This window comes from Micropterus salmoides, unplaced genomic scaffold (genome assembly GCF_014851395.1).
Source record: "Micropterus salmoides isolate LMB-PRFRI ecotype aquatic unplaced genomic scaffold, ASM1485139v1 Ms_hic_scaffold_11, whole genome shotgun sequence".
Classification (NCBI taxonomy): domain Eukaryota; kingdom Metazoa; phylum Chordata; class Actinopteri; order Centrarchiformes; family Centrarchidae; genus Micropterus; species Micropterus salmoides.
The window spans coordinates 10,619,498-10,907,855 of NW_024040152.1; the positions used below are offsets into that span (position 1 = coordinate 10,619,498).

Below are 288,358 nucleotides of genomic sequence, written 5' to 3' on the forward strand. Positions count from 1 at the left end.
ATCAGGAATGAGGTATTGAGTCTACGCTATCCACCTTGTAACCATTCCAAAGGGTGTTTACCTTCACCACAAGGATCAATGTTTCAATCCCCACTGGTCTTTGTAAGGATGAAATGAAGATTAATGGTGTCATTTGAAAACATTAGTGTCCAGTGCAGGTAGACTGGGTTTCCCCCCTTGGTACATTCCTTAATTAATCTCCTGCCTCCACTATTTCCTTTCCTGTTGCTGTGCTTACTTTATTTACTTGTCCCATGTGAGTGTTATTTTTATATTTTCATAGCTAATCTGTAACTGGCCAAATCTATGAGAATTACATAAAGAGATATAATTTATTTATGGTTTATGAAAATGTGCCAAGATTAATACTGGTGACAAACATGGCTTAGTGTTTATATTTTATATAAATATAGGTTTTCTAGCAATTTCCCTGCTTGGTTTTGTTTATTAGTTGCTGTTGTTTGTTGTTAGTCGGTTGCTATTGTTTGCTATTGGTTTTAATGCAGGTTTCCTACCTTTTCTACCCTACATTTCAGATAGGGCCATTTTTAAAATACAAATATTCAAGTATGAAATCTCTATTAAAGTGTTTCAGTGTTTTGGAGTCTATTTTCCAAAATGTCACATCAGACGAAGAAATAAACAATGCCAGACTTAAACCCAAAGGTCAGTACCACAAATACAACACAAGTTAGCAATTTGTAATCAGAGCGCTCATTGAGTATAAATATCGAGGTCACAAAAAGACTTGTTATATACATACTGTAGAATAGGAATAAAAAAAAAAAAAGAGGGTAATACATGGGTAATCTGCAATCAGATACTTTTGACAAAGCTATAATTTCCTCTGGACATGTGACTTCAAAACTGTAAGCTGAAAGAGGAAATCCAACGCCACAACTTCAGCATCAAGGGACAAGATGAAAGAGGCCCAGCTGGATTGTGCTTTTGCTTTTTGATTTTTTGCCTCCATCTTTCTGTTAGACTTCCCCTTTCTCATTTCTTCTCATCTTTTTGCTCCCTCCTCCCTTGCCTCCCCGTTAGTCCCACATTAATCTTTGTTTTGGACTTTTTTTTGACACTGAGGTTGTACTGAATAGACATTAGGGCACAAACATTTCTTTTCATTAAAAATGTATCAATTTGTTATCCATTTGTTTAATAGTCTATAAATCATAAAATACTGTAAAATGCTTAACACAATTAGCCCAAGGTGCCGTCTTCTAATTACTTGTTCTGTTCGACCAACACTCCGAAACCAAAAACACATCTTCACGTTAAAGAAGCTGCGGTCAGCAAATGTTTGGCATTTTTGCCCAACAAATTACTTGAGTAAAGATTTATCGATTATTAAAATTGTTTAATTTATTTTATGTTAACTGACTAATTGATTAATCAAATATCATTGTAGCTCTAACAGACACATTAACCACACGCTACAGCACGCTCTCTCATTTAAGGAAGGTAGGTGGTTACAGTCAGGGCTGCTTCTATACCTTTGCATTAAGGAAATGGGTATGACAGACGGTACACAAAGTGGATTTTAGAGAAAGCGCAATTGCATACTGTATAAAATCAATGGAAAGATGAACAGTAAATGCATTACGACAAATGATCGCCATCTGAGTTTTATGGAAAATAAGATCATACATTGGACTATTGGAGTTCCAAGTCCATTTTTAGATTGTCCGAGGCACAATCAGCACCCACACGTGGTCAGCTAGCTACAGCTGAGGTCTGTGCAGTTAGTGCATTGACTGTTTGCAGTCTACGAATATTTGCCACAAAGACAATGCAGGGGTCAAACGCTCGTGAATAAAGCAAGAACAATTTTTGTGACAGACGCTAGAAGAATGGTCTATCAACATTAAAATGCAATAGGCAGCAAGTCTGATAGTGTAATTAGCAAGGTAAGCTGTCATAACAGATGGATTGTGAATGCCTCCCGGAGACGATGCTCTGCAGATTAATGTATCTGCTCCTCTGATGGTTAATATTTGTTTGTTTTTTAGAAACAGTCTCGCGGCTTTAAGACACCCGGTAAGAACAAGGATGGTACAAGCTCAGTGTGTTGTTTAATGATATCAGTGCACAAGATCTGTACCTCACCTTTTTTCCAGGTATCAAACTGTGAATAAAGGTGGAAGCAATTTAAAGAGAATCGATTTTCAAGGTAAAACACTTTAGATTGTGGAGAATGTAGTCTTAACACTGATCCACAAATAAGTAAATATCATAACATGATGATTTCTGTTTTATTTAAAAGGTCCAGTGTGTAAGACGTAGGGGGATCTAATATGGCAAAAATGTAATATAATAGTGTATGTATGTATGTATTCATTAGTGTATCCCATGAAAATAAGAATTGTTGTGATTTACCTTAGAGTAAGCTATTTATATCTACAGGGGGAGTGGGTCCTCTTCCATGGAGTCCACCATGTTTCTACAGCAGCCCAGAATGGACAAACCAAAGGCTGGTTCTAGGGAGGGCTTTTTGCATTCTTTCACTTGGAAGGGGAGGGTGAGGCGAGGTATTTTCACTTGACTGCAATCTGCAACCACTAGATGCCACTAAACCCTACACGCTGGTCCTTTAAACCATGACTTGGACATGGTTGGGGACATTTTTCAACTTATTTACATATTTATATAAATGCTAACATACTGTTTTGTTACAGCAATTTCTTTGACTTTGATTACACCTTTTTTGGTGAACACTGCATGACAGATTCTCAATATTTTAAAGTCTGTCAACTTTGCAGCTTTGTCACCACATCATCAATTATAATAAAAACGGGAGAATATCAGTTTTCACAAAGTTCACTGATCTGTCTTTGCTAATCCGTACAATGTGTGCACCTTTCAAAGTAGCTGCTGTTTTATCTAGTCTACAACAGGAGTGCAGAAGCTGCACTACGCCAGCGAGTTAGTAGATGAGCTGCCAGCTTCCATTAAACAGGCTGCGTCACTAGCTATTTGAAGTGTCATTCAGAATATACAGCATACACAGTCAGCTGCGACATCTCAACAGAAGACAGCTTGTCGGATTAAAAACTGCATTCCTTCCAATTAAGAGGCGACTAAAGAATGCGTGATTGAGTGGTGGCGTCTCTGTGAGTAATACCCTGACATGAATTTGAAGGTCTGCACAGGACTTAATCATCTTTTTGAGTGCTTATCTCAGGTATTTGCCTCATTCTTCAAACTGTCATTAAATACGATAAATTATGTTAGACTGTATGTCACAGGTTGCAGAAACCTCAGTCAATGGAATGTAATAATCTTACGATATACAGTACATTGGGAAAAAGTTTTACTATCTTTTTACTGGAGTAGAGCTGCAACTAATGAACATTTAATTGTTGATTAATTGTTTTTGTTTCAATTATTCAAACAATCATTTTCTTGTCTATCAACGGTAACAAATTGAGTAAAATAGTCCATACTATAATATGATGGTGATACCTACAAATACATTGTTTTGTCTGACCAATAGTCTAAAATGCAAAAGTAATGAATTTACTGTGTTTTAAAACAGAAAAGCAGCAAAGTGTTTATTTTCACTGATAAATTACTTCAACAACTGATTGATTAAAAGACTTCAGCATCATGCATACTAACCTTACAGTAGTAACCCTCGCAATAAGCACAATTCACATCATGGTTGAAACTATAAAGCAAAAGACGCGTTCAACATGGAATATTTGAAGCATTACAGTAGTTATTTACTTTCTTGGTGAACCAGTTTTCTCTCAATCTGCCTTGCTGGATCATCTTGAGTTAGTGATAAAATGCGCTTCCCAGAAAGACTTTCAACAATGCACAGAGAGGGACACATCCTAGGTGCATCACATTTCTCTTACTTCATATCTCCCACAACCTCCGGTCTCATGTGACCTGGAAATCGATTGAGGTCTTCCATCATTGGGGTCATTTCAGTTCTTAGTGCTGCTTGGAGGAGTGAGGAATATATTCAAGTCGGAGTAGTGAGGACATAAATAAGTAGGGATGGGTAATATGGTTGAAATCAATATCAAGATATTAACAAGAGTGAGAAAGGCCTTACTGTGGATCTATAGTTTACTATAATGCTGCAATTGGCAAATTGGTAATAGCATTCATCATAATTTGTATTACTGCGTTATAAATTTATATAAATTTTTTCAGAATCAACTTTATTGGCGAAGAATGCGTACACTTAGATTTCCATTGCTCTCAATGTACTAAAATACAGAAATAGACGTAACAGTTAAGAACAACAAAGCTGAACAAATAGAGGTAAAGAATAGAAAGCACTATTATGTACACGTTTGTAAAAAACAGGTTGAAAAAAATGCCTATATACAAGTGACGTGTTTCTGTAATGAAATACTGAATGACAAGATTGCATGTATATTTTAATTGAACGTACAATAGGCATACAATAACTTGTCTCAGCTTTACTTTGTGTCTGTCTCTGTGTGCAGCTGAAGTTCTGTGTGAAAGCACATGTCATAGGTGACTTCATTATTCATTCAGGAGATTCAGGCAATACAACAAGATGTTGTTTTCTCTTTTCACATGAATGGTCTCTTCACTCTTCCATGAAAGGTTCATACATCAATACACACTATGTGTATGCACATGCATGCGCACAAAAACAGACACCACAAGTTTTTTTATGAGCAAACATCTTAGAAAGGAAAAAGAATGTTGCCACTGTTACCTACAGAGCTCACTGGCAGGTTTCCCCATCATCTACTGCACAGCTTCAAAGGTGGCTTTGCAGTCTTCCAATCAAGCTCATGCAACAAAATCAATGTCTGGTCATGGGCTCTCTGTTGACGAAACAAGACCATCTAAACCATCCAAAGAAAACTTTCTTTGCACTGACTGATCAAGGTTGATCCCAATATTATAAATTTTGCACATTTTCTTCTTCAAGAAAGAGTGTTTGTATTTGTGTACTGATTATTAATTGTCAGCTTGATATCAGTAAATTGAAAAAGACAAAACAATAAAAATTATTATGCTTAGGCACAAACAAAAAAACAAAACAAACCACCCCGAGCTAATCAAGTACACCAAGATGAACCAGACAAATGTAATCAACACCAGAGTTTGAGTTAATGCTACAGATTTAAAATTATGATCTTTAAATACAGCCCTATTTAGTCCAGTTAGTGTAATTTTTAAAGCAATAACACAGTGCCAAAATTAGTGCTGCTCCTTATATGTAGATGAAGATGTATGATGAAGACCTGTGGCTTAGGTAGTAAAGCAGCTCATCTATTAATCACAGGGTTGGTGGTTTAATTCCTGCCTCCTCCTGTCCACATGTCAGATGATCTGCTGTGAAGAAAGAAGATCGTACACAAAGAAACACAGAATGGCATACTGTGAAGTTTGCTTGAAATCTAACTCTAATGGAAATAGGGACATGGGTGGAGGAATATAAAAGCAGAGCAGGACAATTCACACTTTATTTTTTCTGTGATACTTTCAGCTCTGGTGCTAAATTAAGATGCTCAAGGATTTTCTTTAAACACAATGCTTTTTGTATGCCACACGAAGCTATTGTGTACAGAATCAGTGAAAACTACATCTGAAATTTTGTAATAAATTTCACTCTGTCTAAAGTTATTCCCCTTTATGCCTGAAAAGGTCTGTGACTAAGCTTGTATGTATTTTGAAATTGTATGTTTGCATCTTGCATGTAGCATGCAAGTTCTTTTTTGTATTTACAGTTATGACAGAAGCTGATGAGAGACACAAGGTTAAGCAACACTAAAATAAGGACTCACATTTTCCATTTCCCGAGGACATAAACCATGTGGATCAAACAAACAAATGACCTTTTGGATGCACGCCCAATAAGAGAAATCACCTCAAAAGCATTCATGAGACAAAATTCTCTAAAAAAAAGGTTAAAACAAAAGACAGACTATCTTCCTCAGGTCAGGAAAAACTGCTGCAGTATCTGACTAATTCTTTTACACAACATAAAAAATGAAGATGCAGCAGCAGTCGGATATAATTGGAATGTGATCCCAGTGAAACCGAAGTAATGCGCTGTTTCCAGGAATTATTCAGTATTAGGGGTGTGACGAGACACTTATCCCACAAGATCGAAACGAGACGAGATTTTAACACTATTTAAAAACAATCTTTATTGCTGAATTTTATGAAAATTTTAAGCATTAAACACTATTTCCTGCATTATAATGAATTTTTCTGCACCAGTTTATGGTGATTTTTTCATTTATATAAAGAAAAACTCAGAATTCAGGTGGCTTTGGTTTTTAGATGTTTATGTTGCAAAAACAGCTGTCTGGACTCACAGCACGTTGATTCACTCCACGAGTCTCTTATCAGTTATACATTTGTATTTCACTGCGTGAGGAAAATTAATGTGTGGCTTGACAGCGTGTGAAAAATGTAATTTGCGTGAGTCTAGCGAGACAGTTTTTACCTGACGAGAAATATTGTCACAATTTAATCTCGCGAGATCCCGTCACACCCCTATTTAGTATGCATTGCAGCTGTAAAATGTTTCTATAATTAATTTGTGGTCGATATTTGGAACATGTTTACATGGATGAATTATTACTTTACAGAGGGATAAATCCTATTTAAAGGTGTTTCTAGATGTAGCATCTGATATGTTCACATGCTGATCTGTGTGTCACATGCTTCATCATCTTCTAAATAAGTGTAATTTGTAATAATTAAGAACACTTTGCCTTGTTCATCCTGTATGTAATAAATTTTCACCCTATGGTGTTAAATCCCAATGAAAGTTTTGATTATTTTAATATTTCCAAATCCACTAAGAAAAACAGCCCTGTTTTCTGTATAGTATCTCAAAAGTCTTGAATTCTAGGTGACTTCTTGAGTATAGATGTGTGGGGAGATGCATGCAACGAAAATGACATGTGAAGGACTCATTGATTGATATCAAGGAATTCAGTAAAATTTCACTGTAGTTTTACCAATTCTCAGAAAACTGTTGACAGAAAGTTCTGACACCAAATTTTTATTTACTGTATTTTCCTAATCTGCTGTATAATAACATTTTCATCAACAACATCAGCTGGACTGATCAATATTTTACACCAACAATGTATCGAGAGGCAATTGTTTGCTAATACTTTTGGATATAATAACTTTATATGGCGAGGATTCATGTTTTCAGCTTGCATCTCTGGTCCCAAGAAATAAAAATCAATTAAAGCAGCTTTAAGGAAAAATAATTAAACAAACAAGCAAATGAAAAATACTTGCATATTACTTGATAAAAATATTCCTCATCTCTTTGCACAGACTTTCTGATTTGATTAAAGTTTGAAAAGTTATGCATTGGCAAATTTTTGTTTTAACTCAACCAGTTATTACAGTAATGTCAATTAACTTCAAAACAAAATGTTATATTAACTGTATAAATAACACATACAACTGTACGTTATTTATTTATATACTATTTATAAATACAACATCTCATTTATTGTTAGGTTTTTGGATAGATGAGCAGGAGATATTGTTCAATGTTATGCTTTGATGTGATTGAAGGAGCAATGAGTATGTGTGCCCCCTAGAGGCCATGGGGCCCTAGTGCATTTGTACAACTGGCACCATCGATAGTTGCGCTAGCGGGAGAGTGGTAAGCCTTCAGTAATGCACAAAGCAGAAATCCCTGTATTTTCATGTGATTGATTAAATTTGTCTGTAAGAAACAAATTTCCTCTGGGTATCGGAGTCCATTAAAAACTGCTATAGTGCCAGTGTGGAATGGTGATATAGTGAGATGCAAAAAATGGACGCACTGACACATCTAAAGCCTGGCAAATATAAACTAATCACAGCAGCAGGGCCCACAGCTCTATTCTTCATCCTATTACTCATAAAGCTCTCTGTTTCCCCCAGCTGTCTGCCTGCCTCAGATAATAAGGAAGCCAAACATTTTTCTCTCTGCTTTATGAGTCTCTCCTGTACCCAAAGTAGGTGCTGCTCTTCAGACGTCTTTGTATTCCCGTCATGAAAAGGGTTCAAATTGTCTTTTGTTTCGAACTGTGATGAGCTGGATACATTTAAAAAACAGGACTTTGCTAATGAGCTTTTGCTCAGAGTTAAAATCATTTCTTACTAAATGTAGCTTTGATGTGCTGATTAAACTGTGTGATGGAGACAAATGTCAAGGATGAGTGACTGTTTTAGGGATGTTTTTATTTGTATTCTTTAAATATTTATATAATAATTTAAATATTCTTTGTTCAGTCATGTTCATAGAGTTGTTCTCAATCGATGGAGCATAGACTATTATTTGTTCCATGTGAGGGTGGTGTTAAGTGGGAGGTGAGTTAGGCTGTGAGAAACAGCAGGGTTTTTGGATGATATTTTGTGCCTGCCAGGGCCATCTGCACTTTTGGAGCAGCTCTCCTCTCTAAGCAGTCAGACTGGTCGCTACATCTGTTTGCGAATTCTCTCACACTACTGACACGTGTGTGTGTTTCTTCTTCTATCTCTGTGATGGCCATTTAGGCTGCGTTCAGACTGCAGGCCAATGTAACCCAAATCCGATTTTTTTGCTCATATGTGACTCAGATCTGATCTTTTTATGACAGTGTGAACAGGCCAAGTCACATGGAATCTGATCTTTTCCAGTTCGGAGTGTCTTTGACGTCACTCTTGAGCAGCTGTTGTCACAGTTCTGCTGTAGACAGAGAATAAAAAAGCTCCACAAAAGCCACAAAATTATGTGGCTCTACCTTGCTATCATTTGCTCACAGATTTCTTACACATGAAATCCACCGGACCGCGAGCTCTCTTCTGAGTTATGTGCATGCTGCGGACACAGTTGTGAGCGCTTGTCATAATTCAGGAGAAATGTGACCCGTGAGAGGAAATGAAATACAGAAGTGTACCGTGAAAATTGCAAGTATGAACTAAGCTAGAGCTAACCTCCGTTGCTCCTTGTTTACTTCTGTACCACAGCATGCTGTGTGTGACGTCGTGTTATTCTTTTGCGCATGCCGGTCACTTTCAATTCACAATGAAGTCTGATATGGGCCACATTTAAGCAATAATGTGAACTGTCAAACAAAAAAAAATCTGATCTGGGAAGAAAAATTGAGGATTAAGACCTGCAGTCTGAACGTAGCCTTAGAGTTTTCCACTTTTAAGGTGTGGACATTTCTGTATCGTATGAAGTCAATATGGCAGATCCCCACCGTGAGGAGAACAATTGGATTTATGGTTAAAATGAGATTTACGATTAATTTAGAACAATGGCTGAGGCCAGGCATGTGGTGCTGAGCCTATTTGTGAGGATTTATTTATTGCTTAATTAATCAAGCAGCTGCATACATGCTGATGCTGCCAAGAGTTATATTTCCAAGTACTTGTTTCCTGCAGTATATTGCTTGTGGAGGTAAGTACAAAAGTATCCTTTTTAAAAATTTTACTTGTCATTAATTCATAGCACCTTGGTTTCCTTTGATTATTTAGGATTTGTATATAGTTGTTTTGACTGCCTGAGTTGTTGGGTTTATACTTGACACAAGGGGGTCAACAACAGTCCCACCGCCGATTTTCTGATTTCTAGTTCTGCATTGGTTGATGCACCACGTCAACCTAAGATGCTTCATGTGTTATCAGGCCGTATCATAGTGGCTGTGTTAACATTATTTTATTCACTTTGTGATTTAGAATGTTTGGCAATGCAGGTACTTTTATATAGGAGTTACACCCAGGAAGTTTGCAATGGAGATGCCTTTGATAGATACTGAAAAAGGAGATTACTTAGCCATTTTAAACTTGCTTCATTTTGTCTTCACTCAACAATCTACCTGCATCTGAAACTTGAAGGAGAAGCACATAGCTGCCGTAGGCCTGACGCGTTGTTACACATTTGAGGCTATATGTGTAAGCTCTAAAGCTACACCCTAACACCTTAACTAACAACTATAAATATCCCCTTAAGTGACTTCAACCCGCTGCTGAGGATGTAATAGTGATGCAAATAGGTGTTATGAACTATGTGTGATTTGATTTGGTTGCATCAATTGCCAAAGTGGTTAAAATCTGCAAGCCTGTTACCACCAACATCCTGATTTTCTTCCCCATATATGAATAATGTAAAAACATCCTTATCGTCTTGGTTGTACAGAACACCACATTGCACACCCTACAGTTCAAAATTAAAATGTTGCTTTTTGTCTCCTCATAGCAGAAAAGAGCTTATCCAGTGAGACATACCATTTAGCAGATGAGCTCACAGTTAGAAGCGGTTCGACGTGGTTTGGTGGTCCTGAGCCAGATCAGGACACCATTTGGTCCATAGCTCACCCTGCTGGGTAATAATACTATTCACGCTGCTGCTCCTGTGCCCTAGCCATCTGGGGATTTAATGAGCCCAGACCGACCTTGTTGATGCCAACCAATAGCAGAGCTCGCACCAAGTCCCCCGGTTAGTCAAACCCCAGCATGAGTCAGTAGCTTCATGGAAGCAGAGATACATGTCCCATACAACGAGTTCAAGCGAGGCCCTGCATGACACGCATACAGAGTCGTATACACACATACAGGCACATATACTCTTATACACACACACACACACACACACACACACACTCATGTATCTGTATACTGTACATCATTAGTCTTTGATGCTTCAAAAATGAAGGAAATCCAAGGTGACAGAAAACTGTCACACATGGCTGAGCAGCAGGCTTAAAAGCGTTGCATTATCTTAAACATCTGTAATTAGCAGGTCACACTGTTTAACTTTTCATTAACCCCTCAAGGTTCTCATTCCATACTCGCCGTAACTGAGCCAAGTTTGTTTTTCTCAAAACTCCCATCTCCACACAAGGACATCTGATAAGACTCCGACCAGGGGGGGAGGTGCACTTTGGAGGCAGTTTACAGCTCCAAGTCTAGTTGCATTACTTTGTCTCGCAGTGTGTGGCAAAAAGATCAATACTGTGTGTTGCTCATGTTGTGCCCTGGTGTCGTCTTGACATAGTAGCAGCCCCAGCTGCTGATTCAGAGTGCATTGATGGTGGTGAAATCCTCCCTATGATCGAGGACTTTAAAGCGGCAGAGCTCTCCCAAAAGGCCTGAGCTGGGCTCTGTCAAAGCACTCTGATGCTGTTCTTCAGGCTAGGAGAGCCAAGAGGAATTTCAAGCTGTATGCATTTAGTTATGGAAAAAACACAATGCAGTAAAGAAGACCACTGCTGTTCCTTTTTTATCGTACTTATGTAATGCCAGACCCTGTTGACTTTTTAAAGTAGGTTTTATCCTTTCAGCATAGGGACTGGTTGATTGCTAAAGCACTGCTGAAAAGTATTTCTGAATGCTGTCTTACTGCAAAGATTCCAAATACTTGTACTACCATATACTTATGCTTAGATGTTAGAGATTTGAAACAAATGTACACATTAAAGTGTGCATAGTTTCAGCATCTGGATGCCACAGAAATATAAAGTGACATTTTCCAGTTGTTCAATTGAATTTCCCAGAGTTAACAATTGTAAAGACTAAATAATATAATATTGCATTAAGCTTGCCATTGGTGAATTGAAATGACATGAGTTTTTAGTGTTGTGTGCATTTACTCACACATTTGGAGGACAATTCAATGGGATAAAAACAGTTTTTCTGCTTTATTATGCTAATAAAACCAAATATACAAGAATATGTTGGTGCCAATACAACTGTACTAAGTCCCTATATCACATTGTAAACAGAGGGGAGCCTCGACAGGCTCTTAAATAATAGAACCATCTGGTGCTCCCCTATTAATTTCTATATGCTGATACTAGCATTCTTTTGGGCCAACATTGGTTTAATCGGATATCATCAAACTCGTATGAATGCCAGATTTTTTTTGAAGCCCGTCCAAAACATCACACTGGGGCTTGTCCTCAGTGGAAAGTGACAGGAGAAACACACCATACTCTTGTGTGTAGAATAGTGCAGCCAATTAAGAGCAGTTAAGAGTTTTACAAATCTAAATGTTAAAGTTAAATAGCTGGTCATTTTGCCCCAAATAGCAGCACCCTTGAGGAGTCTAAATGAAACCTGCCTTTTATGAATTCAGACACTTTTTTCATACAGTTGAGCTAAGCCTTTGTGTTGTTTGTTTCAAACCTTTTTTTTGCTCTCATGAGAAGGTCCCTGCTCCTTTGAGCCATGAAGAAACTGAGCACAAATATGAGAGGGGAATCAAAGACGTTTTTTCAGAAATGTACAGCACAATGGCACAACCAAAGAAGAACTAATTAACCATATTTTCTGCGCTTCTCTTCACTGACACCATACCGATAAAAGCTTTGCTGGCTTCTCAGTCATTTCTTTGACCAGGCAGACTTTGTCAACACAATTTAATTAATTCTTCTTTGGTCATACAGAGGGCTTGTTTATTGATGTTCCCCATTTTATGTGCCTTTGATTCTGTGTTTTCACTTTGTGCGACTTGCCAGTTGTGCCCCGCAGTTGCAAATAGCTAATGAGGAGCTTTGTTTGTGCCTGCTGCTTTTTTTTCCAACACCCCATCACTGCCACAAAGTCGTGTTCCTCCCTCCTTCTCACATAATGTGCCCTTCAGGAGACCCTAACACTGTGCTCCACAATCTGCACTAAGGTGATCTTCTCTGTCTGCGTCTCTTCCCGGCTGAGACTGTAATTAACTTGCACTGATTGAGCCATCAAGCCCACTCGACGTGTGCTCCCGCTCATTTGAATCCCACAGACAAATCAATGTGAAATACAAGGCGTACTGCTGTTTGGTTGATGATGGCTGTATGGTGTTCTTCTTCCTTTAAGTTATATCGTGTTTCTATTTCAGGCATTACATCGACAAATTCCACCAAAGGTGAATGAAAATAAATTATGTCGAGGATTAGATGAGAAATCAGTCACACAAACATGCATGGTTTAATCAAGAGAGTTTTATTAGCAATAATTATGAGTTATCTCTCAAAAGCCTCAAGCCCTGGCTCAGTGTGAGGCATACCATTCAATCCACATGGAGGCCTTCTTACAGGGCCAAATTATTAGAGCTCAAAAAAAGACTCATCAAAGGCATCCAAACTTACTCCCACAACCCACAAAAGATCATTTCCAGCCACGGGATTTGTCTGGGGTCAGACGGGGATTGTAAGAATTGTTTCTGGGCCAATTATGCAAAGAAAATAAGCCGTGTTTATTGCCCTACAGGGACTAAACTACAGCTCACTGATTTTATCATCAGTTTGATGAAGTTTAGATGCACTTGATGGCGTTTCTCAGAGGTTTCAGAACTTGACAGTTTTTTTTTTTATTAGAGCAGTCACACTGGCTTAACTCTTTCAGAGAGGCATTGCTTTGGAACTGGAGATAATCAGGACTGTCTGAGATGTCAACTTTATGTTGTTTAGATATCTGAAATGACATATGAAATCATTCACAGATGGACTTCTCACCATCACTGTGCTTTACTAGCAGTCATTATGTGAAAGCAAGGAAGCTCTCAAAGGGCTTTTAACTTACTCAACACATCCCACTGGCTTAAAATATCTGTGCCTCAAATGACTTTTGTTGTTATTAACTGAAACTGATTTTAATCTTAGGGCTGGGTGATAAACTATATAACCACTAACTACAATTGAAATTTCTTCAATGGTAAAATTAGAAACCATGATGGACTGTCCATAAACTATAATGCTTGTACTGTACTACAACCAATTACCTTTACAAAAACAAAGCTATTTCTAACCAAATATATGGCAGTCTTTAGAAACAACTTAAACTTAAAATAAACACAGCAGGTTTGATTAAATAATCTAAAAAAATAACATGCTATTGCTGTCATATCACACAGTCTAACAGAAGAGACGAGCGATGCCTCTGAGGAAACGTTACGTGTCTGCACAGAAGAGAGACAGCAGACAAAGCCATGTTTGGTCACAAAGTGGATGATCGGGTCCCTAATGGGATCAGGCCACTTAAAATCCAACTTGAAATGTAATGGTTATTGTCACCGTATATTGTCAACTACAAAAAAGTTAATTATTTAAAGCATCACCACCCAATTGAATCACATAACACCACATATGCCAGCAATTAGACCCCTAGTACTTGCAAATATAAGTATACATTTACGGATATTTGCAAGCTTAAGAGAAAATGTAACTTAACACAGTGCATAAGCTGAAGGATACAGATATTGGATCTCATGCTTCTGCGGTGTTAACAGAAGACGTATGAGGAGAAGCTTACGATTCTAGGCATTGTTTGTGAAACAGCCTGGAATGAAATTAGGAGAGACAGCAGTGAAATGAATCCTGGTTGGTCTCTCGCTCCAACTAATCAGATAACAACAAAAGGCAGCAGAGCACGGGGAATCTGTCAGAGAGAAGTTATGGTCTTGAAACTCCAGGAGGAGGCCATGGAGCGAGTACACAGCAAATGTATTTGATTGGGGATGAAAGAGTGCCAGAGTTTCCTTGGAGGAGCATGCATTAAAAAGCTTTTGTTATGGATCCACCAGCAGGTGTCAGTAAAGCAAATGCTAACTAGGACACACACCAAACCGCCCCTTAAGATGAATTATTCACCCTGAGCCTGATGATTCGCTAGGCAAAACTGGAGTATGGGAAAGAAACCGTTAGGGCAACCTACTGATGATGGGATTCATAAGCAGTTTCAGCACTTTGAACTTGAAAGAGCTAGGAGCAAGAAGACTTTCTCAGTGTGGCACAAAAACACACACACTCATGCTTATATCACAACTGGAGATGATAATGTTATTTGCATTTTCCTCAAGTTGAAAGACCTGATGTTTCGGTGTCTTATCTACCCCGAGAAATAAAACAAATGACACACATGACCATGTCAGGATGACTCACTGCCTCTCAGAAATGTAACAGCAGGGGTCCCAACTCTAACACTGCTTTTGAAATCTCTGTCTCACAGAGGGAAGAGCACTAAAAGTCTTCGACAGCTGTTTGAACATGACATCAACACAGCCTCCCATGTCTGAAATACTGTGTAATAAACATGTCAAATCACACATCAAATAAGGAGATGATAATGTTTAGAAATGCAACTGTCTGCAAGTTTCATACAGTAAATCTTGTAGAGATGTGTTGACACTGACTGGAGTCACCTTTGTCTCACATAAACAGATCTGACTTATTTGAAACCTGATACAGCAAGCTGTTTTGATTGCAGGATTCAGTGCAGTTGGGTATGTTAATAATGCTTATTAACTTCACTCATTTAGGGTTTCAGCATGTTTGATTTTACTAAAAATGCAATGATTAGTTGATTAATAAGGAAATAATCAACAGGGAATAATCAGGCAACTATTTTGATAATCGATTAATTGTAAACATCGTAAACTGTATATTTTGGTGTTTTATATCCTTGGTCGAACAAAATAAGACATTTTAATTCACTATTTTATGACAATATATAGACTAAACAATCAATTATTTGAGAAAATAATCAGCAAGACTAGGCCTACTTTATAATGAAAATAATTGTTACTTGCAGCCCTAGATTTTACCATTTCGTGAAAATCATCTTCCTCTGACAGATTTGTAAATTCAGATTTTTTTTTGACATCTGGGCAATCTGCTGATGAAGGTCATGTGATGTGATGGAAAGCTCCATAACAGCTACTACACAGACCTTTTTCCAACATCAGAAATGAACTTTGAAACTCAGATAACTGTGAACTCTGAACCATTACGCAGAATTAAAATATAGATATGGTGACTTTCTGTTTGGTGATAGTGTGCAGCGGCAGAATGGATGGAGAATAGTAAAGGAAAGTTGCACCGTAAGAAATACTGTAAAAACAGGGTGCAACCTGGAAACTTCCAGTCATTCTTGCAGTTTTGATTTAGAATATTTTCTAATTAATTGTCCAGCCCTACTCAGGAGAGAGATACCCAGGTACTTTATTTCCAGAAAAGTACAACATGCGAGAACAAACATTTAACATTAAGTAGCTTTCACCATCTTCTTCCGTCTGAGTGTTTGGCAGCTGGCTGGAAAGCTGCTCTGGTGGAACTGTAATTCAATTCAAATCAGCTTTATTTGCATGAATGTTTAAAGGATATAAAGGATGCTGAAACTGACTTCAAGGGCTGACACCTAGCCAGTCGGTTGGTTGATTACAGGGCAATATCCAAATTGCAGAAGCTGCAATTCTTTGGTAAAAATGTGTGTCAAAACAGCAAAAGTGGACCAATGATTTCACAGTGATACATACTGTATGTATGAGTTACTTGCATGTCTGTATTACAGCATGATAGTTCAGTAATACCACCTGACAAAAAGTGGCATACGACAAGTGAGTACCTGAGGGTACCTACTGCCATCAATGCTGTAGAGCCTCATGAACTAGCCTAATTTATAATAGGCTCCTGTAGATGGTAATTATGGATCGTCTGACAGAGACTGGATGATGTGTCGGATGGATTGGCAGCCGTGTCCCGTGTAGTGTCAGGTCTATTTGCATCTCCATACTGCCTCAGTGCTGCTTTTAGCGAACGACTGTCTGTCTCATGTCAGGCAGATCCTGTAGTCTCTCAATTTCCTTGCCACTTTCCTGTCTGTTTTACAGTCTCACTCCCATGTGTACTCACTCTTCCTCATTTTTCCTTCTTTTTCCAAATTCTCAATCTCTGTCTACCTTAACTGTCTCTTTCTCCCTCCTCCAATGCTTAGGATGAGGGATGATGAGATTTATGCCACAAAGTATGACTGACATGAGCCCAACTAACCACATATATATACACACACATAAAATTAATAAAATATTGAAGCGGTACAGATTATGGTCCTCAGCTCATTCATTTTTGCCTTAAAGGTGCTGTAGAATGGAAAACTGAATTTCACTTGGCATTGTTGAATAAAGAGAGTTCAGTACATGTGACTAACATACAGTGAGCCTCAATCTCTATTGTTTCCTCCTTCATCTGTAAATCTCGCACACCCAGAATACCCACGAAAAACGGGCAAACAAGCGCTTTGGGATGTTTACGTCCCCAAAGTTACATAGACCAGCCCATGTTCCAGAGTTAGCTGTCATACGATCTCATGGAGCCACAGATGTAGGTTGTACAGTGCAGTGTATCTCACAGAAAGTGCTTTTATAGTTATGAAGATAAATATTCAATTTATGAAGTTTCCTGATGGACAGATAGCTTTACTTGTTGCTAATGCTACGGATAGCTAACCACTAGCTCTTGCTAACAGAGGGTCCCCTTATCAACTGGCTCTGAACCAGCGGTCCAAGCTTCTGTAGTAATGTTACAGGTGTAAACACCAACACAACCTCGGACCACCAAGCTTCTGGTCCAGGCAGAATCAGTAATAGGCCGGCTAGCTGCTCGGCTAACTCGGTAGCTAACTTAGTAGCAGTTGCTGTTAGCAGTTAGCTGCTAAAGTGACCAGTAACATATAAACTCCGTAAATTGGCAAAAGTGAAGGCAGAGCAGCTGGAGGACATCAGAGGGAAAACCGGACAATATTTTCTCCATCAACTCTGATCCAATTTGAGTAAAAAAAGTTGTGTTTTTGTACAGTAATCAGTGAGGCCTAGTCTCGCACGGCAAGCCTTAATTGACCCTTCACTAAGCCACGCCCCGAATACACAGCTGGCCAATGACAACGCAGTATAGGACTCGCTCTAACTGAGGTCCGACACTTTCGTGGCTGCGCTCCATTGACTCTAATGTAAAAAGAGTCGTTTTCTAGCTTTTTTTGGCTGTATTTTTCTTAGATATGGTCAAACGCTCTTCCTGGGGCACTTGTAGTAGTTACAGTCACTACCCAGAGAGGTTGAAAGGAGAAGTACGATTTATTCTCTTTCCAAAACCTGAAATAAATCCAGAAAAATGTCGGCTGTGGATCGTATCGTATGTCGATCGATAGCTAACGCTAGCTAACTTCATACTGACTATAACGTAATAAAGCCCTTCTGTTTTGCTTTTTAATGACTGTAATAATGAAAAGAGGCCTACCCAGCTTTACAAGAACAGCGTTGTCTTTTGTCTCAATCGTTGAGGTATGCGGTGGTTCACTTGTACTGTGTGATTGGTAAGCTATAGCTTCTATCTTTAATTTTTTTCACGTCAAGAGACAGGAGCTAAAACCAAGCTTCCAGTCAGCGATCTGATGCGAACGCGCAAGTCCCTGAAACCTGCATTCTCTTGAACAACCAGCAGGGGGCGACTTGTCTGGTTGCAAAAAGAAGTCCGGCTCCATTAGAAATAATGGCTAAATGACCCTACTTCTCATCTGAATAATTAATACAGTTTCCTGATGAGCTTATGGTCTCAATCGCTAGTTTCAAGTCTTCTTCTATACAAAATGATGCTCATTTAATGGTGACGTCACAATGACTACGTCCATTTCTTATATACAGTCTATGGCTAAAACAGAGTATTCAGAAGGAGGGTGAAAAGAGGTGCTGAAGCAGTGGACAGTATGAGAAATCTAATGTGTTTTTTGAACATTTTCTAGCACAATCCCTAAATACAAGTATGAACCTGAAAATTAGCATTCTACTGCACCTTTAACCTCTTTGGTCTTCCTTCCCTACTTCCTTTCCCCATTCATCCCTCTGTAAAGTCATGTATTTTTCATGGTCGACAGATCGCAAAAAGGGTTTCAAATCATTGTCAGCCCTGACCTTTCCTTTCAAAATTAGCCTGCATGAACAGCATGTATTGGTAGAGTGTGCATGTGTTTCAGTGCATATTTATGTGTGTGCATGTGTGTGTGCTCCGTCTCCACAAATAAAAAAATAAAAATCAAATCACTAATCAAAATGCCATGGTCATTACCCTTCATTTCTCTGAAAAAAAGGAGAGTTTACAAAAATCTATTTGCAAAAGGTCACATCAGACAGTCCAACATTTTGCCGTTGTATTTTCATTTTGTATCTCCCTCCTTCTTTCCCACCTCACTCTCTCCCCTCACTATCTCCCAGCCCTGTCTGTCTTCCTCCAGAGCATTTCTCATCAGACAAACAGTACCTTGCTTTCTAAAGCAGCCACAGCGAGCAGCTATCAGCCTGTCACATCTTATCTGAGTTTTCGCCTTCGATCCGGGGAGAGGAGACAGAGCTCGAATGGAATCATGGCCCTCTAGACTCTCAACCATTAAATAATAATCATTTTTTAAAAGTCTGGCAAGTTCTCCTGCCGACCTTCCACCATTTCCAAGTAGTTGGGGAGTATTTTGATTGCTGTTGGAGTCCATAAATATGTCACATGGCATAGAGTATTTCTGGGTCACATAAGGCAAGAATGTTGAATCTTACAATGGTGTATCAGGGCCAGTGTAGGTAAAAATAAATACATAAAAATTAGGGGGGTAATAATTTGAGAAGTTTACAGAAAAACCGCACAAATTTACAAGAAAAGACTTGAATATTGTCTTGAATATTCCCAGCTACGTAATGTATTAAATATTTTTTTTATACCAACAATGGCTCTAATACGCTGCAGAATCTGGCTAAGTGTGGATCACAAAAATCCACTCAATTTCTCTTTTTCCATGTTGCTTATTTTGCTGGATACTCAGACGTGTAGATTTTGTGCTTTCTGACATGTTAACAGACAAAATCTCATTTTGTTTTTCACAGTTTTGCAGGATAATGTTAGCCTATATGTTGTTATTGTAAAACCACTTGAATGTGTTTGTTCCACAATCTGGTGAATAACCTGCAGATAATGTCACGTAAACATTTCGTATTCATGCTGGATATTTTGAGTGTAAGACTTTAATAAAACCTTTATCTCAAGTTTTTTAGAATAAACTGAAAGATAAACGTCTGTGACAGCCATTCATCATATTTTATCTATTATATTTCAACAGCCATCATATGACACCGCTGCCTGAAACTTGGTGCTCAGATAGTACAATTGCATTGCACAAGGCAGGATTATTGAGCACATTCGGGTTTTAAAGGTGCAGGAGATGCGACAAATGATTACAGCGAGTGTGGCAAGAAAGCTTCTTTGACATTCAAAAATGGGAACAGACGTCCTTGTCATAATCTGAGGCTAGATGGATATTTAAGAACAGAGAATGGGAGGGAATGGCTATGTGAAAAGTGGCAGATAACCTTGAGTCGTCTCAAATTTGCATGGCTTAAAGCTCTCGTGAAAGATGCATTTGCATAGAAATGTTCACCATTTAACTGATACTCCTACTGTACTCTGAGTGACTAAGTTCAACAACAGAAAAAGCTTTAAATCCTCAGGGTGACAACATTTTCAACCCCTATTTGTGGCAAGGTCACAAAGACATTTGTATTCACTCATTATCCCTAAAATGCTACATTGAATTCAATTAAGTTGCATTGTTATGGTAAAAAATAAATGGAAAACCTTGTCAGTAAAGAGAAGACTAAAAAGTTAACTTATTTCATAAACCAAGAGAAAGCTTGGAAAATGATGCCCTTTTCTGTATCCAGAAGGTTAATAGGCATTGGGTCTTATTTAGAGTCTTCTAATCAGAACTATGAAATGGGGCAAATGGAGGCAGATACTGTAAATCTTTGATATCTGTGAGTTTCATTTATTTCTCCAGCTCTCTCTCAGTCTCTCTCTCTCTCTCTTAATTAGCTGATTAAAAGAGAGGATATGAAAAAACGTTCAGAGCTCATTTGAATTCTAGATTCATTTATATTTCCAAAAACTTTCGTATTCTTAAAACTTAAGCCATTTGTTATCAAAACTTTCTCTCTACTACATAAAGCCTCTCTGTGGCCTAAAAATGTTGAATCGGAGTCAAACGGAGAAGAAAAAAAAGACTGATTAAATGTTAAAACCACCCTGCCTTCCACTGGTTTCCTCCATGTGAGTGATAGGAGTTTGATTATCCTAGATTAATTATCATGGGGAATAAAAACATGTAGCACTCGGGAAAGCATTTACCTGAGGATTATACGTTTCTTTTTTTTGCCAGGGAATTTACCATGCCATTTCTTGGTTTACTGTTCAGCAGCTTTTACCAATTTTCCTCTGGTGAGAGAGAACATTTCAATAAACAATATCAAAATACACATTACGGTGTAAAATATACTTTTATACTTCTGAATTTGGTGGTTACACTAACACTCATTACTAAAGGAAAACAAGACAGAACAAAGCTCCCAATAGGAAGTTTGGTCAACTGTGCGCAAAATACTTGCATTCAGGGGCATTTTAAAGTAACAGACATTTTGATCCCTACAGTACATTTCTTAGGGAAACAGATAATCTATGAAAATTTTATGGGGATGGTTTATACATTTTTTTCTAAGATTTCTAGATCAGACAAATGAAAATAAAACCCAAAGATACCCATTTACAGACTGGGTCATGCCAAAGCATCTACAGATCATTGCTGGAGGTCATGGATTTATGTCTCTTCAAAGTGAACTCCCAATGAATCCTCTGCTAATGTGTGCTCTGAGTCTCTCTCCTCTCACCCATGAATTAATCAAATCTTTAGAGAAGGGCAAAACAGAGAAGATGCGAAAAGAGGAGGGAGGCGAGGAGCCAAGGATGCCTAAAGATGAAAACTGAGTGAGAAAATTGTATGTTTGTGTGCTGGTGTGTGCATGTGTGTGTGAGAAAGAAAGGGAGATGAAAGAAAAAATAAAACACAGAATCAGGGATCTGAATCCAACTGAGGTTAACGATCGGCTAAAATGTAAGATAATTAAAAGAAACAGACGTATATTATTAAAACATTTTATGAATGACTATTCTGGGAACACTTAGTCAGTGCTCGCAGTAACATTAAGATTAAATTAACTCCATTGATCTATGGTGAAAAAACATGGAAAATGCAGCAGAAGTAATTTGATCTAAGTGGATAGTATAATATATATTAGGCTAGTTCAAAGTTTATATTTACAAATTAATGGAAGTTTTTTGTATTGAGTCAAGTCAAAGTGAGTGAAGATTAAGACATCTGCCATTTTCTAACATATAACCAGATGTTTCACAGAAAGATTGCTGGAGTGGCAGTTAGTAATAAGTCGCAACTGCTATTAGTGACATTTTAAAGGAAATATAATGATCTTTTATTATTAATGAAGATTAACTTTTCCCTAAATGATCAACAACTGTGAAACCACACCATAAATAGTCAAACAAAACACACATTATGACTTGACTATCTGGCATTAGAAAGATGATTTAAAAAACATAGTCAGTGAGTTTTTAAGATTGTTGTGCGTCTGTGTACAACAAACAATCCAGTGTACTCTGTGGTGCATGAAATCTATGGCCTGATATAGATTAATTGTTACCATGTGGAGTAAACAATATTCAAAGACCATGCAATGCAGTGAACTGACTCATTATTTCACATTACTATTTGAAGTCCATTGTCAGCCGACAGTTCATTACACCATATAAAACATAGTTTTGCAGTCGAAAACAGCGGGTCAACACCAGGAACTTATTATACACCAATACAGACTTTGACATTTACTGTGGATTTATGGACCAATATATTTCCATAGAGGGAGTTCTTAAAGGAAAAAATACTCCACTCCCGAGGTAGTTGCGTAATGGTTCATAACCACACAGATCAAAAAAATATTAATGAAATGAGTAAATTCTCACTTTGTTGTGATTTGCCACATATTTCACATATGCAGTTAGGCAACTAATAAGTCCCCACACAGCAAAATAGTCATGGATTTAAATCACACTGTGTTTTTTGGATTTTACATTTGGATATACATTACAATATACGCACATGTAAATGCCAATTAAAATGGTTTATTCCCCCAAGAACTTGTACCTCCTTTATAAATTTAATTTAATTATTATGTCTTTAAGAAATCAGATTTCATTTTGGTATTTAAAAGTTCATCCACAAACACTTGAACAGAATATTACTTAATCTTATTACTTATCTTGTGACTTAAAAAAAAAAATTCCTCAATAATGTTATGTATGTTATTTTCCCAATAATAACCTCACCTCAAAAGTTTTTACAGTAGGTGGAAATTTTGATAAGAGAAACTACCAGAATAGCTTAATATTTTTTTCTGTCTGCCACAAAATGCCTTTCTAATAAAAGGTATAGTGCCAAAAAACAAATAAAGTTATTTTAGACTATGAATAAATCTTGTCAATAAAATAAATCATATGTCAAGATTGACCACAACAGCATTTTTTCATGATCGGCCATCAGACTGCTCCTAAACAAGCAAGATACCAAAATCTTAAGGTAATTCCTTTGCGCTTTTATTTATATTTTACTACTATTACAGATGTTCCTTTCCTTGTATCCTTATTGTATTACTGATGGTATTTACAAAACATTCTTTTTTGAATACTTGTTTCACTTGTATATTCCTTTATTCACATTTTCTCTACATTTCTCTTTACCTTTCTGTATGTCTTTGTACCTCAGTCTATTTTTCTTAATCTCAGTTTAAAAGAGAGGCCACTGTCACTGGTTCAGAAAAGGAATACTCTCTTTTAACCATCTTCTCTCACCAGACAGTTGGAACCTTTTGTTCTATTCTGTATCTTTCGTTTAATTTCATTTCAATGTTGACTGATTTTGAAGGGTGGTGTTGTGTGCTTTGGCTTAAAGTCTCCCATGCTGTCAGAATGGGTAAGCAGCTTTCTAAATGTGAGAGAAACCCATGAGAGTATAGCCACACACAAAATGTCACTACCATGCAGAATAATCCTGGTGCTGAACGGCTTAGTGAGTGTAGTTTAATTGAGGATACGATGCTCTGCGAACAAGGACATGCAAGCTCTCTGCCAAACAACAAAAAGTTGAAATGAGGACTCTCAAGGCTGTTGGTTGTTGAAGGGAGGAAACAAACCGCAATTTTCCTATAGTCTGTCACTGATGTGAAAACCTCCCAGATTTCAAGTGATTTAGTAGACAAACTACCCACAATCACAAAGCTGATATTGTTTGTTGCGTGACTCAGCATTGTACAATTTGTTTTGGTCACAGCTGTAAACCTAGCTTGAAGATGGGAAATAGAAAAGGGAGGCACTGTACAGTAACAGTCAATTTATTTGTGTTAGTAAATTTCCATTGTATTGACTTCTTCCCTTTTTTTAAATGAAGATGGTAAAAAGGTCAATGCTGTCAACATGCTGAGAGAAAACTGTACCTGTCCTCAAAAACCAAAGATTTACTCAAGGCTGTAGACATTACAACACTGACTGACTAGCCAGACTAACACTGTTTATATTTTAGGCACGTCATTGATGCTTTTATCCACACTGATTCACAGTGAGTAAGCAAGCTCAATGTTTGGAGCACAGATAATGTTAGATTGTTTTCTAGCACAAAAAAAAAAAAAGTCAACATTGGAGCTGTACAGAGGGATCTATGTAACACGACACAACCTTATACAGATTGGGGGGGGTGGGGGGGGGGGTCCTTTGGGAATGTTGTGATTCAATTTCTATTTAAAATGTAATCTTGATTCAAGAAATAAAAAAGTGGCCTATTTTTAACTCTTAGTGTTCCAGACTATTTAGTTTAGTGAATGGCAATAAGAAATTTTAACTGGCAGTTAAGCAAAATATTTTTGATCACTGTCTGACCAAACCAGAAAAAGCAGAGAAAGGTGTGTAGGAGTTTTTTTTAGTTGAAAAAGTTTACTGCAATCATTAGGAGACTAAACCCAGTTACAGTCTCTTGCCTAAATTGTGAAATCTTACGTGGAAAAACAAATGGCGCTAAACTAAGCAGTAAAAAAAGTGCACTGCTGTGCTGTTACTAACATTATGCCCACACTAGCACTGCTGTATACAGGTATTTTGATATGGTTATTTTCTTCACCTGATCAGAGTTGGCTAGAAGGTTTGTGGGGTGATGAGCGTTGGTCAGCGGACCTGTTTGGCAATGTATGGTGCTCCACTTCACTAATGTTTGTTTTTGGGTGATGGTGTACCAAAATCTCTCTTTTGTCTTGCAAAGTTAATTACTAAGTTATTAAATCTAATATTTGCCTAGATGCTTTTCCTCTGTATTACTTATTGTGTGTGCACTATGCCCTTGTGACACCTTCTCTGTTCTGCCAACATCAAATCAATTTTTTAAATCTCTGAATTGATTAATCTCTGAATCACAGAAGACAAAACTCATTAAACCTCCTTTTAATTACTGAACAAAATAAGTACTAAATCAGATGATTTATTTTGTACAAAGTAAATAAATTTCAGCCTTGTTATTTTTGCAAATATGAAGAATGGTAATATATTGTACTTATAAGTGTTGGGATGTTATTTTATATGATTTTTATGCTCTGTTACACTGCACCATTAGCAGTACTAGCTTGTCTAAGAGCCGCCATATTTCCACAAGCAGTGTTTGCTCAGAAGGATTGTGATTAAAGACATGTTCCTTAGGATCAGGTTTCCAGCTGTTTTGAGAAATAGGTCCCTGTACACTGCAAATCTAGACAAGAATCCACCATAACCAACGATGTTGACTTTAAAAAAAAAAAGAGAAAAATCCAGCCATGTGAATCCAGTGTCCCCTTTTAAAAATGCAATTATAGGGACAAATGGTCTTGTGACTTAGAGGACACCTTATTCTTTTTGGAGGACATATTTCTGACTCCTTTATAATTCAATTCCCAAGGTAAGGCGCAGATCAGTAAAATATTACACAGGCTACAGGCTGGTTTGTACCTTTCAATTGTCACGTTTTGATTTGTGAATCCTTAGAGAAGCCCAGAGGGGACTGGCATTCATTTACGCATTATTCTGTTGTGATGTATTTTGTCTTGTATCCGCGTATGAAATGTCCAATATGCCTGCTTCCCTGGGAAGAATGATGGATAGCGGTTGTCAACCCAGGATGACACATGAGGCCTGCGGTAAGCTCTGTCACAAGCCTGTATCATCCTTAGCTCTCCAAGGTGCCAGCTGCAGATCCACATCACTCACTAATGTTGAGTTTAAAAATGACAAGACTAACATTAAAATCCTCACAGCTAAGTCGGGTGGATATGGACTCAGGCATAGATATACAGTACATTTACATTTAGCTGAGCCAGAGCAATTTACAATGAGAAAACAGGTTTGGTCTCATTTCAGTAGGAGGAACAGTGTTATTGAACACATGCATTTGACAAGTCCACATGTCACGTGCAAATAGTGATGCTGGCATCTTTCGGGTCAGTCAGTAGTATCATTTAAATACATTTCAGTAAAAAAAGAAAAATTCTGTCATTGTTTCATTGCTCTTTAAAGAGGTCATATTATGCTCGTTTTTGTCATGCTGCACATTGCTTCAGCTCCTCTTTTCACCCTGTGTGTTGAACGCTTCATTTTAGCTAAGGAGTGATCTACAAGATTTTTGTTGGGAGTTGAACATGCGCAGTTCCTAGGTAAGGACTACTAGCCAATCAGAAGCAGAGTAGGGCAGGTCGTGAGAAGCCGGCAAACACTGCTTCGGTTCAGCTGTATATCCCCTTACCAGCTTAGCAACATGGACTGGAGCAGAGTGGTGAGTTATTTATTTGTAACAAATGTATCTTTCATCCATAAAGTTATAACTGAGCTCTGTCTCTACATAACAGTAACAATTTTATGTCCATTGACTGCCTGGAGGGTAGCTAATGTTTGAAAGGGAGAGGAGAGGCAGCAGATTGATGTCTTGTCACTGTGTGCTGCACCTCAGTGTGTTTTTCCACCAGTGTTTTTGAAGGCGTGTCTGACTAGTCGCAAGGCAAGCATTATAATGCACATTTTGCTGTGACATCACAGAAAACAAAAGGAGAAGGCTGGACTACAAACGAGCTGTAACAGGCAGTTCAGAGCAGTGTTTTCTGTGGGAGATGGGAACTCCCTTTGGGGTGGGTCAGCTTTTGCTTTCAACAGCCGACATTCATTGAGTGTGTTTTTGCATTGCTTTGACCTTTCCCTTTAGGTCCTGCCTTCTCGCACGCCACGGTTGGTCAAACCACATGTCAATCAATCACTTTCAGCACCACAGCAACAGCCAAGACAAGCCAATGCAGTGCCAGAAGTGGGCTGGTACTCACCGGTACGTTTACCAGCACTATTACATTTAACTTTTTGGCTTATTGGGACTTTTTTCTTGCGTATCTGCATTTCTCACAAGCTGCCGGTGATGTTACTCTTCGCTGCTCTCTCCGCTGGCAGAGACAGAGTAGGAAGAGGATCAGATGTTTTTTTTCCCCCAAACGTGTGCACAAAGTTGCTCATCAATGTCACCTGGATGTGGCAGGACATTAAAAAAAATAATAATAATAATGCTGACATGTTGCTACAACAGACTTTCACATGTTGAACTCATTTTGCATGAATGGTTATAATTATTGACAAGTTAGCGCTTAGCAACAAATAAAAAACTAACCACTATGTAGACACTTCTTCCTGCACGAGAATTTAATGAATGAGAACAGGCCTACAGTAATTAAAGTGCTGTGGAAATAATATTAAGTAGGTAGGAAGGTAGGTACATTTATTGTTACAATATAACAGGTTATATAATGAAATCAAGGTTTGTAACTCACTTCTGCTAATTAGCATATCATACTATTGTAGTAGTAAATCTTAAAGGATATTATCTGAAATTATAATGAATACACTAATATTACACCTAATCAAACCTTAACAAGACAGAAAATGGTTTTATTTATACATCAGTTGTTGAATATCAACCAATAAGCTGTTAAAACTTTACAAATAGGCCAGCTATAAACAATTGGTAGGCAGACAGAAGTCAAATTAAGAATGAATGAATATATCACTTTTATTAAACTTTTTTACTAGCCCTGACTCTGGTGTTAGGGTTGCCAACTTTTCGAAATGGAAATAACGGACAGGGGACAGGGAGCACAGGCATATGCTCATTTAACAAATTACACAACAACAAATATAACATTTTTACACCTGCATGACTGCCTTATTATTACATTATCTAAATATACAATATACTTGGTTGTAAGAAGTCCTGTTCATACGATATTTCTATTTGTAGTTTTGGCCCTATATTATTGCATTCTAAAGATCTAACTCCTATATATTGTAGTTGTTATAGTTAGTTCTTCCTTTAACAGTGGAGGTGACACTTATAGTGGCTGTCTAGGGGTTACTCCCCAGAAGGTTTTGAGCATTAAACATTTAATTTGAACATTTAAACTCTAATTTCTGGCTTTTTGGCATCAATTATGGTGTAAATGTTTTTTTAATTTAGGTTATGTAAAGGGAAACACAAAACTCACTTGGCAGGTGATAGTTCAAAATATAAAAATATAATAGAATATAATGCAATAGGCCTACTTCTTTCTTTCTCTCATGATTTAGTCGTCCCTCTTTTGTGTCTTTGTTTGGAGAAGTAACCTTTAAATGTGCATTAGCGCAACTATTCACATCATGATACATTTTTTCAGTTATAAACTCCTGGACTTCTATAATTCTAATAGTTCTTTTGTTTCAGCAAATGTTCTACTCTTGTTCAAAACTTGATTCAAAATGTATCCCATGTAAGATCTGTGTTCTCTGACATGTCAAGAAAAAAGTTATATCATTTTTCCTACCTGCCCTATACTCTGTGCATTACGTTATTGCTCCGCTGGAAGTAGGCTGTGCCCTTCAAACCATGTGACCGACATAGAACCATCATGTTGAACAGCGGTGTTGCTTTAGTTTGGTGGAGTTTATTCGCACCGAGTGGACGTTATCATTTATATTATTTTATATTATTTATTTGTTTTTCCAATGCATGATAAAATTGACGTGTGACATGAGAGCATGTGAAAGTATCAATGTGTGAGAGTTGGCAGCTCTGCATTAGTTTTCTTTTTGCCATTCTGCTCTGTAAATGTTTTGTCTTTTTCGCCGGCAGAGCATCAGCCGTATTTACTAAAATTCGAGCTGTCATTGGAGCAACACTGACAGCGCTTGGCATTGGTTCCGGACAGAGAGAGACAGCAGCAGCAGTCAGAGCTGCACTGTTTCATTACTCAGACCTTTATTCTCAGAATACGTAACAAAATGCGTCCCTTATGAGTTCAATAAGGGACACGTCTTTTAGTTTCTAAATACGGGACGGTTGGCAACCTTATCTTGGGTTGTCCAACTACGCTTGTCTATTAGACACGAGAGGTGTCACTTTGTTTTTATTTTCGTTGGCCAACTTTATATTGAACCTCAAACTGCATATTCTTTTGTTTGCTTGCTGGGATCCAGAAAATTAGTTTTTTGTTGAGATATTAACTCTTGTGGAGATTTAAACTGAGATAAGGACTCATTAATTGGTGGTTGAACTGTGGGTTTTGTATTGAGTGCTTAGGCCTACCTGATGATTATATCATTTAATGCCATGACTTGACTCTGAAATTATTGTAATTTCTCCACAATTGCTCATGATAATAATAATTAATGCATCACCTAAATTCATCATAACATAGGCCTGCCTACAAGAAAGAACAGCGTATGCTTATCTACCTAATCTTTCAAATATTGTTTTGGTTATACTATAGACTGACTTATTGCTTGTCTGTTTTTAATAATACAGAAGATAAAGAGTTTAAAAATAATCACATATTAAATCGCAATTGCAATATTGGTTAAAAAAATGCAATTAGATCATTTTCCAATATTATTCAGCCCTACTGGCAACATGGTAGTGTAAGCATATGCAATGCATTGAAAAGACAGGCTGTCATGGAGACAGCAACTCTGTCCTCTTCTTCTCTGCTTGTAGTTCCTCTCAGTTATCCAAACCCCTCAAATTGTTCCAGACCTGTTATTCCACACCTGTCCACCAGCTGTCACTGGTGAGTTTTTCTGATTCTGGTCATTTGCTTACCTCATTAGCAATTTAGTCCTCCTAGTATAGAGGATGACTTACAGCTGTTGCCTTAGTGTTCATAGTGACTTCATTGTCTTGTGCCTCATTGTATCTGTTTATATGGTCATCTACCTTCAATTCAATTTTATTTCTATAGCGCCAATTCACAACAAAAGTCTTCTCATTGCACCTGCCTTTGGTGACTACTTCTTGACTGACTTAGACTAAAATAAAATTCTTCGAATTGAATACTGTGATCAAGTGTCACACAGGTTTCGTTTTTCATCTTTGATGGAATTCGAATTCAAAACACAGGACTTAAGCACATCATTTAAGAATTCTAGCACTAATGTAATAATGCTATCCAGCACATGAGTGGACAGAAGGTATTAGTTGGTCCTCCAGAGGCCCAATTCCTCTGTGTAGTCAGCACACTGTGCATTGCTGATAGACACACCACTGGGCAGAAAGCTCATCTATTCATTGTGAGCTGCCCTTTTTATCTCTGTTGTTTTTGTTACAATGAACAAAAATATAGTCACTTTGGCAAGTCAAGCACAGCCAGGAAGGGTTCTGTCAGGGCATTGTTTAATTTTGGCAGCAGCATGCTCTAGTGACATGGACTTAACCAGTCTGACCTCAGCACACCTTCTGCGAGACCAGTTCAGCAAGTGTTTTTGTTTTGCAAGAGGTAAAAATAGCTAGAAAGACACAGGTGGTTATGAAGATGTACCAATGAACAAATTGTTTTGTTAATCTGTCTGCTCTCTGGGACCAAATTTTTTGAAAACATGTCATTGTGTGATTTGAAAAAAAAACAATTTCATCAGTCATCAGTTTCTTTCAACCTTCTGACTAATGTGTACTCTTTGTGTGCTGGGGGAAAAAATAATACACTTTTGGTAAAAAAAAAAAGGTCTGAACTAGTACATGCAAACTAGCCACATGCTACAAACAAATAGAGGGCAGCATTATACCTTTTGCAAGAATTGCATCATTTACTAATAGCAGCAGACACTGTTCAAGATTGCAAGGTGTTTAACTGTACACAATGTCCTCAAAAAACTACAGTGAACAAAACTGCTAAGCTGAGTCTAAACGAGTCACGTTTAATAAAAGAAAGAAAGAAATAACAAGTGGATTACCCATGCTGTTGCAAACAGCAAGAGAAGAGTAATAGAAAACCTGTATTTTACTACTTTTCCTGGCAAAGGGATGGATTATATGCATCATGGCCAGGCACAGGGGAGGAAGGCTACTAAAGTTACATTAGGTAAGACACTAAGTTTTGTTTTGACAACGTGTAAATTAATGTTAACTTGTTATCTATTTCATGTGTGTTTTATTGTCTTTGCACTTGTGGAAGCACTTTGTAACATAGTTTTTGAAAAGTGCTCTATAAATAATAAAGATTTTTATTGTTATAATTATAACATATATATATAGCTGTACCTAGTTCCGGGTGGTACATTTCTGGGTGTTTTTTGGTTTAGACCAAAATCTTTTTTGGACCCATAAAGACCTCAACCTGGGGCTAGCTGGTTAGCATGTTCATTTTAGTAGAACACAATACATAGACATCTTTAACATAATGTCAGAACTATTACTTTTTTACATTCTATTGATGATGTTAGTTCATTTTGTGAATGTTATGATCTAAAATTGTGGTCATATCTTACATATTGCACCTTTAATATTTCTTGATATAATTGATAATCAACACATTGCCAACTTATCAAAACAAGTATTTTTCATGGCTCAGTCATGACTAATGGTGATCAGATGTGTGGTGATGTGTAGTTGTAATGTTTTATTCAACAGATGACTCGGGTAGCCTATACATCACTAAGCAGGGACATTTAAAAGGCAGAATGTATTGGTGTGCTATATAAAGCAGTCATAGCCTATACATTTCATTGATCCATTTCCTCCTCATCAAAGTATGAATGCCGTTTCATTTGTCAGTTACCCCTTTTCAGTCACTGCCCTCACAAACACCTCCACTCCCTGCAAAAACTATAATGATCCAGTGTTAATTGATGGGTTTGGATAATGTCATGGCATAAGGCCAGGCATCCACCGCACAAATCACATTACTGATCAAACCAAGGGTCTTCGCCTCAGGACACATTGTAGATGAGTTTTACGTTAAAAAAAAAAAGAAAAATCCTCATTAATTTCTGAAAAGGGCACATCTCACAACACCATTATGTTGCCGTCAGTAAGCGTATTGTTCAGAATAATCTATTTTGAACTATACTTGTTCAGAACACATGCATTCTTGCCTTACTCTAAATACCCCCTTACCTCACTCTTGCAGTTTATTAAATGCTGTAGGAGCTTTATGTATTTAAATGGCCATTAATGCAGAAGCAAAAAGCAAATGCAATTGTATTCCGTTTTGTTTAGGATAAGTATCAGGTGTGCTTGTAATGAGAACATAGCAATATCCATGCTGTCAGGGAGTATCACCTTGATTTAAATTCCCTGGCTTGTCTTTAAGAGAGTGATCTGTTTACCTGTCGGTGTAGGGCAGCCAGTCTGTTTCTGCCTATCTTTAGAACTGTATTTTTATCTCGTTCTCATTCTGCCTGTCCGTAAACTAAGCAGCTCATCTGTTTGCCCGTCTCTGTTTGTCTACATGTCAGTTTGTGACCCATCAGCCTCTCAGCGATGACTTCCCTTAAACACTGCATGAAACACAGCTTTTCTTTGTTGCTCAAAAGAATGCTCATCTGTCAGGTTTTCATGAACTTTTATTAACGTCACTTGAGGGACAGTTGAGGGAAAGTGATGGTTGTTGGTGGTTGTAGTAGCAGCAAGGGGTTTCAAAGGGGAGACAGGACTCATAGCAGGCAGTATAGGCTCTGTAATCGTCATCCTGCCCATCCCTGTGATGAGCACACCTTCAGGTCCCAGTTTCCCAGAGGAAAACTTGGACTCTTCTGTCTTTTTGCCTGTTTTTCTATACTTGACTGAAAGCAATGCCTATGGTGAATTTGTTTAGCATCTGTTTATGTAATTTATTTATCATTTTTCATTTTAATAAAAAAGCCAGTAGAGAACACTGGGAAGAAATACAGGAAAAACCTGAATAAATAGTCAAATGCTAGCACTGTCCCGAATAGTATGGAGCCTCGAAGCTTCAGATAAAGATTAGGTTATACAAGTATTAGAATCATTTGCAGAATTAGATCCCAGTGGTGGCTGCGTAAGATTTTATTTTAGGTTTTATTTCTCTGATTCACTGCTTTGTTCTAACCAACGCCTCTCCCTCTCCCTCTCTCACAGCTGGGGCCAATTTTGTTTGAGTTTGTTTTTTTTAGGATGTTCTCATAAACTATGACGACAGACATTTAAAGTAGAGTCCGACCGATATGGGATTTTTAAGTACGATACAGATTTCGATATTTCAGATTTTTAAAATCAGATAGCTGATATATTGGAATATATTCCGTTTTTTCCCTTTATTTTAAGAAATGCATTGCACAAACAAAGATTATGCCTAAAATGTTGTTGAGACCATACCTAGATACTATGACATAATTCATTATAAAAATAAACTTTTTTATTGTTATAAATAGTACTTTGAACAAAAATACAAAACAAAAGTACAACAAAATATATCAAGAATAAGAGTCAAATAAAACTACATAAAAAAATTTAAAATATCTGATTTATTTTAAATTCGGAGTACTACTACTAATGAACATTAAAGTAAATAATGTATGTATTGTGGGGGCCAGGAAAACAGAAACTATAAAAAAAAAAATTACCCATATAATACTACTGCTATTACTACTATGAATAATACCATATATCATATCCAATGTCTATAATAATGATAAACAGGGCTCTCCTACATAAGCATTTATATGCAGATATATCTTCAAGTATCTTATAACGGCCGATAATATCTGCAAAACAATAAATCAGTTGTGCTCTAATTCAATGCTTCCAATGTAAAAAATGACATTTGGTATACAACCCTATCAAATGCACATGCCTCCATGCACCAGGGTTCACTGAATTTTTTGATGGGTATTAAAATTATGTGCATAAAATGCTACAGCCTACAGTTACCAAATCTCAACCCAGTCTTACACACAGGAATCTTGAAGTAAAATTCAATACCTTTTTAAGACGTTTTCAACATATTTTAAGACGGCCGCGCCACTTTGAGCTGTAACCGATTAAATCAGCCAAACACCTCTAAAATAGACATTTTTGTGTTTTTAAAAGGTTTTTAAATATATTTATAACTATATTGCCTATATGTCACCAGGTTGTAACGCCACCTAAAAATGAAGGCATTCACCAACTTTCTCAGTTGCCTTTAACAACTGTTTTCTAGCATTGAGGGTCCGGTGGGGTGGGAGATTACGGTCAGTTGTAGTCGTAAATCATTTTCCGGTTCGCACGGATCTATTTTTTGGAGCATTTATGAGTGAAATACGTTACAGAAACGAATCACACCGTCGCTACTCACTGCCTGTCTAGTATTTTTGGCTATGCATTATAAATAAATACATTCACCTACACTTTTAGCAAACAAACTTTTGGACAAACAGGATTTTCACATTGAAAAAAAAAAATCTTCAAAGTTTAATTACTTTGTTAAATGGCGATCAATACTTTTAATGGCCTTAATTTTCACAAAATTGATTTATCACCTTTTAAGACTATAAGGCCCTGTAAAAGACAATGCTCTTCACCACCATCTCCATTTTCTTCATATCTACTGTACTAAGGTTCAAAAAGGTGCAAAAGATATTCTGATCTCAGTAATATTACTTGATTATATGAGAGTTGTGAATGAGGGGATAGAGTTTAACAGACTTGGTAAGGAGCACTGAAGCTGTTCTGGAGGCTTGTGATCGCCTGACTGCATACTACGACACTTGATTTGGTTTTTCCCTTTAATGTGTCACCCTCATCTGTATGTGTTCTACAGAAATTTAAACAAAAATGTAAAGTTGGAAAAATGTGTTAGCAGAGATTCTGCAAAATGTTTCTGCTCACTAAGAGGCCTGATCGAGAGCCAGAGACCTGATCTAGAATGTGCCCAGTCTAATCTGTGTTGACTACTGAATGAGATCAAAGGTTTTGCTCAGTCTTTGTGACTCAAACAAGCTGGCGAGGTGAGAGACGCAAGATAGATTTGACTTCCAGTGACAGCGTGAAGGATTATTCATTGATGATGTTCTTCAAGTGCAACAGCCCACAGATGTACATCACATCTCCTCAGTTTATGTCCAACAACATCAAAGCCTTTTCTCCTCTCAGGGAAGCCTACACTATGAATTAATTTGGCAAAGAGGGGAAAAAGGAAAGGTTCTCCCACAGTAAAAATTTATTGAAGCATCACGTGAAAACAAGGTGTAATGAAACAGTGACAAACTGTTACGCGTTACATTGAGCTTCGACAGTAATAAGTAAACTTTGAGGACTGACAAGTCATGCTGAGAGGACATTTGGTTACAGGCTGTTCACCATTAACAAAACAGAGGCAATGTTTATGTTATCAATATCTCATAAATAACACACCTGGGACATCTGATGAGACAATAGGGTCAGATGATATTTTGTACTTTGCTTTGAACAGAGACAAAGACTGGATCAAAAGGTGTTCATGTGCTCAGTTGTGCTTGGTGCCACTTTAATTTTACGCAATCTGATGGTGCCTCAAAATGGAGCCATGATTATAGTGTTAACAAGTCCAAATGAATTTTAAATTCTCTACAAATGCAGAAAACATAAAATCATTCACTACTATTCAGAAGACAATAAAGTGGACTCTCACGGTGTCCACTTGAAGGCCAAGCTCATCGTGTACTCAGCTTCACATGTCAACAGTTCAACAAGTTTATTTAAAGCCAGTATGATCTCTAATGTTTGTAAGTGAGGCATGGCGTTTATTATTTTGTAGCCAGGTGGCATATTGTAATGACAGTGGCTACAGGAGAGTAGTCAAACAGCAACCTAATTAAAATAAATCGTTGAAGCAAATCACTGCCAGGATGCTGTTGTTTAAAATAAGGTGTCACTGACCATAACCCACTGAAAACAGATAACACCTCATGATAGACAGATTGTGTACACAAAGATCAGTACATGCAATATTAGGAAATCAATAAGGATTTAAATGAGATTAGTAGTTAGCAAAAGTAGATTTCTTCCACCAAACCAAAAGACAATCATTATGTGCTTTACATGTTATTCTTGTAGAGATAATTGCAGTAAAGGTCTTTCAGACATAGTTAACCAGACCTTTGTCAAATCAAAGTCAGTCTGTCTGAGCTTCTTTTGTGTTCTTAATGGTTTGAATCTGAGAATGTTTAAATTATCTCACTGTAGAGGGGGAATTATGTTCACACTGTGTTTCATCTGCACTGGAATAGCAGCAGTAGTTGTATGATGACATACAGCTAACTGCTTAATATCACTTTTCTTTAGGTTTGAACACTGAACTAAAAGGAAGCAAAATCAATTTCAACTGTATAATGTGACTTCTTATTTATGCAAGAAGGGAAATCACTTTAGTTGAATACACATTATAGACCAGGCTACACTAAGGCTATCTTATCTCTATCTATACTACTACGTTTCCATGTTAAAATGCTGCACTTTTGGTACGTTGACTTCCGTCCACACTAAAACAGCAATGTAGAAGGTTGAAAATGCTGCTGACCCCGTTTTTGTTTTAAAACATCGGGGTAGCATATTACCCTGCGATGGACTGGCGACCTGTCCTGGGTGTACACCGGCTTTCGCCCGATGTTGGCTGGGATAGGCTCCAGCCCCCCGCCGACCCTGTACGCAGGATAAGCGGTTGACGATGGATGGATGGATGGATGGATGGGGTAGCATATTAGTGCTGACAGGCAAAAACGGAGGACTTCGAAAACTATGCCACAGACACTCACATTTGGCTTCCTGATTGGGTCTTAACAGTCATGGTGTATCCTTCCCTGATTCGTCTAACAGTAGTGGAATGCAACATGGATAACGAATTACAAGCTTAACTGACCTTGATGTCTGTGCTAGCAGCTCTTCTATCATTGAATCTTCTGCAACTGCTGAGTAGACGATGTCCTGTGGGCGTGAATGGTCACATGATCTGTATGAATGTCATGTGATGTGCGCATTCAGTCAGTTTAGACTGGTACAAAAAGGAAGAGCAAATTCCTACTGCTGCCCTAACAAAACATAATTTGTCTAATTGTATTATTGTCTTGTATTTTTGTGCATATTATAGGTTTGCAGGGTGAAAAAGCCCAAAGTCCACCTCAAAGGGAGTTCCCATCTCGCACAGGGTTTGGCCAATAGACGAAGCCATCCTCCATTGGCGATGGCTCACAGACATCACGACGTTGAGCTGTCATTGTGATTGTAACCCCCTGCCGCAAAAAATGATCTCAATTTATCACATTATACCACCCTGTGAAAGCAGGTTTTAATCACAACGAACATTATTACTACTATTTTTAAATGTACCTGCTTTCCACCTGCCTCAGACTTCTCTTCTCCCTACACATCTACACCTCTGGTCGCTCACTCTGTCTCTCCCCCCCCCCCGTCTGCTCTAGTTTCTCCATCAACAGCAGACCTATGTTTTATAAAGTTAAAAAGGCACAGAACTCGTCTTTTTGGCAGAGTTTTCCACCCGGGACCCGCTATCAAACAACCGACACCAACACCTGCACCCTATGTGTTCACAGCTGCTTTACCTGGTCCTTGCTTGTAAAATATCCACCGCGACTTGCAACATAATAGGCTTTCAAGTTTTTTACCAAGTCTATGCGAGTGAATATATGCACATAACATGACAGCTACCCCCCACCCCTCACCCAACCCCTCCCGATCATGATGTTTTATAGTAGCCAGTGTCCGATGGAAATTTTATAGACCTTGTCCAACCCTAATCTCCCCCAGAAAACACTGCTCTGAACTGCTTGACAGTTTACCGGCTTCTCACAACTTGCCCTACTCTGCTTCTGATCGGCTAGCAGTCCTTACCTAGGAACTGCACGTGTGCAACTCCCAAAAAATATCTTGTACAGGTGAGATGCATCACTCCATAGCTAAAACAAAGCATTCAACATGCACGGTGAAAAGAGGAGCTGCAGCAATGTGCAGCATGACCAAAACTATGATGTTTGTGGAAAATTGATTCAATCTTTGTGAACATTGTTTTGTTAAATTTGATTTGATCTGCTCTTTGCCACATAAGTAAGCAATTAGTGATGGTCTTATAACTCCAAGACTATAAAAAGACAAAATGTGTTAATAGCATTAGTTTGTTTACTCATGGGAGAGTCACAGCGTTCTGGGTTAATTTCAGGGATTTACTAAGCTTTACTTTACTTATCCAAAACGGCATTCAAGGATGTCCCCCGGCCAACCATGTCAGGAGCTTTTTATTCTCACATCATTTTAGATCTTTATGCTATGAAACATACATTTCTATAACCAACAATGTATAACCAACTTGTCTACACATGTGTTAAACATGTATGAATGTATTAAATGTGTAGGGTTTTTTTACATTTATTCATTTAGCTGACACGTTTATCCAAAGAGACTTACAATTGCAATTTATGTCAGAGGTTGCGTGCCTCTGGAGCAACTAGGGGTTAAGTGTTGTGCCACAGTGGGAAGTTGAACCCGGGTCTCTCACACCAAATGTGTCTTATCTTATATCTTATTTTATGGGTATAACATTTGCGTGTCCACATACATTTGGCCAAACAGTGTATTTATGTAGATTCCCTGCTGTTACCAAAAGTGCAAAATCATGAATTGCGTCACATCATGAAGATGCAAATCCACTCTTTAAACAGTGTATTTGTTCATATAATACACTTTTCTCATGGCTGTGAGAGTTGTTGGCACCTGACAAAGGTGTATCTTACAACATTAACAATTGCTGCATTCCATTTACAGTAGTTTCATTTACCTAATACTATAATAACTGCAATAGGAACATCAATATATTCACTCTGTTCATTTCCTCATTACCTGAACTCTGTGATAACAACGCCTCAAATGCTAGCATGCTGTCAATAACAAAAATCAGAAATGCTCCAGCACAAACTCGTTGACCCGTTAATAATTCCTGATCTGCAGTTTGCGCTTATTTATACAGGGCAGACAATGGACGGTCAAACTGCACACGTTGTAGCAGAGCTTTACGGACCTAATGCTTAAATTTGGTATTCTTTACGACGTACAGTATACACAATAACATTATTACTGTGGATCTGCCTGAATCTGCAGTGGGAGGCTGCCTGGTGGGATAAGGACTCATTTCCAATTATTAACATAATCTTCCAAGCAAGAATTACAATGAATATCTAATATAGGATTACATTTTTTCCCCCACCTGTAAAGACAACATCAGTTTGTTTCAGCCTCTACTGTATGTACACATTGGTCTGTAAACCAGTTATGCACACCTTGGACCTTGTGATTGTATAGTCGTGTTCTTTCACATTCCACTTTTTGAAGTTGAACGTCTTGGTCATTACCAGTCGTCTTGTTCAATGTCATTTCCAGTAAACTAAGAACAAGAAATAACCGGTAAGACAAGTGTAGAGAGAGAGAGAGAGAGAGAGAGAGAGAGAGAGAGAGAGAGAGAGAGAGAGAGAGAGAGAGAGAGAGAGAGAGAGAGAGATACTGACTCAAGGTGTAAAAGGGTGGAGGAGGGAGGAAAGGGGAAGTAGAGAGTCTGGAGAGAGAATGTAAGTGGGTGGTGCATACAGTAAGCAGAAAAACAGGAACAAAGTGATAACACATGCCAAAGTACACCTGCACACCTGAGTAAAGCCACTCCTTTCCCAGCACACATGAGAGATGGCTGAGTAATGGAGGCAGGGAAATGCAGTGAAACCCAATTCAACTTTAATATCTGACAGACCTTTCGACATCGACTCTGGTTTTGTTTGGAAGAATATTGAGAATAGAATAATGGAGATTAGGGACGTGTTGCTTTTGTTTAGAACCCACAACACCGCGGCAGCAATTTCAGAGTAGGACTTTGGTTTTTTCTTTGACCCAAATACCCAGTGAAGATGTGGTCTATGAAGGTCATCATCCTCCTCCTGTTCTGCTATGGTGAGTACAGACGAGCTAACTGCCTGTAATCAACATCTGTAAATCAAACATTTAACGGGCCATTTTGTCAACAAAGTAGTCCTAATAGCAGAAATAAATAATACCACCAATGCAATAAAGCCTAGTAATATATTTTACAGAGTGATTCCCTTTCATCTGAAATGAAGGAGAGTCCCAGAACACAATGAGGACTTTGGTCATTTTAAATGATAGTGATCGATGGAAAATGCAACTTCAATTTTGTCTAACTGATGCAGTATTGACTATATCATTGTACAGCTTATAAAAATGCTAATATTCGGAATGGACTACTGTGGGTATAATTGTCTTTCACATCTTCAATAAACTACATGGGCTATAACATTAAAACAGTAATATGCCCTGGTTTGGTAATCACTAACTAGGGAGATATGACTCAACAGCATGAAAATGTGATCCGTGTATGAATCATTCATGCTATCTGGAGGTTCTGTTATGTATCCATTTCCTATATGTCTGCCAGAGAGATGGTTAAAGGGAAGTTAAGGAACAAAGCGTCGTTTTTAATTTCTGCTACCAGCGCCAACAAAGCAGTGTATCAGCACTGTAATGCTCAGGCCTTAGCAGCTCTTCTGTAAAAAGTGAGTGACTCTGCCTCTCTCAGGACTTGATTTAACGGGGAGCTGCACTGGCTGAAGATGCTGGGGCTTGAACGGTTTATGTACAGTGATTGAAAACTTGGGGGGGGGGGCAGAGATAAATAGGAGATGTAAGAGTCTTTACCTACTTGTAATTTAGCACAAAATGTAAAAGCTACAAAATTTTAAAAAATATTAAAATGTACTAAGCTATATTATCAAATTGACATTTATTTAGGATTTATTAATTTTCAGGTTGAATGAGAACAAGAACACAGCATTAGCATCTGCCATTAAAATGATGATTTACATAGACTTTACTCTTTTTCCCTTTTTTCCCTGTAGCATGTCTTTCAAGTGACAATGGAAGAGTGCATTTTGTCTCCAGGAACTTTAACAACACACTCCACTGGGACGCTGTGAAGCCTGCCTTCCCTGGGGAAGAGGTCCTCTATAGCGTCCAGTACAGGAGGTAAGACCCAGGAAGACAAATGAGTGATAATTATTACAACTTTACTTCCATTGGCCTTTTGCACCTTTGAGCCTCCATGTACAGATCCGTATGGAGAGGTGGGTCAAAGTAGAAATAGCAGGGTGCAGGGTAAACAGTTGATTAGCTTCACAGTGTCAGTCTACAGTTCAAGGAACTCTAAAATGAGTAATTTGTAGACTGGACACCAGACGGTCTGTGCTTATCTATGGGGTGAATATACTTTATACGTTTACAGTGGATCTAACTCAAACGTAGCACATCTTGTATTGTTTGACATTATAGTGTCATCTCATGCTGACAAAGACTATTGTTTTCATTAAGAATAAGTCGTTAAGAGAGTTTTTTTTATTCACAATGATTCCTATGAAAAGACCAAAAGCAACAATATATTGATCATACTAACAAGTACAAGCTTACTCTGCGCCATAAATCTCCATTGTTACCCAAAATCTATAAATAAAAAACATCAATAAGCCACACTGTCGTGCTATTTGATATGTTCCTTAATTATGATGAACATCAACACCAAAGTTAATTACACTGTCCTGCTGCTGTAAATACTCAACTTTCAACATGTTTAAAATAACAAAAATATATCTTATTTGCAGTGCTATCTATCCATCTAAATTGTTTTGGTGCGATTTGCCGTGTTTTAGAGATATCAGCCGTAGAGATGTCTGCTTTTTCTCCAATACAATGGAACTAGATGGCAAAGCGCCCAAAAATGCGCCTAAAAAACACAACAGCAATGTCTCTTTCCAGAATTCGTGACCTGGTTCCTCAAGATGAGATCTTGTGGGAACTATTTTCTCTTACTACCAAACTACACACACCAACCTTATCACCACTTAGCAGGAAACATTCAACAATAGCCAATAGCAACAATAATATTCTAACCAATAGTTTGCTATTGCTGCTAGCTAATACAGCTGAGCTAGCTACAGCTAAGTCGAGGACACCATATAAACAGCACTAAAAGTTAAGAGAAAGAAAACAAAAACTACCATGCAGCTATTGAAGTGTACCACAGTGTTTGGTTTAACTCAACTGCCAATGGCTTACAAGTGACACTAAAGAATAGCCATAGCTATTAGTACGGACTGCACCCTGCTGTCTTCTTTGAAACCACAGTGCGCTTTTGTGCCTTCCAAGTAGAATTTTGTGCTTTCTTCTTTTCACTGTCTCAACAAAGTGGAAATGTCATCTTGTCTAATTACTCATGACGCAGTCGCCCAGACAAATGTCAAGTGCCACCCCTATCCTATTGACTTTTCTCCCAGCCACTGTCACCTTTGCTGGAGTGACTACCAGCATCAAATCAGCTGCAGAGGACGACTGGTTTAACTATGTCCGCTCAATATCAGTTCCTCGTTAAAACAAAAAGGGCACTGTGTGTTCAAATGATAAATGGGTGATTTGATATAGTCAGGGTGATCTTTGTATGGCTATTTTACTGCCGCCATGTACTTCCCAGAAGTGCTTCAGTGCCTGACTGTACAGAAGGTTGTCAGAATTTCATATCTTGGTGTTTACCTAATAATACTTATTTTTTTTAAATGTCTGTGGCTCAAACTAGACAATAGACAACTGTATCAAATGGTAAATATCTTCAGGGAAATAAAGTCCACACAGCACATTTTGGTTTTCATGGGGTACCAGTGAAACTACAGTAATACACCAAGCCATGTTCACGTTCATCCGGTATCACAGTCTGATCACATTGTACTGCATGTTTTACAGTGATGCTGTGGAACAGCAATTCCAGATAAAAGAGGACTGTCAGAACATTACTGTTCTGTTCTGTGACCTGACTACAGAAACCCCATCAGTTCCTGATGTTCACTATCAGGCTCAGGTGTATGTTAATGGTAACATCCACGGCAGCACTATCAGGTTTAAACCTATAGCAGACAGTAAGGATCTCCATACTCATTAATGCATATTTTTGTTTCTTCTAAGCCGGGTGTATTTTACTGCAACTTTTATTCATCTTTCTTTGTCTCCATAGCTATGCTTGGTCCGCCCACCTTGTCTATAAACACAACCGTGTCATCCTTGAATGTTAATGTCACCCTGCCCTTGGGGCCAAACGGAGTCTCCATTGCGGACATCTTCAACACAAGCAAAAATGGGCCCTCCACAATTGTAACCCTTTATAGATTATACATCACTCACCCAAAGTGGGCTGCACGGGTGAGTCACAAATTCAAACAATACAATATACTTTAAACTTATTTATTCAGTCATAGAATTATGCAACCAAAGTCAAACCAAAGATACAGTACAAGAAATTATTGTACTACCACATTGTATTTTTACACTGCGGTAAAAACAGGCCTATATTATAATTAAATAATCACAATTATAAGTTGACAAACATACCAACTACTGTTTTTTTAATTATAAAGACAAACTAAATGTTAAAGTGTTATTCAAGTTGCTTTAAAACTTAGATTTGGCCTTTAAACTGTGATGTTTCTTTCTGTTATCCATCTGCCCTGTCAGGTTGTTGTCTTAAAGTTTTTTGGTTGTTCCTACTGAGTTGAAAAGTTTCTTGAGTTTAACAGACCTGTGCAACCAGCAATGGACTAAAATGCTATCCATATGACCCACTGTGTCTCCAGGACAATCAATCCTCAACTGGCCAGTTCGTCATTAATTTGAAGAACAACCAAACAAAGTACTGTGGCTATGTGGTCTATATGCCTAATTTTGAATGGGGTCGTTCAAAGAGTGAGAAGGCCTCCTTCTGTGTCACATTGCCAGGTGAGGACAACGCTGAATCCAACATCTTCTTCTCTGTATTGATCAGCACATTAATTTTGGGCAATAATTGCTAAGAAGTGCATTACCAGCAAATGATATACCCAGTATTTCATACAAATATCAGGTGTAGATGATTTTATTTGTTATTGTGTGTTTTCACATATTTTAGCCACACTAGGCTATTTCTGCATAATGTAAAAATCACTTGCCAAAGTTAATGAATAACTTCATGTGCATTTCTAAAAACTTGACTGAAGGGAGTAGATACCCTTATATTTACAAAAACTTTATTTCACTTGAGGCAACAGTGTGGCACTCAACATCGCACTGGGAAGCTTTCATGGAAGCTGTGGAGAAAATGAAAATCATGATACTTGAAATGTTTGCGTCTTTCTTTTACTTGAAGTAGTTTGCACTCATCTCCTCAAGTGATTGCAGTCTCTTGGAAACAATGTAGTGTTTAGTAATAAATCAAGACAGTTTGCTATAAATCACTTTCTTTTTTCGGCACTGTATCTGCACCAAGCTTCACTGTCACAGTGACACAGGTAAACTCCACTTGTTAAAACTAAGCAGAAGCTGTTTTTCTGCAAGGAAATGGAAAATGTTGGTATTGGCCACATTGTTCATACTGTGAATCCATGAGTCTTCTAATGATACTCTTACTAACTCTTGAATCATAGTAAAAAGAAATTAAATGCTTTTCCAAGACAAAAGATCTCATAAGTGTTTGGGCAGTGACCACACCATCCTCTTTTATTATGGTACTAATGAGAAAGGAGATGACATTCTTTCTCGCCTTAGCTTGCCTTATTGCTAATTCTCTACTGCTAAAATGGACAATAACCAATGTGGACGACTACAGGCAATTCAAACTTGCACTCAAAGCCACAGTTATCCTATTCCTTAAGGGTGGAATATCCACTGTTGAAGTTCCTGTTAACCAGCATTCCATTGCTTCTGAGAAGTACTTGTATGCATTGTACATCCTGGAATATATGTACTCAACAGCCCTACGTCAGAGGCATGTTACAAAGCTACTCCCTGACAACATGCCTAAGCTTGTGCGTCAAAAAGGGTAATTTTTTTAAATCACTGTTTTTAAGCAGTTGGAGATATCTGATTTTACAGATTGGTTGTTTTTTCCCCAGATAAGTATATGACACCAACTCTCTCCCCCTTCAGATGATCCTGTGATGGTTGTGCCATGGCTTCTCGTGAGTGTTGCTCTTCTGGTGGCCATAGTCATAATATCAGTTGTGTGTATGTGCAACTATGTGAAGGGCGGAAAGGAAAAGAGCATGCCACAACAACTGGTAAGACAATTCTTTCTGCTGGTGTCCTTTGGTGTGTATGGGTTACGACAAGGAAATGTTTCCTTATTGGAAAATCAAGCCCTCTGGCACTTTATTTACAGTACACATGTTCAGGTTGGTTACGTTGTGCAGCAACCTAAAAGTAACTAAAGGAACTCAAACATTGTGGATGGTGTTTTAGTACAGTCAAAGATGTTTCAGTGACTCGTGGTGCTTTCGGTAATGACAAAATATAGTGTGTTGGAAGTCTTGTGTTTTGTTATTTGTCTTGTATGTTTATTGTGGCTATTAAATGTATTAAACGTACAAAAAACTCACTATGATCTTTGCATGTTTTAACAGATCTTCTACACAGCTACCATATTTACTTTATCCATTTTAAGTTTTTTATCGTGGTATAGTCTCACTTCTCAATTTTCTTATCTTCTTTTTTCTAATCAAATGAAAAGTTGTTGATTAATCTACAAAAAATAAAAATAATAAAAATAAAAAATCAATCTCTTATTTGACTTTGATGGGGCTGTTTTCTTTATCTTCAAAGCAGGCACCCATATCCAGCACTTCAGTCAGAATAATGCAGTCTCCGGATGGGAATATCAACATTTCCAAACCAAAGGTCTGTGTTCAAAGTGACCACACAGTTTACGCAACTATCCAGGTGAAGCCAAATGTGCGACCAAACGGGGTTGGAGGTTATTCTCCCCAGGATGTCCCCTGCCAATCCTCGCAGGGCAGCATTGGCTCCTATGTGGGTAAAGGTGCACGCAGTCCGGTCCCAAATCCAGAGGACACAAGCGCCCAGTCCTCAGAAATCTACAGTGTAGTGGCTGTCCATGTCCCTGCTGAAGAGAATGAAAATTTTCACCAGACTACCATTGAAGACAGAGAAACCAGTAACCTACCATTGTCTTCCAGGGGAGAAAGCTGGGATAAAGCTGGAATGGGTCCAAAGCAAGACTCACATGAACTACGACCATTACTCAATCTGAAGACTTGTGAGAGCAATCCAGACAGCCCACTGCTATTAAAAACAGTGCGCAATACCAACGGACAACTCATGTTGCCTTTATTCACCTTTCAGTTACAGAGCAGCACAGGTGACACAGTATCACCCCTTAACTCAGAGAGAAAGCTCCTTTTATCTGACCTCATAGACTCCAACGAGGGGCCATCGTTGGCATCCTTGCAGAGCTTAGACAGCTCAGAGTGGTCAGACTCAGGGTGTGATGATAGCACTGTAAACACACCAACCCAGCCATCCTGCAAAACGCATTATTTCCCTTCTCAACCAGCTGTTCCTGATTTCCACCTGAGATGTCAGAACACACCATCCAATAATGCAGTATTTGAATCAGGTTACAAACAAAACTGGATGCCTGAAACCCTTCTTGGAACTACATACAAGGACAGTTGTGAATACAGAAAGACAACCTTACCTTGGATCATGACTGGTCCTAGAAAGGAGGAGGAAGGTGAGGACGAGGAAAACAGAGGAGGAGAGGAGAGATCAAGCCAAATTCATCTGGGAGGTTGGGTGGTACAAATTCAAGAATAATTCTCCTCTCTCTAGCATTAAAGACGTTTCATTGCAGTACCCTTTTTCATAAAACAGGGAGGAGCAAGCTGACGGGAGCACTGACAGGTGTTTTAGTGACAATGCAGATGAATGGTGTTGCTGCGTGCTTTGTGCCTGATGATGCAGGAGCCTGTCCTTTAGAGAAAAAAAACATATAGGTTGTTTTCGCCACAAAATGTTCCAACTCATGTTCACATTTATTGTGGCAGCATTTCTACTTGCCATACAACGCAAACACATGACAAACACGGACATGTATTATAGTCAAAGTTATACACCTGTTGGGTTAGCTACGTTAGCTTCGAAGCTACTATGTTAGTAGTTACTATTACAGACGTTGACAGCCCCCCGTAGCCCCTAACTCTTACCGTAACCAGAGAACCTAAACCTAAGTCAGTGATTGTATGCATATCAACTGGTGAACCCAACAGCTGTGCACATCTGCAAGCAGTTTTTTAGGTTCATATGAGTCGTATTTGGTTAAAACGACCTATGTTGTCATTTAGGTTGGAGGACTTGTTTGGATGCAGACAGATGTTTAAACTTTCCATAAACATTTAAATACATTTCATTCCTACTTGTGATATACGTTTTGCTGTAAATCTGACTTTATTTATTAATCCACAATTGTTGTATAATATTAAAAATAAGTATGGATAGTACGAAATTTAGAGTTTACATTTGAAGAAATCATTGTATATACTACATTGTAAAGTCCTTGTTTACTTTGACAAGTCGTTGCTCCACTAAACAGAATTTGTATTTAAATACTGCTGAAAACTGAAACCAAAGTTAACTTCTTCTTGTTATGCGTCTATGTTGTGTATCACAAGCAGAAAAGGGATTATAGCAACTATAAAGTTCAAATCATCCCTTAATTTAAATGTCTCATAATATCAGGATATTCCACATGGATATATTATTATTTTTACATGGTTATGATAGTCTAAAGCTCTGTTTAGACAGCTAAAAGCTCTCATTTGTTTGCATAATGGAAAAAAAAAAAAAACCACACAACACACATGATCACACCAGTCATGTTTGTACTTTAAATGTGGACGGTCAGCCTTAAAGATTAGATATGAAAACAAACCCGATTGCCTTGTGGTTGAACAAAGCATTAGACACAATCTGACGTGTATCTACGTTTTGAGCGGTTGGGAAATGGGACTAGGAATGACTGAATTTCTACTAGAAAATATATTCCTATTTTCACACTTACCAACATATTTTTGTATCATCAGTGTGGTATGAAGTACATGGAATGATTGCATCTATACAGGAAAAATACTTTCAGGGAAAGAAAATACAGTGTGTTAAATATATTAGAAGGTGTGGTCAAGGTGCAACCTAAGCCACACTGATAATGGATATGTTTTTAACATCAGGTGTGTTGAAACAGTTTCAGTTACATATGGACAAATTGTAGAGCACAATACAGGTGAACTGTACATGTATATTGTGGACAAAAGTGTCTGCTGAATGAATCTAAACAAATAAATGTAATAAAAAATTGCAATTTGGTTTTATTCTGTATTTACAGATTGTGAATTTTTGCTTAATGTTTATCTTGGAAAGTTCATGTTGAAAAGGTTAAGTTGCATTCCATCATAACATTAAAAATTGAAAGAAATACTTTCCAAAAAACTGTACTTTACAGTATCATTTTTGAGTTATATTACTGAAATTTAGAAAAACTGATATTTTGTTTCTACAGTAAGCACATACAGACTGTTTTAAGTGTGTATTCGTTGGCTTGGTTGTAAAAGGTACTAGTATTTTGCACTTTTTGCCTTTTAAGCAGCGTTTACTTTATTCACTCTCGTTATCCTGCTGGTTTGGGGGGGTGGTGCGTGTTCAGTCGATATTGACTACCAGCTATATACAGCGTGCTAACCTCGAAAACCAAGCTGTATTCTAACATTAACTTATCTCTCCTTATTAACTAGGCTCCCTACATGCTTGCTAATAGCTTTGACAGTGTTGTGTTGGACAGATTTGTGCTCCTGTGTTCATGAGGGAGAGGGAGAGGGAGCAAGAGGATGTGCTGTACGAATGCGCTACGGCGCTCTGCAATCAAATACGATTTTAAATCAATATGTGGCGGTCAGCGTTGATATTGTGGCGGGCCACCACAAATGAATCAATGTATGAGAAACACTGAACTTTATAACTTGTATAATATATCAAATATAAAAAGTGCTGTAATCAAAAAGGCAGCATTCACGGTCTCAGAATAAAGAAGTGAGGTGGATTGCGCAAAGGATCCAAATTACAACTCAAAAGCCTTTTTCTACATAGTTTGTTATGTAGTATGTTTTCAATCAAGGAATGAAGATGAGAAAAGAGTTGTTTTTATGCTGGTTTCTGGTGAACTTAATTGAATCATTTAGCTATTTAATTAGCAGTCTGCCGTTAAATTACTGACAGTGTCTTTTTAGGTGGAAAACTGTATGGATGGTTAGAAATAACTTTAAAGCCTGTTTTCCTAGATTATGTTCTACAATGTATGTTTGCAGAATTCCATGGAAAGACGACCCAGATTTGAATACAGTTTGAAATTACAGTAGCTGTTTTAACCTAGAAGGGGATTTACCTATCATTTTAAATTGAGGTCCTTTCCTTTCTAAAACAGCTAGAAGAGGAAGTGATCCTCCCATTTAACTGTCCAACACAGAGAGGTAAACAATGTAGCTACTGTATCTGCATCTGTGGGACGTTTTCCAAGGGATAATATAAGCCTTGGGTGGACCTCTGGTTAACACCCATTGTTTGTTTGGTTATGCAACTGCTACCAGATACCCTAATGGAATATTTTACACTGAAAGCCTGACCTACATACAGGTAACAGGGAGGAAGTAACATATACGCATAATTTTAAAGGATGTTAACTTTGAAGTAACACAATTACAGGGGAAGCCATCCATTAAAATCAATTAGCGTTATCTTTTGTCTGCCTATAATTTGTTTTTTATATTGTGTACTAGAGATGTCCCAAGACGTTCCCAAGGATCAGTATCAGGGCATATTTTGTTAGATCATTAGCTATTCATTACTGAACTCTGTTTGTCCACTACATGCTGTTGCACCACTGCTCTCCTTTGCGACAGCAGGGCTCTACAGTGAGATCATTCAGCTGCATGTGCGAGTGAAAATTAGTGAAAACCTTAACGTTAATTCCCTGAGTGACTTGATAACAAGCCAACATAAAACCTGTCTGTTGTCCGGTCTGTGTGGTAATTTTCACTGAGCACTTTGAGACCTAAAAATGTAGTCAATTGGGCTTCTGATGCCCACCCAGTAGGCTTCTGTTTAACAAGCTAAGCTAGCACGGCAGTATAAAGTTCCACAAAAAGCAACATGAAAAAACAGTTAGTAGTGTCCAACTTACTACTTTCATTATTCCGTTGGCTCAGTTTCTCTTGACTGTCCCTCAATATTACAACATTAGTCCGTCACCCCAACCTGTGGGACACCACAGGATGGGTACCAAAGCCGTGACCAAAGGGCGCCATGGCTAAATTATTAAAGACTGTAGTATTAATAAGCTCTGACATTACCGGTTCTTTTAATGGTTACACACACACACACGGAGCAAAGTCAGCAAACAGCAGAGTGGCTGCGGTGAAGACAGTAAAGTGAAGATAACTCAAAAAGATTACTCAGGCTAATGACAACTATGCTACATTACCGTACGTTCAAAACAAAACAACAAAACAAAAGATAACCATCCTGAAACAAACTAAATTCCCACTAGGGAGCAACCCATCAGCAATCCCAACACTTTTCAAAAAAAGACCGTTCATAAGTACAAGAAATAAGCAATCAAACACTTAGTACCAATGCTGTGTCGCTTAGCTCAGTGATGACTACTGACCTGACTGCAGTGTTGGGCAGTAGCGTCACTACAAGTAGCGCTGTTACTAGTTTAAGTACAATTCTCAGTAGCCTGATGGTAGAGTCGCTGTTTTCAAATAGCTTTTCAGTGGCAAAGCACTATTATTAATCACAAGCTACATTTTACCAAGCATTTCTTAAGCTCAAGCTTAAGTCTGAAATGTATCTGCTAAGGATCAGTAAGTGACGCCACCGCCATACTCGGACCTGTGTGTGTAACCGACAGAAGCACTACCATATGACGGTGACCTCACATATCAATCCCTGGACTGATGCTCTCCATGATGATACTGACTGAAACAACACAGAATACAGGAGCTTACTGTGCATGCCCCCAAAAGAAGCTACTCTCAAGTTCCAAGACATCAAATACAAATTTTCAGGGGCTTCCTGAATAAGTTAACACAACCATTGCCAACCAGCAATTCAGCACAGTCTGCAACTTGTGTAGCTACCCATGCAAACACAGGTGAGTAAGCCCACACATACAAAGATGAGACAGCTGGTTTTGTTATTATGTGGAGCACATTTTTTGTTTGTTTGTTTTTGTTGCCAAATCGGTTTTGGAACACAAAGTAGAGAGCACAGTTTAACAATTGCACTGAACAATTTTGCCTGCCTATCTGTTTGACAGTTTTAGTGATCACTGACATAGCATTGATTTTGAATATCTAAAAAATTGGCTTAGATGTAGGAAACCACTTTGCCATGTTGCTGTAGCTTAGCTTGCTACATTTCCCTGGGGGTAGCTTCAGTGTAGTGAAGATTCTTTTAAGGTAGAGTAACTGGTAGCTTAGCTCACTTCATTTCCCAAGTAGGTTGCCCGACACTGCCTGACTGTCCCTTCAACCATGTTTACAAACAAAATTTCAAATGTCCAAAAAAGTACTACACTGATACTCACTGGTGGAAAAAATCCACATCCTGGCTGCCTTAATATTTAGTTTTACCCAAATGTTTTTGATGATTTTACATAACAGTCAACTCTAGAGGAAGCAGAAGCATTTTTGCTCAGTTGCAGGAAAATAGCTATAACAGAAGTGGGTGTTGTTTGGGGGTTGCTACTAAATTGCCTATGTTGTTCTGTGAAAACCATTATAAACCAGTATAACTATGTTGCACGTTATATTTCATAGCCGTTAGCCATTCTGTGGCCCATCTCGTGGCCCTCTCTTCATCAAAGCTCAAGCATGTCAATGAACATGATGCTTCTGTTCTGCTATTTGAGATCGAGTCAGCTATGCCTTGACATATGAGTGGGCCCTGCGCCTGTAGTGAGAATAGGGCTGACAGAGCAGAGGGAAAAGTAGGCACTGTAAAGGATGATTTAACATGAGCGGAGAGCTGGAATTGGCAACGTACGAGTAAAGTTCACTGTTGCAACTACAAATCGGCAGTGAAATGAATATGTGAAATGGCTCCTGTGAGTGGGAGTAAGTGGGAGGTAGAGAGACAAAGACATTTAGATTCAGACAAGAAATATTTGGGACAAGTGAATCAAACAGGACATACAATAGCAAAGTGGGGTGAACCTGGGAAACAAAAAAAGGATTTTAACTGATAGCCAATCATCCTTTTAAAACATTCTGCAGGGATGAGATTGTGTTTTCATGGTAAGAAACTGTGTTTGGCAAGGGGAGACATGGCACACGGCATGTTGTCCAGCTTTTCAAAGTGCTCTTTTCCCCTCTACCTTCTCATCTGGCCATTCTTTGCACAGGCGCCTAAAAGAACATTCTTTACTTGGCTGGCAGCACTGACAGGTTCTTTTCTGTCTTTCTCCTTTTTAAACTCTCCAAGACCTGAGAAGATGGAATAGGAGATTGTAGAGAAAAACCTCTTGAGTGCCAGAGTTTTGAGAGAACTTTAAAAGGGGAGTAGTTCAGATGATCCCAATGCTTTTGCACAAACAGAATTTCAATCACAGCTGAGGTTGTGTGCCTGCCCTGTATCAATGAATATACTGACGGCCACTTAAACCATTTCTTGTAGTGACGCCACATGGGAGGCAACCAGCTTTCACTCTTGTACAAAAACAATGCTTATTTGAATCATTGCCAGAATAGTTAAAGGCTTGGTCAAAATCCAAATATGCATAATTTGATCCCATCATCCCTCAGAATAAAAAAACAAACACTGCAATGTATCCTTGAAACTTAATATATGGCCTTGAATTTTCTTTATCCAGTATATTGGCAGAGATTCACATTAATGTTTAATGGCTCTTTTGAGGTTTAAACTCCAAAGCAGTCAGATGGCTATTTGGTGGTATACACAGTTATCATTGCCTTAAATGCGCATAGTCAATATAATAAACCAGGCCAAGTTCCAGCGTGGAGAGACTGAGTAAAGAAAAGAAAATCCTTTGAAGAAATTATAACCCATCGCAAAATGTTTGAAGATACTGAGAGAACATAACAAGGATAAGTTTGGGTGTCTTAGTCATGAAATTATGAACATTTACCCCATCTTTTCAGTAGCCTACTTTTCCCTAAATATATCTTTTCTAATAAGATGCACAGGGTTAACTGGGTCCACTGAAATGTATTAATGTTTCACTGCTAATGATTGTGTAGGCTGATCTCCAAGTCTGATATGGAACCATGAAGTTACTTTTTGACTGTTGACGGTCTCATCTTCTCATGAGTTAATGGAAAGAAAAGGTGTGACTACTGATAGACTGCCAAAGAACAGTCTGTCCTATGTTTACTAGGGCTGTAACGGTTCTGAAACAAAGGACGAAGATCCGAGATCCGCTCCCCTGACAGTTTTTAAGTTAGTGCAAGCTGTATAGTATTACACCTTGACCAACTTTATTGTCTTCCAGCTGTGTGTCACGTGACTATTTTTGTCAAGCCATGATTGAATGATCACTCCTGCAACTTCGACTACATTAATTAACCCAAAATATAGTAATAATAATAATATTTGATAATAATAATGCCCCCCCTCAAAAAAAATTAAAAAATCAAAGGTCTGAACAGAACCGTTAATTTGTGTATCATCACACCCATGGTTCAAATTACGGGGAGGATTTGGGGAGTCTGACCCCCCCTAGTTAAGCCCTGGACCCCCCCCCCCCCAAAAGAGGCAAAACCAGCAGTTCAAGGTTGTCTTTCTTACCTGTATTTGTAAATATTACAATATATTTCCCGTACTCATGCCTTTATATTCAAGAATCTTGAAATATTATTTCAGACACTCCTAAAATGGACCGTACTATTTCCTAACATCGACGTTAGTTGAACGCCTTGTCTGTCTGCATCCAGTCCGGTGCATCACACGCTAATGGAGATGCTGCAGGTTAAGGTCAGTAGTTTACTATCCAGCTGCTTTAATACACTTATCTTTCCTACCTTCAGAGATTCACAATTAGCATTTCTTTTACTTAAAATGAGCTGATGTTAGCTAGCTGAGAGCCCACACTATGATTTCATTATAACTATGCAATTGTCAGCTAACACTGGTGTTTAGGCACGAGCAGTGAAATTGGGGATTAGTTATTGTAGAGATACATTTTTACATCAATATAGAGTTTATTATTTCATTTGAAGTATTTTGTCCTTTCACAATAAACATGGCATTTGTTTTAACTCTGGAATTCCCATTTGAAAAGGCACCTCTCTCTCTCAGACCAAATCACTTGATGAATGGAAGTATGTAATTGGATGCAATCACTCCACCCCCTCCCTTTCCTCTCTTGCATTCTAATGAGCTCTTAATGGGTCCTTGATTAGAAAAGGGCACAATAAACAGCTGTCAAGGCTGGCCAGGAAATGATGGATCATCCAGGAGACTTTGGTGTCCATTAAGCTCTATTCTGGGCTCAGTCACTAGTAGGTGAGAAGATGAAAAGAAAGTTTCATTATATTTAGTTTCCACCAAGTCAGTTCTCTGAGGAACAATGATTGCTTCAGTCTCAGAAACTGACAGATGGCTGTTGAAAACCAAGAAGAGAGTCCAGCCTGAGCATGCCAATATTGTGTAGATACCTCACATTTTCTTTCTAAACCAAAAGTGTATTTTCACTTTTATCATTATATACACAGTATAATGATGTATGGACATCTCAGTATAAGATCTCCATGGCTACTGTGTTATTTGCCCATAAGGGAGGTAAGGGAGATGTCAAAATAATAAAGTGATGCTAAGAGAAACTCAATTGTCAGAGGATATGCTTAACAGAAATGTCAGATCCATTAAAACATATTTATAATTTATCAAAAAGATTGTGATATTATGATTGCTTGTCAAAAACATGAAAAAGAACCCCACATCAAAGAAAGTCATACTATATCTACAATATTAAAATGTCTGATTTCCCTTCACATCCTGGCCTCTGGCTCATGTTATACCAGATTTACTGTAAACGTGAGCTGCAAACTCACAGGGGGAAAACATTAACAATAAACTCAGAGTCATTTTAACAAAAGGATGTGTAGGGATTTACTGTGCTACAAGATCACACTTTAAATCACACTTGCACTCACCAAACACAATTCGGGCAAGCCCAGAGATGTTCAGCAGTTCAAGGAAATACAAATCTAAATTGGCAGTTACAGTAAGAGCAATACTTTATTCAAAGCTGCACAAGTTATTTTTTGGTTGATGTTTCTGATCCTTGCATAAAATATTTCAGATGTAGGCATGCCAACAAGTTATACATGTCAATCCCTCCAAGTTGTTAAACCATCCTCCAATTCTTTCACGTGTTTCTTGCAAAGGGCCCCGGATGAATACATCTGGGATACCACAGTGTGTTGTCTCCACAGCGACTCATCCATTACAGGCTTTGATATCCTCTGCATCTGTGAGGTGCAGATAAATGCAAGAACATCCAACAGGGAATACATGTTTGTCACATTGGCTCTGGTTTTTATTCATAAGTTATGCAAGTAAAGGCACAGAGCAAGCATGAATTGTGAATTAGCATTAATGATTAATAAAACATGATAAGTCATTCTGAGTGTGCTGAAAATATTTATTCACTGTTGGCTTGCCATTTATGTTTCACCTGGCACAAGTACAAACTCATTATATATTTTGTGCCTCAGGTGCTCTGGGGAAGTGCACCCAAATTGAATTGCATTAGAGATCTAAAGTAATCAGGCACTAAACAGACTGTACAGGTTAAATTTTCAGGCCTGGCACTACTTCTAAGTAAAAATATTAAAAAGGTTCTATTGTCTCAGAGCTTTGAAGAAAACACAGGAGCACCCCACTTTCAAATATAAGCACTGTAAGAAATAGAAGACAACACTGACATGTTTCTGGTAGAGCAGGAAGCTGAGGAGCCTTCCGAAAGAAGAGGAACTAATAAAAGGTGGACCTCAGCTGCTTTGTTCCAGTAGTTATTCTTAGTCTGACAGTCACTGCTGATGTATGATGAGAAGTGAAGGCCTGGCAACAGTAGCTGGTATTGTGTAGTGATATTCCAGAGGCAGGTGTGCCCCCTAAACGCTTATAAATAACCCCCATCCTTCCATCCAATGCTGTGGGCTTGAGTGATGCCTTCTTTCCTCAATGCCCCTGTGTGCTTTTCATCCCCATCAGTCATCACCACTGGACACACAAATACACACACACAAAACCAAACAAACATGACAACACAAGATAAGTACAAATTAAAAAAAAACAAACAAAAAAAAAAACAAGTGGGCATCCTTCAAGTAATAAGAAATATTATATCCTATGGAGGAGCATTACAGGAAATATAGGAGAAATGATAGAGCAGTGAAAGGACGAGATACAGAAATAGAAGTAGAATGGAAGGTGGAGTATAACAGGAGATTTACATGGGAGTCTCAGGTGTTGTCTCCATCATTATTAACCTCTTGCTTTTTTAAAAAACAAAGTCCAATGTCAGACTGAGCCAAATAGTTAGACTCCCACTCTCAAACTATCTCTAGTTAACAGCTGCTCCTTTCCCCTTTCTCCTTTTGTGTCAGCATCTTCCATCTCTGTCCATAGTCCTCATCCTCCTGTGACTTCCTGTTTGTCATTTCCCAGCCTTTAATTTTGTATTATTTTACCCAGGTGGGATAGAGCAGAGAGGGCTGAAATAAATATAGATTTCTTTAAGTGACAGTTATTCAGCAGACATTTATAGTTCCACCACAGCCAGTTGTTCTCCTGAGGCTGTTCCAGCTGTTCCTTTCAGCTGCTCAGGTCATTTTGGGCCAACCTCTTTTATTGTCCAGGGAGCTATTGTGTCATCCCTTAGTCACTTGTACCGCCGCCTGCAGATCGATCTGGCTCATGACAAGGATCTGTATCTATGTGTGTGTTTTGCGGTGTCCTTTTAGGAGTGTAGTGTATAAGGGAGGTGTCATTGGTCTATATTTACCAACTTAAGAATGAGAGAGCATTGTGTTGTCCACATTCTTGGCACTGAAGGACACTACGCATTCAGGGTCACCCTCAGCGCTTTATCAAGAGAGACAGAGGAGAGAGAGGGAGGTAGACGCAGACAGATAGTAGGAGGTGATACTGAGAGGACAAGTACTAAACAAGATCTTCAAGGACAGAGACAGACAGGCAGACAAAAAAGGAAGTGAGATATATCGGTTCTATAAAGCTTTGACATCCAGAGGACATCACCTGTTTCTTTAAAGAAAGCGTGAGTGGGATTTCCTTTACTCAGCCTTCATCTAAATCTAGCACAAATGACATTTGGCTTTTTTGCCTTTCATCAGGTAAGACAGGTTATTGATGCATCAATACATGACAACCCTCAATGAATATAAAACCACTATGTAGGAGTAAAAAGCACCCACTGTGTGCAGCAATACCAAACCTTCTTAAATCTGTTAATTATTATTATTTATTTGTATTGTCAGGAAGGTTTTATTTTTATTGTTGTCTCTCTTGAGAGTCTTTTCTTGTTTCTCCAGCTAGCTGAACTTCTTAATGGTCTTGTCTTTTGATGGCCTCAGTGGATGGAGCTTTAAATAACTCTCTGGGGATGGCATAAAGCAAGCTACTGTACTGTACAGACAACGCTTCCCCACCGTCAACGAGTAGAATAGTAAATGATTTGTCCCCTTGTTCCTCTGTTTATATTTTTTTTTGTTATCAGAGACCTGGAAACTGAGCACTCATTTCACTCCAGAGACTGAAAACTGCAGTGTGTGTAAATAAGAACGCTGCATTGCTTTTGCTCTGCTTCCCCCTGGGGCCTAGGATCCCAGCCTACCCATGGAGACTGATCAATTTTAATGTGCCAGAGGTTGACCTTCAATTAACAGTGTTCAAACAAACCTCCCTCCTTGCGCAACAGTGAGCCACAAAAAGAGCAACAGGGGAATCAGCTGGCCCGCTAGCTTATTAGCCTGTTAGCTAACTCGCTGCAGTTTTCCACAATGTAATTGAAGATGATAAGAAGAAATAACAAATTACGGTTGTTTATGGCGCTAACACAGGTGGTTGCTATTGGGAGTGGGTGAATGAAGCCATCACTCAGACGTGACCTGATTCTGTTTGTTGGGTAGGTTCTGCATTCTCTTCCCCAAAGAAGCCAAATGATTAATGATGGGCAGGGTGTGGGGAATGGCATGGCAGACCTCAACTGATGAATTATTAGTGGCTCTGCGACCCACAAAAGGGGTAATTCATTTAAACGTGGGACTGAAACACCTTTTCTCCACACCTACGCCTAAAACCACACACACACAAAAATACATGAAATGTACAGCAGTTTTCATGATTTGAAGTATTTCATTTCAAAATAGGTAAGACCCACCCATTTACCGAAAAGATAATTTGTCAGGATAATCAATGAAAATAATCATGTTGCAGCCCTGTTTACTTAAAATAAAATAGCTTCATATTAAAAGACTGTCTGTTTTCAAAGTGCTGACTATTGAATTTCCAACACCAGTTTTTCTCCCCAAAGTGACATTTTGAATTGTAACCCACTTATGTTAGGTGTGTTTGGAGCTCTTTTGGAAATTGAAGTCAGGACGCTGACACAAGTTTGAACCAAGATTGATATTGATTCAGAAACATTATGTTAATAGTAGCACTCCACTTTCTCTTTGGGTTGCTACTAGTCCCAAGACATTTCAAAATATCAGAAGACTTGTGCCTCTGCAGATAACAGTAATCTATCAGACAGCTAAATGACGCTGCTAGCATTTTGCATAACCTTAGCATATCCCTTGGGTTCAATTATAATTCTTTAGGGATGAGGCTGGCGCTGATTCACAATTCTGCACCACCATGATATGAAAGAGTCATGACTTTACCACCTCAACTAAGCAAAGTACTAGACATGTAAGTACAAGGTCCCATTTGAATACAAAGCACAACATAAATCGTTGTGTCTCTTGCCATGGCTGAAGCTTCCACAGTGTAAAGTGGCTCTTAATATGGCAATTCATCTGCATTCAATGTGAAACATACCGCTTTGAGCAGCTCCAGATATGAGTGACTGTTTACAAACATAAAGTAGCTATGTTTCTGGTCAGGGCTACACAGTGCTTTAAGTGTCTGACTTCCACTGACTCCGAATGGCACTGCCTCCTACACACCTCTGCATCCTCCCTCCCTCCCTCCTGACCTCCCCTGCCTCCACAGGTACCATTTGGGGAGTTACCATGGAAACCAGGATGGTGATGAAGCGAGAGCAGGAGGAGCAGTCGTCCCAGATGTCTCACAGCATGCGACTGTCCTCCCAGATAAAGAAGAAGACCTTCACTTCCAGGTGCAAACATGTTCTCTGGACATAATTTTTTGGTTCTTTGTTCAGTGAAATATCAGATAATTTTATGTCTTTTGGCCCCAAACTGTTATTTAAAATTAACTATATGAAATGTTTTAAATGGGAAATGTCTCTATGGTGAAAGACGTGCGAAATGTGACATAAGGTCCCAACTACACACTGCTTTTTCGTAAGAGGTCACAAGCCAAAAAGGTTGGAAACTACTGGTTTAATCTTTACAATGTGTTATATTTTATAAGCCATATTAAAATATTAGATTTTAATGTTGAATCTAATTTAAAAGTAACTATAGCTGTCAGATAAATTTGAATGTGTAAAAAGTAGACTATTTCTGTAGTGGGGTAGAACTATAAAAGAGCACAAACTGGAAACACTGGAAAGTAAAGTACTGACTTGTAGTTAGTTACATTCCACAATTGCCTGACATACAGTAGGATGGAGTAGGAAAGTAATATTGTTTCACCATTATCATATTACAACAGAATTGGAAAATGAGATGCAGTTTGTAGATTCCTTTATGCTACAAAAAGCAAATGACTGATAGAACAATTATATGATGATATACAGAAATAAACGAGGATGAATTATTTTTGTTAGAATGCTCGTTATTTTTAAAGGATGAGGCTGGCGATATTCTATGGTTTTCCTATTGTCAACAAATCCAGTGAAAAGACCAAATCCAACCATAAATTGATTCTAAATTGTAAAAATTTAAAATATTGCCTGCATAGCCATATCCTGATATGGCGTATTCCTGTGCGCCGTAGAGATCCATTGTCCAAAAAGTATTAATGAACATATCAGCGAATTTCATCATTAAAATGGGTGATGTTCCTACACTGCAATAAATATGGGCACTTACAGCAAATCTCACATTTACAGTCCTTTTGCAAATACTCACTAGTGCACCAAATACGCAGCTGAAAACAGTCCCCTGTTTGAGTAAAAAAATAAATAAACTCTGTATTCAAGACCTGTTATTTAAGATTTACATATTCAGAAGGAACAAATGGGCTTACGGAGTGTTACACACAGGCTGTGGACGTTGGAAAGTATTGAGAGACAGATTAACAGATCATTGGTTTTGGTGAGATTTGTTAAAAGTAATAAAAACATAGAATATAGTCAGCCTTATCCTTTAAGCAACACTTTAAGAAAACTTTTATAAAGTAATACAAAATAAAGTCTGGGCTTCCAATTAAAATTTAGAGGATTTACTGTTGATGGATTTATGGTGACCAAGTGCAAAAGCCAATGACACACACAAGCTGAGTTTTGGGGAGGACAAGACATTGGCTCATTATTTTTAACACCTATGTCATACATGTTTTAGTTTGGGAATCCTAACTGCAAGCTATTTAACACAAACACGCTCTCCCTCACCTTTGGGACAACACTGCTTCTGTATTTTCTAGCTACAAGGAAGTTGTATAATCAGTATTATTTAGAAGCAGCTTGAGGTGTTTTACACACTGAAAAACAATGTTCATCTGGACAAGTTATCAAGTCTCATATTCAGCCCTTAACCCGGATTTTAATTAAAACTGGAACATTTTGTCAATGAGTTGAGATAATTCAGTGTTATTCCAGTGCAGTATCTCTTGTTTCAATGTTTCTGAAATTAGTCTCCTGAAATTAGACAAAATGAGAAAATAATCTCTGTACTAATAAAGAAAATGGCAAGGAAGGCAACTAAACTGAAAAAAGAAAAACTCTTGAAACCTAGTTAAATTATCTGTATATTATCATCTATAAACAGATGTAAGAAAACAGACAAAAACTAGGATGTAAAATTAACATCTTAATTTTATTGCTAAGACTGAAAATGTTTTGCAACAAACCTACATATAGCAGAGAACATTTAAATGTATCACATTAAAATATAATATACATATAAACAAACTACTTATGTGGTGTTTACAGTTTATGCCCTAAAATTCACACTTTTATAAATAATAAAGTGAGTAAATCTGATTATGTTGCTTAATGTCTTGACTGATCACAGCTGATTTGTTTTTGGTTTTTTCAGTTGCAGGATGACATACACTAATGCTGGGCAATAAAATAATGATAATTATCATGATATATTATTATTTATTTACTCAACAACAATAGAACGAATGTTCAATAAAAGTTTGATTTAATTAACTTGAATCGCGAACAAATTAGCACACAATTTGTTGTTGTTGTAAAAAGATTTTATCATAAGTGTTTTAAATGGCGCCCAGCCCTACCCCCTACACACACACACACACACACAGGTGGAGTTGGCCATTGAATAAATGAAGTCAACTTTGTGTACAGTTGCAGTTCAATTAGTTTGTGGTTAGTAGTGTTATTGTAAAGTGTCATGTACAGTAAATAGGAGGTGTTCCAGTCAACCAGTGGCATGAAAGACAAACATTCAACAGCAGTAAATTGGACTGCAAAAATGCAACAGCCAGAACAGCTCTCCAAATAATAATTATATATATATATACACACACACAGTGGGTACGGAAAGTATTCAGACCCCTTTAAATTTTTCACTCTTTGTTTCATTGCAGCCATTTTCCAAAAATCAAAAAGTTCAAAAAAGTACACTCAGCACCCCATCTTGACAGAAAAAAACAGAAATGTAGAAATTTTTGCAAATTTATTAAAAAAGAAAAACTGAAATATCACATGGTCATAAGTATTCAGACCCTTTGCCGTGACACTCATATTTAACTCAGGTGCTGTCTATTTCTTCTGATCATCCTTGAGATGGTTCTACACCTTCATTTGAGTCCAGCTGTGTTTGATTATAATGATTGGACTTGATTAGGAAAGCCACACACCTTCTATATAAGACCTTACAGCTCACAGTGCATGTCAGAGCAAATGAGAATCATGAGGTCAAAGGAACTGCCTGAAGAGCTCAGAGACAGAACTGTGGCAAGGCACAGATCTGGCCAAGGTTACAAAAAAATTTCTGCTGCACTTAAGGTTCCTAAGAGCACAGTGGCCTCCATAATCCTCAAATGGAAGACGTTTGAGACGACCAGAACCCTTCCTAGAGCTGGCCGTCCGGCCAAACTGAGCAATCGTGGGAGAAGAGCCTTGGTGAGAGAGGTAAAGAAGAACCCAAAGGTCACTGTGGCTGAGCTCCAGAGATGCAGTCGGGAGATGGGAGAAAGTTGTAGTAAGTCAACCATCACTGCAGCAATCCACCAGTCGGGGCTTTATGGCAGAGTGGCCCGACGGAAGCCTCTCCTCAGTGCAAGACACATGAAAGCCCGCATGGAGTTTGCTAAAAAACACCTGAAGGACTCCAAGATGGTGATAAATAAGATCCTCTGGTCTGATGAGACCAAGATAGAACTTTTTGGCCTTAATTCTAAGCGGTATGTGTGGAGAAAACCAGGCACTGCTCATCACCTGTCCAATACAGTCTCAACAGTGAAGCATGGTGGTGGCAGCATCATGCTGTGGGGGTGTTTTTCAGCTGCAGGGACAGGACGACTGGTTGCAATCGAGGGAAAGATGAATGCGGCCAAGTACAGGGATATCCTGGACGAAAACCTTTTCCAGAGTGCTCTGGACCTCAGACTGGGCCGAAGGTTTACCTTCCAACAAGACAATGACCCTAAGCACACGCTAAAATAACGAAGGAGTGGCTTCACAACAACTCTGTGGCTGTTCTTGAATGGCCCAGCCAGAGCCCTGACTTAAACCCAATTGAGCATCTCTGGAGAGACCTGAAAATGGCTGTCCACCAACGTTTACCATCCAACCTGACAGAACTGGAGAGGATCTGCAAGGAGGAATGGCAGAGGATACCCAAATCCAGATGTGAAAAACTTGTTGTATCTTTCCCAAAACGACTCATGGCTGTATTAGATCAAAAGGGTGCTTCTACTAAATACTGAGTAAAGGGTCTGAATACTTATGACCATGTGATATTTCAGTTTTTCTTTTTTAATAAATTTGCAAAAATTTCTACATTTCTGTTTTTTTCTGTCAAGATGGGGTGCTGAGTGTACATTACTGAGAAATAAAATGAACTTTTTTGATTTTTGGAAAATGGCTGCAATGAAACAAAGAGTGAAAAATTGAAAGGGGTCTGAATACTTTCCGTACCCACTGTATATATAAAAAAATAAATAACCCGTCAGATTAAAATAAGAAACAGGCAGCTTATTTTTTTTATTTTAGTGTGACAGAAGAGTTGGCGCCACTTTTACCCTTGAGTGAGGTCTGGGACGATGGTATGGTCAAAGTCAATTGCCGACTTTGGGAACAGCAGTCCTTAAAATGCAATTGAACTTCTATTATGTGGCATGATAGAAAGCTCCAGAACAGCTACTAAATGAACCTTGAGCAGAGTTTCACCCAAGGCTTATTCTGTTTCTTTTGATGTTAGATTCTACCTCAAAATGTTTTAGTAAGTCAACCCATTTCCTGCCAACTTAAGGATGGTTTTTACAAGTGTTCAAGTAAAATATCAGCAATGTAATAGTAGCTTATTCCATAATACTTTTTCCACACCTGGAGACGCTCACTCGCATGCAGTAGAACTGTCCAGTTGCAAAAATGATGGCAGGCTCACCAGTGCTCCCAGATGACTCCAATGTGATCCAATATAAATCACTTCTGGTTCTGCCCTAATAGTCTCAAGTCAAATTTGCCTTCATTTTCACAGCCCCTCTGCTGCAGAGAGTTATTAAATTAGCCTAACCTGTGGGTCTACAATCTCTATTGCAGAATAAAGGGAATTAGACAATTTTTTCTCCTTAGGGATGATGAAAATAAGCAATTACTACATCAAGCTTAGTTCAACCGATCTTAAAGTTCAACACTCCCTTTGTTAGAGAGAGAGAAAGCAGGTGCATTGTGAAATTTATACGCAGAACATCCTCAGTGGGAGCACACTCAAATTTATCTTCATGTTAGATCGCATAAAGTGGTCTCTGGGTAGGTTTGGCAAACAAACCTACTAAAGAAGAAAACCGTTTCGGCTACCAAGTTTGGTTTTTCTAGTTTGTACACAGTTATAGAAGTACATACAAGTTGTTGACATGCATATGGCAATGAGGGCAGATCATCCAGTGCATTCAGAAGTTCTACCCTTTTTTATGTCCTAATAACACCAAGTTAATATTTTGAGGAAGCCTGTTGGTTATAAACGCATGCACAACCTAATTCTCCTGCACAAAGTAACAGTATCAGCTCTTTCCAAAGTGTTTGCTTGCGTGAGTGCAAGTGTGTGTATGTTCCTGTTCCTATTAATGTCATATGTGCGTGCGTGCGTGCGTGCGTGCGTGCGTATATACACACACACACACACACACACACACACACACACACACCTAAAGGATTATTAGGAACACCTGTTCAATTATCTAATCAACCAATCACATGGCAGTTGCTTCAATGCATTTAGGGGTGTGGTCCTGGTCAAGACAATCTCCTGAACTCCAAACTGAATGTCAGAATGGGAAAGAAAGGTGATCTAAGCAATTTTAAGCGTGGCATGGTTGTTGGTGCCAGACGGGCCAGTCTGAGTATTTCACAATCTGCTCAGTTACTGGGATTTTCACGCACAACCATTTCTAGGGTTTACAAAGAATGGTGTGAAAAGGGAAAAACATCCAGTATGCGGCAGTCCTGTGGGCGAAAATGCCTTGTTGATGCTAGAGGTCAGAGGAGAATGGGCCGACTGATTCAAGCTGATAGAAGAGCAACTTTGACTGAAATAACCACTCGTTACAACCGAGGTATGCAGCAAAGCATTTGTGAAGCCACAACACGCACAACCTTGAGGCGGATGGGCTACAACAGCAGAAGACCCCACCAGGTACCACTCATCTCCACTACAAATAGGAAAAAGAGGCTACAATTTGCAAGAGCTCACCAAAATTGGACAGTTGAAGACTGGAAAAATGTTGCCTGGTCTGATGAGTCTCGATTTCTGTTGAGACATTCAGATGGTAGAGTCAGAATTTGGCGTAAACAGAATGAGAACATGGATCCATCATGCCTTGTTACCACTGTGCAGGCTGCTGGTGGTGGTGTAATGGTGTGGGGGATGTTTTCTTGGCACACTTTAGGCCCCTTAGTGCCAATTGGGCATCGTTTAAATGCCACAGCCTACCTGAGCATTGTTTCTGACCATGTCCATCCCTTTATGGCCACCATGTACCCATCCTCTGATGGCTACTTCCAGCAGGATAATGCACCATGTCACAAAGCTCGAATCATTTCAAATTGGTTTCTTGAACATGACAATGAGTTCACTGTACTAAAATGGCCCCCCACAGTCACCAGATCTCAACCCAATAGAGCATCTTTGGGATGTGGTGGAACGGGAGCTTCGTGCCCTGGATGTGCATCCCACAAATCTCCATCAACTGCAAGATGCTATCCTATCAATATGGGCCAACATTTCTAAAGAATGCTTTCATCACCTTGTTGAATCAATGCCACGTAGAATTAAGGCAGTTCTGAAGGCGAAAGGGGGTCAAACACAGTATTAGTATGGTGTTCCTAATAATCCTTTAGGTGAGTGTGAGTGTGTGTGTATATATATATATATATATATATATATATATATATATAGTCTTGTGATACTGCCCAGCCGCAGGCTCTGCAGTACATTTTTCAACGGCCCAAGCCTCTCAGCAAACACTCAAAGGGAACCTAAATAAAGGAAAGAGAAAAATAAGATGGCAAAAGCAGAAGTTGTCATCTGAACACCATGAAATGGGGAAATTTCCCAGCTTACAAACAAAAGAAAACGAGAAGTCATGTCAATTTGCATTGCGATTTGTAAGATGGCTTGTTGAAAGTAATGCCTGAGGCTAGATGTTAGCAGCAGCGGTAGTTATACACCTGAGTAAATATACAGTCCTGGCAGATCTAAACAACCAAAAACTATTTATCCTTTTCAATGGGGCTACGTTGTACTGTAATGTACTTTACTTCAACATTAGGCAAAATCATGCTGTAAATGAAGATCTACTGACACAAGTATACCAAGAATAGCCTTCAAACTTAAAATATCCTGTCACTGCTGTTGTAATTACTCTTGTTAAAAGAGCAACAGTCATCTGTAGACAAAGGCTGAGCAAAAATTAATGCTTCTCTGGTTACAGCTTCATTGCCTCAAGTGACCTTGTCACCAACAACAAATGCCCCTCTCCTGTTTACGGGGGTGCACATAGAAAAGGTCAACTCAGTTTATTGTTGGTGCTTTAAATGGGAAGCTCATGCTTTAGTGTTGGCTTACACACTATTGTCTGTGTGTGCGTGTGTGTGTGTGCATGCATGGGTATGACTATGCGCCCATGATAAGGAGACTACTCTACATCCTCACAGGAAGAGACAGCAAATGGCTCTCCTTATTGTTTTAGTATCACTTTACTGTATGTGCCTAGTTGCTGCTCTTTATGTCGGGTTCATCATGTGCAGTTTGTGTTCCAGTTGGAACACAAACAGCTCAACCACAAGTTGACTCAAACGGAAAAAATGGAACATTGCATATGATTGCATGCTATGATGCCTCAACAATTAAAATTGCCATTGTACCATGAACAACTTCCTGGCTCAGATCCAAAACCCTTTGGCTTGTAAACACCACACAGTCAGCATTTGCCTGTGCTTACATCTGGAGCCCATGTTCCTCCCGATTATGTTATCTGCCTGTAGACAATAGCATGCATGTATGTACACCAGTGATGAAAAGAGGAACACTGACAGAGCAGAAGCAGCTGATGATGGTATTACCATTGCTCGCACAAAACGGTCACTGCCCTGGTTGGTAGCTGGATTTGGATTTGCACCTAACATGTGTGAGGGTGCAATGTGTCCAATATGAACAGAATTTTAGTTTAAAACAATAAAAACATTTTAAGTAGTAACTGTTTGGATGTTAATGAGTCACTGTCCAGTCTGCCTTCAGTCCAACTTAAGAGGGCAAAAAAGTAGAGCTCCTCGGCTTCTCTTTTCTCTGCTACCTCTTCTTTGCCTCCTGCCACCACTTTACCTTCCCTGTCTCTGTCTGGGCAGACTGGGTGTGAAATCGTTGTCATCAGTTTAACAATAACCAAATAAAGCAGCTTACAAGTTACATAGTTTGCTTACCAGATCACTATAAAGAAAAAAAACTGGAGGAGGAGGTGAAATGCTTTCCCCACTATTTGTTTGGAACATGTGGCCAGAAATTACACACGGTACCTTTGAAAACATTGCACCATGTGTGTCCTGATAGAAAACAAACTGTAGAGACTACATTCTCAGTTTAATTACCAGCAGTTGTGTAACAAAACACTGACAGGGCTGTCATTGTAACCGATATCTTGTTATTGTTAACTCATCTTTTGTCTGGCAAGAGAAGATGGTTGAAATTACAATCTGAATCTGCGAATTCCATTATAATATTTTAGAAAACACTTTAGTTTATACCAGTGACAAATCTGCTGTGCCACACACAATGGACCACCCTTGGTGGCTTACCCCTGAGCTGCAGAGATTGACAGAGGGTATTTGTGCAACAAATATTGACATTGTATTTCAAAGAGGGTCTGTCTTTCATGTATCCCCATGTCTTTGCAATTTATGTAACTTTGTTTGATTCTGGTTTGTCACTGTTTACCTTGCTAGTTGTTCACAACTGAAGAGGCAAAAAAAAAAATCCATTAAAGCTGTTTTCCGTCTGGAGATAAGATAAGAGTTGCCAGCTTTAAACTGAATCCCTGGAGTGCTTGAATAAATGAAACCACATGTATTTTATGTTTGCCTACATTACCGGGGCTCTCTCTGATGTATGGCCACCTCTGCTGTTCAGACAGAGAATTGGAGACCCACTGCTGCTTTCTAGTGGCAGAGGAGAATAATGAACTAGATCTGATGAAGTTGAGATTGATAATTTGTCATAGGCCGTGACCAAATTAATAGGCATGCTAATATGAATTCTCAATACTTCCATCAACAGAATAAATAACTGAAGGATGACATTGGAAAATATCTATTTTCTAATCTCTCACCTGTGTCATTGGATGATATGCAAGATAATCCAGCTTTGTTTTATTTTTCCAATGTTCTCTGAATGAACAGCGAAGATGAAGCCTCCTACTCTGATTTCTATCCCATCATCCCGGCTGACCTGATGTCCGTCAAGGAGATCCTGAACATGGACAACTTCCCCCGCCACAGGACATGGTGAGATAAGATTTATCAGAATATATGGCAGAGGTTTTAGTTGATCATCAACAAAGTCTGAACAATATCAATTAGGTTTGGGTGGTATCTATTTACTTATACCTTCTTACCTCCTGAAATTTCACTGGGGTTTAAGGTATATGCAATATTTTTGCAAAAAAAAAAATAAAAAAAAATGAATGTATGCATGTATGACATCATCTATCTTTCAATACTGTGTGTGTAATATGCAATTAGCCTACTTAGACAGGTCTGCTGGGTTTAAATAATTATGGTCCATGGAATAATTAATTGAGAGGGAAAAAGCACACAACTTCCTCCTTCTGGAAGACCTGATGACACTCGTTGCTGCAGTGGATACCAATCACTGGGCTGAGAGGAGTGGATGTGCACATAGCTTTGAACCAGTGCTGGCTGGCTCACGGTTATCATCCACACTAAATCCAAAATAATCCCAAAACAGGGGCAGAGGCATTTTTCTTGTTTACTAGTCCTGTAACTAGGGCTACAGCTAACGATTTCAGTAATCGAGTATTCTACAGATTATTTCATCGATGCATCATTTAAGAAGTATCCCCACCACCACACCCCCCCTTGCCCCCACCTGATTCCGGGATCAGCTGTGTAAGTTAACTCATGACTGCGACGTTATAACCCAAATTCACGGCCCAACCAGGAGAACAACAAACACACATGTATACATTTATAGCTGAGATTGCGGCTTACTTTTGCTAGCCTTCAACTGAACAATCAATCATGATTTTAGTTAAATGCTAAAGTTTCCGTTAATGTTACCATGTCTGTGGTCTGCTCCGTGGACATGTTGCTACGGTGGACAGACTGTAACATTCCACAGTTGTTGTTTTCTTTTAGCTTGAAATAAATGGATAAATGGACAATTTAAATGGATTAAATGAAGAATCTATGCAAAATATTTGAGTCAATGCTTTTTAGTAATCGATTTAATCGATAAATCGTTTCAGCCCTACCAATAACATTACACCACCACTCATCACTATCTAGTAGCTACTTTTTGTGCAAGGAGTGTGTGATTGAGCAGGAGAGAGCACGCGGCAGAGAGAATGCAGTGATGCAACAATACAAAATTGACTTTTATTAATTTATTTGTCCAATTTAATATCTCGTTGCTCATCGCCTTCATGTCTTCGGTCATTGCTCAGCCCAGTGCATATCCTCCCAAGGTAGCTAACGAGTTTGGAAACCCAACAAATGCTGTTCTGGCCCTCTCCACAGCTGCAGCAGTGGCACAGACTCTGCTCATGGTGTGGATGACCATGCTGCAGCGCAACTTGTGTCCCAGCTTCCCAAGCAGATCAGAAAAGGACTGCTTCAGCACAACCATTTGCGTCTGGCTTCACACACTTTCTCCAAATATGTGGAAACGGCCTTGGAGACATTGAGCAGAAGAGGCATCAGGGTTTTATTCCTTCTGGACGATCTGATCATGATGGCATCCTCCGGAAAGAGCGCAGGACTTCACACGGTGGGGCTTGTGAAACACCTGTTGCTGCTAGGATTTGTCATAAACAAGTGAAAGAGCTCTGCCCTTTCCTCCCAGTCAATAATTTATCTGGGAGTGCATCTGGACTCATCCAGCATGAGTGTGACGCTATCTCCAGCCAGGCTAGAAGCGTACAACTCTCTCCAGCTGTGCATCATGCCTCACAAAGTGGTGACAGCTCTGTCTGTGATTAGCCTGCTGAACATGATGCCAGCTAGTCATGTAGTCCCTTAGGATCTTCTCGACATGAGAAAAACCCAGAAATGGTTCGGCTGCCTCTGCTTCGACCAAATATGTCACAGTAGACGCAGTCAGACTGGTTATCCCCTCGGGAGAGCTACGTCACACATATCTGACACAATTGCATGTCTCCTTGAATGGGGAAGAATGTGTCAGTCTCAAGTTGCTGGAGGAAAGTGGCCAGAGGATTCATTTCTCCACATAAACTGCCTGAAGAGGTCTACAGTGCTGAAAGTGTTAAAACACGTGGTGGTGAGGACAGACAACCGGACAGCTGCTGCTTATATAAATTGCTTGAACTGAGCCGCATATCTGATGTCACATGTCAAAACGAGTAGAGGCTGAATCCCACACTAATTCAAATGTTGTATAGCAGTATTTTATATGATTAAGTTGACAATGGCATGCTTAAATTGCCGTGCTAGAATCTACTAATGTTATCATTAGCTCTGATAGGGTGTGTGTAAAGCTCTTTTTTTTTTTTCCAACATGTAGTCTATTAAGATAAACACATAAAAAGAGTAACTTCTTATTGTATACCGGTATACTAAAAGTGCTGCATCAGAAATACTGTTTATTTATTTTTAACAGCAGTAAGTACTGTAATACAGAGTAGAAAAAATATCTTCATTAGAAACAAAGAGCAAAGAATTACGGTGGCTCCCAGGGCTCAATGAGGAATATTTTTTTGAGGACGATGAATTTTTTTTTGAGGACTACTTTGCGTTACCTCGCAATATGTTTTGCGTTCCCTCTCAATACCTGTCTTCTTCCGTTAGCCTACTTCTGAGCCATATGCTCAGCTGCTCTCAGCGCAACACTCCAGCTTATTGAATTTTACTTTGAACGGAGAATTTCCTATGTTGATATAGTAGCCTGCTACTGCTCAATAGGCATATTTATGTAGGCTTTAATCAAAAAGGACCAGGCACCACGGTGGGTGATCGTTCCAGAGGAGTTGGAAGACAGCCGGGATAGAGCCATGCTGGCCCAGCTTGGACGTAAGGCTGCTCCCAGTAAATGTCCGGTCTGGAGGAGTTGGGACTCATGCTGCCAAACACCGGAAAATTGAAGACTGTTAAGCCGACATCTTTACGCAGACCTGCCCCATCAATGTCCTGGAGCATGCAGCGGGCACACAGTGTTCTGTCAGAGCGCAAGGCCCTGCCAAGATGAGAGGAAGCGGATTCTGTGTTTACATCAGTGATGCTTGGTGCTTAAACAGTCAAAGTGGATCGACACTGTTTCCTACATGTCAGACTTCATATGGAGGCTACATATCTCACATTATGCAGTCCTGTCCACTCACTAGCCTATAGGCTAAATGTTCATGCTGCTACGGCACTTCCACACTGTTTACATAGCCGACTGTTATTAGGCTGCTCCCGCTACTGGCTTATATTTCAGAAGCTTGTAGCCATCAGGGCTCCGCTAATGTTAAGTAGCCTACTTCTGATGCTGCTATTATTTAAATAGGTTAGAAATAGGCTATACAGGTGAACATACTTCAGATTTGGGGTTGCACTATTAGGCTACGCACTTTGTAATGCTCCAGCCCTGCATGCCATTCTCACTCCCCTGACAGTATACAGATCAGCTGTCTCGTCTAGTGTCATACTGTAAATTACCATCGTATTTGTGCGGGCCTGACTAATAGTGAAAAGCTCATAAAATAACCTCCTGAAGATGCATTAAAAATCACAAATGATTCAAAGTAACTTTGGTTTAATGACTGCTGCATTAAACAATAAATGCCATTCTTTCTTTTGGCTGGCCAGCATGTCTATTTTTTGTTTTGTGTCTTGTAAGTTGAATAGGCTATTGTGACTTTGTTTTTAGCACATTGGACCGGATTATGCAATACTGTCCACTCACTAGCCTATAGGCTAAATGTTCATGCTGCTACGGCAAGGTATTGCGAGGGAACGCAAAACATATTGCGAGGTAATGCAGAAGTAGTCTTCAAAAAAATTCATAGTCCTCAAAAAAATATTCCTCACTGAGCCCTTGGAGCCACCGTAAAGAATAACTTATTTAGTCTAAGAAAAAATCCACAATTAAGGCAACAGGATTAAAATTTTATGAAGGCCTCTCAGTTTTGGACACTTTGGATTGTTTGTTATGCATCTGCATTTCCTCAGAGCTTTCTGACTGGATTTATATTTATCATCATGAAGCTCTTGTAGCTCTGAGTAACTGAATACGTCCACCTGAAACCAGTATACAGGTCTTTATTTTCCATATTATTCCCATACAAACGCATCTCCTACTTTCATACATGGCATGATTACTTTTACAAAAATAGAATTAACTCTGGAAAGGTAGTGATTTGACGATATGATCTGACACAAGGGCAGCCCTGCTAGTAGTAACATGTTGTCCCTTAATCATAAAGACATCTGTAATTTTACAGCATTTAAGGGCACTTTCCTTTTCTCTTGTTCTCCTGTGCATTTTTTCTCTCCACACTGGCTGGCCACACACACTCATGCACTGGTTGACCGCTGTGTTGGTGGTCCAGTGGTCAGTCAGCAAGTTTAATCTCCACGTCAGCGTCTTCTTGTTTACTGTGTTGTCAGTCAAGGTAGGCTTAACAAATGGACCAATGAGCAAACACTATGTGCAGGTAGTACTCAAGGGAGTTGTAGTGTCATAGTGTCAAATTGCAATTTGTTTGTTATTTCAGTGCCTTTTGAAAAAAAGACTACAATTTTTTTCGTGTGTTAATGTGCCCTGAACTTAGGGGCGTAAACATCCCAGATGTTACATAAAATCTAGCATTCGCCTGTTTTTCGGGGGTATTTTGGATGCGTGAGATTTACATATGAAGGAGGAAACAATAGAGACTGAGGCTCACGATATGTCCGTTACATGCACTTAATTCTTTTTTATTCAAATATGCTAAGGAAAATACATTTTACATTTACATTTTACGCTACCTTTAAGTCTTTAGAATATGGTGTGTAAGCCAGGACATCTCTGCAGCATGACGATATTTTATTTTAAATGGTAATTGACACACATATCAACTTTAACAAATATTATACCTCCTGCCATTTGAAAATTGCAGTAGGCCATGTTGAGCTTTTCATAAAATTTCTATTAATTGTTAAACCCTACTGCAGATGATTTATAATGAAAATAATTGTTAGTTGCGATCCAACTCCTAATAGCCAAGCTTCACAACAAAGAAATCAAGTAACACCATGGGGAAAAAACAAATGGAGATCTCCATCTGCAGCTTCAGTTTGGGCACATTATATTTATTTCTTATTCTGGATTCTTTTGTGGGAATAAAAATGGCAACAACAGTGGATGAGTCTCTTCTTCTCAGGCTGAACCAAAGACTATAAAGCAAGCCTCCACTTTTCTCCAGAGGACTTCCTTCCTGGATGATCTGTGCTCATCATAAAATTCTGCCTCTCCATCAGTAGTCACCACCACATCCTCTCTCTCCGCTTTATTTGAGAAAGTCGAGTGGGTCAAGTTTCACTGGTGCTTTGCCCTGCAAGCCATTGACAGCACAAGAGTTTTTATGCCAATAGAGAGTCTCAATAAACAACAGAAATCAAGGCTCTTTCCTCACTCTCATCTGTCTGTAAAAAGACCAGCTGGGGACTTGTCCCATCATTTGCTGTCTCACGGATGTCATAAAACCAATAAGCCATAACCATTCAACTGAGTCTTACAGTGAAACCTTTGTATTTGTATTTTTGTTTTGATGGTGAAGAAGAAGGAGCCCCACATCTTACTGGTAGAAAGTAGTGCTAAAACGATTACTTGTTAAATAGATTTTAAGTAAATTAACAATCTGCGGTCGTTGGTCGGACAAAAATGTATAATGAAGACATCAACTTAATTAATTGTGACATAACAAATGTATAATCAATTAATCAAGAAAATTATTGAAAGATTAATCACATCATAATGAAATAATCACTATTTGCAGCCCTGGAAGAAAGACAAACTCTACTCTAAACTTATCTAAAAGAGTTAATAGCCCAGGACATATTATATGTCATTACCATAAGAAGTAACCGGTCAACTGAAAAATTACCAGACAGTAAGCACTTGGCTGGTAGCTGAACTTAATTTCCTGCCAGTACACGAAGTACTGAACTTATTAGTGAATCAGAATCTGAGAGGATTTTGTTGATGACATGTGTGAGCAATCTTTTACTTTTTTTAAGTGTCTTATGAACATGTTGCCAGGACAGGATTACTGCTCAGCTGTCATGGAGACGATGTCATATATCTAAAAATAAGTCCCAGAATAGAGAGGTTTAGGTCACCAAGAACTGGAAGCAAGAGGATTGTTGCCTCTTGTGACAGGATTTGCTTTACCAAAATCCCTTTTCTACTGGAGGGGCAACTTCCCCAGTCTGGGTCACGTAGTATCTGTGTTCAACTGCCTTATTAACACTGTCACATTTGGAGGCTTAGTGGCAGCCTGTTTGCTGTTCTCTTCTATCCATCCAGACATTGATTAGACTTTTTGTTGTGTCAAAAAGGATTTGACATATCTGGTGTGTGTATACGTCTTCATCAATGCAAAAAACAACAACAAAAAACCCCCCAGATTCTTTCATCTAGTTTTTTTCTGGTAAGTTGCTGGTTAACATTGGATAGATGAACAGACGGAAGTCACAATGAGTACTGAGGGAGAAGGTGGGTAATGGTAGAAGATAGAGTTGCCAAGGAGGGAAAGTGAAAAGGCGGGGAGGTCACTGAGGGTGCAATCACACCCTCTTGAAAGACAAAACACATCTGACAGTAATGAGTCTCAGCTGCAGTGATGTGGCCGTGCCAACTTGACATCACATTAGGTGCCCTCTCCCATGCCACTACCACAACCCTTCTTTTCGTCAATGAGCAGTGTCTGCTCAGCTCAAATTCCTCGGTCTTGTCTCACCTCAATTTGTCCACCTGTTAAAGCCCTCTACTTTCTAAATGTGAGCAAGGTCAGTTCACTCTAAAGCAAACCGCCAATCTTACCCCACTCAGAAGTGCTGAGACGAATATGGTGTGGATGGATTTTTTAGGATGGAGGCTAGATATCTAATAATGCTGGAGATGATTGACTCCTCCCAGGATAAGAGAGGAAGGACGGAAGGATGAAGTTGAAAGCTCTAGAGGATTGGCACACTATTTCTGGAAGGCCTGAGTATTGCAAGATGGGGGAGCATGACATTTGTTTTGATTTGTGTGGAAATGAATGCGCCAGTTCCTTGCTTGGCTCCAATTGGACATTAATATCAGATTCACATAATGGTTTTTCTGTTTTCTTCTTCTTCTTGTGGTAAGGGGTAAATTATGCAGCTGACTTATTCATGCCAGGTTTGTCTTGGCAGGAGGGGTTTGCTATTCTTTGCACCAACAAGTAATATTAAAATTTCCATTTGGAGCAATAATTAAGCCATAAACCCTGTCATACCCACTGACTTGATGTGTTCCAGTGGTTCATTCCCTCAAGGCTTAAAATCTGAGAGCCCAGAGATTAAAAACACTAAGAGACACACACTTTACTAATTGAGTTTGTGGCAGAAAAAGTCAAAGCCGTGTTTCTGAGTGCCTATGAGTGTGAGTATGTGTGGGCATGCACTTGTCTGCATATGCATCTATGCATGCACATATTTATTTGCATATTTATTCATGCTGTTTGTGCATTTCGCTGAATTATCACAAGCATTTGTAGGGCCATTCATGCTCTAGTGGCCATCAAAGCTCAGAGAAGTGTTTGTGAATATTTAAGATTCTGTCTCCTTGTTTGTTGTGTGTGTGTGTGTGTGTGTGTGTGTGTGTGTGTGTGTGTGTGTGTGTGTGTGTGGGGGGGGGGGGGGCGTGTTCAAATAATTAAGCCCTGGGGACTATCAATCAAAAGATGGTTCAGGCAACACACCCCGCTGGCGATGAGAGAGAGAGAGAGCAGTATTAAAATGCTGTCTTTAAAAAACGCAAGCAAAATAACGGCTCGTACACAAGAAAATGTGCAATGCCATGTAGTTATGGATATATTCAAATGTACAATATACCCAACACATGTATATGTTGTAGACCACAAGAGGGCTTCACTGACGTCTGTAAGAAACTTCTGGTTTTGTTTAACAGCCTGTAAAATGAGCCCAGAGCGCAGGTTCAGCAGCTGTCGAGAAAATTTTTTTTCTTTTGAGTAAATAGACTATTACAAACCGCCTGCCCTCTTAGTGGCAACCAACTTCATGAGAGGGATGTCAACAGGGTTACCCACGCTGCGACACAGAAACTTCTTGAACTGTCCACACCTAAAGGAGTCTTGGAGAGGTACACATCACCATGTGAGAGATTTTAGAGAACCAGCACCGCATCGCTTCACAGTGATGTGATTCAACAGTGGCAGCGAGGCTTGATTTTCCACCGATAAAAGACAGACTGTGCTGATGTGAAATGACACGCTGGTTTAAATGGAGCAACAAACCACCAACATCATCACTGAGCCTTTTAAACGACAAACTGCCAAATATCAAAAAACTAGCATTTGTCTGCAAATGGACCGGGACAGAAAGAAACGTTTGTGCCAAAAAAACAAAACGAAAGAAAAATCAATGTAAAATTGCCGTTTTGCTTCTCTCACAGGTCGATCCGTGTTGTTACAAACCATGTTCAAACCTTTGTCTGAATTGCTGTCTCAGCTCTTGTCGCCACCTCTGATGGAGGTCTGAATTGTTTTGACAGCCTACTCAAAATTTTCAAGTGAAGCTAATTACTTCGCGTCTAGTTTTGGTTGAAAATATTTTGTGCAGCTGAAAATAAACACTTCAAATGTGCATAATTAACACACTTACAACAATTGTTAAACTGTGTGTGTATATATATATGAATTGTACATTTGAATGTTGCTGCTATGTGTTCTGCATCTGCATTCACCACCCTTAGTAACTAAAACAGGAAGTACAATTACACAATTAACAGAAAAAAAAAACAATAGACCTGAATATATAAACCTTTGTGTTCCAACAGGGACATCCTGAAGGAAACTCTGGATGCTGATGAAGAGTATCACAGAGACAAGTGGACCATGTTTGGGAATGAGGCTGAGAAGGTAGAGTTGGATGTGATCAGGAACCAGCATCTGTTACGCACACGCGTTGACAGAAGGGCCCTTCGCAATCAGGTACAAGTCAAGTTAAGTGACCTATAAAAAGGACTGCCTTGTATTCAGCTTTGTTAACACACTTGTTAATCATGTTCTCAGCCACGCAACATCAAGGTTTGAGAGTTAGCAGGTTTTACAGCAGCGGTGAGATGATTTATTGGGATGAAAACTTACAGAATCTTACGTTTCAGTGATATATAGCTGAATGATCACCACTGATTTAAAATATATATCATGGACTTCATCACAAACTAACCTCAAGTGTTTACCTCTACACTGCATTTAAACTATCTAGTATTAACAATTAAAATTTTTAACAAGTTATTCGTAAAAATGTGATGAAGACTTGTCTACAATTTCTTAGAGATTGGCTGCAGAGTGGATGTTAAGACAGCCCCATGAAAAAATATCTATGTTTTTTAGTGGTTGGTGCAATATATGTATTTTTCACTTCTTCTTTACTGCAATGTTTCTCCTGTACATAACCACAATCATATTATCCAAACTATTTGCAGTTTATAAATGCTGGTGTTGTTTTGTAAGTCTCCTCCAGAACCTAAATTCAAAGAATGAAGAGAGTTAATTAAGTTGAGAGGGGATAAGGCACCACAAGTATGCTACAGCCAACAGTTTATTTTTTGTTTCCTTAGTTTGTTTCTCTTATTCTGTTTTAATGAGTTGAGAAACAGTTCTACACTCGCTGTAGAAAACAAATAAAGTGTACTTTAAGAGATACAGAATGTATTTATCAGCACATAATACATGTCATCTTATCTGCAAAATCAATTTATTAAATTGTTTAAACACTTTGCCTTTCCTGAATCTATTTGTGCTCCAGGCAGAAAAGAAGGCATCTGCCCACATGAAGTACCTAGAGCGTCTGAGCCAGAGGGCTCCAGACTTTCCTATCCCTCTGAGGGCTCATACTGTCTGGGAGGGCATGACGGTCAAACTCTCCTGCACCATCCAGGGTTGTCCACCCCCAAAGGTCACATGGTAAGAAGAACTTCTGTCTGTGCTGCACTCAATTCTCTTGGCCTCCGTTGGCCCGTAATTTTTCAGACGTTTCTATTAAATTCTATTGCTTGGGTCATAGCGCAAACTGGTGTCATTGTAATTTAGTTTCTCGGTTGGTTGGAGTGGGTTAGAGAAGAAAAAGAAACATGACTCAAAGTCATGACTTTCAAGGAACGACAAGGTCTATAATGATGTGCACTCCTAAAATTATGTTACTTAAACACTGTATCAGAGCTGACACTATCAGCTGATTCGTTGATCAGTAAATCAAATTTCTAATTGACAACGAATTCAATAAATAACCATTTAAGCCATTTATCAGGTCTTGATTATATCTTTTGCTGCTTTTTTCACTGCTACTTATATCACTGCAAAATATTATTTGTTTTTTTGGACCGTCGAATACAACAAACAATTGGAAGATACAACTTTTGGCTGTGGACCGTACTCTGACCTTTAATAAACCATTAGTTGCAGCCCTACACTGTATGCTTTATTCATGACTCATCTACAATGTATGTCATGCGATCATTACAAGTATAGAGTGTGAGAGATAAGGAGGTAGGTTAGGTTATAAACCCGCGTATGCAAATGATTGAATATAAAGACAGATTAAAAGCCCATGAGTCGCTTGCAAAAAAACAAGAGTCATGATCCTACAGTTCTGAACCCTGAGTTGAATATCACCCTCTGTATTAATATGAAATTACCTGTGTTAATTCAGGCAACACGCCAAACTGTCGACCTTGATACTTGAGCTGCTTAGAGACTAGCTGATGAATAGACCATGTGTGCTCAGTATTCATGAACCTAAGCTGAGATCCAGATAACCGGAGGCTCATGGGTTTCAGCATCCCATATGGGACTCATTGAGCCAATTGGGCTGCAAAAGGCTGCCCTCAACAGTGCCCACTGCCCAGCACAAGACAGAATGAGAGATCAAAGCCCCCCTCTGGCTGTTATAGATTCAGCAAAAACTAACATTTGATTAGTGAAAGACGTGCATTACTTTGAACAGACTCAGATATATTTCTAACTTCCTGCCTCAGGTACAAGGATGGTCTGCCACTGAGGATGTCTGCCCAACCATGGAATTACTGTCTTGAACAAAAATTTGGTCTTAACTCACTGGAGATTAGAAGGTAGGTCACTCACTCAAATCCCTAATTAAAGCTCAAAATCTCTGAACATGTAAACTGTATGAACATGACACAGGGTGTGTAAGATGGGGCATGTGTGAATAGCACGACCTTGCAACGGATTGACTGGGAATAAAATTAAACATTTACAAAACATGTGGGTGAGGTTAGATAATGGAGAAGTTATGAGATAAAATGTGTTAAACTGAGAAATAAATGCTGGTGTTATTTTGTAAGTATGCTCCATTACCTAAATTCAAACACTGAAGAGTCTAAATTCAAACACTGAAGAGTCAATTATGTTGAAAGGTCTGCTAGTGCAATAAAAGAACAGATATGTAACACTAGAGACACATTTTTATTTAAGCGCCATCTTCAACCACTTCCAATTTTTACAGATACATGCACCTCTCTATCCTTAGGTGCTCTCCTGATGATGCTGGAGAATATAAAGTGGTAGCCACAAGTCCTCTGGGTGAAGCTATGACCTTTGGAACACTTGTGGTGAACTGTGAGTGGCGTCCTGTTTCATATCAGCTCCACCTTGCAGGAAAACCATTAGGACTAATACAAAGATGGGTTACACTGACTGAAATACCAGAGTTCAGTCTCAGGCTCCAAACTGGTAATGGGACAGTGAGATCAGTAAAAGAAATCATCTGAGAAGCCACATGATTAAAGGCCATATAACCTGTCCAAAGAGCATATTGGTGCAGAATTTCAATCATTTGAAACATTTCATCTCCTTAAAAACATGTAGGGGTGAGCATCAACAACTGCATTTAACATGTACCATTTCAACTCCCCACACAGCTCAAAAACTTTATATATTGATGACACTGCCCCCCAGTGGATTTGTTGTTTAGGCTTGATAAAGGTTCAAGCATAAAGAGACAACAAAGCTTACTCACTTTGTACACATTTATTTATTCTGTCATCTTTTATGGTTACAAGAACCTGAATCGCATAACTTGCATTTAAGTGGAAAGTGTTACTTCTCAATATCAACACTTAGATATTTGTAGAGTAATACAATAAGGAAATTCCAATTTAGTGATGTATACTGATATTTAAAGCATAAAGCAAAATGTCCTGAATGCAACAAAATATATTTTGAAAAGGCTCTATTGTCATTTCATTTCGTATTGAATTTTGTTTTGCACATTATTAAACCTTCATTTAACCAGGAAGGACACTTAAGAACAAGTAGTTAGTTCCAATGATGGCCTGGCAAGAGGCGAGTAGGTATAAGGCAAGACAGACATTCAGAGTCAAGGCAATAATGTTGCTTGTGAAGGATGCACACGCATGTGTCTTTGGAAATGCCCATGATATTGTTCTTAAAAGCTGTCAGAGAAATAAATAGGTCTAGTTGTATTGTTGTTTGTACATCATTGCAGTCTTAACATTGCATTACATAAAAGATTAAAGAGAGAAGTCCGTGAAATCTCAGTGAAAGGATAAAAAGCATTTAAAAAATGAAGCACCAACAAGGTTTACAGACAAACTTAAAGACTGTTGACATGAACTTGAAAGAACAACCAAACAGCAAGGCGATCAAAAGCACTGACCAAACCAGAGACCAAATTACTGAAAACACACAGGCCCAGTAGCAACACAACACAGAGAGCAAAACACACGCCCTATGTGTGCACCCTACTCACTACCATCCACAATTCAACATCACTGACTGCAACAGTGTTGACAAAAATCCATAAGCAGAGATATGTAGTTGCGTGCAGAGTTACAAGCAACCGCCACAGTTTAAATAAAGAAAGCAGCGAGCTTACTCACCATTAGTTGCAGTCAGCTAGTGTTGGAGTTGAATTAACAATTGTTAATTAACAATATCAATTAATAATTGATATTCGTCAGACATCTCTCGCAGGTAAGGAAGGGCTCTCTCAAAAGTCAGCAGCGAACCATCTGTGAAGCGTGGCTCCTGGATGTCCAGTGAAAATGTTTGTCAAAACCCTACAGACAGTATGCAGCAGATCTTCTTGACATTATATTCCAATCAGCAGTTGTCTTTAAACCCTCACATGTGAGCGCTTTGTACTTTTGTATAAACATGTGGGAGACGCTGTAAATAAAACGAAGGCCTAAACTGGTGGCACCGTCGGGCTGTGGAAACGTGTAACGTTAAACGGTTCTTCGTTAGCCGCTGAGGTGTTAGCTTCGGTGGGCAGCAACTCCACTGATTTTCCTCACTTGTGGCGCTCCCCTCGGGTTGAATTGTTTCCGAAAGTGCTTCAACATCTTGCCTCCCTACTGCTAGCATAAACTCCGAGTCACACACACATGTTAGCTATCCAACTATCTATAATTATCCCTCAAGTGAAATCGCGCTGGTATCAATTTAACCGAAGCCCCGCCCCCTATCTTGGAATGATTTTGCATTTTCTGCATTTCAATTAGGCTCCCATTGAATTACCAAAAATCACAAGCCCTAATCTCAGAATTATAACAATAAATCGACCAGACTATTTACTAAAACTATTTAAATTGTTAACTGGTTGGTTGAACATGAACCACCTTGAAAAGTGTTGAGTTATGTTATGTAATGTTACTTACAGATTCTAGTGTATGGAGTGCTTAGGTCACAAATAGGGGGTTCATCTGTTTCACACTGTCAGCTTTTTACAGTTTAGGTTTTATCTTTCTAAAAAGTGTAAACACCTAGCTGAAATCATAGAATGTCCTGCTCTTTACATATCTTAGTCACAGTAGTCAAATTTATGGGATCCCAGTGTTGAATTTTATGGTTAACTTTTAAATGTCAATATCAGTTGATATATTACATCAGATTTTATAGCAACATTGGTGTTGGCTTCAGAAATCCAATATTGGTCACACTATAAAATGAGCATTTACATCTTTTTCCTTTATTTTGCATGGGCATAGACATTCATTCACGCCCCAGGGTGCTGACACTGGCATGGCTAAATTGGACCAAATATCCATATCCATCCTCCATCCCTATTCTTGCAATGATTTTTAGTTTGGATGTTATTTGTACAGGGTAGTTTTGTATCCCCATTATCCGTTTCTATATAAATTTGAGATTTGCATGAGAATCAACACCAGACTGAAATGATCAGAAAAACAGATCTCATTGCAGCACTCATGCATAATGAATTATAATGAGAAGAGTGGGTGTAGTGGTGACTAATAGTCAAACATCTACAGTGAGCTTCATGGCCTCACAGCACTGTCATGGAAACATTCACAATAATAATGTTTTTTTTCTTTGCCCCTTTGAAATGTCCTACCCTTTAGTGAAAGGGCTCAGTGCTTGACGGTAAAGCTCCTTTACGTTGAAGATCAATTAGATGGTTCGGGGCTTTAATGAGACACTTCAAGGCTTCTCCTTGCCATCTATATTTTACAGGCTTTCTTCGGTTGTTAAAAATAGGTTAAAGGGAATATTAGATGTGACTTGCATAAATGTGGCACTGACAGGTTTGATTTGTCTGCTGTTTCTCTCTATCTCATACTGCTTAATTTTCACAATCTCTTTCTCTGTTCCTGTCTCCATCTCTGAACCTCCATGCCTTTCTCCAATCTGTCCTGCTCCACCGCTCTGCCACTCTGCGATTCAGCATATCAAGGTGCCGTGGCTGGTTCAGAGAGCTTGCAGACCCCCGGTAAGTTTCTCGCCAGGGCCTAATGAAAAGTGTCCCCTTTCATTTTCTCTGTCACCCTTTGAAGTTCTTCCCTCCACCGGTGAACGAGGGAGGGCTGCGTAGCTTTGAAGACTGTGACACAACACTCTGCTCTGCTTTGCTGTGCATGCTGCACCTCATAAAGATATGGATGGATTGAAAGAGAGGAGCGTGTTGTCTGTGTTTGTTTGTCATGGGAGTTTATGTTTCTGTGTGGGTGTCCGTGTCCATGTATGTATGGGTGGTGTAAGTAAGACTGTGAGCAGGAAGCTTGCTGTAGGGATAGAAAGACTTGCTTCCAATGGAGCAGAAACGGCAGTCATGTATATTTCATTTCAGGGACAGTAGGGGATTTATTTCGTTTTGCTCCAAGCTGTGGAGCATCTTTGGCCTAGATTAGCCTCCACCATGTGTGGGGATCATGACATTTACAGCCTGTGCTTGCATATAGGCTCAGCATCTGATCAGCCTAGCTATTCATAGTTTCCCTTAAATGGGGAGACTGTCGTTACCAGGAAAACAACAGGATTGGCCTAAAATAACCTGTTTAAGTTGGCCTGGGTCAGCAATGTAACTTTGACAAGGGACACCACTATAAGCCATTTCCTTCTAACAGTCGACATTCATTTCTTTTGATCATGACCACAATAGTAGTAGTTCTTCTTTTAACTGTGACCACAATCGTTCCCTATTCTTAAGCAAAGTGTTAAGTGCCTACATTTAACCTAACTGTAACTATAGCAGTGGCAGATCAGAAAACAGGCATATGACTAATTTTTGTAAATGTCATATCCATTTGGAAGGCGTTAAATGATGTTGTCCTACGAGGCAAACACTAATATGGGTTGTTTGGAAAGAAATTACATAATCTATTGTTTACTATGTAGGACTTGCTGAGAATGAGATTTCTTGTGATTACGTTCTCACCCTCACCATGTCACACATCACACCTGTGAGATTTATGCAAGTCCTGCTTCTTTGACTACTTAGCTTGCCCTATTGGACGTCTTTGCCTTGCAGTGTCACATTAATGTCACCATATGTCAGCAGTGACATTGATGAGTAAATCACCCTAAAAGGAAGTACTGTATTTTTGGGCAAAGCTATTAAATTAAACAGACCCAAGAGAAAAATGCAATTTTCCTTTAGATTTGGCCTTAAAGCAGCAGTTGGCAACAAAAAACATAACCTTCCGAGTCTCACTCTGCTACAGTCAGTTCTGTGGGCAGTCTTGTTTGTACTATAAGCTGTTGTTGGCAAAGGAGGGATGGGCAGTTCTTTCATTGCTGGTGGTTGTTTCTCAGACATGGTGTTTGCAAAACTTCTGAAGCCGCACGCTGTAGATATTGAGCTTGACTGAGTGAGAGCGTGAGGGGGGAAAAGTGTGCTTGACTCACTCAGGTATGGTGGATAACATTAGGAGCACTTGGAAGAGTCAGAGGAACCTGATTTCTTTCATAGATTATCTGTCTCATGTACTTCTGTCAGGATATAGTGCTCCAGAGGCGTGTGACCTCTCACATGTATAGCAATTGTAAGCTTTGGATAAAAGCGTCAGCTAAATGAATAAATGTGTGTGTGTGTATATATATATATATATATATATATATACACCTACAGAAGCACTGGTGTAATAATGCGTCTCTGAGATCATCACTCCTTATGCAGAAATGCTTTATGACTTTAACTATCTTGCAAATACACCAGTGCTTCCGTAGGTATACAATACAAAGCATTCCCCACACACTCAGAAATTAAATGGCAATCATTCTGAATAAAGCTTTATCAGCATGTAATGCTTGGGGCCTGCGAGGATGTGCTAAAGAATTACATCCTGACATTTTTCAACTGATACTTGATTATCTCATATGAAGCAGATCATATTTTCTACCATGAATCACTCGTAATAAAAAAACAGCACTGCAACACTGGTGAGTTTATCTTAATCATCATTGCTCTCAGGAAACCAGGGATTTTACGTTTGAATGATAGGAAACAAAGATCCAAGCAGTGTGTTTTGAAAAAGCTACGTACATTCCTGTGAATGCCTGGACTGCTAAGCAGAACAAGATCATTATAAGAAACATGTCACAGCCTCTCAGATTCATCCCTGAGAATGGGATCTGACAAGACTGTATTGCTTCAGTGCTTTGACAAGCGAGAGAATGGTGAAGGAATAACTTGTCAGGAATTGTTCACTTAAAAAAGAAAAAGTCACATCTTCAGCTTTCCTGCTGTCTGCGCCCTTCCTCCAGGGTGCGTATGTCCTGACTGTCCTTTGTCTCTGTGTGCTCTTGAATGAGGCAGAGGGTCCTTGTCTTTAAGGCTGTGCAAGTCTGCATAGGATGGTCTTTTTAGTTATTTAAGACCCTCTGGGTTGCTTTGTTCAGTTTTACTCCCTGCCATTAATGAGAGAAACGAGGAAGGAAGTTTGTTACTGCTAGCTTGCAAGGAATAACGAAAACCTGAAGACATAGCGCAAATGTACTCGATGGAATAGAAACATAAGATCTTTTATGACGAGGTTTGGTGACAGATGTGGGGATATGAAGGAATGAGCTCTCATTTCTTATAGTCAGGAATCAACATACTTTTACCTACCCGCCACTGCTTCCTGATTCCTCTCCTCTTTACCTGCCATGCCTCTTTCCTTTGTAGCAGTCTAAAGGAGTAGCAATTTTATAGTGCACACATTCACCCAAAATTATTTCATCTGGATTTTTATTAAAAAAAATTTTTGCTGCAGTAACGCTGCGTCTGGAGTGGACCTTCTTTTTCAGCACCAGTGAGGAAAGTGAATGAGTGTATATTGATGAAAAGTACTCTTCTTATAATTTTTCTTTTTTAATCCTTCTTTTTACTTTTCTTCAGTCTTATTGATTAATTTGCCAGTTTTCCTCCTCTTGTCTTTACTTCTACACCATCTCCCTTCATTCCCCTTTATCTATTCCTGTCCTAATACTTTACTCTTACTATGTCCCCTCCCAACTTTGTCCTCATCCTCGTCTTTTCTCAACCCTCTCTACCCTAGCCCTGAAGCTTGAGCAAGAAGCCAAGTTTGATAACACCTTCCCCCCTACGTGGGTGAAAGAGGGTAACAGCCTCACCCTGCAATGCACTTTCGCCTCAGCTCTGCTGCCTTTCCAGCAGGAAGTCAGCTGGTTCAGAGATGGTTAAGTATTTATAGATGATTTATATGAGCCAAATGTTTGACAATTTAGATTTGTGCAATAAGTTTGTCATTTAATTTTTTCATTCTCTAGGCATCCAGCTGTGTCAGTCGAGCACTGTGGACATTAAGACAGTTGACAACAATGCCTCCATCACTTAAGGGCTGCACACAAGGAGCATGAAGGAGTTTACACTGCCCGACTAAGGACATGGGATGAAATCCAGGAACACAGTGCTTTTGTTTATGTCAAAGGTGAGGACCAGCATGAAAATGGTTTTGATGTAAATATGGCACCTATCGTTGGTCCATTACCTATCATGTTGCACCTACCAGCACCTCTAAAGTTCAATTATTAACATCATTGTAAACTACACTATATCTATTTTGTTTAATCCATACAAAAAACTGTTTTTTTCTGGACCGTGAGCTTGGCAGATAATCTTATCTCCCAAAATGTCTCCCTATTGGTTTTAGGGTATTTTTATATACATATACATACACCGGCTCTCTGGCACTATGGCAGGCATGTTAGGGTTGTCACACCAGATCACATCAGAAACCGCTCACATATTGAATAGTGTCTCTAAACAGCCTGCAAGTGGTATGCTTTATTCCAAAATTATCCATTTAGTGTTATGCAAAAGCTGACAAATGCTTAGGAGTGACCTTGGGAGCCTTGCATATAAAAATAGTGGTTTTGGGGATGGAATCGTCATTTGTTATCCCAAGCTGGATAATGGAGTTTTGACCGAAACCTTCACTCAAAACACTATTTGCATTCACCAGATATTGATTCTACTTTCATTTCCTGTCAGCAAACTACTCTGATTCATACAGGGAAATTGCACCATCAATCAAACTGTTCTACAGTAGACGGCTTCTTAACTTTGTTCAATGAAACTACTGCTATTTTCTCCCGTACATTGTTCGAAGCATGCAAATAAACCAGAGAACAACTCCGACTTGACTCTTAAAACATTTTTAAATGTGTCTGGCAGCTCTGCAAGAAGGCTTGGCCCGTCTATGTGTTTCAGTATACTACCAGCGCGTACTCATGCATGTATTGCACCTTAACTGCCACAGTCACAGTACAATGTGCACTGCATCATTCATGAACTCAGTGTGCACATACTCCAAAAATGAACATGTACTAGTCCAAACACTTTAATGCAAAATAAACCTTCCTGCACAGCTCTCTTAACATCTTGGCTCAGGTTTCTCTCTCTCTCTTATTAAGGAGCCTGATCTTTGCCAGAACTGGAGGTACTAATTAGTGAATCAGTGAACTTCCCTGCATGTGGGTTTTCTCCTTCATTCAGCCATCATATTTGCATTACAAATTGGCGGTACAGGAGAGGAAACACAAACGAGAGAGAAGGAGCGAAAGGCGGGTGCAGATGCAAATTATCAAACAGAAAAGAAAAGATCCTTGATTCGATCACTTCAATCAGCTCAGCATAATTTCCTCGTTTCTTTTTCTCGATTCTCTCTGTCTCATCACATCCACTGGTTGTGATTGCATAGTATATGTTGAGTGCTAATCTGTTACTTCATCCAGCCTTAGCCATCACTTTTCACTCTTCATGCTGCAGATGCATCAGCTGCATTGCTGGGAGGCCCCGCCTCTCCTCTGGCCGTCCAGGTATCTGACGTCAACAAGGACTATGTCTTCCTTACCTGGCAGCCACCCAGTGCTGATGGAGCCTCCCCTGTTGAGGGTTATTACGTGGAAAGGTGAGGATTGCCCTGAATCACCACAAACATCTCCAATTTTTTCAGCCATTCCAATATTTATTTGTATTTAAATCAAATGAATGAAGGGAAACAAAATGACAATGAGATTGAAAATTCACTCATGGGCTTAGAAACAGTAACAATCTCACTACAAGGTCTATTTAGTAACTGTTATTGAGTATTTGAAATTAAAGACTTCTCTGGCAATTAAGTCTTATTATCCAGTTAGTTATCCAGTTATGAATCCCCAAAGTGAAAAGCTGGAACCAGAGATTGTTTGGTATTTTTGCTTGAAAGATGACTAAAACAATGAGTCGATTGTCAAAACAGGTGCCGATTAATTGTCTGTCAAAATCTGCTTTGTTAAAAGAATTTAAATTATTAATGGAAAATGTTCTTTTAATCGATTCATTATTGGGTTAATTTATTTGTCAGTTCATTTTATCAGTTGACTTTTGAATAGAACAAGTGGGCTGCCGTAATAATAACCTGAACAGTAAAATCTGCTATTCATACATTGTACATTCATTCATTATACATTGATTGAAATGTCCCCCGTATGCTGAACCAGGGATTTTTTTATTTAGAATACATAGAAAGCATTTAAGCCTCAGTAGAGACAAATATTTAGAGGTCAATTAGATAAAATGAGAGTAGTAATGAAAAGTATTTGGACTGCATTTAATTCAGCACAAAAATTAGATCTCGCACAGTGAACTCACATTGATTTAATCTTAAAAAAACGGTCTATTTTAGACTGTATTTACAGCAATTTCCTGTATTGCAAGTCAACAATACACTTACAGTAAGATTATACTGCTGAACCTCGTCTTGATCTGTGTGCTGCTGATGAGGAAATTAGATTGGGGCAGATAAAGATGGCTGTAGTGGTGTTATATCCATCTGGCAGAGTTCACATGAGATGGATGATATACATGGTAATTATCAGCCCTCAACACTATGTTAACAGCAGAGTCAAAGACTCCCGCTGCAGAACAGGTCCTGCACTTATCACCAACACCAATCAATCAGGATCGTCCGATACATGTGTGTACATATGTGTGTTTGCTGTGTGTGTGTATAGAGAGAGAGAGAACGCATGTTCATTTGTGCATTAGTGTGCGCATTATTGTGTGTGTGTTTTGTTCTCAAGTATTAAGTACTCCAGTATGTTTTGCATATTTGTGTATGTGTTGTTTTCTTGCATTCCTTATTTATTCAGGGTAAAAGAAATAACTCCTGTTTTTGGTTATTGGGTGAGGAAAGGAAAATGTAAGACACCTCCCAGTTCCCTAGCAACCTCCTTATGGTTAGAAAACTACACGCTTTTCTGTCTTTGTTTTGTTTGAAGCAGTGGCAACAGTTTACTATTGATGTTGTATAATCTGAGTTTGAATTCTACTTTAAAAAGCCATTTTCTACTGTGTTTGGAGGCCCACTATTTTCACATGATGGCCTCTGGTCACAATTATTGGTCTTGGTGGGGTATTTACTGACTAAGATGTGTTTTTGTGCGGGTTGAATGCTTTAAAATATTTTTTTGATATTCTTACACTCTGCAGACTGCACTTGAAGTTTGTTTACCTTTTATTCAAATTTCCAGATATGATGTCGGCCAGGGAGAGTGGGTGCGCTGCAATGTGCATATTCAGAAAATGTGCCACTACCCGGTGTTCGGGCTAAAGGAAGGAACTCTGTACCAGTTCAGAGTTCGTGCTGTTAACCGGGCTGGAGCAGGACGCCCCTCTAAGGCTACCGAGCCCGTTCTCACTACAGACCCCCTGGAACACACCAGGACCATGGGTAACAAGTAGCATACTCTGCCAGTCGAATTGCCATATAAAAAGCTATGAAATGTTACGTCACTACAGATACAGAAACACAAATTGGTGACAAACTCAAAGAAAAATCAGCATGACTTGTTTGGTGCAGTTCAAATAAACCTTGCATGTGTTTGGTTCGGGTTCATTTGCAGTGTGAATACAAAGACACACTGACCACAGGATTTGTGATAGAGATGTTGAAGGAATTCAAAGCGAACCCCCCATTCACTATGCTAATCATGAACTCTCAAGAAATCTATAAATGTAATATCATCTGGTAACCATGGTAACACACATGTGCTTCAGCATGTGAGTACAGGAAAACAGAGCTGAGCTTGTGTCCTACTGTGCGTATGTTAACAGTTCCTCATTATAGACTGAATGAAATTAGTCATGTATGGCAACCACACAGTGCATCATAGTATACCAAAAGTAAAAGTACTAAAAGTAGAATAATGTATGTTATATTATTGGATTGGATTGATCATTACTATCTACATCTTCTCTTATCTTAACCTATAATAATGTATTTGTTGAATATATTTTGTTTCATTAGTAATATAGTATTAAGAAAACTGTCCATCATGAATCCATCTGGAGTACTCTTTTAACACGAACTGTACCAGAACTAAAATGTATGAATGGATAATTTAATTCCTTGGTCTGTACTAAATTAACTGAGTTACGGGTAATTTGTTGGGTCACTACAGGCTACCAGACCAGCTTCGGTGCACCTTAGCATTGATTCTACAAGTCTCCGAAACTTTACCTGAGAGATGATCATCACTTTATTCAGGTTTTTCCTTTAATTTGTTTGAGCAATGTGTTAGCAACTTATTCCTGCTGTAAATTCCCCTCATCCGTCGCAGTTGCTACGTTACGCCTACAAATATATCAGCACTACTGGGGAAAACAGATGTAGGTGTGTCAATTGGGTCTCCTTTTAAAAAAGCCGGAAGGTTGTGTAGTTGTTACTGCGACGGCTTCTTAATGGCATCCTAGAGTGGAATACTTTGTTTCTTAAAAGATTACTGTAAGGCGTTTAGGTTTTATTAAATACTTTATACAGTGGACGAAAGAGAATGATCAAATGAGCTGTAACGTAGATCATTGGGTGTGTGTGCAACTGTGAGTGTGTGTGTTAGAGGGAGGACAGCTCTGGTCAAATGCTGTGGATCATTAAACACAGATGAAGGACAGACGGAAGGTTGACTTGCCTCCAGCCTGCTCTCCATCTTTCCATGCCATTCTCTCTCACCTCTGTGTGTCTCTGGCTCTCTTACCGGTGGCTGCTCCTCTAACATTAACACTAATAGTGTTATCATGGACTCTCATATAACTTCATTACCCTGATATGACTTCCTTCTTTATTCCCTCTGCCCCCAACCTATTGCTCTCTCTGCCTTCCCCCTTTCTCTCAGTGGTCAAAGTGGACAGAGGAAGGATGATCACCATTACAAAAGATGAAGTTGAAGGTGAGAATGCCATGTTTTTATGTCACAGTGTACAATTTTGTCATAAAGAAACAATGCCATTTGAACATTTTCACGCCTGATTTCAAACAGCATCAATGTATTACTGGCACGCAGGGTGCCACTTCTTCGCCTGGAGGTTGCCCCGGGCCTGTGGCTTAATGCATCTTCATATTATATTGAACAACGAGCTGCAGTAATTGTATGGCGGAGCAATGAGCATTTGTTCCATTTACAGAAGTGAATGTAATGAATAGTCCTTGGTGGTGGTGGTAAATGCACATAATGGCCCAAGGTCGTGTGAATGCGTGTGAAAAGGGTTGATAATCTTGGCAGTGTAACTCACAGACATTTTAAATGCCTTAATTTAATTTAATTACATTAAAAGTAGAAATGAGTCAAATATTTACAGATGAGTTTGTAGTGGCTGTTAATAGACTAGGCTACTGCTCAGGTTTGTTTAAAGGCCGACACCAGCAGTGTCTACACATACACACATACAGTGTGGTCTGTAAGTAAAATGGCAGTTTTGTTGTTGTTTTAGCTCTACTCTAGCTCATTAGATTTGAAATTAAATAACTATGAAGTTAGAAATTTGAGGTGTTTATGTGAACATCAGGAGAACACTGAAAGAATTGTGGCCCCAAAATATTCCCCCAATTAAGGGAAAAATATAAATAATATATTTAGAGAAAAACAATTAATAGGACAAATGAAAATAAACTTAAATAATGTCATTTTATTTGAAATTTGGTTTCAAATTGTTTTCTGACATCTATGACCCACAAATATCAGCAGACATGCCAAGAGTTGCATGAGGAGACGGATTCTACTTTTATGTCGTGCTGTGAGTGTGGAGCTAGAGCCAGGAGGCGATTAGCTTATCTTAGCAAAAATCTTAGCAGAAATTTATTTTGTCGTTTTAGACAGGAAAGGGGGTGAGAGAGAGGGGCTGAAATAAAACCTGGGTTGCTGCGGTATGGACTCAGCTGTGGTACATGGTGTCACGCTCTACTAGGTGAGCACCCTGCTCCTCCCTTTCTCTTATGTCTGCACTGACTATTTGTTTTATTAATGATGGAAAAAACTTACAAAACACACTTTTTTTCTCTAAAAAGTTACAACTTTTTATCTGAATATTACCCCTCTGTCCCAGCTTTGTAATTTATGTAATAATATCATGAATGCCCTAAAACGCCGCCATAATCTGGCTCCATCTGAAGTTAAAGAATATGCCAACCTGAACAGGAATGTAAGTTGTGGGGAGTTACTTTCTGAACACACCAAACACCCTCATAATTTAACATCAGCACTTCAACCTCATAGTCATAGTCATTCATATAGTTTCATTTCAGATCCAATGCTGGAGTACAGAGCTACAAAAATGAAAAATGTTTCACCACTTACAGACTGCACTGTACACACACACACATTTAAGCACACACAGGCTTGTTGCTCCTACCAGATCAGCATATCCCATTTCATTGTGTTCTCTCTGGACTGGAGTTCCTCTCTGATCCATCACTGCAGCTCTGCAACTCCTCAGGGAATACAAACAGAGACTAGACTTACAGAGAGACAGACAGGCACAAAAACGAAGCCTTTGGACAAAGTCTGAACACTCCATCGTCCTTCAGCCGCTTGGAGTGTCATTGAAAGTGAGCTGACTCAAGCTATTTGACTATATGTTATCTGGGATTCTTATGTATTAAGGATGGAGGTGGAACTGGGGGCAGTAAGGTAAAGCTAACAAACTGTGTGTTTGACTCAGATTCACCAGACAAAGCATGACATTTCCTGATGCAAATATTAACAAAAAGAGAATAAAAAAAGCAGTGTCTGCACATTCATTCTCACTGACCTTGTTCAAACTTTTTTTTCCTTCCTCCTCTACCTCCTACTCTCTTTGCTCTGCAGGTCAGGTCAAAGCTCCTTTCCCTCCCACAAATGTCCATGCCTGCGAGGTGAGCGACACCTACGTGGTGCTGAGCTGGACCGAACCTGATCCAAGAGGCAGGGAGCCGCTAAACTTCTACGTGGAGCGGGTCAGTCACCTACACATGCACACACACACACACACACACATGGTGCTCCATATATGCTGGATTATAAATATTTATTAACATATATATGGTTAATATATCTATATATATCTATATAACTATTTTTTCATATATATGAAAAATAAATTGCCCCTATAGTAGCCCTTTAAGTAAACAATTAGCAAGCCTTCCTGCCTCACTGTGGACCTTTTTTGGTCTTCATTAGTATAGAGAACAAGAAAACACACGCCATCACCCACATACACACACCTACAAAGAGATATTCACAAGTATTCACTATACTAACAACATCAGACACATGCATTCTCTCTCGCACATACAAAAACACCCATACAAGTATAAATATATTCAAACCCAAACAACCACTTTAATTAGTAATACCTACGCATCCACTGAACACAAAGATCACTGTTCTTGCATCATCATTTCCTCCAGTCCCTTGTTGGCTCCGATGCTAGAACGTGAGCCAAATTACAGCAAGCTCCTGACCACAGCACTAATCAAAGAGACAGGATAAGGAAACACACACACACACACACACTTCTACCTCTGTGGTGTCAATTTAGGTGGGAATTTGTGGACTCATTAAAAGCAAACAGACCTTGATGTTGCTCTTTCATGACATGTGCTTCAGCAATGGGGGTTTGATTTCCTTGCTTGCATGCTTGAAATAGTTGTTTACTTTCTAACTACTGTATTACCTGGATCTGAGATCTAAAAGGTTTTGACAAAAGTTAATTCTAGTTTTAACTTATTTAGCAGTGTTTCAATGATACATTCAAGAGACTGAATATACGAGAAAATCCATCTTAAATGTAGATTTACACAAGATTCAAAGTTCAAAAAGATGCCCAAGTAACAAAAGTTTTCTTCCAACATATCATAAGTGTGGAGACTGACCTGTTCTTTAAAACAATAAAGGGCCTTGGATCTCCAATACCAACCCAGACACCCAACAGCTAGCTCCAATAATCAGAAAACTGCCACAGGAAGTAGATTTTTATTGGACTTCTATAAGTTACCAGGGTAATAAAACTGTCAAATCTGTCAAAGGCATCTGAAATTACTAAAGCCTGCTGCTTCACTTCCGCTTATATAATGAAGGGAGCATTCAAATATCCCTTTTGCCCTTGAGCAAGCACTTTATAACCACTGATCTCTTTGACATGACCCGTTCTATTGTTAGGTTTTCCTCCTCAAAGGGAGTTACATAAGGTAATAATAGTAACTCAGAGGAGAAGAACAGAAACGTAAATGCAGACTATCAAAATGGAGAAGGTTAGAACTATTCAGCATCATCAGTTTAGGAAAAGGTGTCAAGATGAGTCACTGGTTGTCTATAATTTACCTGCATGTGTATAGCTGTATAAAAGTCTCTCTGCCTATCATACCAAACTGCCAATCTTTATTCCTCTTTGCCCTTGTCTCTGCGTTAAGTGGTGGTTTGCCAGATAATCGGCAGTTAACTACAGAGTAAGTTACTGTGCAAAATTGGAATGATACATGGGACTTTTTTAAAGCTTATTTGGCAGTCATGGCAGTCCTTCACTCTTTTGCAGATTGAATCCTCCAGTGTATTTGAAGGAATAATGAACATGTCCTTGAGATAAATAGTGCTTTTGAAATTATCTTTGTGATTTTCTAATGCTGTTCATGGATCAGTCCCTGGCAGGGAAGAGCAGCTGGGAACTGGCCAGTCTGGACATGGTGGTAAACTCTCCCAGGTTTCCAGTGTTTGACCTGGTCAAGGACAAGCAGTACTGCTTCAGAGTGCGCTCCATCAATAAGTATGGTGTCAGTGACCCCTCTGAGCCAAGTGAACTGATCTCGTTGGGAAAGCCACAAGGTGAGAAAATCTACTGTACCCATGTATTACTCTGTTAATTGTGAAGGTGAATTGTATTTTGTAGTTCTATTTTTTTTACATTTCGTATCGTATTGTCCGATAACTGCACTCACAAGGCAGATATATCATCCTAAATGACAGCAAATCTAATATAAAACCATTATTTGCTGTCGTTATATATATTTATAAAATATATTGTTTTACTGTATAGAATGATGCAGTTGAATGACATCACTTCTGACTACTCCCATTCTCCCTTAAACACCAGTGACATTCTGAAATCGACAGCATGTTTGTATTAGATTGTACTAATGTAATAATGGAATTATACATGACTTTCTCTTTGTTTTGATATTGCCATTATATATCGGGCATCAGCCACCCTGCTCTCTAAATATTGGCATCTGCTATTGAAAAACCTATATCAGTCAACCACCAATATGAATGAATGAATAGGTCGATGGTATGTTTGGTGTATATTTCACAGCCTGTCACTCAGATGAGGCTTATTTTAGTATAAGAGCTCCACATAGTAACAATCTACAAAATTGATGCCCAACTCCCTGAGCAGCAGCAGCAGTGGAAGAAGAACTCAGATCCTGTACTTGCTTGAAAGAAGCAACAATGTAAAAATACTCCTTTATGAGTAAATCCCTGTTTTAAAAAGGTACAGAAGTAATATTATTAGAATGTGCTTGAAGTATCAAAAGCAAAAGCACTGTATGATACTGCATAGCCCCTTTTAGAGTGTTACATTATTATATATTAGATTATAATTAATTATTTGTTTCAGCATTTTAATGTTGTTGCTGTTTAGGTGGAGCTCTTTTTAACTACTTTATATACTGAAGGGGTAGTGTTTCTATAACAATGCATCATATTTTGTTTGTGGATCATATAAACATATGATATATGTAAAAGATAAATCTGCAAAGTAGCTTGTACCTGTCAGTTGTCAGATAAATGTAGGGTGATAAAATAAAATGTGTCTGAACGCTGACATAATGTAAGGTGAATCACAGGTAAAATTTCTGTGATGAGACTTCCTCATATTTTAAAGCTCTGTGTGAATGTTTGAAAATCAAAGGGAGTGTTGATTGAATTCTATCTTGTTGTAAATTTCCATTTGATGATTTAAGCTAAAGGTTTTTACCTGATGTCTTTTCTTCTGATTCTCATCAGGTGCACCAGCTCCACCTCACTCTGTCATGGCCATCAGAGACACAGACACCTCAGTGCTGCTCCAGTGGCAGGAGCCCAAAGATAAAGACAATATCCTGGGCTACTACCTGTACTACAGTGAGACTGGCAAACAAGACTGGAAGACTGTCAACAACAAGCCTGTTACCAAACCCAGGTAATTGGGACAGATATTAAAACATGTTTTTTGTCATGTTTCTGGTTGGTTGCAGATACAATAGCTGGTGACAATGTTAGTCTGATTGAAAAATAAACAATAGTTACAGATGTATTTCAACAGAATACAGCCAAGTCATTACATTGTGCTACAGATGCCTGAGCTTTGTCTCTCCTCCTTAGATTTACAGTGGATGGCCTTAAAACCCGAGGGGAATATGTGTTCAGGGTGAAGTCTGTAAGCCGAGCAGGAAACAGCGACTACTCAAATGAGTCTTACCCCATCCTCGTCAAATCAGCAATTTGTAAGTGCACCTGCCACCCAGGTCCCAAAATAGTGGACACAAAATTTCAGGTTTTTTAATATTTTCTGAGGCTTTCACTAACTCAGCAGCTCATGGTTCTCACAGAAGTTGATTTTAAAGCATGTGGTATTAACTGTAGTACAGTAAATGTTAAATCTTTTAATCGCTGCATTGTTGTTAAAGGTTTTATAAGTATTTGTTATTCTTAGAGCTACCCAACACTATGTGAAGAATGCAGATGGATAAATGTTATACTTTGCATCTGAGATATTTTCTGTGTAAGTGCAGGTTCAATTTAAACCAAAACGCATCTTTTCTTGGCCTGTGAGATAAAATTATTTCGGTTTTGACTGGATTTTAAAGTATATTCACAAGAATCTTCCAACCAGATTTATTCATGTTTGTAGTTTTTTCCTTTCCCTCTCTGACAAAAAGAATGTGTGTGTATCTCCTCAAAGTTAAAAATGTGTAAGTTTTATAGTATTATAAGTACTTTTAGCAGGCAGATTAGTAAAACCTGTGTCACACTGTGTCCTCGACATGTGTGCAGCTTTTCAAGTAACATCAGAATCAGAATCAGAATCAGAATGAGCTTTATTGCCAAGTAGTGTTTTACACATACAAGGAATTTGCTTTGGTGATAAGGTGCTACACGTAGACAAACATAAAGTTGACATAAATATATGTAGAAATATATAAATATGGAATAGACAATGCAAGTTATATAAGAATAATAAAAGAATAGAGAAAAATAATACAACTATTTGCAGAGAAAGGACGTGTTGCAACGGAAGAAAGTACTGTATACATAAATTGACAATATAAAAATATACAACAACAAAGATTAACAATTAACAACAAATATGTGCAGTGTGCCAGGTTTGTGCGTAATATGAAATGAAATAATATTTACATGTGCAGAGACAGTTGTATTATTTTAAAAGGGGGACCCGGGTCTTGTTGATGAGGCTAGCTGCAGATGGGAAGAAGCTGCTTTTGTGGCGAGAGGTTTTGGTTCTGATGGTCCGCAGCCTCCTGCCAGAGGATAGAATCTGAAACGGTTTGTGTCCAGGGTGGGAGGAGTCAGCTGCAATCTTTCCTGCACGCCTCAGAGTCCTGGAGGCGTACAGGTCCAGAAGTGATGGAAGATTGCAGCCAATGACCTTCTCTGCAGAAGGTGATTGTTTGACTCAGGTATGTTTGGCTCAAGTAGTACAAAGAAAAGTACGTGTGGGCAAAAACAGCCTACAGTGTTGTACCACGACACTGTTAGTGCTACTGGTGTCATATTCCAGTGAGCTTGTGCTCCTTCCACCTTTCGGTCTTCATATGTTTTTTCATGTAGCCTTCACCAGATGACTCTCGGCAATAACTGACTGTAAAAAATGAATGCCTTTTCTTTTTGTGCTTGGTTTAGAGCTGTGTGGAGATTCTGACCCTTCTTGCTTCTCGTATTGCAGTCTCAGATAATGTGCTCTCTGCAGTGAAATCGTGACTCATTTTGCTTGCTGCTCACTGCCAGAATATATTCTCACATCTATTCTGCCACTCAGACATTACCTAAGGATAAATGGTCCAATTCTTTGTGAGGAATACATTTTTATCAAATAGAATATGAGTTGAATATTTCTTTCGGTCTCATTTTGGAATGCTTAATATAGGCCTAGAGTTATGAATTTGCAACTCTAGACAGGAGTAGTTGGCCAGGGAGTTATTGTCATTTCTCGGTCTATTTAGCAGGAATCGGTGCCTGAGATTATTTCCTCTATCAAATATCATCACATGTCATTCTTTCTGCTGGTTCCAGATGTTCCTTCTGCTCCCTCTGACATCGCTCTGCTGCTGTGCACTGGATCAGACATGGTGTTGGGCTGGAGGGCCCCCACATGTAACGGGGGGGACTCTGTGCGCGGATACTACCTGGACCAGAGGGAAAGGGGCATGGAAACATGGAGGGAGGTCAACGTGAAGCCTGCCAAAGAGAGGCAGTTTAAGGTCAGTCATGCTCTAGCATGATGCAATTATGGTGTGGTTTTTAGCCCTGCTAGTGCCATGGATCAAAGGATGGCCAGTCAGTCGTTCCACCACTTTGGTCCAGACTGAAATATGTCAACAACTGTTGGATGGATTGCCATGAAATTTTGTACAAACATTCAGGGTGCACAGAGGATGAATCCTAATGAATTTGGGGATCTGCTGACTTGCATTACCATGAGGTCAAATATTGAATTTGTCCGGTAATGTAGTTAATTACCAAATACATGCAAACCTAATGATTGCAAGGCTCAGCTAATACTTTGCATGCTAACACACTAAACTAAGATAATGAACATTATATGCATTATACCGTCTAAACATCTGCGTGTTAGCAATGTCATTGTGAGGGTTGTTAGGTTGCTGACATTAGCCTTTAGCTAAAAGCACCACTGTGCCTCATTGAGCTGCTAGCATGAGTAGCTGTAGACTCTTGGCTGATGTTTTACATAATGCCCACACGAACCTGCAGTATGCACAACAGTGTCTTTTCTGTTGACTGAGAGTATAAGAACAAATAATTTAGTTTTCAAGTTTTAATGAGAACAAGAAGAAAATAATCAATAAAACAATCCTGCAGTAAGCCGACAAAGAGATTTCTAGTCGCTAATATACCAATAAGGGCTTATTGTTAATATAATTATCCCAATATAAAGGATTTCTCCATTTAGCAGTTGCCTCAAAATAATGGCAATATTGGCTAAAGCTCCCTCATCCACATTGGCTGTGTCACTAGGCAACAAGCAGTGTCCATGGAGACCTGGAAGAAAGTTAAATCTTTAACCTGTCTCAGGAAGATTACAGGTGCTCCGTAATTAGAGATTGTGCAAATGTGTTATGTCTGAGTGGTTATTTTTAGCTCCTGGAAAAAACAAAGACAAAGCTAATTAGAAAAAAAAACAACTGTGCAACTATATCAAGATTAGCCCTGCACATTGTGAAGTGAATCTTGAGGATTAGAGACCCCTTTCCCAGAAGGAAACCTCTGATGAGAACATGCAGCTCCCCCTTTTGGGGTAAATGTGCAATTTCAACAACCTCACGTCCTCAAAAAGTGCAATCTCCACTTCTCACATGAGCTGTTTTACTCTGTTATGTAAATCAGGCTTCTTGGATGCTAAAGAGAGTAATTGGAATATTGATTGTGCTGCGATTTTGTGCTCAGGGCTGCTTTTCTCCAGGTTGGAGTTGTGCTGAAAATGTAAATGACAAAAAAGCTTCCACAACTTTAGCTGACAGGAAGACATGTCACTGATCCTGCTTTATTAGAACAACAACATATGTTGAATTTTTATCTTGTTGGATTGAAATTCCACCAAGGCAAGTTTCTTTGTATAGCACATTTCAACAACAAGTGCTTTACAAAACAACATAAAAGCAACATATGGCAATATAAAAAGACATAAATACAAATAAAAACAGTCGTCAGCCGAGATTTAAAAGAAAGATAAAGAGGAAGACAAACCGTCTAGATGTACACAGATCATTTACTTAAGTAAAAAAAAACATAAAATACATGGAAAAGTTCGTAATTTAAAATCCTACTTAAAGTACAGAAGTCTTATCAGAAATTTGTACTTTAAGAGTCAAAAGTAGAAGCAGTCATTCCACAAAAGAATTACCCCTCTGAGTAATATATTGTTATATATCACATTATTAGATAGCAAATACTAAAGCATCAATGCATAAGCAGCGTTTTACTCTTCTAGTCGGTCATTGTGGAGATCGTTTTAACTATTTAAAAGTAAGGGTCACTCCCCTCTAAAGTCTTAAATCTGAGGTTTTGTGAGATCATTTAAGGGGTAAAAAAGATGAAAAAAAACAAGTTCTGTTACGCAAATTTATATTCACTTTTTGGAATGTTCTCTAATCTTTGCTTATTTTGTGTAATATTGGGATACTTTTTCCTCTTTGGGCTTCAAACATTTATTTAAATCAATTCAGATAAGAAGTTTAAAGGATAAATAACGCTTTGGTGAAGCTGCTAAAAACTTTTGAAAAATGACAAGGGGCCCTAACTATACGCTGAATATTTGTACAGGGGCAGAAACCAAACATGTAAGAAACCACTGTTTAAACAGTGCATTGAATTTTATAAGCAAATCATATATTTTTTTATGTAAAATCTAACCCACAATGTAACCAATAACACAGGTAGAGGTAGAGTAGAGGTATAAATAAGCATTAAATGGACATACTCATAAAAAGTCAAATTGTACTTAAGGACAGCACTTGGGTAAATGCACTTAGTCACTTTCCATCGCTGATGTGTGAAATTAATCAAATGCAGCCAGTTTGCCATCTAGTGGTTGAAAGCAATGCTTTCTTACATTTATTTTGGCAGGCAACCTTTACATTTTTTGGGGTGGACTGTGTGTCGATCTGATAAGAGGTTAGAGAAGGTTCTATAGATAGTGAAGGGGGTGGTAGGTGCAGGGAAATAGTTTTTTAGATAGTGATTTTTATTATTGTGAAATAAGCTCTCTCTGGTTGTGTCAAAGCAGAGAGTGAGCCAAGAGCAGCAACATAAGTTCACAACTTTTCACGGAGGCGATGAGGGCCTTAAAGTCTAAGAGGCTGTGAATAGGAAGATCAATGAACAGATCAATAAGGCTGAATCTTTTCTCTTCCCGAAGCCAAAGCGTCTCAGGGGGCTCTGCAAAAAAAATAAAAAATGCTGTGGCAGCAGAGCTAATACCTTATAAAATGCCTGTTTGGAGGGGTGTAACTGTACAACCAGGGAACTTTTGCTGCTGTACACTGTGCCAACTGATATAGGATACTAGTGTGAACTGAGTCATTTTGATTTATTTGATTTATTTTCTTTTGTAGCATTAAACAATGCTACAAAAGAAGGAGTTTAGATAAAGAAATCCCAATTCAAGTCAGAACTTTATTGAAGGTAATATATGATGTATAAGAACATTCATAGATGACTGATAAAACATGTGCTGTTTTATAATAGAGAAATTAGAATAAATACAAATTAGATAGTCCATCTTGCCATCTCTTCCAGGCTTTTGAATTAACAAACTTAACCACATCAGACGGTTTCCAGTATTTGATCATCTGTACACCAGAATATTTCAGGGTCTTGTCGAATCATGGAGTCATGGAAAATTGACATTGTTTTCCTCCTGAATACATTTGAATCTGCCAACCTTAGTGGCCACAGAATGAAAATCTGTTCTCAACTGTGAAACTAAAGATCTTTGGCTTGAGTGAGATGGGACATGTAAAGTATGATTCAGGACCAAACTTTGGTATATTATTCATACATGTCCTTAATTATGGTTTAGACTAGATATTTTCAAACTATGTTTCTCCTTTTAAAAGAATTCAAAGTAAGAATATATACTGTAAATGTAATCTGCACCTGTTTGTCTTCAGTTCGGCTGCTGGAGATTACCATAATTTCACTGGAGTTAATCAGCTTTTCTATGCCTGACAAATTCCCATAGGTTTGCAGCTTGACTAGCGGACATTTCTACCAATTTCGAGTGTTTGCTGCCAATGTGGCTGGTGTTGGGAAGCCCTCTAAGCCCAGTGAAGCTTTCCTTTGTGAGATGTGGACAATGCCAGAGCCAGGTGAGGACAACATGTCAGTTCACTTTCACATCAGTTCTTTAAGAAATTTTATTTCATTTTGTAGATTACTGAAAAGATATCTCTGAACACCTGCATGTGTGACGGGTGTCTCAGAGGTCAGCACAACTTAAATTAAAGTGAAAAAAATCCTCCACACTGTTTTCCTTACTGCTTGATAGATTATTTAAATATCCCCCTCAGCCATGTTTTTAAAAAATAATCTCTGGTTTGCATAATAATGTGAGTCTTATAAGATTTTCCCATAAAATCTATCCAGTATGAATGAACTTTTAAAATTTTAACTTTAAAAAAAATAGTTTAACTACTGTTTACTGTTTCCCATTCCGCTGGACAGTCCATTCTCTGTGTATGTATACTAAAAGTTTCAGGTTTTCACATCACACTTGTGTTAGCTGAATACTGGACCAGGATTAGCTTCCAAAGTACTTGTGATGTCACAAAGTCACGTACATATGTGTTAAACTCAGATTTAAGGTGAGCACAATGAGACTTTCCCCCTTCAGCAGATTAAGGTGAAAATAACCATGTCAAATCTTGTCAAACTCTGAACATATGTCTTATTGCACAGTGCAGGTCAAATGAAGTGATCTTTTTGAGTTGAGGGGGACTTTAACTTTAGAAATGAAAAATGTCCATCTGATCCAATTATTTCAGAGCACTGAGAATTTGAGTCTCTGCCATTACCACCCTGACCTGCATGTCTATCTAAAGACTTTAGTTTACATAACAAAAGGTTTATTGACCATGGCTTGGAAAGGGAGGTGAGATTGATACACCATGCATCAACCTGAAGGACCCATTACCACACACTACCATTTTATTTTTATTTAAAATGACACCATTAAAAGTGCACACGGTCACCCGACAATAAAATAGATAGGTCAAAATGAAGTACCAGAATAAAAACAGGCTATTTGCATAGGTCAGCAGTCAAGTGCATTATACAGTAGCTGAATAATACCTAAAATAAGACTCTCGAGTTAGTGGAATTATGTGTTGCGTATCACTTGTCTTTTAATATTGCCCTGGCTGGTGGATATGCTGCTGAAGTGTCCTTGAGCAAGACACTGAATGTCCATGTATTGGCTAAAGTGTCTCACTGTGTGTGAAAGTCTATTTAAACTTCTGCTGCTGCATTGTTAGTGCAGTAACAAAACTTGGGTAAAAAAGTCTGTAAATCACCGGAGGCACCACTCTGCTGCTCGTTAAGCTCATTGCTTTGAGCACACAGTAAGAACTGAAGGAGAGTCAGATGAAAATATCAAACACAACTCCTCTCTCATTGACCGTAGTGGCTGGACAGTAAGAGAACAATGTTAAGAGAGATTTTAGTCAGAAATCAACCTGAAACAATAAAAATGGGGGCGTGCAAATAGGATACATACTCTATGTGTATATAAGCACACACACACACACACAGACTCACCCATTCCAGTAGCCTATGTGGTTGCTCAGTAGACAGCGGAGCAGTTCTGGTTCCATTCACATCAGTTTCATGTGACATTAATATTGAGAGCAGAGAGGCTCTCTCACAAATGCCACTTTTAAAGTGCAGCTCATTAATCTTGGCAAATGGGCTTTTCTGTATGCCATTAATAATTTAAAAGCGACCAAAAATCATTAAGCAAATGAACTACCACATGCCAGCATATAGTCAGTAGGGGTAGATTAAGGATAGTAACTGTACTGATTTTGATTTTACTCTTATTTCTGTTTTGTTTTGTTATGGCTTCCCAAAAGACAGAAGTCCTGTTTAGTTGGTTTTGATATTTCTGATTCTGTTTCTGATATGGTCAGTGGGGGAGTATATACAGACCAATACTTTTTTTTCCTAAGTTTTCTTATAGTTTATTTCAGTGAGAAATTAGTTTTTTGGCCACTGGGTTTTTGAAACACAAACACAGACACTCCGTAGCTATACTATAGCTCCTGTGATCCTTGCTCCTCCCTCTCAGGTTGTCCCTATGACCTGGAGTTGCGGGAGGTGAGAAACAGCTCCCTGGTGCTGCTGTGGGCAGCACCGTTATATGAAGGAAGGAGCGCTGTCACTGGATATTTGCTGGAAATCAGCCAGGGTGACCAATCAGACAACTGGATTGCTTTGAATAAAAAAACAGTGTCTGACACACATTACAAGGTGAGTGGAGCTGTAAAAATGTTAACAAGCGTCAGTTTTTTAATTAGGATTCATCCATTACCTGATTTAACAATGCCTGTGATGTATAAAGTATGACTACTATACATGCCCGGAAAGTATTATTCTATTACTGTACATCCATCTAGCAGAACATTGAAGTGCTCCAGTATTTCATTCCCCTGTTTTTCTGTGGGTCTAAATCTTTAAATAATCATGATAAAATATGACAATGATCTGTAAATATTTCATGTGGTTCTTATGACATCCAGGTGTCAGGGCTTCAGGTGGGTCAGACCTACCGTCTCCGTGTGTTGGCTGTCAATGAGGCTGGAGTAGGGTGTGCTTCCCTGCCCACTGAGCCAGTCACAGCTCAGACCAGACAAGGTCAGCCATCATGGTTCCAGATATATGAATATTGTAATAGAAAAACATCACCTCCAAGGCTTGTTGGAGGTGCTGGACCCAAGATACAATATACAGTATGATAATAGGAAAAGAGCCACACACAAAAAAGTTATTTATTGAGACAAACTTTTGATCAAGGACCTTCTTCTTCTAGTTCAACATTTTGGGAAATACACTTATTTGCTTTTTTGCAGAGAGTTATATTAATACGACTTTCATGTCTGTTAAATATGAATCTTGACTGTTTGCTTAGCTTAGCATAAAGCCCAGAAACAGGGGGAAACTGTTAGCGTGGCTTTGTCCAAATGTGTCTGGCTCTAGTACTTTAGTAGGCTAGTAAAACTGCCAAAACATTTCACAACAATAAAACTTTAGCATATTCAGTATTATATAAGTTAAAGTATTGATAAATGCAGCAATGAATGACAAAATCCTGTTTCATCTTCAGGCACCAAAGACATTGAGATTGGAGTGGACGATGATGGTTTCATATTCCTGGGCTACAGGCCTGACGAGGTGAGCGACGACAGCGAATTCCTCTGGAGAAAAGACTACGCAGAGCCCATAGACGCCGGGAGAGCTTGGGCAGAAACCAAGAAGAAAGGGTATGGTTGTTCATGTGCGACATGAACTGTACTTCTATACTTGTTTGAATTCCAAGAAATCTGAGGTTTCACACTTACTCTCTCAGTAAGCGTCTCTGCCGGTTAATCCCTCAGCATCTCTGTGCGTTTCACACATTTGTTCAGCAGTGACCCAAGAAATACTGTTGACCCTGCAACTCTGGACAGATTTTAAACTAACCAGGACTGTGGATGTCAAATAACACATAACTTTTGTTATGTTTTTAAATAAAATGATTAAAATACATAGATTACATTAACATTCAACATGATCCAGACCAATTGAATTTGCTTTGTAAAGCAACATGTTTGGAGCATTTTTCACTGGGATTCCCACCGAATACCAGCCTATTTCACTGAACCCTTCTCTTCGCTTTAGGATGCATGCTAGCTCTCATGCATTCATACCGTTCCACTCATTGATATCATGTAAAACAATAATTTCATGCTTTTTAAGTTCAGCTGCCTGAAAGGCATTGGAGTAGCACCGTTGGGACAGAAGCCACTGTGATGTCTGATGGATGACGGCACAAAACAGCACCCCGGTGCTCTCAAGATGCATCTGTTTGTCAATTTTGTCCAACAGGTCAGCCCTCACCTTCACAGACCCGTCTGAGGAGGACCTCGGTCTCTACACAGTGGAGATGAGTGACAACCCAAACTTGTCGTCCAGCTATGACTTCACTGCTGAAGGTAAACTAAAATACAGTATAAGGTTTGGAAACTGTCTTGTTCAATTCACAACTTCACCTCAGACACAATGACAAAAACACAGTTCAACTGAGTCATTTCTTGTGATATTGAAAAAGCTGACAGCAGCCGGAATAGCAGGTTTAATTTGAAGGGTTATCAAGCTTTTCTCTCAAGCAAATAATTAAGCCGCTACAACCACTTCCACAAGGTCACTCATCCAACTAAGCATATGTTCTCAATCAACTTTTCAGCTTAAAATAGAACAATGGCTTGCATGGCTCTATATCACTTACTGACACTTTGACATTATGTAGGGATTGAGAAATGTGAGTTCTGATCAGAGTTTAATTAACCTTCAGCTACTGTTTTATTTCTTTGCAGACCTTGAACGACTCAAAGAACTCAGCTGGCAAGTCAGAAATCCACGTATGTATCAAAGAGATTGTACTGAGAGACAGCTGATCAGCTTGTAGCAGAGTAACAGTAAACATGATGTGATATGATGTTGGTATGTTTATATATGTCCATGTTTGTATAGAGATGTTTTTATAGGTCTGGTGAGATCAAAGACAAATTTCCAGCCTTGGCTGGACAATAAAGTGGTATCATGTGTGCTCTTATTTACTGACTTGAAAATGGCATAGACAAGTAAGACAAAGCAAGACTCTTAATTAATCTGTACATATCAGTGTTCATTTAAACACACATTAAGTAGTCCACATTGATTAAATGATCGTCTAATCTAATTCAGCAGATCCTAAAAAGCACTGTTTGTTTTTGGCAGTAATAGCTCTGAAGTCGGGCTGGCAGGTGGAGGTTTCTGAGAAAGGTGACGTACGTCTTTGGCTTCAGACAGAGAGTCTGAGTAACGCTGCTGAGCTTCGTCTCATCTTCAATGACAGAGAAATTTCCAGCACTCCGGTAAGAACCACTGCACTTGTTATCCTGTGATACTGCAGTTCAGAAAGTACCAACATGTCACACACTCTGGTTGGGTTAGGGGATTTGATTCACACCGTTGCTAAAAAAAAAAAAATTCATACTGAAAGGTGTGTTGTATAAAAGTATCAGGGCATGCGTCTTGTTTCTACATTCTGGAAAAGCATTATTGTTTTGCAGAGGTTACTCGTTGTTACTCTAGTACTATGAGCACCTGCCCGACCATCTTAACGGGATTGTAAGTGACTCTGCAGAGAGATTGTTGATATTTAACTGCCAAACAAATACACCCCTCCTTTCAGTGCTCTCTCAGAAGCTCTGCCCCCCAAATTCATGGACGTCAAAGTGACCACTAGTACCTCTGCCGAATTCACAGCGTCTGCTGGCTGAGGGCAAGTTAACTTCAATAAGTTGGAATGTTTTCCGCAGTACTGTAGAAAGTGTGACCATAGGCCTGTCAATATTTAAATATATATTGAAGCAAAATACTTTCCAAACCAAAGTCTACTTTATCCTATCGGTAGGACTTGTAACTTCATCAGTAACGAACTGTAAACGAACACCATCAAACGAACAACATGCAAGCACACAACCACAGCATCCAAAACAAAATGAAGTAAAAAAAAACTAGCGAGTTATTTCAAATAATTTTTACAAAAATACAGGGAGTGACGAGAGGACAACACGTTTGTATCAGACGTAAAGCGAACAAGTAAATTAATGTCTCCAGTAATATAAGGCTAACTAGTATAGCATTTTTTATTATGATTCAACCCAAATAATAAATCCCACTGTCTTAGCAAAACTTGTATTTTTAGGTCTTCGTGGCCATAAAAAACCTTCGTAAATGTTTTACCAACAAATACTATTATATAAAGTCAGAGCAGACAAACACACAGCAAGTATCTAATGTAACTACTCTTAGCTCGGTCTGTCGCATCTGCTGCGGTAAAGCTAACAAAGCTAGCCAGCAAAGCTGAAGTTACTCACCTGTCGAGCAGAAACATTGCCTAGAGTCCAGCAATGAATCCGGCATACTAGATTAGAGTACAGCAAATTACATTGCCTGCATCAGAAAGAATTGTTGGGTCAGTCCTGATCAGCCAAATTAGTGCATGAAAAATTCAGTTTGCCACAGAAATGAGCGAGCAGAGGATCCCAACCTTTTTGTCTTATGCGGCCCCTTGAAATAAAACATTGTCTTCTTGTGACCCCACAACACAAGTTATAGCCTCAGCATGGTCGTGGATTACGAGTAGTGATTTTTTTTTTATAGATTTGTCCTATTCGAAGGACTTTAGAGGGCAGTGAAAGTGAGACTATGCACTACTGGATTTTTACCCCTAAAATCCACTGACTCGGGCTACGGCGCTCCGCTCGGCAGAGAATTGTTAGCAGGTCTATTTTTGCCGCTAACAGCGTCAAGCAGCACAGAGGAGATCGAACCAGACACAAAAAGAAATAATTTAACTACGTAGCCTAACTAATCATAGTAGAAGCACAAAATGCGAACACTGATTACTAAATCAACAAAATCTAAACATGTCATCAAAATCAGGCGGGTAAAATGCTCTGATTCTGAAATGCTCCTTGTGGGAAATGCAGCCTGAAGTTAACGGAGCGAAACGGGGTCACATAGAGCTGTGAATAAGGTGGTAGAATCACGGGACAAATTAATAATAACAAGTCAATAACGTGGGGCAGGCTGCACGCTCCGCTGCTGAAACGCTTCTGAGACGCTTCCAGTGGACTTTGACTCCGGGCTATGGACGCAGCCATAACGTGCCGTAGCCGGAGTCAGAGGGACCCTATGTAACTTAGGTCATGTCCTCTAGGTTTGTAACCATTGCTATAGAGTTTATATTTTATCAAATACATTTATATCTAAACTGTTCATGCTAAAAAAGTAGGAAACTTACAGAAGTCAACTCTATAAGGAACAAGGTTTATGTAACATTAGTATGTAGCTGCATGCATCTGTGTTCATGACAAGTCACTATGAATCGAAAACAGCTGTTAGTGTTTTAGAAATCACCCTGAAAGGTAGGAAATTGAGGCTGCCAACAAAGATGAAGAACAGGTGTGCATGGCAGCAGAAAGGTCTGGGAACTGAGGTGATTTCACAAAGTCCAGGAGACAGAAGGACAAACTGAGCTTAATGTGGAGAAGGAGCCCACATCTGTTAGATGAAAGGCAAAGGTGAAATAAATAGATAATTTGGACAAATGTCTTTAAAAATAATCAAATATAAGTAAGTCAAGTCATGTGAAGCATGAGATGTAAAATATATTAAGACATAATAATAAACACGTGTCCCCTCTTTCAGTGTATTTCCTATGACATCCTTTGCACAAGTCATGCTGAAATGTGTATACTTTCACTTATGTGTGGTATGTGGTTCACGTATCTCATGACCTCTGTGAAAGCTACAGCCATTTGCAATTTTATGAACATTTTTACCTTATTATTAACAAAATAATGTAATACTACAGCAAGAGTGATCACCTGCCATTTTAAAGACCTAAAATAAAGCAACAGTATAATCATCAAGGAACACAAACTGAATGTGAACAAACCTCCTCAGTATTGATATATGTTATGACACCAAGCTAAAAATAATCAGCGCTGCCGTCAAGGTTACTGAACCATGCACTGATGTGTCCACAGAGGGAAAAACAAATACAACACAGTATATTTATTGTGGTTTTGCAACTCTGTCAGATACATTTTCTGCGTCTGTGTTTGCCCGTGTTTGTGTGAGGTGGGCCACTGCTTTATATTCACTAGCTTCCATTATTATTCCATTATTTCCTAATATCAAAGCTCCATCTGAACAGAACTGATTACACGTTATTTCTAAATGATCACAGCTGAGCTTTGCAAATTCAAAAGCCATTTTGCTGATTAGGGCCCTCAGGCTTGCCATACATCACAAATCACATCCACTACCGAGGCCTATCAACATGCAAGGCATACACTTATCTTGATGAACATAAAAGCCGTGAAAATGAGCTCAAATGCTGCTTCCTATGTGTGTCTGTTTGTTTGTTTCTGTGTGTGTGCACATATTAGAAAAATGGAATATTTCATCTACAGTGTGCATTTGTCATTTCAGACCCTGTTCGTGCATTGAGTCACACTATATTCTCTCTGTATGACTAACCACCTACATGGTTGATTTCAAGTCGCTTGTCTACCTGCCATCTGGGATCATCTGTCTGCATGTGAGCTGATGTGTGCTGTATGTGTGGCCGTGCTTATTTGCTCTGCTGCAGCACCGTAAGATCAACTTCAACAAGGCCAAAGGTCTGGTGGAGATACTCTTTGATCAGCTCTCTCAGGAGGACGAGGGCTCGTACACGGCTCAGATGCGGGACGGTCGCGCCAAAAACCAGTTTACTCTGGTCTTTGTGGATAAAAGTAAGTCATTCCCTCATTTGCCCACTAAGTTGTCATATTGGTTTTTGGTACATACCATAATGAAATACATGCATAAATGTGGAGGAATAATAGAACAGATAAGGCGTCATTGTAAATGTCACACTACATCAATTTACAAATGCCATCTTTACTTCCTTAAAGTGACATATTTCTGTTTGAAACAGGGTATTTGGGTGAGACTAGGGCTCTAGATGCCATTGAGGACATTGAGGTTATTTCCTTTGTATGGTTTTCTGGTAATTTGAGGGGTTTAGCAACTTTAGCAACCATCCTGCAATTAAAAACTAACTCCAGTATATTTTAGGGTCAGTCTATTTAAATGTGATTGCTTTAGGACAGTAAATAGGTCATTTAAAATTTCCCCATCACCTTTTTATTCCTGGCATATTGGAGAAGGCTTTGAACATTTTGGTCTCATTATTGAGAAATAAAATGTACAAAAAATATGATGGAAAAAGTATGAAAAATCACATCTTTTTTTCAGTGTCTCCTCCCAATGTTTCATGGGGATGGTGACCTTGGTACTTTTGAAATCATACCTATGGCCCTGGGAGAGACTTCTTTAGGACTCATTATTTTTGTGTTTATTGCAAATATTAAATGAATGGGGAAAAAGAAATGTCTACAAGAAAAAGAAAATATTTTTTTAAATACCATTTGCAATTCAAACATTTGCATTTCTCCCCAGATTTCCGTCACAAGAAGACCTTGATTACTGTAAACCGTGTTGATCAGCGTCCTCTTCTAGAAGATAAATGCAATAACTTTTGTGTGTGTGTAGGTACATAAAATCCAGGTTAAAATCATTGTTTCAACTGCTCTGCTCCTTTTTTTTTATCAGCTGATCATTTTTTAGGCCAGAATTTCTGGCCACAGTCTAACCAGTGATGTTGCATACATGTTATGCATCTTAATCGCTCGACCACCAGGACTCTGCAGGACCACATTATTCTCAAATTTTAACAATGGGAAATCGGTTATGGAGAAAATTTAAGAGCAGTGCAAGTCTGCATTCATGGTCCAGTTATTTCTGGATGGCAGATATCTGATTTTCTTAATTGTCTCAAAAATTAGAGGACCTGCTTTGAGGAAAGAAAATGTTTTAATTGTCCTTCAGGATGAATAAATTATCCTATACTTATCTCTTTTCTTGTCTTGGTGTTTAAATTCAACATTTTTGGGTTCTGTTGGTATACACCAACTTGTGCTCCATTCAGGAGATTACTTTTCTTTCTGTTTTTATTTTTGTTTATTATTTCTATTATTTAGTTTGGCTACTTTCCCCCCCAAAAGTGCACTTTCCTCAACAACATATGCATCCCTCCTAAGATTTGCCCAGCAGTTTAAAATGAAGTTAAGATTATTTTGGATATTTACATTTACATATTTACAAAACTCAAAACTTTTATCCAAAGTGACTTACAATTGCTATACATGTCAGAGTTCGCACACCACTGTAGCAACGATGGGTGAAGTGTCTTGCTCAGGGACACAATGGTGGATGGACGTGTTATCCACTGCGGCATTGTCACCCCCCATATATAAGGAACATAAGAACCTTTAGGAATGGTTATCATCACTTTTTTATATTTATCTTAAACGTGTATTTTAGTCTTTTCAGTGTTTTCTTGCTTTTATCTTGTATTGTTTTCGTATTATTGTCTTTTGGGTATTATTGTCTTTACACTTGTTAAAGCACTTTGTAACTTGTTTTTGAAAAGTGCTATTATTATTATTATTATTATTACTTCTGATATTGTTTGTGTCTCTGGCAGAGTTTCGTCAGACACTGGCCTTGGCTGATGCAAATCGTCGTGACCATGAGAGAAAGTCGGTGAGAAGTCTTCTAACACCAGTAACATACTGTGTAGCAAATGCAATGAGAGCCTTTGCAGCTAGGCTCAGCATGGCTCAACAGCACTCAAATCAAAGTCTAGAAAGTCTCTTGTAGCAAATACTCTGTAAGCATTTGGCTGAAAGAATAGCTGTGTTGTGTCTGTGAGCAAGTGATACCGCATTGCTTAGAAAAGTGATTTTCTTTCATCTCATTCCAAGGTGAATATTACATCCAATGGTTGCAATAGCTTTTTGATGATTTTTGTTTGAAATGACACAGCTCCTTCGTCTTGTCCGAACCCCTTGAAACTGAAGAGTCTCAGAAAGAAAGAAAGGAATCTTCCTGTGCTACTGAACTCCCATGTTTTCATTACCTGAGCTCTCAGACGTGATAAGGAGAAGCTATACAACTCTTCTGTGTGCAGAGGCAAAGGTCCCAGTGCCCGCTTGTGCAAATAGACTATCTCACTCTGTGTCCTCTATTCAAAGTCCATGTGAGACTCCAGCTCCACATAACCAATTTTGTCAATTATTTGCAGAATAATATGATGCAAAAGAGATATTAACCCCAGGTGGAACACGTGTTTACTTCTTGTGTTTTGAATAGTCCCACCACTCTTATTATAAACAGCTGTCACTGTCAGTACTCACACAGCCGTATAAAATAATTGCCATAAATGTACATACTATGATTCATTAGTGTTTCTGAATAAATGGTCACTCTTTCTATGGTTCAGTACAGATGGATAATCATTTGTTCTGTTTTCCAAGGACCCTATTTCCAGGAATTCTTGTCGTGGAGTGTAAATGAAGATTGTGAACTGATTATAAACTGCAAGGTACTTTTATTTTAAAGAAGAAAATTGCTAATGGCAATAACAGTACTAACTTAACCTCACATTAAGAGCCCAAAAATGTTTCATCTTTCATTATTCCCATGAAATCTTTTCTTGTGATGCTAAGTTCACACATCATTCGGAAAATAGACAATTTTCTACTTTTATTATTTATATAGGAATAGTTTGCCGTTCTGGGTGACTTTCTGAAGTCTTTGTGTTGTTTTTCTCTTTTATATAACATGTCAATTAGTGAGCAATAGAGGGGCTGCTAGGCAGATTTAGTTACCTTTGGACAGAGCCAGGCTAGCTGTTTTACCCCTGTTTCCAGTCTTTGATCTATAACTTGCTTGTGGCTCCAGCTTCATATTGAGTGGACAGACATGAGAGTCTTCTCATCTAACTCTCAGCAAGAAACAAATAAGTGCAAAATGTTGAACTTTTCTTTTAAATTATTTTGGTAGCACATCACATTTTAAACCAGTGATTACAGCAATTCTTATTGTTTTAATCAGTACACTGTTTTGCAGTGATTACATAAATGTGATTCATTCATTTTAAACCAGTCAATTTTGGTGGAGAGCTTTTACGCTTTTGTTTCAGGTATGGTATATCTCTCCATACACAGGTGACAAATACAAACAAGGACACATCTCTCAAGTGGTTTAAAGACGGCGTGATGACCCAAGTTGTGTATGACCAGTCATCAGGGGTCAGCACACTCACCATCCCTCAGGTATCCAAAATGACTCTACTCTATTTTTAGACTACCAGAGGTGGGAGGGAGTTAAGAGCTCAGGCAAATGTGAATCATCATTTATAAATGGTAGCTGTTGTAGTGAAAGAAAACAAAACAAACCATATTGACAGACAGTGGATATTAGAGGATTTCTTTAAGTCTATATTATTGTGACATGCTCCAGGTTCACCTTGGAGTGTATTTAAGGTTAACTTGGAATATTATTACATTTGATACATTATGAATATGTTTAATTTCAATATGGAGGATGGTTTTCCCTCAGGTTACAAAGAAAGAAGCAGGCTCATACAAAGCTGTGGTGTCAGATGGGAGGGGAGAGGATGTCAGCACCTTGGAGTTAATGGATGATGGTGAGATGTGCCTTTGACACCAGTGAATAAGTATCCACAAACAATAATCCATTTGTGTACATTTCAATTGCCGCAGATTTCCATGCATAATGGAAATTAGGCAATATGTGTCTTATCTTATTATGTGTCCTCAGCATTCAGCTACCAACCTCTAATCTTGCGTGTGGTATTTATTGAGTTCCAAAAGCAATATAAAACACTGTCTGAACGCTTAATTGTTCTTTTTATTTACAGAGTATGACAAGCTTCTCCAGCAGCTGAGTAAACAATGTGGTGAGTTATTCACAGCTGGAAGCTCTTCTTTAGAGAACAACGTTTATATGAGGCAAAGACTAGTGTTTTTTTTACACCAGATGTGCTGTGTTGGGATGAGGATAATACAAATGAAAGGCATGTTAATTAATTGTGGAGTGTGTTGTTTCAGAATTTTAATATGTAAGATAAGAAACATGTTTTAAATTGCCAAGGAAACTGAAATGTATGCAAATAATCAGGAGCCTTGCCCTGTCTCTGTCTCCCTTTTCCTCTGCAGCATTGTCTGCCAGCCCACTGAGGATTCAGAGCACTGCTGAAGGTTTAAAGATCTACTGCTCACTTAAACACTATATAAACTACCTGAAGACCAGCTGGTACTTCAAGTGAGTCTGCATGGAGAGCACCTCTCTGAACTAACCAAATTTAAGCAGACTCCTGCAGAGACTCCTGTGCAGGAAAGCAAATGAAATGTAGCTTTAAGTTTATTTTGGTTTCTGTATCATGTAGTGGTGTGGTCACATTGTTTACTGCAAGCCACTGAAATGCAACACTGTATGTCAAATGCCAAGCTCAACACAGGAAGATGCCCACAATACTGTAGAGCTCTGACTGTCACCAGCATGGCAGCTCTCTCTTTGGCTGGTAAGGTACTGTGGGTAACTAACACAGCCACAGTTGCAGCTAGTGTACATGTAAACATCATTTACCATAAAAAGAAGCCACACATGCTGGCTTGACTGCTGCACATGCACACACACCAGTCCCAATGGCGGTAAGAGGTATATTAATGTACCGTGACATTTCTCCTCATAGTGGCATAGTCTGGGGCTGCTTTACTAAAGTTCAGCCTCTAAAATACTTATTAAAGTTCAACTGCTAACGACTTAAAAAGTTCAACATCTAAATGCGATAGTAGATCTGGAGCTTGATGTCTGCATACAGATCTTCTCATGTGGAAGCTGGGGGCACATCTGGACACTGAAAGACATGGTTTATCCTGATTAAGATACCAAATATATCTGTATAAATTTAGGATAACGATGATCAAGACATATGAAATAAATAAAAACATGGAAACAAGCTGATACAGAATATATATACACACACACACACACATATACACATACATACATACATACACACACACACACAAAAATTATTCATACCCATGGCAAATTCTGACTTAAAGTTACTGTTATTCAACCAGCAAGTTGTTTCTTGATTAGAAATGACACAGGCGTCTCCCAGAAGATAAGACGATGTACAAGAGGCATCATTGTGGAAAAAATTACTCATCTTTTATTTACATTTGAACAAAAAGTGGCATGTCCAAAATTATTAATACCCGTCTCAATAATCAATCGAAATTACAGCAATCAAACGCTTGCTATAATTGCTGACCAGCTTTCTTCATGTGTCCACTGGTATTTTTGCCCATTCATCTTTAGCGATGAGCTCCAACTCTTTCAGGTTGGAGGGTCTCCTTGCCATCACCCTGATCTTTAGCTCCCTCCACAGATGCTCAATGGGATTTAAGTCAGGACTCTGGCTGGGCCACTGCTAAACGTTAATGTTTTTGTCTGGTAACCGTTTCTTCACCGCGTTTATTGTGTGTTTTGGGTCGTTGTCGTGCTTAAATGTTCACTGGTCCCCAAGGCCAAGTTCCTCTGCAGACTGCCTGATGTTGTTGAGAATTTTGATCATTGCTCCTTTTTCATGGTGCCGTTTACTGTGATTAGGTTCCCTTGTCCACTGGCTGAAAAACAACCCCAAAACATTAGGTTCCCACCACCATGTTTGACATGGGGATGGTGTTCTTAAGGTTGAAGGCTTCTCCTTTTTTACGCCAAATGAAGGCTACATTATTGTGGCCAAACAATTAAATGTTGTTTGATCTGACCATAAACAGAAGACCAGAAGTCTTCTTCTTTGTCCAGATGAGCATTTGCAAAGGCCAAGCGGGCTTTTGTGTGCCTTTCCTGACTTGTGGCCAGCCACAATGCGCAGCCACAGGTCCTCAGTGAGCTCTTTTGTCTTAGCCAACAGCAGAGAGCTTCTGATTTTCACCTGTTGAGTTGATTAAGACAGCTGTTCCCAATGACTCAGCGTCAAAAACTTGCTGGTTGAATAAAAGTAACTTTAAGTCAGAATTTGCCAGTGGTATGAATAATTTCGGGCTTGACTGTGTGTGTGTGTGTGTGTGTGTGTGTGTGTGTGTATGTATGTATGTATATATATATATATCTATATGTATATATATATGTGTATATATGTATATGTATATATATATATGTGTATATTTGTATATATATATATATATATATATGTATATATATGTGTGTATATATGTATATACATATATATACACATATATATATGTGTGTATATGTATATATATGTGTATGTATATATGTATGTATGTATGTATGTGTATATATATATGTGTATTTATATATGTGTATATATGTATATATATATGTGTGTATATATGTGTATATATATATATATATATATACATATACATGTATATATATATACATGTATATGTATATATATGTATATATATATATGTATATATATGTATATGTATATATGTATATATGTATGTTACTGTCACACACTGTGGAAAAAGATGTGTGTTTTCAAACCTTAAAGCTATTTAAGGGGAAAAATGGGAAAAAACCCTATGTGGTGTGTGGGGGGTACATACTTTAAAATAACTATTGTATGTATACTAAAACATGGTGGACTGGTCTCTTAAGTAAGGCTACTAGCACCACCTGCTGGGGATATAAGGATAGAAAGTGAAAAAAAATTACTAGTGTGATGTGAGATGTAACTGATACATTTTCTTAGTCCTTGATGAAATTAGATTTGTATGGTTCCAGTTTTCTTTTCCACCCTTTCTGAATTTATAAACCTTAGTCACTGGTTACTGTCCTCTGATTCAAAAAAATTAGGTTGCAGTGATAAGGAAGAAAAAGGTGCACTTTATTTGACGCCTACATTTTGTAGACATTATTCTTTGCATTGAACCGGGGTGGTGATAGCGCAACTGATAGGACTATGCCTTTGGTGTGAGAGACCCAGGTTCATTTCCCCACTGTGACCCATCCGCCATTGTGTCCCTGAGCAAGAAACTTAACTCCTAGTTGCTCCAGAGGCGTGCGACCTCTGACATGTATAGCAATTGTAAGTCGCTTTGGATAAAAGCATCAGCTAAATGAATAAATGTAAATGTAAACCAAGCATAAATACTTGGTTCAGTGGACTGCCTGGGAAAAGGACCAGCTTTATATTTGAGACGAGGGCTGTGGTCAAGGAGAAAAACAGGAGTATGTCCATAGCATGTTTTTGGTAAGAATAGTAGATTGGTCTAAGGTATTGAATTGTAGGAACGTGGATAAAGCATGGAATATTTTTAAAACATTGTTCTTAGAGGTTAACAAGTTTGCTCCAGAAAAGATGGTGACAATTAAGATTAGACCTGAACCATGGACGAACAACAATATTTTAAAGGCAATTAGGATAAGAAATTATCTTTTTTCAGAGTATAGGAAAAGTAGAGATGAATCTTTATAGTACAAGAAACTCATTACAATGACACAATATTAGAGAACAGGAATAATCCTCATAAATTATGGAAGTCACAGAATCCAGTAGGGTATAGTGACAGGCTCAAGACCAAAACATACAATCTCAGCCTGGATATTGGAGGAAAAGTTACGTCAGATAAGGCCAGGGTAGCTGACAGTTTAAATATGTATTTAGAACCGTTGTGAAAACCTTGGTTAATAAGTTGCCAGGTCTGTCAGAATCCTCAGAGAGAGTCAAGTCCAGACTTTCTATTTAAAACAAGGGGTCCAGGCTTTCTCTTTTGCAACAGTGTCTGAGCAAACAGTGTTGAAGAAACTTAAGGAACTTAACCCAGCCAAAGTAACTGATTTGGAGAATATTCCTGCCAGATTCCTTAGGGATGCTGCGGATTCTATCACCCCTTGTGTAACGCATATAGTAAACCTTTCCACTACGCTGGGAATAAATCCCAGTGAATTTAAATAGGCGAGAGTTATCCCTTTCTATAAAAAAGGAAGTAAGCTAGATCAAGGAAATTATCAGCCTATGCCCATCTTGTGTGCACTATCTAAGATAATAGAGAAGATTTATGAGCAGATAGATACATATAGTTCCTTTAATTTATACTATACATTTCAATCAGGCTTCAGGACATCCCACTCCACTGACACTTGCCTACTCTACCTCACCGATTACATCAGGAGAGAGATGGATGGGGGAAAGCACTGTGGTATAGTCATGTTAGACCTCCAAAAGGCATTCGATACTGTAGATCATGCCATTCTATTAAAAAAATTAAAAGCGTTGGGATTAAATGGATTGGTTCATATTTTAGAGGTAATCTTGGAGAAACAAATGGTGGATGTGGGTGGGATTCTATCCAAACCTTTGTTTCTAGAATGTGGGGTCCCACAGGGATGTGTTTTTAGGTCCACTGTTTTTCTATTAATGACATGAAATCTGCTTGCTCATGTGACCTTTTTTATATGCAGATGATTCTGCATTATTGGTATTGCACAAGGATAAATCTGAGGTCTAAAAGTCCTGAGCTTGGAGTTATTTCATATCAGTTGATGGTTGTCTGACAACAAGTTGTCACTCCATCATGGTAAAACAGAGGCCATACTCTTTGGATCAAAGTTAAAGCTAAAGAAGGCCACAGATTTTAGGATACTGGTGGGAGACACTGAGATCACAGCCAAGGAATCTGTCAATTACTTAGGCTGTGTCTTAGACAATCATTTATCAGGAGACTGCATGGCTCAGATGGTGCTCTCTAAAGCCAACCAAAGAATCAGATTTAATAGAACAGCGTTAGAGACCTTGGCAGGGGCTCTAATCCAGTGTCATTTTGATAATGCATGCCTCTCCTAGTATATAAGTGCAGCTGTGATCCTAAAAAGAAGTTGCAAATGCAAAATAAATTGGTGTGATTGGTCCTTAAACTCTCATCTAGGACACATCTTCTTCCCGCTCATTTCATTAGCCTTAAATGGCTGAGGGTAGAAGAGCAAGTATTAACTATATAGGAGTAAGTATAACTTACAGGACTGTTCATAATGAAGCTCCAAAGTACCTGTACAACTACTTTACCAAAATTAGGGAATACCGTAACTATATCACAAGAGAGAGTACAACTGATTTGGTTCCCATTAGGTGTTGTATGGGAAAGGACACTTTCCTGTATTCAGCTGCCATTATGTGGAATGGGCTACCGATGAGCATTGAGATGATCAACTCTTTAGTTAGGTTTAAGTCTTAAATCTCAGTGTTAATTTTGCATTGTACAGGCCTATTCAATTTTTGTAAAATTTAGTGAACTTCCTTTTATATTGTATAGTAATGTTGTGACAGAAATAGTATTATATGTAGGAATGTGTAAGGATTAGTATTATTTTATATTGTATTGTTTTTTATTTTTAATTTAATTTTTTTAAGAGAAACGATGTGTACTTGGAAGCTGCTAATAACTAACTAGTTGCCTATTCATGATGCTCCCTACACATTTGCCTTCCAAAAAAAGACCACAATGGAAATCTGCTAGAACATCAATCAATCAATGTCATATGATCACACAGACACTCAACAACTGAGCCGAGATTGCTAATATTACTGTTAACTTCATATTTCACAATGTCAGACTACACCATATACATAAAAAGGTCTGTCTTAAGACATTTGTTAGTAAAAGTGGAACACACAGTAAATTTCCCCTTAATTACGGTATCTCTGAACTGTCTCTTCTACCGAATCACACACATTTAGGTTATTTTATGTATTGATAACTCATAATAATGTGATTTTATTAATGTGATATTATTATTTCACTTCCATTCACTGAGCCTACCTGAAACTGTTTGGAGCCCCCCTGGGGAGGTCCGCCTCCCACTTTGAAAACTTCTGGTGTGAAGCATATGTAGTATTAGCAAAAAATTTATCTATGCTCCCTTCCATTTAGGGAGAAGAGGATTGACCTGGAAGCCAGGACCAAGGCTGGGAGCAGTATGCAGAATGTCTGGCTTGAAATCTTTAACCCAACAGAAAATGATAAAGGCAAATACACCTTGGAGATGTTCGATGGTGAAGAGACACACAAGCGGTATCTTGACCTGTCTGGACAAGGTGGGTGGGAATTACAAAACACAGATTTTATTTAAAGGATCTAAAACACAATTTCTGTTAAAGAGGTATGATACGTATACTTTTTTGTCATTCTCAATCATGATTATTGTTATTTTTATTTTCAACAGCCTTTGCTGATGCAATGCTGGAGTACCAGAGGTTGAAGTAAGTGCTGCCCTACATGCATGATGATGATGCGTCTAACATGGCTTGCTGTGGCACTAACAGAAAACACTGAGTAGTCAGAGCTTTTTATTATTTATTTATTATTAGTTGAAAACTATTCACAGAAAACATCTAAGAGACAGATTATTGTCACCTGACACTGTACAATGTCATATATGTTTGACCTTATGTTTTCATCCCTCAGGCAAGTGGCCATTGCTGAGAAAAGTGAGTCACAGGTTATGTGTTATTTCTGCCCACAACAAAGACTAAAAGGTTGTAAAGTGATTGTCTGCAGGGAGTTACTGTTACTTGTTTGTTTCAGATCGGGCCAAAGTGACAAAGGGTCTTCCTGATGTTGTAGCCATCATGGAGGGAAAGGCACGTCATACTTAGGAAAACATTACTATTTAGAGACACATTAATACACAATTGCAAGAATCTTACTGTCTCTTGTCTCCTCCTGATCCTCTCTTCAGTCTTTGTGTCTGACATGCTTCATCGACGGTGAACCAGCCCCGGAGATCTTTTGGCTTAGGAACGACAGGGAGATTGTTAACCAGACCCAATTTACCATCGCCAACACGCCCAAATGCAGCACCATCACTGTCAATGGCGTCAACATGGAAGATTCTGGAAAATACAGCATCTTTGTGCGCAACCAGTATGGCTCTGAAACAGTTGATGTGACCGTGAGCGTTTACAAGCATGGGCAGAAGCCTCCGGCAAATGCTGTAGAGATGGGTTAAGATTGCAAACTGAGTCAGAAATTAATTTACTGCAGGGTTTTTGTGCTTCAGATTGAGATTTCTTACCGAAGATAGATGGACTGATAGATGACATTCACTCTCTACTTGCAATCTAAATTATATATCTGCATAGAGAGAAAGAAGAGGTTGAAAGTGGATGGATAGATAGATGGTGAGATTGAATGATGGTAAATTCATGTATAAGGAACTTTATTGCGCATGAAGGAACTTTACTGAGCATGTCCACTGAGGTGGAATAAAAAAAATATATAATCCCCTATAGTCTGCAAACTGTCCATATAATTTTAATACTAGACAGTGTAGGCCTCTGTCATAAAAATCACATCCTTTTGCTTCTCTTGTGATAGAGATGCGGAGACGCAGAATTGCAAAGTCCTGATAGTCATCTCATTTAGCTGAAAAGCTGAATTCATAAGCTGTAGCCGTATACGCACCATTGCTTAATTCAATGTATTCAGTAGATTTGCTGCTGCAGACTTACTTGGTCTTTTATATGATAGCTAATGTTAAGCTACTGAATTAGCAAGTTTAGATGTTGCTTTGACATGACAGAGCGAGTTTGCTGACTTTTACTCTTCTCTACTTGTGCGACTGTTACATTTTATCATTTACCCATATTTGATAACTGTCCAATAAAAGTTACACCAGCATTTGACATAAACCTGCAAAACCCTCAGCTACTGGACTGTAGAGTAAATGTTTAATTACATGTGTCATTTTAGTGTGTGTGTAGTGAATAAAGCAATTTCAAGTGATTTTCGCTAGTGTATTATTTTTATGAGCACTTGCACTATATTTCATCTTAATATTCGTATTAAGTAAACTTTAATAATTAATAAAATAGCCTATTAAAATGAGGACTACAGCTCTCTATGTGCTGATTTTGCAAGCACAGTCTTGTACTTCAAAAGCAAACAGTCCGCAGTGTCATTAACCCCTACTGGGTCCTAGTCAGGTTTAATGGCACACTGCTGAAAGGTTTCAGATGTGCATGAAGTTAATTTAAGATCTAAAGTTCAATGAATGAGTCCTGAAATGAAACAAATGTTAGGTATGTCTAATAGTTTATTACATAAAGTATTTTCTCATTTTAATTTTAATTTCCATCTTCAGTCAGGGTTCTGCGACACTGTAGATCACAATTTATTGATTGTTCATGTCTGTTTGTTGATGTACAAAAATCAGTGAAGTTCTTGAACACACAACATGACAAAATGTATCACCTAAATTCATCTTTGGTGGAAGTTAAGGTTTGGCCAAACAGGAGTAAATGACCTCCAGGTTGTTCAAACAGCAGTGATTACTTCAGAGGGACTTGTTACTCATTAGACATGGTACAGGGAGACCCCTTGCTTTCCTATATAAAAAGGTGCAGCACCACAGTGACATCCTCGACGTTGTGTTGAGCTTCACAGCCGTCTCAGCCTCCAGCCCACCTTGGTGAAGGAGAATCCAAATCTTCTAGAAAACATGGCCTTCAATGGAACATGGCAGGTCTACTCCCAGGAGAACTACGAGGAGTTCCTCAGGGCCATGGGTGAGAGAAAACAAACCAGGGGCTCTGGTAGAGCTGCAGGGGTCGGCATATAAAGATTATAAAAAAATATATTATCTTCGGTAGTTGAAGACAAAGTGGCCATTTTGTTGTGGTTAAAGACTTCTTCTTTATATTATAACCACACAGTCAACAGTTGCAGTTAAGAGATTCATTATTCCTTACTGCAGGAATGAACAAAAAAGAACTTGTGCTATGCTTACCAGAACTTCCAGCAGATGTCATAAAGATGGCCAAGGACATCAAACCAATTACTGAGATCAAGCAGAATGGCAATGACTTTGTTGTCACCTCCAAGACCCCTGGAAAGACTGTGACCAACTCCTTTACCATTGGCAAGGAGGCTGATATCACCACCATGGACGGCAAGAAGATCAAAGTTTGTAATTCTAATTTACGTTTTAATTTGCAACAGACATAGCAGCTTCACAGTTGTTTTATGTCGTATCAGTGCATAAATATATTACCTGATTTCATACAGTATAAATCTATTATTTTATACTGTGTTGAGCCTGCAAGTGTACCGCATCTCTTGAACGCTATTAATTGTGTCAGTGATGATGATGATTGTTTTATTCCCTAACCCTAACCCTAACCATGTTTAGGGGTATTTCTGATATGTATTGTCTCCTCTTCTGACCTCCAGTGCACTGTCAATCTGGAGGGTGACAAAATGGTCTGCAACACTGGCAAGTTCTGCCACATCCAAGAGATCAAAGGAGGAGAGATGGTTGAGGTACAGTTGGCCACATCTTACCAGAACTCACTCTTTCTTACACACATATCTCCAAGACCAAATAAAATAAAAATGTAGTCACTATTGAATGTTTCACTTTAATGTAAGTAGGTTTAAATCAGTGGTTCTCAAACTTTTTCACACAACATTTTTTCACCCCTAAACTGACACAAATTAGACCCCAATTTGATAAGAGTTTGTCCGCAAGTCCCCCGTTTGATTGGATTTTACCTTTTAGATGTTTCATTACAGAAAGTGTATGAAACCCATGACCCAAAATGTCATCCATTTAGTCATTGTGTTACTTATGGATGGAATTATAATGATGAATGAAAATAAATTATTCCTCTTTTTGCTGGGGACCTCCTGGAACCTCCTCAAGGACCCATGGGGGTCCCCGGAACCCACTACGAGAACCACTGGTTTAAATAATGTATTTATATCCACGCCACACATTCAGTCTGTTTCCTTTTCCTTTATCTCCTTTCAGACTTTGACCATGGGCTCAACAACCCTCGTCAGGAGGAGCAAAAAGGTGTAACTCTGGCAGTGAAGAAACAATGTCTATTTAAATAAAAGTGTTGCTTAATAAGCGTGTTGTGCGTTATTGTTCGCACAAATGCCCATGACTCTCTTTGACTGGCCTTCTTCCCGCATCCTTACTGTGTCTGACAGATAAGCGGTGAGCAGATACTATGCAATAAATAATAATCTAAAAATGAATAAATAGCCTAATGGAATAGTAGAATAAGTAGATACCAGGTACTCTGTGTGTGTGTGTGTGTGTGTGTGTGTGTCGTGGCTGTACATCTGTGAGCATGCGCAGTGCAAAGAGAACACTTTGACTATGTAGTTCGTGTCAGCTGCAGTAAAGCATCAGGGTTTGTGAAAATAAAGCAGTAATAAACACATTCACGGCAGCCAAATTGTAGCAACGGGTTGTTAAAAAATGGCGAGGTATCTAAGGCCGCCTAATACATCTCTCTTCGTTAGAAACATCGCCGACGACTCCAGGTATGTTGTCATTTTTAACCCCTGCTGGCGTGTAAGCAAGCATGGTCAAGCTAACGTAATGCTAGTTAGTCAGCAAACATGTATGTCATTACCAAAATATTTAACTGACGTCAGCGTTACGAGTGATCCCAGGCAGGGAGGCAAAAAGGGCGTTGTAGTTATTTTTTCAAACGAATATTGCCCCAGATATCTGCTAACAGCTATCATAAACACATTTCCCTACAAATGGTTTGCTATAATACCTAGCAAACGACAAGACTGTGTTGGAAGACTGTGTTGTTGCAGCTTAAGTTAGCGTTTCTCCCACATAAGACGAGTTGCTTTTTATATTCTGGACGTAACTTAATAATGTTACGTGACTGCAATACTAAGGTGTGGCGTTTCGCTTTAACTACGTTACATGTATGCAAAGTTAACTGTTAGGTAACAGCAAGTCTATTTTTCACAAATCCAGTTTTATTTTAGCTAACGTTACTAACGTTAGCTTGTCCAATTTCTAAACATTGCATACATAAGTTACTCTTAGTAAAGCTACACAAGTTAAACTAAAGTTAACTGTTCATTCAAATGTTGGAAACGTATTTTTTTTTAAAGGCAAAATTCTTCATCAAACACTGTCCAATGCAAAAACAATCTTGCACATTAAGTTGCTGTTCATAATGAAACCTGAATTATACAATGCTATTAAAGTTCACAGAAAGACATGCTCTCTCAGTTACGCCAAGAGTTTTTTTTAGCTGTTTAGATGGTTTGGGTTTTATCTGCCATTGTTTTGAAATATTTGTGTCTGAAGCTCATACTGCCACCCCAATACAATGGATGTGAATGTTGTGCATTGAAAGAAATAGCTCCCAGAAATGTAACGTTATACATAATTCGGTTACCCCTGTGACTTTGCCACCTCTGTTAATAGATAACGCACGCCATATCTGGCTGCTATGGATGTGTGAAGTTGACTGACTGGGCTTTTGAAGTGGGACAGTAAATACTAGATTTGTCTGTAAAGTATTGTCTTATGCTGTGCTGGCACCAGCTCTTGTGTATACCTTGCACACTGGGCTACAGCTAAATTCATATGATAGCCAACAGAATAAATGTGCTTATTTCATGATACTTTAGGCCAGAGGATTTACGTCGTGAGTTTGGTCGTTATGGGCCTATTGTAGATGTCTACATTCCACTTGACTTCCATACACGACGGACAAGAGGATTTGCTTACATTCAATATCCTTTATTCTTTTAATTATAATTTGGAAATGGTGTTTTCACTGAGGGATTGCAAAGCATTAATCTAACTTTTTGGTTGCAGTGGATATCACGGCACCTGACCTGACAATGTTTTTTAGGAGGAGTCTCTTTTATTTTTATATCACAACTGTTTGTCCCATTGTATGGGAATGTTTTTTTAAATGCAATTTTACTTTCTATGAATTGTTTGTTATCTACAATATTGTTTTTACAGATTTAAACTTATCCTAACCAATATTTCTTCTGTTGTTGCCTTAGAATGGTAAAGATACAGTTCTGGACACCCCACACCAAAGAAAGTTGAAAGGCGGTTGTAGAGTAGATTCAAGCCAAAGACACACGGGCGACAAGCAGTAGTGGAATTGGGAAAATAAAGAGAGAGCAAAAGAATGAAGATACAAAGAGGAGAAAAGAGAGCACCAAGGCTTCCATTTGTCTACCAAAAGGGAGGAAAAGCAAAGTGTTTATTGGGCAAAGACGAGCAGGAAATCTCAAGTTCTTCTGCCAAGACAATAAAGATCAAGCTGAAGGTCAAAGGTCAAGCATGTTAAAGGTAACAAGCTAAAGTTTTTGTATCCTACCGAATCTGATCACCGTCAATATTTATTTTGTCCTCACAATTTGATATCCCAAATGGGCCTATTGATTCAGTTTTATGTTGTTTAATTGCTGCCTGAAGACAAAATTCGTTAATTTTCAGTTTTAAATCATTGCCTGAAGTGATTTTTCTCAGCACTGTTCTAATTCTATTAGCTGTGTTTCATAGACTGGAGCTGACAAACTGTGTTGCAGCCTTTTTTGTAATTGTTGTGCATGTGTGCAGACTTCTCTGTCCCAACTCTACTAATTAAAAAAATAAAAGGCCTTAACAATGTAGCACATTTGAAGATGTGCGGGATGCAGAAGACGCTCTTCACAACCTGGACCGTAAATGGGTTTGTGGGCGTCAGATCGAGATCCAGTTTGCTCAGGGAGACAGAAAGAGTATGAACAATTTGCATTACTATCTAAGCAGCATACATTTAACCTTTGTAAACCCTCATTCAGTGTTGTTTTGTAATACCTAATGTCCTGATGTAAATTTGTCCATAAAGCCCCTAACCAGATGAAGGCCAAGGAGCGCCACTCTCCTCGCAGTTTCTCCCGCTACGACGACGATCGGGATAGCCGCCGAAGACGGTCCCGGAGCCGCAGCTATGATCGACACAGGTCCCGAAGCCCGTCCCATGAACGTCGTCCTCGGAGGTCTGAGAGCCCTAGAGAGTGAGTTGTTGCCAACTTTTTTTTTGTTACAGTAACTTAAATAGTGAGTTTCATCAGTTAATCAGTCAGCAAAGCTCTTGTTGATGTTGATGCTTTATACACTTTGGCATAAAGTAAATATAACATACACTATATTCTCCAAACTAAGGTAGTGGAAAAATGTCGTTTCGGTATCTGCGCTGAAATTAGCGTATCATATTAGCTCAGATATCGAATGTGCATATACTGACTACACATATGGACATTATTTGCTTACTTACTATCTTATACATTATACATTTTCTATTCCTGACATATCTCTGCTGTTGTGAGACTGAAATTTCCCCCTGTGGATAAGTAAAGAGCTACCTTACCATCCCTTAACAGACCCAAATGTAACTTTAACTAACATCTAGGGCTGTCCCTGACTAAGGATTTACATAGTCAAATCATGTGTGTTTTTGTGCACGGCGAGCCGAAGCTAAACTGAGACTTATTGTTGAACATTTTCTCTCTGTCTCTTGCCTGCCATTGACTGGTCTTGTGCAGAGTTTTTGCCGTGCTGCCGACAACTGCATGCATGGCACGGTTACTCGCGAGTCTATTTCAAGTAGCGGCTGTTTAAAAACGATGTAATATTTGTGTGGTTCATCAACGGTCATAAATTACCCGAAAGTCCCACGATGTGCGGACAACTTGGCACAACAGTGGTGAAGCTGGGGCTCGTCTCTTCAGCAAGTGTTCCTCCTGCCACTACACGCTACACCTACACATGCGACCCAGGGTTAGGTTTACAGTTTTGTATCCATTCACTTTAAAAACATTTATTGGACATTTATTTTCTTTTTACATGTTTATTTACAGCATTAAATGTTGAAATGTGTATTGTAATAGGGTATATATTAACTTATTGGGAGAAAACTGGTAGTTCTATTTCGTATAGGCTTCGCCCTCTAAGAGCTGTCGCTATTGGGTTCATCCCCGCGCGCATGCGCAGTCCTGAAGATTTCTTTCGCGCCCATGTGCCGTGCACGGGCCTCTCTCAGGTCCGCAATTTAGGTATATAATACCGGCGAGACCAGAGATCTGCTCCCCTTTTTTCTTCAGCGCTGCATAGCAGTCATTTCGGAGAGCAGAGTAGCGTCTAAAGAGCAATTTTCCTACTAAAGAGCTTTTCCTATGGCTACTCACCGCTCTACCGCTGAGGTCCGCCGCTCGGAAGGAGTCCGCCTCTGCCCGTCCTGCCACGCCGGCTACATCATGGGGTTTGATCTCCATGCCCGCTGCGAGACCTGCCTCGGTCCTCAGCACGCTGGCCTGGCTCTGACTCCCCGGGCCTCGTGCCCCTACTGCGCACAGCTGCCCGTGGAGGAGAAGCGACGGCGGGTCGACGCCTTCGCGGCCCTGCAGGAGGAGGAGGACGACGAAGCTAGCTGGGCTAAGCCAGTTAGCTTCACGGCGGACCTCGCCGGCGGGACTGCTGGCGATGCAGGGCTCGAGTCCTCTGACTCTGCTCCCTCCATTGCTGGCTCCCCGCCAGGCTCTCCCCTCTTCCCGCTGGAAGACCTGGTTTTTGACTTGGATGAGAAGGCGGCGTCGCTGGCTCCTGCTCCACTTCCGCCTTCCAGCTTGCCGTCCTGCGGGGCTCTCCTCCGGGATCTCCCCGACATAATAAAAGACGGCTGCTGAGCGCAAGGGCGTGCCGATGCCTGCTGAGCCTCCTGCACCTGCTCCTAGCGCCATGCTCGGCGACATCTACCAGCCAGAGCAAGCGTCCAAACAGGTTCCTGTGTGGCCCCTTTTTCCACCGCTTCAGCCTTTTCTCTCCGAAGCGGGGGCCGAGCCTGGGAAGCTGAAGGCGCCGGTGGCGAGGTACGTCAACTTCACGAAGGTCGAGGGCCTCACTGACCGTGGGTTTCCCTCTGTCCCACCTCTGGAGCCCAGCCTGGCAGCCATCCTGCTGCCTAAAGCCACTTTTTTCGGCAGGAGGAAGCCGACTCCGCCCTCCGCCCGCGACCAGGTGACGACTCGAGTCACGGACCGCTCCCACCAGTGCGCCGCCCAGGTAACAGCCGCCATCAACAACATATCGCTGCTGGCCTCGTCCATGTCATCTGTCGCTGCTCAGCCCGACGCGCTTTCCCCCGAGCTCGCCAGCGAGTTTGGGAAAGCCGCGGCCGCCATTTTGACGCTCGCCACAGCGGCGGCGGTCGGCCAGTCCCGGATTATGGCGTGGATGACGGTGCTGCAACGCAACATGTGGCTGCACATGTCTGCCGGAGCAGATCAGGAAGGAGTTGCTGGACGGCCCCATCAGCCCCGATGGGCTGTTTGGGCCGCTCCTCCAGGATGCAATCACACACATGCAGCAAGCTTCAGACGAGGCGGACAAGGTGAAGCGGCACACAGCGTGGAGCAGAGCGCCACCTCAACACCCACGGCGCTCACAGGGCTCCCGGCGTGATCGCCGCGACTCCCGCCCCAGGCCGAGGCGCCCCGCGGCCGCGGCTGCGCCTCCGCCGGCTCCAGCCGAGGCCCCCCGGGCTCCTCCGGCGGCCGCTGCTCCCTCTTCACAGCGCCGCCCTGCAGTCAAGAACAGGCGAGCGGCTTGCTCCTGGTCCAACCCCCCCGCCGAGCCTCCCCGCAAACAGCGGAGGTATTGACGGGACGCGGGGGACGTGTGTTTTCTTCCCGGAACAGCCGGACACAACGGCTCTTTTCAGAGCCAACCAAATGTCCATAAAGAGCATGTTCCTAACAGTCAGCCTGCCCCTCTCTCCCTGAGCTTCCTGCAGCTGATGAAACGCACGTCTCCCACACACAAGCAAGCTCCGCTGCGCACGCACACGCTGCGTCAGTTGTTGAGCCGCTGTTGTCCCTCTCTCATATTATCATGAGTGAAAAACATTCACATCAGATAAACACAACAGCCCACCCGCACTCCCTGCCTCTCTGCGGCCTTCCCACCTCTCACCCTTCAGTGTGTGTTAGTGGAGGTTTTTCACCGTGGCACGAGTCTGACACTGAGAATGAGCGGCCCGAGTGTTTCACACTATCGCCGCCGCAGCCCTTTCAACTCAGCCCTCCCATGGGCCGTGTCGAGCGGCTCTGCAGCTCACACGGCGGCGGAGAGGGCTCTTCTCTGGCTGTCAGAAATGTCCACAGAGGCCCCCCAGATTTTTGCTCGCCCGCTTTCAGAGCGTTGCTGCGCGTGGCAAAATCTGCCCATGAACGAGTGGATGGCGAGATTAATAAAGAAGGGTTACACTCTCCAATTCGCCAGCCCCCCTCCTCCTTTCAGCGGGGTGCTGGAGACCGTCATGTCATCGCAGTCAGAGACATCTGCTCTGATGGCAGAAATAACAGAGCTCCTGAGCAAAGGAGCGATTTCAAAAGTCCCGCGGGGCGAGGAGAACGAGGGCTTTTACTCCCGTTACTTCCTGGTGCCCAAGAAAACGGGCGGAATGAGGCCGATCCTGGATCTCTCCTCCTTCAACAAATGCATAATGAGGAGGCCGTTCCACATGCTCTCAGTCAGGCACGTATTGGAATGTGTACGTCCCGGGGATTGGTTCGCGTCCATCGACCTAAAGGACGCTTATTTCCATGTCCCCATCATCCCCAGACACAGGAAATTCCTGCGTTTCTCTTTCAGAGGAGCCCAGTTTCAATACAACCGCCTGCCTTTCGGCTATTCTCTGGCCCCGCGCACGTTCTCCAAATGTGTGGAGACAGCGCTGGAGCCGCTGCGCAGGTCGGGCGTCAGAGTGTTGTTTTACCTGGACGACTTGATTGTCATGGCATCGTCCAGGGAGAGCTGTGCGCTACACACGATGAAGCTCGTGAAACACCTGTCCCGCCTGGGTTTTGCCATAAACTGGCAGAAGAGCTCTCCTCTCCCCTCCCAGTCAATAATCTATCTGGGAGTGCATCTGGACTCAGCCCGCATGAGAGCCAGATTATCTCCAGCCAGGCTGGAAGCTCTCAGCTCTCTGCTTTCACGCATCGCTCCGCACAAAGTGGTAACGGCTTTGTCTGTGATGCGTCTACTGGGCATGATGTCGGCCAGTCACGTGGTGGTCCCTCTGGGTCTCCTCCACATGAGGAAAATCCAGAGATGGTTCGGCCGTCTCCGCCTCGATCCCATAAAGCACAAAAGACGCCTGCTGTCCGTCCCCCCTCAGTACAGTCAGACCTGACGTACTGGAAATCCCCTCACGTGCTTTCAGCGGGGTCCCCCCTCGGGAAAGTGACGTCACATGTCACAGTGTACACGGACGCATCCTCATTGGCTGGGGCGGGATGTGCCATTCTCACGTGGTGGGAGGGAAATGGCCACAGCCTCCATCTCTCCACATAAACGGCCTGGAGCTGTCCACAGTGCTGAAAGTGCTGAAACACTTTGCTCCACTCCTGAGAGACAAACATGTGCTGGTGAGGACAGACAACATGACAGCCGCGGCTTACATAAACCGTCAGGGCGGCGTCCGCTCGGCTCGGCTACTAGAGATAGCCAGGAGCCTGCTGCTGTGGGCCCACGCGAACCTGCGCTCTATCAGAGCCCTCCACATTCCCGGTGTTCAGAACCGAGCCGCGGACCTCATGTCACGCGGCGGTCCGTCTCAGAACGAGTGGAGACTGAATTCCACTCTTACTCAGGAACTGTGGGACAGATTCGGGGAGTCAGAGATAGATCTGTTCGCCTCACGAGAAAACGCACAGTGCGCACTGTGGTTCTCACTGAACGCACGGGACGAGCCGCCACTGGGCGTGGACGCCTTCTCACACAGCCCGTGGCCCAGAACGCTCCTTTATGCTTTCCCCCCGGTTCCTCTGATTCCCCGCCTCCTGGCGCGCATTCAGGAGGAGCTCCTAACAGTGATTCTGGTGGCACCAGAACGCACGAGCGCATCATGGTTTCCAGTGATGATTCAGCTGCTGTCGGGGAAACCGTGGCAGCTGCCGTGGCGCAGAGACGCGCTCTCACAGCTGGACGGAGCCATCCTACACTTCCCAGTGATAGGTCAGCGTTTGTGGGCTTGGCCCCTGAACGGGAGCGCCTTGAAAGATTAGGATTGCCCCCTAATGTGGTGCGCACCATCCAAGGCGCTAGGGCTCCCTCCACTACTGCTTCTTATAGAGCAAAGTGGTCCGCTTTTCAGCACTGGTGTGTGGAAAGAGACACGGACCCCGTCTCGTGTCCCTTATCTCTTGTTCTGTCCTTCCTCCAGCTGCTGGTGGACAGAAATCTGGCTTTATCCACAGTCAAATCGTACGTGGCGGCCATCTCTTCCTGCCACGAGGGCTTTGGAGAGAGATCGGTTTTTGCGCATCCGCTGGTTAAGCGTTTTTTAAGAGGAGTGAGAAGGCAGCGGCCTGTCACGCGCCCCTTGGCGCCACAGTGGGATTTACCGCTTGTGCTGCGCGCTCTGAGCAATCCCCCCTTTGAGCCACTGCCGCAAACTTCTCTCAGACTGCTGTCTTGAAGACAGCCCTCCTTTTGGCACTGACCTCTGCTAAGAGGGTGAGCGATCTGTGCGCTCTCTCAGTCGCTCCATCCTGCCTCGCTATCAGAGCTGACGGGAGCTCCGCCACCTTGAGGCCGAACCCAGCGTTCATGCCCAAGGTTATAACTAGCTCCTTCAGGTCACGGATTATTTCCCTGGAAGGTTTTTTCCCTCCTCCTCATCGAAACGAGGCGGAGGAAGCATCTCATCGTCTCTGCCCGGTGCGCGCGTTGTCTCATTATGTAGAGCGCACGGCTGCCCTCAGAAAAACTCAACAGCTGTTTGTTCACTACAGAGAGCATTCACGAGGCAAGTCTCTGTCAAAACAGCGGTTGGCTCATTGGCTGTGTGAGGCCATCACACAGCCGTACGTTGCGGCTGGGGAGGACCCCCCACCCGGCATCCGTGCGCACTCGACAAGAGCCGTGTCCTCCTCCACAGCGCTGTTCAGCGGGATGGCTGTGGAGGATATTTGCACAGCGGCATCATGGGCTTCACCCTGCCCCTTTATCCGCTTCTATTTACGTGATGCATCGGGGTTTTCTCTAACGCACTCGGTACTGAATGTTCTGGAGACCAGGCGCGACGCTGCTGGCTCGGGACACGTTACGCACACATAGGCTTCCCTGTAAAGGAGCCGGTAAGGCTCCTCTTGCCACGGGCTGTTGGGGCTCCTTCTGTCTTAGTTGCGCTCCAGTTGGACTGCCACAATGCGTAACAACCGTCCTTACTGTTCCCTCAACATAAGCCGCAGTGTGCGTCTGTGTGTGCCTGTACCTGGGCGCTCTCGTGCGCACACACACCCCCCGTTGCCGGGATGCGTGTGTGTTGTCCCATCCTTCCGCCTGCTCTGCTCGTTGTTGGGACTGGTTACAATGCGTAACTGTCGTTCCAATTTCCTCACAGCAGCAGGTGGGAGGCAGGGAGTGATGCGTTCAGCCATCCTGTTATCTGGTCTAATGCGGATGGCCGCGTATCTCAGTTTCCGTGGCGTAATGGATCTGACGCTCGCCTTCTATGCCGAAGGTACCTGGTTCGAGACCAGACGGAAACACTGACCTACATTTTGGTCTCTATCATGCATTGTGTGATTAGGGTACTGTGAGCTGGTGTGTTAATGCTTATGACCGCTGGGGGTCCAGTGGGCATTGACTACATCTGGCTTCGCCCTTATCCCAATAGCGACAGCTCTTAGAGGGCGAAGCCTATACGAAATAGAACGTTGGTTACGTATTGTAACCCCAGATTCTATGAGTATAGGCGTAGCCCTCTAAGCTGCGGGCCCGACTGGTCCCACCAGCGTCGGCTGAAGAAAAAAAGCTGACCTCTTGGGAGCAGATCTCTGGTCTCGCCGGTATTATATACCTAAATTGCGGACCTGAGAGAGGCCCGTGCACGGCACATGGGCGCGAAAGAAATCTTCAGGACTGCGCATGCGCGCGGGGATGAACCCAATAGCGACAGCTCTTAGAGGGCTACGCCTATACTCATAGAATCTGGGGTTACAATACGTAACCAACGTTCTATGTAAAATCAGATGTTGAGCTTGACCCATCGAAGCATCGAATCTTCGACTATTTGGGGTCAGCCCTACTAATATCCAGGTTAAGAAAAACATTTGCCAAAGAGCACTATTGCGCTATTAAAAGAGAAGATAACACAAGGTCATCCATTACAAGATTAAGTCTGTTTGCAGGGTTCATATGATTTTATGTCATAACATCCTATGCCTATTTGCATCACAATTTTACTTTTAACTGAAAAAAACTATTCAAATGATGATGATGTGACATTTGTTGGGGTCTGTACCAAACAAACATGATGATTTGTAGGCCAGGGCATCTCTGCGGGAGTACTGTACATTTAAACTTCTTTTATAAAATTGCAGCTTCTGTGACTTGAACATTGCACAGTGCAGTTTCTTTTGTACAGCCCTAATGTCATATTTGTACATTCATGTATGTTTTAGTTCAGGTGTGACCTGTATTTCTTCCTCAACACACTAATAAGAACAAAGAGGAGAAAAAAGTAGACTAAAGCTTTGATCTTTAGTTTGTTGTGGTTATTTATTTTATCTGACTATTTGAGCCTTTCTAGAAGCAGTTGTGTCTATAAAATAGCTTAATTACAAAATCAATGTTCTTATCCTGAAAATAAAGTGGTGCACCGATGTCTTGTACAATTTTACACCCTGAAAAACTGGTTTTGTGTTTTTGTTCTCTCACAGCTCTCGGTCCTACAGTAGACATAGGCGGAGCAGAAGCCATGAAAATGACAAGTATGCTAATTTCTAATGTTGCAGTATTTAATACAAGCAATGACTATGTTACTATTCTGAACTTAACAATTCACACATTTTATCATTAATAACTAATGACCATCCCACCAGGTACAGAGGTCCTCCCCGTGACCACCCGAGACACACCATGACGAAGGCTCACGTAGTCGCTCCGTGTCCTGCTCCCCTTCACCTTCCAGATCCAGGCCCAAAGGTAAAAAGAGCCAGTCCAGGTCTCACAGCCCAGCTGAAGACTTCCACCCAACTTCCAGCTCCCAGAAAAAGTCTGTGGGACGATCTCCCTCCCGGTCCTACTCTAGATCCATGTCCCGGTCACGCTCTCGCTCCAGGTCCTGGGCTGGACGCAAATCTGGAGGTCACTGATTATCTGTTCCTCCTAAACCTTAATTAATGTTTCTGTTTAGCTTTTGACAATAACAAGAATACAGCAGAATTTTAGGTATAAAAAATTATATATATTATATATATATAATTATAAAATTACAAAGCAAGGGGAGGGGGGGATAGTCTGAGGGGAAAAAAAACAGATATTCTCTGAGATTAACTTGGTAAAAGAAAATACTCACATTTATGAGAAATAAACTTGAATATTCTGAGATTATAAGTGATATGTCTAAGTAAAAACTCTACACAATATTTCAGATGTGCTTGAAGTATCAAATAATAATAATTTCACCAACCAGTATTATGAGACTTTCCTCACTTCTACATTTATAAATGACATTATATAGATATGACGCAGGCTTTCAGGGGGCTTTGTTGCAGTCCCTCATCTGCCTTAACTGGAAGCTCCACCTCTTCATAGGTCTCCACTGAAACACAAAGTTTTCTTTCTCATAATTTTGCCACTTTTAATCTTGGAAATGCTGATTTATTAATGTTTTCTCTTGTAATAAAACCCAGCTCTGTAATTATCATTTTCTTAAACTACAATGATCCTACTACGTTGTCATACTTGAGTGTTCTGCTCTGTTTGTATTTGTCTATTATTACGGTAGTCTGTTGCCAAAGGAAAGTGAGCAGCAGGCCCGGAGATAGATTTTCATTTGATCCCTGGTAAACTTGGCCAGGTTTTTTGGACTTGTGTCATGTGGGTTGCTAAAGGTGGAATAATTGCTACTGTTTGGTTTGCCAATATTATTTTTGTACTTATGAATTGGCAATATTTACATTCATACAGTTTAATTCCATTGTTTATGTAAACATAAATAAAGATTACCTTTAACTTCAGGCCCTGACTCTCCAGTATTTAAGTACTCTGGCTTCAGGGGCACTTATTAAACAGCAGCAAGCAAACTGTATACTTGAATAGCTGTAGTTACTGTGGCAATGGATAATGTATGGAATGCAGTTAGCTGCTACCAAATACTTTATCCAGTATATCATGTGACGTGTACAAGATGAGCTGCATTTTGTTCAGCGAGTGAAACATTCATTTTAATATTCAAGTGTTCCTTAAACTATTAAAACTAGGGCAACCGTATTATCAATAAATACATTCTCTTGTTATTTTCACTGCTGTACTGTTACAGGGGTTGGAAAGCAGGAGACTTCTTTCAGCAATGAAAAGAAATGTATACATATCCTGTATTGTATTAAACAAAGTCAGTCGTTAAGATATTCAAGCACAGACAAAATAGGGGGGGAAGGGGAAGGGATTTATTTCTTTTGTAAAATTTTGTCATCAATTCATAAAATGCATTCTTTAACATTTGCTATTTTAGAAACACTAATTAATACCAATCTTAAACAGGGCATTCTCTTTTCATCGTCAGTGACATTTCAGAGGGACAAATTAACAGCCAATTCATTACAGGTTTCAAATTTAGAACAAGGAGACTTTGCCATGCACAACAGTCGGGCAAGAAATAAATGTTTACATGAACAACCAATAGAAGAAAGTACTTTTACAGCATGAGACCAAGTTCAGTTGTCAGGTGGCGGAAGAACAGCTGAGAACTGAAGGTGGTTCTGATGGAAACATTTGGTCAGTTTGTGGCATTGCCACGTAATGAAACATGTCATTTTCAGCATGAGTTTCAAACTTAGGCACAAACAGGTCAAGATTAATAGCATCACACTTACACGCTGTAAGCACATTCAGAACTCAAATCCATACACAAGCAAGTCTCCTCTGGGATCCAATTGATTTTTTGTTGCACTTTTACTTCATTTGCATTTAGCATTTTTCACCCTACACTGCATAATACAAAATAAAAAAACATGTGCAAGATCTCTGGAAGTATAACAGTGCAGGGGTACTGACAAATGTTTAGGCAGATTTTTTTAACAAAAATATTCTTCAGTATTTAAGTCAAGACATTGAAGTCAAGACATGTCCTTAGCATGTCTTATACATTCAGTGTTATTACTAAAAATACTTTTGTCAGACAGGCCTCCAACTTGGCCTGCAAATGTACATATGCTACAAGTACTTTATACATTTCATTATTTACATGGCTCTTAAACACACTAACAAGCTATCATACTTTGTTTTGTCATCTTTAAGCTGGCAATAAACAGCTCCAATTCTGCAAAGGGAAAGCAAAAAGAGCCTCAATAGAGGATTGCATCACAAAAATAGAGTATCCATAGGGAGATAGTCAATTACGCCTCCATTTCAATAGCATCCTGGCCTGTAACTTATTTAAAAAAATAATAATAATAAATTTGTCTGATTGCAGTGCAAGAGGGTAAACAAGAGGCAGAGTGTGTTGATTTTTCGATGGTCAACTACAGACCTAATTTGTAAACATAAAACCTGCCTCGTGTCGAGTCCCTTGGGCTACTTCACTTCAGAAACCCATCCTCAGCTCTACCATACCTTACAATGGCACGCAGCTAACAGGACAACGTCATGTGGCTTAGTGAGACAAAGTGAAACTCAGTCCAACATCCAAGCCTGGCCCTCTTCCGCATGTTAAAAGCTGCAGCACTGTCCTGAATAGGTTTGAGAGTTGTAATAACAGCACTGATTGAAACAGATGAACAGTTAGAAGTTACCTAAGGGACTCTAACCCATTCACCCACTCCAGCTGGCAAGGTCAAAGCGGCAATGGTAACTATGCCGACCACACAGATGTCCAAAAAAAGAGGGGGTGGAGGTTACAGCAAAAACATTGCTTTGGTTACAAACACACACACACACACAGCACTTCTTACATCTTTCAACCACAACAAAAACGGACTTGTACAAAATAATGCTATGATAGAGTGTTGCAGGCCTCAAAAGCTCAACTCCTATAGTGCATGTGCGCACAGCGCAATAAAAAAGGTACAGGAGTTGGCAGTCCAAGGCCTGTGTGCCATGGTCTCTTATTACCCTTCAGTTTGAGGTTTAACTTTTGACCTGTACATGCTCACTACAGCTTATTACTCCAGTAAGATAGTTTTTCTCCCTGCAGAATTGCAGTTGAGTGCCTTTTCCATCCCAAACAAGGAACGTAATACATAAGAAAAAAGGTGGGCCCTAGTCAAAAAATTGCTACGGAATTGTTAGCTTTAGCACCTGAAGCTTTAGAGGTGACTCTAAAGAATCATCATAAAACTTATGTAAATGATAAAGCTAGTCTGTCCACAGAAATGGACCGTAAAAGTGATGGGAACTTACCTGACCTATACTATAACCCTTATTTGGAAAATAAGCACACTCATCTGCTTTGACAGCCATGATTAAAAAGAACAAAACAGAAGTACAAAAGGCTATCCAGTTTGTCATTAGTCTCAGAAACTGACTCTACTAAAAGCATCACCGACCAGCAAGGCTACAAGGCTGTAATGTATTGAAATACAAGGTTGTTTTGTTTTTTGTTTAAAAAAAAAAAAAGGTGTCAAATACATTCACAGCAAACACTGCTGCAAATGCCTCCTGACACTCAAAGAGGTCAGTCTAAAAAACAGTTAAAAGTATTACAGCACTGAGGTGTTCCTGGTGGGTGGGTGCTCTCAAAAGAGTCCCAGTTCATGCATTGGTTTTGTGAAGTGTGGGTATCCCTCTCAGGCCTGCACCTTGAGGAGGCTCTTGAGCTGGAAGGCCATCATCTCCCTGTTGTCATAGGAGCCCATCGGGAAGGACACCCAGTGGCTGGGGGGTTTGGGCAACACGCTAGGCGAGGGTGGCTCGCTGAACTTCGGCCCTGCGTAGCTCGGACTTCCTTGTGTGGCCAGGAGCGTGTTGAGGTGAGACACTGCACCCTCCCAGTTCTGATCATAGTGGGTGGCAAATCGAACAGAAGCATTCTTCTCAGCAGACACGGCCTGCCGTGCCTCTGGAGACCTGTGGTAGGGCTGCGCCCTTGTCGCTCCGGCGGTGGCCGTGGTGGTGAAGGCCCCCTACTCCTGCAGATGCTGCTGCACCATTCTGGTCACGGCTTCTCTGCTTAGCCCGGCCAAGTTGGTGGTTCTTCTTGGCCAAAGGGCGCTCAGGGTGGGAAACTGGAATGTTGTACCTCTCTCCACCTCCCATACTGCTTTTGCACTACGTGTCACCTACATGATGAGAATACAGGATTACTAAAGTTGTTTATTAAAGAAAACTTTTTAGTATTAATGATGCATTGTGATTCGCTTGGAAGATATTCTATTTATTGGCTATTGATATTGCGTAATCCGTCCACACAACACGTACACACTCGACAAAAACAAGTCCACAGGGCTACGTGCAGACACGCCAGACAGCCAGGCCTGCGTCGCCCCTCCCCCACACACACAACCGACCAGCAACATCTTCAGCTCACCTCTTTGTTGTCAGAAAGTTAAAGAAGCAGTGGTCTCTCTTCAATCGTTCACCTCCAATCGGGCCCCAGGTCCTCGAAGTAGTTCTCTGTCTACTTCTCGCTGCAATTTTGTGTGTCCAGCAAGATCTGTGGTTTTCATGTGCCAAAGAGCGTTGTTTTCTCGTGGAGCCGGGCTAAACATTCACCTCGGCGCACGATGCTCCAAGAAGCCGAAGACCTTTTTGGGAAAGAAAATGTCGGCCATTAGAAATGCAAAATACGCACGACATAATGAAAACAATATTCTTCCGTCTTTCGCCATAGCATTGATGTTTCCTTTCAGGAGCAGCTATTTCGGAGTGCGTCATTGCATCTAGCTCTGCAAAAACCAACAAACGAAACGGCAATAACTTTGTGAAAATAGTTTTATAAAACTACTGGTGGTTATAATAAAATGTTACATAAGTAACTTGCGACGTGTTATCTCATTATTGTTTGTGCGCCAGTAACTTGGCTTAAAGGCAATCAAGTGCCTTTGTTTAGTATTTTTCAATGTAATAGTCTCGATCAATTTGAGTTTTGATTAATAATCCCACCTGTTTTATAATAGGTACTGCTTTCACTCCACTTTGGCACCAAACCAAAACAAAGAAACTGAGCTCAATATGGCGACGAGGTACAAACAGCTTTTCTTACCGACTCCTTTAGGCTTGGTTGATGAAGCCCCTCGTCCGAGAATATGTGAGATTAGCCTTTACAATCCCTCGGCGGACTATGCAGGAAGCACAGCAAGCTATATTTCCTACAAACCCCGTTACCCTCGACGCTTTTGTGGTGCTAAAAGTGGCCGTTGGACGTTACTTCTCTCTCCCGACTCCGTCTGAATTGCAACAAAATGGAATCCACAGCAGGGATATGTAGCTCGTTCTAACTGAGATCTGACCAATCGCGTGTCGAGTACAAACCGAACGACCAATCATCGAAGAGACAGCCAGACGCATTCACGCCTGTTGCCAGACCGGTGACGTCAATCGCTGATCCTCCTCTTCTTTCCTTTGTTGGAGTTCGGGTATTTCCGGAGAGAAGTGTGAAAATAACAGAAAATAAACCCTTTCAAACACTAATAAACGCCCGCTTTCAAGATATATTATCTAGGAAGTAACTCTTAAGGTTACATACAACATCATATGAAGGTTTAGGCTACAATAGTTTTGTGTTATGTAATGTCAGTCCGTCGTTCAAATAAGGTAAACACATCCACAGTTTAGATTTATTGACGTACTTAATGCTTTTTCTGCTAGGGGAAAACGGATTTGTTGTTCCACAGTTTCTGTTTGTGTATGTTAAGCCCATTGTACTGGCTTGAAACAGCTGCAACAGGCGGTAATGATACGCAACTGTCTGTGAGCTGCCCTACCCCCCCATATCATCTGTCCTCTTGCTTAAACAAAACCTTGACCAATTTATTGGAACAGGTCATTTAGCCCTCTTATCATTTTCCAGCTGGTGGAAGAGTGAAATGAGAACAGGAAAGGGAATGCAAGATTTTTCCCTTTTCAAATAATATTATATTATTTTTGATGAATTTACATGGTGGTACAATGATATAGTGATGATGATTAGCCTACTACGCTTTGATACAAAGGCCCACTTCAGAGTTAATCTACTACCAAACAAATGAGTGCCATATAAATGTCATACTGTCATAAATCTTTAGCAGCATATGGACAAGTCATCTTCCCTTGATGTTTTGTTGAATTAACCTAGAGCCACAACACCTCAAATGGACTTCAGTATCCTGGTGAGCAGATGTTTGTGGGGTTAATAAAATGACGTTAAAAATCCCAGGACATACAAGGTATGGCTCACTTAAAAGTTGAGACTATTTGGGGCCTTTTAGTAACTAAACTCCTGCTCGAAAGATTATAACTTGGTCTTTGTTATTCGTCACAATATAGCTTTTAGCCTTTGTATATCATGTGTTATACTGGGGTATTGTGTTTAATTTCACTTTCTTACAACACTTAGTGTTTGCTTTTGAAAAATGCAGTTCTTACTTTCCACCTAGTAGGCTATGTACTGGTTGTGGATGGTATTACACCCTTCCAGTTGGTTTTATGGTAGTCTGCAGGTCCAAGTCTAAAGAATACAAAACAAGTACCATGAAAGATTAACTTCATGTCTAAGTGCAAAGTCAGCGTTATTCTCCCTCATACCTTGTTTAAAGTGTCTGGATTTTTAAAGAGTTGCGCAACACAGGCTGTGTCAACCAGTGTTCACAGCTGAAGGCAGTGGAAGGACACTCCCTTAAGTAAACCTTTGTAGGGGGTTGCAGCCAGTTGCAGCCATCAAGAGTCAGCTATGTATGGAAAGTAGGTCACCAAGAGGCTTCTGTAGGTCATACAGAACATATGTGGTGGACTAAACTCCATGACTGAGTGGTCGTAAAGACATTCTGTAAACATGTAGGCATATGTCTTTTCATAGACACAGTGAATGTACAGGCCAACCTGGAAAGTGGAATGGAAAATATTTTCAAAACAACAGTGGTGTACAAATGCTGCCAGGTTATTTTATTTCCTACACAGCATAGATATTTTTCACACAGACAGATACACTCTCTCGGAACAGGCCATTTACAGTAGTTATTGGGTGTAAATGGTGGAAAGTGAATCATCAATGGAGTTTCACATGAATCCGAATAGTGTCAAATGTGTTGTGAAACACACCCACACAAAGTGAAGTGGGAAAGAACAGAAGCAGAAACAGTTTCACACCACTCAGCAGCAAGTAAAGACTTTTTATAATACCAGGAAACGCATTCAGATCAAATCTCTCCTTTAGTAAAAATCTTTATTTTAGTTTGGTGGGGGCACAACAGTGACATAACACAAAGAGCCTGAATGCATTCATACAAGAAGCCCACATTCAGAATCCAAATCAACTTTATTGGTGAAGTATGTGCACACATACAAGGAATTTGACTCATACAATGACTATGAATCAGTAACCACTATCAACACTAATTAAATATGTGTAGGCCTATACAGTCTAGTCAAAGACACACATGTGCCCACATCTCTGTCTTTAAAATAAAAATGCTGTAAATTGTGGCAGATTAGCAACATAAATACATGCCAAGTGCCATTACCCACCTAACCATAAGTATTATGAAGTTATCAGGTGTTTCAAACATGAAAAAAATAAAATCTCCTATTTAACACAATATCTAAGTTCCACCCTCCTACGGAACTATGGAGGATCAATATTCTTACAGTCCCACACAACACTGATAAAGCTCTTGGGTCCTTTGCTCAACATTTTGTTTTTCAGGCGCTGAGGTGTTTGGCCTTCAAATGTTTTTCTAATCTAAAATGTCTTAAAGTTTTAAAATAAGCCAATACACAGTAAAATACAGGGTTAGAAGAAAACTGATGTTTCTTATGTTCAAGTGGGGCAGTACTTAGCTACCATTGAGTCACTGATGTCATGTCTATGGGATTTCTTCAAGGAATTTGAGAGTTTTGGCACATTCTTCTTAACTTATATTCTACTGTTAGAGTCCCACATATGGTGGGTGTTTTCTAACTTGATTCCAGTGTTCTTAGTTATGTGCATTTTCTAACAATTTCCTTGGATAGTTATATGGAAAAGAATTGCATAGTCTTGCCTACTTATAGGGAAAACAAACAATGACTTAATTAGACTTTGCAAACAGATGTTCATTTTCAAAAGGAATTTCCCTGAAATAAGTGCTCAATTTAATTTTAATCTGGCAGAAAACACAACTGAATAATAAAAACTGCTAAATAATAATAATAATTGAATAATTACTTTGGCTTATAGCCCCGAGGACATGTACAAGTCAGTACAAGTCAACATAATACCCATTAAAAATGTAAGTGGAAATTGTTAAATGCTAAAATCAAGTCTACTACTTTACAGTTGGATACTTGAATAATGAAAATGGCAAATGCAGAAAAAGATGTAATGTTAGATTTATTTTATTTTATATTATAAATGTTTTCTATTAATTTTGAGTATGTTTATAGTTTTCAGTCCACACTATAATTTCCAAATGTATAATTTGAGCCTTTCATTCTCATTTTACAATGACATATATCTATGCATTTTCATTTTACAGTGAAAATGCATTATATTATTCCAAGAACCAGAGTAAATAATTAATCATTATTAAAGCATTTAGCATGAAGTAATTAGATTTTTGTTTGATCTGTTCATTTCACATCAGTGATCTGATACTGCTGTCTGAAGGTCTGGCAATCTGGAAATGAGAAGAGGAAATTTGATTAATGGATTTTACCCAAATCCATCTGAAACAGCAAAGCGAGCCCTAATGTTTGTATCCAGGGTGATTTAAAAAAAAAGGATTGCATAACAGCATGTAATCCAACTGATATTTGAACATTTTAGGCTTTATTCTATCCTGTGGTCTTTTCTGTTGTGCTGCACCTGGCCAGACAGTGACTGAGAAGAAATCTTATTGGAGCTGTGCTGTCTGCTCCTAATCACATTTCCTGCCTTCTGGCCTGCTGGATCTATCAGGCCAGAGGAGGGGGAGATATGGCCAGTGCACCAGATATCCCTTTATCATTACAAGACTGGTTTCTTTTTTAAAAAAAATCATAATTTACTTGAATGCTGTCTGAATATGAACATGTCACAAAACATTTCTTGCCATGTCATATGATATATTTGTCCCAGTTACTGTTTTATTTAGCATACATTTCTCTAAAATGAGAGGCTAAAAAAAGGATGCTAATTCATTTCAGAATGCCTCAGGTATGTGATGTTGTGACCCAAATGAAATGTTATTGAACTACTAATGTATTTTATTTTTTTTTTACCAGAGGGACGTACGCTAAATTAAACGACCTTAATTGCAGAGAGAACTGCTTGGTGAGTTTAATTTTGTATCTATGAAAAATAATGAAGATTAAAAGACTGAACAACTATCTAACCTTGCACTATCATTAGCCGTAAAAAGCAGTAAAAACTGCCAGTAAAGAGAGTCACTCATAATAATCACTTGTTCATGGTTGCTTAGCATTGCCCCCTGTTGTACTACAGGCAGCATTACACCCTAACCTTGGCTTCAGTAGGTATTAGTGCATAAAGTATTACAAAAGAAAAATCAAAATCCTTGTGAATTTCCAATCAATCAGCTGACTTACAGGCCTCAGTATTCAAATGTGGGTTTAAACATGGTTGATTATTTCATATTCAAGATACCATATTAAACATCTGAAATTACCCTGTATTAATAAAACAGAGAGACAGTTTTAAGAATAAAATATTAGGAGAAAAGTATGGAAGCAAAATAATTGAACAACTGAGGCAGTCCAGTGTTTTCAAAGGAACAATTTTATGACAATCTTTAAATGAGCAAAGCAAACATACCAGTAATTAAGCCTTCCTTTTTATCATCTTGCCAGTCCTTCCCTCCACCAAACGCAAGCAATTAAGATTTTCTTGTAATCCTTCAAGCAGTATGTTACGTTAAAATAGCTTTACCCATGTGATCCTACAAGGAAGAGGTGAGTGCGTTCATGCATGATGCCAGATACGGTCTGCCAAATGAAGATGAGTGGAAAGTAATTAGCAAAAGATGTGGAAGGAAACACCATTGTTGCACAAATAGGAATAATTCAGTGGAAAGATGTCTATAGCTACCTTGACTAGGTAAAACATATCAAATAAGGTTGTCAATGAACAAGAAAGTTCATTCTTGACCTTTAGAATAGTAGTGTGGCAAAATAATCTTAACCCAAGTTCCATTTACAAGGCTGTTAATGCATTAAAATAACACTGTCAGGCTTGGAGTAATGGATTCACAGCCAAGCATAATCCAACCATGGAAGGTCACCTAATTTATATTTTCCAAATAAATGCAGTATAGTGTGTGTTTGTCCTCCATTTTTATCAACATATTTTTCACGCCTAGCAACCTAACACTATTCTAAAAGTGCTCTCCTCCCCTGAGTCCATCCTGACCCTGTCTGCTGGAAAGGCATCGCTCAAGAAGGACACAACACTTAGAAGTGTGTGATCACTACACTTGCTCTCTAAATCTATGAAAATGTTTCATCTAATTGTTTTCATCTCTATTACATATAATGAAACATATAAAAAGGGACTCCTGTTGTATAATACTTCAAAATAATATAATTTGGGTTATTTCCTCTCTCTCCGTTTCTTTCTGTATCTCTCTCTCCCCCTCTCTCGTGTCATCACAGCCACCCTTCCTATCTTCTCCCCTCACTCGCACACCAGTCAGGTCTGTAGGTCTCTGTGGTTGCTCTGCTGCTAAGAGACCTACCTCAGATCTTCTGTATCAGGAAAAAAGCTATAAAACCGCAGACGTCACAAAAAATAAGGGTAAGCTCTTGAAATGTTATTTCATTACAGTGGTGGAGTGACTGTTAGTTCCTAATTTGGATTTAATCTGTCGTTGTGATGATGTCTCTGTGAAATAGGATTTACACATTTTGCATGTAGAAGTTATAAGGGAAAATAAGTTGTCTGTTCTTGTTCTTCAGCAACTTATGTTGTATTCAATATGTGTATTTGTGCTGTAGATCTGTTACTTTTGACCTATTTTACAGTGCTTCAATTATCTGTTGCTACTACAAAATAAGAGATTTCAAGTAGTCATTTCATTTGTTTTTCACATATTTTTCACGCCTAGCAACCTAACACTATTCTAAAAGTGCTCTCCTCCCCTGAGTCCATCCTGACCCTGTCTGCTGGAAAGGCATCGCTCAAGAAGGACACAACACTTAGAAGTGTGTGATCACTACACTTGCTCTCTAAATCTATGAAAATGTTTCATCTAATTGTTTTCATCTCTATTACATATAATGAAACATATAAAAAGGGACTCCTGTTGTATAATACTTCAAAATAATATAATTTGGGTTATTTCCTCTCTCTCTCTCTGTTTCTTTCTGTATCTCTCTCTCCCCCTCTCTCGTGTCATCACAGCCACCCTTCCTATCTTCTCCCCTCACTCGCACACCAGTCAGGTCTGTAGGTCTCTGTGGTTGCTTTGCTGCTAAGAGACCTACCTCAGATCTTCTGTATCAGGAAAAGAGCTATAAAACTGCAGACGTCAGAAAACACAAGGGTAAGCTCTTAAAATGTTATTTCATTACAGTGGTGGAGTGACTGTTAGTTCCTAATTTGGATTGGATTGTGTTGTGATGATGTCTCTGTGAAATAGGATTTACACATTTTGCATGTAGAAATTATAAGGGAAAATAGATTGTCTGTTCTTGTTCTTCAGCAACTTATGTTGTATTCAATATGTGTATTTGTGCTGTAGATCTGTTACTTTTGACCTATTTTACAGTGCTTCAATTATCTGTTGCTACTACAAAATAAGAGATTTCAAGTAGTCATTGCATTTGTTCTACTCATGCAAGTAGGGACTGTGATATTTTGCAACAATGTGGCAGGGCGCAACAGTGACTCAACGGGTTATTGCCACACCGTATTTCAATGTCAATGATGTGAAGAAAATGGGTGCCTGTTTATATATGTATATGTAGGTGCTTTCCTGGCGAAGCAATCATTTCTATAACTTTATGAATATAAGAATGGTTCTTAGGAGTCAAAACACATCACTCTGTCAATCAAGATTTTTCACCACAAGGGAGAGAAAAGAGAACGCCTCAGGTGGTGTAATATCCACAGTGCATGCACCCATATGGCCCATAGTAAAATTGAGAAATATTGTCCTTCAAGCCAATAAGGGGCTTTCTGGAAAGTAATTTACTTTACCACCACTTCATATATTTTTTCTGTGCTTTAATAAGGCAGTGTCATATTTGTAATGACAAACAGAAATAATGGCCAGTGGAAACAGAATGAAGGGAAAACAATGGAATGAAGGGCATAGTGACCTGATTGGGTGAAAACGTACTCTTCAGTCTATACTCCTGCGAAAAGTAATCACTTAAATTGCATCATTTAAGCTTAATGCTTTCCTTTATCCATTTTAATGTTTGTTTTAAGTAGTTTAATTTTTTCCAGCTGCAAAAACTGTTTATTCAAGATTATTGAGATTTATTACACGTTATAGTATATAGTATACGAGTATATCACGTTTTTGCCTATAAAATATTCTTTATGTTTAAGCCATCCTGTGAAAGCAATTATAGGTGACCACTCCTGTTTATCACATTATTTACATGAATAAAATCCTCTTACATCAGCTTCCCACACTTAGTTTAATCTATTGATTGCATACAGGTGAAACACTCTACAGGAGATTATTTATCTCTGTAGCGACCTTCACCCTCCGATTTACTGCTTTGTTAAAGTACAATCCCCTCTAATTCCAAAAGGGGGCAGTCTTCATCCTGTTAAATATGATATTAGGCCAACAACTGGAGTTTGCTATTATGTATGAACGCACTTAACAGTAAAATCACTGCCAAAGTGACTGTGGAAATATGAATTTAATAATAATTCTCTGGACTAGCTCAGTTCCTAAAATTACTTCACTTACAGAGGGTGTCTTGCAGAGAGGGTTACAGAGAGATACTGTCATGGTTCAAAGTTTCTGCCTGTGGTCCTTTGCAACCCCAATCTCTCTCTCGTTTCCTCTCTAACCACTGTCCTAATAAAATAAAGGCAAAAATGTCTTGGAAAAACTCACAACATACATTCATGTTCAAGTGTTGCAATTCATCATACACCCAGCTGCTGGGTTATATGTGAAAGTGATAAGAACCTAGGAATCACACTAAACGCATCATGATCACACTGATTGTATTAAAATGTTTCTACATAGTAAGGACAGACTTGAAGCTCTTTGGATTTTTAAGTAAATAGTTGGATAAGGGTTGAGGTGAAAGGATGGCTGGTTATCGCAGATGGTAGAGGAGGAATGGAGAATGCCAAGGCTGTGTGGCCAGCAAAGGTAAGGGAAGCACTAGTTGGCAGGCAGGAGCTCTTGGAGGTCAGCAGTCAACAAGCAGGGAGGAAAGCATGAGATGAGAGACGATCCTGAGGCACAAGGAAAAGGCAATTAGCAACAGGCATCAAGATGAATAATAATCACACCACTGCAGTGAAACAGTGGTCTGCCAACAAGTGAGAGTTGAGCCAGGATATAAATGTACTTCTGAGGTGATGTTGGAGAGTTGACGTGCCACCAGGAGCCAGGAGGGGAGACCACAAACACATACCCAGAGACAGGCAGGGGAGCACTTGAACACAGAGAAGGGGGAAAACACGAGACAAGCATGGCCATAACAATCAGCAGATACTGTAGTGATCATTGTCTGTTTGCTCTGGACTTGCTCTGGACTCACAAATGTTAACACTAAGTTCAATATTGACACAGAGAGGAAAGTCATCACATTTTCTACTTCCTGTTAGATATTTGGATCCTGGCGTGTTTGCTTTGTTCACACATTCAGTTATGTTAGTACGCTTACTGCATTTTATTTTATTTTCGAACATGAAATTGTTATTTTATAACAATGTAAGTTTTATGATGGAAACAATTGCTTCTTTCTGACAAAAATGAAATCAAATAGTTTGTTTCAAGAAACATTTTCTCAAACAAATATTTGCTTCGAAGTTCTACTCGTATACTTATACTATAATACTGGAGAAAGTGAAAGATACAGTATTTTTTATTTTAAAAGAGTTTTTAATAAAATTGTGATGATTTCCAATTCCAATTATGCTACAGATGTCTTAATTTTTTGTATTAATCCAAAAAAAATATTTCCTATTCACAATCTAGCACTGGCCCACATAGTAACAACTGAAATGGAGGATTGGGAACCCACTTCTTTAGGATCTACAGAAGCCAAAGAGGACTCCTCATTACCAACAGGTATGCAGCCTCAAATAAATACATTACCTTACTTCTTCAGAATCTGAAATAGTTCAAGATAATGGGGTCCAGCAATTGCGGGACTTAATGGTGCATTTATAATGGCAGTTGTAGTTTCAGTACAATTGCACACTAAAATTTGTCCTCATATATACACCTGTGTTTTTCTCACAGTTAACAGGTCTTGTGAGAATCTGGAATGCTACATGGTCCTCGTCGAGGCGGAGAAGACAGCCATTGGCTCCATATGTTTCCTGGCAGGCCCTGTCACACTGCTGGAGAATGTTCTGGTTTTGGGAGTGATCGCTGCCACAGCCACCCTGCGGCAACGACCTTCATATCTTTTCATTGCCAGCCTTGCTCTGGCTGATGTCTTCGCCAGCTGCTTCTTCACCACCAGCTTCCTCGACTTTCACCTCTTTCGCCGCAGTGACGGCCCCACCGCCTACCTCTTTAAATTAGGTGGTGTCACTATGGCCTTCAGTAGCTCAGTGGGGAGTTTACTGCTGACCGCTCTGGACCGCTACCTCTGCATCCACCAGGCCTCCAGTTATAAGTTACTACTGACCCGCCGGCGAGCACTGCTGAGCCTGCTGATCCTCTGGAGTGCCACCATCTTCATCTCCTTCTTGCCACTGATGGGCTGGAGGTGTCCCACAGAGCTCAATCCCCCCTGCTCACGCCTGTTTCCCTACATCAACCAGGGCTATCTGGCCTGCTGGACCAGCTTCATCCTGGTGCTTCTGGCTCTCATTTTGGGGGCTTATGCTCTCATCCTGTGGAAGGCCCACCGCCATGAGTCCTCCATGACAAGTTTCCAGGGAGCAGCAGGGACAGGCCAGGCCCGCATGAGGATGGATATCCGGCTAGCACGTACCTTTGGCCTGATCCTACTCATACTAGTGGGCTGCTGGCTCCCTGCACTCTCGATCATGTTAGCTGATGTTTCTGTGCTCCTGACCCGCAACCAACAGAGGGCCTTCGCATTTTGCAGCACCCTCTGCCTGGTTAACTCTGCAGTTAACCCACTGCTGTATGGACTGCGCTGCCGAGATCTAAGAGTTGCTCTACTGCAGTTGCTACAAAGGATGTGTAAAATTAGGAGGTGTAAAAAATCTACAGAGGACTCAACCCAAGGATTACCCTCCGCAGAAGACACCTGCATTCCCCTGTCTGAAGATGAGATGCCCATGACCAGTCAAGTTGTCTCTGTCTCAGAAGTGGTGAACAATCAGCAGCTGAACATCAGAAAATGTGTTGAAATTATGGAGTAGCTGTACAAATCAAGAGGTGTCTGTAATGGCAGCGTGCTTTGGGTCTAAAGAATGTCACTCTAGATTAAGAATAAAATCTACAATATCTACAAGCAGAATTTATTCTCATCAAATGATTAGTACTAGCAAATACTTAAATTTCCCTTTTTGAACGAGTCTATTGTAGTAAAGTCTATCAAACAATAACTCTAGAATATTGTCAGTAGTAATGTATCAGAAAGCCTATAAAATGTTAGAAACATGCTACATGTTATGTTTTGCTAGCAGTTAAAAATTGCACTGATAATACAGTAAGTGTGATTAACATGGCACGATTCCAAAATATAGTTATCTATATGCAAGTAGGACACAAGGACTTTTATAAAAGCATTTTATAGGCATTGGTTAATGCCAGGCAAAAGGTTTAGTGTATGTTGGCCTTTTTTAACTGAGATGATGTGATGTGGCCAGGCCATTCAACACAACACATAACCTTTGACGTCTCTGCCTCCTCACTTCTATGACATACTGTGCCCTGTGAACTGAAGTGCTGACTTAACTTTTGGGTACACCACATGGTAGAAAGGGTGATGTTGTTGTTCATGTGTTTGTTTATGTTTGAGGATTTGTCCCTGAGCATGTGGGTTGCCTATCCTATCTGCTACTGAATGCCAGGACTCCACAAAAGCCCCATGCACAGGAGGATTTCACACAGTGTTCGCCACATGAATCCAAGCAGTGTGCCGGGGGTGAATGGGGCACATGCCAGGAAGAGAACGAGCACAGAGACTAGAACACTCTTTGCAATATTGACAACTGGCAGCTGCAGTAAAACAGATACTGACATTCACTTAAATTCACAGGGACGCATACTGTAAAGTAACAAATTAGAGAAACACAAGTAAAACACAATTTCTGATCTTAGGTCATTGGATTCTAGACAGAAAATATGTTTCAACCACTGTATAAACTGATTAAAAATAATACTTGGCCATGCTATTTTTCCAAGCAAATGTCACAATTACAAAATCGTACTCGTCTGTCATCTTTACTCATTGTTGAGTGCAAAAACGAGTCAGCAGTTTGGTGTTTGCAATGAATTGTAAGAGCCGCCATGTCTGTGTCAATCAACTGGGTGGATCTCTGCTGTCAGAAGTTGCATGCTTGGTATTTGGAGTTTGCCATGCCAGAAAATCTGACACAAAATGTGGGAAAATACATAATTGTCAAAAGGCAAAAGAGGGAGATGGTAGGACAAAATTAGTACAGGGCATTATACTGTTCCCAAAAACAACATCGTAAAGGAAGATCACAGGTTATATACACTTTTGTTGAATCTATTTTAGAGAGGAATAATAATATGTGTTATACTGTGAGGTGGTATTTGTATTATTTTGTAGCCTACACCATTTATATAAATGAGGGTAGACTAAACACTAGAAACACCCCTCAGTATAACGCAATACAATTCATTAACATCTCAAATTACAGCCTCCAAAATGATCATAAAGTTGGTAATGGGTGGATTTTATTCTTAAACCTCCTACACATAATAATAAGAAACAACTAAAGAATACAATAGCTTGGAATAATATAAATTTATGTCCTATTTAATGGACCTGCTCAGCGGAAAATTAAGAATAGGACTGTTCATTGTCTTTTACTGCTTTTATGAGAATATGCTAAATGCCCCTTTAATTGATATTGCTAAATACTCCCCAGCTATTTAAGCTAGATACAAGCTACAAACACAGAATAATAGTATTCTAGCGGCATATTTAGTTCTTTCCATAGGTTATTGATAACTGCATATGATTTTGTTATTTATATTATGCATTATCAAACCAGGACATTGATGTAAAATAGATTTTTAATCCCAGTGAGAAAGTATTATATATTTTTCCCCCAATCAGGGATCAACAGTGTTCATTTTATCAGTGTATCTTATATGCATGGAAACATCTTACACATAAAACATCTGTCACAACCAGATGAACATCCAGTAGTGGCGACTGCAGCACATATCGATGGGTGATTCATTACTGGACAATAACTGTTTGAGTTACTCAAAACTATAGACTGCAGTGAATGTGTGACTGGTTACTAATGAGTGTGATACACTAGGAGTGGTATGGAGCATAGGAAAATTAGATCAGATCTCTACTTACAATACAAATGCTTCCATACAGTGCATACAAAATAATACAATTCCTCCTTGTGTATAGTATGATCAAGCTCTCTAACAAAACATTGCTTCTCATAGGGCTGGGCAGTAAAACAATAATGATAATTATCACAATATAATTTTCCTCAATAACAATATAATAAATGTTTAATATATCGTCAATAAATATTTGGTTTAAATTATTTGAATCACAGACAAATTAGCACTTTTTTTTCTATTAAAATATGTATTTTGTTGAGGAAAAGGGACTGAAAAATGATTTACTCATCATATTTGTTGAAAAAGATTTTATCATAATAGTTTTTAATGTTCTACCTCAGATTTGTGAAGTGATCCACTGTTTGGCATCAAATGTTTGTCACATTCTGACCATTAAAAAAGTTTAACCACATAATTAACCATCTGGTTTCTTCGATTTTCATTCAGGAGCCAAAAATAGCCTTTAAACTTGAAAGAAATAATGATTTGACATATATTGTGAAAATTATCGACATTAAATGATATGAAATGTTTTTATCGTGATAACATTTTTGGCCATATCACCCAGCCCTAGCTCCTCAGGGACTCTAATCCAGGTCATTATCACCATGCATGGATATTGCCTATTGTAAAACGGTATCTATGGTCATATCCTCTGTGTTCTGATTACAAAGACAATGCGAAAATAGAATGTGATGCCTGTTAGTAACAAATACAATATATAATACAATATAAAATAAAATCTGCTGTCAACTGAAGGAGATTAAAGTCTTTCTGAGCTACTTCATTTACCTGACCATCACCACCAGACGTCTCGTGAACCTTCAATTTGAGTTCAACGGAAAGGAATCCACACAACAACGGGGTTGGTTGGCAGGAAATCGTAGCACTAAAAACGGAAAAGAGAAGACAATATCGCAATTAATTCCATTATTTATTAAGTAATACAATTAAAAATGTAACTATTTCGAACAAATGCAATTGAAATCACTGGGAGATAGACAGTAATGTGTTTTAAATATTGACAACCCCCCTCTTTCCTCCAGTGGTAGGATCTGCCATTGTGACGTTTTAAAAATTCAGCAGGCAGGGTCGGCAGTTGGCTAACTACTCAGAGAAGAAAATCCGTTGTTGTGGAAAGGAAGAAAGGCTCAAGACATTTCGAGGACGTTAAACGTACAAACAACGAGCGTTAAACCCCATTTTTTTGCGGGTCGTTTTTTGTCTAATTAATTTTTTCCCGTTTTGTTTTGCTAACATGGCTTGTGGAGCTACGTTAAAGCGGTCGATGGAGTTTGAGGCCCTCCTCAGTCCCCAGTCTCCCAAGCGGAGAAGGTGCAATCCACTACCGGGGACTACTAGCACTCCGTCCCCGCAAAGATGCAACCTCCGTCCCCAAGTCGACAGCCCAACGCACTCGATGTCTCCTCCGGCCATAGGAGGCGAACACAGGCTGACCCCAGGTACGGAAAGCCGATTTAAGGGCTTTTTGCGATTCAGGGTGGGTGTCATGGGGGAGGGGGGTTTGGGTGGAGTGGAATGGATAGCTAGCTAGTTCAGAGAATCAGAATGGGGGTTGGAGGCTAAACGTTAGCCTAGCTAGGCTAACGTAAAGAAGGGGGAACGTCGTCGCTAAATTAACGTTACCGTCACAGAATATTTTACTAATCTTATAAATTAGTAGATGCACACAAATATGAGTGGTTCTGTAGGTGTTCGTTGGTGGTATCTTCCTAGCTCATTGTATTGTTGCACAGTTGCCCGAGTTAGCCTGACGTTAACTTAACGTTGCATTTGCTCATGAAAATATTAGAATGAAAGTTATTTCGTATAGAGCCAAATTAAATACTATCTGGCACTGTGGAAATTGAATGTTGCCAGGATATGTGACTGCCCTTATCAGCTTTGCCTGTACAATCTGCTGCTGTAGTGTTGAGTGTCACGGCAAATAAATATAATATGTTCAGTTAAACGTTAATTTGAAAACTTATAGGATTAAACAAAAGGTCCTGCTTATACTTAACACCTGGGTGACGATCTAGCCTTCTGGCACCCCTGAAAAGACGAATGGCATCACAGCAGCAGCAGCCACAGAATTGCATGCTGTTAATTAGGAGCTGCCTGGGTAATGTTCTTCGCCTTAGTGCCAGAATTGTCTTGCATTGCATTGAGGTGGGGGTTACCATTATGCACCACAACCATTTTTCCTCTCCAAGCCTGGAAGGCATTGTTCATTTCCTTTATGTCTGTACTCTACCCTCCCATTGACTTGGAAAGCTTCGCTGTGAGCGTTGGACGGGTGTGGGGCTCACAAGTGGACAGAAGATAATTACCTGGATGTCTCCGCTGTGATCCAGTCAGGCTTATTGTTTGTGCCAGTCACTGAGATTGGGCAGCATGATGGCAGTGACGACTAATCATTATACATTTTGAATTCAAATATAAAAAAAAAAAATGCAGGACAGCCTTGCATTTATTTGACCACTTTATTGCTGTGAAATGTGAGAGGATTACAAGGTAGAGGCAGCTGTACTAACTGTGCTAAGTTTGCTAATGGTGCTAGTTAGCCCTCCTGTTTCTATGAAGTGTATTGCTCTCTTGCCACCAGGAATGACAAAGTAACCACGAAGAAATCAGAAATGCACAGATGCATTCCTCATAACCAGTTACTGGCAAGGAACTGCTGGGAGAAGAAGTGTTTTGGTTTAGGAGTGATCCACCCTTCATTGTTACCCAGTGGCTGTATGTAGAGCCACTTTTCTGTTCTATAAAACTGGATAAATCAAAAGGGTTTAAATCTCCCTATTTCTCACTTATTTATGTCAGATTGTCAGCTTCTTTCCATGACATAATCAACTAACAGAGCGCCTTTTTTGTTAAAAACCTACAATTTATAATAAACGCTTTTTTTTAATTTTTTATTGTTGCTAGGTAACCACCAAATAACCTGTCCTTAGCCTAGTGATTTTGCTGTGAATTATACTCATAATTCTGATCAGATTGGACAATAAGGGGACACTTGGAGGGGCAATGTAGGCAGCATCCCCTCTTAGTTCTATGCTTCTTGACATGGGTTTCATTTGGTGTTCTTCATGGATGATTTACTTGCAGAGGAGGTGACTAACTTGTTTCCGGGGGGGGGGGGGGGGGGGGGGATGTGAGCCATTAATAAAATAATTTTTTATTTAAACAATCAAGAGCCCACACAATATGCCTGCTGCATCAGTTATTAACACAAAGGGCAGCTTGTGGTCTCTTGTTCCTGTTTAATTCTAAGAAAAATACGTGCTTCTTGCACATCGCTCACAGAGCGCCGGGGAAGGTTTGTTGAGAGCATTCATACACATATGTGGATGTTAATGGAAACGTCGTCACAGCTGGCTTCCTGTGAAATGTATTTATTTTGGCTTGTGGTGAACTGTGGAACATATCCTCTTAAACCAGAGATTTATTGTAATTTACTATTGTGAAGTTTCTTGGTTTTATGAGAATGTACAGGGCAGATGTTTGCAGATGCCTGGAGGTGAAGACACATTTTCTGCCCCTGTTATTACTCACACCATATATGCAATCTGACTTGCTTATGTTTCATAGTGCATCTATGTTTATGTTGGTATGCAAAATGAAACATTAGGATCCCTGTTTTCAAGGTTGTCTGTACTGACATTGCTTATCCGGCCTGAACTTTGTTAAGAATCAAACGGGCCTCTTGTGAGCTCCATTTTCTTCAGTCTGTCTGCCTAGCTGAATTACAGCCCAGCAGCTGCAAGAGTGAAGTCATATAGATTTGTCTGCTGCAGACATGAGGTCCAGATACTAGGTATTATACTCACCTTCACCCAGAAAGAGGCCCCTCGTGGGCCTGGTGCTGCAAGCCTGCTTTTCTGCTGTGGTATGCCAAGTGAAAGCAGTTTTTGTATTTAGCAAAAGGTCAGCTGTCTTCTCTCCCACCCGCGTCTACCTACACATGCTTTCAAGCTTGTCAGGCTCGCTTGTGGTGAGCAGAGCGGTATGCGTGCAGGCGTGGCACAGGTATCTGACACTGCCGAGGTATCTTTGGGTAATTATTTCATATTAATGTAGATGGGATCATCCACTGCATTCTCTTCTGCCTCAGTCTTGTCCTGCCAGTCTGGGCTTGTGCTTTGGTATAATTCCCCCAATTGACAGATGAGGCTGGTGTTTTCCTGGGACATGTTATCGAAAGGCAGGACTGGCTGACCTTTTGTCAGGTTTACAGCTTGGGGAGAAAAGTGTGCATGTCATAGTTCAGGTCCAAAACCTGTGTCAGGCTTCAAGACTGTCAGGTATCCTGGGCTTCTGCTGTCATCTGGTCAGGAAAATCTTGAACGTGCGTGTTTTTTCTCCGCCTGGTTGGGCCACGAGTTTGTGTTGTAACGTCGTTAAGTTACACAGCTGATCCTGTTACCGGGCCGCCGCCAAGTAAAAGTACTTATTATACAATGGATTAGATGAATCGATGAAATAATCAGTAGAAGATTAAAGTACTAAAATCATCATTAGCCACAGCCCTAATTAGAAGTGAACAATACAGAATGTATTGTGTAGGTAATTTCATTTTGCAATAGCTAGGGATGCACCGAGCCAACTTTCTCTCACAATACAAAACAGTGATCCTATTTATTTATTTCTTCAAATATAAAACATTTTTAAAAAGCCTAAACAATAATGAAATTAGTGCACTAGTTTCTGGAAGTTGAAGAATCTGTTTATCAGTAAAATAATCCAATGGTAATGTCTGTTATTTTGCTTATCCAGGAAGTTAAATACCAGACCAGTTCATCACATTTATGCAAAAATATAGTACAGGGATAGTTACCTACTATAGGAATCTCTACTGGTTGACTAGTTTCTATCATCTCATTTGTATTGCCAAACCCTATCTGGAAATAATTGTTTCCAGATAGGGTATTGTTCAGTGGTGAGCTTCTTAATAATCATTTGTTAGGTTGCCATTTCCCATTTTTCAAACTAATAGTGGTCACTCTTAAATTCTGTGCTGCATAAGAGTAACATGAACTGACCCATAATACATCACACTACTTCCTGGCAGTTGGGGCATTCGAAACCCCCCCCCCAAAGTCCTTTAGTGGTAGAGGTTAAAATGAAATGAGTCAGCTTTGTTTTCTCTCCACCACCATGTCCAATCTATCCACCCGATCTGCCTTTCGTATTCACTATTTGGCCTGTACCTAAGCCTTTTAGCCGAGGCTTTCTCCACTGTGTTCCCCTGGCTCCCGGAAGTCACTGATTGATTGCTTGACCTGGTTGTGACGAGGGTCATTGTTGTCAAGCAACGCCCACAGTTGAGCTACTAGAAGTTGGCAGAGCTGAAAGTGACCGGCAGCAGGAGAGGTTTTTCACTTCAGTCAGATGTACCCAGGAGTAGTGACACGTCTACCAACAGTCACACCACCTTCATTTAGGAGATGCACATTCAACCAATTAGACCCGTTCACATAAGACAGCTGTCACAGGTTAATCCCTTATTGTTGGCATTTAGAGACTCCGGCTACTTCCACACTACTACATTTTTGTTTAAAAACCCACTGCGCCACTGATTGGTGACAGGGGGTCACACACTACATGAGCTGACAGCAACTGCGTCGCCTGACGCTGGTCTCCAAATCATGTTTTGTTAAGAAAACACTCGTGAAATGGGAAATGAAACGAACCTACAGACAACAGCTGTTGTATCTTTATTATAAAGATCACAATTGTGAAGACGAATAATGAGTGAAAGAATGGATTAGCACACGCTGGTAGCAGGGATCATTTGAGCTACAGAGAGAGCTGGAGGTCAGTAGAAAGTGTTTCTCCGTGAAAAAGTAGCTGCCTGCTCTCATAAAAATCGTGTAGTGTGTAGGCTTTAGCTGCGTTTCAAAGTTGATCTCAGTCTACATTAAAACAACTAAAAAGCCTAGATGAAGTGGCCATTCACGTACACTGGGCATGTGCTTGCTGGTGTAAACAGGAAGCAGATTGTCTACTGCAGTTGCAGAAGATTTGGCGAAAGAAGAAAGTAGTTCTATGGATGGAGGAGCACACCAGAGATTTTTTGGGGCCAACAATGAGGTGGAACTGTTACTGAAAGTAACACGGGAGTACAAGTTGACTGTGGTGGCAGAAAACAGACTTGCAGTTGTCGCAAAATAAACAAGGTGACATCCACAGTACAAGTGTGTAAGTATATAATAACAATACCAAAACAAAAATGCTGTCAGCAGCTTTGTGTTTTTGCTCTGTATGACTGATAAGACCCAATCAGGAAACCAAACGTGAGTGTCTGCGTCATTGTATTCAAAGTCCTTCATTTTTCCCCTCCCCCTCCCTCTCTCTCCCTCCCTGGATTTGTCGTTTTAGTCTGGACGGGCAGACGTAGCAATAGGTCTGCTTTTTAAAATGAAAATGTTGGATGTAACCTCAAGCCTGCAACTGTAGGTCCAGATAAATACTAAATTATAGGATTACACAGTAGTAGCAGTACCAGATACAGCTAGGTTTATGTTTTAGATCTGTCTGTAACCAGGATCTTGCTCTCTCTTGCTCATACAGTCTTTGTTTAAACAACAATCATTGCAAATACAGGGTTTCCCCCAGGAAATTGGTAAGCAGAGGTGGCAAGATGTGCAACCACGCCCCCACTGTTCAAAAAATAACAAAACAAGAGGCACAAAATGAAAGTGAAGACTGCCTGTGTCTCTTATACACTCAAAATTACATCTACTATTTGAAAGTCTGTGATTTGGCTTAATCAGTGAGAGAAAACTGACAACTTCAAAGATTACAGTATTATAGTATTTTATATTGAAAAATGTGTTTCAGCTGGTGTGGTTAGATGTGCTCGATCAGCCTTTATATCTTGGATTTTTATCCAAAGGATGTTTTTGGAGGAGCTGAGAGGGAGACAGGGCTCCAGCGCTGTGCATGTCTTTTTATAATAAGTCTTTAAGAGTTATTCATGCAGTTGACAAGGGCCTAGTGGCATTAAAATATCCTGCTGGTCAACATTAAACTTAAAAGTAACTTGCAATTTCAGCTTGAGATTGAATATCAAACTTCAAATCAACCTCAGAGTTTTAATTAGATTTGATTTTTCTGCTTACATGGTGAATTTTAATCCACCCCCCAAAAAATTAATGTATACAATGAATCAGCAAATCCTCAGACTTGAGCAACCATTGAAAGTGAGAAATAATTGATTATCAAAGGTGTTTTCTGTCAATTTAATTGTTTCCTAGTTGCAGGTTGGGAGTGACATTCTTGCGGCATTGATATGGCTTTATTAAGTGTGAAAAGCAAAGTGGTAGCTAAGCAAACAGAGCCTGTCAGATTGGGGTCCTGCATTATTAATGCTGGAGGTTTAGAAGCCACATACAGCAAGCAGAGGGGTCTCTGTGAAGGCACCTGTTCAAAATTGCATGACCACATACAGTATAACATGGTGTTCTTAAAATGGCTCTATAGAGAAGGTCCTGCTTTCCTCACCATCCAGACAAGCTTACTGATGAGCAGGCTGAAGTGGCAACATGGTTTCTATCTCCCTCTCCACCCAAGATAAATGAGGCACCGTTCCCCAGATAGAGGTGCAACATGTGTAGAGACTTCACCCCCTGTATGAATAGAGTAAGATAAAGTCCCTCTCCTACATATGGCTATCAGCTCTAGCCATGGTTGTTTTCTCTTGCTTTTCCCAGGACATTTTTGAACTTTAGCCTTATAATTAGATATGTGTGTGCTGGCTGTGAACCATGTTTAAGCTGTTTTGACACTGGACACCACTGAGGTGTAGGGTTAATCTTTAGGCGGAAACATCTGAGACGATAAGGGACTAGCCACTGTGTAGCAACCCCATTTTCTTGACCAGTTGTAGCTGTATGCATGTGTACATAAAGTTTCCGATTTTTTTATTTAAGAATATGTGATTTTAATGTATTTAAAAATTGTAGGGCTACAACAGCCATGCTTATATTTGAACAAGCTTTTCCTTTGTTACAGCCTAGTAACCAGCACTGATTTATGTTGCAGCCTTCACATAACCTTTTCTCCAGCTGTAGTTTGGCATGATGGTGATGTCATGAAAAACTTTGGAAGAGAAGTGCAAGTGATTCAGTCACTGGATCTGAAAGTGTCTCAGGTCAGCTGTGTTTGTGTTTGTCACAGCTGTAATAGATACTAATCAGTCTTTCACACCTTTACTTCCTGTGGAATGAATGTTTTATTTTTTTTAGTTTCTTAAGAACATGGTGGAGCGTTATGCCTTCCTGTAATAGTTCCTGTTCATGCTGGAACACATTCAATTTTATGTGAATGTGTTGTGTATGTAGTATTGAAAGAACACACAGTAAACATACTAAGCTAATAAAACAAAATACTGGCCATTTCATTCCTGTAATGACTGTTCAGTTCATTCAATATGAAGCAGTATTCTGGGACAATGGATTCATAATGCCTTTTGATCAGAATGAAGATCAAACAGAACCCATCATACTTTTGAAAACTTGTAATTTAGCAGTTTGAGGGTTTCATTACAGTAAGGAAAGGTTTAGGACACTGTTGCTTGATATCATTACAAGGCACATTAAAACTAAGTGAGAAAGTCAGTAATGAATTTGCTTTGGCAGCCCATTCATAACTGGCGAATTTATTTAAAAAAAAAAAAAATGTGTGGAGTAGAAAGCAACCAAGGTCAAAGTTACATCTTCAGGTCAGGGCCCTATGTGTGACAAATAGAATCACCTTTTTTTGGGGGGGGTGGTCTCTGTCCTGGTTTTAAAAGTTTTGTCCTCGTTTCTGTTTCCTCCCTACAGAGCAGATCTTCCAGAACCTCCGTCAGGAGTACAGCCGGATCCAGAGGCGGCGGCAGCTGGAAGGGGCCTTCAACCAGACTGAGGCCTGTAGCTCCAGTGATGCCCCCAGCCCCAGTTCCTCCCTCAACGCTCCCAGCTCCCCACCAGGTAGGAAAATTTACTGTTTGTCAGACAAACACCATGCACACACTATTTATGGATTTTACTCCAAAGGCCATGTCTTCTGGTCATGCTCAGCTGTAATGGGTACAGCATGGCACTTTTGGTGTCAAGTAATGGATGTTTTTCCCACTTTAGAACCACATGATATGTATGTGTTCTGTTTGGTAAAATAAACTGTTTTCATTCATAAGCAGTGTTATTTATAATACAACATAGCCTATCAATCACAAATAAAATACATCCGATCTACGTATATCTGCATATCAACCAACCAGTCAACCAGAAGGTGTAAGGTGTTTTTTTTAAGTGCAGAGTGCCCTAATATTTGTAGCTGGGTATTTTAGAACGAAGGTATTGTACTTCTGCGGGTAAGAGCTTTTTCTAAATGGGTGATCAAATAACATGTCTGCTTTGTTTTGTTCTGGTTAGCAAGTCCTACAACATTGAAGTGACAGCCAACTCAGACATCAAAACCATCATAAAACAAACAGAATCACATCTTTTGTAAGTTAAGTGTGTGCATTTGCTGAACAACAATTATGAATGATAAGCTCATTCATTCTGCAAGGCCTGCCAAAAGACCCTTGGCTGGACCTGCATGACCAACTCAAGTCTCAAGAGGCAAGCTCAGAGGGATTGTGATTCCAGATGTGAGTTTGTGAAAGATGTGTAGTTGTTTGTGCCAAATCCAACCCACTTCTGAAATGGAGATGTCTCTCAGTCTTAACCCTTTTGAAATCCCTGAAAAGAGTGCTTTTATTATCATTTTCTCAGAACACTTTTACATGTAATGGATGTGTTTCAGATGGAACTTGAAATAAGCAGCACTTTCATGCTTCATTGTATCTAAAAGGATAACAAAAAGTGTCATGAAATGATTCATGTTTACTGTGATATGTGAAAAGATCAAAAGAGACAGTATACTGTTTTCTTTGCAAACAAGTTAAGAAATACAAATGTTATAGGTGAAAGTCTAAATCACAGAAGATAAACTGACAGATTCATCCAAAGAGAAAACATACAAAGTTCAATCAATTTCTCTCTCTATACTGACACCTGAAATGGTTGTAGATTGTGGGTATACTTTGTTTTAGCCCATCTTTTGTTTACATGTGTGCCCGTCATAGGAAAAGTACACAATCGTAGATCATGACAAACTTGTAACATTTGCTTTTTGCCTCTTTGGAAATACGTTTGTGCTGCAGCAGTAACTGTGCATTTCGATGTGTTATGCACAATTTGGCAGTTACGTTGAGAGATGCAATCCAAGACCCCAACCCCAGGACTTCGGCCTCCCGTGTTTTTCCTTCCCACTCTACAGAATAGTCTCATAGATCACACTGACTGCACCGTTACTGTCCCGGCCTCTTTCTGTCACTGAGACTGCCATTAAACCTTCATCCTCGCTCTGCCGTACTTGTCTGTGATTTACAAACATTTTAGTCTAAAGGGCTCCAATGCAGACCTCAAAGACCACTGGGTAAAGAATCACCTTGCTAATACTGGCTCCAGTTGCGACAGAGACATAGTGGTGACTCAGACAAAGGGCTCACATTAGTGCTGCATGCTCCATTTTGGCTGGTAGAGGTGAGGGATGACAGCAAGCAGAGCTGTAAATTTACACCTGGCCAAGCACCTATTTCTGTCTCTGACTTGCTGCACCGCATATGTTAGTGATTCAGCCTTTTCATAGCTGATCTGATTTTGTGTTTCCCAGGTGCCTCAAGGAAGGACCAGCCCTCGTTTACACTGAAGCAGGTGAGCTACCTGTGTGAGCGGCTGCTTAAAGACCATGAGGAGAAGATCCGGGAGGAGTACGAACAGATCCTTAACACAAAACTCGCAGGTAATAAGCGTTCCTCTTTGAATATTAATGAAAACTGTGAAACCACAGGACTTCAGTATCAGCATTCACAATTCCTCTGGACAGCACTTCTTTCCAATCTGGCAATGAAGAACAATGAAAGTGTAACTGCAATGAGAAACACCCTCACCCCTCCCTTTTTATTTTATGAGTATCTTTTCATATCATAACTAATGACGTCTGCATTGGAGTCTGGTTCCCTCAAACATTATATATGCTTCTAGATGCCAAGACTGTTAATGGGCAGGGAACAGGCGCAATAATGCAATAATGCAGCAGAAGCAAACTGTATTCACTCAGAGTACGTCCACATGAAGCTTGTTTAATAAAAAAAAAAAAAGTTCACCAGCACTGATCTGGCATTTTCATACCCAAAAACAGGTTTTGCAGAGTATAAATTGTAAAATGCCAGTTTGTCTTAGCAATGGCTGCTGGTTAACAGGTGATATTTATTAGCCAAGAGCATTGTGTTTTCTGACAACAGAAACCGATCCAGGTGATCACAGAGAGCAGGAAGAGACTGAACAGAAGATGACAGATTTTAGCAGTTTTCCTGTTTAGTGTGGGCAGACATTTACTAAAAGTCCTGGAAAGGCTAATGTGAATGCACATCGTTGTTACATGACAATTTAGGCATCATATTGTGGATGGAATCTCGGTCCTCTGCCCAATCAGGTGTTTAAATCTACAGCACATATCCTCACCGCCATCTTGTGTTTTTTTTTTTTTTTTTTTTTCTCATCTCTTTCCAGAACAATATGAATCTTTTGTGAAGTTCACACAAGACCAGATCATGCGAAGATACGGAGCCCGGCCTGCAAGTTGTAAGTATTTTAAACCTCGTATACATTTCTTATTTAATCAGGGTTCTGATTTAATAAAAGGATGATCTGATGGTTACTGTGTTTTACCGCAGCACTAATCCACACTATCAATCAATTTATGTTTCAGATGTGTCCTGAACTCACATTGATGAGATCCCAGCTTCCACTCACAAGATGGCTGCTCTTCTACGGCCTCCTTCCACTTGATTTTTCATTTTATTTACCATTTTTGTCCCCTCCATCTCAACCTGTTTGGGTGCCATGGTGTATCCTCCTTTTTAATCCAAAAGTTGATTTCTTACTTTAAAACTGTTGCTGCTGGCAAAAAGTTAGAAGAATCTGAAAGAGAAACTATGTATGAAGCCAACTTTTTATTTTTTCAGCCCCTTTTATTGTTGATATACTCTCTGAAAATCCTGACTAAAGCAGATCTGTGTCAAATCTCTTGCTGGCGCTGTAGAAAAAGCTTATTGGCTCATGTGATCATCTGTATAACCTTGTAGCAGCTGTATTTAATGGCTCCTGCTTCTCACATCTCCCCCCCCCCCCCCCCCCCCACATCCCTCCTCACAACTCTTTACCTGAGAATGTGGATTTTCTCCCTTTTGAAGAAAATAAAAGTTCTGTGATTAAAATCTGTTGTTTGGCATGTGTTTTTTTTATCAATGAGTAGTCTCACCACATGATCAATGGAGTAGCAGTACTGGAGCCATCACACGATCCATCAATAGGTGAAGTTTGCGAAGTTGTCATGGAATGGTGTTTAAATTTCCATTCCCCTAGGCACCTAAAAGACAAGCATGTTTGTTGGCTAAATATTTTAGATTGACCATTCAAAACCTAATTGAAAAGATACCCAGAGCTGAAGCAGGCTACTAAAAGTAACTTACTGTTTTGATCTATTGAGTCATTTTTCAAGCAAAAATGCCAAACCTTAGCTGCAGCCCTAATCTCACCAGGAGGTACAGTGTAGCTATTCTGGATGGGTATTATTATAGGGTTATCTGTTAAGGTTCATTGTCATCTGATCTATGAATTTCCATTATAATTGTGATAACATTTTGTGACTGATTTTAATAAATGAGTGACAAGCAATATCAGGATGATTAGGAGCTTCTATTGATAGTGTGTGTGTGTGGGGGGGGGGGGGACGTGTTCATGAGTAATGTGAAGATTGCATATAAACGTCTTAGTATTCTCTTTGCTAGCAACCTGCAATGGAAACATCGCCATCCCCATTGTTCGTAATTGTGGACTCCAGGTCCCCCTTGTGGCACATGCACAGTAGTGCAACATTTATATGAAATTGGGACTTTAGTTTGAGTTTACTTTCGTGAATTAGACTCTGTATCTATTCGAATATATGGCACCGTAGATGATCAGAAATGGTCGGGGGGGGGTGGGGGGGGTAACCATTTCTGATCGTGTGAGTGTAAAAAGTTGGATAACGAGGAGCTACTCGTCAGTGACGTCACTGATCCCAGGTGTGGCACGGTGAAACAGGTAGCCTAAGTTAGGACGTTGTGCGAGGTTTGCAGGACCTATATTCTCCGTGGTTTTGTAAAACTCTGCTGTAGTTGGGTGGAAGAGGGGAACATCAGTGGTTTGTTTGGACCGGGAAGGAAGTTAAGTTTTTTGCAGGAAAAAGCACTGCAAGGGCTATAATTATCTCCAAGAGCTTCCGATCTCACGGGGACGGCTGAAGAAGAAGGGATTCCGCGGGTTGTCTGAAAACATGGAGGAATGGTGCTGAAAGCGTTTTTGTATGGTGTTTTTAACTCTACAGCGGATGGACTTGTGCACTCTTCAGCTCCCACATTGAACTGTTTGAATTAGTTAAGTCGAATCAATAATTGTGCGTTTTGGGCCGCTCGGAGCTGTCTACCTGTTAAAGATTTAGGTGAGTAGGTCAACGTAAAGTTGATTTTTTTTTTTTAAAAACTTAATACTTTACAATGGCGTGGAGCCTTAACTGGAGTTTATTTGAAGTTGGCTGGAAAAGTCTGTGATCAAAATCAGTAGGTATTGTCATCAGCAACGCCCAGTAAACAGGAAACGCTAATCAACAGGCGAAAATGTAGGCTACTGTGTAGTTTAGTGTCAAACCTTTTGTAACTTGCTTTAAAAGGCTACTATACAGTAGCCAACTGTAATTGTGTTCTCCGTCAGAGTTTGTCCATTTTGGGAAATATTATTAAAATTGGTAACATCTCAGCATTAAAACAAAGTAGCCTAATGCTATTTTCTATTTATTGTAGTTTTTTGTATAAAACTCGTGCTTTTTGTAGCCTAATTTCTTTTACTGTCAGTTGTTGGCTAATTGAGCAAGGTCTTACTAAAGATAAAGTATTACACTTGAAATACATCGGTTTCAGAGTGCAAATGTTGCTGGGCATGCAAGCAGCATAAACTGGACAATTTAGGATTCATTTGTATCTAGTGGATGTTCACCCAGCAAAAGGAGGAGAGTAATTGCAAATTTCCTTTTTCCTATATTTTAAACAGCCCAAACAGTTTCAGGGGAGGCTTGGTGAGTGGAAGGGGGAAAATCTTAGTCATCACATTATTATTAGTTATCAAAAGGAGATCTAATAGAATAGCCTAAATGTGTATGATAAAATTTTTACCCACTTTTCCAGAGTCAGAAACTAATAAATGCCTTGAGACGACCTTTTATGTATTTGGTGTAGTCTGAAGTTATGTCAAACAGTAATATTAGGCTATTTCGGCTCAGTTGAGTGTCTGTGTAGTCATATAACATAATCATGATCCCATAGGAATCCAGGAATTGAGTGAAACTAAACAAGTAAACTAGGGTGTGGTGAGGGGGCGCCTTTTTCCAAGCTCATGTCTAAAGGGAGGCCCACTGTCTCAGACATTGAAAACTCTTGATATAGATGATATTCAGGACAGTGTTCTTCTTTCCAAGAGAAAAGTTGCCTAGTTAAAATCTCTTCCATTCAAAAAGAACATTTTAGTCATTAAACATTGTAGGGTCTGACAGCTCTTGACAATTATGCATGTTAAAGGTACAGATGTATAGTTTTATTTCACTTTGTTGTCATGCTGAGCTGCAACAATAAGTAAATCAACAGAAAATTAAATCTGCAACTACTTTCATAATTGCATTAAAGTAAATTTTAATAATGTAAACATTTGCTGTTTCCAGCTTCTCAAATATGAGAATTTGATGCTTTTCTTTGTCATATGTGATAGTAAACTGAATATCTTTGGGGTTTGGACTGTTAGTTGGACAAAACAAGACATTTAAAGCGAGAATTACAACTGGTATTTTTCACTAGTTCCTGATATTTTATAGACAGAACAATGGATGGAGAAATGATTGGTGGTTTCATCGATAATGAAAATTATTGTTAGTTGCAGTCCCATATGTCATTTGTTTCTACCAGTGTAATATTATTAAGCTGTATTCCTTACTGTGAGAAAGAGACTTGGAATAATTTGTTTATGTGTACGTCAACATCAGGCTTGACTTAAGCATTGCTTCCTAACTTTGTAAAACAAAATGCTGTTCGCTCTCCTAGCAAAACTGCTGATGCATTGCGTAGTACCCGCGTAATTCATTTTAATAGATCGACCCCCCCCTTTTTCATGATACCCGATGCAGCTATTTGAGTGAGTATTGGACTAATATCAGAATCGGATCGATGCATCACTAACATTTAGCCCGTGACAGCTGGTGATTTACTTCTATTGCACTTTAGATGCTGTTAAACATCACAGAAGTAGGCCCAATTGGTGGGCAATATAGATTTATGGATATGTCATTTTATATCATATGATGATATTACTTGCCAATTTATTAGCTACATGTAGATAAAATAAATGTAGTCTCTAATACACCAGCCCGGTAATGCATCCAATGTTCATGAAAGTTATAATGTTGGAGTCAAAAGTCTTTAGTTGCACAGCTGAGATCAGGAATTCTTCCTCTGGCCCTTGAAGTTGGCAGATTTAAAAACAGGTTTGTGGGAATTGCGAGAATTAGGAGAAGTTGAATGATGTTGAAGAATTAATCGCTTTTTCTTCTGTATTGTCCTTATTACGAGTTAGAATATCTTCAGTTCAATATCCAGGAATGTTTTGGTGCACAGCCTATGATAGGAAGGCATAGTTGTTTCATTTTAATGCTTATAAGATTATTTTTTTTCATATTATGTATAATATGATGTTACTATTTATATTTATGTTGCTACTCTGGTTTCTGGTCTAAGAGTCTAAATAATGGTGGTGTTGTAAGCCTGTTTGGGCTGGGCATATTATTTAGGCATGGCACAATAAAAATAAAAATCAATCAGTCAATATTAATGGATGAAGTAACCAATAGGAATGTATGTTTTTTGCTAGTCCAGCAAATAAAATACCTGAAAATCTAAGTACTTCATCACATTGATGCAAAAACCACAAAAACAAATCCAATATTACCATAACATGCAAAATTGCCCCAAATGACCAAATATACCCAGAGATATTAAAGTGATTACTACCATGGTATTCAAAAAAAACACCTCTGCTCTGATACCAATTCAAGTCAGCTCAAGGTACTGTAGATACAAACACCCTTAAGTCAAAATATGCAATCTGCTACATAGGGCAGGAGTATTGATGGAGGACATCGACCCCGAGCAGCAGGAGCCGTTACCCGTGGACCGGGATGGGAGACAGCTCGGGAGTGAAGAAGACCAACCTGATGATGACAGTGAGATGGGATGCTGTGAGAGGTTCCAGCATTCTGTCTCCAGATTTATGCTCCCAGAACACGCCCGCGACAAGTACCTGGAACGGGCCAACTGCTTCCCGCCTCCCATCTTCATCATCTTAATCAGTCTTGGAGAGGTAGCTTGACATACATATTCAATACATGAGCACTGGGGTGATCATTATGGATTCTGTGATGTAATTATTCTTACATTTATTATGCTGCCATGGTGTAAAGATTTGCTGTAATTATAGAGCAGATATTGAGGTGAAGGATATCTTTGTTTATAGCTACCGTGTTTGAAAATGTGTAGTTCTCACAATGACCAAGCTCTAAACTGTGAAGGTTTTGTGAGAGTCAGTTTCTTTCTTTCTGTCTCTTTTGGCATCTGCACCACCTCCTCTGAATGTCCTGATTCATCGAGTGCAGTCCTCGCTAGCAGGCAGTAGGCATGGTGTCAATGAAAACAGCAGTTTTCATGAGTAGAACTATAGCCTTAGGCTAGCCCTGGTACAGTTGATCCTTACTGGTGGGATTCAGAGATGCTTTTCCTGAATGTGTAAACAGAAAGCCTGCGTGTCCTTGGACTTAGGTTTAGGTAAATAAACACATCTTGTGGAATGTGGAGGATCGGTGGGTGATTTGTTGAAATAGTAAGGGAGGGGGTGAGGTGGGGTTTGGTCTATTTAAAAAACAAAACAAAAAAAACCTTATGGTTTTAAAGGGAGATATACTGAGTTCTTTATTATGTCCTATATTAAGTTAAGCTAATGCCACCAGGAATGCATTTGAGATTGCCTGTTTGTAAAACAAACAGTAGGAAGTAGTTTACTCCAGAAGACATGACACTTGTGAGCAGTTGCAGCATGCACTTGCATTTAGTGCCTTCTTTGTGTTGACCACTGCTATTTAAACATTTGTCTTTACATTATCATAATATACTTTGTGTCTCCCTATTTAGCATTTATAGGCAGTAAATAAAATGCATTATAATGTTGTTGTAAGTATAGTAGTTGTAAGATAGTGGTGTTTATCAGTGCCTTTGTCAATAACAATAACTCCTTCTGTGGGCACCCAGTGGTGGAGTGAATGACAATATAGTATACAGTTGTAATAATATAAAATATTGTTGGGAAATAATGTACATTATTAAGCATGTACAGATGTCCTTATAGCTGCTTACAACTACATTATACTGTTATAAACCCTACAAACCATATTCAATGTTTGTATAGTCCATTATAAATGTTAAATAAAAATATTTTGTATTGTCAGATTGTTTTGTGCACAATTGAATTGTTAGTGCATTTTTTATGTTTGTAAACCTGCTTGTTTTGACATTTTCTTTACATTGTCCATAGTGAGTCAATACACTTTTGAGATCTGTACAAAACTGCTGTTAAAATGTCAGTTTGCCAGTTGGCACCATGTTGCTGTCACAATCGGTGGAAGGCTGTCGCTTTACTCTTTTTCTTATCACTGAGTGTTTTGCACACTGCCTATTCACACAGCTCACTCTTTGTAACTCACAGATGTCCAATGTCACTGCATTTGACTGTCTGAATAGCCTTTTTATTTGGGTGAGGAGGCACTTTATTTACCCAGACAAGATCAACTGAGCTGCTGAGTACAATCCCCCTGGGGGATTTCCTGAGGTTGGTTAAACATACTTTAGTTGTATTTCTGATTATTTTTCTTATCTTTATTTTCTCAGCTGTTTGCGATCGAGCTTCTGCTGCTACTAACCTGAAGGCAGTTTTTACAGTGTTTTGCGGAGGAAAGAGACTTGGATTTGACAATCTCCTACTTGAAGACTCACGTTTGTGGACATTTTCTGTTCTTTATCAGTTGGCAGTGTTTATCTACTACGCTGTGTGGAAGCCTCAGAAGCAGTGGGTGACCCTGGACGAAGGCATCTGGAACAGCCCCCTTTCGTACAAGCCCGAGCACAGGCAGGAAGCATGGCGCTTTTTCTCTTACATGTTTGTCCACGCCGGGTAAGCATTGGCAGAGCTTTTAGATGTTAATTACATGAGTCATTGTCGAGAGTGGACAAATTCCCACAGACACGGCCCTGCAGTAAACATCAGTTTGGTGAATCTCATAATCTTTGTGGGCTTTCTAATTCTGTGAGTGGTTTTGATTCAATTCTGTAGTCACTTCTGAAACTGTAGGTTGTGAGCACGGCACCTCTTTACTTTACAGAGTTCCTGTGTTTGGTGGATGTCAGCATTATTTTGACACTTCCTGCATTACACATTAGTGGTTTTTAACTGATGCACCAAAGTTACAAGGGTGAGTCATACGAAGAGGAGTACTATTAGATTTAACATAAACCTGCCGCCATTGCGTTTGTTTGTTTGTTTGTTTTAAAGGTACATGAAGGCCTAGATATTCATTGCCTGAATTGCTGATACATCTGTCAAAACCAAAACATTGCAACGTCATGTGGTGGCAAGCAAACAGTCTCAAAAGTCATGAGCTACAGGAAAACCAAGAATAATTCTATTTTACTTTTTTTATTGTATGTGTATTTCTATCTGTCACTCTGCTGCTGTGACAAGTGAATTTCTCTGGTGTGGGATCAATTTAGTTTGTTATCTTATGACTGCACAGAACATCCTATAGGAAAACTAGATTAACCAAGAGGAAAAGTGGTCAGTCACTCACCAGCACTACCTGAAAGACACCTAACAGGATATGTGCTTAAAGGATAAGACTGGTGATATTTTATATTTTTGTTATAGACCTAAACCAGCAATTGTCCTGTATAGTCAGATATCTCATTAATCATATATAAAAATATAAAATCTCCTTTCTAGCTTCACTCAAGAAACAATGCTTAATCTTATGTCTTCTGAGAGCTCTTTTGTTTGAGGCTTTGTTCACATCAGGCAATGCTTCATGAGAATTGCACAAGTAAAATTGGTGTGTGGTTTTTAAAGGGCAGGGCTGCTTTGACCAACCACTCAATCTCGTCTCATTGATTGGACTCAAGGTTGGCTGACTCCAATTAGCTTATGGAGCAGTCATTATCTTAGGGGTTCACATACTATTTCCATCTTACACTGTGAATGTTTACACGGTGTGTTCACTAAAAAACATAAAAACCTATAATTGTTTGTGTGGTATTAGTTTAAGCAGACTGTGTTTGACTATTGTTGTGACTTAGATGAAGATCAGGTCACATTTTATGACCAATTTATGCAGAAATCCAGGTAATTCCAAAGGGTTCACATACTTTTTCCACCCTGCGCTGTGAATGTTTACACGGGGTGTTCAATAAAAAACATAAAAACCTATAATTGTTTGTGTGGTATTAGTTTAAGCTAACAGTGTTTGTCTATTGTTGTGTTTTAGACGAGAAGTACTTATTAGTGCACCAAATGTCATTTAATCTGCAGCTGAAATGGTCTCCAACCAAAACACTGTTTAAAAAAACATTTATTAAACTCTGCAGCACCCAGTTGTTTTAGAACATTACTGAGCTGTTTTTAAAAGTTGGGATGGGATTATATATTAAAGATGAGAGGGATTTGGAGTAAGTGCCACAGAAAGAGTAGGGAAGTGTTGATGCATTGGTGATTGCGTTTACAATAACAAAACTAGAAAAACACCAGTCTTACCTTTTTAACACCTACATTGTTTTTTAAATGATGCATCAAAATGAATCACCACCTGATCTTTACTGCAGGGCTACAGGTGTGTTATTTTGTCCATCCGCTGTGTATTTGTATGCTAGCTCAACATGCTCAAGTATATTCTGCTTATTCCTCTGTTCTCATCAGTGTGCAGCACATCTTGGGCAACCTGGTGATGCAGCTACTGCTGGGCATCCCACTGGAACTGGTCCATAAAGGATTTGAAGTGGGAATGGTTTACCTCTCGGGCGTCCTGGCAGGTGAGCACACCCCACTCCCACTCCACCCACAAGATACGTGTAGCACAGCTAGCTGTATTGTTACAAGAGCAGCTTTCAAACTCCTAAGCTAGCTGGACTCAGTCACTGTTTGTGAATACTATATGCACCCAGATATCTATCATTAACTATTCTTGAAGTTGGTTTTCCCTGTTTGTGTTCAAGTGAGTCCTGGCTGTAAGAAATGCCGCTGATTGTAGAACTGATAATTTCTGTTTCCCTCAGGCTCTTTGGCCAGCTCCATATTTGATCCTCTCAGTGCTTTGGTGGGAGCATCCGGGGGTGTTTATGCTCTAATGGGTGGCTATTTTATGAACGCAGTGGTGGTAAGTTTACATAGAGTTTAAGAGAAAGTTGTGAACAGCAGCTGATGTTGTGTTTCAGTCTAAAGAGTTTAACTTATCTTATTTTACGTACTACAACTATGACTATGTTACTTTGACATTGTCAACATGTCTAAGGTTAGCAGATAGCATAGTGTGTGTACAATACCAGTTTACTCACATTTTCTCAATAAACGTTCTATTAATGGTTTGGAATATAATTTTAAGGGAACATTTATGTTACTGAACTACTGAGCACACCCCTTAGTATTTTTATATTCAAGTATATAAATTGTGCTATTTCTGCTTTGTGAAGCAGGTCTTTGCTAAGTTTTCAGACTTATTATTGTCTTACGCACTCGTAAATTTAAAATTAACATCATTCTTTAAAGCTGTTGACCCTTATTTCAATTCACAGAATTTCCGAGAGATGCTTCCTCTTCTGGGAGTGTTTCGTATCCTTGCCATAGTGTTGATTGGTATGTTCTCCTGTGTGTTTTCAACCTATTTTGCTTTTTTTCTAACTGCTGTGATCATACCTAATTTTTTTTTAAATTTGATACTGTTTTCTTTCTACAGTTGGCACAGATTTTGGATTTGCCTTCTACAGAAGATTTGTCAGTGATGAGGCTGGTTTGAAGGTATGATTTTCCTTCTGCTGTACAGCAGAGGACTTTATTAGAAAAACAAACAAAGGGTCTTGCTAAACCTTTTCTGATAAAGAAAGAACCTCAAAAGGGATCCACCTAATCTAGCTAACCTCCCCCAAGCCAACGGTGTTTAGTGATGGTTGTAATTTGCTTGTGGCTACAGACAGGATCAGCAGGTCTTGTTGGGACTTGACGGGATTATTCATGCAAATAGCTACCTCTCTGTATGGGCATGTATAAATGGACAAAAACTGTAAACTGGCTTTCCACACAAACCAGATCCTTTTTTAATCACTAATCAACATTGAGAAATGGTGACTATTGCCCTTTGACTCCAAAGTTTCCATTTTGAGGGACAAAACAGCTGAAAGTATACATTATCTTCCTCCTGTTTGACAAAGCTTGTTTCTTTCCAACTGATCACTAGAATACAGGTTCCTTAGTCCCTCCCCCACTTTGCTATCTCCCTTCTTTTTTGCTTCCTCTTAGTTTCCTTTGGCTTTTAAACTGGTCCTGCAAGTTTTTGGGGTGTTTGCTACATTTCAGTGATGTTGGATGACAGTAGTTGAGGTCTGTGTTCAGTTTATCTTGGTTAATTAGGCCTAATTCTGAAACCTGACATCACCTTCTGTCCTCCTAGGTGTCCTTTGTGGCTCATTTTGGTGGGATTGTGGCCGGAATGACCGTCGGCTACGTCTTCTTCAGCGCTTACAACAGCAAGCTACTCCACGACCCACGTTTCTGGCTGTGTATAGTGGGCTATATAGCCTTTGTGATCTTTGCCGCACTCTTCAACATCTTCCTGTCCCCAGCACCATAGGACGATAAAGCTGCACTCACCAACCTTTTAAAAAAGTTAACACTAAAAGCCTTAATGTCACACTCAGGAAACAGTTTTTTGACTTATGTGTTTCACAGCAAAGCTGCTTTTCAGGAACTTTGTTAATTATTAATTAAGGATTTTAAAAAACAAAAATTTTTAGAGCTGAATTTGTGCGTTCAAATGGAATGGTGCCTCCTGCTGTTTATGTGTAGCATTGCAGAAGGCATATTTTACATTTTACATCTTTTGTTGAGGAAATGCTTTTTAAAATACAAATAATTAAGAATTAAATATTCTCTGAACCCCTAATGTACTGTCAATATTTTTCTTATTCTAGATATGATCTTTGCTGTGAGTATTTTGTTAGTTTTTATATGTTTTTGTATTTTCTATTTTGTATTGATAATCAGAAAATGAACATACTGGTCCTGATTCATGTAATTTTTTCTTTGTCATTTCTTCTTAGGAATTTAATTTAATCATTTTATGCTCCTCTATGCTGTCACAAATATTCTGTTGAATCATCATGGACTTTCAGTATTCATAAAATGTGCCTTAAACGTGGGGAATTCCCTCACTGCAGCAAACACAAATTTGATGAAGACATGTTGATTGACTGTGTGACAGCACTAACAAGAATAAGTTGCCCCTTCCTTTTGTAAGCGGAAGAGTTTATCATCATGCCTTGGCCTAAGTCACATTCTGTTGACAGGACATTGCTTATTACATTTTGAGTTGCAAAACTGTTGATGCATTTTTCTTTCATACTTATTGTGTTTTAACCTTGTAAACACATAACTTTGGCTCTGGTGAACATCCAGCTTTTGGAAACACCATTGTTTTACACCTGGTGTCAGAAGGTAATTCACAAATAGGTCTTATTTTTGAAAGAGAACTTAATTTATCTAAGATTACAGGAAAACTATGACCAAAGACCTCCTACACTTGGTTTCGTATTTCCACAGCTCAATATTTAATGTATTTTTAATAAACTTTGATGTTTTTTTAATGTTTCATTGTTTGTATATAGCAGTCTGCTGTTTGATGCTGCAGAGACTGCTTTTGCTCTTTTACAGTATGTGGAAAATCCCATAGTTTCCAAACTGAGCTCAAGAGAGATCAATATAGATCAATATAACTTAGGGCATCAGTATTCAATTATGATGAACTTTTCTTCAACTCTCAAACAGTGGGAAATGGGATGTTGCCTTATGTAGAACAGCAGTCGGAAATCGGATATGTGTTATTTCCTATTAAAGAGTTAATGAGGATCTTACTTTGAAATACTGAAAATAATACTGTGGTTTCTCTGAATTTGGTTTGGTTTGGCCCAAAGGTCCTAAAGACAACAGATACATTAGCTTCAACTGGTGAACATCTTACAATTCAGAAAAAGTTGCAGTTTATTCAAATTAAAGTGATGATCTTATAAAATACCTTAATTAATTATTTTAGACCTAAATACTGGACTTTTGCTTTTACCAACATGGAAGTTAGAACTGAAGTGAATTGTAGAGATCCTCTCCAGTGATGTTATAAGACAAATGAACATGAACACTTTCAGTTTAAAACAACGATTTGTGTTGATAGTAAGCCGGACAATGCACTGAACTGTACAAGTACAAGTCAAAATTGATTACTGTGATTGGAAGAAAAACAAGGGGAAATAGCACTGAGAGTTTCCCAATATGTTACCCCAGTGTGACCCACTGTACCCCTAATGTGTTTGTACCAGACTGGTCTGAATCAATCCTGCTCTGCTGGTTTGGTAATGAGAGATTCGAGGTCAGAGGGGTAAGTTCAGTTTATGATAACTTCGTACTCACAGACGAGAACACTAAGCTGGTGGGTTGAGTCTTGTCAACACACACATTAGGCCAGTTCAGGGGTATGGTTTGCTTTTTCCTATTGATAACAAATATCCCAACTCACACACACTAGATAGTCTGTCTTGCTCTGTAAAGCCAAATAACAATTTGAGAATTAATAAACATTTCACATTGTGGGTGTGAAGCTGTAACATCATGACTGACCTCAGTCAGATAACAAGCATATTTATCACACAAAGACATTTAAAAGTATTTAGAATTGGACGGTGTGAATCTAGCGAACAGCAGAAGCCAAGCACATTAAATGATTGTGATAGATTTCTTGTAAATGTGATAAAATAATATTTCAAGTACATGAGAACTTAACATCCAGACAGGAGCAGCAGAGTATGAAATCGGACATGATGACTCATTGATTATTTCACTATAGTAGCAAACTATTGATTGTACAAAGCCTGTGTGGATAACTGACTGCTATTGATAATGTGGGGATTCCAGCCACGGTGTTGATTCTCTGTGTTGTTTGTATATACGGAGCAAACAGACTTGAACAATTGAGTGCTAATAAATCCTAAGCATGTAGTATGGACTTGCAAAGCACCTATTTAGAAACTGCTTGGTTATTTACACCCACACCAAATGTGCACACCCAAATAAATCACAAAAATGTGGTCAGTGAGGTACCATCTCTGCTGTTGAACGCATGCAGCATTTCTGTTTGGAAAGGTAAAAAAATACAAAAAAAGGTCATTATCTGTGTTACAACTGGTTACAACCCCATCACTGTGGGGCCATGATCTAAATACATCAGTGAAGCTGTTGGTATTGACTATTTCTGGCCAAAGTAGTGTTGGCAACCGTCCCTGAGCAGCTCGGTTGTTCCCACTTTGTTTTTGGCAACACTGGGGCATAGGCGGGTCACTGAAATTTGGGTGATGCGCAGGAACTCATGTGGAGGGCACTAACGATTTTTTAAATCTTTTTGGTGATTTGGCTGCATGACCCGAGGAGATTTAAGTCAACACCAGCAGTCTGTCCATGCTACTGCAAGGTAAATGGAAACGGCGAGTGCACAGAGCTCTGCTCTGAGTTTATATAATGACACTGCTGAGAGGAATGGTTTTAGTAAAACAAAACTGGATAGCTGACATGCCAAGGGAATGTTTTACTTGATATACAAGTCCTTTTTGGAGAATTTTGATCTTTTGAATTTTTGATCTTTTTGCAAATATGTGACGCTGTTCATTTTTACTTCACTTTTTGCTACTAGTTAATGTTTCATTTTTCTTCTTCAGAGGTACTGCAAATTTTTAATTCTTCCATTGTTACTGGAAAATTTAAATGATTATTTTCACAAACAACTCTGTCTGGGGTTTTTGGTGGTTTACAGCTAATTTTGCTCTTGTATACTTTGTTCATTTTAACCTGAAAAGCTCTTTACATTTTCAATATGCCTTTCCTGTCTGTCTTAAAATCTTATTTCCTGAAGGTTGTACTGTATCTCTTGTTCCTATATGTTCATTATACTACCTTTATAGATACTAATTTTTAACAGTTTCAGAAGATTTTCTTCCCTAATTATTTCATCTCTCTCTGTCACTGACTTTCTGTAAGTCACAATGGCAGAGTGAAGATGGGGGACTGGAACTTCCTTGGGGGGATTTTGGAGGAGGTTCATATCCATTCCACTATGGTAGGCAAGATCTGGCTCACCATCCTGTTCATCTTCCGTATGCTGGTCCTCGGGGTGGCAGCTGAGGACGTATGGAACGATGAGCAGGCTGACTTCATATGCAACACTGAGCAGCCTGGATGCAGGAACGTGTGCTACGATCTGGCTTTCCCCATCTCCCTCATCCGCTACTGGGTGCTGCAGGTCATTTTTGTGTCTTCTCCCTCACTGGTTTACATGGGCCACGCTCTCTACAGGCTGCGGGCCCTGGAGAAGGAGCGGCAGAAGAAGAAGGTACTGCTGCGGAGGGAGCTGGAGTTGGTGGATGTGGAGTTGGCAGAAGCCAGGAAGAGGATCGAGCGGGAAATGAAACAGCTTGATCAGGGGAAGCTTAATAAAGCTCCTCTGAGGGGTTCCCTGCTGCGTACCTACGTGGCTCACATTGTCACCCGCTCTGTCGTTGAAGTGGCCTTCATGACAGGCCAGTACCTCCTTTATGGCTTTCACCTCTACCCACTCTTCAAGTGTGAACGGGATCCTTGTCCCAATTCTGTAGATTGTTATGTTTCCAGACCAACAGAGAAAAGTGTCTTCATGGTGTTCATGCAATGCATTGCTGGAATTTCCCTCTTCCTAAACATCTTGGAGATCATGCATCTTAGTTACAAGAAGATCAAAGAGGGCATCCTGGACTTGTACCCTCACTTGAGAGACGAGAGAGATGAACTTGATGACTACTCTGTGAAGTGTAAAAAAGAATCTGTTGTGCAAATATGTGCTGCCCGAAGGGTAACAATTGCCTCTGCACCTGGTGACTACAACCTCTTGACGGAGAAGGCGCAGGGCATTTACCCAAGCCTTATCAAATCTTCAACTTTTCAACCCCAGGGTGAGCTGGCCAATCAGCAGGATTTGGAGGATTCCAGATGTGCAGCTCAAAGACCCCCAGATTATAACTACACCTTGACTACCAAGGAGCCCTGCTCTCCGTGCTGTGACTCCCCGATTAATCCAACGCAGGAGGCTGAGGACTTTTTGCATTTCCCCTCACACAGTAAGGAGGAGAACAGCAGTAGAAGAGATAGCCTAGACTCTCCAAAATGCCAACATAGGGCAGCTCACACTTCCTCCTTCCCCACGCTGCCAGTCAGTGCATCGAAGAGGCCATGGAAGGCTCATAGCTCTTTCATTTGCTCCACCGTGTTAGAGGGTAAAAGCTCTGACACAGATTCATATGGGGCTGCAAAAGCCAGTAGTGGACCTCCCTCTCCAACACAGTCAAAATTAGACACCAGCCATCAAAGCCGGCCCTCCACCCCTGAGTCACTGGAGGACTCCAGCTCAGGATCCATGTACAATTCCAGACCACCTTCTTCCAACTGCAAAACATCGATGGCAAGCAATACAAGCAGCAGACGAGCGTCAGACCTGCAAATCTAAACTTCAAAACAAACTGGGCCTTATTTGCATTATCGCCAATCCATGTTCCTGGTATATTCACCATTTGGATTTAACAGTCCTCTAATCTGCCTTCAAACTGGTGAGCGTTTGCTAATATTTTGTTTAATCTGTGCTTTTATTTTAAATGCATTTCAACCAATGCAATTGACATTTATAATTTCCTTTGGGTGACATAATAAAATATGAAACAACAGAACTGTGTACTGTATCTTTATATATTTTTGTGTTTGCTTTTGGAATAAAGCGTGTTTTCTATTGTGTCAAACTGTATGGATTACAACAAAATTAGTTAACATGTGGGCAAACAGCTGCATCATACATCTTGATGGTCTAGTCCAAGATTAGACAGGCCCCCACTGAGCCAAATATAGATGAGCTGTAACAAGTGCTGTTTTTCAGTTAGTCACGTCTAAAATGGAGAAGAGATAATGAGTTGACCTGTACAGATTTAGGAAAATGTGCTACCATTGGTTGCGTTTTAATCCACAATGATAAAAATCTGTTATGTCTCATGTCAGTTTCCTGTGCATATCAATAAGATGCCAACAACCCTCCGCTATCCTCACCAACAACAGTACTGTTGGATTACGTTCCTGCTTGATAGTTTCTGTTTGTCCCTGAAGGAACAGCTGCAAATTATTATTAAATCCTGGTCCCTAAGGTCTGCATTTCACTCTGCATTAGTGTTGTACCTGGTTTGTGTCTTATGGGGATTTTGTTAATATGTCATCATTGCACATGTAGAATACTGACTTATGCAATATTGATGTAGACATTAACAAAATTTATATTCCAACAAAAGCCTGATTGATACAGATTAGAAATTAGTTCAACAATAACTTAATTACAAGACTGTGCTTTATTTTACCAGCCACTTACATTTTAAAGCTTTTTACTGAAAATTGTTCACTTACACCAGACCTTTGGAAATAAAGGATTAAGTGCTGTCATGCACTGTTTATAACAATGCCAGAAAAATACAATAATCAGAGATGTGTTATATTCTAACATAGACCCCTCAAGAAAAGTCCCACGTCTTAAGAACTGGCATGTCTAGTCACATAGGAGGGTATGTTCTATTGTAAAGCTATACTTAAGACTGAAATAACAACTTATATATATATATATACATACATACATGTACAGAATAAGTTAGATTCTAAGAAACAAATTAGAAACTAAAATAAAAAAAACAGCACAGCTACATAACAATTCTTGGCTTTCACTTTTAAAGTGTCGTCTTGTCTTTTAATTCAAAAGTGACAATTTAAACAAAAAATACATTCCTCAAACCAAAGCTTTGCTGAGTCTAGTCAGCTGTGGTCCCATCCTCTGATACAGGTTCATAACGCTGCAGCTACAGAAATGGAGAAGAAAGTACACCCATGTTAGTTTAGTTTATTATCCTTTTGGAGATTCCTTTTGTCTGAGGCAACTGTCGGACAAATACAACAAAGGACATTACAGTACAAGTCAGACATTAATTAGCAGACTGCCCCACAACCTTACCAACGATCAAACATCAAGTACAACAAAATGCCAGTGGCACGACTCTCATGCCATCAAGGATTTGTTTAAACAGAGCTATATTGGAAGGTATGATTGATCTTTGAGCACTGGTAGTCCACAACGGCAGTACCCTATATCCTTGTCCTGGTAGCAAAATGTCATATTCGCCATAGAGGATGTGATACGCACACTCAATGAGCAGTGTCATACTGTGTTGTTGTTGACCCCAAATCTTACTAGACAAAATAAACTTAGTTTGTCATGTTTACTACATACAGCGAGAAGTATCAAGTAATAAGACCAAAAGTGAGAATGCTCTCCACAAATTAATGATAGAAAAGTACCAGTATCTGTTAAGTCCACTCCAAAGTGTTTAAGTTTATGCATAAAGTACACTCTCTTGTAAATGACAACGGTGTTTATGACTTCAGTGCAAGACCCAGGCAAGATGAGAGGAAATGGACTCTGTGTTTTACATTGATGATGCTTGGTGCACAAATGCAGTCAAGATGGACTCTGTTTCCCAAATGACTGTTTATTGTGAAAAAGAAACTTTCATTCTATCATCTGGTTGCTGCTGTTTACATTCACCCCATGCAAATTCAAAAAATGCGCCGTGGAATATTCGGGGTGTATATATATATATATATATATATAAACTGTATTGTTTAATTTTATTTTAAACATTACTGTATTTTAATATAGCCTACACTTAAATTATATGTTGAATGTGTAGCAGGAACTACAAATGTTGTTTTGCAGCCTTGTGCTGTATAATGATAAATAAACAACCTTGTATTATACAAGCATAGATCATTTACCATAGCTACCTTGTAGGGCAGCCTTTCCATTAGTTAGGTGCTTTAACCGGTAAATGACACGCATAACTTTTACGATAAGCTTACCCGTGTTTTGAGGTCTTTGTTTTCCTCGGCCAGACATGCACACCTCTGTCTCAAGTCAATCACCTCCTGCTGCAGAGCCTCTGTGTCTGCGGAAGTCAAGCCACCAGCACCGAGGTGCTCCTTGACAAATCTGGAAGGAGTTGGTTAAAGAATCTACAGGAAGCAGTTGCCTCCTTTATTAAGTGAATTCTTAACATTTATCTTTATTATTATGAGTATTATTTGTGTATGAGTGACAGGTGGGGATCAACTCACTACCAACTAAACCAGGAGACAATTTCTACAACCACTCACGGGTTCAGTAGAGTCTGTTTGTGTGTCTAAAAGGATACTCCAGAGCATTGTTGGGCTTTTCTGGTTGTTCATACAAAGCCACTAGAACTGAAATCCAGGAGTGAAAAACAGTTCAGGCAACAGGTATCAACTTCAGTACTTTTTGGATACCAAAACTTTACTGTTGACAGAAAATGGTTTTGTAGATTCTTGACATTGTATTTGAATGGATATTTCCCGAGTCAAGTAATAATTTTGCTAACTTTAGACTGTATTTATTCAGGCAAAGTTATTGTGCTACTACTAAAGACACCATTAAAATGCATTTGAGAAGTTTGGCATAATTTGTTCTTTGCTTTGTTAAAAGAAAAAAAAAAGTTTTGTGGAACAACATTTTCAGATGTTCAGTTCTGGATTTACGCTCTTGTGTTGGCATCTTTTAAACATTTTCCTATTACCAACAAAGCAGTGCTTCAATATGTTAATAAATGTGCCATACCACTGGTGAGACTGTCAACTACACCGGCTTTCTCCAAGTATCTCCGAAACTGTTCCCTTTTGGGGTCTGGAGCCTGCAGGAGGAAAAGTCAGGCAACAACTGATTACAAAACTATCAACTGTCAGATCTAGTTCATTAACTAGAAGTGAGACGTTAGAAGTCAAATATCATGGTATAATTTCCACTCACTCGTTGCCTAAGTGCCCTGCTTGTTAGTCCTCTAAGTTAACAGTTAAGGTAAGTTAATTTTAGACATAAAATTATCAAATGATGACCTGAAGCAAAAAATAGACAAACAAAAATCACTCGTTCAAAAATCAGTTTGCAGTTGGTTTGTTGCCTTATTATCTTTTCGGTTCCCTGTTAGGTGTATCCACAAATATTTACAACCTCCATTCCAAAACATGAGATGTCACAGGTGGTCAGCCTCCTCACTGATGAACACCTTGTGACCTCCCAGCGTGCTAATATTAGCTTAGCTAGCTTACGGTTACTAGACAAGGAACAGTTTGTACAGAGCATTCGTTAACAGTAAAGCGACAGCAAACACACTTACTCTATAATGTGCCATAGTGATGTAGGCTACAAAGATGATGTTGTTGTTCTTACAGACACAATGTTTTGTGTCCTGCCTGATATTGAAAGCCAGGTACACCCAGCTAATCTCTGGCGGCCGGTCGGAGAAGTTAACTTTCGTTTGTCACCTTCCTTCAAGCAACGCGGCTCTGCTGGGCTGGATGCTGCTTTCAGGTGTTCCTTGAAAAAAAACAACATATCTTCCCCCAAGCGTTGACCGGGACAGTCTTTTTTTTAGTACATTGGCTGTTGGTTTTATTTGCTGAGAGCGTTTGACTCATGGCCTAAGTATTTATAAAAATCGTAATGCCATGGCTACGACTCTTTGGGTCTTGATAGACCCAAAGCTTTAATTAATTTTTATTTTATTATTATTATATCTTTATTTTACCAGGCTAATTATGTTTCTTGTTTACCATAACGGCTTGGCAGGAGATAAAGGCCTCTTGTAGGGAATGGGTACTGAGATTAAATAAAAACAAATAAAATAATAACAGTCAACAGGGCAACATAAAATTGGTCTTTTAACAATTGACAGGTTATTTTCTTTAATTGAAATGAAAACTTGCACATTATGAAACTCTGTGCAAAGGTCTTACATGTCCCTCTTCTGTCTGTGTATTTTTCCTCTCAGCACACACCGCTGAGCAAAGGGTGAACCGTATTTCGTAAAAATACATTTTAAGGGGTCTTTCTAGAGTTTTAACGATCATTTCCGACATTTTAGAAAGACCTTGAAAGCCTTATTTTTACTGTAGTGGATTTCTGCCGCCATCTGCTGGTAATACTGCAGAACACCACAGCTGTCCACTTTGTTTTAGTTCGTTTTAACAGCCTTCACCAATGTTCACTTTTTTTACACCAAATAATAATGTATGAATTATGTATTATTGATACATTAAAACACAAACGGCTCTAAACGGCTGTGTCCATAGCGTGTATTTGCTTTTTATTCGGGTGATAGGTCTCAAAACAAGTCTGAGTACTAGTCAGGTGACAGCGACAAACCTCAGTAGAGTGACAGGCAGGTCGACCAATCATTTATCGCATTTCAATCCAGACAGCAAATCAGAATTAAGAGGTGGACCCAATGGGCGAGTTTTTTTTTCAAGGGAGAGGAAATCCTTAGGAAATGTGTGGGATCACGCTCCGTGTTTCCAAGTAGCCCTGGCATTATTGACAAACTATTTTCATTCTGTGACGGTAGTTTGTGTTGCATACCGATTTTCAGATACAAACACGGGTGTGGAGACCGACAAGTAAGGGGGGGAAGAGGGGAAGCGACAGTCGTTAGGTCAAAATGTCGATTCAGTACGAGGTGGAACAGCTGGCTGACAGCTACGGGGTTGCAGACTCGTTCCCCAAAGATTTCGGTTATGGTGAAGAGGAGGCCGACATCGAGGACAGCCCGGCGCCGTCCGACAGCAAACCGAGAATCCTGCTTATGGGTTTGAGAAGAAGCGGCAAATCATCCATACAGAAGGTAGGAAGAGATGTGAAACTGTTAGCCTTTCGAGGTGAGCGGCGCCTTCCCTAGCTTCACGCAAGTAAATGGGACGTTAGCCAAAATAGCTAACGACTTAGTTTAGCATGTCGCAAGGGACTGTAGCTATCTGTCAGCACGTAACATGTCAAGCTACATGAGAGTGGAAAAACTGAAATAAAAATACCTACCGCAGCTAATGACTAGTAACCCTTAAGTGTTAGCTAACGTAAGTGTAGCTGTGAATTATTAACCAGGTGTACAGAGACGCTAGGTGCATCTTTACTGATATGTGGACACAAAGCATGTGACTATTTGGTTAACAACTTGTCCAACATGCCAATTATAACTAAGTCCCACCCAGTTGTGAGGCATAGGGCAGGTCTGATGTGCAGCTCTCACATGACAGCAAACCGACCACACCTTCCGTAACACTTTCCTTTTAAATCTGTGCACCAGGCAGGAACAGCACCTGCAGTCTGGCCAGCATCTTCCCCTATGCATTTAATTCATGGCTGGATTAACAAGTTTGGGGGGGGGAGCAGCCAATACTCCCAGGGTTTCCCCCAGTAACGTTTTTTAGCCGACGTGGTAAACCACCAAGATCCTGACGCAGCTTGTCTTGTGATCAACATACTTAGTAGGTGAAGGCCCAAAGAAATTCATACAAGCACCTCGGTTTTAGATGCCTTCATTATGTATTTCTTAAATCATCTTTATGATATTGGTGGTCTTTTTCTTTTAGGTAAAACAAAACTGCAGGAACTAAAATATTTATTACGTTTTTGTTTGTTTGTCGAAATCTAATATTGACACATTTCATTTGATCTAGACCAGACACATGGTCCCATTACAAGGCATAGCCTAACAAATTTCCAATTAGCCAAACCAAAACCACTTAAAATGCAGTGAACTTGGGGCTTTTTAGGGCCTCTTGGAGTTGTTGCCCATTTTTCCCTCTTGGTAATCCATCCTTGATTTGATTGCCTTTGCTTTTGCATGATCCAGCTAACTCCTACAGCAAGGTTAGCTGCCTTGATTATATTCCTCAAGTCTACCACTTTCAGACTGGCACTGTGGTTGAATAATAGATGAGATGCAGTTGTGCCTTCTATGATATTTTATTATTTATGTTAACATTCAATGGGGAAGTAGAATCATTCTGGATATAGCATGACTAGCCAGAAGAATATCCTACAGACAATGCCTGAAGACATAAAAGTAAACAATTGCAGTTGTCTGTACTGAAGTGCACATGCACACTTGTACTGTTCTACTATAATCCCCACACCGTCAAGTCTCAGATTAATAGTCTCCTGTAAGCCTCCAGTATGGGCTGAAAACATGTGATTTGGCTTTTTGCTGGTTCATTGGCCTATGTCCTCAGTGGCTCACACACTGATTCAAAATGGCAGCTGTGGAGAGAACATTCCAGTTCCTCCATCATAACCCACTGCAATTTATTTTCTACCTGCTACTGCTTTCAGTAGACCAAGACCCTGATCAACCCATACTTCACTTACAGCTGCAGTCTTAGTGTCTGCTGTTTGAAAGCATGCACCTGAAAAGTGCTGAATATAGAGTGACGTGTGTTGCGTCAGAGTGAGTGTGCAATGTTTTGTCTTTATCCATTGTGCTCTGCGTGTGATATCCGAATTATGACTTTATGCTTAAATCATAGCATAAACCAGAATACAGTGCTGTTGGGATAATCTCTCCAGTGAAAACATTTATATTCTGATGCAGGTAATTTTGCAACATATTGTAAGGCTATTTCATTTACAATACATCACTATCTGTGTAACTAGTGAAGAAAACCCTAAAACTCTTATTGAAAAAGTTGTAGTCACGTTATATGTATTCCTATATTTATTTGCTGTATTGTTAAATGCTTATGATTGGTAGGCAAATGAGATTAAAGAATATGTAGCAAATATTTAAGTCAGACATTTAATAAAAATGTTAAACAGTTGTTTAATGAACATTAAAGCAAAGCAAAAGTTGAAAAGAGAGTATACACTCTGCTGTGCGGTATGTGTACAAAAAGACAAATGGAGGTTTGTCTAGGTAGGCAAACGAAGCACCCCAAATGCTTGAGATATTTTAAAGGAATTAAATCTCATGAAATCATTTTTTTTATTTGTATGAATAATAATACAGCCATGTGCACCAGAAAACATGGTAGTGAGGAGGATTTTCAATCCATTAAATTAGTCTCTTGGCTGTCATCGACCCAAGCACCAGAGGTTGTAGTATGGCTGTAGTCAGATGAAAAGGTTTTCTGAGTATTATGTTGGTGTGATATCATACTAGCCTTCAGGACTTGGTGTGATTTCAGGACTTTAAAAAAAAACAATCTGTCTGCATTTATTCTACTTAAATATGTATTCAATTATGATTTCAGGTGGTGTTCCACAAAATGTCTCCAAATGAGACTTTGTTCCTGGAGAGTACCAACAAGATCTACAAGGACGACATCTCGAGCAGCTCCTTTGTCAACTTCCAGATTTGGGACTTCCCAGGTCAGGTTGACTTCTTCGACCCCACCTTCGACTATGAAATGATCTTCAGAGGAACCGGGGCTTTGATATTTGTCATTGATGCTCAGGTAAAGAGCTGTAAAACAGTGGTTAATTTGACATGGTCATGAACACAGGAAGTGAAGTCAACACTTTTGGTGTTGTTTTACATGCTGTGAACATAAAACAAAACCGTGTCATGTTTCAAATATATTGAATTTAAATTCTGGGTACTGGCTGTACATTTTATATTACAAACACAAAATCTGATAAAAGACTGTCTGACATTCACATATTTGCTACTTGGTGAAACTGCACATATAAAGAAAACAAACTTTTTTTTTAGTACTCGCTGTTGATGTAAGTTACAGTAGAAGCCCTTTGAGAATGAACTCCGTGATAAACAGCCGGAGCAGCCAGGATAAAAGTCAATTACATGCCACGGCTTTTATGCCAGTGCTATCCCCATGACATGAAGCGCTTTAAAGAAGTAATCTCAGCGACGATGTTAGCCACTGCTGATCTGATTGCAGCACTTATTTGTACTCAAGGAGGTGCATCAGATTCAATTTGTTGCAGCAGTTGGTCACACAGTGATATCTGGGGAGACTTGTTTTTGTCTTGCTGTTTCAGAAGACAAAGCAGCAGTACATTTCCTCATACCTGTTATCCCTGTAACACTTTTTTTAATAGGCCATGTCTTGTTTTTCCAGTTGATTTTACTGATTAGCTGTCGCATAGTTTTTGTAATTGCAATTTATCTTTTAAGTATAATCTTAAACTGAACTGAAATATTTAAAATGGGTGTTTTCAGGGTTCATCCTAGCAGAAGATGGTCATATGCACTTTTGAGGTGTATAAATGTTTAATGAAGCTTATTTGTTTTGTTCTCAATAGTTTTAAAGTGACAGCATAACAAATATAAAAGTGATGAATTATTTAGCATTTGTATGCATGAATGCAGAAGATAATTGTGATCTAATGTAAGGACTATAGGCTACTTGAAGTTTAAATTTTTGTAATGCGTTTGTGGCCAGTTTTATGTCTCGCTTTTTTATAAAGATGTATTGCATATGTGTATTTCTATGTTACTTTCTACCTCAGGATGATTATGTGGAGGCCCTGGGCAGGCTTCACCTCACCGTGTCGCGGGCCTACCGAGTCAATCCAGAGATCAACTTCGAGGTGTTTATCCATAAAGTGGACGGCCTCTCAGACGATCACAAGATCGAGACCCAGCGAGACATCCATCAGAGAGCCAATGACGATCTGGCAGACGCTAGCTTAGAAAAGCTGCATCTCAGGTACACTTTATTAACACTTTATTATTTTACTTCTATATCTCTAGAAGGCTGAAGAAGAAATTATTTTTCCCCTGCTACCCATGCAATCACAGAGGATGTTGATACAGAGAGTAATTTAAATTCATGGTGTCTCATGCAAGTACGTTGACTCACACCTGTTATCCATATGTGTGCAGTCTACAAAAGTCATGCAAATGGGCCTTTCTCTTTTTCCTAGTAACATATTATGACATTATAAAAGTGGAAAACATATGTCTACATGACTGGGTAAGATGAGACATGCAAAATCTAGGTATTCTTGGGTAGTAAACATGGAACACCTGTTATAAATAATGGCTTAAGTCAATGTGAAAATCAAATTGGCACATTTGACATCAGGGGGTCCTATGTTACTACTCATTTTAGAATACTGCATTAAAACACGCACATGCCCTTACCCCTCTGAAACATCTTGCTCCAGTCTAGGTTGCAAAACTGGTTATGGTTGTTCTTCCTGTGTTTCGGGATCATGTTTGACTGACCTGCTTTGTTTTGGATCACACTGCCTTGCTTGTCAGGACCAGCCCTACTCTGCTTCTGATTGGCTAGTAGTCCTTACCTAGGTACTGCACATGTGCAACTCCCAACAAAGATCTTATAGAAGTGAGATGCTTCACTCGGTAGCTAAAACGGAGAGTTCAACACAGGGATGAAAAGAGGTGCTGCAGCAATGTATGACAAAAATATGGTGTTTTTTGAAATTGAAACCATGTAAACCTGTTCTGGTACAACCCCTAGATAAAAATATAGCTGCGAGCAGCAATGATCGGGATACAAGCAAGTCGCGAAAAACGCAACATTTGACATTTTTCAGAAGAGAAGAAAAGACGCAGATGACTTAAGAGATTAAAGAGATGAACTTTGAGATAATTGGGGAAACGCAAACTTGATTTTTACAGCATCACCTTGAGATCAGAGTGTCATTATATGTACCCAGACTACTGGGTGAATTGTTCAACCCACCTGCAACAGGCTGTGTTTAGGAGTTTTAAAGTTTAAGCTGCACAAACACTTTTTAGCAGAGAAAAATTGGAAGAAAGTGTCATGTGGTCCAAATAAAATAGAGAACTTAAACTCACTCTCATCTGAAAACCCCAATTGTCAACAAGTCAGACTCAGTCAGCTGGGGATTTGAACCAGAGTAGGTTCCTAACTGACTGAGCTACTGGTGAGAGGGTGTTACCACACACCTTCTCACAAGTTGAGTTAGTGATGTCACATGTGCCAGACCTGGATAGTTTTGTCACTTTAAACTTAAAAAGCTTACAACTGTCAAGATGTTGGTGAGAAAATTCTGACAAAAATCACACATCATTTTGCCGGTTTTGGGTGTGTGATCCAAAACTGAGCCAAAAAAAAACTGTTGTGCATACTGTACAAGTTATGGCAAGATACTGAATATCACTGTAGACTCACCGTTTGACCGATCCAAAAACCCTTTGCAACACTCAGTATCGGCCATCCAGAGAATGTCTCTGTTGCTGGACAGGAGGAGTTTTAACCACAGCCCACATTGTATGGTTACAAAACTTACAGTAAGAATGTTGTTCAAAATTGATCAAAAACGCAGTCGCAGCTTAGATATGACTGAGCTCTCTCAGGTTGGCACAGCAACAGTAATTTGAATTATGGGATTAGGGAAGGCTTAGTTTAACAGTGGAAGTGTTGATGTACAACAGCCTGTGCCCTGCATACCTTTGGTGTTACTGTGAGATTCCGCTTTGACCTCCTAAATGAAGAAACCATGACCTATGCTTCACATACCAGAGCTCTCCAAAGGTCTGACGTACTTGTATGATGTAGAGAGAAGGCTGAAGTCCTTACTGTGCAGTAGTTCACACCATTGTCTGATGCTCAGTCAAAATAATACGTTTTGGCTCAGGAGATGTCTGATTACTAATTGAGTCATCAACAAATTAATCCATAATGTGAAAGAATAACCGATTAATTTATGGAAAGACAGTTGGTTGGGAACAATTTTGATATTTGATATAATCACTCAAGTTTTTTTTTTTTTTTTTTTTTATCTACTCAAAATGCCAAAAATTTATTGGTTACACTTCTCACATTTGAGAAGCTGTATTATTTTCTGATTTATCATTGTAAATAATATATTTTGGGGTTTTTAATTATTGATCAGACAAAACCAACAATACCATGTTTATTTGGGCAAACTTTTTTTGTTTTACAGTTTTATGACTAAATGATTTTAAAAATTAATCAATAGATTACGTGATAATTAAAATAATGTTTTTTTTGCAGCCCTAATCAAAAAATATGAGTAGAAACTGTAAATGTGTTTTGTACAACATTAAACAGGCTGTCCTGGCTGAACCTGGTCAGCTCTGCAGCAGCTTTACTGTTGATGTTTGGCTGTGTTGGCACATGCTGCACTGTGTTTTATGTGGGGTGAGATTGTTGTTTATTTCAGTTAGACAGCCAGAGCGGTCGGTCCTGGATATATGGTGGCACTGAGAAGCCTTTTTTTTTTTTTTTTTTTTTGCTCTTCTTTGTGGCTCTCTGGTGCTTTCTTCACTGTGAAGTTGAGCTTCTGCTGTCTGCAGTGTATGCAGACTGTTCCATTTGGCTCAAGCCACTGGCTTCTCCGGGGTCTGATATTTTTATTTATATATATCTCTGTAACCAAAGTCCGTTAGTCATGTGGGTCCAGTTTTGCCGCAGACACGTGAAGACAGTTTTTTTTGCTAACATTTAGTTTTTATTGCTGTGTTTTTATGTCTGAATCAGGCTTAAATGCTTTGATTAACAGCTATTTTCTAGCATTCGGTGTCTGTCATGTGATCTCGTGACTATGTGTAATTTTACCTGCTTTCATATGTGTTTTGAGGAAGTGAGAAGTGTTTCCTGCTACTAACGGTTTATTCACTTCCTTTTTTGTTTTTTTATCTCATTCAGCTTTTACTTGACGAGTATTTACGATCACTCCATCTTTGAGGCCTTCAGCAAAGTGGTGCAGAAGCTCATCCCTCAGCTTCCCACTCTGGAGAACCTCCTGAACATCTTCATTTCTGTAAGTAAAGAACAGCCAACACTTGTGTGATTGAACCGGAATGAGTTTGTCATTGACCAGCGTGATTTGTGTGTGACAGCCTGCGTGATGTGAGTCACTGCCAGCCCTGAAGGCACATATGATTAGCAGTTCCTCCAACACCATTTAGCCATTTAAGGCCTTGATTGTAATGCTGGCCGTGGATGCTGCATATGATTTCTTCCTCAAACATAGTCTTGATAATACATTTTGATTATGTTGCTGTTGATGACAGTCACTGGGAGAGATTTGTCTCTGGGCATACATGATATTGAGTGCAAAAAACAGTCCTGCCTCACATGAAATTTGCATTTTATTGCAAAATGTACTTACTATTCCGGTATCCAGAGAGTTCACATAGTTTAAGAAAAGTCTTCAATGTCAGACAAATATTTACTTGAAGAGGGTAATGCTCCAGCTTTGTCTTTGACTTATGTCTGTAGTCAACATTTCACAAAGTAAAATGTTATATTTCATGATTAAGTAATGAAAAATACTTAAAAGAACATTTAACTTTAACTTGGTGCCATCAGACTGTGCCTCCGCCGCTCCTGAATGCATATAGGGGAAACACTGACTTATTATCTGTTTTGTCGTTTATTGGCACACATGCTGTCATGACCAGATGATTAAAGCTGCATCTAAAACAGCAAGTAAAACCCTGTATTTTGAAGCTTTGTGAAGATAAGTGAACTGAACCAAAGTGAAGCTTAATTCTTCTTTATGAACCTTTATGTGCCAGATGATGGGTGAGCATTCCAGTGGAGCCCCATAACTATTACTGATGAAGTACCGGGTTTCCATAAGAGTGCTGTCACAACTTTTGGCCCATTTTATTATGTGTATTGAGAAATTCTGGAAAATCAATTGAGGATTTGTTAATGGATAAAATATGCAGGAATCTCTGTTTATGCCTAATCGAGCAAATTAAATACCTTACAAATATTGCCATAAAGCAGTCCTGCTCATTGATTTGTGAGCGGGGCCTAAATACTGTACACCCAGATATATTACTTCCAAAGTATTAACTGCATGGAAAATCTAGGGCTGAAATAATTAGTCAATTATGCGTTTGTCGTATTATTTATTTATATATTAATTGGCAACAATTTTCATAATTCATTCAGCTTTTTAAGTAATTAGAAAGTTCACCAGGTCCAAATTCTCAAATGTAAGTATTTGCCAGTTTTCTTGGTCTTGTATGACTTCTGCTTCAGGAAAATGTGATTTCACTTTTGTCTGACATTTTAAAGACCAAACGATCCAAAAAAGTTAGTTATTGCCCAGTAAAATGTCTGACAGCTGCTAAATTAGTATCATCTCATTCACATTTGTCATCATATCACCCACCCTTACTGTGGACATATGTCCAGTGTAACTCATCAGATAGTAGTACCCTGCTTCTTTATTTTATTATATCTATTATATCTTTCCTTTGTCTCTCTCCCTCTCTGTTGTTCGTCGCCTAATATTTGTCACTGCCAGAATTCAGGGATAGAGAAGGCCTTTCTGTTTGATGTGGTCAGTAAGATCTACATTGCCACAGACAGCTCTCCTGTAGACATGCAGTCCTATGAGCTGTGCTGTGATATGATTGATGTGGTCATTGACGTCTCCTGCATCTATGGGTGAGTGCGTTTTTATTTGTTTATTTTAACAGTAGTAATTGCAGTCAGAGTTGGGTTATGGCTTTGTTTTCAGCTCTTCCTGTCATTCAGATGCAGTTTAGATTTATGTAAGTTTAAACTTTATAATAAGTGAATTAAAAACCAAAGGGAGGTAGATTTTCAATTAACTTTCTATAAATTCTTAATGCTTTAAAGATACAGAGTTCACCCATGTGTTGTCTAATAATGCTTTCATTGAACTTCATTATGCATTTATTTGCTTAAGTAATCCGAATGCTAGAATCTTTTTTTTCACATTTTCCCCTGAACATTAATGTGTTGTGTTATGCCACAACAGTCTGAGGGAGGACGGCAGCGGCAGCGCCTACGACAAGGAGTCCATGGCCATCATCAAGCTCAACAACACCACTGTGCTGTACCTGAAAGAGGTCACCAAGTTCCTGGCCCTTGTCTGCATCCTGCGAGAGGAAAGCTTCGAGCGCAAAGGTAAACTGTCAGGGAAATCTGAGATCTCCTGGAGCTCATCTGGCTTAATTTGGCTAATGAGGATGCAGCCTTGAGTCAAGTGCTTTCATATTTTCTTCCACGTTATTCTAGCACTGCAGCGAGGCTGGATTTACATGTATACAGAGGTACATATACATTGTAATATTTTTCATTTAAGTATATTAAATGGAACCAACAACTTAGTATTGCACTTTAATATAGTGCACAGATTTTGGTTTAAAAAGATGATGCAGCAGATGCGGAGATATGCTGACTTGTAGCCACTAATATGGATCCTACACATTTTATAAAGAAACTCAAAAGCATATCCTCTATTCGCCCAGTTTGTAACACTGGCTTTCTTTATAAAGTCACAAGCTCAAACTGAGATAACCTTGACTATAGAGTTAAATCAACACCTGTCAGTTTCCAGAGGGAGAAAACATTATAAGCTTTACAAATGTTGTGAATGGGTATTGCATTGGACTACATTGTTATTCTGTCTTTGTCATGTAGAAGTTGCTTTTGGGATTAACAAAATACCTTATTTATGGGGATGAAAGCACGGACTTATATATGGGGAAGTGGGATGAATGAAAATTATTATACAACTTAGTTTATGAGATTCTTTTATCACTACCTTTCCTCAGACTTTTCTTGCAATGCATTGCAAACAATAGTTAAGAGCCTAACATGATCCAACTGACTGCATTTTTTCCCTTCAGTTTTCATGTTTATTAACCCCCCAACCCGCAGCATGTTTGAAACATTAAGCCTTTTGACAGACTTTCTTTGTGCAGATATTGTTACAAAGCAAGACATACATGTCTCTAATCCATCTGTTGTATATTTCTTGCCTACTTAGGATTGATAGACTACAACTTCCATTGTTTCCGGAAGGCCATCCATGAAGTATTCGAGGTGGGCGTTTCCACCCAGCGTCCACTGGGCTCGCAGGCGGTTGGCTCACCCTGCACCAAGGCTGTTGCACTGAATGGCACGCCGCGGAACACTGTCTAGACACTGATGCAAAACAAAAAACTAAAAAGAGGGTAGAGGAAAGGAAAGATGGAGAGGGGCCAGGAGAGCCTGTAGAGGAAAGACTACTCAACTGGGGCTCACCTGCGCGCAAATCACAATGCCTTGCTCCCAGCACCTAAAGTACTGAGAGACGGCTTGAGCCACAAGTGTGTAAGACAGCACTGGAGCACACTGGACTGGTCAGACTTCTCAAGCTAAGATGGAAGGGAAATTCAAGCATTCGTTTGAGGTGAATGCAAGGCACTGTGTTAGCTGTGAGGAAATCAAGAGAGTAAAACTGCACCTGGACAAGAAGAGGTTCGAGATCTTTCTTTGGATTTCTTAAAGCAGTCAGAGGCTGTGATAATTAGCTGCTGGTCCCTCTGAAATGAACAATGTGAGGAGTAAAAACAAACTCTTGTTGTATCCTCTTGCTATGGACAAACTGTGATATCAGTTTTCAGGAATCTGTCTAGTGATGAACCCACCCCGACCACTTCTGTGCTGATGGAAAAGATGGTGGATGTGAACCGCTAGTCGTAACCCACACATGTTCAGAGATGGCCTTATGTAGATAAAGCTTGTCTGCAGTGCAAGCTTTCTCTCACTACCACTCACCTCACCCTACCTGAATGCTGCCCAGAACTCGCTTTTTGGTTTCACTTGTGAAGGGAAAAACAAGGTTTTGTTTGTTAGTAGACTGAAAAGGGATTGTGCTGTCCATCTATCGTAGTCTTTTGTGTGTGTGTGTATGCAGGTATATATTTGTGTGTATGCATGAGTGAGTGAGTGTGTGTGTGTGTGTGTATCAATGTCCGTGAAAAGGTGTGATTAGATCCCAGACAGGGCCCTTTCTCTGTACTGGTGAAGGACCTTTACAGAAAGAGCCTTCTTCTCAGTAACAGCAGCTTAGCATAATTAAACTCTTTTGAATCAGTGGAATTAACTTTTCTGCGTGTGCACCACTGAAAATTCAACTTTGACTTTATGATAGGTTGTAAAAATGAGTTTGGGTTTGGTCTTTGCAAAAGCACTGCCAAAATGATTAAATGATTCAGAAACGGTAAAATGATGAAAATAAGCCATGTAAGAAGGAAATGTATTAGGTGGGGTTGAGGTGCAGGACTGATTGAGGAGTTCACACCCCAGATAGACTTTCTATGACATTATGGGAAGATGACATGAACTGGCTGAAACTAGCATGTTTTCCACCTACAGTTTCAGTCGTGCCCAAAATTATTAACCCATATTTTGTATTGAGTTTGGCTCTGTTAAGCGGGATTCACAAGAACAAAATGTACCCATTCCAAGCATGCATACATTGGTGTGTTGACAACTTGTATTGCTGTAACACTGCTCATTGTACTCAAAGGTAGAAAGTGAAAATGAAACTAACCCAGAAAATAAAACACAAAGGAGGAGAAAAAGACCAAAATTCATTACTTTTGCCATTACGACACAAGATGTTGCATTTTCTGTATGTTTATATCAAGGGTGAGATGTGGGGTTCACAAAGTAGGATTAACATGTTATCCTGATAACTTTGCTGAGTAAAACGCCTGTAAAACGTTTTTGTTCCAGATTTGAAGGTGTTTGGGGTTTTATTCTGCAAAGTTATTCAGGTAACTCTGTGAACTTGCTTCTTGAAACAGACCCAAGACCTTCTCAACCTGTCGACCAGTCGTTATCAGTCACCTAAAAATAAGCACTTGCACAGCAGAACTGTGATGAATGATGATTTCATGTATTGTGATGCTATACCATGTGAAATAAATGAGCATTTACATTTTGTTTTTGTCAGTGTCATAATTGTCGACATAAAGTTAATTAAAAGACATCAGATCAAAAGACACCAAATCATCTTAATACTTATCTGGGTATATTTGTAAAACCTCTAATGAAAAACAGTCTTAGGTAATGTTTTAAGGTTAGAGGCAGAATGAATTGGTGCTCTGAAATGGCCCTTTGCTTACCATCTAATCTAATGCAAACCTACAAGCAAACGCAAGATGGCGCCATAAGACTAGTCAAATGTTCCCCACAGTGTATTATTCATTCTTGCCCCTTCTCCAAGCCCAATATCTGTTTTCATTCTTGTTAAATTTACAGTAAGCGTGCATCATTTGCTGATCCTGTATGGTGAATTATACAGCCCTTTAAATATGGCTATAAATGTCAACAGTTTCTGTAACCACAGTGAGTAGTAGAGAGAACCCCTGTTTCCGTTATTGGGCCTTCAGAATGAGCATGACAATAAAGTAAATTGGATTATTCAGCCCTGATGTAGAATATAGGCTTTAGCTCATGTCCAATTTGTAGTCGAGTTCATGTTGCCTGGGTATTTTCTACATGTTAACAGTCAAAATGACATTTTCAGCCTTTGCTAAAATGCTCAAAATAGTATTTTTTTAAGTGATTCTCTAATATGGAACTAGATACAATTGTCAGTTTTCTTGAGTTGGCTGTTGTTCATATGGCATTATGATGAGTGAGAAGAAAGAGGGGGAAAAAATACCCTTACTGGTTTAGTATAAAAACAATTCTCTGAATAGCTTCGCCATACAAGTTATTCACCAGTTAAGTTAAATAAGCCTCACAGCTACTGTCACGACCCATTATGTGGGGAGTAGGCGAGACAGCTAAACACCACTTCCACACAATTTAGATGCAATAAAACACTGACAGCTTTTTTATCCACTTCATTAAGCCAGTAATTTCTTATAAAAATCTCCCGCATTAATCCTGGCCATGGTTTCCCTGCGGTTCCTTAAGCTCTCCTCCAACCTTAGCCGCCTTGCTTTGATGCTTACTCAAATAGGCGCTAATTTGAGATAAATTATGCATCCGCATGTAGCCTACCCATGCCAGGGAATATAAAGTGTGACACCACTGAAAGATGGTGAATTAAGGCAAAGTGTGATATCTCAACGGCCTAATGGCAGATAGGTTAGGCCTGTCAGCCTGATGGTTTGTTGATCTGCAAGTCACTTCATATTCAGAGAAGGGGCGCGGTCATGTTTATGATGGTTTGAAGGTCAAAAACTTTTCTATTGTAGTCTATATTGTCCTTTTAATGTTGATGAAAAGGACAGATTTTATTGATCCCACACAGGGAAATTCAAGTGTCACCACACAAGAACAGATGCACAGATGAGTAAATTTAAAATTATGAACATCTACTACATACAAGTGAAGCATGAAAACTAAAAGGTACCAAATACACCATCATAAATAGTAACCAGTGAGTGTATTGAGACAAAAAGGTCACAAATAAAGTGAGGAGCCAATGAAGCTGCAATAAAAAGTGAAATTCAAAAATTACACTTGAGGGAATGAAACTGGGTGGTTGTTGAACTGTTACCAGTTTGCAGTTATTGCACATGAAGCAGCAAAAACCAAAGTGTGTAAACTGTGTCCCATAATGCATGACACAAGATTACAGATGGCAGTATAAGTGTGAGGCAGGCCTCCCAAGGGGGGCTTCAAACAGTTTCAGGGGAGGCTCAGTGAATGGAAGTGAAACAATATTACATTACTTATTGCATTACTTATCAAAAGCAGATCACATAGAATAGCCCACATTTGTGAGGGTTCTGAGATACAGTAGTTTTGGGGAACATTCAGTGTCAGAAAACCGATAAATGCCTTTGGACAGACCTTTTTTAAAAACTATTTGGTGTAGTTAGAAGTGATGTCAAACAGCAATATAAGGCTATCTTGGTTTAAAGGCTGTGTCTATGGGATCAAATAGTATAATCATGATAAAATCACATCAGCGACCCTTGCTGAATTTAAAGTGATTATTAGGCAATTCAAAATGCCCAGTATAAGTTGAGTCAACATTTTATTGAACAGACTGGTGAAATCCTAACTCAATGTGAACTATATCAACTTTTAGTGCACCTGAATCATTTAATATCCACTCAGTAATCCAGTGACTGAATACAATCTCTAGATGGGGCTGTTGTCTGCTGTTTCAGCTGTTGTCCCTCACTCTTCTCTCAAGTCTCTCTGCTTCACAGAGCAGGCAACATTGAGATCAACACCATGTACAGAGTCCTTCCAGATAGAGAGAGCTAGAGAAAAGAAGTTGTGGAAGCAGTAGAGAAAGAGAGAGAGAGAGAGAGGGAGAGAGAGAGAGAGCTGCATGATGTACAACTGTAATTTGGCACCGTAGCAGCTCCTGAAATTGCCTTGCTTTATCAAAGGCAACGCTGCTTCGCCCCCTGTCCCTAATAAGGAAGCTTAACCAATAATGAAATAAAGCGAGCAGGACGTACTTTTTCCCTGTGATGTCACGCTCACTTCCGCACGCCGGTCCGCCCTTCATCTTAGATGTCTTAGTATCATTACAACAATGATATTGTCATTACGTTCTTAATAAAACTCAGTCAGCGGTGTATTATCTCCCATCTTTACATTTTATTAGCCATGCTTATGAGGGATGAGGGGAAAATGACGTGACTAAGTGAAGTCGTCTCAGATAGGTGACAGATGCAGTACAGACTTCATTTGTTACATTGTAAGGTAATGCAGCTCCAGTGAGTGTAATTATGCAGCATGGACAAGGGAAGTTGGTGCTGAGATGGACAGTTTCGAGATTGCCTGGTACTACTGTACTACAGAGCTCTCAGCAGCAAGTTAATTTCATGCTTTTGACAGCGCTGCTTTACTTCAGGTCAAAATGAGAAACAATTAAGTTTCCAGTGTCCATGAAAGGATATAATAACAGACATACTTTGAGTTTATATTAGAAGTCTGTTGCCATGATATTTACAGTTCTCTCAAATTTCAAAACATAAATACCCAGTAATATGCCCAGTGGTAAAGATTTAGCCTGTGAAACGGGTATAGACATTACAGTAGCAGTCCAGACGTTCAAATTTAGCTGTTAACTTTGGAGGAACTTGGACAGTCTTTATACATAAATAATGAGGTATTGTGAGCCAAACATTTTTGTGTTTTTGATGTTATTTGATGTGTTTCAATTTCCACCTGTGACACATTTCTTTTTACTACCCTCCTCCTGTTAAAAACGGCCTTTAATTGGACTGAAGACATTTTTTTTTGGTTTCAGATCAATTGAAGTCTGTTAGAGCTGATGGATTAGTCTACTGACAGAAATTGACTGATTGATCGTCAACTATCAATTAATCGTTTAAGTCATCCTTCCATCATAAATACCAAACATTTCCTTGCTCCAGTTTCTCAGTTGGGAGACTGTTGACCAGACATTTTTACTATTTTGTGACCTGTAATAGGCCAAATGATTAATTGATTGATTGATAACAATTGTCACATTCAATAATCAAAATAACTGTTAGCTTCAGATCCAGAGTTTATGGTTGATTCATCTACAACACAAAATATAAATACCTGTATTGGAAAATGCTGGAGCAAAAGAAATCATAAATATCAAGGGAAAATGGGGTGTCAGAAAATATTGTGTAACCGAGAAAATCCCACTTTTCAAATAATCTTTTAAAAAAATTATTTTTTCACATAGCTGATACACTTCCAGAAAACTTAGTTTGATGCTTCTTTTGCAATTGAGTCTAAGCTGTTATGAAACCAAAACACACCTGCCATTAAATGTTCTCTTTAACACAGGTTTACACCTTTCCAGTTTACCTAACCACTCGACTACCGTTAATCTGCAGCAGTGGGAGGAGCTGGAGAAGGACAGGAGAGGGTAGGATAACAAAAGTGGGAGTTAGATGAAGGGACAGCCGTCTCCTGTATTTTCTTGGTCAGGCAGCAGAGCGTGGAGCGGAGGGGCCAGCGGGCCAGCAGCCAGCTAATGGGGACCAGCAGTGAGCAGGGGCTGAGGACAGCGCTGACAAAAGGAGCAGCGACAGATGCCATTATCTCAGCCTCATGCAGATACAATGGAGCTGGACGACACAGGCCCTGACATTGACAGACGCATGTGTGTGTGTGTGTGTGTGTTTGTGTGTGTGTGTGTGTGGAGCGCCTGTGTGGACTAAGAGAAGAAGCACGTGTGTGTGACCACTGTGAGGTTAATGGAACACGATAGAGGAGAAGTGGATTATCGTGGAGACTACGATTTCTTGGTAACACTTGTCTGAGCTCCACTGCACCCCATGCATGCATGCGTGTATATGCGTGTATGCAATTTGAGTGTGTATTTGAGTAGAGCCTACATGACCCTGTCTTGTTACAGTAAGACAGCTAGATCAGTCACCCACCACTTGCTTTGAATTCAGGGGCATGGTGAAAAGCACATCACATTTGGTCCCAGATTTCACTGGGTGCTACTCTTGACCTTAAAATATGCAGCGATCACTTCACCCAAGGATGTCCTGGTCATTTGGAGAACCAAAAACATGTCAGGGTGGAGTTTTGGAGGGGGGATACGAGGGGGATATGGCGATACATTTAGCAGGATTGGCAGAAAAGGGCTGTTAAGCAGCAGTTTTTGGGAGGGATAAGAAATGTGAGCTTTAGCCAGTGTAGTGCGGTGACATGGGACAGCGTTATTGACTGTGGCAGCGCATGCTGACAGTGGATTGTCAGCCCCTACAGTCATTTGCCAGACTCAACGAATGCAGGGATCAGAGTTTTTGGAGCTTAGAGAACAACATAGAAAAGATGAAGAAAGTGAGAAAGAGAGGAATTGCAAGAAAAGAAATGGGAGAGAGCAAAAACTGGCAGCCATACAAATGCTTGAATATACACATAACACACACACACACACTGAGCTGTGGACGCCCTGCTGAGTGTCTGACACTGATGCTGCCAGACTAATCAGGGTACTCTCTCTCTCACACACTTGCTCATTAGTGTTAGAGAAGGAACCAGACAGTTGTGACGTTGTAATGACGTTGTGTCTTGCTGTTGTACCCGGGTTTGATGTGAAAGGCTAGAGTTTTCAGTTTAGTGTCAAGTCCTAGTTTTTACACAGCTTGAAACAGGTCAATGTCCTACTTCGAAAGGTTCCCCACATGGCACAAGTTGCAATATTATTATCTTTTTCTTAATGGTGGCATAAATTCTTCTTGCTTTATTAGCTTAAAGAATAATTAACTAACTTTTATAAAAAAAAACAAAATGCATGAAGCACTTCAATCAGGATCTTAAAGATTCACAGAAAAGTAGGCTAATAAAATCCTCACTCACAAAGGTCGCCTGTCACAGAGAGTAAAGTTCAGTTTGGAATAAAATCTTATATGTTGATTAATTGATAGTGTTAAAAGGACTTTTAATAAAACTATGGTTAAATACTTTAAGGCAGTTTGAAGGCAGACCTGTTGTTTGCTGTGAACACCGTATAAAGAAAATTTGAGGATGAACTTGTCGAATTTGTCAAACTGGAAGGTAAACTAACAGTGGCTAGAGAGTTATAGGTAACATAAAATTGCTTGCAGTGACTGCAAATTCAAGATTCAAAACCGAATGTGAGACAGGATCGAGGGGTAAACGTCTTTCAAACAGCATTAATGCTGAATAACAGTGACAAATACAGATGGGGGACTAATTGATGAGCCAACATGAAGAGCCTCAATAGTGCTGTGTGCACAACTTCATGCATGGTCAATTAGCAGAGTCTTGAAGTCATTCATTCCACTGAAGGGTGAATGATGAACAGAAATGGACCACTGCACCTAAGACCACTGGATCCGCTGAACATTGGATCACGGATTTTTCACACACTGCACTGAAACAGACTGTGAGGTTTAATTATAGTTTGAACTTGTGATGTTAATGATGATTTTATTGTTAACATGCCATTTTTGTCCCAACTCATTTCCTCCTAAATATATTTCCTGACATTCGCCGTATTCCTATCCTATCGCCAATTTCACTAATCATGACAAACAAGTTAAATAAACCAAGCTTTGCACCAACTGTCTGCTGCTGGGTCATAAAGGCGAGGATACCTGGATATAGCGAGGACTAAGCTTTCCTCCATCTTGTTTTGGGGTCCCTTTCAATTTCTTATAAGCTTGTGCATTCACCGCTCTGTGTTGGTCCACCACGAGCCACCAGTGCTCTTTGTCAGTGATTCAACAATGAACCCCATTTTTAAAAAAGATATTTCCTCATTTGGTGATGAGGTGAGTCTGCCTTGCACATTCCATTGGTGTTCAGGGGGGTTGAGATCTGGCCACAGGATTGATTCACATCATTTTTATTTTTATCAAACCATTTACAGACACCCTGTATGGAAGCATTTCCTTTTAGTGTTTCTCATTTATTCAGAGTTTTCCTTTGATTTGGCACCTGTTTGTACTGTATGTACCTGTCAGAGAAAAGTAAAAAACCGCTTCACATTTTCAGGGAGGCTTTAATTCCATAAGTAGAGGAAGGGTCAACAACTAAGCCAATAACACTGAAAAGGACCCTAGACAGTTCGTCAAAATGAAATTTGAGAAAAACATGCCCTTGCATCCTAAGCCAGTTCATGATATTTCAGCAGTCCTTCACAACTCTGTAGGACACACATACTTTATTAGCCTTTCCATTAACGTGTGCCTTTTTTATGTTTCTCTTTACAGCCCAGGCATGTCCTTTAGCCATCCAAGTTTTATTTTTCTTGATTTGTTGTTCCTAAAGGGAGCAACAGCAGCACAAAGAATACTGAAATCGCTGCTATTAAAACAATAAACTGGCTCCTTTGCTGCTGAGCAGCGCCAGACAGTAGACTGGTGTTGTAATAGCTGTCAAAAAGGCCTCTGAGAATATCTGGGCAGAAGTGGACTTAAAGATGATGGAGTGGACTGAGGGGGATTGTAATACAACACAACATTAGAAAACAATGATCCTCAGGTCACATATAATCCTCAGGTCCCCTAAACATGAAATTTAAGGTTTGTGTTTCAAATGTAATGCCTTATAAAACATACAATTAGGTGTAAGACCACTGGACTGCAGTGGTAGAAGTACTCAGATCCTTTAAAAGTACCAATACAACAGTGTAAAATGCCCTTACTTAATCAAAGGTTCAGAAGTCTTATCAGCAAAATGTCAAAAGTTAAAAGTAGCAAGCACAGTTACTGTAGTTGGCTGAGGTAAATGTAAATGCTCCGTACTTGTATAGCGCCTTTCTAGTCTTTTCGACCACTCAAAGCGCTTTTACACTACATCTGCATTCACCAGTCACACACATTCATACACTGAGCCTAAGTGCTCAAACGGAAACTAACATTCACACTCATTCATACACTGGCGGAATAGCCGTCAGGGGCAATTCGGGGTTCAGTATCTTGCCCAAGGACACTTCGACACGCAACTAGGGGGAGCCAGGGATTGAACCGCCGACCTTCCGATTAACGGCCAACCCGCTCTACTTCCTGAGCCACAGCCGCCCCGACGAGGTGGAGCTAGTTTAACTACTTTATACACTGTTAATGGTTTATTGTAATTAGGTCAAGTGGTTCCCAAACTAGCGTCAGGTCCCACTGAATGGTCACAAGATAATAAGATCTAAGGGGTCTTGATTGATGATTCATGGGGAGGAAAGATAAAAACAAACTTGCTATGCTACACAAAATGTGTATTCATTATATGAACTTTTTCATGAATATCTGATCATTTCAACTCTCAAACACAAATTCTCCAAATTAATTAGTAAAATATGTTGTTTGTAAATGCCCTCTAGAATGACAGATTTACATTCATTAATTTAGCTTTTATCCAAAGTGACTTACAATTGCTATACATGTCAGAGGTCGCACGCCTCTGGAGCAACTAGAGGTTAAGTGACTTGCTCAGGGACACATTTGTGTCTCACAGTGGATTCAAACCCGGTTTTACGATCTGACAATGCTATGGTTAAGGTTTGGTTAGGTTAGGCACAAAAATGACTTTTGTTAGGTTTAGAGAAAGATCATGGTTTGGGTTGAAATGAGCACTTTGTTAAGGTTAGGGGACCTTCACAGTCAGTTACATTAATAAAGACATGGTTATGGGTAGTTAACATTGTCATGATGAAGAGAAATCAATGTTGACTGTTACATAAAAGTGTAAAAGTGTAAGAAATGTAGTGAGGTAGAAGTACCTGGAAGTATGATGGCAATACTCAAGTATAGTGCAGGTACTTCACAATTGTACTCAAATACAGTACCTGAGTTACCTTCCTCCACCACTGGAAAGGCAACAGACTAAAATTAAAATAAAGTTTACCTTTATGTACATCGGGGCATGGGGTGGCAGATGAAGAAAGTAGGCAGATGTTGTAGTCTGTAGAGGTGCTAATCATCAAGTGGGAAAGTGGCTTAAAAAGGTGAAAGGTCGAAGGATCATGTTTGTCTTTGGATTATATGTGTATTCTCATGTTTGGATGCTTTGCTTGTTTCCCTAAAAAACTTTGGAAACTTGGGTGTAATTTCTTTCTTTCCTTCCCTCCTTCCTTCCATGCTTCCTTCTCTCCTCTCTACCTCTCAATCTGGCAGTCATGCTAATGACCCTGCTGTCTGCCCCGGCAGTTTCTCATAACATAACTTATCAGCACCGAACAGGAGTAAGGGTATTTTTAAACTCTGCTGCAACCCCTCTCTCTCTCTCTCTCTCCTGCACACACACACACTTGCATGCATACACTCTGTTACTATTCAGTAGACTTGCTGGGAACCTGTGCTGAGGTCCAGATTGAAAATGTGATGTGTGCTAATGCATTCAGAACAGAGGTGAGGCCGGTCCTTTCCTTTTCTGTAAGCCAACAGTGGGAACACCAGCCCCAATACGGTAAGCTAGAAAGGAGAGCACATTACAGTGGCTGAGTAATGAGAACCATGGAGCTCCAAGTCATTCCCACATTCATGAACACACACACACAGGTCTGTGGGAGTGTGTGAAGCAGCATAAGACTCCAGCAGAGTAGTACCAGCGCTATGCTCTCCTGATGATGGTGATGCTGTGTGAAGTGCAGAGCTGTTCGACACAGACTCCAGCTGCTGCTGCCCTGTATTCAAATGGCACCACAAGACACCAGCACGTTGTCTCTTGGTTCTTATTAGACTCAACCTCTCACTCTTTTTGTCTCTGTCTTTTTTCTCCCAAAAGTCTCTCAACTCTCTACACCTGCGGCATCCCACTTTTACTTTGCTTCCCTCCTCTCCTTACTTCTCTCCTCTACTTGTCATGTGCGCTGTACTCTTGTGACTCTTAGGTATCAATTTGTGGCACATTACATGGAATAAAATAAGATGCATGTGAAGAACAGTTTATTAGGTATTCTTAATTTGTTTGACAACAACCTTCAAAGGGACATCTGAGAATTATAGTGCTTTATGTGAACTGTATTTTTTTTTAAAACCTTTTATTTCACAGTGACTTTTACTTCAAAGGATCTGAATGGGATCAGTGTGCATATCCACCTATCCTATCCAATATTGTATGTTATAGTGTGTGTTTGTGTGTATACATGCCAGTGAGTAGGTGTTCTGTGACAGCCAACATTTCAGACATTCAACATTTCAAGTGTAAAAGAGAGGTGAGAAGAGAGAGACAGCACCCTGCAGCTGTATGAGCGACTAAGGGTGGGTGTGTGTGTGTGTGTGCTTGTAGGCCAGGAATGTGTAAGATGGATGGAATAAGATGAAAAGTGGATGGAAAGATGCTGATGCAGAATGGTTTCTCTGATTACACAGAGCGGGTAGAATGAGAGGGAGTTGAGTGTCAGAGGATTTTATATTTTAGGATTTGCATTGCATTGACTACTGGATGCACTGGCACATCGTAGACACAGATAAAAAACAACATACATATCTTGCATGTCCACTCTGTATCCACTTTATCAGATGCACCCTCCAGTCCACAAAAACTACAAACAATGAGTCAGCTTTATATATAAAGTGTGTGGAAGATGCACTGTGGGGCTGAGATGCAGTTGCTGTTTATTTAAAGGTCAGAAAGAACAAGGGTCATAATATAGGTGTTATGTAAATGTAAGGTGCATTGTACAGTCACACACACAAAAAGTTGAGGATGTGCACATCCAGAGTTCTGGCTGGGGGGTGAGGGATAATATATATAAATTTTTATATTATACATAGGCTTATATGAAGGCCTATGTAGGCCTATAATATAAAAGACAAATAACAGTTGACTAATTCTGCAATAAATGAACAAAAAGTTACATTTGTTTGTTTTGACAGAGTCTAGTGAGTCTTGTTGAATATAATACTAACTAAAGTAGTAGTAATGTGTTGTTTTTCATCTAAATTAAAATGACATAGTCTTCACATTTAAGGCTTACCATTCAGCTTGGAAAATGGGCAGAATCAATAGGAAAAGACTAACTATTTTATCCAGCGACCAGTGTTACTTCAGCACTAAGCAAGGAGCAGGATTATACGCCATCTTGGACTTTTACAACCTTTACACAGGTTGTAACCAAAGGGGCTTCATCTGCCCCACCTGGTCTGAGGGAGACGTGTGTCTACTTTTACTTACAGGTTGAAGTACAGACTTGAATTCTCCCGAACTGTTGCCGAGAAGTACTGGCGACCTGTCCAGGGTGTAGCCGCCTTGCGCCCGATGTCAGCTGGGATTGGCTCCAGCCCCCCGTGACCCTGTACGCAGGATAAGCGGTTGACGATGGATGGATGGATATTGCTGAGAAGTGAGTTTGTATTTTCAACTTTTGTCCCAACAAGATTTATCAAACGCATGTTAATAAAAGCTTCGTTTTCAGGGAGGACAGTCCAGCTTCTAGGCTAGCTAAATTACGACAAGCACAGAGAATTATTTTTGGTGCGCTAATTTCGGCGCGAATTAGCTGCATAAGAAAATACATTTTAGTGGTGGGTAAAGAAGTCAAACTAGAGTTACAACTTGCAAGCTAGCTCAAGAACTGTTAATAGTTTATTTTAAAGGTATAAGTTATATTTCACAGGTGGACAGTTATAAACACCACTGTCACTTGAAGAGGAGAGGGGCCAAATTCATCCATAAAGAAGGGACATTTATGGTAAGTACCCTCAAAGTGGTTCACACTATTCTTATATTTCAGCATTATTGTTGGGTTTATCAGTTTTTGCCAAATTGCCATGGAATTAGGTGTCAGAGAAGTGGACATTTTTCATGAAAGACATGTCACAGTAGAAGAAGCACAGGTGTAACTAATAAAATTAATGATTCCATTTAGCTGCTTTAGTTTCAAGGTCCTAGTAATGTGCATGCTTATTGTTACACTGTCATGGCTATTGGGACAGTCAGTCAGTAACGCCTGTGATTCTCTATGACAAGTATCTGCTGTAGAAAAGATATTTAATGCTAACTTGGTGCTTGTGAATGTGCAACAGCACATTGATGATTAGCTGTGTTTTTAGAATTATATTTAAATGGATTATAATTAAATATTAGACGGATGGGACCTTGCTGATCTCTTGCTGAGGCCTTTCTGTGTGCAGTTACATGTTCTTGCTGTGTCTGCATGGGATGTCTGGTTTCTTCCCACTGTCCAAATCCATATAGGGATAAGTGGTGGCTCAAGGTGTCTAGTAGATGTGGATGTTTTTTTTGTGTAGGCCTATATCAGCCTTGTGACAGGCTAGTGATCTATCCTCCCAATGTAAGCAGGAATAATGTCCAACTCCTGCTGCCCTGCACAGTATTAGCAGGTATAGATAATGGATACATAGATGGGTGGACTTGATGCTGGAAATTAGTAGCTAGGAAACAGTAGGACTGATATCTCTTGTGTTGCTGCTTGTTTTGATATTCTTGTTCCTTGTCATCTTCTCTGATGTTTATTTGTGTGAGCTCACTCACTGAATGTTGGTGTGCTCGGTGATGCTCATAATGTGCTGTCCAAATTATAACAATGACAGAAACTGACTTAATGTTCTGCTGTTATTTGCTGTGCCTGATGGAGTACCAACATTGATGGTTTTAATGAAGCCCCAATAAGAGGAAAACATGAAATATTGGTTATTTCTGAGGTGACAAATAAGACTGATACCCTACAGTTAGCACTCTGGCCACCTCTGGTCCACTTCTATATTCAATTTAAAAGACAGGCAGCTTATCCACTGAAGGATCCAGGGCCACTAGTGCATGCTAATGGTGCAGCTCTCTGGACCTGTAGTTTCCATCGCACAACCTATCTGCGCAACACAGTGACTATGTGTATTTTAGACACAGCTGCAGCTTGCCTCCCTCTCTCCCACTGTCTTTCTCTCTCTTCTTCCTGTCTCTGGCTTACTATTTTTTTCTCAGACTCGCATGTATGTGGATGTTTGAGCACAAGCGAGTGCAACTAAACTCACACATACACAAACACGCGCATACGCTCACACACAGCGGGCGTGGGGCCTGCAGCTCCTGGGTGTTTTGCGGGTTGGATTCACACCAATGCTTTCTCTGACTGCACTATTGTTATTTAAATGTGGGAGGGCGATCAGCAGCAAGCATTAATGGCATCCTCAGCAGTGTGGATGAAGCACAAGACACACACACCCACACTCACAAAAGCATACACATAGACATCCGCACATGCACGTGCAGACACACACTTTTTTCGCTAGCCTTGTGGATGCACCTTGAGGGCCATATGAATAACAAATACCTCTGCCATCTGCAATACCACAGAGTATTTCCAACCATTTCGGCACATTAGTCAGCAGTCCTTTGACTTAGGCTCTCCACGCACCACTTGGTGTATTAGCAACGCTCTTCTCATCTACGATACACTGTGTTTCAGGGTGCAGTTCGAAGAGAAGTTTGTTTTCTAAGATTAAACTTTATGTTGCTGCTGATCTGACCTTGTCCTCTTGAGTTTGATGTAGTGGGAGGTGCTTGAGTTGTTTGCTGCAGCGATGTTTTGTTCTGTCAAGGCCAGTCAGAGCCTAGCAGGAATACCTGTGGTGACGGTATCGTTTTAAATTGGTGAAGACCTCCCCCACCCTGCCGACACTGCCAGACCAAATGGGATTAGACAGGCACCCCTGGCCATTAACACTTGATCCTTACCTGCTTCCTTTCTTCCTAGAAAACTATGGCTTCAATATCTGGACATGTTGCCTTCTGATTCCACCTGAAATTTAGAGTTTTAAATTTAATTGCATGTTCATGGACAAAAGAAAAGTGTTGCTTGAATTGAATTGGATGTTGCATTAGGGTTGGTGTCGTTAATCAAGGTTTCATTTGTAGCACAAGCAGTGCAACATAAAAAACAATCATTTAGATTTTCTTTAAGGTTTCCAACTTGATCCTATTATAGAAACAACATGAAGTGCATTCTTAACAGACATTGCTAGTGCAAAATGATTGAGTAGCTACTGTGAGCAGTGAAGTGATGTACTCAAGAAGAGATCCCAACCTAAAAATCGTCTGTCAGCTTTTTATAGATCATTTGAGTTAGGTTAGAAATAGTGTCACGAATAGTGTGGCATCAGAGATAACTGCCAAGTTATGCTGTTGGTATTTTGTTTTGTAAATTTAAACATTCAGTTGTTGATAACAGTACTGACCTCAGTATTATTTGGACTCTACCCATAAATATTTGCACATTTTTTATGATATGATTTTCCATACAATTTAATTATTTTACCATTAAAGTCTCCAGTATTTATTATCTCTTTCAGACATACAAAAATTATTATTTTAAAAGAAAGGAAAATAAAACAGTATATGCAGATGAATAGGCTAGTTAAACAAACACATAGAAGAAGAAAGAGATAAAAGAATTGGAGTACAATTTGGATTTCAGCATAAATGTGATGGAATACCTCGATTTAAAGCAACCAAAGACAGACTTGTCAATCTAGTTATTTTATCTTGACACAATTTCACAATTAATTTACCCAAAAAAGTATATTACAATGTATATTGAAATCATGATATACAAAAATATTATTGCAAACTTTGAGTTTTAGCAAACAGTGATGCACAGCTATTTGTAATTTATTAAAACAATCAGCTTGATGTTAGTGTGGAGCAGATTGTTTGGCTGAAAACTGCTGCAAAAAGTCTGATGAAATGGTTCTTTGCAATTTATAAGGGAATTACTGGATCCCTCTGAACTGATCAAGCCCAGTAAATGTGGAAAAACTTGCTGATGACTGTCTGTAGTTTCAAACATGAATCTTATAGGTGTCCTTATTTTAATGTAAGGATACCTATAAGATTTTCTACTTCTCTCAGCTCACCTTCATTTAGTCACTTAATGATGATGACAGTAAATATGTTGAAATGTAAACATCTTTCTAACCTGAAAGTCTTTATAGCTTCCATGTTATATTTTGTATTCTACCCTCCAAAGAGACAATAAAGTAAACAATATTACACACCTCTTGGTAGATGAGAAGGTAATTCAGGGGCATTTCAGAACATATTTAAATATTCCTCTTTATTGTGATTTAGGCTGTATCACAACCATTACTCTTTCTCACAGTTTAACATGGAAAGTCTCCAACTTGTGTGCCTCATCTCCGTGTAATTAAAGCAACTGTTATTATAATTATATTACTGGATGCTCGGAGTAATCAATTAACTACAAAGCAACACTTTTCTTCGCAATTTATCAAAGACAAAGAACCAGTTATATAATGTAAAAAAAATTTAATTAGAAGTTGCCAATTCATGTGAAATATATAATACCTGAGTGTGTACTCATAAGCATCACTTAAGTATGGTTATATTTTTGGGGTTGGGTTGATGGCATTGGTGTATATCTGCTTGTGTGTTAAAATCTGTGCATTTATTTTTTTTTGCAGTAAGCACGACTGTGCATTTTTGTGTTTTTGTGTGTGTGCGCGCAGGAGTGCATTTGTGTGAGTCTGTGTGTGTTGTCAGAAGTGATCCCATTTTCATTACTCACTGACTCAAAGAAGGAGGTGAGGCCCTGGCTTGCTGCAGTGATAAATGCATTACCCCAATAAACCCTGTCTCCACTGAGGTGCTGAATGCACACGCACACACACACACACACACACACACACACACATAGAGGGAGGCAGAGAAAGGAGGTTGGCAACAGAGAGAGAAAGGAATGGATAGATAAAGGGAGTAAAGAGACAATCAGATGGGAAGAGAAAGACAGTGACAGGTAAGAGGAGATGAGAAGAAGAGATAGAGGACGAGAGGGGGGAAAAAACAACAGAGATGGGAAGACAGGGAAAAGTGACAGGTGCTGAGGAAAAGCAAGCGACAGGAAAGAGAGGAGACAGAGGCAGACAGGCTCTGGGAGGGAGGTGGAGGTGCAGAGACAGAAGGTTAGGGGTAGAGGGGTGCTAATGGCTGTATGCAGAGCAGGACTGTGGGGCATGCAGGGGGTAGTGAGGGCACATGGATGGATGTGTGTGTGTGTGTGTGTGGGGGGGGTGGGGGGGGTGGAAAGAAGTATAAATGGAGGAATGGGAGGGAGGTGGGAGGTGAAGGATCAGTGGTGTCCAGCTGGCCTCTTCCTCGGCCCCTCATTAGAGCAGCACAGGTCTGTCACGAATAGTAATCCTGGAGGAAGAAATGGGGGAGAAAATGTATATAGTGTGTGTGTTTAAAGGAGAGTGGGTACACCAGACTCTGTGATATCATGCATATGTGTGTTCATGTACATTGTGAAATGACTGTAAGGGAGAGTGAACTGACTATCAACGAACAAGGTACATGTATTATTTAATGCATGTTTCCAATTGCAAGTATGTAAATGAGCAGGTATGTGATAAGAGATACTGTATTTATGTGTTTACATATGCATATTTGTGATTGAAAATGTTTTTGTGGGCATATTATAAGATGAATGTATGTGTGTATATATACAGTATAGTGAAAGGTGTATGTGTGTATGTTTGATGTGAATGCATATGAGTGTGTGTATAATGATGTGATGTCAGCGTGAGTTAGCGCATGCATTTGGGTGTGCTTACATGGCATGGGAATATTTAGATGTGTATGCAGTGTGTTTTCATGAATATATGTGAACGACTGTGTGTGTGTGTGTGTGCGCTCTCACTCGAAATCACCCCCCCCCCAAACCCCCCCTCTCTCCCTCTTCCTCTTCCTCTCTCTTCTTTGCCTCCCAGCCCACCACCTCTGGTAATGAGGTGAGGGTGGGAGCGGATCAGAACCCTTAGTGGAGTGGACCGGTCCCGTTCTCAGCCGCAGCTACATGTGGGTCTGACCTCCCTCATTAGCCGCCATCACAGGCACAAGCGTCGGTGTGCAAATTGAAAACACCAAGTTCACCAAATCAAATCAGAACCTCTGCAGAGACCTGCAGAGTCTGAGCTAAAAAAAATAGAAGAAAAAAATGCCAAGCAGGTCTTTTTAATGTCTTTTTGGGATTCTCAAGGAATTAGAGAAGGAGTCACACGTGGTGTGTTGGTGGGTGAGATGGGGAAAACGAGAGGCTGAGAGGGGTGGAGGGCAGAATACAATTAAAAGGCAGCAGAGAGTCAAGGGGACTGACCTGATGATGGGAGGGGAGAGGAGGGGAGAGGGGGCAGTTCTTAGTGCACGTGCACCACATAATGAAAGGTTGAACTTTTGTGGCTGGGGTGGCATACCAAATTGTCTCACCCTGGGAGTGTTGAGAGGGAGAGTGGGGAAAGAGAGAGAGAGCAGCCTGCAGGGTGAGATAGGGAAGGAAAGAGAAATGGAAACAACAGGCGACCCGAACGAAAGAGGCAAAGGCGAAGGAGAGCCAGACTTTAACGAGGGACAAGGGAGGTAGAGAGGGACTGAACATGGGAGGGACAAAGGGATGCAGACCTACTTGCTGAATGAGTCGAGAGGAGGAGGATGGTGAAGGAAAGGAGGGAGAGACAGAGCGTGTGAGAGGCCCCCGCTACGTGGCTGCCACGGGGCCCTGAGTGACAGAAATTAATAATTAGTGACAATGATTGACAGGGCTCCCTCCATCTGCGGCTCTCCGCCGCCTCACAACGCCTGCCTCCGCCAGCGACCGCAGGCACAATGAGCTCCAGAGGGATTGTGGGAGACGCACTTGATTGACAACTGCCTCCTGGAGGGGGGGGGGGGGGGGGGGAGAGGTGTGCAGAGGCAAAGGAGAGAGTGAAAGAGAGGAGGGGTGGTGTGCAAGAGGGAGGGATGGAGGGGAGAGGTGGTCGACGGGGGCAAAGGGGGACAGAAAAAGAAAGGGGGGTTGTGGGTTTAGGAAGATGGTCAGTGATTTTTTTTCCCTCAGAGATTGAGGAAGGAATTGCTGCTATCAACTTCTCTCTGTCCTCTCTTCCATTACCTGTCCCCACTTTCTCCATCACACCTTGGGTTGTGCATATTGCCACCACGCTTCCACCAGCGCCTCACACCACTCCACATCAGTATATAGTACCATTATGCAAAAGTGACAAATTTCCCACAGAAGGAAGGAGAGGGATAAATAAAGAGGGGGAAATGAGAAAGGGGTTTGAGGCCTCAGGTTTCTGCCGTGAGGAGGAATAGCCTGTAAATAGCCATCAGCAGGGAATTTGTCACTCTCTCCACTCCTGTCGTGTCTCTGTTATCCTCTCTTTAACCACCCTTCTATCACTCCTGCTAGCCATCCCTACTGTCTTTTGCTTTACTGTCAGCAGTGACACTACAAAGTGTCTTGCGCTTGCTCATCTTGTCTTTCTCTGGGTGTGAAAATGCTTCTGTGGAGGAGTGAAGTCTTGTATGACGATGCACACACAAACTGTATGACATGAAGTCACACACATGTCATTTCACTGTCACGCTTTTTTCTCTCTCTCATTTTCTTTCTTTCTTGTTTAATATTTGTCCTTTTTTACTCTTCCCTCACATTCCTCTCCTCGCCCTGCCCTCCTGTCCTGTTTTTAGTTCATTTTACTCTCTTTTGATCCCATTTTTTTCTTTCCTTCCCTCTGGTATAGCCCTCCCTTCATCCTTTTCCCTTCCATGCCAGGCCTGTTTCAGCCTGCCATGACATGGCCTGGGCTAATGTGCTCCAGTACGGCTTAATCGCTGCACAGGTCTCCAAGGCTTACTGCTACACACTGTAACAAAGTACACTATTTACCTTAGGGCCACACAGAGAATAAGCTTGCACAGAGCACAGTGAAATCCAGTGGGGAATCAGTTTCACATCACAACACATTATTGATTCCCCCCCCCCCAAAACAGACATGTTATTCATTGTTGCCTGAGCCTAGTTTCCTATCTCTCTGTCCCTTACAGAGGTGGAGGGAGCTCAGGATTAAGGTCATGCCTTCGAGGTAAACAATGTAATGTGTAATGTGTTATTTTTTACACCAAAACTATCCATTTTACTGGTTAATGCTTATTTCTGCTTTTACTGTATCACTTTTTTGATGTATATCATGTAGTAACTAGCTAATTTGTTGAGTCTTTTTTTTTCAGTAATTAGTGAATTGTTTAGTCTATAAAATGCCTGAACATAGTAGAAAGACATATAGTCTCTGTAGTCTAAGACATAGTTCCCAGAGACAAGGGTGATGTCTTTAAATTACTTGCTTTTTCCAATCGACAGATGAGCAGCCAATCCTTGCGTTTCAGAAGTGGGATCTAGTCAGTGTTTGACATGCTTGGTAGGTTGACATTTGCTTGGTCTATTACTTTAACAATTAATTGATTATCAGTATTGCTAACAATTTTTTTTAATCAGGTCGACTAATGATTTAAGCGACTAATTGATTCATCAGTATATGAAGAGCTGATTTTATGGAAGGCAGTTTTATATCATTTAGCCCTGATCTTTGGGAACTTTCCCAGTGTGTTACTGTCTCCGTCAAAACCATTAATCTCCACAGCTTGATTTAAGGATTCAGCGCTCTTACATGGGTTTAGAAAAGTTGAGTCTTATCCATTATTATTCCATTATTATTTAAAAACATGCAGCTGTTTTTATTTACTTTATCTATTATAAATTAATTTGAACCAGAAACCAAGCTAGTTAATTTGGTTTTGTTTGAACATTTGTTGAATGCAGTTAAATGTCCTTGAAGGTCCCTCATCACTTTCTTCCTCTCAGTTCATGGTCCAGCTGAGGCATGTAACTTTTCTGCAACCCTTTACTCTTACGCACACAGGCGCGTGTACACGCACACACACACACACACACACACACACACACACTAAACAGACGGCACAGAACACGTGGAGTTGACAGCTGGTAACTGCAGGGCCCAGCAGGTGCAATGTGTGTGTATGTGTGGTTGGCCCCAGAGGGCCCCTGACTCATGGCCAGAGAGGCAGACAGAGGTGTGTATGTGCGTATGTATGTGTGTGTGTGTGTGTGTGTGTGTGTGTGTGTGTATATATATATATATATATATATATATATATATATATATATATGTGGATGTTTTGTGGGCCTAGCTGACTGACTAGCCTGGAGTTGACTTCACTTCAGCTCCAGTGATTGATTGGAATAGGCCTGGACATGGGGCGATGTATTGCCTTTGGTCACTACCTTTGACTACCTTCATTACATCAATACCCCTCTCTTTCTGCTTTCCTGTTTTGTTTTTGTTATTTGTGTTTTTTTGTGGCCTTGTGCTGAACTTTGAAGAGTTCACTTTATTATGATAATCAGCACAGCAAGACATGTTTTCCTGGTCCAGGAACTTTCATTGAAAGATTTGATCTGCTTTATGAAATGAATCATTGCTTGCAGATAAAATGACAGGATTAGCTTATAGCAGATGGGAAGTTTGGAGGTTTTAGTGCACAGTGAAAAGCTTTCTCTCTCTCTCTATCTGACTCTGTCTCTCTTTATTTCTCTCTCTCAACAGAACCAGCTTGTTCTTGGTCAGTATGCCATTTGATGGAGTGTGCTTGCCATCTCGCCTGCCTCTGGCCATGGTGCCATCTTGAAAGGCGCCGCGGCACACACACCTGGCCCGCCGGCTGCCTCTTTGGTCTGCCTCACCTTTTGTCAGCACCATGTTAATGAAGGCCCTGTCAGTGTCCACCGCTCGCACACCGGGGGCGCCTTTTAATGAGTTCGCTATTTGATCGCCATAGACACCCAGCACGAATGATGCTCATTTTTTTTTTATCCCTCATGGATGATGCTCCTTCGCTCTTGTATATGTATGCATGTTCACAGAAGTGTGTGTTGGGCTAAAGGGGAGGGAGACAAAAAAGAGGGGGCCGGTCAGCTGATTAGGACGAGTTTATAATAAAAGGGGGAGGGTGGTTGTCTTCTAAAAAAAAAGGGAAAGAAAAGAAAATTATTATTTTTATTCCCTCCTCCCTCTGTACCCAAGTGAGTCGTGGCTCTCCCTTTTCAGGGTTAGATGAAAGCAGCTGGGCGCAGGGCTTCCAACAAAAAGTGCCAAGCGATCACAAACAAACCTTCAGATGAATCACATCAAAGGCGCTGCCCCAATTGTTAGCCCTCTCGTATCTGCGGAAAATTGGCTCATTAAGGGCAAAAAATGACATTGTTTACATTAGCCGGGGCCCTGATTAGTGCCAGCCATGTTTGTTGTGTTGCTCTGCTGTCCGCTTACCAACAGACCACTTCAGCCGCCCTGCACAATCGCTCCTTTGAAGGCTTTCTTTCTCTGGAAAAAAAGGAGATAGAAAGAGTGAGGACAACAACAACAAAAAGAAAGGGAAAAACAGGGGGAGAAATACATCCGTACACAGACACACACAAACACATTCAATTGCTGTTCCAAACCCACACAAATGGACATGATAGCTGGTCTTTTCTCTCTCTGCCTCTCTACTCTGCTTGTCAGCTTTCCTCTCTTTAGGACTAATTAGGTTGCTTGTGGAAATAGAGGCGATAGGAGAGGACAGTTGGGCCAATGATGAGTCTGTTTGTGCTGTAATTGCACTGATAAAGAGGGCGGTGTTGTTGGCGGCAAAGAAAAGAAAAAGAGCTTGACAATGAAAAGGCCTGGGGCTCTTCTTTGCGCCAACGGCCTCATCTCAGTGAAAAGAACACCTTTTGTGGAGCGAGGGTTTTGTAAACTGAGATGATTTCTAATCTGTGGAAAGTGCCATGTGTTTTAGACAGGCGGGTGTGCGTGTGTGTGCTTTTGATCTCCTAGCTCTAAGGTGTAAGGGTCCTTCTGCCTCTTCCTTTTAACTCCTTTCTTCATTCTTTTCTGTCCCCTTTTCCTTTTTTTTTACCATTTATAGAATCTGTAGAATCATGCAGTACTAGAAACCTACATGAGATGTAGTAAGTTTTATCTTTATCTTTTTATCATTTCTGCAGCTTTACTGAACTTATGTAGCAGCAAAAAGCCATAGTATACATCATATATTCTGTGCAAAGACAAAACTGTACTGTGTATATTCTCTTTATTGCACACATGCATATGTATATAGTTCTGTGTTTATTATTATTTTTGTTTAGCTTTGTCTTGTTTCTTTCTTGCGATTGTTTTGACTGATATTGCGGTAGAATTTGCGATATTAGAGAGAAACGTAATTTTTACATCATTATTCTCATTTTTATTGAAGAACATATTGGAATTATTATGGTGTGATTTTTGAGGAGATTTGTACCAAACAAAGAAGTCTGTAGAATATGATGTGTAGGCTAGGACATATTTGCAGCACACAGTTAATATTTATTAACATTTTACCCTAAAAAATATTGTTCCTCCTGTGATTTGAAAAGGGCAAGCCATTTTGTGATTTTGATTTAATTGTTCAGCCTGAAACACTGAAAGCAAACTAAAACTGAAGTCAAATTTCTTGTATGTGTATACATACTGTACTTGAACAATAAAACTGATTTTGATTCTAGATGCAGTGATTCATAAATAAACATGCATAACATTGCCCCTCCGAATTAATCGTATTAAAGTTGTAAATTTCCTTAGAAAAGAACATGTCTATATTTTTGATTCTGTCTGAGACTTTTTGGCAAACTTCCCCCAACAAGTTCCCTCAATGAAACATTTAACCTATTAAAATTCAGGAGGGGACATTTCATCAATCCCAGCTTGGTCTGGCAGTGGTAAGAGAACGAGACGCGAGTGGCAAAAAAAAGCATTAAAAAAAAACTTGGGGAGTAAAACTTCAAGTTATAGGTGAGCAGGTCAAGCTGCATTGCTAACGACAGCCGCCGACCCGGAGCTCGCCCCATGTTACCCTTCACCTTCCACCGCTCCCCAGGCCGTCTCACCTTTGCCCTGGGAGAGAAATGGAGTCTGAGATAGAGGGGGGGAGGGATTGAGAGCAAGACGGAGAACACCTCCCCCTTAACATAATGATAACCACTGAGATCTGACCGCCGTCCCCACTGGCCCCTGGACACTCAGCCCCGCGGCCCCAGGTCAGCTCAGCACATTATACCTATTCTCTCCTCTTGAACTCTCTGACTCCACATTTACATACCCACCACTTTTTTGTCCTATGTTCTTTCTTTTTTCTAGTTTGCTACACTTCCTCCATTTTTTCTTACTACACCTCATTTTCTTCTTCTTTTTGCCTCTTCCTGAACTCCTCCCTTTCTCCTCTTTGTCTTTTGCATTTAATCTGTACAGTCCAGGTAGTGTGTATGCACACCTGCGAGTGTGTGTGTGTGTGTGTGTGTGTGTGTGTGTGAGAGTAATAATTACCATTTAGAATACTAGCAGATCTCTGAGGGAGGGAACCCAAGTTTGCCAACAGTGAGGCATTGTGGGAGCTGTTTGGTTTGTGTTTAGGTGCCCTTCGTGTGCTGTGCTGAGGAATCAGAATTTCCTTGACTTTTGACCGCCTTTGTCCCCAGGGGGAGGCAGGAGGGATAGAAGGTCACGGACTGACTTCCATTTGCCGTTAAGGACCCATATGGAAAATATAAATTGGTAGCAGCAGGAAAGACAGAAACCATTGGCATTCCGGGCATTGCCCATTTGAATTCATGAGGTTGTGTTGTGTCTCTGCCCACTTCTCGATTGGAATATTTAAAAATGTGTCACACAAGAAAGATAGAGATATTGACAGAGCTTGTTTCTGTCATTGTTTTCTGTTCTCTGCTCTGTTTATTTCTGTTCTGTTAAATATTATAAAAGCGCCTGTTTTAAATTTTTTCTCTTATTTTGGTTGACAGGTAGGATGAGGTGATTTAGGATCAACAGTCTATTTTCTAGGTTTACAAAATTCTGCAGCCTGGTGAAATGCTTACACATCCAAAATCTTACTCATATTTATATTCACTTTCAACCAGAGAAACTTTCAAATTATGTAATATTTATGATCAGCGAAACACTATCAGATCAAGTGAGAATAGACAGTCAGCAGCAATCAAACCAGCCCAGTAAATAGTTGAGCTGAGAATAGCGAGTAGCTTAAAGTGTTTAAAATACTTATATTCAAAAAGTAAAGTGGAGCAGGTCTTATCTATGCCCACTCTACACAGTGGTACTCAAACTTACAGGCTTTTAAACTCTTAAAAACAAAGCAATTTCTACATGTAGCCCCTTATCTCAGGTTGTGTGGGTCAATGTGTTATTTGAGCAGTTAGTGACTTCACCTTTTTTCTCACTGTTTCATTTTAAACATTTAGATGCCTGTAGAGTTAATACCACCCTCTATTTCACAAGAAAAAAAAAACAAATGTTACATAAATCTGTAGCAGAAGTATATATTCTAGAAAGTCTAGAAATTGTAGACATAGTTAAGAATGACAATCATAATTTCCTAAAGGGTGACATATGCTTGTGTTGTCCAAACAAAAAGTATTCAATTTATAGTGATATCAAACATATAAAAATAGTAAATGTTCACATTTGAGAAGAACAGTGTAGCTTGTTAGATACTTCCACTTTCAGTGCTATTCCATGTTGAAATATCCCCTAAGTATTCAGTAAAAATGAAACACTACCCTGTGACACATGCATAATGTCTTATATCATGAATCAGTATCACATTGACAACATAATAGACCTCCCACCCTACATGACATCTCCTCCTGCTTCCAGGACCGCACTCGACTAGCACAAGGCAGTGGCAGAAGGGAGTAAAGCTTGCTAGATGGATGGGCAAGGTATAGTGTATGTGTGAGAGTGAGTGAGTGTGTGTATATATATATGTATGTGTGTGTGCAGTGAGTATATGGCTTCACAGGAGCAGGCCTAGTGGGGGACTACATTAGGAAGGGGTTGCGTCCTGCTCATGGGACAAGGGACCAACTGCAACCTTGTGGATAATAACTGCCACCAGGGGTCACAGCCAGCCGTCAAGGGAGAGAGACAGAGAGTGAGTTAGAGAGAGAGGACAAAGCTTCATCACTTCCCCATTCTCTCCATCTCACTTCTAGTGCCCTCCCGCTCATGTCATCACTATCAGTTTAAATGGAGCATTATGCAAAATGGAGATGATTTTGGCTTCAGGGGGTGTGATAGGGAGAATTGCGGGTTAATGTAGGGGAGAAAAGAAAAGAGAGATGTGGATTTTGTTGGGCGTGAGGAGTGGGTTAGAGCGATAGTAGGAGGCTGTGGAGTTTGTTGGGGGAGTTGTGGAGAGAAAAGGGGGTAAAAGAGGGTTAATAAAAGTGACAAGTGAGTGTTTCATTGTATCTAAGCCACCCTCCTAGACAGGTAACACACTTAGAGGATTCGCTGAGTGAGGGAGTCAGGCTATTGGGTAAGATCGTCACTTCAGTGTCTGTCTCAATATAAGCCGGAGGCGACACAGGACCCCAGGGTCCGGCCTTCCCATATAACAGCCCACCTGAGAGCCAACACAATAAAGGCCACTCAGCCAGATGCAATATACCACAAAGAGAATTTCCTGAAAAACTTGATTTAAGCCAGAAAGTAATTGAAAGTTATTTGCAAACTGCGATTTCCTAAAACCGTATACCCCAGGTTGACTTAGGAGAGTCATTCATATAAGATTGACTGTTATCTACAAGCTAAACGGATTTTGTTTTACCTGACTCAAAAGAAAAAGTTATTGGAAAACACAGTTTACCCAGTCTCTTGTCTCTTCCTGTGGACTGTTGAGGTGAAGTGCAGCGCTGGATATATCCTTAGAGGATTTTCCATTTTCGTCTCTTACATTGTTTTGAAAGGGAATCAACTTTTAAAGATGCTTCCAATTCGCAAACTTCCTACAAGTATATTGCACTTGCCATGAGTCAAAGATGTGATTATTTTAAAAACACTCTGGTTCAGTCTAATGAGAATTTTTCCTTAGTCATGTGTTCAGCAATATTGAATTCCCAACCAGCAAAACTTAATTTGATCTCCTTTGTTACTTTGTTATTGACATTGTGTCTCTCTAGATTGTGTCACATTAAAGACTGAAAACAACATTTTTGTTAGGGGGTTTAAGATACTTTTCTTTCTGATGGCCATTTTTCAAAAACACAGTACAATATCTGTTAATTAGCCTGACACCTTACATAAGTACAATTTGATGAGCATAAATCTGCATTAGATGTCAAATACTTATGAAAGTAAATGAAAGTAAAAGAAGTGAAACTCAAGTTTCATGAAAACGTTTTAATGTGATTTGAGAGACTCACAGGCAAGAAGAGCAGGTAGAAACACAAGTGTAGTTTTGTGTAGAAATTAGTTACCTGATTCGCATAAGCATCAAAAACATGTTAGGTTTCTTCAGTCAGTGCTCTGACCAGACACTGTCATAAGATCTGGAGTTGGTCCCCGGGTGCTGCACAGCGGCTGCCCACTGCTCCCTTGAGGGATGGGTTAAATGCAGAAGATGAATATCGCAACATGTATGTGTATGTGACAAATGAAGTACATTTGACATTTGAGCATGACATTTGAGCATGACATCTCAGCTGGTATGATTATTTGTAGTGTCGATTAATCTTTTGATGATTTTGGATTATCCATTAATGATTTAGTCTATAAAGTGTCAGAAAATAGTGAAAAATGTCAAAATCACTGTTACCCCGAGCCCTAATGACAATTACTACACCCACGGTGACGTAAGTGGTAGTGGTGTTAGTGCTACCACTTCATGCAAGCAGAAAATGTCGGGACAGTGTCGTCATGGTGGATAAGCTTAAAACAGCAGTCACAGAATTTAACAGTGTATTAGGGCTCAAAGGCAAAAAGTAAGGTGTGGGTAACTTTCATGATATTGAACAGCTACAAAGAACTAGCATAGCACTAGATGTAATGGTACAATACACAAAATATAATATATACCTTTAACAATTGTCTTAACAGAAAATACGTGACACTTCAGGCCAAGTGTTTGATAAATCTAAGGCCTGGTCAACCTGAGACTGTGGAGGTTGGAAGTGCAGTTTTTGTAGAAAATCATTTGCACTTCTGGCAAATGCACTGACTCAGTTTGTGTGTACGAGGCATGAGCGATCCCCCTGGGGTGTGTTAAATAGTTTCTGTGTATCGCTATTACAGAGGTTAACAATTATTCTTTCCCTTGAAATGAGGGGCACTGACCCTAATATGAGGCCACTTAACACCCATAATAAGATGATAATTGGCCAGTGATGATGGTGTTGCCCCTCCCTCCCCTAAACTGTCAGTTAATTGTAATAGATTACCTGTGTATTAGTTACATTTATCATTTCCAAAGTGAAGCATATGGAGTGTGTGTGTGTGAATGTACACTTTGCATGTGTATGAGTGATTATCAGTGGGGGAGGGGCAGCTGAGACTTGAGATAATAATACTTCAAATCATTTCATAGGTCTCCACCCTGGTATTTTCTTTTTACGCTCGACGCCCCACTTCCTCACATGCGCGCTTCACTGATGACTGTCGTAATTGCGTGTTCACGGGCTCGATTTCCCCCGAGGGGTTCCCCAAATTAAAAGAAGTCATCCCACTCTGCGCTCATCTCCCTTTCCTCCAGCACCCTGTTTTACACACACACACACACACACACGCACACACGCACACACACACACGCACACACACACACACACACACACACACACACACACACACACACACACTTTATCTCTCCCCCTTGTTTCTCTCTCTCTTACAATCCTGCTCAGGGGATGCCATGCTTATTTGAATGGAACTTTCTTGTCTTTTTTCTTCTTCCTTTTCAAGCTGCGTGTCACTAATGAATAAATAAAACACACACAAGCAGTGGATTGACTTTCATGCATGGGTGCACTGGCTTTGATGAGACCCCCACCTCCCCTACAATCTTATAGACAAGCTGCTGAGGACAGTCACTGTGCTCTGCTAGGCTACTGTTAAACATTTGTTCTGTATGCAGATGATGCACATTTTGAATTTAAACAAGGTCTCTGCTGTGGTCAAATAACTGTGAAGACAAAGGAGTCCAGATTTAAATTCAGTAATCACACTTCTATAAAACTTTTAAAATAATTTGTTGCTCTATTTCACTGATTAACAGTGACTCAGTGTAGTAAGCTGAAAACAAGCTTTTGCGTTCCAAACGCAGAGTCAAGTTGTGCTCTATTGAGAAATCCAATGTCAAATTTACCACTGCTGCAGCAGCATGATCAAGTGTAAACAGTACCTGTGGTGAGATCTACTAGTGTAGTGTTTCTGATGTGGCAGTGTACTGTATTTACTGACCTTTACAACCACAGTTTAAAAGGAAAACTAAGCCCTGACTGGTATGAGTAGTCTTTGCTAGTACTTGTGCAGTAAAAGCCAGCAGTGTGTGCCCTCTCTTAACTGCCAAGGGCCTGGCCTGCCGAGCAGGGCAGAGGGATCCTGGCACTAATTAGCTTGTAATGGCATCATAAATTATGGACAAATCAAGGCAGTGCATCGGACAGACGTTTTAATGAAAAGTTGTAATGGGTCACCCCTGGAGGCCTGAGGGCTGAAGTCCTCTCACCTGCCAGGGTTATCTATCACAACACAGCTAGCAACAAGATTGGATCCCCAGACTGGTTCAGGGACAGCGTGGCTGGTGTGGACCCTGGATTTTTAATCTGGTATTTCCATTTGCTTCACCACCGGTACCTGTTCCATTGTTGTTTGAGATTCTCTACCTGGCAGAGCTGATATCAGATATTCCAATGAAGCAATATTTTCCCTATTCAGCTACATTACATCACCTTGCATCACATCTAAATAGATGCATATCCATAGAGCTTCCACACGCAAACCCACACACCACACATGCATCAATATCACACTTGTGATGCAGCACAGATGATGAAGCCTTGATTTTTCCTAGACAGAGGTGCCTCTCTTTCACCTAGAAATCTTTAAGAAAACGGACATGAATCACTGGAACGGATGGTCAAATGAAATCTTTCTGGGACTTATTGATGTTTCTTTTGTCCCTTCTTTCAAGACCCGATAGGGTTTTGGCCGCGTCTGCCAGATGAGCGTCTGAGAATCATTAGCAAAGCTGATTTGATTTACGTCCTGTGTAGATGGGGCCACCCAAATGATCTGCCTCGCCATGGCCGTCATCAATCACCACCAACCAGAGGGCACAGCAGGCACGCATGGGAAAGAGAGCTTGGTGGCACACCAAACACCCACAGGGCTGTGTATGTGTGGGCACATGTGCATATACTTTGTACAAATGTATGTTCTGTAAATGTTTGCGTGTGTATGAATGTGTGCACTTGAGAGTGTGATTCTGGTTTTGTGTGTTTGATTATGTGTCTGTATTGGGTAGGGGGAATATTGTGTGTGTTTGTGTGTGTGTCAATATGTCAGCACATAAAAAATGTGTAATTATTAATATCTACCATAATATTGTGAATATAGGTAACATTAATTTTCCTATAGTGTTAAATTACGTTTTGTTAAAGAAGTTATTATACTTTTTTGCTTTTTCCCTCCCCCCTATTGAGTGATATTCCTTTTTTGTGCATGTAATAGGTTTGCAAAGTGAAAAAGCCCAAAGTCCAGCCCAAAGGGAGTTCCCATCTCCCACAGAACACTCACTGCTCTGAACTGCCTGAAAACAGCTCGTTTGTAGTCTAGCCGTTCCTGTGATGACACAGGGATGAGGTCGCACACCTCTGGAGCAACTAGGGGTTAAGTGTCTTGCTCGGGGGGTCACAGTGGGGGATAGAACCCAGGTCTCTCACACCAAAGCAAGGCGTCTTATCCATTGCGCCATCGCCACTCTGAAACTCTTGCTCCACTCTGAAACTCTTGCTCCACTCTGAAACTCTTGCTCCAGTCTATGTTGCCAAGCTGTCTGCAACATGTACAGCAGTCGTCTTATGTTCATGTGTTCTCGCACAGACTTCCCTCGGTAAAAAAATTGGTCGACTATTAACTTGCGTTACAAGTCGAGTGGATATTTTATGCACTTACCAGGTAAAGCAACGTGAACACACAGGGTGCAGATGTTGGTTTCAGTTGTTTGATAGGCTACATTATTAATAAGCCAACGTGCGGCTCACCTGCTGCCGTGATATCGGATCGTGGGTGGAAATATATGGAAAAAAGGCGAGTTCTCAGTCTTTTAGGTGACTTTATAAAACATACTGCTAATGGAGAAAATGGAGCAGAGGGAGAGAGAGAGAGAGAGAGAGAGAGAGAGAGAGAGAGAGAGAGAGAGAGAGAGAGAGAGAGAGAGAGAGAGAGAGAGAGAGAGAGGTGCAAGCCGGGGTGTTTACCTGAGGTGTAGGTGTGTGTGAGTGTGTGGGGAGAAGAGAATTCCGTGGCAGGTGCAACAAAACAATAATAAGAATGTTTGTGGTCATTAAAACCTGCTTTCACAGGGTGGTATAATGTGAAAATTTTAGATTTTTTTTGCTAGGGGGGCGGGGTTTTACAATCACAATGCCTGCTCAATGTTGTGATGTCTGTCAGCCATTGCCGATGGACGATGGCATCGTCTATCGGCTCAACCCTAGTGGGTCGTGATCAGATGCCGTCATCCATTCATTCATACTGTGTTGGCATAATGAGTTGCAGTGCTTTACTTGATTGCTATTTGTTCTGTGGTTATTGACATGCTGTGTCAGCTATTTTGTGTTGACTTGTTATTTGGGCTGGCTAAAGCAGATTTGCTAGCATGTCTAGCAGATAACAAACTTCATATTCTGAAATCTGTCCAATGAGTAAAATTATATTCTAACCTGACCATTTCTGACCCAAGGCAAGTGAGCTGGTGAAAATCCCACGCTGTTCATGAAGAGAGTTTAATGTAGTGCCACAGGATTAATAAAGACATTCTAATCAAACTTTACCCTTAAAGGACTTTCCCTTTTTTAAATGTTCCTTTGTGTCTGTGTGTTTGGTAGTGTTTGCATGTCTATGAATATCCATGTGTTTATCTAACAAACTGAGAGAAGTGGGGTGCTGGTGAGAAATGGGTGCTTTCCATTTGAGGGCTCATGATTGACGGCCAACTTCGGCTTCCCCGGGAGTATGTTGTTGCTGGCAAGAATCCATGGAGCCTTGTTCACTTACAGAGAGTTGGCACAGCTTCCACTCCACAGCGGCGCACAATTCACATGCCATCGCACTGTTGCATCAGCAATAATCTCTTAAAGCCAACAGACACAGGGAAATGGATCAACGCTTCGTTAATCGAAATGCCTTTATCCGAACCTCCTCCCATCGTAACCACCTCCACGCTTAAACACCATGGCACTTGTATTATTGGAACTTGCATGCTCAAATATCTCCCTGTGATATGCTAATGAAACACTGATCCTTTTATAGTGTATGTCTATTTGCACTTTTATAGCATTCAGAATCCAGTGATTCCATTGGATTCAGGTTAAGGGAATACCAAATTAGATATCCAGTATCAAATCCTGTATTTATGACTCAAATATAGGACTATTTGTTTTGTTTTTGCTAATACTCTGCAGCAATGGTGACAATCTTCAAACATTGAATACTGTATACTAACCCACATAGAGCACACATATACTGTGGATTATATGAACAACATGAATATCACACATTGGGGAGAGGAAGGTTGTGCGTGTATCTGTGCGTGTGTGCAGGGGGTGAAGGCCAAATTAGCCAGGTTGTATAAGCAATTATTGGGGCACACTATGTACCTAAGCACCCTAATAGGTATGTAGAGGAGGCATTATTCAATTAGAGTGGCAGTTTGCTGTAGCGAGGAGCAGAGCAGTGGTGACAGCGCTGGTGTCTTCTCCTTATGAAACAACCTATTTAAGCTAAATCAACTCCCACTTAAGAGCTGCGGTAATAAGCGCACGGCGACGCTCGCTGGCCCGCGGGGGCCCATCCGTCATGCTGTAATACGGAATCAGAATGAGTGATAACACCTAGTCCTGTTACAGAGCCTTAGCTGCTGCCGCAGGAATGGCTCTCAAGCACACACACACACACACACACACACACACACACACACACAAGATAACATACACACCTGCACAGACGCACACATTGCTAACAGCAGCAATACTGCTGGATGGCTCTGCTCATTTCTCTCACCCACCCTCCTCCTGCTCTACCAACTTGCATATGCGGAAAGAAATTGTGTTTCTATGGATTTGGTATGAGTCTCTTTTTTTTTAAAAACTTTTGTCATTGTCCAAGTGTGAGCACGCTGTACTGTGTGTTGGAATGGTGTGAATTTGTTTGTGTGCATCAGTGTTTGTGTATAGTACAAATAATTAATTATGTTTCTAAATACTGTAGGGTTGCAACTAAGAACTTGACAATTGTTTTGATTTATTGATTACTCTTCAAAATTTCAAAAAAAGGCCTGCACAAGTTTTCAATGCCCAAGGTTATGGCTTTAAACTCCTTTTAGACCGTTCACAAGGATTTAAACTAATCAGAAAGGTTTTTGATTTATTTTTTATCAAATGATTAATGTACTAATTGTTTCAGCTCTAAAATGTTATCACTCAGTTTAACACTAAAATCATAGTTTGTATAAACGTGGACGTAGTCTCTGTGACGTCACCCAGAGGCTTCTGAAGAGCGATGGTGAAGCTCATTGTGGTGGCTCTGGTCGTTACCAACTTGCCAGTGCCTGACTCCAGCTAATCTAAAAATGGTTGGAGAGTAGGTGGAGCTAGCAGAGTAGTGGCGACTATCCACCTCGAGATTAGCCACTCATCTGTCACTAAAGTGGCCACTCCCTCAATTATGCCTACTTTTACACCTTAATTTAAACCAGTGAGTTTATATACTGTATAATCCCCCCCCCCCCTTACAAAGGGGATGTTGGAGACCAAAACAGTTTTGTGTACCAGGCTGTAAGCATGTTTATTTATGCTGTATAATTGGGCATTTGAACATGGGTATTAGGGGATTGACTCACTTTTGGAGCCAGTCTTAAGTGGCCATTCGAGGAACTGCATTTTTTGCCACTTGAGTAAAATATGCTATCGCTGTTTACATCCTGAGGCATATTGTAAAATTTGTATCTGAGTCAATCAAGGCACATTTTAATTGATTGGGAATGACTATTCTAAGGCCAGTCATTAGCCTCTATGTAACATTCCCTCTTCCTGTCATGGTATCTGAGGCCAAAGAGCCACTAGACATAATTAGTTGAGTGACAACTTACATTGTCTGACTGTAATTTCTGTCCCAACACTGGAACAGTGTGAAAGTTAGTTTGTTACACATAAGTACACTGTAAATCCTTGATGGGAACAATCTGGCAGATCAAGTTTGCGAACAAGGAATAGTAAAAGAAGAAGCATCCACAGTGAACTGGTTAGATACTGAAAGGAGCTGCAGTTTGAGTGAACCTCAATGCTCCAACTTGTCATGAAAGTTATAAACTTTTAACTCTCAGTTTCTGTCTTCTGGAAAGTCACACTGACCACAATTCATGGTACACATGGATCAATTATTCCAGCTGTGTTAATATTTGGCGTCTGTTCAGCCATTTTAACCTACATGGTTGGAAGTGAAAAATTAAGTTGCGAAATGTGCGCTTTGCCGGTTAAATCAAATTCTTATAGCGTTTTAACCAGTCATTGATATAACATTAACATCCTGAGCTCTGTTATCTAGAGAGTGCTTTGCCTTAGACTGTAGGCACGTCAGTTGCACGACAGTGTTTAGTTTTTACTGTACATTTACTCCTTCTGCTCACCACTGGCCTGTGTACAGATAAAACTTATTACAAAGAACCTAGGAAACAAATACTAACAGGAAAAAGATGTTGAGTATTTTCCTGATTTGAATTATGAATAGATTAATGAACAGATGAAAACAACAACAAAACATCTACAGAGTGATGAAAACAGAAAAGGGGAAAACACTCAATAAGCGGCATGCTTGAGATGTTTGAGAAGCCTGGTTTCATGGGCATCCTTTCTTTTTTTATATCTTGTTTGTTTTTCTCCTATCCCTATCTCACGCCCTCTTTCTCCTATCCCTCTCTCTCTCCGTGGCTCATCAGTGTGGTTGTTCATCGGTAATGACTCCCACTGTGGCAGGGCCCCTTTAAGGTTGAGGACCCCCCCCCCCCTTCCATCCTTCCCCCTCCTTCAGTCCCATCCGCCATGCATTATTCATGGATTCACAATCAAATGAGGGAACTACGGTTGGTAGCAGGAGACATGGTGCATGGCTCTTCCTCCCCAAAAGTCCCCCGAGGTGCCCCAGTCTGGTACCCACCATCACCCACTCCCCCTAACCCCCGCCTCGGCCCATCCCGCCACCTCCTACTCACCCTTTCCAACACAGTGACAGATTTATTTATTTTTTTGATTGGGGTGGGGGTCCAGACACATTGACTCCATCCCATCCTTCCCTGGGGTCATTGGCAGTCACGCTGGTCAGTGGTGACCTCTGTTGCCCTTTGGGGTACTCATCACTTCCTCTTCTCTCCACAGGGATGCATCCACAGTGTCTGGCACCTTTTTTTGGAGGCTGGCTAGGGATGGGTGGGTTGTGCTTAGGATAGGTTTTCCTTTCTTTGAATGCTTTTCTACAATAGCTAACAAACTGGTTTGACATCACTGATAAGCTGTTAAACTTGTAAAGATGTTACAACTGTCATTGCCAAATCTTTGTGCTCCCCTACCATGTTCCCCTTTGAACTTGGTGCTCTGTAGCAACCAGTAACCATTCATTTGTCAGGACATCATCAAGGTGACTCTTCTAACTAGGGCTATTCAAAATGAACAGTAAATCAGTGTATACTATGACCAACACAATATTAGATAGATAGAACATACACGATTCTTTCTTGTGGGTCAGGCCTGTGTTATGATGAAATTAGGTAGAATTATTATTATGAGCAATGGTGGAGAAGATATAAGTCATGGCATTAAATAATATGATATTATATCATCAGGTCGGCCTAACTACAGACCACAGGAAAACTAAGTTCACCACAGTGTGTTATACAGTAAGCGCTCAATACAAAACCCACAGTTCAACCACCAATTAATGCGTCCTTATCTCAGTTCAAATCTCCTTGGAGTCCATCTTTCTATATCCCAGTAAGCAAACAAAAAATACTCAGTTTGAGGTTCAATTCAAAAGTTGGCCAACAAAAATAAAACCAAGCGTCGCCTCTCCTGTGTAATAGACAAGCTTAGTAATTGATGGTAAGCGGCGCACTGGCTGTAACCAGGCTGTAACTCGGGACAGACTGGGCATCTTTTGGACTTGTGAGTTTGGTTTGAATGCCGTTTCACAGATATTTCCTGAGCTGACTGGTGGCTGTGTGTGTGGTGCAGGCTCAGATCGCCACAATACGCTTACCTTACTACACGTGTCTTTCTGCTGTGCATTTTCCTGTCCGTCAAAGTGGCGGATGGCCCGAAGATTTCTCCGACACCACCACCAAGTTACCCGCGGGTGGCGGGTGCTACTTTCATTCCCTGTGTGACACTAAAGTTTATGTAGTGTCAGCTTCTGTCAAGCTGAAGGCCTTTGTACAACAATAAGTCAAGGTACAGCGTAACATGCAGACTGCTTTCTTCTTGGGTGTCATGTGACCAAATTGTAAAAAAAATCTTGTTTTATTACATTGCGATAATATCGCAAATGTATTAAATTGTTCAGCCCTACTTCTAACTTCAGTTCAACAGAATACATTTTCATTGCTCAGAAGTGCATATTACTTTTTCCCACACACCTGCCAGTGCCCTTTCAACACCAGGAGGACAGAATGTGGTGAGACAAGCAAAACTGCTGTAGTAGTCTTCTCACATCTGCAGACAAGTTGAACACACAACACTCACATCTCGGTCTAGTGTGTTTTGAATTGAATGGTACAAATGCACATAAAGACACAAAAGTAGGTGAACACATATAGTTAATGGTTCAACTCCAGCAAAACATTCAGTGGTGCCGTGTGCTGCAGGATGATGGTAGCAGGATCTTCTTGCCCAGAGCACAGGTCCAGGACAGCAATCTGCCTCTCACAGTGATGGTGGTGGTGATTATGATGATACCTAACAATACTAATAATACTAATGCCTGGAGATGTATTGGCAGTTTGTAAGCAGTTAACATGTGGTAAAAATTGTCCCACAGAAGTGTGCTGGACAATAGGAATGGGAAGTGACAAAGAGATCCAGAAAGAGAGCAAGTGGACAGCCAAGAAGGAAAGTAGAAATTAGCAGGTGAAACTAATCTCAATTAATACTGTATTTGTTACTTTATTCCATGGCAGTTTCCAAACAGATGGGGAACAGGCTTCTTGCACACATGACGCCTGCCCAGCTGCCATAGCTTCAGGTGTCGGTGGGCTCCCTCCCTCTACAGGTCAATGCTAGACAGAGCTAATATTTTTGTTTTTTAAAGCAAAGTTTACACAAGTTTGACTTTAAATATTGTTTTTGAGGTTGACCAGAATGTTTAAATTACTAGTTGGTTAGTTCTGAGCATTCATTCTTATAACCAGCGCCTGCGGCGCAGTGAAAAGTGTCAAGATTAGAATACTGGAGAGAAAGACAAAAAGGGAGAAATTCCCTCAATGCCGTGACTGTAGTAGGATAGTTGAATGAAAAGAAAGATTACAGATTAACATATTAAATGCCAAGACATGCCCACCTGGTGTGTGACAGATCTTTCACACAGCGCAGCCACTGGAATTGGAAATGTATCATAACTAGGTCTCTTGTGAGTAATTTTATTCCGTTTTACTCGTTTTCTGCTTCTTTTATTACAGACTTTATATATGAAGGACTGTAATCATGTTGATAATTGAAATTGCAGGCTATGATATTGTACATTGCTTAAAGCCATACAGTCTCACACAGTCATCTCTCTCTGAATCAGAGTTCTTCTTTCCTTCCCTGCCATTCTAACCCAAAACGCCGCAGCCAGTCTCTCTTTTCCTAGCCAGCCCATAAATATGCCATTATGGTACTCTTATTATCCTCATTATTGGGGTGGCTGGAGTGGCGCCTGCGTCTATCATGGCCCTCTAATGTGGGTCTAATGGTTCTGACCTGTACGGGACACAGGTGGTCCCCAGAACAGCCTTGATTGGGTCCATTTATTAAGCTGCTCTGGCGCCAGAGATGGTCCGGTTAGTCATTTGCGTGCAGGGCAGGTTCCAATCCCAAGGCTGCTGATGGACTGGACCCCCCCCACTCCGCACCTCCCTCTCGCCCCATAGCCCCAGCTTTGTTCTTTCCTAATGGCTCAATTAAATGGGTTAATTCGGAATCGGGACCCTCTTCAAATCTGTGATTATCACCTAGCCCCCTACCCTGCCACATCACTACCACCACCAGCGCGCGCGCACACACACACACACACACACACACACACACAACACACACACACACACACACTGCAATTGCTCCATTGTTCACCCCCCTTCCCAACTGCAAGCCCACACATTTATTATTCATCGCAATCAAATAAGTGAGGTGGTTGAAGAAAGTTGCTTTTCTCTCTCTCACTTTCTTTCTTACCTCTTTCTCATTCTCGCTACCTCCATCCCCTCCCTGCACCTCTTCTACTCCTCTCCACTCGTCACCTCTACTCTCCCAGGGAAGAATTTCTTTTATTGCGACAAACACTCTGTGGAGCCCTCGGCTTTCGGCAGCCCCAGCCAGTCATTGATGCAGGCAGTCAGAGAAGCAGGCAGCCAAGCAGCCAGGCAGCCCTCCCCGTCAGGAAAATGAGCAATTCTCTCATTGTAATAATGCGCCTCTGTCATCTTCCCATTATCGGCATGATAAAAGATGAAATATTCAGGGAGGCTGGCCTCCTAACCTGATCTGGGCGCGATATTGGGCCTGTGGAAAATGAGTTTTATCAGCTTTAATATACTCCTTGGCAGACTGACCCTTGAAATTAAACATTATTACAGAGCGGATATTTAAAAAACCGGGGCCACAAATTACATCAAAATGAAAATATTAAGGAACATTACGAATATATCAAGTGGCGCTTCTCTCCCTCTCTTCTCACGCTCGCACACCAGCTCTCCTCATCCTGACACCCCCTTTCTCATCCTGCCTCACCCGCTCCACCATTTCACCCCCCTCAACCATCTTCGATGAGCGTGGTCGGGAATGCGGCAGTCGACGTTGTAAGTGTCACTGTTGGTGTGTGTGTGTGTGTGTGTGTCTGCACTGGGCTGGCATAGAAATAATAACAATGCTGCCTGTCCCACCAGCTTCATACGTCTGCATAAACTAATTAGACCTCGACGCTCTCATCACCTGCTTTATTGAGAATGGAGGGGAGAACACTGGCAGGAAGTGTGAAACTTGAGTAGCTGAATATGTCCCTACACTTGTGTGTTTGGGAGGGAGTGTGCGATGGAATTAGTGTTTGATGTGTATTTGAGATGGAGAACGAAAGTATGTGAGCTTCTTTAACAGTGGTGGTGGACTTAAAATACTGTATATGATGTACTATGTGTGTGTGTGTTTTATATATAGTGCAGTATAGTAGAGGGAGGTTCAGTTACAAATTTGTCATATAAATACTCCTTCCTCTTCAAAATAATTCTTGGTGTTTCAGCTGCGTGTTTTTGTCAGGTAAAGGTGTCTCTGGACTCACAACATGACAACTTGTGTACAGTAATGCTCATGGAAAATAATGGAAAAACCAGAAGGAAGTGAGTTTCTCTAATCACTTTAAAAGTAAAAATCCCCCAAATCTATTTGTCCCCCAAAATGGAGAGAAAGTGATGTTGGCTCTGTGAAGTGTGTGGTGATTTGTCACTTTGTGATGGGGGGATATGAGAAATGCAATAAAAGGCGGAGGAGAGATGTGATTTGAATAGATTTCAGAGGAAGTCGATCCTTGGGGGAGTTGGATGAGTAAGCAGTGTCCCCGAGGACCGAATTAAAACTTTACTTTTGGTCATGGCGCCCCTCCCCATAATGCTACTTTGCTTATCGCCTGCATGTGCGAATGTGTGTATGCATGGGTTATATTATATATGTGTGTTGGCGTATGAGCATGTATGTGTCTGACTTTTCTGTTTGTGTCTGTGTGTGTGCAAATGTGTTTTCAGATGTGTGTGTTTCCACTTGTGTATGTGTGTCCCACACAAATGGAGCGCCCTCCCCTGCCCCTCGCCCCGAGGTTATGGGGGGATACACACAGCTCTCTCTGCCAGGCTCAGATGAGTATTCACAGCAGCACGCCCCTCTCCCTTAACCCAGCACATGGGAGCTTTGCATATTGAGGCTGTGTATGTATCTTAGGGTGTGTGTGTGCGCGTGCGCACCAGCCTGTCTCCCCTGCCTAGAAACGAACAGGGGGTCCAGTTGATTCCATGCACATGCATTGTTGTTATTCCATTGGCGATTCAGCTGGCTTGGTTAGTGCCAAATTCAGACAGCTGCGTGCGTGCGTGTTTGCATGCATTTACAGTGGGCTCAACATGAACTGACGCATGCTACCAGCTTACATTTTGCTATGTGTGCATTGTGTAAATGCTCAAATTTCTCATTGGGAGGGTTAATACTATATGTCTGGAGTAGAGACAGAGAAAGCCTTAACCACACAGAGCAACAAATAAGCTTTTGAGTGTTGTGTCCACTCCAACTTGCCATGCCTGAAGGCTTTGTGTTAATGCTGCGCTGAAGAACGGGGCATCTATCTGATCAGGGCAAGCAAATAAATAAAAGGGGGAGGGGAAGGGAAAAAGGCAAATGCAGAATAGAAGGAATAGACACCACAGGGGTTGGTTGCAGATAGGGGAGAAAACAGCAGAGGGAAAATGGCTTTCTCTATCCCTTCCACCCTCCCTCTTTCTCCCTCTCTCTCTCCCTCTTTCTGTTTCTCTCTCTCACTTGATTCATTATGCTGATATACACAGTATTTGCTTCCTGAGTGAGCCCCCTGCACTCCCGCCCTCCTGGAATGCACACACTGGTGAATGTACACACTCTGACACACACACACACACACACACACACACACACACACACACACACACACACACAGGGAGATGGTGGTGATGCCATAAATATAGCAAACGACACAGCCTAGCAGCCGAGCAAGGTCAGCCGCGGCCCAAGATGACAGTGCCGTGGGCGCTGCACCGAGCTCCTGTTAGAAATGCACACAGATAGCTCATTAGGATGGGCCCCCGAGGCCCCCCAAATACACACATGCACACACAAACATATACCAAAATTGATCCATTTACTATTTAATTGCTTTGCAAAGTTATAGTGTATGCTCCACGATGGAACATGAACCCCTCTTTGACTAGATTCAGTCTGCTCCCCTCATCAGTTAATGCTTTATTCCATGGATGTCTGCTGGTTTTCAGTGTGTGTTTATAACGTGGACCTGCAAGAGTGTACATGAAAAGGGTGTTGTTAATTTGAATATCTTCAAGGTAAGTGTTGGGATCATGTTGCATTTCCCTGTATGTGATATCCCACCCCCCAGTACTAGAGCTAAGCAGTATGGACTGCAAACCTGGCTCAGTGCGGAAGGATAAGCACTTCTGTGAATGCGGATACTGTCGTGTTTACAGAGGAACATGACAGCTTTGGAAAATATCACAAAGATACAAACAGACAATATAGTTATCTTGTGTGTTTTCTTACCTCTGTGAAAGAAGACATCTTGTTAAAGAAGAGATGTTGAAAGGGAGGGGGGTAGGAGAAATATATTTAGAGCGATGTTCTCAGTCCTACTGGAACCACTGGGGGAAAATGCCAATGTCCAGTCTGACTTTGCATGAACTTAAATTGCAGGGTAAAGTTTGAGTGTGTGTCACAGCAAGCATGTTACATTGCTGTGCATTTTTTTCTGTGTCTATTGGTATGTTAGGTGAGCAAAGGAGACGGCAGGTGTGCATGTATTGGAGAGGGTGTGTTTGTGTGTGCTTGAACGTAGTAGAGGTACTTGGCTCATGCTCTGGACACGCCTGAGAGACTCTGTGAGTGTTGCCCTCCTCCCTCCTCCACGGCAGCCTCAGACACACGCTGGGACACACACAACTGCTTTTTTCAGTCTCCTTTATCCTCTTTTCTCCCCTATCTCATTCTTTCGTTTCTCTCACAGATAATACATGACTTTTTTTTAACAGCTAGCTTTTTTTGGACTCACCTACAACGTAATTGTAGCTTCGTATTGCGTGTATTGCTATGTATCTATTATATGCTGAGTAATTGCTATCTGTTGCGTTCTCTCCTGAAACAACCTCAGTCATACGCCAGCAATGGCTTTTCCTTCTATCAGTGTCCTCTACCCTACAATGTGAAATAGATAAATGCATTGGAAACTGATTATCCCCTATGCCAACCTCCACCTCCATACACCCCTTCCCTGGCCCCCCTCCCCTGCCCCCTCTCTTCCTCCTGCCCGGCCGGGGGTGGTGTCAGTCTGGCAGGCCTTGGGGCCCGTCAGGTGACCAGTGGGCTGTGACGGGCAGCAGCTCCGCGTCCCTCTCCCTGCAGTCTGGCGCCCGCTGGGGTCTCGTCCGGGAGCCCAGCCTGCCAAAGTGACCTCACTCCAACAGAGAGGAAAAAAAAAAAAAACTCCATACAAGCCGTGGTTCACTCCATTTTCACTCTGCAAACTGGACAATGCTGCAAATAAATTAACCAACAGTGGTAACTTTGCAATTTAATTATAAACTCACCATCACCATATTTTAAGTGCTTCACTAAATATTTCAACAAAAATGTTAACTCATCTTGCTAGATAATTTCACCAATATATTTACATATATTGCTGTTCATTCAGTCTGCACTGATTTGCCATCACTGTTTGTGTTTTGGGCAAAGACATTTATTTTACGTGTTTATGCTTTCACAAAACTGCTTCTTATCTATGTAAAGCTTTTTGATCAGTGTAACAGTTAATCCAAAAATGGTCCAGTAATGGTTTGGGACCATAAAGAGCACAAAAAGTAAATCTTGATATATACTTTTCCATTACATAAAAAGTATACAGTATATAACCTTTTTGTATCCAAAGAGATAAAAAGTAATTAACTAAAGTTCATCATTCTGCATCTCTAATATAAATGTGTCAGTCTCATACAGGATCATTATTCTGTACTGTGTGCCATCTTGTAAGAAAATTTGTGATGAAAATTTTCAGTCATTTTAGTATCATATTTTCCTTTAATAAAGTGAATTTTTCTGCCTGTGTATTTAGATTATTTCCTTTATTTGTTCTAGAAAATGTTAATGTCTTGAGATGAGTCATTATACTGATGTTAATAGTTGAATTTCATTGCAAACAAATTATCTCTGCTACTTACAGCTCTCATGTATTTACAGAAAATGTATTTTGTACTTTAATGACTGAAAGTCAGGAAGATTTATTCTTCTTTCTGTGAGTTAGTAATAATCTTAGCACACATGCTGGTAATCTAGTCTTATGTTTGAAATGCCAGTCACTCATTTTCAATCATCATCTGATGAAGACACTTCTAAATTCACCTTCATTTTGAGGACTTTCGAGGCAACATTTAGCGGCTCTTGCAGCAGATGAGGGGAGTAATTATTAGCGTGCCAGAAAAGATCCAGGTGCATTACACAAACAATTTCCATGCCACCATCTCTGGTGGCAAAAACACAACATCGCAGTCTCTCCTGTGACCGAGCGTTGAGCTGTGCCTGCTGAGGCGAACCTCCCCCCTGCATCCCTGAGAGGGTGATGCAGCGAGGTGACACCGTTAGGGAGGAGAGTTTTGAGTATATGTGTGTGTTTGTTTATCTGCATTAAATATAATGTGTGTCTGCTTCAGCAAGTGTGTGTTTTTTACTCTTCCTTTTTGTGTAAGTTCTGGTGACTTCACATCCAGTTCAAGTACTCTTTACAGTATGTGTGCAATTTGGTGTCTCACTGTATGTGTGCATCCAAAAGTGTGTTTGTGTGTGTATGCAATGTAATGTACTGTGCTTTACTTGCAGCCCCTACCTCCCCCTCCCATCCTTGTGCCCCGCCCTACCTCAGCCCCATGGAGATGCATTGGGGTCAGGGAATATGGGGAGAGAAACACAGGGAGGCCGCACTCCACAACTTGAAAGGAATTCTAATGAACCAGCACAGTCGCACTGCCTATTCCCACGACAACAGGCCCCAAACAAATAGCTGCATTTGAAGTCCCCTCGTTTTATGACTTTGAAAATGCTATGTGTGTGTGGTTGTTTTTGTTTTTGGGGTACAGTAAGTGTGTATGTGTGTGTGTGTGTGTGTCTGTACTTGTGTGTACGTATGTTCACAAGTGTCTACCTCTTCATTTTTTTGTAAGAAATTGGCCTGGGAACTGATTTACTTTAATGTCTACACTAGACGATGTAATTATTGTCTGCTATGACCAGGGATAGACTTTTTTTTATTTGTAATTACAAGACTCCTAAGAGTGTTCTTCCTTCCCCAATATACACACATGTGGGGAGATGCAAAGTCTGCAATGCATGTATGAGAGGATAATTAGAGAATTTCTGTTTTATATTTGACATCAAGATACAAGATACCATCCAAGAGGCAGGTAATCAATAAAACATTTAGCTTTCTCAGTGCCTACAGTAATCATGTATTTTTTTTTTTTATAACTCTTGGTTCTACTCCCTTAAGTTTTAGATCCTGTCAATTACAGGTATTAACATGTATTATTATATAATATATAATTGCAGAGTGTGAGTTATAGATGAGATAGTATTGTGTTTCAACAGATCATAGAAGAAAATATTGTTTACAAACATTACTGATTTCAACCGACCTTTAGAAGGATTTGAACAACTTTGTTTTTATGGAGTAAAAACAGGCTTCATTTCTATATTTTGAATTTTGGAAGAACGTTTTGTTAACACTGGACCTCAGATATTCTCCAAGTCATGTTGTTTTCAGTTATAAACCCATTCTGCTTGAGGAAGAATTTAAATAATTCTCAGTCATTTAGTAGAAGTAGGGGATTTTTTTATTACCTTAGCATTAACTTAAAAAAAGAAAAGCAGTTTTATGTCATTGTTACTTTAGTCTTAGGCTAAGAAAACACCCTTATGTCACGTGACATACACTACTTCAATACAGAAAACAACCCTTTCACACATTGTGTCCCTGTTATCATGCAGGATAATAACCCCTGTATACATTTCCTTAATTCACACAAGGACCACTTGAAAATGAAGAAACCGAAGAGTGCGGTGGTGGCCAGTTAGGTGTCTGCATAAATATTAATATCAGTGCCCCTCCCACTCCCACACTTTTCCAACCCTCTCTGTACATGTTTTTCTTTGACAACCTCAGGTTGCATGTACAACGGCTCCTATGAACCGAGATGTCTTTTATTTCTCAGTCCAGTGCCTTTGCATCAGCTGAGCGTGGCGTGGAGCGCGTGGCCGCCCGGTTTGGTTGGCTGCCTGCTTCGGCTGGCGGGGCCGACTTGTCTGTCTGCGTTGCGTGTTGTTTCGCCTGCTTTGCGCAGACGGCGCGGGTGAGAATGTCACTCCACAAAAGCAGCATGAGTTGAGCTGTGTAAACAGTAAATAATAAACAAGTGCTCTAATACATTATTGAGAGAATCACTTTAGGCAACTGGGACAGCATGAAATGCGAATCCCCCCCTCAAACTCCCTCCCCTCCCTCTTTCTCTTTTCAAACTTGTGCTCTTTATGTTTAGAATTGGTGATACTGCAGATAGGCTACGGTACTGTAGCGCTTGTATGTATTGTAATCGCCTTTTTTATGTTGCATTAAATAACTTGCTTTGATGTTCTGTTCTCTGTATTTTGAGATGGTGATTCAGCAGATATTGCAACACTAAAAACTACAGTGTATGGCTTTTAAACTGGCAACTAATGGTTCTTTTCATTACTGATTAGTCTATATACTTATTTAATTAATTGTTTAGTTTATTAAATGTCAGAAAACTGTGGGAAGTGCCCATCATAATTTTCTAGAGACCAAAGTGAAGTCTTCAGTTTGCTTGTTTTGTTTGTCAAAAACTAAAAACTATTCAATTTACAATGTTATGAAACAGAGAAAAGCACCAAATCTTAACCTTTTGGCAAGTTGGAACCAGCAAAGTCTTGGCATTTTGGCATCATTAATGCCCTTAACTATAAGTCGATTATCAAAATTATCTGCTGATTTTCAGCCATTTAACAGACTGACTAATCGTTTCATCAGTAGTGGCTTTGTTGTGGCATGTAACATTAAAACAAATCTATAATTTGATGATTTTCAAGCTATCATCAACAGCTCTAAAATGCATTAATGGTACACCACCTTAATCGTGGACTAACAGCAAACCCGTTTAAAAACCCACATGTAATTTCCCCCCCATAACCAGTAGCATGTTTGCTTATATTGTGTGAACATAAAACAGCATCTGAATCTACCTGCTTTAGAGCGTGTAGTAAATGGAATATCCTCCTCCAGTGGCTTATTGAGCAGAATAATTACATTGCACATATTGAATTCCACTAATGCTCCAAAGGTAGGTCTTATTTAATACCACAACTCCCCGAGGGTGCAGAGCATGATTTGAAGCACACATCTCTTCACTGTTCCTAATGCTCCAGATAGATTTGTACATAAAAAATATGTCCAAAGCACTTCTAATAGTAAACTTGGCATAATTGGTCTGAAAGGTACCTGGAAATTGAGACATTATTTCTGTGAATATCTCTGTGATGTTTTAAACCACAGTGATTATTTTACCTTCAGTGTGCCATATATTCATATGTTGACTATTCTGCTGTTCATTTCCCCAGACATAAACCATTCACGCTTTTGAGGAAATTGATTAAGATGTGTGTAAATCTGTAAGAATCCGAGCTGATGACTTGCATTTATGTAAACAGATGCCACAGTTAATGATTATGTGTAACATAAGTCTTAGGGTTATGGCTCCTACAAATCCTTGAATGAAATTAGAAAAGATTAGGGGTGGGGATGTCTAATTTTCATGAAGAAACAATCACCATGTTTAGCTGTGGGGCTTGTAAATCCTGTCTTATGTGTTGGGAGGGTAATGCTCACAACAGCCTGAAGATGGCAGCCAAAACCTAGTTAGCTGCTATGTGAATTTAGAGGCCCATTTTCCTAATATTACTTCACAGGTCAAATGTATCTTCTGTGTAGAATCGTGTTTTACCTGCATGAGTTAATTTTACTTAAAATACAGCAGTCAAAGTAGCAATAAGACAAATATAAGCTTTGTTACCTTTAAGTGAGATGCATTTTCAATGTTCTGCCATCAAAGGAAGGTTAAGCATGATGGATCACATTCAGAAAACCGTAGTATAATAGTTTCTAAAGTGAAAACAGGAGAGAAAATGTGTATGATTGGGCAGAAAAATAAATTAAGGATGTCTGCTGTTTTATCAACACTGAAATTGTAAAATTTGTGAAAGGGGAACAACTTAAAACTTACTTGAGAAAATGACTCAAGGTCTGTGTGCATTAAATAAAATGGCAAAAGAGTTATGCTAATTTCTAATTAAATAAAGTGAATTTTTGAAAATTTGTTTTCAATTAAAAAAACAAAACAACGGTAGTGATGCAGGTAATTTGCCCCAAGATAGACTATTGCAGTCTGACTTTTCTGAGTTGAGTGTTGGCAAAGAACACATCAGCAAACCATTTGTTTTTTGGCCACAGCCTGTATGATGAACCTTCCAGACAGTTCTCTGCATCAGCATCCTTCTTTTCACCGGCTGCTCATCCCTCCTTTCGCAGCTGAGACAATGGAGGGGAGGAGAGGAGACAATGGGAGGTTTGGGTGGACGAGTGAGGAGAGGGGAGGGACACAGGGGGTTAGGGGAGGAAAACGGTCTGTATAGGACACACACACACACACACACACACACACACAGGACAGCGCACACAAATGCACACACAGGCCAACTCACAGACAGGGGGTTGGGAGGGAAAAGGTCATAGGTCAGTGATCAGGCTCTCTTTTTCTGTGAATGTGTCTTTTGGTGTGAGCTTGCAGGACTGTATGAACCCTTACATGCACGCACGCACACACACACAAACTCCACTCCACTCTATGGGCAGTCTGGGTCATGCCTGTCCCTTCACAGTTCACTGCGCCATTATTGACTGCTTGAACTGATACCCCAACAATGAGGGTGTGCGCGGTCATGTATATGTGTCTTTGCATGTATGTGCACATGCTTTTGTGTAGGTGTGAAGGTGTTGAGGGTGTGGGGATTGGCCGGTAAAGATCAGGGAAATCCAGGGTCCAGACTCCTCTCTTTATTTCTTGTTCTCTTTCCACACACACTCTGTCGACACACCAACTGCTGGTATTTTGCACACATGCACACGCAGGCACAATAGGAGACGGGTGGAGAGCCAAGGAATGGGGCCCCTGCGGGAGGGGCCACCTCCTGTTCCAAATCAATAAATGAGAAGCCATGCAAGTATAACAGAATCATTACTCTCATCGGGCTTAGGCGAGTACAATACACAATATGGTTTGTGTGCGTGTGATGGTGTGTACGTGCGTGTGCTTTGACACCTGTTGTCTCCATCATGCTCTTGTAATTTTTTTAAAGTTGGCTTTCTTTGATATCATCAGACTTAAGAGAAGATTGTCAGTGCGCATATTCATCGCTGGCTCTGAAGCTGGATCTTCAATATGGTTCCTCTCTCAGAGCTGAATACAAAGATGCACACATCTAAGTACCTAGTGTCAAACATGTGCAGTACTGTAGGTTTAGTGAGAGGAACAACAAGCTATTGCTGCCTGAACCTGTGTCTAACAAGACTTTGTATTTTTTCTCACTAATCATGATTACTGCCACAATCTTCCCCTCCAGCCCACCTCTTTCTACCCCCTCACACATCAATGACAACCTCCTTTCATCTGCCGGCGTGCAGCCCCACATCCACGATGTATTTACAAGGCTTGAAATGAACAGAGCAATTATTATCAGTCATGTTAATTCTGCAGATAATGATCAAAAGCCGAGTCCTGCTCTTCTTTCTTTCTCCCCTCTCTGCCTGCTCTGGGGAGCTAACAGCGGTGACAAACCTCCCCTTTTATTATTTCATGGCCTGTTTAAAGATTTAGTGAGGCCCACAAACCACTACTTTTAATGACCAATTAACAGGAGCAAAGCTCTCTTCGGAGCACCGTGGCCTCGTTCAGGATTTGCTAGAGTAAACAGTGGTGCAGTGCCGATTGTGGTGGTGGTGGTAGAGGGGGCGTATGTCTCGTTACCGGCTCACCATTCAAACTCGCACACATACAAACAGCCATGCATGTACGCAAACCACACACACATGCAAACTCTCTGCTCCACTGCTTATTAAAACCTGGAGGAGCAGCAGTGCTTACCAAAACCTTGAGAGAGAGAGTCAGTCAGCAAGAGTCAGAGTGAAGAGTCCCGCTCCCACTGGGTATGTGTTTTTATTTTTTTTGGGCGAAGGAATGGGTAAAATATAAAACGATGAGGCTTGCTGCAAAGTCAGCCTGGCTAAATCGGATACGAGAGCCAGCAAAATGGTGTTGGAAGAGTAAATGAGTAGAGCCAGGATCATTAGCATTGCTCAATAATGTAGCTGGGGGGTAGGACAGCACCATTCAAGGCCACAGGCTTTCTATGCGGCTAATTTGGACCCGTCTTGTTTATGAGCATAGCAAGCCAGCCCCTCAAGATGACTGTCAAGCTGAGGCTCGCTCCCCAAACTAAACAAACACAAATGACCACCCACTCCTTGACGAAATCCACAACATGCATGAGTGATCAAGCATATACACATCCATAGATGGTTCACCTCTGTAACTTCTCAGCAGTTGGGTTTTGAAGTATGAATGGTGCTACTTAGACTTCATCTGTGATGATGCTACAGTTGATTTTGCTTAGGAATTACTTTTTATGATCTATTTATTATAAAGCAGAAATAAAGATATGTATTTTATGCAGTGTCTCGAATTTAATATAAATGAGGTTAGTGCTAAATCGGGTCAGCCAGTCAATATGTTGATCGGCGGATAATTGTTTTTTAATCTATTTTGATCATCAATTAACGGTTTAAGTCATGTTTTAAGCCAAAATACCAACAAACTCACTTGGTACACCTTACATAAAACATATATATTTATATGTTTAATTTGTTTGACTTCTGGGATAGTAAACTGCATGACTGTTAAGACAAAACAAGCAATTTGAATACATCAGCTTGTTTGAAATTGTACATTTTATAGACCTCTATTAATAGAGAAAATAATTTGCAGATGAATCAATACTGAAAGTAATTGTTAAGTGTTAGTTAGCTGAGGTCCTGTGTCATCACAATATGTGTGAATGTAATCTACCTTTTGAAGTGTTGACAAAGTTAATCAGACTTAAGTCATCTTTCATCATAGTTTCTTCCATGTTAGTCACTTTTAATGTGTTTTGACTTTTCAACTTACCTTTCATGTATTTCTTTTCGTAATTTATTTATTACATTGTATCTTTTTAATGATCTTTGTTATTTCTTCATGAAGCGCTACTATTCTAATATTGCAACTAAGTCATTATATAAATAAAGTTTGATTTGTTTTTTTTAACATAATAAGATACAGTATTAGACTGAAGCCTATCATTTTACATTTGGCTGCTCTTCTGTTGGCTTTGTTCAAACTAAGTGATGGACCTAATAATGCTTTGCATCATGGTTCCTATATCACCTTACCTTTTCCCAATTACAAACCAATGTAGCATTGTGTGCATATGCAAACCGGTATTTACAGTCACTTCACAGTCTCTCCATCAGCACATTCTAGTAGACAGAACACACATGGAGAGAGGGTATTTTCTAGTTGAAGATGTGTTGGGGAGGATCAGACAACCTGGTTAATAAGACAGTGCCTTGATTGTATTTGTTTTCCATTTATCTCTCATCGTTTGCATTGAAGACGCTCAGCGGTAATTAAGCCACTAAATGAAACTGAAACAGGCGAGTCATGGGGCGAGTGCCACAGCAGTATTATGAGATGAGAACAACAGACGCAGAATGACAAGAGCTTGGTAGAACAATGCAGGGAAATGGAAATCCCCCCCATCAGGAATATCCTATTGTAACAGGAAAACAAAACTGGAATAGACAAAAAGAAAAGAAGAAAATAATACCACAATATTGGATTGATGCCAAAGTGTTTAGCATAACATCATGAAAGCATGACATTTGTTGGTGTGTATGAATGTTATAAATCGCATAAAAGCCAGACGGGTTTAAACCTGCGTGGGAGGTTTGTAGGTGAAACAGAGATAAGGAAGAGAAGGAAGTCACAGAAAAATATGTAAAATAACTGTAACTGTAATAATGTTCATAATAAGGCAGAGAAGGCTGGCTGACTATGAGATTGAAAGACACACTGTTGTTTGTGTGTGTCCAAAGCAACGACGGCCAAAGTCGTGTCCGTCAACTTTTTGAATTGAATTGAAACTAAGCTCAACTGAACTTTAACTTTTAATAATGTTAAAAATAATAATAATAGCTTTATTTGTATAGCACATCAGTACAGGTAACAAAGTTCTTTTCACCCTTTTCCTCCCTCAACTCATCTCTCTGTGTAGGTCCAAGAGAAAGACAAAGACTCTCTTTCGGCCTCTCTTGGATTCCCCTCTTTGGTCTTCCTTCCTTCACCTTCTCCCCCTCTTACCCAATGAACCCCAGCAACAAATCAATGGCCAGGGATAAACACAAATCCCCCATAGAGGTGACTTATAGAAAACAATTTGAACCTACGCACCTCACTTAGGCAGCCGTACCCAGCCCTTTTACTGTATGGTTCTAACCTCAAACCTCCTCTGTCTGGCAGTCAATTGAAATTAGATTCCCAGGTAGATGGGATGGGGGGGGGGGGGGGGGTTGGAGGTTGGAGGGATTGGGATGGAGTGTCAGGAGCGCTGTTCCTACACTGGAGGAATACATGGTTGTGTAAACACAGTAACAGTAACAAATGCTGCAGCCTTTGAAAACAAACGGAGGTGTTAAAAAGATCACTGCATTTTTAAAGACACTGACAGACAATATTTTATTATCAAAGATAGAAGATATTCTTACTGTAATTGAAGATACTGAGTTACCACAACTGATAAATACTGGATAATTAATGAAAATGTTTACCTGTGTATATATAGAGGAGGCGTTTGTATAATTTGCAGTATGGAAAAATCCACCACACAGTGTTATTTTATCTCAAACACATAGCAACCTTATGGAACCTAATGACCTACAAAATCAAATGTGACACGCAGGATCTAATGAGAGCAAGTCTGAAGAAGACACGGAGATGAGGCCTCTGCTTTCTTGGGGGGAGACCTGTGCCTAGGGCTCGCACTGGGGAACTCTGGGAGGCAGCGGGGGAGTTAGAGGAGCTCGGGTGAAGAGGCAGTGAAGGAGGAGGAGGAGGTTTGTAAGTCCAGGGTCTTGTGCTGAGTGGGCTCTCAGAGGGCTCCATCCCCTATTTGCAGATCTAGTGAGGTGGGGGTGTATTTGCATTACCTCCTTCTTTATTCTGCTCAGGCCCCCCCCTCCACACTCTCTCTCCCAGTCTCTCTCCCTCTCTGGTCATGCTAATTGCTCCCAAGGTCAAAGCGTCGGCTGTGCTCCCCTGAATGCCCCCCACCCCAGCCCTGTCTTTGAATGGCATGTTTTGATCAGGCCTAATTTGATTGGTCGATGCTGTCTGGGGTGGATAGGGACAGCGCTTTACAGCCCAGTGCTTTTGATGTGTGTGGATGTGTGCATGTGTGTGCGTGTCAGGGTGATGCATGTCAGGTTATGAAGTGTCTGTGGATGAGTGCATGAGAGTGTTACACGTCAGTAGGGAAGTGTTTTTTGAGGGGTGTCAGAGTGTGTAAAGGGGAGTGTGTGTAAAGGGTGGTTTATGTCACGGACGAGGGTGATTTTGTGTATTTGAGTGTCAAGGAGAGTTTAATGTGTTTTGATACAGCATATGGCAAGTGTGTTGGGAAATATGGACAGACATGGATTGAAATGCTGCTGGACAAATAGCAATCCTCATACTGCCAATATTTGTCAAAACTCAAAAAAACTGTACTCAAAATCTACAGTGTGTGGTATGAAAATAGTACCATAATATTAGTTTTATTGTAGGACACCGATTAGAAATGTGCAGTTCTCTCCATATGGCTTTGATGGTGGATGAATGGTTCACTCCATTATTTTCTGTATAAATTGATTTTCTTTAAGGTTATAAGGATTATTTTCATATTATCAGTATTACCATGTTGTTGTCTGATCGTTTTCCCCTCCTCCCAGCTGAACTTCAATTTGCATTGCCTAGTATTTTTTATTTCAGTTTTTCTATAGTATTCTTTGGATCCTACAATTCATTGTTGGACTCAGTGTAGTTTTTTTAATCAATTATTAATGGTGACATTGTCTCAGATGTTTGTGATTTGATTCATCTCAGCCTGTGGCTGTTGTTTCATATTGTTTTTATGCCTGACAAAGGTCTGAAACTGAAAAGTTTCATTTTAAATGAAATTGGTGCTAACAGTCTACAGCAATTCAAACTTTCTGTTGTAATATTTAATCTATAAACTGTAAAGTAATGTTTGACATTACAATAATTTAGTTTTTTCTGTTGACAAGTAGACGGAATATTTCAGCAGTGAACTACTGAATACTAAAGAAATTTCACTACAAACCAATTTAATTTTTATTACTTTTTCCAGTGGTTGGAAATGGAGAAACATTTTGAACTTTCCAAACTTGTTGCAAGTAAAGCAAATGGAAAGATTTTGTATTTAACTAATTACACATCTGTTCAAGTCCTGCCAGCAGCATCTGTATGAGTAGGACTAAAGCATCTCCCTATCTGGAGTTCGGAAAAAACAGCAACATGCCTTCTGTGGGTCTCCATATCTCAGCTACAGTGAGATCCCCAGTGAGTGCTAGTGCGTGAGGTACAGTAGGTAGTCCTAGGCAGGCAAACAGGCCATGTGTGTCTGCTGTCTGACAGCAGCGCTGATCCGGCCCCTATGAGTGAGATTGATAGGGCCTGTGATCAGGGACGCCGTGCTCCCTCCATCGCCGGCGAGATGGATCACATCACACTGCCGTCTCCTCTGCTTCCAGGATAAATGAACTGAGGGGGAATCTATCACTCGCCAAGAAGGAGAAGGAGAGAGAGATAGAGGGAGGGACAGGATACCGTACAGACACTGATGAGGATAAAAAAGTAGTAAGGGAAGGAAAAAGGTAAAAAGTAAGAAAGGCAAGCTAAAAAAAAGACAGGAAAGGACTGATCAAGAAAAAGTGAATCGGACAGAGAGAGAAATAGGCTAGTGAAAGAGAAAAGGAGGTATGATGGAGACAGCTGTGGAGGCCTGCTGCTAGGTCAGCCCCCTCCCTTGCCCCAGTCCCCCTCACAGGTTAGGTGTTAGGGTGTGGGCTTTTTTTGTGTTTGACTGTCAGCCAGCTATTTGTCACAGTGAGCGATCTGATGTTCCGCTGAATCAATCACGCAGAAGCGCTGTGGGTTTTGTGTACTGTATACATGTGTTTATGTGTGTCTGAACATGAAACTGTGTTTGTGCGTATACATACATGAATATATGTGCAAGGAAGTGCAAAGCCAAGAAAAGAAGCACGCTCCTCTCAACAGGAGGCCATATGGAACACACACACTCTATCTTCCTCACACTGGGTAAAGGACTGAGTTCTGGGTGGGACAGGTCTCCTCTCTCCAAACTCTGTTTAAATCACACTTTGCAATGGTCACGACCATTACTCTGCTCCTAGTCTCCCTCTCCTCTTGCTCATTTGGCCTGGCATAAATTAGACTTTGTCATGGCTGATTGGGAATAGGCACCTTATTGCATTAGGCCATGGCTTATTAAGCAAATGCTCTTAAGACAAGCCTTGCTTAACTGGGTGACAGCTTCTCAATTAGGTCGTCTGTGAAATATGCCCAATCTAATTGCACCCAAACACGAGCCCATGAATTGAATTAGAATGTCTTCCCTTTGACTTGTATGTTCACAGGTGCCATAGAGCTTAAAGTGATTGTGTGTGCGCACGAATAAATGCTGAGGCAGTTGTAGTTATTTAGAACCTCCCTTTCATATTATTTCTATGTGCATCTGCATAAGGCAATGGATTTCTGAGTGTGTTGGTGCATGTGTGTCTACAGCTGACTGACACATGCTTTCGCTAGATATAGTGCTCACGAGAGCCCCCTCTTCTCCTAGAGGAATGACCGCTTCAAAAACCTTTCCCAAATGATTTTAATTGACTGATTGGTGAGTCCTTAACTTCCTCTGCCTCCTTCAATAATCCCAACATGGCTCTCAAGTGGCTCTAGGCTGTCTTTATGAGTGCCTGCTTGCATACTTTATGATTGCCTGATGTGAAAATGGCAACGGTGGTACGAGGGGGTAATTTGTCGGAACCCAACAAAGAAATGTTGTAATAATTAATCACGGGGTGAACACTGAAGAACGTGGTAATTATGTTCATTAAGTGGCGAGCACGAGGGCAATTATCTGGCACCAGCTAGGGTTGTCACAGGCATGTCAGGCCGAGATGTTGTAATAACTCACCACTTTTAAAGGGTTATCCTCTCTCATCTAATATGGCTTGATGGAGGCAAGGACTAGTATGTTGGTAGCAGTATGGACTCAATGTGGAGAAGTAACATATTCCATATGTAGATGCTTTTATTCACAGCACTTACTTCATATGTAATGTGTCAGTGTGGATAGAATGAGGAGGGCAAATTATTAATTTCACCTCTGTTAAAGGTGGGCAATGCTTGAAATAAACTAGTTCATACAAAGTGACATCTGACCATGTCTAAAGTTTTAGTGTTTATAGCCGTTCTGAATGGCCAAACTCGATAGCTGGGTACAAAGTTCCTAATGTAGTGCAAATCTTAACAGAATTTTCAAAAGAAATTGTGAATTAATGTGTGTTACCATCCAATAAAGCTCCTCAAATTTTCTAGTTGGATGCCATTAAGCCATTCCAGAAGAAGGTATGAGATTTAGAAGACCTCCACTCAAAATTCTAGTGGGAATAAACTATGAAGAAAAAGTGATGGGAATATGGCATTATGGTTGTTTCATATATTAATGTGAGGAACTTTCTCTTTCTCAACACATATCTGATATTTTGTCTCCTGCAACTTTTTTTTGTCTCTTCAGTGGACGTTAAAGTCACATGCTTCATGAGTAATTTCTACTCTCTTCCAACACATAGAAGATGAATTACCACCACACATGGAGTAAAAAAACCCACCTGTCTACACCTGTATGAAACTCCTACCAATGCTTGTCTGATGCATATCTGCTTCCTGTCTGACTTACAGTGAAAGAGACTTGCAAGCCCCAGTGAATCCTTAAACAAAAGGCTGAAACTTAAATCCTTACTCACAAATCCCAGCCTTGTAGATACAAAACCTGGAAATACCATCGGGCTAATTAAGCTGATTGGCTCAGTCTGTCCTGACAGAGGGCCGTCGTGCCAGTCAAATGTGGATGTTTCTGCTGTAACAAACTCTGGCAACGGCTTTTCTTTCCCACTTGAAGCCGGGGGAAGAATCAACCTGACAGTGGAGCGTGTGATTGGACAGAACTGTGCAGGCTGTAGTTGTCAATCAATCAGTGAAGAGTTGAGTATTTCTTACACTTTTCACAACACTACACACCTCTGAAGCTGCCATGCGTGAAAATAATAGATACTTAGGATAAAGACTCCCAGTATAATTATACAAACCTGCAGAATACACCCAATCCTCCACTTTGTGAACACATAGTGCACTCAGCTCTCTCCTGACATACTCTCCTCTATCTCCTGTTGAAAAAACATCTCCAGGTATCTATGCTCTCGAGGAGGGCAAGGCAAGAGAAAGACAAATAGCGTGGGCTTTTTATCACCAAAGCCCTCCTGGAAACAGACAATAGCCACACAGGTCTTATTTTAGTCACTGCCTTTTGTGGCTGCCAGCCTTCTCAAGCTCCCTCTCTCCCTTTTCCCTTTTATTTTCTTATGTTTTTCCTTGGGCACAGTTCTCTCTGCCTCTCTTTCTCTTTCTTCCCTTCTCTTTCAATTGCAAGCCTATTTGGAGCATGTTTGTTTTCACGCTTTCCCTCTCGTCAATCTCTTCCTCCCTCTCATTTTCGCTTGCCTTCCCCTCCTCCCTCTTTTCCCTCACACTGTGTGTGTGTGCGTGTGTGTGTGTGTGTATTTGTGTGTTGCTGTACATCCATCGATGGATGTGAGGCGTGTATAACCTCAGGTAAGCTCAATGAAGCAGCCTGACTAGCCAGAGTGTCTGTGGGAGGCTCTGGCTCATCTCTGCCTGCATCCCTGTAGCCTTAATCTGTGACAGACCATTTCATAATCACAGCCAAGGGGGCCTCTCTGTCTCTCACTCCTCCTCCTCCTTTTCCTGTTCTTCTTCTTCTCCTTCCTGTGCTCCTCATCTCCCTCTCTCTCTTTTCCTTTTTCTCATTTTTCTCTCCCAAAGTGCAATAATTCACAGGCATGCACCCTCCCACAGGCGGATTAGCAGGCGGCGTGCTCGTCCTACATAATCGCAACACAATGGGCCCCATACGTGCTGCCGCCACAGCCATGCCATAGGGCACAATGCAACTACATCGTCCCCCCACGCCAAATGACATTGGACAAAATGGACCCCATCTAGCACCCACAACCTGCAGTACAGGCAGGACAACAAGGGCCCAGTCCTTCTTCAGTGGCCCACTGTGGACGCAATAGGAATCAGATGCAACACTGATAACCTGCACTGGAAACACAGATTCCCTCATTCTCCAGATACATTTGGAAACCCAAACACAGGACTTGGAGTGATTTCTTATTTGCTTGTTCAAAGCCGCCCAAAAGAATCTGTCTTCTGACGGGAGTCTTGTAATCAATATTTTCATTTTATTAGTACTTCATAATTTTGACTATGTTGATCAGTTTGTGTTTATGTGTATGGATGTGTCTGTTACAAGTGAGAAAGATAAAGAGGATCATTCCTCCAGCTCCCTCCAAAAACTGAAGTTCTTTAAATGATAAAAAATTGTGCCATCCCGTCTTTGATCTTGGTGTCACATATGAAAATTCTGTGAACATATTCACCGCACAGCTCTTGCCTCTAAATCGTTCCATGAGCCCAGTCGATTACAGTGTGCGACATTAACATATTGTAAAAAAGGAACAAGCATCTTATGATTCATTTTCATTGTCAGAATAATAGCTGAGCCGATTAGCAGCATTGTTGCCATTGGAGAGGCAAAACATCATTACGCTCCTCAATCTGTTTGAGTAATTAAACCATTTGGGAAAATCATCTCATGTGTTTGCTGATTCAGTCAGAGGAAAAAAAACTGCTGTTGAGCGCTGTAGCTATATGTAATGTTACATTTATGTATTAGCTTTAAAGGGCTTAAGTGTGAAGCTGTGCACAACTGCTCTGGTAACGGAATGTCAAATAGGATCCATCGCTCCATTCCAATGCATTTTATATAATACTATAATGAAAGGCGAGGATTTATACCGTATTAGTATCAAGCTCCATCAGATTTAAAGCCATAAATCCATTCTATATCCTCCCAAGTTTTTTCTCTAACATTTTCTGGGCGCTTAATTTAATTTTCTCTGAAAGTGCTAGACGTTCGCTGTTTTTTGGTGTCAGGTGAATGAAATAATTTGCACATACTTTGCGCCTAAACTGTGGAAATCCAGGAGGCAATTGCATGCTTTGCTGTATCACACAAACACACTAAATCTCCTTTTTCCTGATACTCTGTTGTTGAAAATGCACTATTAGGCTCACTTTCAAAGAATGCAGTTGGAATACCTGTGACTATCCTGTTTGATTTATCCAGCTTCACCTAAACCAGATATGCTATGTTAGATCTATAAAACCCACGCTCTATCATTCCATTTACTTCTTTCCGTACACTACAATAGCAATAGATGACATGTATTAACTCCTTCAGCAGGATTCAGTCAAACTGCTATAGGTTTCCTTGAGACTGGGCCTGTATGTAAAACACAGACACATTCAGCCTGGTATAGCTTCCTCTCCTCCTCTTATCCATTTCTATTTTGCCACCTCAGCACAAGCCCACACTGTGGTAATCCCTCACAAGTCAGGACAAAATGAGTGACACAGGGTGGGTCGCTGCTGGAACACATACGGCCGTGCATAAGATATCTATCTCCTAGATTCTGCCCCTACCTGGGTTTACGGACAGACCTAGAATGTATTAGCGATTTGGCAAGCCTTATGGCCTGGCATGCGAGAGCCTTACACTGTGGGGGCCTTCTCACACATGCAGGTTCAAATACACAGGTCTTCATTAAAAGCGTCACTGCAAGATGATACTCGCTATATGTAATCCACATGCCTGTTCACCCCCTTCTGCTTTGCAACTCCAAAGAGGCTTGTTAATCTTCACATGTGTCGAGGCAGATGCTGAAATGCACAGCCAGGTGAGCACACACATACTGTATGAACACGCACACACTCGTGCATGCAGACACTTATGTTTGAACAAATACATTCATATTTAAGCAAGCTTGCATAGTTTTTTGGGGGGTTTTGATATGAAAAATATGAGAACATATAAGACATGCACGAGGTGTGTCCTGTGATTGAACCAGTAGCAGTTGATATTCTGCTTCTCTGTTAAAAAATGTCCCATGAGCATCTCATACAGAATGCTAGACGTATATGTTTGAATAAATAACGTAAAAGAGTAGGTGGTCAACATAGCCACATGAGTGAGGGGCTACATATGCATATGACCTCGCTGGAGTGGAAAAGAGACATGCTCACTGTATTAAGAACTATGAATACATGAACAATATGTATTTTATGAACATGAAATGTACAGTTCATAGGAAGAGTTAATCCTGTAACTTGCTGGTGCTAACCATTGTTAATGTTATACTGTTGTTGTCTCACTTTTGGTTTTGCTCGGTCTCCCTCTTTCCCTCTCTCTTTCTCTGTCGCTCTCTCTCGCCCTCCCTCTCTGTCAGTCCGCTGATTTATGGCTCTGTTTAAGCGAAGGCCACACGTCTCTCCAGACGCTGCTATTTGTTTCAACCCCGCTTCATTTTTTCACTCTTCCATCTCTGAAGGCAACGAGGAACCAACAAAAATTAACCCTTGGCTCTTATGCACGCAGCAAAGTGTGTTTTGTGGCTCTTCCTAGGTTGTACCTGCTTTGGGGATCTTGACAGGGCTGTGTGGTGCCTCCACTGTTGTTCCGACAAAGTGCCTAGCAGGCCCAGCCCTCTGCTGTTGTTGTTAGGAGTGCGCTGGAGATGTAGAAAAATGACATGCCACAAGGATGCCATTAATAATGCTCACAGGCAAGGTTGGAAAAATGGCCGACGTCACAAGGCTCTTTTATCAGCCTAATTTCATAAGAGGATTTCATGTCTAAGCAGGGAAAAGTGGCTATTTTTCCTCTTCTTTTATATTGTAAACAGCCATTACTTGGAGAGGTATACAGGCCTGTTCTGGCAGTAAGTGGATATGAATTTCAAGACCAAACCATCCTTTTATATCAGCCCCTCTCAAACGCTTTGACATAATTGTGACATCAGACAGGCGTACTTTTTTTTACTGCACTTGGGTTTCAACTACGCCATAATTCATTGCATTTTCTTGATGAGACTTTTTTTCTTTCCTATTGGTGATACTGAAAATTAGTTCTTATAGATTTTCCCTGCAAACTAAAGCAATTGTTTGACTAAATCAAAGAGGCAGCTGGAGCCACAATTACATATTGTGAGTGTGATTGTGTTGCCATTGATTCGAAATGTCTAAAGCACTGAGAAGGATGCGTATGACTTGGCTTTGTATATTGTGGTTGTTCTTTCTGCTACCATGCAGTATTGTACTATATTTGCACTTCTTCCCTTTTCTCTGCCTGTGCCTTTGTGTCAAGCTGGCATGGAGGAGGCCGTTGTTTACCCTGGTAAGCTGCCCATTGTCTCTGGTGGGAATTCCCTTTGGGAGAGAGCGACACGGGAACGAGGCTCGGCACAGCGCAAGAAGCTAACCACAGAGCTGCTAGCACAGCATTGGTGGGGATTCCATGCATCCACTGGGATCTGATGCCAGGGGTAGGATGGCCATCCCCTGGGACCAGAGGAGATGGTGAGATAGGGACAACAAAAGTGGAAAAATATAATGACTGGCAACAAAAAGGGAAAAAGGGAACAGACAATGGATGAAAGTAGAAGACAGAGAATTTAAAAGTAAAAAAATCCCTCAGAAGTTGTACTAGAAGTATGAAAAACAAATGGAAAAGCTGAGATAATAACACAGGAGTTTCATGAGCATTTGAATAAATAAATATACATGCAACTGAAGAAATTACCTAATGTCAGGTTTGAAATGGGGTTCACTTTATTCACCTTACATGTTTAACTTGGCGCCATTTAATATAGGACAAAAATAGTGAAGCGAGAGAGAAATACATCAGAATAAGCAGAGAAACCAAACGCTTGTCTAAAATATTCCACTCCCTCTGCAAAACCCACCAAAGCTTCCTATAGTATGTAACAGTCAGTGCTGACTCGAGGCCCGGTATGCCCGGGGCTGGAGTAGAAGGCGTGCCCCAGCTCAGGTGTGTTGGTAGTGGACGCGGGGCACTGACAGTATGGGTTAGTCTCCTGGTTAGATGTGACTTGACAGCAGTGAGGCTTGCAGGGCCAAGTAGTCAGGTTGGGTTCTAAGGGCCTTATAGTAAACCTAAAGCTCACAGGACTCAAAGGGGGAAAAGCGCACGGAACAGCACTGAGTCACATCTCAAGTCGAACAGGATGAACTGTTGTTCAATCAGCGTCACTCTCTGTTGCCCTGCTATTTCATAATTATAACAACAGACAGCTTAGTCTGTGTGCACTTAAAATTTCAATAAACACTCGATGTTTTCAAAATAATGTTATCAAAGTAAAATTGTCTACTTATTATAGTGGAACACTTACATGAATGCCAATCATATTACCATAAACCAATTTGAACTATTTCCATTTATTTTCTTCAATTCAGCCAAATGAGAATCATTCTTAGTTTTTGAAGATGCAGACTTAATGGCTTTGCTCAGTTTGGGAGCATTCCACTACTTTGGAAGACGTTGAAATGCCATTGGTTAAGATAATAGGAGAGAGGGATGTAAAGTTCAGTGGAAGAGAGCCTAATGCCTTCTTAAGGTGAGCCATTTCAGCACGGAACTGCATTTGTATATGTCTGCGTATTTACCCGCGAAGGAAGGGAGGTGACCTTTCCAAGTGGAGATGGTGTCTGCATGGAAACGCTGCTTGCTGCATCCTAATGGCCACCCAGGGCCACCTCGCCTCCGTGGCCGTCCTGATATTTGCCTAAACGTGTGGGTGAACTTTTTTTTTTTTTACCCCTCCCAAAGATATTTAAATAAAGAATTTGTGGTCAGCAGAAATGAGGTGAGACAGGCAAGAAGGTGGGAGTGATGGGCATTAGACATTAGACAAATTGGGAGTGCTTGTTGGCCAAGGTTAACAGGGTGGTAATTGGTGGAATGGTAGATTAGTACATATTTAACATTTAAGTTTTATTTTCAAATGAGAAAGCTAAAGAGCTAAAAGTAGTTTAGGTTGTAAAGTTTTAGCGTGTGCTTAAAAAAAAAAAAGGAAATTTACAAACTGACAAACACACTCAACAGAGTTAGACTGACACAGTATCATTAGTAATGCTGCTGTGAGTGAGGGTTAAGGCAGAGGTCTCACAGTCAACATGGCTTCCTGCCTCCTGCTGCTCTGCGGATCATTAGGAAAATGAACGATTGGAGGGGTGTGTGTGTGTGTGAGTGTGTGTGTTTACGTGTGTGCGTGAGAGAGAGAGCGTTCTGTGCCACTGGGCTGTGGGCAGCCTGATTACTCTGCTCTGTCTACTACTTACCTGCCGGCCCACTGACTTACCTTCAGCATACTAACTCCCTCCACTTCCCTCCTCCCTTATGCTCCCCTCTTACACACACACACACACACACACACACACACACACACACACACACACACACACACACACACAGGAAGGTATCACAAATGCATTAATTTGTCTAGATTCATCTCTGCAAAACTTCTGAATGTATCACATCTTGACAGACGATTCTAGGCCAGTAAATCTATTCCTCAGGGTATCTGTGTACCTTTGGAAAAAAAATCCCTTTAGCTTTCAAAACCCCTCACTACCAGCCGTTTTTCTCCTCTGTTTTATGTGCGTATACCCAGTTGTATACTGGAAGGCAAATGGCACACATACATTTTAACAGCACATCAACGACTGGGGCAAAACCCCCGAAAGGTGGGAGAAATTACAGGATCAACGATTGATGTCAGGGGAACAAATCTGAGCAAGGGGCTGGAGATTTTTCACTTCTGCTAGGGCGTTTGTGTGAGCTGTCCCCATTAACAAGCAGAGGAGATAATGTTGGTGGGTGGACACAGTGTGTGTGTGCGTTTGTGTCTTGCTAAGCCTACGTCACACTACACGTGCTGAGCCTGACAAAACAAGGGATGGAGGTAATGTTAGGCATTTACTGAACATTCACATTCTAACTTTATTTTCCCTAGTAATATAACAAGTAAAGGTCTTGTTTGAAGGAAAATATAGATATATATGGATGCATCTAAATTTAGTTTTAGAAAATACAGAATAGTTCCATTGAATTTACATGGAATTCCAAAATTTCTTTTTGTATACTTTTGTATTAAGAAAAACACCAGCCGCCATCCAGAGAAGAGGTGAGTTTGTAGTTTCAGTAAAATTCCAAATTTTATAAATGAAGGAATGGCAGATCTATCTATATATATATCCTGTAATTTCAGTAAAATAGATTACAAATCTACATGTGATTCTCTGATTACCCTAATGTTCCTCTAAAGAGTACAAAGGCATGGAATTGTCTTCTTTTTATAAATTCCCACCGTTCTTTATTTCACAACACAAACAAATTCACACTTTACTGTTCACACATTAATTATGCAGTTAGAGAAAAAGCTGCAATGGTGGAAAGGAAGGAAGGTGAAAATGAGGAATTCAGTTTCTTGTGCTCCCTTGTTGAATATTCATATAAAATCAATTTTTGATGCATTCCGGCGTTGTTTGTTCCAGGGCGGCAGAGTTACTTCCTATTTGTGAAGCTGTTAGGTACCAGGAAATGGGTGAATCCGTTTTGGTGAGAGGAGAAAGGTGTCTGTGCTCCAAGGTAGACATATGTGAGGTGTCTGTGGCAGACTGTGGGAGATTTAAAGTGTGGCTTGATCACCAGCCCCACTCCTACCCAAATTGCACCTAAATTTCATTTGATTAAATTTGTTTAATATGTCATTCAGTGCTGGCGCCATGGCGATGTTGATTTGCTCTGACAGTCAATGCAATGCATGTCTGACGACCACTTTTGTAGCTCTTTCTAGTTACCTGTCATCATTTTTCTTGGAGCTCTGCACAGTTTGTTTCACCTCTCCAAGATGTTTGAGAGCACTTAAAGATAATTATTGCCAAATGATGCTCTAATGAGGGGAACAACTGTCCTTAAGTCTTTGCGTGAGATCTGGGCCTGCTTGCTGTGACGCCACCTTTTTAGGCTTCATTTTGTTTGCCCGTTTGACAGTGTCAGATTTTCTATAGATGTTGCCTCAATCTGACGTATGCTATAATAATTGGCTGGGCGCAGGAGATGCAAATTGCTGAGGATTTATTAAAATGCACCTTAAAGGGGTTAGAAATGTCTGTTCGCAAGTCAAATTACCATTTTGCCTCTCTTTGAGTCTTTCTTTTTTTTTGTCAACCTCTCTTAAACTTACTGCGCTCTTGGAAGAGGTCAGACACAGCCCTTCATTTGTGGAGGAGGATTTTCGTCTCCTGTGGAAAATTGCAAGGCATTTAGAGCTATCGGAGAGGGTCAGGGACCTTTCCTTTAATTTCCCTTTATCTTCTCTACCATGCTGCACGACCCCAAGCACATCACAGTGCTGATGTCTGGCCTGTCTCTATGCATGCTGTTTATTTGTGTACCTGTTTTTCCTCCTCAATCAAACAAGATGGAATTCTCTTGCCAGAACTTGGCCCATGCCTCCAAGATATTTGGATAATTTTTTATGCTTCTCTAAGGTGTCTGAGTATGAGCATGTTGTTGAATTCAAATCACAAATCTGAAGCATTAATTGTGTGAATTATTTTTGAGATTCAACGATGAGATTAATGTTGAGTTGGCTGAGGTGATGCATTTGCTGAAGGAACCTTCCTGCAGGTAAAGCTTTTGTGTTACAGCCTAAACTTCCACAGGGATATTAATAACTGTCGATTGTTTCCATTCAACAAGCCGCTTCCTTGTGGCTGTTTTGTATTGCTTTGATGTCTTGAAAAGCCGTGGTTGCTATGGGAACACACATTGTGTCACTGGTCAGCCACGAGTGACAGTTGTTTCTCATCAGTGACATAATGACACAACGATGAGCACAGAAGGATGAGAAGCTTTCCAAGAGGACGTTATCACAAACATTTCCCCAGTAATCCGTAACAGAGACTCGCAAGCAGGGGACTGGAACTAATGAAGACAACTATTCAATTACGAGCTCAATTAATGCAAGTGCCTGGAAGCACAGCTCACAGATGAGCCACGCAGCTAGCCTTAGATGTTGTGGACCACAACTAGAGGCGAACAACACGCTGAGACATTGAATTCCTCCCTCAATCCCCTGGCTTAGCACTTATGGCTGATTCCACTTTATAATGGCTTTATGGGCTCATGAGATGGACCTGAGAATATGCCACAAATCTGTTCCTCCGTCCACTGTGTAGGGTCATAAGGACCTGAATTGACTTTGTCGAGATATGGGCCCTCAGTCTCTTCTTAGTATTACTCTGTTATTGCCATTCTCTCCAAAGGTTCATCTCAAGCTGCACTATATTTGACCAAGCACAACAAAAAGTCCAATTTAACCTGATTTCCCTTATTCCAGCTTTGATTCTTGCTTTGGCTCATATTGATTTCATACAACTTATGTTCTGTTTCTTCTCTGTCTTGTTTTTGGATAAATCCATGTTGTTTACAGTGTGCGATGACCCGCGGGGCGTCAAGATTATTCTTAACCCTCTTCCTCGCTGCGGTTTTGTGGTGTATTGATAGGTAGCCATGTTTGCTTATAATTAAGTCCCTACCACACTGCAGATGGGACTCAGTTCAGACCTCTTGGCCCAATTAAAAGAAGCTTCCCTACTTCAGTAGTATCTGCTTTGTTACATATATAAATGCGTTAGTTTGATAAAGAGGTTGATGCTTACATCTTTGTGATGCAAAGCAACTCTGAATTACCACAGAATACTACATCTTAACATAAATCACCTTGTTGCCCAAAGGGAAATCTTCTACAGTGATTAAAGATTAAAGATGGAAAAAAGAGGCTTTGCAAAAAAAAAAAAAAAATCTCTAATTATTTCCCTAGAAATAAAATAAAATGGTAAAGGCCACTGGGGAGTTGGGTCTAATTATTTCATTTATCTTTAAAAGGCCTCGTGAGGATGTTTCCTTCCTTTATTTTCATTTTTCTTACACCTTTAGGATTGTTCTCCATTTAAATTATATTACATCTCTTTCTCTAGTTCTTCTTTGCAGTACAGATTGAGGATAAGAATTGATATTCATGCATTACTGGATTAGGAGACACTGATGGTAATTAGTAAAGGTGACAGTGATTCCAGCTAGTCCACGGCCCTCTGTGTCTCATTAGCGGAAGGTATGCTCTATAGACCTTTGCTAAAACCACTGGCAGGAAAAAGGGCAACCCATCTCCTTCATCAGACATTAAACACACAAATAATTTGCACTCCAGTGTTTGTTATACATTAGATAACATGTACTTTTTTTCTGACAATCATGGGTAACTGAATTGTAAATTAGCACACTTGACCTAACTAACTGTGATGGCTCAAAATGACTGCAGGTTTATTCTGTCTAAAGCTGTGACTGAAACTTGTGAAATAACTATAGAGATTGCTCAGTACTGTGGTTTTGTTTCCACCACAGATACCACAACATTCTACGTTGTATCTAGTATCTATCTGTCTAGTATCCAGCGTATCCACAGATAACAAACCAATTCAATATACATTTTCCATCATATTTTTACATTAATAACACACAGTGTGCTTAAAATCTATATGACAACAAGTGAATAAACATAGTTCAAAACATGACTTTTTTAAACTGTATTATCTGTATTAGCCTAAAGGACAACTGCTTGAGTCTGTCTAGTGTAGTGTCATTCACCACAACAGGTTCCACAATCTTTTACCATCCAGAGTGTTTTGTTTTTCATGTTTCATCATTGCTTCAAACAAAAAGTACACTTTTCTTCCGTGACTTTGTTTGTTAAACCTAACCATATTGCCTTGCATGATGCTTCTGTATCAAGTTTTTTTTACATTTTTTTTTTAAGTCTTTGGTGTTAAACCCAACCACCACTGCACTCCTTAAAACCTCATATTGCACTGTCGGCAGTTAAAACACTCAGTCTGTCATTTTGCCCCCCCCCTCCCCAACATAAAATGACGTAGCTGACATAATGATAACTTTGGCTACTGTTGTTAACACATGACATGTTGCTACTTCTATAACAAAGGGTGCCCATAGAAGTTTAGTGCCTATATATGATATGTAAATATTTTTCCTGATAACTGATCCAGTCTTTTTTGCTAGTATTAGACTGATACAGATGCTGACTATTGGATCAGCACAGACCTAAATATGACCAAGAGTAGTGGTGCACTCCTCGGGGCATGTGTGTGTGCTAGGAGCACCCAAAACAAGGTTTCCCTAGTGAGGTGACAGAGGCAGCTAAGCCAGTAAACAAGATGACAGTAATCATATGTGTTTGTGGTGCTATGCTTCATCACCTGTCCACCACCAAGGCTTGTTAAAGGACAAATGACTCTTAATAAAGCATATTCTTTACCCTCATCTCAGCTCTCTCTCTCCCCTCTCTGTCCCTCTTGAGTGTTCCTTTGCTCCCCGCAGCCCTGCCCCCACCTGAGGAAGCCAGGTTTGCCAGGCCGTGGGGCGGTGGTATTGGCTGGCTCCACGCTGAGATTGATTACCCTTCTAATCTTAGGACTGCCAGTGTGTCTCCAGGGCAAAAACTCCGGCATGAATCCACCCTCTGCCCCAACTCCCACCCTTCTTCTGTCTCTCTACCTCCTCTCTCCCTCTTCCTCCACCCCCTTCATCCCTCTGTCCCTGTGCTGCCAGAGGCACTGAGGGACGACACTAAGTCACAGCTCCAGACAGGGCCACTCGCTCGCACTGCCTGCCTTGTTCGCCATATGTCACGGCAAATGGGGCTCCCGTGGACTCTGCCATGGACTCAGAGGGAAAAGAAATGACAAGGGGAGGTGGATAGGGGATGAGTGTTGTGGGCTTCCTGAGTTGGGCAATAGAGTAGAGCAGAAAATGCCAGTTCAGTAAAAATTGAAAGATCTTTAAAAATCACAGTGCCCTTGTGGGAGTTGAGCAGATGTAAGAAAAACTAAAACCATATATATAAGACCCATTCCTTTCGTTTGTTCTTGGGTGTTGATCTGCTTTGTCTCTTTGCTGAATTCCATGTGTGTGTTGAGAGGTGAGGTTTGACACCCTTCCAGTGTGCATTATCAAGGCATCAAGGACACAAGATTCATGACAACTTGTAAAGGTGACAATTGTGCTTGGTGATGTTACGACCTGTCATCCAGATGCTGGTGAAATGAGCTCTCTGGGTGGCACCCAGCTCTTACTAGATTTAGAGAGACTTCCACCATGGCTGGGTGGTGACATTACCTTTCAGAATGTCACTTTGGCATTCTACTTCCCTTGTAAAGATTTATTTAGGACGAGAGTGGGACAGAGTGGGAACGCACTGACGAAACAATTAGCACTGTAGAGACTCTTATGAATACCAGAACAAAGTAGAAATAATGAGGAATATCATTAGAAAATATCTGAATCTAATGTGTTATTCCACCTCTTATAACCACTATATGAAGTCCTGTCTGAATAACATCATGACATTTAGTTTGAGCTAATTTCAAGCTAGCTATTTGTTTTTTCATAAATTGCATGCGTGACCATGGACATTGCTGGAGCACATGTCACTTTTTTCAGGACTAGTGGCTAAAAGACATATAGGATAAACAAACACCAGCGCCTGGTGGCTTCGGTGGCGACCAGTCCTGTAATTCATGGCTGCAGTAAAAGTGGAAGGTGAGGGCTGGGCTATGGTTAGGATGAAGAGACAGTGTTGTTGTGATGTGATGTTTACATGTGTCTGCATGTATTTACCCCCAAGGGTCAAATTTAGCATGGCCCACCTTTGCAGTGCTCTGTGTTTTAAAATATGATAGATTTTGGGCTAAGGAGCACTTGAACTTATCTACGATTGGAAAGAACTTTAATATTAAGCGTTAAATTATACTATTAAATCTTGGGTTCAATTTCAAATTTTATTCCAAATATTATGATAATCATAATGAATGCAGATAATAATAGAAAGTAAGACAACTGTAATAGTACCATATGTGATGTTCTAAAAAAAAAAAAACACGTTTTCATGAAACTTTATCTTTACTAATCCGCCTGCACCAAAGCTGTGGTCTTAACACACAGGATGAGTAATGCTTCATTTTGTACCTATGAGTGCGTCCCCAAAAGCACATGGAAAGGGCCAGACAACCATCAGACGGCTCTTTGAAGTGCTCTTTCAGGCGACCATGGATTGCCCACACAGACATACTCACAAACACACACTTGAGAAAGTCTTTGAGGGCACTGTTTTCTAATTCACCTCTGCACCTGTTTATACCTTCTCCCCATTCTTCCATTTTTCCATGTCTGAGTGAGTCCGAGTCATAGAAAAAAAAGGAAAGCAAAACAGCGTGGGTGAATCTGAGCAGAGAAACATCCTCTGGGTCTTTTTCCTTTTTTAAAGAACTCCTCCAGATCTCATGTTTAATTTATGAAGGAGGGCTCAGGCGTGATACATCCCCTCATGACAGGCTGAGTCCATCTTTGTCTGGGAAATGTGGATCGGACCGGACCAGGGGTGATATGCCAGTACCCATCAGGGCCCTGGGGTGCCACAGACTGGTCAACAGCTGGGGGCGAAAGCAACCCTTTCATTGGAACCAGAGCGTGGTTAATTAAACAAGTTCCCCTCGGTCAAAAAGCAGCTGGAGTTGGTTTACTCCATGTGCCAGTCAGTGCCAGGCTGGCTGGAAGGCACACTCCACCACACAAAGGAAGAGGAGATGCGACAGTGTTCTTCAACGTAGGAATGTACAGAACGCAAGAGATACACGAGTGGATGTTACTCTTTGGGAGTATTTAGATTTAAAGATTCTGAATCTAAGGAGAAGAGTGGGATGTGCTTGCTTTGGCTCACCCACTGCCTACTGTAAGCATCAATCCACAACCCACACCCTTAAACCCAACTCCACAGTGCGCAAGCACATGACGAACAAATTTAATTTGTTTTAGGCTCTCCAGATCTGCATACTTAGAGTACAAACATACCAATGCGCACACATACAGGCGCACAAACAACCACAGACAAACTCAAATGAAGGAAATCTTGTCACGCTCAGAACCGAGTGAAGATTAAGCATCCTTGTCCGCCTTCACAGCCTAAGACGTTGTGGTCAAACCTGGGGCTATTTCAGAAAGACAGATAGAGTGGCAGTTGATAGTTGATGGAGAGGATGTGAGAGAAACAAGACGTATTCTGAGTGCTAAATCGGTGGTAGGGTTGCAAACTGGGGGAGGGCGAGAAAGAGAGCAAGAGAGGAAAGGGAGGGGGGGCTGGGTACAAAATAGCCAATTTCATAGTACACATGTGGATTAAGTTCCCTCCTTTGAAAACGCTCCGGAATGCCCATGTACCAATTACGCCCCGGTGGTACAGGCGGGAGCTATGGGGCCATGTTTTTGGATGTTCTTGCGCCTGTGTGTGCTCGCGCTTGCCAGATTGTCTGCGGGCAGCGTTTGTGCCTGCTTTGATTCGGTGCCAGTGAGGCCTCGCAGGCTCTTGGCACCCTGACACCTCCCCATCAATACGCTGGCACCGTGTGGTAGGGGGTATCAAAAATGACCCAATTAGAGGATGGCAATGTGTTCTGACAGGCACTACCTGGTGGGGTGTGTTTAAAAGTGCCATATTTCTCGTTCTTTTTTCCATTCCTTTTGGTGTGCACTCTCTACCTCTTCTCTGTCTTTCTGCCTCTCTCTGTCTTTTCCCCTGCATTTTCTACTCTGTGTGCTGCTCACAGTAGGTGACAATGGTAGAGATGTGAGTGGGTCTGCCTGCCTTGACACCCTCTCTTTGTATGTTTCTTTCAGCTGTTTGCTATAAACATCCTAGCACTTTGCAAGTGTACAGATACGAGGGGATTGGTTTTGACTAAGAACACTGTGATTAGAGCGCTCAGTGACAGAAACATTATCCACAGAGTTGGCTTGTCAGTGTTCATTGCCATGACTGACAAGTCTCTGGATCTCCCATTCTCTTTTTCTCTGTCTCTGTTCTTCTCTGCTATTCTCCATCCCCCCTCGATATTCTTGATCTGTCTGTCTTTTCCATGTGTAGCTGGAGTTCAGTTGGAATCTCTGCCAGCGTGTGTCAGCATGAGTATATCTGTTTGCAGGATGTCTGCAGCTCCTTTAAAAAGTCTAAAAATGACTTCTGTTAAGTTCATATCAAAATTAATTAAATCCTATTCAAGTTAGGATTCATTTCAACTTCAGCTTTTATTTTTTCTTTATTTTGTTTCTTCAACAAAATGTGATGGATTGATGGCCTAAATGAAACTAATTCTGTACATAATATATTTATGTTTGATCTTACCTGCTACAATTATCTGATGAAAGGCCTGTTATAGTTTAGCCCAAGTCCCTTTACACATACAAAGATCATAATAGTTATCACACAACCCGATCACTTATGTTGAAACTGTTACTAGATGTAGTTTTAAACCTACCATATTCTTACTTGAAAATCATCTCTGTGCTGAATCAAGAATCCTGTACATATTTTTACCCTTGACATTTACCTATATTCTCTTAGCATAAAGTATTGCAGTTGTCTCTCAGCAAATGAAAGGGAAACAACCTTCCTTAGATGTCTGATGTTCTGGTGTTAAGACTGTAGGTTTACCTCAAATGATGAAGCCCTCTCAAGTGATGGCCTTTCCATTGCTCCCTTCTGTTTTAGAAATCCTTTACTTTGATCCTTTTTTATATGATTTCTACAAAAATTGCCTTTAAATGAGAAATGTATAAAATGCAAGATCAAACGCTCTCATTTGCATATAGACATATAAATTACCTTGATTGATTGATAGCACTTATTGCACCGATATCATGAAACTGCAGGAGAAAGGCAGCGGTCTTCAATTTACGCCAAGCAACTGTGCAACCATATGCCTTGTCTTTCAGCTCCCACTACACACCATGATGCAACAGCCAGTCTGTGTTCTAAGAATTGTATGGAATTTACTCAAGGCAGCGGTTTCTTCTTTGTTAAATGTTTAATGTAGAGGCAGGAGAGTGGAGAACTTGAGACCCCATTCACTTCAGAAAATAATGTTTTTTGTCATAATTTTACTACATTTACCTCCTTTGACTCATTTTCATCTTAAAATGGTACAAACTGCCAAATTGCTTTTCTGTTCATTTATAGTAGTTCTAGTAAAACTGTCTATTGAATTACTTATAGTTCCTTCTCATTAGATTTAATGCCTCAGTTGTTCCATATGAGAGCCGACTGTGAAGGTTTGGCATCTGATACCCTCTGGCATTATACTGGTCATGAGCTGAGCCCTCACAGGTCTCGACTGGCATGTCAGAGCAAGCTGCCAGCCTAGATGGGCAGTTGGCGTCAGGTCCACTACCAGCTGGTGAGGTTCTGTGCCATTCTCCGAGCCATAAGGCTCATCTGTCAAAACTCCCACGACTCGACTCCTCCTCTTCCTATGTGTATTTAATGAAAGTGTCACTCTGTTACGTTGAGTAAGCAAAGATCACCCATAGCAACCTTTTTCGTGGAGAGAAACAGTGCAGCAAAATAAAACCAATCAAAAATAAATAAATAAAACAAAAAATAAATATATATATGTGTGTGTATATATATATATATGTATATATGTGTGTGTATATATATATATATATATATATATATATATATATATATATATATATATATATTCCAGTAGCCCATTTGTCATCAGTTGCCTTGGTTGCCCTGGTTCCCTAGCACCTGATGCAGACCTTGTTGACCCGGGCGACACCAGCCACTGGTTGATAGAGCAGTCACTCGAGACTCCAAGACCAGGCAGACCAATCTGTGCACCGCCTGGATTGACTACAAGAATGCCTACTACTCAATGCCACATACATGGATACTGGAATGCTGGACTAAAGGACAGCACAGAAGCACTAATCTTGTCACAAGATCTCTGACGTAATTGCTGACGTAATCTGCACTCTGCGCATGCGTTGGCGTCTGTAGCCACCTGTCGGAAGCTCCGTCTTAAACTGAACTCTTATCCAGTTTTAATCCACTCTTTTTCGTTACATTTTTTATATCCTTTTTATTTAACTTAAGTTTTTAACTTAAGTTTTACGTGGGTTAAGGATTTTAGCCATCTGACATGGATTTTAAGCTAGATGACCGTAAAAACGCGATCAACGCTACTGATCACAACAAAGCTCCGGTGACTATGCTAGCCGAAATAACTCTGCCCCATGAGGACTGCACACTCCTTAAGAAAGCGAACAAGAAGATTGCTGACCTTATGGAAGACATCCGACGACTTTCAGAGGAACTCAAAGAGAAAGATTCCCTGCTGACTGGCTTTATGGATGTGGCTTCAGTACAAGCCAAACAGATTGTTTCTCTTAGCACAACCGCTAACATCCAGGACACCGTGTTTTGGGACCCCTCTGGCCTTCCCAGGCTTTCATCCTGCTTGACTCCAAAGCATCAGTCAACCTGGGCTGAAGTGGTGGTCCATGGCTGCAAGAGAGCCTCGGATGGGGCTGCCTGTCCTCCGCACATCGGCCTCTCCAACCGCTATGCAGCCTTGTCTAACGACATTCTGGTCCATCCAGCGGATGCACCTGTGGCTTCGAGTCTCCCTGATACGGATCTCTTTCGGCGCACAGTGCCTGCCGACACTGTTGCATCTCCTCCACCGGCTACATCTCCTGCACTGGGCCGCCGGTCTGCCACCGGGCCTGATCGGCGGCCGTCATCCCGGTCAAAAACCTCCGCTTCCCGACGTAGGATCCTGAAGGAGGCTGTGCTCAGACGGTCCGGAGGCCGTCTCTACCCTGCACCGTCAGGTAGCCCTTCTCTCAGGTGTGTTACTGCTACTCCAACACAACACTCGGCAGCTCACACAGTCCATCCTCAGTCCGCACGCAGTGTTGAAGCAGATTCTGCTCAGTCCTGCTCTGGAACCCCACAACCGGCATCTCCTCGTCCCCTTTTCTCCCCAACCACACTAATAATTGGTGACTCCATAACCGGAAACCTCCGTTTCTTTAACGCTACCACTCACTGCTTCCCCGGTGCCACCACGGCTGACATTTTAAAAAAACTCCAGGACCTGATGCTGTCGCTCCCGTCCTCCATCACAAGAGTGATAGTCCATGTCGGAACAAATGACACAGCTCTTCGGCAGTCTGAGCTGACAAAATCAGATTCTAACCGTCTTTTTAACTTTTTAAAGCAGTGTGGAAAGTCCGTTTTTATCTCTGGTCCCATTCCCACAGTTGGTCGCGGTGCTGGCTGCTTCAGTAGACTCCTTGGCCTCCACGACTGGCTCCAGTCCGCCTGCAGGGCTCATCGTGTGTGTTATGTGGATAATTTTAATATTTTCTGGCAAAGAATGTCTCTTTTTAAGACAGACGGACTTCACCCAAACAAACGGGGCTCAGAAATGTTAGCTGCGCACATACAGCATGTGGTGCGGTCCACACATGATTTACGTGAATGACTAATCATTCATGCAGCACACCTGGACGCACCACCGCTCACTGAACAGATCTCTGGCTCACTGCCACAAACCACTCCACCTGCTGGCATGTAAAGCCGTCTGCTCCCAGCGCTGTTCCAAAGACTTCTATTCCTGTCATCATCACGCATAGACCAGTAAACCGAAATGTGCACATCCCACACAGAAATATTAGTAATCTCTTAAGGATTAGGACAACTGCACCAACTCCAGCACCCAGAACAAACTCATTTAAAATGGCTCTCTTCAATGTGAGATCACTTTCAAGTAAGACTTTTATCTTAAATGATTTTATCTTGTCTGCAAATCTAGATTTTATGTTTTTAACTGAATCCTGGTTGCAAATGAATGACTATAGCCAGCTAGCTGAACTGTGTCCGCCTCAATATGATTGTTTTAGTCAACCGAGGGTCAGTGGTCGTGGTGGTGGGCTAGTGAGCGTGTATAGGAAAAATTTTAAATGTCATCAAGTTCGCTGTGATGAATTTAACTCCTTTGAAGTTCTCACTCTTAAACTTGGAGGGCTGCAACCTGTCATATTTGTTATAATTTATCGCCCCCCAAAACCGCCTGGAGGATTTTTATCAGAACTTCCTGAATTTTTATCTACTCTGGTTTTAAATTATGACAGAATTGTTCTTTGTGGCGATTTAAATATTCATGTTGATGACCCCAACAATGTTAATGCAACTGACTTTTTAAATATGGCCACTTCTTTTAACTTCAAACATGTCAAATGGCAAACACATAACCGTGGTCATACACTGGACTTGGTTTTTACCCTGGGTGTCAGCATTTCCTCTATGAAATTGGTGGACATGACCATATCTGACCACAGATGTATTGTTTTTAGCTGTGATTCGCCTGTTACTCATGCCGCCTCACCAAGCTCCGTGTGTTCTCGCATCTTTAATGAACAAAGTGTTTCAAAGTTTTGCGCATTCTTTCAGGGCCAAAGCCAACACCTGTCTGATTCCAACAACAATCTGGTCGATTACTTCAATCATATCTGCTTGTCGTCACTAAATATTACTGCTCCTCTAAAGGTTAGGCCTACGTCTAAAGCTAGTAAGCAACCCTGGATAAATGACAGCATTCGCAGCCTCAAAAGGGAATGCAGGAAAGCAGAGCGCAGATGGAAAAAATCCAGTCTCCAAGTCCATTACCTCAGTCTGAAGGATTTATTAATTAACTACAATAACATGGTTAAGGATGCGAGAACACACTATTTTTCTGAACTCATTACTACACATAAACACAATCCCAGGTTTCTGTTTAAGACTGTGGATCAGCTGGTAAACCCAACCCCTCCTTGTGCCTCAGCTGGAAGTAATGATGACTGTGAATTGTTTTTATCTTATTTTACCAATAAGGTGGTGTCAATCAGAGCCTCTATTACCCCCGTGGCCTCTTACTCAGAGGTTCCTCACCAGCAACAAGAGAGTTTTAACCAGTTTTATCCCATCGACTTGTCTGAGCTTTTAAAAACAGTATCACAAATGAGAGTGTCCTCCAGCCCACTTGATGTTATACCTACAAAATGTTTACTGAAAATAATGGATTCTGTTGGGCCCCATTTGATCTCTGTTTTCAACAGCTCCCTATCTACTGGTTGTGTCCCTGATTATTTTAAAAACCCATGGTTAACGTGCCCAGCCCTACTATATATATATATACTGTGAAACATTACTGCCAATAGATCTACTACGTATTGTGCAACCTTCCCCAGTTTCTCTCTGAGCTACAACCTATTGTTGTATACTTGCTTGTGTACTTTGTACTTTCTGTGTGGGTGTGCTTGTATGTCTGCTTCCTCTGCTGATTGATTGGATGTGCAGGTTAAATGATCAAAAAAGCTTTTACAATTATAGGACAACTCCTTCTCTTAACGCACCTGTTAAGTTGTTTGCTGCCTGGAGAAACGGACACTTCACCATGTAAATGATTTCCTTGCGCCCTAACCGCGAGCACCCTTTTTGTCCTTTCATTTTATAGAGGGGATATTTTTGCAGGACACCTCCCATTCTTTAGTGGAAAAGGCAGGGAACACTAAAAAGGATGTAGTGCTGTTTGAGGAAAATATCTTATCTGCGAGTAACAGTGCCTCAGCTAATTTGTACAACTTGCCATATCCCGCCCCGGCGCAACAGCTGAGTGCTTTCAGAGAAGGACTGATTTGACTTTGGCCATTATCTTTTGATAGATAAGAGGTCTGCAGGTGTTATTCTCATCCCTCAGGGTGTGGTTTTGAAGATGGAGGACATGTTTTTACCCATTGACATTGATGCAATACAACCCGGAAGCAAGGGTACTAATGTCTGTGTGGAGTCCACTCAATCCTGCTGCCTAGTGTCCTCTCTTTGCCCCGGCCACAGCCTGCAGCGCCCTATAACCAAGGACTGTGCCCCCCAACCATGAGTCATTAAGGTCTTTGTTTAGACAGGGCCACGGGTCATTGTGGTGGATGGTAATGTATAGTCTCAGAGTGGACTCACAAATCAGAGGCAGTCCACTCCAAACACCTTTTTTTTAAGGACACACAGAAGAGAAACATGTAAAAAGTGAGATGTTTCTGTTGCAGAAAGGGATTTTGGGTACATTTCAGAACTACTTTACTGGACAATTATGTGTTGATTATTCAAAAATAACTTTAAATACAGGCAAAATGTTTTGGCAAAATTATCATATTACTCAGATTTCAAGCAAAAAAGACTAAAACAGGTATTTATCTTGCATAAGCGGAGCAATTTCTGTAGGTAAGTTTTAAATGGCAAGAGTTCACGAGTGTTGAAAAAAAAATCACACTTTGCAATTAATTAAAGTAAATCTTTTCAGTGTAGTTTTACCATATTTAAAAGCTTGAAACTTGACCATTAACCTCCAAATGGATGTGAAACACTGCTAGTGTTCCCATTCCTCTTTCTAAAAACAATGTGCCACAAAAAGGACTGTAAAATGAAATGATGAGTTTTAAATGTCTTTTCTCAGGCAAACTCAATTAGCAACATGTTTTTTTCTCCCCTTTTGCAAAGAGCCCTACATTAGCACCAGGGCTAGTTATTATTTCCAGCGCGGACATCTTTACAAATCATTTCTCTTTGCCTTTCCACCGCTGCCTCCCGTGTGCCACTATTTTCCAAAGTGGGCTCCAATTATGAAAGCATTAAAAATGCTGGTGAAGGATTTAGGTACATTACACCACTCAATGACATTCTACTCGCCATTATGTTATTAGCAGAGTGCTATGTGTAAAAAGGGCCTTTAATTGAGAAAGTGTTGTAGAAAATACATTTAAAACAGCCACTATTACCCTCCTTTCCAGCCTCCTGCACTGGCAGCTGTGCTCACTGTGAAAAGCTTCTCATCACAGCCGATTTGGCTAAAATCCCTCACTCATGACAGGTCTTTTAGGGTAGGACCTACACAAACATAAGTATGTGCACACACACTCAGGTACACATGTGTACACATATATTTTTGTCTACTCTCTCAATCTCTTCATGGAAGCCCTTTTATAAAAAGTCAAAAGTAAAGAGGATTAAGAAGCTTCGCCCTACATCCACTGCATGTGTGTAAGGGCCTCAACTAACAATGATTTTCATTATTGATTAATCTGAATATTATCTTTTTGATTCATTGGTTAATCCTTTAATCCATAAAATAACAGTAGAAAGTGTAAAATGCTGCAAAGTAGTTGCTGATTTTCTGTCATTCACGTAATTGTTTAATAAACTAATAGTTACAGCTCAGGTGTGCATGTGTGTATTTGTCTCTGTTGTTCAACAAAAACCTTCACTCTTACACTCTTTCATCTTATTGGTTTTAGAAATTCAAAAATGTTTTCAACCTACATAGGAGCATGCAGTTTGTCAAAGTCACAATATTGAAATCTCCATCATTTGAAAAACTGACTTATTGAAAGGAAATGGAAAAGAAAAAAATCTGTGACGATTTAAACCCTGTGAAGCTTTTCTTAAAAAAAAGAGGAAAAAATTCCATCTTCCTCTAATATGGCAGAGTAACAGATGGAGTTGGGGTTCTGTCCTGTGCTGCATCCACACACCCTGTGTGTCATCTGTCATTACATTCAGGTCATTGTTTGGAGCTCAGTGGCAGCGTGACTGAGTTGGCCACGGCTTGACAACTGTCTCTGTTTCACACAGACTCAGAGAGAGTATGCCGACACCCTCAACACTCACGGGGCAGAATCCGTGTGCCATTGTGTGCCCTAGTTCAGTTTCCCAAATTAGGACTAAGATGTTGTCCAGAAATATTGAATAGAATAGATCACAGTATATTTCTGCTGGCTGTGGACACCATTATATTGTGAAGAAGCTGTTGTGTGTTTCCCTCTGTCATGCATGTTTTTCTGCATGACATCTATGATATTTACTGTGTTACCTTACAACCTTACAAACAGAATTTCCTTCAGGACAATAGATGGTGTAGTGTCAGTATTACATTATAAACCAATTTTATTATGTACCCTAGTGGAGTATTAGCCTTTTTCACTTACCTGGGACACAAAACCATTGTTAGCACATGACATAATGTAACTCGAAACTGAGTAAACATTGAAAGCATACTGACAGCATCCATAACTGGATCATCTTACTAGAGGAATAGAAGAGTATTGTATTGTAGTAATGAATTGTAGTAAGAATGATGATACACGTTAAAAAGCCACATTTTGTAACTGTTCTGTGATCATTAGTGGAACAGCATTTATTAGAGCGGTCCCTGCCTTTGATCATAGAACTAGAACTACAATATGTAACTGCTGTTTTGTTTTACTGGCTTACAAGGCAGAGCCTACACCTATCATACCTTTAAAGCAGATGCATCCAACCCCAGATTGACTATTTTGACATATCTGTATAGAAAACCACAGTGTACAGTGGCGGTTCTTGAACATCTTCCCTCTGTCAAACCTGATAGTACTCCACAAGGAGCACTGGGTAGCCACCTGGTAAGCCACAGCTACACAGTCTCCTGCGCCTCTTTGGCCATCATTAGTCACAGCCGGGCAAAACCATAGATGGAGCAAATAGGCCCATGGGAGTTACACTTTAGTGCAGTGGCCAATCAATGCTGAGTATGCCTTCATGGCAAGTTATTTAAGAATTGTTTACAAGCATTTTTATTAAAAAGATGAATGGCTGTGAAGCTCTATCTGTATATAACATAAGCAACAGAAAAGTATTAACAATTTGTTTCTAAGCTGAGTTATTGGTACCTTACTTAGCAATGCTTCTGCATTGGCTTCCCAGTATCTACTAAAGTGTGAAAGGCGAACACACAATGCCGCATTAGAAGCAGGAGTAGTTCTGATATGCAGGGGCTCTAGAAAAACATTGTCATTCATACCATCACAGTAAAGCTCCATTTGAGGAGGAGCTGAAATAAGGTCCACTGTTTGTGATAAGTACACTCAGTCACAGTCTTGCATGAATAGCAGCGACATGCTCCTGTGGAACATAAACTTTGAAAATAGGGATTGACTCATGTGACTGAGCTTAGACAGAAAGAACAGAAACTCGCATAGCCTTATGACTTTATGTTGGCATCTGCAGGCAATGAAGAAAAGTTGGGTAAACATAGCAGCGCTAACCTCTTTAAAGAAGGCCTCCTTAAATTTGAAAGTGCTCTTCCTGATTCTAATTTGATTCTTCATTTAAATTTCACAACTATGTTTAGAGCGCAGTTGCTTCTGTTACAGTAACATTTAATAAGGTTTATACTACTTGTCATCGTAGTTCTAAAAGCTTGTTTATACCTGTAAATTTTGTCCTGAAAGTTTATAGTTTTCTGACAGCAAATTCTGTTTTGCAAGTGTACAAAAGCACACAAAAAACAAATAACAACATGGAATAATCAAATTTGAAGCACACTTTTATGTGACAGTTATATTAAGTTGTATGTAATGAAATGTTAATATTTTGTTTTCACCATATTTGATTACATTAATGTAATCTAGCACTGATTTTAATAACTAATAACTAGAAAAATAAACAATCACCACATCAATTATTTCTTAACCCCAAGTTCAACACATACATAGTGTCATCTTTCTTACAGTATGTTGAATTGCCAGCATGTTACGAGACTCCTTCTCTACACCTTCATTCATCCATCTTTCCATCCAACCATCAGACCCTCTTCTACTTTGCCTGAGCTCCTGCAGTGGTTGATGGGACAGGTTGTTATTAATGCCTTTAGAGTTTAGACTTTTCAGATGCATTCAACTGGCCTTGCTCTAGACCTGCAGGGTCAAGGCCACCATAAAGGCTGCTGATTATATATGTATGCATAAATCCTAACTATAAGCTGGCCTGACGGTGTGTGCAGATAGTCATACATGTGCTCTCCATACATGTTTGTGTGGTCATGTGAGAGAGAGAATGAATCTACGGGTGCAGGTATGTAATGTATCAGTGTATGTGTGACAAGTTGAGGTAGATGTGTGCACATGGTTATATATGTACCACTTTAGCTTTCTGTATTCTGATACGTAGAGTAGATGATCAATCCTCATCTGCCAAAGGTGTACTACTGCATTTTACATCTCTCAAGTGGCAATTAGTAAGTATTCACTAGACACACAAGCCCTGTGTCAGTCATGTGTTCATATACTAATAGCATTGCCTGGCTTAGTGGCACACACTTCACACACACACTTCAACTGCATGTTTTACATCCAGGTGAATAAAATAAATCCTTTGAATCCATTTATTAATAAGAACTATTGACCATCAGTATTGACTGAAGCTCAAGGGCTGTATCAGATTAAATCTTTTAACCTTGTGCCTGCGAGGAAGTCTGGAGTCAAATCTACTGGAAGAAGCAGAGAGGAAAAAAATGAAAACATGCAAATCTATATTTTTTTTGTTCAGTAAATTGAATGTTCTGTTTTAATTTCACCATACCACTAAACCATGCAGTTTAACACAACTAAGCTAAAGCTACTCATTGTAAAGATGCTACTTTTGTAGATTCTCAGTTGCAGCCTTCTTTCTTTTATTATCATTATAAATATTTTTGATTCCTTGTACCCCTAGCCATCTATAATTGTGTCAAAACTGACTATTCCCTCTCATAATTCTTCACACCTTCCTACACTCATGCTTTTACCAATGGCTACAACCACATTTTCTATGTGTGTGTATGGATGTGTGTGAGTGGAGCTCTGCCTTTCACTACTGGTTAGGGGGCCAGCACCTCTTTCAGGTTAAGTCTTTTTTTCCACCTCAAAAAAGAGAGTGAATAGCAGCATTTTGTGTTCCCACCTCCCTCCTTCCTTTCCTTGCCCCGCTCATCTGTCAATGAAAGACACAGTTTTGCCACAAGGCATTGTATGTTTAGCGGTGGTGCCAGCAACTGCCATTTGGGTGCAGGGAGGCAAGGGGATCCACCCCCTTTGAACTGCTGCCAAGCCAGCCAGCTTGCACCTTCTTTAATAACTTCCCCCCGAAGGCACTTCCTTCTTTTCCTCTCTCTCTCCTTTCCCCCCTTTCTCTCATTCACTCCCACCCTCCTGCCTCTTTTATTTTTTTTTAAATGACTGCAGTTTTCACGGGTAAAGCTGTGATGCTGATAAGAAAGGTAAGGCTGCTTTTAACTGACAGCCTGACATCAAATCTCGTGGAAAACACACAAATGAGTAGAGGGTTAAGAGCATGTGTGGAGCTTATAGGATATGTTTGCTAGAATAAGATTTTGTTGATTCTTAAATTGTATTAAAAATCCATCAACATGTCAATATGTTTCTGTTCCAGTATGCTATTCTTTTTCCCCGAAACATTTGAATTTTTCTTGCCTTAACGAGGCTGGTATGTACTGTCTATGTGGTTCTTTAAAGGATACAGTACCAAAGGAAATGTATTACAAGAAATACAAAAACTACAAGACAGCATTACAGTACAGCTATCTTTTCTTTTGCAAAATACAATGTTTTATGTAAGAAACCTTAGGAAATAAATTCTTGAAGTGCACACTGGTCTAAACCTCAAAATAAGAATTTTTTAAAAACAAATTTCTACCACTACGGCTTATAGGTACATACGAGTACTGATAAGGGTTCTGATGAATAAAAACACTTTATTATTTGATTCATATGAATGTATTTATTTACTTCTCGTCAAGGAGGAAACACACATGGGTATGTGATTCCATAATTATCGCAATATAATTTTCCTCAATAACAATATACCAAATTAATTTAATTCATTTGAATCTTGAATGAATCATCACTTAACTTTTCTATTAAGATATTTATTTTCTTAAGTAATAAGGACTGGAAAAAAAAAGATTTTACTTCATTTTACTCGTGCATACTTGTTGAAAGAAGATTTTATTGTAATTTTTTTGAATGTTCTACCTCAGGTTTGTGAAGTGATCAAGTGTATGTCATGTTCTGACCATAAAGAACAGTTTAACCACAATTAACCAAATATTTCACTCAGAGGCAAAAGTCAGCCTTTAAACTTCAAAGAAATAATAATTTGACATTTATCATGATAATTATCTATCGAATGATATGAACTTTTTTTTATCGTGATAACATTTTTGGCCATATTGCTCAGGCCTAATGACAATACAGCATCATCTGACCTTGCCAGACTAACAATACTTTTCTAATAATGTAAAAAAAAAATTATTTCTTTACGCATTTAGTAATTTCTACCACAAGTACAAAAATAAGACATAGACAGACAGGTTAGGGAGAGAAAAACAAAGCTCAAAAGATGGCATCATTTTTGCCCTGCCTGACTGTGATTGTTCTTCCTTCTTCTCTCATGTCCTGCCTCTGTGGACCTCTTAGGACAGGGTTAACTCACACTATAAAGGCACTCTCTGAGCTTCCAACCTGTCAGTTCCACTGTACAACACTATGGCCCCGGGACAGACAAGCTAGAGTGGAGAGGTAAAGAGAAAAAAGGCAGAGAGACCTGGCTAAAAGCACAGTAGGCAATAGGTGTCATATTAAAGGTGTGTAATACACTATGTCACCTCAATGGCATATGGACCATTAAGGCTATCACCTCATACACTGTGGCGTTTATTTTGTCACTAGGGATTATTTGAAACAAACTGGCTTGCATGTGGAACGTGTGGTTGTTTGTATATGCTTGTATTCTGTTTGTGAGTGTATTGTTTGTGTACTGTGTGTGTGTGTGCATTGATGTATATTATCTTCAGATTATTTCTTTCTTTAAAACCATAGAAACCTTGTTTTTACATGTGCCTCCAGTGTGTGTGTGTGTGTGTGTGTGTGTGGTGGGGGTGGGGGGTGGGGGGTGAGAATGTAAATACTCCCCAACACCCCCCTCCCCCACAACCCCACCACCATCACCTTCTCGTAGTCGTTCTCCTCCTTTTACTCCCGTGTGAGGGTGAGCCAGCTAGGGGGTGACCTTGCCCGGTGTAATTAAAGTGAAACACCTTGACTTGTCACCATTGCCTGAGACAGCTTAAATCTCCCTAATGTAAATGGAGGCTGCCTCTGACGTGCTGCTAGGCATGGCCGCGGAGAAGATACAAGCGCTGGTGATCCATCTCTGTACCAGTGTGTACACACACACACACACACACACACACACACACACAAATGTACACACTCTTTCTTTCTCTCCTTCTCTCTGTCTTTCACACACACTCTCCTTACTCTCTCCTCACACCCATCCTTGGCATTCTGCAGCCCCCACCTCATCTTGCTGTCCACTGCCTTTATTTATTTTACACCCCAGACAGCACAATGCTTGCCTTTACTACAGCAGCAGCAGCAATGTCTCATGGGATAGCTCAGGTGTTATGGTGAAAGGAGGCACAAACTTGCAATGATTCAGAGGGTAGTCAAATTATCAGTCATATCAGCAACAACATAATATAAATAAATGTCCTGTTGTCAGTATTTTGATTTATAAGAGGAAAATGTATAGTGCATTTAGATGTGTATTGGATGCAGCTTTTTGTTGTTTACAAGTACTTCATGCCATTTTTTGGAGACTTCCCCCTCTCTTTGCGTTCTGGGGCACCAGATCAGGTTGATTGATTTTGTTTGTCACTCAGGGCGCACAAATAGATCATATCTACTGCCAGTCTGTATGGGAGTAGCAGTGGATAGGGGTACGGAGATGGCAATTAGCAGTAAAATTCTGTTGACTTTGCCCTTCAATTAAAGCTCTGTAATACAAAAGTCTTGTTGACCCTTCTGTCCTGCCCTCCATTAGAAGTCATGGCAACACATTGCTGAAAGACAGCCTAATAAATTCCAGGCTCATTTGCAGTTTGGGGAACCGGGGACTGCCTCAAACGACAACAGAAGCAGGACCAGGGGCTCCTGCCAAAAAATCGCCCTGTCTGAATGCCACAATTGCATGTGAAAGAATGCTATGTGCCCCCTGTGCCAACTTTACCAGTTGCTGGTGCCCTGTGCCAGGCCCCCCTTCCCGTGCCCTGCCCAGGCAGTGGGCACCGTGACAAGAGCCAGACGCCCATCATGTGTCTGCACCAGGCAGCTTGCCCTCTTGCCCTGATCCCTGGGGCAGTGTGGGTAGTGTCCCGTACTCTTCACAGGAAGATGCCAAGTATTGTGGGTGGTGCCAAGCAGTGGATATGTCCCTCAGTAGACACACTCAGATGGCCTTTGAGGAGGCCCGGTGGTTGCATGGCATTGCCAACTCAATAGGGATTTATTCTGGCAGAGATGGTTATTTCTGTTTTTCTTGCCCTCCAGTAATGCCTCTGCAGTGGGCATCCTCTCTCCTTTGGTAGATATCTTATCAGCAGACATGCACTGATTGAGGTAGAGCCCCTATTGTCTTGTTGCTTTACCTCTTGTACATAATGTTTTTCACATCATACAGATATAAAACTGTGAAGAAATATTTAAGCATGATCCACGAGGAGATGCATGTTTGTGGAACTGACATATTAGATAATATTAGTTCATCCACAAATCCATTCTCCCCTCTTACAGAGACTTGAAGGCAAAAAATGAAGACGAAGACCATTTACCTGCCTGAGTACTGTAGCATCATAGACAAGTACAGGTTTAGACAGCAAGGCAACAGAGAGAGACAACAAACAAGCATGCTGCTATTGTGATGGACAGCCTCCACTGTGAGTTTGAGTATGTCAATGTGTTCAGTGTGTGATGTAGCAACTGCTTCAGCCATGGGGCTTTGTTGAGAAAAAAAATTAGTGAGCAAGAAAGAGAGAATGCTTTGGAGAGAGAAGAGCGAAAGATAGAATGAGCAATGAGCTCAGGTGGGTCGGACATCTGCATTCACTTCCTGTCTTTTTCTGAAGGGAGAGAGGGAGGTGGAGGGAGAGGAGAAAGGGAGAGGTGGTGGGTGAGGGGGTTGGCTTGAAGAAAACAAGTGCAAGATGAAGGCTTTTCTGGAGGCTACAAAGGAGCTGTACACTGGGAAAGAGCTCGGGAGCCCTCAATGGGGCTGAAGAACACATAGACAAAACTTGGGAAGGAAGAAGGCATGTCTTACAATGGCACCGGGCCCCATGCTTGGTTCAAAGAGCCAGTCAGAAAGACAGAAAGAGGAAGAGAGCGAAAGACAGAATGGAAATGATGGACCTGCTGGGAAGTATAGTAGTCATAGCAGTCGGGGGCGAGACTGGTATATATGCTGGGCAAAAGGCCACAGAGTTTTCTCAGCTATTCATTTGAAAAGAAACTGTGTGGCACAGGCAGGCGCAGTCAAACTGCATCTGTGTGCAGAGTAGATTTTGTTTGGTCCTTAAAAAAAATGAGGCCAACCAGTGCTCCATGTGTGGCCCTATGCTAAAAGTCAGGCTGCAGAAGTGTAGAGAAGGAATAGTCTGGGAGGGGAAAGGTAAGAGGGTGAATAAAGAGGGAGGCGGGGAAATGAGCAAAACATATGAAGAGAGTCGGTGGGAAAGGATGTGAGAGTGATGTCATACCATTCCTGCAGTGATTCAAATAATCTTAACTTTAATAAAAAATGATTCTTTCTACAGTTTGCAGGGTCTTTATCTTCTTCTTCACCCACCAGTCATTTTCTTTGATACATGCTTACAACTTTTCAAAAGTTGGCTTTATTATTTTATACCAGATTTAATTTTGTTTCCATCTCTATCGTGAATTTTCTCAGAACAAGTAAGATTCAAAAAATGGTACTGGCATGGTGGTTAACGTAGGCATTTTTTGTGGACACAGCACACAAAGAGAGAAACCAAGTGACAGTGAGCTGTTTGTATGTCCTTGGAATGGCAGTGTCATTGTCAAAGCTTATCAGAATCTAGGGGCAAAGAATAAGCAGAGGGAGGGCGAAAAGGGGGAGAAAAGGGGGACAAGAAATGCACATGGCTTTAATAAAACTTTATCAGGAGTTACCTTAGCAATGTCTACCCCCCTCCTCTGCTACCTTGTGACACCACCGCTCTAATATTCAAAGAGCTCTGGGTGCGCGGCTGCGGGAATCGCGTTTAACTTCACCAAATTCTTATTGCCTGTCAGTCTCTCTAATTTGATCCGGCGTTGGACAGTTACCGCTTTGGACAGCGGAGTCACGGCACATATTGGCAGGGAGACTGGCAGCTAATAAAAGACATCCTGGTATTTACTCCCCTTTTCCTTTTATTTATAATATATCTCAATATTGTTATTATGAATATATATGCATTTAAGCCTCACCTATCTCTCAGGGCGGCCTCTCGGTTAATAATATGTTATTGATTTCTATACCGGACTGCCTATATATGTGTTTTAATTTCAAGGCCTTATCGCTCTGTGATTCACGAGAACCCTTCCTTTATTTCTTTTTTTTCTCCTACAGGCATTATTAAGTCTGTGTAGGAGTAGAGGTAACATGTTTTTTACACTCTGACAGGTTACTTCGTATGAGGGGGTGAATACTCATTACGTGCCCCACATCTTCCCCAAGTCAGCCTTCATATTTTCTTTGACAGATTGGATCAAGGGTAGATTGCGTCCGTTAGTGTGCCTAGATTTAGAGACAAATCAGAATAGAGCAAAATAACTAAAATGTTTTTCACAGACATGGCCCGGTTCTTGATGTAGTAATAATACTGACCTTGGTGTAATTTGATGAAAATCATTAATAGTTCATCCAGATACTGGACTTGATTTCCTTACTGTTTCATCTATACAGAAAACAACAGGGACACGCTGCCCCACGAGTGAAACCTTTGGCCCATCCTATTGGATAGTTAGACCTCTGAGGGCACTGCCTCGCCTTCTATCTCCTTGGCCCATATCCTACCACCAGAATGATAAAGGGATGGAGATGAAGGATAGCAGGAAAGGCGCAGGAGGATGAGGAAGGAGAGGAGGGCTCTGCGAGAAGGAGGAATAAGCACTGCATGTATATATGCGAAATATATGCGCCATCAGCAGAAAAGGGCCTGAGTCAGCCATTTGCCAGGCCTTGGCGCATGCTAAAACACATAGAGGCAAAGCCCATTAAAAATGAATGCCACACGATAATCACATTCACACTTAAAATTTAATGTTGGTATGCTGCGGCTGACAAAGAGACAGCGGCATAGGGCGCCGTAATTATGACCGTGTCTCTTGTACGTCCTACTATGAGGTGATGCCTTTGCATGGCCTCTGGAAGTGCTTTCTGATTCAAGGGGAGCCAGGGGCAGGTCATGTAGTCTAATTGTTGCAATTAACTTTAAGGACTACATGGACCACACTGACATCTCTATACGGGAGAGAAACTCTGTCATATCTCTTTATCACAAGTGTAGTGTAGTTTTTTTTGCCAAGTCAGTCCAGATCTTTCTGTCCAAGAAAAGACTGTTTCTTCCTGAGGTTTATTTTTTTCCTCTTGTTTTTTGAGGTTTTGTGACAGAGGGTGTCACGTGCTATCAAAGTGATCAAACCCTTTGAGTAAAATATGTGATTTGTGATTTTGGGCTACATAAGTGAAAATTAATTGACTTGACTTTTATTTTGTGACTGCTTAGCCACCTTCTGGCAAAAAGAAATATCTGATCAATTATTTTTAGTATAGGTCATGCCCAGTATTTTCCAGCTGTATTTTGATTTAAATTAAAAATAAAATACAATTATTTTTTGTGTATAATGTAATTTAATGTTTATATTAGTGTATGTAACTCAAATTTTATTAAATACTGCTTCACTTTTACAAAAGTGGAACTACGATCCTGCAGGATAACAATGACAGATATGCAGTATACTTAGATCTCTATTCTTTTCTGCTCCAGTGACAAACTTTACTCCTCACCATGTCCTGTTTACTTTTTGCCCTTCACTGTTCACCATAACTTCATCCTTAAACAAGTAAACATTTTCCTCCTTTGACAGTAAAGTAAGGACAGATAGAAAATGAAACAACTCCATCACCCTCTAGCCGACCTAAAAGCTTGCATGCAGCATTGAAGCCCCCCTTGGTGAGAGTGCATGGGGCCTTGGGGGCCCTCATTTGGGGAGGCAGCAGAGACAATCAGTGGGTGGGTGGTGGTGGGAATGACTGAGGGGAGGGGTGGACTCCACTCCAATTCTAGCTCAAGTGGGCTGAAGATGGCTGAGAAGTGCACTCGCCTTTAAAGAAGGCAAATTAATGTTCTTCTTGCCCAAACATAATATTGTCAGAGAGGTACACAATGGGAGCCTCTCACCAGTGTTTCCTTGTGCTTCTGTGTGAGTATGTACAGTATGTGTGTGGGTCGGTGTGTATGTGTTTGTAAATGTGCAGCCATGACGGCCCCACTTAACCTACCATCCTTGGTCCACAAGAGAGTAGGAACCTCCTCCTGGTGCTCCTTCAAGGTCAGCTGTAGTTTCTGGTTTCTGAAAGATACTCTTCCAGTCAATTTTACCTCCTTATTCAGGCAAAGGATATCTCTTTTAACCTTTTCCCCTGCTTCTCCATCCTCCCGTCAATTACAAAAACCCTGGCCATCTTCTTTTGACAATGACAGGGGTCCTTTGAAGAGAGAAAACGAAAAGCAACACTCTTTTGTACTGTATAAATAAAGAGAGAGAGCAATGCAATGCATGCTAGTCAGAGGTTGATTGGTAGAGTGCAGCTTGTACTATTCCTCTCCCCAAAATGCAGAATACTTTTTGTTCTGTTAGTCTTTTCTCTTTCTGAAATGTTTAAATTTAAACTTCAGACACATTAAGAGCAGCTCCTCAAAAATAAAAAAAATTAAATACTTTCTTTTATGTAATTTAGTTTTAAACTAGATCTTTCTTCTAATGCCAATGTATTGAAATCATACATATGTAAAGGTGAAAATTATGCAAAAGTCCTCTATTTTGAGACAACTAGACCAATAAAATGAATAGACAAGTGTCAAAGACAGACGAAGGCAGCGGTACCTATAAGAATTAAGTTTTTTTCTTTATCTAGGTCACAATATGTGGAACAATTTCAACAGATGGGCTGCATGGCAGTCCCCAGGCGAACAGAAGTTAGTTTCTCTCTTTCTTTCTCTTACTGTCATCCCTGTACCCCTGCTCTGCCTTAAAGGATTCCATCATCGGTGGTTTGTTGCAGGCAAATTCAAATGCACGTCACACACATATAGACATGCATGCATACACACACACACACACACACACACACACACACACACACACATACACACACACACACACACACACACACACACATACACACACACACATACAAACACACTGTATGAACTTTGTAGGAAGAAAGACAAACACAAAATGTGGCCAAGTAGGTCAGAAATCATTTACTTTTCTTACTTGATGGTGAAATATTTTTTTAGAAAAACCTCCAGAATAGAAAAAATGCAGGGAAGTTCAACAGGCAAAGTAAGAGCAATGGTGGAAAAATTAAGAACAGGTAGAATAATGGCTATGATATGGATCCTGTTAGAGTTCCTTCAAAACCTTCTCCACACACACACACACACACACACACACACACACACACACACACACTTACAAAAAACTTTTTGTTGTAAGTGTGTATGTGTGTTTGACTGTGTATATGTGCATGAGAGACATTGACATAGAAAGAGACAGTCAGAGGTGGAGTATGTGAGTGTAGAGGGGGTACCATATAATGGAGAGGCTCCACCTGTTTACACTTCTTTGCCCCCAGCATTCTTGAGCGGGCCCCTTTAGAGGGCCCTCGTTCCCGACAGCCATCTAACTGCTCTTGGGGAGCCCTCCGCAGGGACCACAAAAACAGCTGAAGCCTCGAAGGGCTTCCTGAAAGGGAGAGGGAGGAGCATGGGGAGGCGAGGGCATGACGAATAGGCAAGATAAGCAAGAATAATAGCAATAAAACTAAATAGAGAAAGCAAGCAAACAGAGACAACTTAAAAGAGTGTATCACTAGTGAACCACTTCCAAACAAGCCTTTTTAATGAGGTCCACTATTAATACAGAAAAGGAACGGAGAGAAAAGCAAAAGAGGGGAAAGCAAAAAGCAGGAGGGGCTGGTGGCGGACAAGGAAAAGAATGAACAAATGGGTGAATGTGTACGAATGCCGTGTGTGTACTGAATCACTTTATCTTTGTTTTTCTACGACTGTACAATGACCTCTGTTTGGGGCTGGGATAAAGACAGTAGCGGGCTGAGGATGGGGATGAAGAGAGGGAGGAGGTGGTGGTGGTGGCGGAAGGGGATGTTTGGGTAGTGGGAGGCTAACAGGCTAGACACCAGGCCTTTGTGTGCAAATTTCCCAGCAGCGCCTTACCAGTTAATTAAGGAGGTCAGTGAAAGAGGGAGAGAGAGAGAGAGTAAGAGAGAGAGAGATGTAGAAGGTGGGGGTCGGCCCTAACGAGCTGTCCACAGTGCATGAATGAAGGGTTTGTCCTAAACTAAGCTGCGAGAGGCCAAACAATGTCAGCAGCAATTAGCAACCAGTGGTGGGCAGCCAAGGGCCTGTTGACTGAGCAAGCAAAAGATGTGAGAAAATAGGAACATGGACATGCAGACACACAGTAACAAACATCCAGGAATAAATAGGATGGAGCCAAATAGGAGGCGGGCGGCAGTGGAAAGTAGTAGAGCAGGCAGAGGCGGGTCATGTTGCCTTCACCTCCCCACACAGCAAGGCCTTGACCCTACTGGCTGAGTGCTTTGAATCTGCAATACTGGTAGAAGGTAACAAAGGCCATAGGTGTAGCAGTGTGATCTGTATGCTCAAGTT

At 40.2% G+C, this 288,358-nt stretch overlaps 11 protein-coding genes and 3 long non-coding RNA genes across 18 annotated transcripts; 10 read left to right on the forward strand and 4 right to left on the reverse strand.

Moving 5' to 3' along the window:
* Nucleotides 1-39,614: 39,614 nt before the first annotated feature.
* ifnlr1 (interferon lambda receptor 1) lies at nt 39,615-48,212 on the forward strand. Of its 2 annotated transcripts, none has more exons than XM_038710844.1 (7): nt 39,615-39,915; nt 40,878-41,004; nt 42,766-42,938; nt 43,034-43,218; nt 43,650-43,791; nt 44,977-45,107; nt 45,649-48,212. In XM_038710844.1, the coding sequence occupies exons 1-7, from the start codon at nt 39,873-39,875 to the stop codon at nt 46,660-46,662; spliced, it is 1,815 nt and encodes a 604-aa protein (XP_038566772.1). In that variant the 5' UTR covers nt 39,615-39,872; the 3' UTR covers nt 46,663-48,212. The 2 variants fall into 2 exon arrangements, with proteins under 2 accessions (XP_038566772.1, XP_038566773.1); XM_038710845.1 differs by having other exon boundaries at nt 45,652-48,212.
* Nucleotides 48,213-55,428: 7,216 nt separating this feature from the next.
* Nucleotides 55,429-81,822, reverse strand: LOC119897259. Its single transcript, XR_005443385.1, has 2 exons — nt 81,327-81,822; nt 55,429-56,142 (listed from the first exon to the last, which is right to left on the reverse strand). It is a non-coding gene; the product is annotated as an uncharacterized LOC119897259 (long non-coding RNA).
* Nucleotides 57,068-122,775, forward strand: myom3 (myomesin 3). Its single transcript, XM_038710850.1, is given in 38 exon segments — nt 57,068-57,199; nt 59,158-59,284; nt 68,378-68,482; nt 77,241-77,394; nt 78,215-78,372; nt 79,443-79,535; nt 79,955-80,043; nt 83,135-83,179; nt 86,229-86,369; nt 86,461-86,523; nt 86,526-86,621; nt 87,962-88,103; nt 89,707-89,906; nt 91,348-91,401; nt 93,316-93,443; nt 95,124-95,307; nt 96,490-96,664; nt 96,847-96,968; nt 98,776-98,963; nt 102,464-102,590; nt 104,567-104,748; nt 105,018-105,132; nt 105,602-105,758; nt 106,363-106,469; nt 106,851-106,895; nt 107,254-107,390; nt 110,684-110,828; nt 112,625-112,682; nt 113,455-113,524; nt 114,150-114,257; nt 114,544-114,631; nt 114,866-114,904; nt 115,164-115,269; nt 120,921-121,084; nt 121,213-121,249; nt 121,455-121,477; nt 121,575-121,630; nt 121,729-122,775. Coding segments are annotated over 37 exon segments (4,278 nt in total). The 5' UTR covers nt 57,068-57,199; nt 59,158-59,177; the 3' UTR covers nt 121,999-122,775.
* Nucleotides 122,776-123,395: 620 nt separating this feature from the next.
* On the forward strand, nt 123,396-124,934 carry fabp10a (fatty acid binding protein 10a, liver basic). Of its 2 annotated transcripts, none has more exons than XM_038710849.1 (4): nt 123,396-123,556; nt 123,781-123,953; nt 124,221-124,310; nt 124,801-124,934. In XM_038710849.1, the coding sequence occupies exons 1-4, from the start codon at nt 123,490-123,492 to the stop codon at nt 124,849-124,851; spliced, it is 381 nt and encodes a 126-aa protein (XP_038566777.1). In that variant the 5' UTR covers nt 123,396-123,489; the 3' UTR covers nt 124,852-124,934. The 2 variants fall into 2 exon arrangements, with proteins under 2 accessions (XP_038566777.1, XP_038566776.1); XM_038710848.1 differs by having other exon boundaries at nt 123,398-123,556; nt 123,745-123,953; nt 124,801-124,903.
* A 149-nt stretch (nt 124,935-125,083) lies between these two features.
* srsf10a (serine and arginine rich splicing factor 10a) lies at nt 125,084-136,225 on the forward strand. Its single transcript, XM_038710846.1, is given in 7 exon segments — nt 125,084-125,324; nt 126,444-126,548; nt 127,453-127,556; nt 127,667-127,835; nt 135,549-135,599; nt 135,711-135,739; nt 135,742-136,225. Coding segments are annotated over 7 exon segments (765 nt in total). The 5' UTR covers nt 125,084-125,259; the 3' UTR covers nt 135,984-136,225.
* Nucleotides 136,226-137,259: 1,034 nt separating this feature from the next.
* pnrc2 (proline-rich nuclear receptor coactivator 2) lies at nt 137,260-141,233 on the reverse strand. Its single transcript, XM_038710847.1, is given in 4 exon segments — nt 137,260-139,904; nt 139,906-140,108; nt 140,357-140,573; nt 141,032-141,233. Coding segments are annotated over 2 exon segments (468 nt in total). The 5' UTR covers nt 140,086-140,108; nt 140,357-140,573; nt 141,032-141,233; the 3' UTR covers nt 137,260-139,616.
* Nucleotides 141,234-145,204: 3,971 nt separating this feature from the next.
* cnr2 (cannabinoid receptor 2) lies at nt 145,205-152,491 on the forward strand. Of its 2 annotated transcripts, XM_038710852.1 has the most exons (5): nt 145,205-145,255; nt 146,593-146,734; nt 147,341-147,482; nt 150,117-150,209; nt 150,384-152,491. In XM_038710852.1, exons 4-5 carry the CDS (start codon nt 150,143-150,145, stop codon nt 151,481-151,483), a joined length of 1,167 nt encoding a protein of 388 aa, XP_038566780.1. In that variant the 5' UTR covers nt 145,205-145,255; nt 146,593-146,734; nt 147,341-147,482; nt 150,117-150,142; the 3' UTR covers nt 151,484-152,491. The 2 variants fall into 2 exon arrangements, with proteins under 2 accessions (XP_038566780.1, XP_038566779.1); XM_038710851.1 differs by lacking the exons at nt 145,205-145,255; nt 146,593-146,734; nt 147,341-147,482 and having other exon boundaries at nt 149,860-150,209.
* Nucleotides 148,569-154,617, reverse strand: LOC119897262. 2 transcript variants are annotated; one of them, XR_005443387.1, is made up of 3 exons: nt 154,419-154,617; nt 149,485-149,571; nt 148,569-149,368 (listed from the first exon to the last, which is right to left on the reverse strand). It is a non-coding gene; the product is annotated as an uncharacterized LOC119897262 (long non-coding RNA). The 2 variants fall into 2 exon arrangements; XR_005443386.1 differs by lacking the exon at nt 154,419-154,617 and having other exon boundaries at nt 149,485-149,618.
* Nucleotides 154,618-154,727: 110 nt separating this feature from the next.
* akirin1 (akirin 1) lies at nt 154,728-165,584 on the forward strand. The gene is made up of 5 exons (XM_038710855.1): nt 154,728-155,089; nt 162,458-162,604; nt 164,337-164,465; nt 165,236-165,307; nt 165,435-165,584. The coding sequence occupies exons 1-5, from the start codon at nt 154,885-154,887 to the stop codon at nt 165,443-165,445; spliced, it is 564 nt and encodes a 187-aa protein (XP_038566783.1). The 5' UTR covers nt 154,728-154,884; the 3' UTR covers nt 165,446-165,584.
* A 1,204-nt stretch (nt 165,585-166,788) lies between these two features.
* Nucleotides 166,789-176,751, forward strand: rhbdl2 (rhomboid, veinlet-like 2 (Drosophila)). Its single transcript, XM_038710856.1, has 8 exons — nt 166,789-167,207; nt 169,921-170,164; nt 171,876-172,024; nt 173,816-173,928; nt 174,172-174,272; nt 174,688-174,748; nt 174,849-174,910; nt 175,560-176,751. Exons 2-8 carry the CDS (start codon nt 169,934-169,936, stop codon nt 175,737-175,739), a joined length of 897 nt encoding a protein of 298 aa, XP_038566784.1. The 5' UTR covers nt 166,789-167,207; nt 169,921-169,933; the 3' UTR covers nt 175,740-176,751.
* A 2,335-nt stretch (nt 176,752-179,086) lies between these two features.
* On the forward strand, nt 179,087-180,683 carry gja9a (gap junction protein alpha 9a). The gene has a single exon (XM_038710857.1). It carries the CDS (start codon nt 179,205-179,207, stop codon nt 180,681-180,683), a length of 1,479 nt encoding a protein of 492 aa, XP_038566785.1. The 5' UTR covers nt 179,087-179,204.
* An 861-nt stretch (nt 180,684-181,544) lies between these two features.
* LOC119897266 (c-Myc-binding protein-like) lies at nt 181,545-184,605 on the reverse strand. Its single transcript, XM_038710859.1, has 5 exons — nt 184,447-184,605; nt 183,891-183,963; nt 183,451-183,499; nt 183,119-183,248; nt 181,545-182,061 (listed from the first exon to the last, which is right to left on the reverse strand). The coding sequence occupies exons 1-5, from the start codon at nt 184,459-184,461 to the stop codon at nt 182,014-182,016; spliced, it is 315 nt and encodes a 104-aa protein (XP_038566787.1). The 5' UTR covers nt 184,462-184,605; the 3' UTR covers nt 181,545-182,013.
* Nucleotides 184,606-185,565: 960 nt separating this feature from the next.
* rragca (Ras-related GTP binding Ca) lies at nt 185,566-197,783 on the forward strand. Its single transcript, XM_038710858.1, has 7 exons — nt 185,566-185,949; nt 188,354-188,557; nt 189,573-189,772; nt 192,728-192,842; nt 194,346-194,488; nt 194,826-194,974; nt 195,840-197,783. The coding sequence occupies exons 1-7, from the start codon at nt 185,767-185,769 to the stop codon at nt 195,992-195,994; spliced, it is 1,149 nt and encodes a 382-aa protein (XP_038566786.1). The 5' UTR covers nt 185,566-185,766; the 3' UTR covers nt 195,995-197,783.
* A 10,768-nt stretch (nt 197,784-208,551) lies between these two features.
* On the forward strand, nt 208,552-217,864 carry LOC119897267. The gene is made up of 5 exons (XR_005443388.1): nt 208,552-208,580; nt 208,854-208,928; nt 216,098-216,135; nt 216,411-216,468; nt 217,675-217,864. It is a non-coding gene; the product is annotated as an uncharacterized LOC119897267 (long non-coding RNA).
* The last annotated feature ends 70,494 nt before the right edge of the window (nt 217,865-288,358 follow it).

Coding starts and splice junctions, on each gene's coding strand:
- cnr2 (XM_038710851.1), top strand. CDS start 149,891: ATGAAATCAAATAGTTTGTTTCAAGAAACATTTTCTCAAACAAATATT. Junction 150,210..150,383: donor GGACTCCTCATTACCAACAG/GTATGCAGCCTC, acceptor TTTTTCTCACAG/TTAACAGGTCTTGTGAGAAT.
- fabp10a (XM_038710848.1), top strand. CDS start 123,490: ATGGCCTTCAATGGAACATGGCAGGTCTACTCCCAGGAGAACTACGAG. Junction 123,557..123,744: donor GGAGTTCCTCAGGGCCATGG/GTGAGAGAAAAC, acceptor TCCTTACTGCAG/GAATGAACAAAAAAGAACTT. Junction 123,954..124,220: donor TGGACGGCAAGAAGATCAAA/GTTTGTAATTCT, acceptor TCTGACCTCCAG/TGCACTGTCAATCTGGAGGG.
- rhbdl2 (XM_038710856.1), top strand. CDS start 169,934: ATGGAGGACATCGACCCCGAGCAGCAGGAGCCGTTACCCGTGGACCGG. Junction 170,165..171,875: donor TCTTAATCAGTCTTGGAGAG/GTAGCTTGACAT, acceptor GTTCTTTATCAG/TTGGCAGTGTTTATCTACTA. Junction 173,929..174,171: donor CCTCTCGGGCGTCCTGGCAG/GTGAGCACACCC, acceptor TGTTTCCCTCAG/GCTCTTTGGCCAGCTCCATA.
- rragca (XM_038710858.1), top strand. CDS start 185,767: ATGTCGATTCAGTACGAGGTGGAACAGCTGGCTGACAGCTACGGGGTT. Junction 194,489..194,825: donor GACGTCTCCTGCATCTATGG/GTGAGTGCGTTT, acceptor ATGCCACAACAG/TCTGAGGGAGGACGGCAGCG. Junction 194,975..195,839: donor GGAAAGCTTCGAGCGCAAAG/GTAAACTGTCAG, acceptor TTGCCTACTTAG/GATTGATAGACTACAACTTC.
- ifnlr1 (XM_038710844.1), top strand. CDS start 39,873: ATGTGGTCTATGAAGGTCATCATCCTCCTCCTGTTCTGCTATG. Junction 39,916..40,877: donor CCTCCTCCTGTTCTGCTATG/GTGAGTACAGAC, acceptor TTTTCCCTGTAG/CATGTCTTTCAAGTGACAAT. Junction 43,792..44,976: donor CTTCTGTGTCACATTGCCAG/GTGAGGACAACG, acceptor CTCCCCCTTCAG/ATGATCCTGTGATGGTTGTG.
- LOC119897266 (XM_038710859.1), bottom strand. Junction 183,500..183,890: donor AGTTGACAGTCTCACCAGTG/GTATGGCACATT, acceptor CCTGGATTTCAG/TTCTAGTGGCTTTGTATGAA. Junction 182,062..183,118: donor ACAAAGACCTCAAAACACGG/GTAAGCTTATCG, acceptor CCATTTCTGTAG/CTGCAGCGTTATGAACCTGT.
- gja9a (XM_038710857.1), top strand. CDS start 179,205: ATGGGGGACTGGAACTTCCTTGGGGGGATTTTGGAGGAGGTTCATATC.
- akirin1 (XM_038710855.1), top strand. CDS start 154,885: ATGGCTTGTGGAGCTACGTTAAAGCGGTCGATGGAGTTTGAGGCCCTC. Junction 155,090..162,457: donor CGAACACAGGCTGACCCCAG/GTACGGAAAGCC, acceptor TCCTCCCTACAG/AGCAGATCTTCCAGAACCTC. Junction 164,466..165,235: donor CCTTAACACAAAACTCGCAG/GTAATAAGCGTT, acceptor ATCTCTTTCCAG/AACAATATGAATCTTTTGTG.